At 38.5% G+C, this 227959-nt stretch overlaps 2 protein-coding genes across 15 annotated transcripts; one reads left to right on the top strand and one right to left on the bottom strand.

The window, feature by feature from the left end:
• The first annotated feature begins 7898 nt into the window (after window positions 1–7898).
• On the top strand, window positions 7899–226565 carry POU1F1 (POU class 1 homeobox 1). Of its 14 annotated transcripts, XM_080594247.1 has the most exons (10): window positions 7899–7968; window positions 8078–8244; window positions 41360–41411; window positions 64227–64318; window positions 187168–187233; window positions 188054–188171; window positions 188505–188746; window positions 190422–190586; window positions 192050–192110; window positions 194912–198509. In XM_080594247.1, the coding sequence occupies exons 2-10, from the start codon at window positions 8184–8186 to the stop codon at window positions 195123–195125; spliced, it is 1071 nt and encodes a 356-aa protein (XP_080450373.1). In that variant the 5' UTR covers window positions 7899–7968; window positions 8078–8183; the 3' UTR covers window positions 195126–198509. The 14 variants fall into 14 exon arrangements, with proteins under 14 accessions (XP_080450373.1, XP_080450367.1, XP_080450369.1 ...); XM_080594248.1 differs by lacking the exon at window positions 7899–7968 and having other exon boundaries at window positions 7989–8244; XM_080594241.1 differs by lacking the exons at window positions 41360–41411; window positions 64227–64318 and having other exon boundaries at window positions 7902–7968.
• On the bottom strand, window positions 199781–211631 carry CHMP2B (charged multivesicular body protein 2B). Its single transcript, XM_080594511.1, has 6 exons — window positions 211474–211631; window positions 208511–208602; window positions 205432–205626; window positions 202793–202895; window positions 201817–201923; window positions 199781–201638 (listed from the first exon to the last, which is right to left on the bottom strand). The coding sequence occupies exons 1-6, from the start codon at window positions 211505–211507 to the stop codon at window positions 201525–201527; spliced, it is 645 nt and encodes a 214-aa protein (XP_080450637.1). The 5' UTR covers window positions 211508–211631; the 3' UTR covers window positions 199781–201524.
• Window positions 226566–227959: the final 1394 nt, after the last annotated feature.

Raw genomic sequence — 227959 nt, 5'->3', positions numbered from 1 at the left:
GGGTAATAGCTGCATGCAGGGCCTTTACTTTATGCATTTACTAGGGGAAGAAGGCCCATACTTCTTATATACTTAGATCTCAAGTTTTTTGAGCCAGTCTTTTTGCTCTGAATTTCCATAGTGCCTATCTCATTAAAGTCTTGATCCTGGACTTGAGCTGCAAGACAGCATGACAGCACAGATAATCATAATGATGGATTGTTTGAATGATTAGTAATAAGCAATTAAAACATTGGCATGGTGGCTGGGCTGTGAATGCAGAACACTGATGGGTTTTGTAACATAACTGCATGCATTTCAGTCCCTTTCTGAGCAACTTTATGCAGCAAAACATCTTTATTAGATGAAAAATAATATAAAAAACAGATTTCTCAAATTCAAGACTGCACCTCATTTTTCCAAAGAGTGTTCATCTCCAGCAATGAGATGGAAGTCCCAACTTCTTCTTGAACAGTCAGGGTTAGTTACCAGCATGTCAGAAATTTGTTCTGAGACAATTCTCCAAGTGTCTGTGGTCAGGAGAATTCTAAGGGGAATTTCTGTCCATTTTACCATAAACTCTCCACAGACTACATTAAATTGGAAACTATGGGTCTGAAGACATCACTAAGGCTGTGGAAGATTGGCATGAGTGAGGGTCGCTCGCCACTTCAGAAGACAGCCTTTCTCGCCTCTTGCATCTTTCTCACCTCAGTGCATGCAGAGCCTGGGGATGAGATGTGAGTTATGGAATTATTTCCTGTGCATGCCAGCTACTGGCCCTTTCCTGCACCTAAGCTCTGCTTCCCCAGGGCCAGTGTAGTGGGTGATAATGAACTGGACTGTGAATCTGGTGTTGGAGAGGTTGGGACAGGGAATCCTTGTTTATCCCAGTGTTTGAAGTTCCAGTACCCAGCCATGAAGTCCAGGTTGCTTTTCTCTTTCTATCTCTGCAAACCGTGCCCCACATCAGTATGGAGTGAAGAAAAAAAAAAAAAAAAAAGAAAAAAAGGAGATTTGGAGCTGAGTTGTAAGCCACCATCCTTTGTAAGCTCTCCTAGCTCCTGAAAGCAAGAGACTTGATAAGTCTGAAAGTCTGGGGCTTTTTCATCATGTTTAAATCACCCTTGTGCAATAAATCAGGTGGACAATTTCCTCTCCTGTGAGGGATTCCCTTGTCTGTGGGGTCTGGTTTTTCTGAGATGTTTATTTCTTAAGGGACATCAGCTACTCCTTGCTGCTTGCCTTAGTTGTTCCTTGCTGCTTCATTGTTTCTCACTCACTAGTGTCAAACTGGTGGCTGGGGTTTGCTGCCTGTCTTTCTTTTTCTTTTCCTGGATTGTATCCACATATCTGAAGATTAACGATGTAGAGATTCTGTGTGCTCTTTTTTTTTTTTTCCTCACACACTTTCTCCTTGCCAGGTATGGGTTTGAAAAAAGAAAGGCAATACCAGACTTTTGCTCTGGAAGAGCATGTAGCGTGCTGGCAAAGCTCTCAGTTCTGTGCTGCAGATGGATTAGGGAGTTAATGGATGGCTAGTACTCCCTTCTTCCTCCTCAGTTCACGGTATGCCTGTGCAGATTTACAGGGCTGTTTTTCCAATAATCAAAGCAAGACCTGAGCATGGAGATGAAATTACCATTGTAGCTTAAGTTTTATCACACTCATGGGTGTGATGGCAGCCTGTGCTAACTATCAGTCTGAGACGAGTTCAGAGGAGATCCCAGGCCAAAATCCACTATGGAAACTGGCTGCCTGTCGTAACAAGCTGCTATGTGCTGTAACTAGGTATTTGCTGCTTCTCCTGGTACCTCCTTGTTACCTTACCTCTGCTGTGCCATCCCACCACTGCCTGTCAGTATGAAGCCAGGGTATCACAGAAGAGCACTACTGAGCTTTCTACAGAGTTTATGAAAGGTAAGTGTAAAAGTTGATGCTCAGTATCTAAGACCACACTGCCTTGGAGAAGAACCTCTTCCATGGCAGAGATTTATCAGGGCAGCAGCCCAGCATCACAGGGGTTTGAGATCTCTAGTTGACCATCCCCTCCCTTTAAAAATCCCTGTCATCTTTTGCTGCCTTTTCTGAGCATATCTGACCGTTGTGCATATCCTGACTAGCTTATATGGTGTGAGGGGACACTTGAATCAGTGTGACAGTGAGATGCAGAGCAGGCTCAGCTCAAGGACTGAACACCTCAGAGCAGTGCGCAGGGGCTCCATGAGTGGTTTGGTGGACAGGAGAGGTGAGAAGATGCTTGCTGAACCTGCAGTACGGCTGCCAGTGCTTGGCATCTGTCATCTTTGGGAGCTGTTGTTGCTGAGTCCCAGGATGACCACAGGACTGATGCCTCATAGTCCTTGCCTTTTCTGCTTTGCTATAAATACCTACATGTTTGGGATAAAATATGGCATGAGGATGCCTGAATAACCTTGGTTAAATGACAGGGGTTATGATGTTATTATTTATATCACCATGTGTAAAGAGCAAGGAATTTAGCCGCGTTGACTCTGCCTTGCATAGCCGTCACCGTGCTGTGCTTTGGTGTGCCCTTAATGAGGGTCAGTGGAGCAGGTCAGTGGGGGCATTGACAGACCATCTGTGGTATGCAATACCAGGTGCTCAGCATCTCTCAAAATCAGGCCACTTGTTTGCATCCTTTAATTAAAACACTCTCAGCTCCCTTAAAGTCTGACTATTAAGTGAGAATGAAGACTGCTACTTAGGAAAACAGCTGATTATTTTTGCTTAATGAAATGCATGTATCTCATTGCTGTGTGTCTAGATAGGGGAAAATGTGAAAATGTTTACCCTCTGTAAATAATACTTACACTCAATGTATTCAAACCTGCTCTCATCATAGAAGCCATTGGATAAAGCTCAAGCATGCCCCACAGCAAATTTAGCATGGTATATAGGACAAGTCTTGGTGGGTTACTCATATCCAGGGAAAAACAGAGAGGCCAAGACTCCATCTTGGAAAAGGGAGATGCTGCAACTTCTGTGAAGAGAGAGGGGAAAAGAAGATATACAGCAGCGGGTAACTGAGGAATAGGAAAGGGACTGAGACTTGAAAAAGCATGGATGTTATCTCATGAGGTACATGAAACGAGGAATGAAATGGCAAGTCATGCCGAAAGAATACATGAAATGTACTGTTAACAGAAAAGTTCATTACAGAGTTTCCTAAGTGTGAAAACTCAATATGACACACAGCTGAAAGGGAGGACAAGGCTCCCTGGATGCTGATACCCTGATTTACAACTAGATTATGTCAGGGAGAAGATTAATCTTTCTTTCTTGATTTAGTAACTTCCATTCCAGTTGTCCACTGGGTTTTTAGAAGATTTCTTCAAGCCAACATGTATCAGTGTGGATATTCATGTACAGAGAAAGAGAAGCCAGCAAAATCCATATGCTTTCCTCCTTCTTCCAAAAGTGAGGATGTCTTCCACATTTCAGTTTTTTTCTAAAGTCTAGAGACTATGCAATACAATTCTTTATCTAAAATGATAGCAGCCTAGGAGATTAGGTGGATAAGTCAGTCTTTCGTAACTACCAAATCTATTCTTTATCGAAACAAAGAACATACGGGTCTGAGGGACCCTTTAGATGAGAGCCACTAGAGAAGTCTTGATCGTTTTCACTGCTAAATTACTAGCTACATTTATCAGACTACTTCTTTGGGCAGATTGTTGTCTCTAGGAACACATGTTTTTATCTCCCGGAAATTATATTTTCTGCTTGGCTGGGTGCTGCTGTTCTGTCAGCTGCTGTGATCATGCTTGCACATGCACACGCTCTTGTATCTGAACAGTATGCAACTGGAAACCTATGCGATTCATAAGAAAAAGGAGAAAATGTTAATTGCAGGGCAAAATGGTACGCATCATGCTTACAGCTACATAGGTAATAATGTCATTACTTAGAACATCATTAAAATGTATCTGATATCTCAAACTAAAAGGTCTGCTGTAGGGTATAACACAGTAATATAAATAACAACTTCAGTCCTCAGCTCAGCAGTAATAGTAAAAAAAGAAGAGTATCTCTTTTTCCCCAAAGAGAAATGCCTTGCACAAATACTGATCATGGGAACCGCTGATGTCATTAGTGCTTGTAGAGATGTATCAGTGTTGATAAAAAAACCAACAGTAGCTGTGGAATAACTTCTGAAAATGGCAAAAGAAAAGCATAGTGTCTATTTAAACATGTGCCAAAGTGCCGGTGACAGAATTCAGGTCTGAAGAGGCAGCATTCATTTGAGACAAAATATATTTCATTCTACTTCAACGAAATCTGAAGCAATTTTAGTTGAAGAAAAGGATATGGACTAGCCCCTGCTATGTTCCACTTTACCGTGCTTTCTCCTAATTTCTCCAGACATTACATTTTTTCTAATCTATTCATCTTCTGTTTATAAGGTGTGTTTTAATTTCCTGCCATGTTGTATAATTTCTTTGATTCTGTCCTTTTAGTGCATCCTCCTTTCTTATTTCTATTTACTTTGATTTTTCCTTTTTTTTTTTTTTTCCCACAATTACTTCTATTAAAGTTTATCTTGGAAGCCTCAACTGAAGACAAAGGGTCCATTGTGCAAGGATTGCAGATACTTACTATTGGTAGGTGACAATCTCTTCCAATTGTATTAGATAAAATAGCAAAGTGGGATAAAAGAGAACAAACACACTGTCACATGAGGTGAATTCTTAGTCTTTCTCACCTCTTGAAGCTCACTCATATTTATGTAAATAATTTGGTTACTTTTTATAGAAGGAAGGTTCAAGGCAGAGTGATAATAATAGAGTTCAAAAACATATGATGTACTGTATCAGATGAGGATAAGTGCTGTAGATAATAGAGAAAAGGAAAATTCCCACAATTCCCACCTACCTAAAATGAGGAAGGACCTCTATATTATCAGTGCTATGAAGCTATACCTTTACTCAATCAAATTCACATGCAAACATTTCAAAATCCTTGGGAAGGAGCATATGTAAGCAACATTAACTGAAAGAGGTAAACTATGTACCATAATACCTTTTGATGCTACAACAGTCTTTCACTTTGAATTTCTTAAGAGAATTTTATTCAGTCAGAATCCCATCCAAAAAACCCATAGTTTCATTCCGTGCTAATAGGCTACCAGAATTATTTTGATAACAAACAACTTTGATCTTTGCCAACAGCAGTCGTCTCAATAAGCAGGCTGATTTTGTTCTGATTCAGATCAGTTGAAAATGTTCTGCTAAAGTCCATGGGACACAGTTATTTTCACTAAGAAGTAGACGCTTTGTCATCTTGGAGATATTTTCAAAACTAAGGAGAGCTTGCCAAAGTGAATTACTGCCTTCTCCCTGGTGTAAAAAAGCAGGTCTAACAACCTAAATCTTATGAGTAGCCAGATCTGTTTTCTTTGGGAAGGAAAAAGTAGTCCCATCATTCATCAGGAAGGACAGAGAGGTAAATACTTAATCTTTTTCAAGATGCTTTTACAAACCATGCTGGAGAAAGCAAAAAAGAAAGGCAAATAGTAGTATAGTAATAACTAATAGCTAAAGGAAAGCACATCTTCCCTGGTGGCTGAATAGTAAGTATGCATTTGTCCCAGTTATATCTAATTACTCTGTCAAGTTCAACATCTCTTGCTCTAAGGCCTTTTATACACTTTGCTGGACATTTATGCTGATTTTAGCGGAATAAGACCAAGAAGACCTTGCCCATGTATGGATCAGTGTTTGTCATTGTGGTGCCGCCAAGTGCTGACTTCGACTAAGATTGCAGGACTTCTCAAAAAAATCTTCATCCCTTTTCCTTATCCTTCTTAGTCCAGAAAGATACTGATAAATTTCCAAAACAGCCTCGCACTAAATCACAGTTCTCTTAAGGAGATCTTTGTGTGTGGTTTTGACTGACTAAAAAATAAATAGAATGCACCAGATAATATTTAATTTAAGTTAAAATATCAGGGTTTGTTCAAACTTCTCAGAATCTTCCTATTTTCTTCTGCTTTGATTCACATTTAGAAAATTCCATGGGAAAAAGAAAAGCCCAGGGACATATTTATTGCAAAGGTTTTAAATATTCCATTATTAAACAACTAGACTGATTGCATTGTTCTTAAATAGAGTGAGCTCAGGTGAGGATATGGAAGAATACCTGAGACAAATATTCTAATGGCTTTGAAATAAATGCATCTTTCCATGACAGCATTTGCTTTTAAAGATCCCAGTTGCTGAAATAGCTTCTTGCATCATTAATGAGTAGTGTATAGCTGGCTGATTGTTCACCTCCTTTTGTGCAAGAACTTGGATTTGCTTTGAATACAGACTATGGAATGAATACATTTGAGATTTTAAATGTCCCTGCTTTCTGAAAAGCAGCTTTGTCGCCAAGCCACATTTCTGGAGATGTGTAACATTATCAGTTTCTTCAGTTTCCAGACTTGCAAAAATGTAAATCATATTTTAGGACCACCACCAATCTATCTTTATGTTTTACTCTGTGCTTGGATGAGCATACTCTTTCAAAGCTCAGATGAATTGGAGACTGTAAAATGCTCTTCTGAAAGGATATAAGAAAAGGCACTTGTGTTATTTTCTATATAAATCACTAGATTGTCTTTTTTATTTTTTCAGTAGGTGTTTCAATATAACTTTGTAAGCAACAGTGTGCTTATAATGCAGAAGTACTGTTTGTTAGTGTGTTTTCTTAAAAAATAAAAATCAAATAGATATCTGTTGAACAACCAACTATCGCATGAGATCCCCAAGATCTAAGGCTGGTAAAATTCATGGCAATTCACTACAAGTTCACTACAGTCAGACTTTCAGTTATTCACAAGGGGCGGAAACCTACTAATGATAGTTGCGTTTCTCCAAAGTCATCTAGACTGGGGAAGTTACTGTCAGTTCTGCTTTTACTCTTAAAACCTTTTGCTGGACATCCATGCCTTTACCTATAGATAACCATCCCTCCTAAGTTTTTTGTCTTGCTTTATTCACCGTTGTGACTTCCCTATTTCTTAATAGATAGTGAGCTCCCTCTGTCACCGTGGAGCTTTGAATGTTTTTCTTCCATACATTTCCCAGAAGCATCCACTTTTCTACATTTTTTTCTCTCCATTTTCATTTGCAGTTTTTTTTTTGTCTTTTCCGACTTGCAAACTCCTGCATGCATCCAAAGCCATTAGACATCCACCTGCTCCATCATAGAGAAAGATGCCTTTTAAAGCATGTTCTCTATAATTCCTGTGCTGTGAGTGCTTCTTACTTTCTCAGTCTCCGTTCTACTCCCCTACCTCTAACAAAACCTTTGCTCTTAACATTTAGTAGAGACAATCTTTCAAAATCATTTTCATAGCCTTAAGGGTGTCTCTTGCATTCTACTCTCATTATGTCTTAGAATATTTAGGAGGAATTGTAAAATATGATTAGGTGTTCTGTCACATCCATGGTCTTAAGATTTATTTGATATAAGAGTGATCTGAGGCTCATTCGTTCATTCCTAACACAATCTGTGTGAAGTTCAGCTATAGTTTTCTTCAAACTTTAACCATTGTCTGTTTGCTGCTATTTTTTATGAAACTATCTTTGCAGAGAAAAAAGAAAGTCTTAGGTGAAAACCAAGATTCCTCCTAAGGGTATTTTTGCTCTCTACCAAAAATACTTGCAGGCTGGTTTCCTGAACATGAAAACTTCCTTCACCAATGTGTTGAAAGCTTTTTTATGAGGGAAAGTATTTGCAGTTAACAATAAAAAACGTTAAAACCTATAAATACATTATTTTGAATTTATAAATTTAAAGCTTGATCTGCTTTTTGGGTTAGGAGGAGTTTGAGGCTAGGGAGCCAGCTGGTTTTCGTTGATATCAGATCCAACTGGGAAATAGCCAGGTGATTTCTATAAAGGGATAGAAAAAAGTCAGGTGGGTTTGGTAGCTGGAAGGAGGTGGAGGGTTGAAGTGTGGGCAGCCTGCCTTGGTCAGGTGAGTGGCTGGTCTTTGTGCTTCAGCGGTACAGCCTCTTCTAAAAAACAAAACATAAGCTGCAGGTCTAGCTTTTCTGGGCAAGCTGTTAATTTGTTTTGGTTCTCAGCAACTGAAGATTGAGAAGACCTGAAGCAGGAAGTTTACCACTGGTAACTGAAATGGTAGCATTCAGGCTGTAGGCAAAAGTTTTGATCTGTCAGATATTTGGTGAAATGGGAAGTACAGCTGGATTCACAGCACCTCTCTCCTTTCATCTGTTGCAACTAAATCAAGGTAAAATGATTTAAAACTTATACTTGTCCATCTTACTGAAGTTATGTGCAGGTGAGGTTGCTATATCTCTAGGTGCTGTCTTGCAGGGCTACTGTAGGGATGTTTTCCATGAACTCAAGGTGGTCTGGTGGCTTGGCTTTTTTCATCAGGGTCGTATTGCCACTGTCTGGCTCTCAAGGCTGTTTTAAGTGATAAAGCGTTGATGGTTTTGATGCATGTTATGAATGCTTTACTTAGTGGTGAGGAAACATCTGATGTTATGATGTTACTAGTAGGTAACATGGTCTTTAATGAAAATATTCATGATGATAACGTAGGAGAGATGAGTCCTACTGTTTTGTGAGTTGAAGCTTCATCTGAGAAAGATTTTGAATATGTGAAATTATATTTTACCATTAACCTTAAGACAATGTTTAGAATTAAAATATTCAAGTGCTTTGGTGTTCTGGGAAGATTTATCCCTATATTAACACTTATTATATCTGTTTTTTTTCCTATTTTTTTAAGAGGAATGTGTGTGTATATACGTGTTAATCTCAGTCAAAACCCATGGTGGGGAAAAATGTGAACAGGTTAGAATATCATCAAGGTGTGGGTGTTGATTTTTTTTGTTGTTGTTGATTACTTGTGTGTGTGTGGTTTTTTTTTCTTCTTTTCTTTTTTGGAAAAGTAGCAATATACTTTATCTCGTCTCACCAGAATCTTTGATAGAGATTAGACAAGAGCTCTGTGTTCCTTTTCTGTGTAGCTACTTGTGATTAACGAAATTCTACAGAAAGGCTTGGTAAGATTTTGATGAAGAGGCAAAAATTTCACCATTAGCATATTTCCACACTTATTTTTCCTAAGCAAAGCTATTCTGTTATAGTAACTTTTTCCAATACAAGGTTCAAAAAACACCCCAAAGTTTCTCAGAACAACACTTGAAGTATTACTGAGAGATTGTACCTGAGATACTTTTTTACTATAAAATAATCTTTTTAGTACTCATCTAGTTCTTCTTACTCTCACATTATTTCAAACTGACTTTCTTTTTGGCTTTCTTGAAGAATGTGAATGTGCTGATCTTTAAGATGGGCTGTTTATATTATATGGACTATGATCTATCATATTTTCCAATAAAGAAAACCTTTATTTATGCTGAATATAAAGATGAAATGCTGCAGGTTCTGCAGAAAAGAGAACAAGAAATGCTATGTTTTTAGTTGATCTGAAGTTCATCAAATGCAAAATTGCTAGACTCCTGTTTTCTTTGTAAAGCTGTGTACATGTGTATGCTGGATATTGGAAGTTACTACTTGCTGAGAGTATATATGGGGTATACAAAATATCATTGGGATTTGTGACTTTGACTTTGCAAGTTTCTGTAGCGGATGTTGAGTACCTACTTTATAATTAGTCTCTTAGACCCTAAAAATTGTATGTAAATATGCTTGCAGTGTGGATCAAAATATTGTGCCTTAAGCTACAATTAGAAATAAAAATCTTGGGGGATAAGTCTGCTGTTCCTTAATAGAAAGGTCAGAAGGGAATGATCATAGATGACTGTAAATATACTTGTTAACAAGCTTATTACTGTTGTGTTATTGTTTTCTAAACCCATTCTCATGAAAGGTGAGAAGAGAAGTGGTGAGAATGGAGTACTTTTTTTTCTTCCTTTTTTTTTCCCTGGAGTAAACTTAAGTGAGTCAACTACTTAATGAGTTTATAGCTATTATGACTACTTGACAATTTCCCCCTGCTCCTGACTCATTCAGGACAAAAACTGTGCTTTGGAGGAATAAAACATGCTAGAGAATTCTGGCTGAAATGTTAATATTTAAATATTCAAGAGTGTCTTAATTTCAAAAGAGCTGCAGATTAGTGGAATTCTACTTGAAATTAATTTCTTATAATTCAATATCTATTTCTGATGCACTACAGAATGTTGGTTGTGCATTGTGCACCCCCCCCCCCCCAAAAAAAAAGGTACCTAAAACCCACAACAAACTAGAAATAGAAGAGTGACTTAGTGTACACTAAGTACAATGCAATGCTGAACATACTAACTGTACTGCTTTAAAACTGCTTTGGAAGTGGCTTATTTTTATAACCCAATAACATACAATGCTTATTTTCCAAAATTTGTTCTGCTTGCATTGTTGTAAATGACTCACGCATTTTCCCTTCAAAAGAGTGAAAAAACAATTCCTTGTAAATACCTTTCACTGAACAAATTTTTAGATATAAAGCTTTCTTTAAGCACTTGACCAAGACTAACTAGCACTTGTTAGTACTGCTAACAACACTTTTCTAACAAAGGCTTAATAAATATTAACTGGGAAATTGGAGAATGTAAGTTATTTGCTTTATTGTGTACTACTAAGTAATTTTTCAGCTTTGGAGAACAGTCTGTCTTATAAACTTCAAATTCTATGTAACCTGATTTTTTTTTTCTTCTTCCTCAGAACAATAGCTCACATGAACATCAGGGTCTTTTTTTTTTTTCTCTACTGATATCTATCAGATATTAACTTTTATTCAGGCTTACAGGATGCAGTCAATATGTTAAAATGTCTTTTAATATTAAATGTATGTAGCAGAATCTGCAAACTCACCTTTCTTTTGCAAGAGTAAAAATCAAACGATGATATTAGTCTTTTGCTCAAGGCTACAGCACTGCAAAAGGATCTTAGGAGGCTAAGATATTTGCAAAGCTTTTCTGAATGTTTAGAGATGGTCTCAGTTTATTTTTCTAATATCTGCAAATCTCAGTGTATCATGTCTTCATCCATTTTCCCATGTGCAACATTCACTGTACTGTTATGGTGTGCCTTCATGCTAACGTCTTGCCATATATGAAAAGGTCAATAATTCTTTCTGTGATACAAGTAAGAGTCAACATATTTTTTCTATAAATTCAGCAATATTGTAGTTGGACTCGATGATTATCGTGGGTCCCTTCTCGCTTGTATATTCTATGATGATTCTATTGTATCTTTCTACCAACCTCAGGCTGAGAGTGGAGTTGGGAATAGTGCAGGGAGCGTGTTGGGGTTGCTGTGGCCTCAGAATCTGAGGTGAAAGGTGAGGGGACTGATAACTGCAGTGCATGAGACTTCCCTGGGGAGCCTCTCTGGATGCCTGGTCCTGGACAACATCGTTGCCTGTGTTCAAGACCTTGGTAACACACGGTGACTTCTTGAAGTGTTTCTTACGTAAGTCTCTGCCTGTTGACAGGAGTGGTAAGTATTTCAACTACTTTTTTCCTTCTGTCCACAAAACATGCTACAGCCAGAAGCCCTGATCCTGATCAGTTAATGGGGATCTTATTAGGATTGGTGCCTAGTGGCATGAGTGCCTACATTTCAGAAAAACAGTTCAGCTTTTCAAAGCTGCTGTTCCCCTCTTACAGGAGGAATACTGTAGTAGCCAGAGACCACTCACTGAATACTAATGCTTGGAAGAAAAATAACTACCCTGATTTTTGTTTTATCCCACAGAGAAGTTGGAAAGAATTTGATTTCTGGGGAGGTGCCCTACAACCCCAACTAGCTGTTCAACTGGAGGAATTCACTGTGTAATTGTAATTCTGTAGCCTAGAGTAAATGTAAAATGATCTGTTGAACTTGTCTGATTTGGAAAGCATTTTCACTCCAGAAAGCCTCATGGCTCTGCAGATGATGATGTTTTGAGCAGGGATGGCAGTTACGGTTTATACAACTGATCTCTACAACAAAGTTTTCCTGTTCTTGTGCAGAATAATACCAGCAGTTAAGTACTGCATTTATTTTCCTCCAGGTTATGTATAATTTCACTTCTAGTTCAGTATCCTTGTTGTATCTGAAGTTATTTACAGGCAACTTTAAGGAAAGATAGCTAAAGCACTAAGCATAGTGCAAATTGAACAAATGTTATGATAATTTTAAAGGACTACAGAAGGTTTTTGAAACTGCAAAATGATTTTTACTTACAGTAGAAACACAATTTTATGTATGGTTGTCATCTTAGTAACTATTTGAACTGCTCAGCAGTTAATGCAGTATAAACCAAAGCTAATATCTGTTTTGGAAAACAAACAAAAAAACCAAACCACCAAACATTATTGGGAGAATGTAACCAAAATGAAATAACTTGCAAAAAAACTTGGACTTTTCTCTACAGACAGGAGACATCTCTTCCCTTTATACAACACGTCTCATTTGTGCTGCCTACTGTCCTTTGCTTTCATCTTACTGACCTCTGTGATAATGTACATGTGCCCTATAACGGTCCCAGTTGTAATGCTGTCTTTAAGATATAAGTAATTATGGCTTTGCCATAACTTGATAGTGAGTAGCCATAATTAAGATCCAGGTTTTGTTTCCTTTATTCTTAGATAATCTTTTGGGAACTATTTCTCAACTTCTGATTTTTCACTTGAAAGAGTTTTCAAGTGACAACAACAAAACTATTAAACCACGTTGATAGCTGCTGCACGTAATATTTTCCTTTTCTAATGGCAGTAGTATAAGTGGAAGTTATTGGTTCATTTTTTTTCTTCTAGTAAAAGAGATATTAATAAACAAGGAATATTGTAGATTGAATATGTAACAGCCATAAAAAAAAAAATCTAAAATAGAATTAACTATCATCCCAGATCATAACATCCTTTCCACAAGAGTATAAATAAGACAAACAAATCATCCTCAGAAGATGACAGGTAAGAGAAACATCCTTCAGAAGAAAAATCACTGGTAAAATTCCTTGTTAAATCCTGAGCAACAAATTGTGTGAGATCGGATAATTCTAGCCTCTAGATACTTAGCTCAGTGAGGGGGAAAACTGTACTGGAAAAACAATTTTTCTGGAGACTGCAGTGCCAAGATCTGTCTAGGAGTCTGGGCAGCAATGAGGTAAATGGCTTATCAACGTGACGTTGTTGTTGTTGTTTTTAAGTAAACAAACACTCGGTGAAGAATTCTTCACTTCTTCCACCCCCCATTTCTCCTTCTCTCCACTGGATTGTGAAGCTTGGCTTAGATCATGAGATCGCAATATTTCTTGTGTGGTGTGGGGGCTGTATGAAGGAGAAGAGGGAAGTGAAGCACGGGGGTTCTATTTCAGGGCACTAGGTAGGAAGCCAGGGTTTGGCAAAAAAAAAAAAAAAAAAAACATGTTCTTGGCTGTTTTTTAACTTTAATTGGAGAGGTATTTTATTCTTGTTTGTGTGTCAGTCCTTGCAGTATTTTAGTAATAAAGTGAAGGTTTGTTCCTTCACTGTGTTTCTTCTAGAGTTCTGTAAAATCCTGTAACATCAAGAAGCATATCGGCAGAAATAGCAGATCACTAAAACTGCAAACAACCTCTACTGCAGTTGAAATCCCCACTTTAAAAAAGCATACCATCCCTTTTCCTTGTGAACTGTCTTGCTTGCTGAATAAGCACTTCTGCTTTGTCCCAAGGGTCTGAGTTGCAGTTGCCTGTAATTTGATTGTCACTTGGGGAAAAGGAATACATACAATTTTTTTTTCTTTAAGTAATAATCACAATATATGGCTTGCAGTACATTACATACCTGACTGCCTCAGCATGAGGGGAAAATTCCCTTCTTCAGTGAGACAGATGCCATTTAGTATACACGTTTGTCATAAAGCAAAGGAACACTGTTCCAGGGAATTTTTTTCTCTATTTTAGAATATTCATGTTTCTAGCAAAAACAAAATGCTGCCTACAATAAGGGAAAGGAAACTATGGCAAAAACTTAACTGCATCCCTATCTTGCTTTTAATTTAAGGAGTTTCATGAGGTAAAAGACAAACCTCTAGAGAGCTGAAAAAAGTTAAATAGGTACTTGGAGCCTTAAAAGGGAAGAATTTAGACTATAAACTCAAATAGCAGCGGTGTTGCTGTGCAAATACTATAGAGGCCAGTGTTGAGAAAGAAGGCTTTTCTGCCATGGATGTTTATAGTTTAGAGATTTGCCACTTGTATATTCAAATTTAATTGGCCACAATGAAATGCATTTTAGTTTCCAGCAAGTGTTTGCTGTACCCATTTACAACAAATATTTGTGGCTCTTCATTCCACATCATTCCTCTTTTAGTGAAATAGTCTCTGCACCCAGTGTCACTGCACCACTGGTAAGGTTATCACAGGTATTGGAATCATGAACTCTCAATCTGCTTGTAGTTTTAAAAAGGTATTTAATTTTGCTTAGCAGAAGAAAAACAACAGTTGAAGAGGTATCGAAGAACATGAGATAGGGAAGCTCATGGTAGTTAAAAACATTTATCACTTTAATGGTATTTTATTGTGTGCTCCTGCATCTGCATCAACAGGTTGCAAATAAAGCAAAGGATTTGCACGACATCAGTAATGCTTCCAGTGTCCCAGTCTTATTTCAAGCTGTGGCAAATAAAGCATAAATATTGCAGGCAGCAATTTTTTCTCGTCTTTTTCTCATTTAGTCACTTGTAAAACAGACTTAAAAGGAACAATGCTATGAAACCTGGCTTAACTGACCACTGGGGAGAGAAACAAAATGGAGTGAAAAAAAAATACTAATGGATGTGGATCTGTGTTTTAAAATTCCAATGAATATTTTACAGAGGATTTTTTTTGTTGTTACAAAAGATGCTTCATGTATAATTCTTAATGTATGGAAAATATCACTTACGGAAATGATGGCTTGGTACTCCACCCATTACAAAGGTTTAGTGAGCAGTATTAACATTACAATGACCCCCTTTGTTTTACTGAGATCATAAAATCATGGAACCATAGAATGGCTTGTTTTGGAAGGGAGAGACCTTAAAGATCATCTAGTTCCAACTCCCCTGCTATAGGCAAGGATGCCACCCACTAGATCAGGTTGTCCAGGGCCCCATCCAACCTGGTCTTGAACATCTCCAGGGTGGGGCATCCACAGCTTCTCTGGGCACCCTGTTCCAATGTCTCACCGCTCTGAGTGAAGAATTTCCTCCTAACCTCTAATCTAAATCTCCCCTCTTTTAGTTTAAGACCATTTCCCCTTGTCCTATCATTATCTACCCAAGTAAAGAGTCCTTCTCCATCATTTTTATAAGACTTCTTTAAATATTGAAAGGCTGCCATGACGTCACCCTGGAGCCTTCTCTTCTGTAGGCTTAGAGAACTGGGGCTGTTCAGCTTGTCTTTGTAGGAGAGGTGCTCCAGCCCTTTGATCATCTTTGTAGCTTTCCTCTGGACCTGCTCTAGCAGCTCCACATCCTTCTTTTGCTGGGGGCCCCAGACCTGGATGGATCTGTTGGTTAGGTGAAAATTTTTCAAAATAGTGGTGACAGCAAACTAGTAATGGAAATCTCTCTTAGCTGCCAGTTCACGTAGAAGTTAATTAACAAAAATCTCTTTGGTCCTAGATGAAGTTTCTAGTCATAATTGGGAAGAGAGAACCACCTGCAATAATAAATAGCCAGTCCCTGTTGTGGTAGGGTTTTGCTAGGGGTCAGTTAAAACTGTCTCACATTCTCTTAGTGTGTATTGGCAAACTGTGTAAGCTCAGATGTAGGAACAGCTGTGCAGTTGCTCTGTGCCCTTTCTCCTTCCTTCAGCTCAGACCTGCAGCTACTCCCCTTGGGAGTCTCAGATTGAAATATTTGATGTAATCAGAAAAACATGGAGACTTGGGGGGTGTTGAGCCTGGTATCTTTGTGACCTATGGAAAAGCTCTGAATATTGGTTGCTTTGGATCACTGTGTTTTGATGGATGTTTCTATAAGGATTAGTCCTTGTAAAAATCTCCTAAAGGTGCATTTATATGTCCTTTTGAAAGACCCAAATTCAGTTGGGGTATTCTCTGGTGGGAGAGACAAGGAAGAGGTGGTCTTGGAAGCTTCAGGCTTTCAAATATTTATTTTCAGATACGTGTTCCAAATTAAATGTGCTTATTAAAAAAGTTTCATTGATACTTCTAGGTATATAATGCAAATATACTACCGTGTAAACAATGTCTGAATATTTTGTATTCAGGTGTTGAAAGCTACAACTTTCAGAATGATGCAGAAGATTGACTGCATTGAGCAGTTTGATCAGCCTTGCATTGTTAAGAAGCTACAAGCCCACAGTTATTATTTTGGGATCACTAATTACTAGTCAGTCACTGAAAACTCAAAGCATGCTGTTTCTGAACAAACCAGCCTTTTCTTAACACTCTGTAGCAGAGGCTGCACTACACACTGTGATGGGTTATGCTACAATGCTTTTGTCCGTTTGCAAGAAAATGAGGGAATGAGTGAAGGACAGCCACCTTCGCAGGTGTGCTGTAAAGAAACAGAATGGAGAAAGGTCCATTCATTCATAGAAAAATGAGTGCAATGGCCAAGATAATGTGCAATGAAGAAGAAAGGAGATAAAAATTTTCCAATTCTTCAAACAAGCCCAAAATATGTCAGCATAGAGAATGTTCTTTGAAACTTTTGGATATTCTTGACAACCATGAAAGTCTTCTAAACTTTTTCATCAAGTAGCTGAACTCACCATGTCAGTTTTGTTGCTAAACCTTCTCAGTGGATATTGTCACCAGCTAATTGTTCTGATTACTCTCTATCTGCATGTTGCTAAGCACATCTGGAGTACCACCCTGTTTATGAAGTATCTGTGGTACCTTGAAGGGTTCACAGGAGGCTTTCATCTCGTGTTTCGCCTTGGAGTAGGCTCTGCACACAGGAGCATGTTTTGTGTAAACTTCCTAAATTCCTTGCAATGCGTGCATATGTACACATGCATCTACAGATTTAATAAGTTCCTCATTTAGCTATGAGGAAAAACTAATAAGCCCATGTCTTGGTTGTCTATATCTGAAATCTATCATGCAGGGATGTAGCATGATATCTGCTTCTAAAACAGGAATTAAATCACTTCATCTTCATAAAAATCACACTACATAAGCGGCCAAAACTGCAATACAGTTTTCAAATAATGGCAAGGTCACCAGGTTGCAGCCACAGTGGCTGAAATAGCAGCTGCTGCTTTTTCACATATTGGCTGTGTAATGGGCTTGCGTCACTAATTATATAATGAAATAAATGAAAATGTCTGCAAGAGCTTTTGGATTTTCCTCCTTAGAATGTCAAAGGGTCATACAACTTCATGAGGGTAACCACTACCAATTTTTCTTCTAAGTTTAGAAAGAACTAGTTCTGTTGTTTGCAGGTAGTGCCCCATACTCGAGATGAGGAAAACTATACGTATGAAACTGTGTTATGAAACACTGGTGTTTGGGCTGAATGATTGAGAAATATTGGCTGAGTGACTGAGTAATACTGGTATGTCTTGCTATTATGTACCACCAATTTGAACTGCTGTGTTCTGCTTTTCCTTTGGGCGTGAGTATGTCTTCAGGAGCAAAAATTTAGTGAGAAGTTCTTCTGAACTTCATACTTTGTTTCAGTGAAATACAAATTTGTAAACATGGAAATACAGGTAGGAAGATAAACAGCTGTATAAAATGGATGAAGATGGAACTTATCTGTGCTTGGAGCTGTTGACTGAAAATTAAATCAAGGTTTTGGAAGCCAATGTAGTTCAAGGTCAACACCCAGCTCTTTACTTCTGAGTTTTTTGAGTTTTTGGTTTATTTGCACTGAAGAACTATTTCTTCCTGACCTTAAATCTTGACCTCTTTTACCTCAAAGGTCACATTGTTGTTTAAGCCATTGAACAGTATGGATCACATTAATATCTATTTTTGTGTTGACATAAAATCACACTATTTCTCACTTTCTGTAGGATAGACTGAACAGCAATTTTACAAGTGTTAATGTTATCTTAGATCAGTATTTTGTGTGTCATTTACAGCAAGAAACTGCTGTGAAATCACAGTGTAGTCAAACTTGTTATGTTTGTTGTAATTTGAATTAGGTTAAAGTTTATAGTTAGCTGAGAAAGTACATTGCTTTATAACCTTTTATAATCCACCAACCATCTGAGTGAAAATCAAGCATGTTTTCCTACGGATGGACTGTTAGGTTAGCTCTAAATTTTGTTGTTCATCAATTTCTGTGTGCAATGCGGTAGTTATAATGGATTTCAGGCAGTTACAAATACTGAGGTGCTTTTGGTAGAAAGAAAAAAAAGATGCCCGTAGAACACTAATGTTGTTGCAGGAAATATCATGTGCTCTAGTATCACTTATGTGAATAAATGAAGCCAGATCTTTACAAGCGTATATATTTTTTCCTGATACTACAATATTCTAAATGTGAAATATAATGTCTTGTCTGCATTGATCTTTTACTGAAACTGCTAAATCTACATCTCAATTGAAACTCTAAACAATTTTTTGTTATCTTCTGCCTCTGTTAAGACTATTTTTGATTGTCTCTTAGAGCATTTTTCTCCCCGGTGTCCCCAGGTATGGGGTTGGGAGGGATGAGGGAGGATCCTTGACACTGACGAGTTCTCATGGTGAGAATTTACTAACATCATATAATAATGACTAGAGCTAGTCTTCTGATGTTTGGTGACTGCAGCTTAATTTGCATGAATAAAAATGTTGTTTCCAGCTGTGTGTGCAAGTGCAGTGAGCTGGAGTCTTGGCCCTGAGCAAAAACTTAGAGTTGCCGTGGAGATCTGGATACTCATTTTTTTTTTCTTTACTGTAACAGAACTTAGATATTCGAATCCCCTGGGTGGCTCTAAGGCTGTTGCATCGCATGGATGTGCACGTGAGCACCAGATCTATTTACATTGTATTTTTCCTTCTTGTTTAGGAAGTCATCTTTTCTGGTACTTGCTGCTGTAACTTCATTTGTCAAGTTAATTTTATGTAGCTGTGAAATACCTTGGTCCTCTTCCACTAATGGTAATAACATATTCTGCCACTGAAGTCTAATGGAAATTGAAATAAACTATTTTTCCCTTTTATTTTTTTCTCCTCATCTGCTTGTCTTATGAGCTACAAATATGAGGAAGATCTCATTAACATTAGTATTTTTTTTTTCAATGGAGGTGTCTCCCATTTAGATCTTAAGGCCATTATAAAGTCATACTGTTATTGGTTGTTAGGAGACCTTTTCACATGGTTTTTGATGCAATGAATTAATTGTCAGCAAACATTGTTGAATTCTCCCATCATGTTCCTAGAAGAACAAGCAGGAGTGGACTTGCAGTGTTCTGTTGATGGCCTGAGACAAAGTTAATGAAGGTAGAACTTGTTTGAGTACCTTGAACTACGATGAGCAGTATTTTACGTGGGTATATGTTGTATGGCATACAGTGTTGAACTACTATTAATGACCAAAAACTAGTTTGAAGGTTTTTTTCTTAAACCATCAAAATTATTTACAGTTCTTGATCAGTGCAAGTAGACCCTATTGACGGATCAGAAAACTAGCAAGAGAATTGAAGGGAAAAATACTTCTTCCTAGAATCAAGTTTGAGACCATAGATTAAATATTTTACTAAGTGTTGCTCCTAAGCAAAGTTTTAATAAATGATTAATGTGTATGTATATCTTAGGTGTTTTTTGTACATTTTATTATGAACCTTCACTAGTTTGCTGGGATAGTGGTGTTTGGCAAAAGAATGTCTTAATTCTAACTTTCTTACATTTAAGGAATACTCTTGCTTTTTTAAAGTCTTCCTGAAACAATGAACAAAAAGTTCTGATCTTGAGCACAAGGTAATTCTCATCCCAAGGCTGAATGGTTGAATAGTCTTGTTTAGCTTGCTTTCTCATAACAGCTCCCCCCCCCCCCCCCCCCCCATTTTGGTTTCCCTTTTCATTCTTTCTTCCCTCTTACTCCCTGGTGCTCAGATGAGAACACACAGCCCTTTACTAAGAGTGGTGAGAGAAAGAATTGTAATTACAGTAATGAAAAGACCATGTGATTTATTATGACGAATGATTGTCAATTTACCAGGAATTGTGATTTATTAAAAAATAAAAATCTGGTTGCATAATTAACAAATCTGTTGGCATAAGCCTCCTCCCATTCATGAGAGAGACCAAAATCCACCTTATAATCATGGCAAGGTAGAAGTAGTTACCCATTTCTACTTGGCATTGGCAACAAAACGGTCTGTTTTCTATCTAAGCCAGCTCTTGGACTGGCACAAATAAATTTAAAGTGATGGTGAAGGATCAATAGCAACGCTATAGAATAAGAGAAAGCTATGTAAGAGTTTTCATCTTGAATAAGCATAAACCTTCAAAAAGAGCTTTTAAAGCATTGAATTAGCATCTTCTCAATTTGTTCATGTTTGGCACAGAATACACTCATCAATGTTGCAATAGTGTTGGTTAGAAAACACTTCTGCATCAATAAGAAGCATTAGACATTGTTCTATTCTAGCTTATTACTAAAATACTCCAGTTATAAATTGTCTGACTTCTCTTGAATGGAGAGATTTTTTTTTTCTTCAGATGAGATGTCTTGGCAAAGTCCCACGTTCTTGCAGTAGTCTCCAAGTATTTTTAAGACTTTCCTTAGTATATCAACTACAGCTCTGAGATGGTCAAAATTCTTTAAAGCTCAGCCTGAAAGTAATTGGTGAATCCATCATTACCTTGTTGTTTCCTATCTGTTGATTGTGCTCTGAGTCCCTTTCTCCTTTGAGCTTTCACAATGTTCACTGACTCTGGCATATTTAATTTGCTTTGTGAATTACATGTGACAAGAAGCACCTTGCTTACTGCACAGGGAACAGCCTGTGCTGTGAACTGTGGTGCTTGTCTGCTGCATGTGGCATTAATCTCAGCCACAGATACTTCTAAAAGTCCATGTAGGATTACAAAAGAGAAAGATTAATTGGGGAAAATATAAACATGCCTTAACTATTGAAATGGGCTTGAAGTATCACAACATAGAAATCAAAATGAGACTTTTTGGTTTTGTTTAGTTTTGTTTTGATGTATTCAGTCATTAGGTTTCAGGTCTGCAAGGTCCTGGCCGATATCTCTTCCAGATGCATGGCACCTATAAATCAGGAGTGGAGCATTACCTAAATTCTGGATGCAGTGCATGGATTTGAAGTGTGTTGTCATTAGATGAGTGTATGGCTCAAGCTCTGGAGATCTTCAGTGTTGCTTCAAATGTTTTTCTGAGCTTTCTCAAAACAATGCAAGTGTTCTTTTTCTGCCTCTAGAGAAATTGTGAGATCCCTAACATTCCTCCCCCCAGATGTCTTGGGGGTTTTGAAGTGTGTGGGGGGGAAATCCTCAGTTTGGTGATGCTAATGTGAACGGATAAATAATAAGCTGGTGTTATGTCAAATTAAAATCATGTTGTTTTTGAACCAAATTGTATCTCTAATCTCTGGTATGGTGGCATGCTTTGTGGTTATAAATCTGAACAAAACTGTTTTAGATGAAAACCATTTATCTCTTTAGTGTTTATTGTTGCTAGATCACTTCAACATCGCTGTGTGATTGTTCAGGTTAACCTTTCCCTCACTGCAAATAACAAACAAAATTTCCTGTACCTGAATGTGGGTCTAAAGGACCTAAGGCGTCATTAATATGATAAAACTGACCTTCATATCCACATAACTATTTTTCTTTGTCTTGTAAAAAGATGTGGAGAAGCCTGTTCAACATCTCCAGTCTAATAAAATATTGACAAAAAATCCTTTCCGAAAGGGTTGAAAAGATTAGTTTCTCTTAGTATATTATTACTCCTTACCAGTATTAATAAAAATATAAACCCTTAAAAGCATAGGAAGAATAGCTCTTTTTACTTCTTGCAATGTAGTTTATGAAAGTTGAATAAACTGTTCTTCAACCTTAAAATTCATGTTATACTGGTAGGTTACACTCTGTTCTATAATTAAGTTATTGAAAGATCCAAAAGAACTATTGGATAACATGGAGAGAAGACGGTTGATGAGTGAGGTAAACTTGTATGAAATGTGCAGAGATGGAAAACCAGAGCCTTCTCTACATTTGAAGTAGAAGGTTTAAAGTCTCTTTCTCTTAAATGAAGTCATCTGTACAGTTAAAATGAAGTAGCATTCTCTGTAATGTTTAGATTCTAATTGGATAAATAATTTGGACTTTTTTCCTGAAAGGTTTTCAGGAGGATTGATGTTGTTAAATGAGTTTAGGGGAAAAATCCAGTTGGCACTGCTAAATGTTAAACTTCTAAGAAAATTGATAGTGCTGTGTGACAAATTATGCATGCTACCCTGTGCATTATCAAAACGCTTTGGGATGCAAACAAAAGTTATTAAGCATGGAAAACTTTTTCTATATTTCAAATATGTGAAGTTTCTGTGTCAGTCAAAGAATGAGAAGAGGTAGATGTGACTTATCCACAGCAATAACACAAATCAAGTGTCTATTTGTATCCAAGTGAGCAAGCATGTGTATGTGAACAGTTGTTAGTTACTAGTTGACTACCAGTTCACTAGAAGAGATGTGGAACTGAATAGACTTTCCTTGCCCCTTCCACCAATGATGTGCTCTCTGCATGTACTTTTGTTTCCAGTGGGGCTGGGGGAAACCAAGAGCAACAAGAATGGTACTGGTCAGGAATTCTGTGTAATAACAAAAATGTGCTGTTAGCTGTTGCTCTGACACAACCGTTGCTAGAGGAGATGATACCATCTTCCCTCTTGCTTAACCAACCACAGTAACTTCTGTAGAAGAGGATTATTTTTTAAAAATTTATTTTAAATCACTTTTAAATAACCAACCAAAAAGACTTTAAAAGCATGGACAATTAGAACGGATAGTCATTATAATTATTGTGCCTTTCACTTGCTAAGGGATGTCAGAGCTCTGGACACTCCAGATGTGTAATAATGTAAGTACAAATTAGGACATTTCTGAAAGAAGCTTTATTCACTATGATCATTCTCACTATGATCATAGCGAGACAACATTTGGATGACATCACCACCTCTGCTCCCTGTTCTATGCTAAATAATTACAGAGCCTCCAACCTATACACCGTTTCAGAATAATAGAGAGGTGAGGATAAATGATCACTCTGGTGTTAATGTGGCCAGGTATCCATCCATGTTCCTGGAGGGATGGACTCCTCAAGCAGCTTGCTGACAGGGCTAAGAAGGAATCAATCAGCAAATAATGTGACAATGTGGAGAGATGGTAGAGCCTATAGGAGTGGCACATCCCATATTATCTTAGCTCAGAAATGGGGAGTTGGAAACGATTGCAGGCTGTTAGCTTTCAGTTGAAAGGAGTTCTTGTCATAACAAAATTCTTAGCCATTTCTTAAATCTTATATTTTAAAACCACTGAACATATCTGGTCATTTGGGCTTTGCTGATTAATGTGGTGGTATAACAGGCCTCTAATAGTAGCTTGTTCTAGTTGGAGGGGTACTTTGCTGCTGGTTTGCTATGCAAAATGCAGACAACTCTTCTGGAAAAAAAGCAGATGAGCTGGTTTGTGGATTCCATCTGCACACCCAGGCAAACAAATAAACAAGAAAAAAAACCCTAGAACTGGTATTTCTCACTGGGATATCTTTGTGTTAAGAGACAATGCAAAACGAGCTGCAATGTGTGATTGCTACCATAGAGCACCCTGTGAATTGCATCAGATTTACTGGTGCCCTTTTCGTGCAAGTCTGCACTTCTCTTTCAGATCTATGTCATGACTAAAGTTAGGATTTCACTAAACAAACCTACTGTGCTAGCCTGACACCCAGTACAGGAAAAGTGTGGTGACTCACTTGCATCAACAGTCAAAGTTGTGAAAGTTTTTGTGGTGGAGGGGTAAGCTACTGCAATTTTGCAGCAGTTGTCCTGACCTGGTTAACATCAGTCACAAAAGATGCATTATGGGACAATGTCTGATCTCTTTAATGGGGCAACACTAGATGCTTTAAGTCTGTGAGGCATGTCTATATGCAGTGTGAAAGGGTGCATTATCTCTAAACTGGTTCTGGTAGCTGAAGTCATGTTTTTGGTGGCTGACTACTGTGGCTTAATCTGACAGGCGGCTAAATGCTACACAGTTGTTCACTCACTCCTTCCCCCTGCATGCCCACAGTGGGGTGGGGAAGAAAATTGGAAAGAACAGTTAAGGAATTCATGGGTTAAGATAACAGTTTAATAAGGAAGGGGGGGGGGGGGGGCGGGGAGGGGTGTTGACACAACAACAACAAAAAGCTAAACCAATTGTTCAACACCAGCTAACTGAGCTGGTGCGCAGCCAGTCCCCAAGAAGTGGCAACCCCTCTTCGCCAAATCCCCCAGTTTTAGGGTTGAGCAGAACACAGTATGGCATGGGACATCCCTTTGGGCAGCCGAGCCTGGGCCAGCTGTCCTGGCTGTGTCCCCTGCCAGGGCAGCACCAGGACCTGGAGCATACTTGGCTCTGCGTGAGCAATGCTCTGCCCCAACTGAAACATTGGTGGGTTATCAGCATTCTTATCCTAAATCCAGAACACTACGCCATACCAGCTACTAAGAAAAAAATTGACTGTCTCCCAGACGAAACTAGGACCTTCATTTATTCAGGTCAATGGAGAAAAACTTGGCTTCCTGGGACAGCTTCCACCCTGATGTGTAATCCGCTGAGATGTGATAGCATGTCTCTGGTCACAGTACGCGTTAAACCATGATCTGCTCTTCCTAGGTAATTCTGCCAGCATAAGCAACATAGTTTAATAGCAGTATATGCTCTGGTCAGGTCGTTCTCCAGCTGATGAAAAGGTTGGTTTGAAACCTATCTGGGGAAACATCACTGAAGAGTGATGTTCACTGAGTACTCAATTAACATTCCTTTCTGCTCTTTCTGCTGCTTCTTTCTGTGCTTTTGTCACTACTGCTGTGGCTGTAAGCAAGGTTAGGGCTGTACCCAGTGGCTTCATACAGAAGCTGCCGAGCAGGCTCTTGCTGAAGGCAAGTGGCTCTTGCTTCCTAGCACAGACAGTCTGGTGTACAGAGAGACTATGCTTACCCCTTTTCTCTCTCCCTCAGAGGGAGAAGAAGCTGTCTCTAAGACCTGCTTGCTGTCAGCAAGCCTGTCGTCTCACACAGCACCTAAGGCAGACTAGCCGGTTGTTCGTTCTGTGGTTTACTATGCTACGTGTTGCCCAACTTTCTTGTTGTATTGGTTTGGCTCTACGTTAGTCTAAACTTTTCTTAGTGCTGCTCAATGAAAAGATGAGAAGTCATCTTCTAAGTGATTATTCATTCTGTCGTGTGAGAAGTGAGATGGCATGTGCCAGCGGGAGAAAGCCCTGTCTTGCTCCAATAAAGAGTGGGGGTCATGTTGGCAAAGTCCTGTCCTACAGCCCTTGCTCAGAGACTGCCTTGAGACTCTGCCTGACTCCTGTCTTGCCTTGGCAGGCAATTTGTTTACAAGTGGTTTCAAAATCTGTAATGACTTGAAGGAAATTTGTGTTTGCAACTCCTAAGTCAGAGGCTTATGCAATGTGTCTCAGGCTTCTCTTCTGCTTTGTCACATAGAATGTCTCTTGTGAGTAAAGTATGTAGTACGTTGGAGTGTTTTAATTATCAATTAGCAGACTTTATGAAAGTATATCTTGCCTCCTAGTAGTAGTTATAGACATAGGGGAAAAATGAGTTAATATTTTAGTTGAGAATGTAGGAGATACTAGCTACTAGTTTTCATATCTTGACATCCCCCCTTCAGGGATTTACTAATCCTGTAAGTAAATCTATGGTTAATATATTTAAGATGTAAAACAAGATATCTGTCTTGCCCAGAATTCAGAAACAAGTCTTTGCTGCAGGGTCTACTTTGCAGCAAGCTGATGTGCTCTGGAACATAACTCACTGAGGGGAGAAAAAATTTTGGTAAGGCTGGTGGAGAATCTACATTCAGAGAACAAGAGCAGAAGTGGAGTTTATTGATCCAGGTCATAATGACAGAGTGCAGCCTGATAAGTATGTTGTCTTATGAAGAAAGGGCTAAAGTTGCCAGCAGAAGTCCATGCTGTATTCCACAGAGTGACTGCATAAGTAGGAGCAGGAGTTTAGCTGATTATCTATGTGGCTGTTGGTGGTTCTCACCTCACATCAACATGCAGCATGTTTGCATCCCAAGACTGTCTGTATAAATTTTGCCTATAACTAAGTGAGCTCATGCGTCACTCTTCTAAGTACTAGGTCATATTTCATTGACTATTTGATATGGTCAGCTCCTAACTGGAAAACAAAGGTTTCAAATGCTTTTGTTTAAAAACAGAATGCAGTATTTTGACCAGAAGACAGCAGCCTAGTGACTGAACTGCAGTATAATTGTATCTCTTGTAATGCAGAATGTGGCAGCCTAGTGACTGAACTGCAGTATAATTGTATCTCTTGTAATGCAGAATGTGGCAGCTATTCTGATACTCTGGTAACCTCAGAGCTGCAAGGTGGCAGGGAAGAAGGGTAAAGAGATGACCCCGTGCAAGGAGTCTGATGAAAGAGTCTGACCTCAAGGACAGTTCTGAGAGCACTATGGGCAGTGACCCATATGAAACAAAGTACTTTTGGCCTGGGCTAGAAACCTGCTCTATCCTGAATTGTAACTTTTCTGATAGCATGCTATGTTTTTTTCTCCCTTATATCTTTTCAGTTTTCTTTTATTTTGCTCCCCGCAAAGCTCTTGAAGAGATAGAACAGTCAGAAAGATTTGACAAGGTGGGACAACTGCTAAAATACAATGATCTTGATTTTTATAATAGCTTTATGAGCCACATCTATTGTCTTTTTAAAGAAAGTAGAAAGTTTTGCTCTTTGTTAAATGATGAAACATGATTTTCACCATTTAGGCAATCTGCATAAGGAAAATCTGGTCCATGAGTTCATCTTGTATTTTTAGTTTTCATCAATTTTGGTAGCTATTGTGCTTGTTTATGTTATGCATGGATACTGTGCTGTCACTTGTTATATGATCCTTTTCGAGTTGCTTGGTTTAGTGCTGTATTGCTAGGTCTACGTATAATCTTAAAACTATAGCTGTCATTATAGAAAGTGAAAGCTATAAACGAGGCTTTGACTTTTTCCTTTTTTTTTAAACTCAGCTGATGGCAATACCATTATATTTCAACAGTAATCTTGCTATGAACCTCTGCAGTCATCAGAGGTAGTGCAAGCTTCTTGGAAGATGTGCTTTTAATCTGAATTTGAAAAGATTGTAAGGATTAATATAGCTGAACTTGAAAATAATGGCATCCTGACAATATTGGCGTAAAATATTTTTTTTAGAAGTCCAAATTTGTCATTGTAAGGTCAACAGCTTCATTTAATTTATTTCATTAGCATAACAGCTTAAATATCAATCTTTCCATTATTGCTGTATTTTGTAGTGTTTTGTCAGGCAGTTAATTTAAAGACAACCTTCATGCAATTTGTATTTGATGGATACATAAGAGCCTGCATGATTGCAGGTGGTTTGATTTGTGCTTTTACAGAACTTCCAGTAGCTTGAAATGCAATTATTGAATTTCTTAAAGACATACATCTGTGAAATTCAGATAATTTTTTGCTTGTTAGGCAGAGATGGACTATTATAAAAGTACTTGAACCTAGCAACGCTCTCTGCATTCTTATTTTACCATGAAATCATTGAATCAAGTTCATCTTCAGTATCTTTGTATCTACAAATTACCTTTATTCTACTCAGGAAGTTGGTCAGGTTGTCTTCTTAAGGAAGGGATAAGTCGCTTTCTCTGTCCTACCCACTCCCTAACTCCATGAAAAAAAAAAATGGTGTGGGGGGAAGATTGGAAAGGAAGACTGGCTATAATAGCTAATATACTTCATTAAGAAGAAAGGACTTTGGGCTTTGTGTATGTTTTCTGATTACCACTGGGAATATTGCTGCTGGGAGGAAAACATCTTGGCTGGAAGAGAAACTATGTCTAATAAACTTGGAGCTGTCTTTTTTTTTTAATTATAAATAAATTGTTGTATGAGCTAAATTAAGAGGAAAATAACAAGACATTCCTTAGCTAAAAGCATGGTGTTTTTTAACCTCTAACCCGAAGATACTATAAGTGCCTTAACTCGCCATCACTCTTTGCACTGCAATCCAAGGGGGATAGCATGGGGCTCCAAATCACCTGCATGTTGCAAGAGGTGGAAAATTTGTACAAACCATCAGGAAAAAGGAGAAATGCCTTCCAGTGACTGCAGGCTATGCTAGAAATCTTGGACATGGTATATTGAGGATTTGCTTCAGTTTCAAGTGCTGTGGGAACAACATATCATACTTGCTTTGTTGCCCTTCCCAGAGTATGTCCCTACTATCTGTTTGGCTGAACTTCTAGACTAGCCTTTAGAGAAAGCTTAAATACACTTGATTTTTTGAAAATTGTTCTGTATTATTTTATTAATCTTTGTTACACTGAAACCAATAGTTTTCAATATATTTTAAAAACATTTCTTTAATGTTTAAGAAAAAAGGGATTGGGGGAGCAATAATATCTGCCTGTTAACTGCTATGATATTAGTCACTTTTCCTATGTAGTATTTGCAGCTTTGTTATTTGAAGTTAAGAAGGGAAAGAGATGAATTAGTCCATGTTGAGGGGGAACTATGGAAGGAAGAAGGCTTTTTTTTTTTAAATTTATTTCTTTGCACCTTAAAGACAGATGCTGGTCAGATAAATGATCTTTCAAGATTAAAAATATCTTTCAACATAAATTAAATCCTGCTTGAAGCATTAGGACTGAGTCATACAATAAGTATCTAAATGTTCTCAGTGATTGAAGCTTTTAGGTATAGATATCCATCTAAGCTAGTTCTACTTTTCAACAGAAAATAGCAAAATAGCTGTTTGCCAGTGTAATGATAAGACGGGTGTCACATAAAAAGAGATGGTCATAAAAGGGAGGGTGAGCATGAAGCAAGGAACATGTTGATTGTTCCTTAAGATGAAGTGTTTATTGCTGAAATGGTGATTCTTCAGATACCATAGCACATGTGGTGTAACTTTTACTGTTATGCTGGCTGTTATCATGTAGCAATGTCTGAATAGTGCTATAGGAAGATTATTGTTGTAGGCTATAATAGGACTTGCTTCCAGAAACAAGATCTAGATCACTTCAGTGGTGATTGCAGTATTTCTAGCTTGGTGAATACATCCAGAACAAACAGCTGTTGATACACTGCTTGTGAGTTAGGATCATGTGTTCTTGGAAAACTCCTGCTACAAAACAAGACTTTGCTTTTATTGAACGGAGCTGAAGGAAACAGATAAAAACACTCCAGGATAAAGTGGGTAATCATTTTACTGAGTAAATCACCTAGATGAATATTTCAGTGCTTCCAGTATATTTTCCTGTACCTTCCTGATGTGTAAGATGCAGATTGAAAGTGTCATCTCGATGGGATGTAGAGTTACTATGCTTACAACACTAAGTATGTAATAAAGACTTCGGGTCTAACAAGCAACATCTCTGTCACTGAAATGGGTACTCTGAAAAGTGAAAGGGCTTTCCAAAAGTGAGTGGCCACAAAGTGAGCCCAAAAGCTGTCATTTTGTCATGCAGTTCTCCACTGAAGGTTTCTTTTTAAGGTGCTGAAACTGATGTTGCAAATTCTGCCTTAACTTCTTTCAGACTTTAGAAGAAATTAAAGTGTGATGTATGTAGTCTGCAGTCAGCCAGCGGTTGTGCATTAGTAGCCCACGGGATCCTTATTGTTGGCTTGAGCTGTTTTGTTATATGGCGCTGTCTTGTCACTTCACAGCTGTTGCATTATATGAGGAGTTTGAGCCACAGGGAATCGTCTTTCAGTATTAAGCCTTTTGCAGAGACAAGCGCAGGACATAATAGCATTCTGTAAGGTTGCAGAGAGCATTTGCGTTAAGACAGTTATAAGTACTAAATTCTTTTCTTTTTGTTGCACTGACTATAGGAATGATTTCCAAATAATAATGAGCCTGCTTTTAAAATCAGCTTTAGAAAGAATTGTCTTTTTCCCTTTTTCTCATGTACATCCTTTTTCTTTGGATGAGGGAAGAGGACGTGTTCTGCACCCTGTTGCCTCTTGTTCTGCCTAGTACTCAGTGGTTGTCTTCTTGCCTTACCCCTCCCTCCCCACAGCAGTCCTTACCTGATTCCGTAGGAAAGCTATCACTTGTTGATTCATCAGCTCCTGTTTTCTGCAAAGATTAAACTTTTTCCCCCTCTTCTTTTCACATCTAATTACTGAGGAGGTCCTCTTCAATTTGTATCAGCTTTTGTGCTCCTTAAAGAAAAAGGAGATTGTCCTCCTACTGAGTTGTCAAAATTCACACCATTTAGAGCTCAGACTAATTCCAAAGGGTAATATAGTCCAGAAAATTCTTTTCTCTATATGCGAATACTCTATTTCATGATACGTAATTACAGTCCATAGATTAAGATTTGAAACTGTTACAATAGCTACCTGCTAGGTTCCTACCTTCTAGGAAAAGCTGATATCAAAGGAGGTGCATGTTTTCATGTTCATTTTATGCCGTGTTAATTGTGTTCTTCATTAAATTCATCAAGTAATCATCTGAAATGATCATTATTTCTTGCTTAGCAAGCTGAGCCACCCTTCTTCTATAGCTAGGCAAACAGATAAATGGTGCTGGCTGTATGTAACTCAAGTAAAATGAAAACTGGTCTGCCATGCCTGGAATCATAACTTAAAGGCAAAATCTTTAGGCAGACCTAAAAGAGGCCCTGTGCTTACCAGGCACCTCAAGGATATGCATTAGTAATTTCATAAGCCTACTCTCTGGATTCCCAATTCTGCAATTCAATGGTCATTTCTGAGTATACCTAAAATGAGAATGTTTTTTGACTTGATTCTGGAGCAACCTGAAAATATACCTCCTTGTGAGCATCCTGTTGCTTGTCAGCTTTGAGACAGATTTGCTTACCAGACCTGTTAATTGTTGCTGCAGCCTGCACAGTGGCCCTTAGCAGGAGATTTGGATTTGTATGACATTGCAGAAGAGAATACAGTGTGGAAACCCTATGGTACATCCTGTTTTGTTCTTGATGTTGATGATGCCTCTGCAGCCACTAAATCAGTTTTCCCCCATCAGAGTTACCTAGAAGTTAGAAGTCCTGTCTGTCAGATGTCAGGGATCCTTGTAGATTCATCAAAGGCATCCTGATACCTTCTAAGGATGTTTCAGGATACTTTGATATTAATCTTAAAACAGGATGAATTGCCCTCAAGATATATGTACTTTTCTCCTTTTCCTGACTACAGGGAGAGTATAGCTTGAATATCTAGGAGTTATAGAATATCCCGAGTTGGAAGGGACCCATAAGGATCATTGAATTAAACTCCTGGCACCACACAGGTCTACTCAAAAATTTTAGACCATGTGACTAAGTGCACAGTCCAAACGTTTAAACTCTGACAGGCTTGCTGCAGTGACTACTTCCCTGCGGAGCCTGTTCCAGTGTGCAACCACCCTCTCAGTGAAGAACCTCCTCCTGATATCTAGCCTAAACTTCCCCTGCCTCAGCTTGACACTATTCCCGTGGGTCTTATCACTGGTGACTAAGGAGAATAGATTGGTGCCTGCCCCTCCTCTCCCGCTTGTGAGGAAGCTGCAGACTGTGATGAGGTGTCCCATCAGCTTCCTCTTTTCCAGGCTGAGCAGGCCAAGTGACTTCAGCTGCTCCTCATATGTTTTCCCTTCTAGTCTCTTCACGATCTTCGTAGCCATTCTCTGGACACTCCAACAGTTTAATGTCCTTTTTGTACTGTGCTGCCCAGAACTGCACACAGTACTCGAGGTGAGGCTGCACCTGTGCAGAGTAGAGCGGGACAATCACTTCCCTCGACTGACTAGCAATGCCGTGCTTGATGCACCCCAGGATACGGTTGGCCCTCCTGGCTGCCAGGGCATACTGCTGGCTCATATTCAACTTGCTGTCAACCACAACCCCCAGATCCCTCTCTGTGAGGCTGCTCTCCAGCGTCTCGTCGGTCAGTCTGTATGCATAGCCAGGGTTGCCCTGTCCCAGGTGCAGGACCTGGCGCTCGCTCTTGTCAGTGCATCTTGTTATGCATCCAGCATGAAGTCATTCTGTTAATAGGACTGTCAAAAATACTTTTGGCAGGAGAGGACTAAGGTTTTCAGTGTATCAACACATCAGACTATCTTGTTGTCAATACTTTATATTCAGCTAAGTGTTCAAACATTATCTTTTAAAATGGCTGTGACCTGAGTTACTGCTGGGTGAGAGTCATCTTGTTGATTCTTTTGGAGATAATAAATTTGTTGCTAGTAACTTGAGATGATGGAATAAGTTCAAACTCTGTTATGATACTCAAGTACAGATAAGGCAACCACTACTTGCTATTGTCTTGCCTTTGGCTGCAAAGTTGTGAAGTATCTTTCAGGATTTTGACTTCCAGCTGTTGCTTATAAATAAGTGTTACCTGTGAGAATGATCATTAGGTACAAAACCTGGCTCACTGCAGAAATGTAAAGTGCCATCAGGAAGAGTGCTGGAGTACAAACATCTAAAGCATACTGTTTTTTCTTCCTTATTCCCCCAATAGTTTAGAGCAGGTAGACAAACAATGCAGCTGAAAATTAATATTCTCATAATGGCTATTAGTAATTGGTAAAGATTCAAATCAATTATCTTCTATGTGCTTCTTGAATTTTTACCCATTATTAACTGCATTATTTTTTCTGCCTAGACTGGGAGAGAAATGTTGGGGAGGGGCAAGGCTAACAACAAAAGCATAATAAGATGAGATATGCTATACACATTTCAATTACTTTGAATTCCAGCAACTTATGAAGGGCATGGATGTACACTTCTTCAAGGGGAAAAAAGTACATATAGTACTGTGTAGTTCTTTTTGGTTTTCTCTTTGGAGATATATACAGGTGATTTGGGCTAAGGAAATGTTCAATCCAACAATTGGAGACCATGTTGAAGGGGCTGTTCCAAGAACAGCTGTCCTCCTGATCTGCAGGTCCTTCATCTGGCCAGCTAGTGCACCCGTCATATGTTCTCTGCAAGAATTTCTTTTTTGTCCTAATTTCTCTGCTTTGTGATTGAGTGTACAGAGGTTTATGTATCTTTATGATTTTTCAATAGGTGCTATTGAGTTAGAGTGCATATGTTGGAATGATTCAGTCTTCTATGGGACTTTTTGTTTGTTAGAGTTTCTTAAGAAATACAAGCTGGAGTCAAACATGGCAAAGTAGCTTGTTGCATTGTTCTCCTTACGCTTACTTTCATGCTATTTCTAGAATAGCCAGTTGAGGCAGAAATTGAAATAATAACGGGTTTCCAAGGTTTTTTTTCTTTTTTATTGACGGAGAATTAAGGATAGAAAAAGGCATATGTTATAGCGTTGCACTATTCACAATCTGGTGTGGTTGAACTGTGGTTTAGCTTCTGCATGCTACAGAAAGATGATATTTAACTGAAATCTTCCCCCCCCCCGCCCCCCCCAAACTATATAGTTTACTCTGTTTCAGTGGAAGTGTCTGTTTTGCTATGGTTTTCATACCCTCCTAACGTTGTTTGGGAACCTTTTTCTAAAATGTTTTGGTCCATTTCAGCTGACATGTAGGTAGTGAGGTCTATTATTTTGAAGTACCAAAACCTGAGCTCATTATTATAGCAGACTTTGGAAAACTGAACACCTTCATTCCAATATGTCCATTCCAGAAACCCAACAATCAGTCCAATGTCTGTTACCCTGATAAAATCTTACAGTTTAGAAGACAGTACAGAGACCCAGTCATTTCTGGGGGTAGTGTTTTTTTCTTCTTTCACATTTAATTCCTAGTTAAACATTATTTACACTGATTTTTTTTACTCTGCACTCTATTTGTAACCAACCTGATGGGTACAGCTGTGGTAGGAATACAAGCTGCTTTCAGGATTTCTAAACCCTTTTATCTTCTGCATCTGGATGGAAGGAAGGCCTAGTTATATCTTTTTGCTTTGACGTGGGATCCTGGCATAGGGGAAAAACAAGGATTCTGTGAACTGTTGAAATTTTTATGCTTTCATATGTTACCTGTTATGGGTGGAGGGGCTAGTTGCATCCTACTTTATCTCTTTTGCACCCTAGTACGAGGAAAGCTCTCATTTTTTTAAACCCTTTAATGTCTGCTAGTCAGTTTTACTTGACACAAAACAGCTCAACACTTTCTGCAAGTAGTCTTTGATAGTCCTCTTTATTTTTCATTTTTTTATTTTTTTTTTTTTATTGTGAAATTATCTTCCAGCCATTCTTCTCAGAAGAAAAACAACAAAAGTTTCTCCTGGATTCTCTGTGTACTATTGCTGTCCTCCTTCACATCTTCTCACCCTTGGTATTCTAGGACCAATGTTTCCTCTTGTCATACTAAAGAGCTACGTGTTCTGGGTGGGTTCTTGTAATGTCTTCCATGTCAGATGTTATTCCTATTAACCAGCTTTATTTTGGCTTGATTTTTGTGAACTAATCTCAATAGGCGAACTGTTGAACCAAGCTACTGAGTTAGCATCTTCTTTCTTGCTTTCTGACAACTTGGTGTTTGTGCTGGCAGAGCCTAGCAGTAATGGTTCCTGGATTAGTCTGATTTTATTGTTTCAAGAATTTGGTTTTGGCCTTCCTTTCCATGGGAACTTACTTTCTCCAAAGAGAAGAAAAAGCAATTAGAATCTGCTGATTTTGTTCAATTTGAGTAGGTGATCTTATTGTGCTTCCCTCCCAAACTACGTTTTCTGTATAGAATAATATTGTGGTCTAACGCGTGTTTCTTTTTTTTTCTCCCCCTCTTAATCCCAATTTCAGCTACTGGACTTAGTTTTTGTTAGCTCATAGAAAAGTCCCAGTGGGACCATACAAAATATATTTGGGAGGGCCTGCCATTAAGAGCAATAAAGAGTAGTTGATTCAATAAATAGTATTTTAGGTTGCAAGCATTTAAAAATTGTACTAGGTGTTTTGGATTTGTGCACAGAGGATCAACAGCCCTATTTACAAAATCTGGAATCTGATATAAGCTTGATTTGCCAGAGAGCTGGAAGAGCTGAGGACCTCGGCTCTTTCCTTATTCATAGGAGACTGTAAATTCAAAAGGATATTATGGATATTAATCCATATCAAGTGTAGCAGTCACTAAACACAACTATTTTTGTATTATCAAATGGGCTAATATGTTGTTTGTTCTAACCAACTTTTCTACCACCTTCAATGAAAAAGTAATGCTGGCATCTAAACAAGCAAAGATGCTTATCTAGGTATCTATCAGGCTATTCTGGTTAACCTCCAAGTAGATATGGGGAAATAGCTAAAAGTCTGGGATTTCTCAAGATCCAACAGTGTCATTGTTTTCATGATAAGCAAGTAGCTATGATTTGGGATTTAAAACACCACTAAACTTTCTGTATTACTTTTTCAAGAAGTCTTATTCTTCCTATCTGTAGAGATTAACGTAGCATCAACTAAAACACTAGAGAGCTGTGCTTCTGTAGGCAGATACCAGCAGCTCTGTGGAAATCCATTTGAGAAACAACTGCTCAGTATTTTACCTGTCAATGCATTCTGGGTGTTCCTGAGACAAGGATACCTTTTTTGATGTCTCCAAGCAGGCTTCATTTTGTTTGCTTCACAGAAGCTTGATTTGCTCTCCTTCCCTCACTTCCTGATGGAGTTAGTATTTTTAATGTGTGTTCAGGATGTTCAGACTGAAGCTCAATCAAGAACCTGGGCCTGTATATGTTTTGGTGAGAACACTTCTCTTAATCCAGTGATTTTGAATGTTGCTTCTCTCTGTAGATGGTGTTTGTCACAGCATTTCTGATGTTTCCTTGCAGCTGTGTTATATTTCAGCTAATTAAGTTACTCTAAGGTTTATTTTTCTTTTTACTCTATGAATTTCCTTCCAAACTGGAACCTTTTGGAGAGAACAGTGTTTTAGTTGTCCCCCAAACATTTTCAGTAATGTTCTTGGAAAGCTTCTATCATGTGGAAAGAGGAAGGGTTTTGTAGTGAAACAAGTTTCTTGTAAAACAGCAGACCTCAAATTTCCATACTTTTGGGTAAGTGACTGAGCTACTTGTTGTCCCCCCTTGAAAAAAAATGAAATAATAGTTCAGGCAAACACTGCAGATGATAGCCAGTATGTCTTGGTTGGTGTGCTGTACTATCAGGTATTTTGTAATAGGCACCTCTCAGTTTCTCTGGTTTTCTCCTCCCTTCTGTGCTACCTCATACAAACAAATATTTCTTGGGCCAGTGAGAAGCCTTGCAGACTTGTCTGGAGTGTTTATGTATCTGTCTGCTGGCTTGAAGATTAATTCTTTAAGAGCAAGAGTATGCACTAGTTTATGCATCCAAGCTTCCATTTTTATCATCATCTGGGACTTTTTTTTTCCCCTCACAGCTATCTGTTTTTCAGCCTCTCTCCTAGAATAAGACTAGCTAGGAAAATCAACTGAATCTATCCAGTTGTCTTGCTTTTAGCAAGAAATTGAATTTCAATGAAGCCCCAGGGAGAGATTCTTGTACAGCTCTAGATTATCCTTGTTTATCCTGATGTGTTTGTTCATTGCTTTTTCTTTAGGTGCAAAGAGGACTTGCTCTTTACATGAATTGAGTTAAAACATCCTTCAGCACCAAGGTCACAAAAAAGAATTGGAGATATTGAGAGACTCAGTAAACTAGGAGGAATTGTCAGTATAAATACTAAGCTGGATTAATTGATGACCGAAAATATATGAAACTTTGCCCTTCATCTGAGTGATGGCTGCTATGGGTAAACATTACTTTAAGAAACTACTTCTTATGATGTAGTCCAGAGAAATGAAGCAACAATGAATTGTTTGTAGAGTTGTTTTTTTTGTCAATTAATGTTCACTATAAGGGGGATGGAAGAGTTAATAAGCCTTTCTGGCAGAAACTAACAATCTATAACACAGATGAACCATGGATTGTGTTGTCTGAGAAATGTAAACCCAATGATGCTTTCACAAGAATCCAGAAAACAATTGCAAAAGAGAGCCTATGTTCAATCAGAAGTCTTCTTGCTTGTTGTAGTTTGTTGTTGCTTGTCATGGTGTACGGTGAAATGTTGAATATGGTGCTGTTTATAGTTGTTTAGTAGTCTTTCTTATAAAGTTGCCTAAGGATTTACGTAATGTAATCACAATAGGCAGGCTGCTAATCTTCTTGCAAGGTAACTGTAGCCTTACATATTCAGGACAGGGTTAACTGGTTTTAATAGCCCAACTGCAGAAGTTAACTTATCTCTGCATGTAGCATTCAAATAAGCTTTTGTTTTGGTAAGGTCTTAGAATTACACCAATGTTTTTCTGTTTTTAATTTCTATATCTAAACTATTTGTACACCTCTGAATCTAAGGCTTCTCTGTCTCCTGGTAAGTCAAACTCAAGTTTGAAAAAAGATTTTTCAAACATTTTATGGACCTCTCTGAGATATTTTAAACCTCCACTGTTTTAAACAACTGTCCTGGATTTTTTTCATTGTCTTAAGAGGCTTTTTTTTTTTCTTTCAGAAGAAGTATTTGAATTTTTTCCTCCCCCTATTAATGTTTTCAAACGACCTTTAGTAAAGCATGGAATATATTTGTATTCTGCATTCTGACAGTTCTGCAATCAAAGCATACGCAGAATTTCCCTAAAAGAAAACATGTTTCCTACTGGCTCTTACATCTGGTTTATTACCTTTTGGTAACTATAGCATTTTACGTCTACCCTATCTTTTCTCTTTTTTTTTCAACCCAAACATTTTCATGCAAATGTCTAAATTCTTGAGTCATCTTGTGGAAGTGTTTTCTTGCCTTAGTTTTTTGATGTATTTTTTTTAACACCCTTACTGAGTTCTTGCTTTGCGTTAGTATGTGTAGCTTGTCCTCACACTGTTATTACTAGACAGCTGGAATGTGCTACTCTGAAAAATGAATTTTCTTGAGGAGATGTAGCTTGGATTTGGAGAGGCAAACTTCTTATTTTTGCTTCTGATCATGCTGCCAAGTAGTAAAATACTGTGATTGCTATGAAGAGTATTCAGTTGTCACCTTGATTCGTGTTGAATTGTTCCCTATTTTACAGACAGCTTGACTGGTTCTAGTAGTGTGGTTATTTACTGCCTGTTTCTACAACTGGATGTCATTTGAAGATGAGCTAATGGATGCATAGGAAGTGATTAAGGACTACTCAAAGGAAGCTCCATCCAGGGGCTGAGTTTGCAGTAGCAAATATTGGGAGAGGGACTTTGAGCATTGAGAAAGATATATAGAAATCCTTGGATCTGCATAAATGATTTCTTCTGCCTTCAGTCTGAGCTGAGGAACTTTGTAATGCTTTATTCTAAAGAATGCCACTACATGCTCCTTGAGAAGCTGCAGGCATGAATGTGGTGTTACCAACTTGAGTTCTGCTGTTCAGTCCTACTTCGTGTCTGCCCTCTGCTTATCGTTCTCTGAGATGTGTCAAAGAAACATGCCAATGAAACTGTTGGTGGGCTGGTCCTGAAGGAGTGTGAGAAGAGTAGGCTATGAGGGAGAGACTGCTTAAGACACACCAAAGAAAATACTGGCTCCAGTTGCAGATAGTGTTTAAGCTAGAGTTTTTTCAGCTCTGAGGCATCCTGATTTGCTGCTTAATACTGATGTGCTATATTAAGGAGTTTTGCAGGGACCTGGCAAAACAAGGCGACTGTTAACATGTGGTAAGTCAAACTGATTGCTGATGTATGCAAGTTAATGTACAGCAGAAGGAACAATGTGAGTTGTTTACATACTGCTCTGATAGCTTCAGACTTAACTGCAGCCCATAAATAAATAAAAATAGAAAAAGATTTGGTTTGTTAAGAACCAAAAATTACTAACAGGTTGTGGAAAGAACAGAGGAAATAATACTTAATGTCAGTCACCCTCGCTGTGGTGTGTGCAGCCATCTGGAAAACTGTGCACTTTTAGCCTGCCTGCTGCTGACAAGAGGGTAGAGATGGAGGTGGAAGAAGCAAAAAATAATTAATGGTATGGAAAAATCCTGCAAGGAGGAGGCATGCAAAGACTGAGAGCACTCTCACGGAGGCAAAAATGAATAGAAAGAATAAGTGAAGAAAGATTCCAAATGGGTTGAGTTGAAATACTGGGCAAGAGAAAGACCGTTAATACTTCTTTCATGACTACAGATCAAACCTCATAGTTGTGTGGATAGTAATTGTAAGGGTTTTTTTTTCATTTTCTGCCATATTATAGGAAGGTATAAGGATCGTATCTGAGGCAAGAGATGAGGACAACTGGAGGAGGAGCATGAATTATACGTGAAGTAAAATGTGTAAAAAGAATCAGCAAAGTTGAAAATGCAATAATAAATCTGGGAGCACAAGTGCAGGCAAGGGCCATAGATGAGACACAGCATTCTTGTGTGCTGGGGAATCATGGGCTGGCACAATTTTAGTGACTTTGAAACATCTGAGAATTGTACCTGGTGTTCATTGGCATCAAAAATATTATCCGTGGGAGGTGCTGTTCAGCATGGTCGATGTCATTACAAGATGATGAAGGCTGTTCGTACAGATAAGTGAGAAGTTATGGAAAGGGTCGGCCAAAAAGTACTTTAAGACTTATTGACCTTTACTTTGGTTTGAAGACTGGGAGGATGCATGCATCTTATTTTTTTGGAGACAATATGCCAGTGACTTTAGGAAGGTATAATATTCAGTTTTAAATAAGGAAGTCAGTGTTTTATATTAGAGAATATAAGGCTTTGAAAAGTTTTGAATGCAGTGACTGAAATTACACTTTTTTCTTTTGTTTTGGTTTGTATGAATTTGAGAATGTTTTTGTTTGGGGTAAAAAGAACACTGTATATCAGTTTTTCTCTTTGTTTCAGATATTGACAAAGACCTTAGTAGCATTTGTGTTTACAGTAGCCAGACAGTATACCAAAGAGTCAATCAACCAAATTATTTGGTTATTATCTCATTATTATTATTATTATTATATAAATTATCTCATTGGGAGGTGAGTGGCTGGAAAGCTGCCTGGCGGAGAAGGACCTGGGAGTATTGGTTGATAGTTGGCTGAATATGAGCCAGCAGTGTGCTCAGGTGGCCAAGAAGGCCAACAGCATCCTGGCCTGTATAAGAAGCAGTGTGGCCAGCAGGTCTAGGGAGGTGATTGTCCCCCTGTACTCGGCTCTGGTGAGGCTGCACCTCGAGTACTGTGTTCAGTTTTGGGCCCCTTGCTACAAGAGGGACATGGAGGTGCTCGAGAGAGTCCAGAGAAGGGCGACGAAGCTGGTGAGGGGTCTGGAGAACAAGTCTTACGAGGAGCGGCTGAGGGAGCTGGGATTGTTCAGCCTGGAGAAGAGGAGGCTCAGGGGCGACCTTATCGCTCTCTCTAGGTACCTTAAAGGAGGCTGTAGCGAGGTGGGGGTTGGTCTATTCTCTCACGTGCCTGGTGACAGGACGAGGGGAATGGGCTGAAGTTGTGCTAGGGGAGTTTTAGGTTGGATGTTAGGAAGAACTTCTTTACTGAAAGGGTTGTTAGGCATTGGAATGGGCTGCTGTCCTGGTTCCAGTTAGGACAGAGTTAATTTTCCCTCATAGTAGCTGGTAGGGTGCTATGTTTTGGATTAGGATGAGAAGAGCGCTGATAACATGCTGATGTTTTAATTGTTGCAGAGCAGTGTTTACACCAGGCCAAGGACTTTTTGGCTTCTCGCTCTGTCCTGCCAGCGAGCAGGCTGGGGGTGCAGCAGGAGCTGGGAGGGGACAGACCCAGGACAGCTGACCCAAACTGGCCAAAGGGGTATTCCATACCATCTGACGTCATGCTAAACAATATATAGGGGTGGCTGGCCGGGGTGGGGGGCCGGGCTGCTCGGGGATAGGCTGGGCATCGGTCAGCGGGTGGTGAGCAATTGCATTGTGCATCACTTGTTTTCTTACACATTATTATTATTAATACTATTATCATTATCACTATTATTACTATTATTGTTATTATTATATTCCTGTCTTAATAAACTGTCTTTATCTCAACTCACCGGCTTCACTTTCCCGTTTCTCTCCCCCATCCCAGAGAGGGAGGGGGGAGGGTGAGCGAACGGCTGTGTGGTGTTTAGCTGCCAGCTGGGTTAAACCACAACAGCCCTTTCAACGTGGGGCACGAACCCACGACCCTGAGATTAAGAGTCTCATGCTCTTTGCGAGAGGTAGCGGGATCGTTGCCCGCATTCTTCTCTCCTCTTCCCTACAGGCCTGTGTCTCAGCCATGAAGATGATCAGAGGGGACCCGTCCAGCACTTCCGGTGAGTCTTCTGCCCTCACTGATGCATTCCTGCCCTAGAAATCCTTGGACATTTCATCCCAGCACTCTAAAGAATCCATCACTGCGGTATGGCCATGGTCTAGATCTGGAAATGAAAAGGCAGCAGTGCAGGAAACCAACACACAGACCATAACATTTGTTGGAATGGTTTGCATTCAAGTTGAGCTTGTCAGAAAATTGTTACCTCTGCCAAGGGTGCCCCTGGGCCTGCGGCAATGAAGTACCAGCATAAAAGGCAGCCCAGCTCCCTGCTCTCTCATCCAATTCTCTCGCCTCATCCTCCTTGGGAACCAGGTGCATCTCCAGCCCTAAGACATGTCCTGCTACAACCAGTGCCTGCCATGCCGGCCCTGTGGCCCAACCCCACTGGCCAGCAGCTGCAACAAGCTCAGTCTGCGCATATGATAAGCAATAACATGAACAAGGCTTTGCAGCAGGAGCTGGAGCGGCTGCAGGGGCTGGAGCTGGAGCGGCTGCAGGAGCTGGAGCTGGAGCTAGGTTGCTAGTAGCATCAATTGCAGCTCGATAGGCACAAGCCAGACCCCAGCACGCTACAGTGATTTGTGTCACTTTGGAACTGCCAGAGTCATGACACCTTTTTTTCAAGCATTCTGCCAGCTTTTTAGGATTTTGCAGTTGTTCAGGGGTGAATGTCCAAAACACTGGAGGTGACCACTGCTCTAGAAACCTGCCCATATCCTCCCACACTCCCTGCCACTCGCAACTATCCCGCCTCAAGACAGATCTCCGGATGAGATTCCTGAGTAGTTGTTTAACCCTCCACAAAGCCTGAAGCGCATTCAGGAGACATAACAACAAGAGCAGGCTGGTCTGAGTATCCCAAGGATATTCAACATCTCGGAGAACCACCGTAACTAGCTCGGGGGATAAGAGGGTGGTGAAGGAGAAAGGGAGAGTGAACAGGTAGGGAAACATGTCTTCCCCTGTCCCCTTCACAGATTGGCTCCCTAACGAAAACAGGCAATAGGTGTAATTGCTAATAGTTTCCGAGATATGGGTTCCAAAGTATAGAGTCGACGTCAGTGCTGAGTACAAATACCAGGTTAAAGTCGTGACCAGGTATTTCATCATTTCATAAGCCATTGTTACACCGCACAGTACCATAACAATCTTAAACCAGGGCCCGGAAAGGATAAACAGTGCAACAGGGAGCACATACAGAAAGTAACGCACTATAAAACTCAATTTGGAATACAGGTACAGCAGACTGGAGATTAAGGCAATCAACATCGTGACTAGCAACTATTAAGCAGGTCCAATACTTATACCAATTTTAGTTTAACACACTCTGGTCAAATTTGTCAATATCTCAACCCTTCGGGCCCCACGTTGGGCGCCAAAAGGGCTGTTGTGGTTTAACCCGGCCGGCAGCTAAACACCACACAGCCGTTCGCTCACCCTCCCCCCTCCCTCTCTGGGATGGGGGAGAGAAACGGGAAAGTGAAGCCAGTGAGTTGAGATAAAGACAGTTTATTAAGACAGGAATATAATAATAACAATAATAGTAATAATAGTGATAATGATAATAGTATTAACAATAATAATGTGTAAGAAAACAAGTGATGCACAATGCAATTGCTCACCACCCGCTGACCGATGCCCAGCCTATCCCCGAGCAGCCCGGCCCCCCACCCCGGCCAGCCACCCCTATATATTGTTTAGCATGACGTCAGATGGTATGGAATACCCCTTTGGCCAGTTTGGGTCAGCTGTCCTGGGTCTGTCCCCTCCCAGCTCCTGCTGCACCCCCAGCCTGCTCGCTGGCAGGACAGAGCGAGAAGCCGAAAAGTCCTCGGCCTGGTGTAAACACTGCTCTGCAACAATTAAAACATCAGCATGTTATCAGCGCTCTTCTCATCCTAATCCAAAACATAGCACCCTACCAGCTACTATGAGGGAAAATTAACTCTGTCCTAACTGGAACCAGGACAGCTGCCCAGGGAGGTGGTTGAGTCACCGTCCCTGGAGGCCTTTAAGAGACGTTTAGAAGTAGAGCTTAGTGATACGGTTTACTGAAGGACTTGTTAGTGTTAGGTCAGGTTGGACTGGGTGATCTTGGAGGTTTCTTCCAACCTAGATGATTCTGTAATTTAATAGCACGTGAACGTTTCTGTGGCATAATAACAGCCAAATAAAATATCTATTTCTATTAAAGATTTTCTTCATGACTATACAAGAAATTTAATTTTTTCATGATTCATAACTGGTTAGGAATTGGTATTCTTAACAATGCAGTGTGGTTAATCGTGCAGCTGTCTGCTCTTCTGGTGTGTATGTAATATGTGGATGATATTATGGAGGTTGCTCCAGAGTACTGAGAAAATGAGATAAGGGTGTATCTTTTGGTGATAAAGTTAACTACCTATATATTAATAACAATTTTATTGTCAATGTCGCTGTATTAATCCATTTCTTTCTTTTACCTATACAATCACAATAACAATCTGTAATACTACAGACACAACTAATACTAAACACACTGACTTCTCATGATGTGAACTGTTGCTAACAAAATACATGGAAGACATTTATCTAGCATAGGCTGTCTTTATACTGCAGCTGAAAGCTGTTTAGGATGAAAAATCCATTTATAATGGGTTACAGCTTATCTGTTCCCTTGCTTGCTTGCAGAGAGCCTGAGTGACCATTAAATGCAAGTTTTTGAGCACTGGTGCTGTCTTCCTTGTGTTCCCCGGTGCTGATTCCCACACAGCAAACATGTTTGGGTACTGTGGGTGTCTGTTGTCCATATCTCTAGTTGAGAAGGCAGGGACTCTGGGCTGCATCACCCCTCGGGAAGGGGCAAGGGTTGGGAGAACCGCCTCTCATGCTCATGGGGCTCCAGCCAGTTGGGCAGTGATGGTGGGCAGACAGGGATGTAGTGAGCATCCTGGGGCACTGGTGTCCCAGCAAGGGTGACTGCCCTGTGTGACAGAAGTCATTGTTGTGGGCCAACTAGCCAGTCTTCTCCAGCACTTTGTGGAGCTCCTGCCAGCAAGAGTGGTGTTCATAGCTTGTGCCCTCCCCCTGTGGAAGGGGGATCACTAAAATGTGGAGGAGTATGTGTTTTTACATCTTCAACTTTAAACTATGAAGCAATAAGATATAGAGACCTTTTTAACCTGTTAGAAAGTAGGCTTTCACTAAAATGTTATTGGTAGAGTTTCTATGCCATAGTAGAGCTGTCTCAGAGGAGCAAAGAAAGTATTTAGTTATGTAATTTACTCCATAAAATGTGTAAGGTGTAATATAACTCTGAGTTGGTGAGCATGCTATATATGCTGTGGCTCTACTGAGCTGAACTTGTTTGCTTATGTTGCCTGTGGTAGATGGCTATGGTTCACAGACTTTTTCTAACACATGGACATGCTATAATTTGCCTGCAATGTGTCTTGGTGATTAAGATGCCAAGACTCCTCACAGGAATACAAGCACCAATGCTCCCTTAAAAAATCAGATTTTTTTTTCTTTTCCTTTTTTAATCAAGCCTAACTTGACTTACTACTTCTCAGCAGAAAATAATCAGTGTCTTGGGAAGGAAACGCCAAATGAGATTGCATCTGTCAAGTGGTGTTTCCTCTGGATCAAGTGGAGAAGGAGCTCTAGAGAGATCTTTCACCCTGACATCATTTAGTGTCAAATGTTGTGTATGATGTGGTTCTTGCATGCTTAGTGGCAGTATTTGCTCCATAGATCTTGACTTTTCTGAGGTAATGAGACTGGGGGAAGTAAAATAAGAAGATCAAGTTTAAAAGCCAGAAGGCAGGTACATAGGTTTTTTTTGTTTTTGTTTTTTTTTTTTTTTTGTTGTTTTTTTTTTGCTTTGAACAGTTTTGCAAGGCCTGGAGTCTCTGCAGCAGCAGAGTGCATGTGCCTTTAAGTACAGTGAAACATTTTTGTTATGTGTAAATTTAGAGCAGCATTATCTACGAAACTGAACTTTAGAAAAAACCTTTCATGTGAAGGGATGATCTGATTTTTCTGAGAAGCACTGAAAACCCTCAAGTCCTTCTCACGTTAATGCAAGCAGAGGGAGGTACTTGAGCAGCACTGTGGATGGCTGTTCACGAAGCTGCATGATTCCTAGTCACAGGAAACTGCAGATACTAAAAGCTGAAGGAATCCATGGTGACAGGGACGGGGCTGTCAAGGATTATACAATGTAAAACAAAAAACAAGCAACAACAAGAACAACAAAAAAACACCAACAAAAAACAACAGTACCACCTGTTCAGGAGGTCTTTGCACCAAAAGACACTTGTGGCTGTTCTGCAGATGGATGTAAACACGCTGTTTTGTGCTCTTCCCTAAACAACTGCTAATGGCCAGTACCAGCAACAAGCTTGGTTTAAACTGATTTTATATGTATATATCCCCCGTATCAGTAAAAACAAGATAAAATGATATATTTCTCCTATTTCACTGATAACCCATAACAGTTAGTTCTACAGATGTTTGGGTGACACTTTCATGATTGAAAAACTGATACTGGAATCCCAGCATTGCAGTTATCTATTGAGAAATTGTGCCTGTAAACTGTTTAACCTCTTCTAAATGGCTAATTTTCTGGCTCGTCTGGTTTTTTGCATTGCAAGAATTTTTAATCATATCACAATTTACCAAATCACTGTACCAAAAATATTGGTGGGCTGTTTTGTGGTCCATTAAGAGGTACTTTGAATGCTTTCCTCCAAACTCCAGAAGAACTTGAGAAGTTACAGGCCTGACTGATAAATGAGTTTGTGTTAGGGTAGCTGTTCAGAGATTATGAATCCTGTGCAGTGCGTTAATGGCATATGATCAGGAGCTTCTCTAGAAACTGCATTGCACATTGAAATGATTTGGCACTAGGTCTGCAGAGAGTTTTGAAGATGTTTTTATTCCTATTGCACTAAGTGGAGTGTTATTTTTCTTTTTTCCATCTCTTGCTTTCCAGGAGATGTTAGCTATACTGCTCAATTTCACCATTGCTAAGCTTGAATCTCCCCTTCAAACACTAGGGATCACTTTTTTATATTTCTTTTGACAGCCCAAACTGAGCAAGGCTCAATTTGGGGAGGCCAGCCTAGACAAATTCAAGTGATGGATTTTATGAGCTCAGGAAAAAAAAGCAGCAGTAAGAAGAGAAGGCAGAGAAGGGACGCATGAAAAATGGGCTAGAAAGGAGGAGTGGAGGCTGTGTTGATACACTCAGCTTGAGCAGCAGAAGAAGCATCAGGTTCTTATAAGTGTTCATTTGAACAAAATTTTCCTGTCCTGTGGATAAGCAGATGCCTTGGTATGCGCCATCTGTGGGTGTGGTGGCCAGTACAGTAGACCATCTATATATGGGTGACTGATTTAATGTAAGACTAAGTGTGTTACACTCGTGATGCCGCTATATTGTCTGCTGCAACTGCTTGGTGCTTGTCATGAGATCCTGGAAGCACATTTGGCCCAGGGACCCATCCCTGTGCCCTTTATCTCCCTCCTCTGCCCCTGAATTGGAGTGACTCTCCTTAGGGGAGAGGAGGTGTCCTATTGCTACCCCTCACATAAGCAATGCTGATTATCCTGCTTGACTCTCATTCTGTGGTAGTACCTTTTTCCCTTTCCAATTCCACTCCAGCACATCCCATTTCTGATCCATACTGTTTCATTTACTGCTAAACCAGGATCCTTCAATCTTTGCCTGACAGCCAAGTTTAGATGTTGTTTCCTTGCTCCTCCTTCCCTAGTAGTTTGCTGTACCTCTGTAATGCTTTCTATTGCAGACATTCTTCCCTGTCCCTCTCCTTCCATATTCTCAGCTGTTTTCCTTTCTTCTCTTCTCCAAATGGCTTGTCCCCTTTTCATCACTGCCACGGTTCTATATGTTGGAGATAAGACACCTTCTACCTACTCCCAAAAAGGAGGTGCTTGTGAATTGCTGAGATGTGCCAGGAGGTTGAGGATGCTGGCGAAATGACCATGTAGCTACCGGGGAAACAATAGTTTGACCTAGAAAATACATCAGTCTGTTGGAGCTAGATGAAACAGCACATTGAATTTTATCTGCTTGGTGAAAGCTGAGTAAAGAACAAAGCATTCTTTTTTTCCTTCTCTCTGATGTTTACTATGTTTTTTCTTTTTGTGCTATAGCATTTGAAAAGAAGAGGCTGCTTACTGTAACTCTGTTCAGCATCATGTCACCCTCATTTTCTTGAAACAATGTGCAGTTCTTTGTCTTTGTGCTCCTACACTGGAATCTAATTATTTCCACCTGTGTATTCCTAGCGCAATACAGTAGGTTTTTAAAAGTGTGACTACTGGGTAAAACATGAGACAGGACAATTCAGGATGAAGAATTGCGCTTGAATTTTGATAAGTGCAAAATTACTTCTGAAGTTTAAAAATAAGAAATCAATAAGGGAGAAGAAAACCACAACTTTTGAGGTAAGACTGGTAGTCTTGTCCCCCACTACTAAACAGGCCATCTTCAGAACCTTCTGGCTCAGCTTCAACATCAGGAGGGTTCCTGTGTCTCTCTTCAATGATACTGTTTTGCCCTGGAATATATGAAGCCATCAAAAGAGAAACCTTACCTCCTGAGAACTGTATGTCACTTCAGCTGACTTCATCAGTTTTTACGCCCAAATGAATAATTTCCAGTGAGGAAGACAAAGCTTGCAGGAGCTAGCAACCAGGTTTTGGAGTTCTGCATTCCTGCTAGCTTTTCTGCAGGGTGTTGTGCCACCTTGTTTACATTTTTCTGGCGGACTACCAAAGCACAAAGGGATTTCCCTGTTGCCCCATTTTAATAAAGAAAACTGTTACATTTGTCACTGTGCAAATATGGCACATGAAATTAGTTTACCCATGTAGTCCTTTTTTTTCTTTTGAAAGCCTTACAGATCACCAGTATTAGAAAAGGAAGTTTGATGGGTGGAGCACTTTTTTTTACAGTTCCAGAGAAATTTAATTCCTTTTTGCACGAAATTTCTTATCAGCATTCCATGCTCTTATTTATTTCCTTTCTCTTCCAAAATCTACAGCCATATTTCATGGATGACTGATTTTTGAAGTGTTCCATATCCATTAAATGAAGTTAAAACTCCATAATATTAGTGGAAGCAGTTGTACCTTCCTGTGGTATAAAGGGAACCTATAATAAAATACTTCAAATAGTGCACAATGCATATAAGTAGAAAGGTTTCTATACAATGTAAATGCAATATTCTGGTAAAGGGTTTGGCTAGCTCTATTCCAATATCCTTATGTCGAGAAAAGAAAGGAAACCAGCAAAATATAAAATATTATATATAAAACTTATATTAATACATATATATATATATACATACACATATATAAATTTCCCTCCCAGCTTCTTTGAAACAGCAGGGGCTGGCATGGCCATAGTCAGTCCTGGCTATTGGCATGACTTTAGATGAAAAAAGCTGTAACAAGAGAAGGCGACCCAGCTGTGAGGGATTCTGGAACACTGGAAAATGGAAAAATCATGTGACTAACTCTTGCTGTAACTTACGGGATTGACTACTTCCTTTTAGATGAAAGTACTGTCCCTTGATGTTTGAATATAGTCTATTGAAGGTGAAGAGTAGAAGACATCTTCAGTATGTAACCCCATAGAGACATGGAGTAAACTTTTTTGCCAGGTTATGTAGTACTTACTATTACAAAGCTGAGGGAAAGGTATTGCAAACTGAAGAAATAAAACCTATTAACCACAACACAAATGTCAATCTCATTTTAAAATACATAATAATCTTCTAAAACAGTAGTTATGGCTGATGTGAAGATTAAGTTGTTATCATAAATAGCCTTACTGCAATTCTAATGCAGGTGCCATGGATCATTTCACTTAGTATGTCATTAACCTATCATCTTAGTCATCGAAACAACTTCAAAACAACTGAAGTGTTACTCAAAACTCTTCTAAATTAACTCTAATGTTTCTACAGTTCTTAAAATGAGCTTTCAGTTTAAGTAGTAAATCAGGTAATTCAAACTCCCCTTCATATTTTATCCTTAGTGCAGTACTCAAACCTTGTTTGTAAACATTAATCTAGTCTTTGTGTCCTTTGTAGTAAGCATATTCTTCCCAGAAAGTGTACTTAGCATACTTTTGTGTGAATTACAACTATAAAGTAAAGAATCTGGTAATATTTTTTTCCTTTATTGAATTCTACTCACAATAACAAGTAAATTTTATTAATGTAAATTTTCATCTACAAAAAATGAAAGCATAAAGAATCTTTTTCAGCAATTGACACGAAGATGTGAAAATAAAAATTTAACATTAATTTTTCCAACTCTGTAAGACCTATCTTTCAATTTTTTTTGTCAGTTCCTTAAAAGACACAAGTTTCCTGAGTCAAGGAACTTCCTATATTGGTTCCATTCCATGTGTTGCTGGTATTTTGTTCTTAATTAAGAAGACAATATATTCAAGTTAACTAAAATTCTTGCAAGCAGTAGTCTGGATTGTGTATAGAGAGCACTTTTTTTTTTAAGGATTAATATTGTTATATGCAAAATACATAAAACATAAATAATAACGAATACTTTCTAAGTGAGTACTTATAGCTTATGAAGCATTCTATGCATCCACAGAGGACCAATACTGTCACCAAAAAAAAAAAGAGGAAGAAAGTCTTCAGAATTTGATAAGAATCATATCTCCTATAAGACAGACTGTAGGACTTGAAAAATAATTAACCTTTTCCTAGGAAACTGTCAAAAATTAATCCATTTTCAGATGGAAATGTCACAAACAGGGGAAAAGTTTCTAAGGATGAATCCTTTTTCTTCTAGATATAATTATACATCTCTCTATATAAATTTTTGTTTTTTCTTTTTTTTTTCTTTTGTAAATCTCCTGCATAAGTAAACACTTTCTTTTTTTTTAACCTGACATCCTGAATTACTAAAACTTGACCTGGAGCACTGGTGTGGAAGGAATGACCCAGATGTTCAACTTGCATTTTTATGGCACTAAAATTCAGTTGAACTCTGTTGTATGCCAGCTTAAAGGGAGTTTGTAGGCATGAAGCAATTTACTAGGGCAAATTTAGTCCTTGAGCATAAAAATCTTTCATTTTTGCAAACTTCCTTTTTAGATTATATCACACCTCTCTGCCTCTATATTGAGACTTTATACACCAGCGAATATAATAAAAATGTACATCTGTTGGGTTCAGCCAATGACTGGGATTCTAATGGGGGAGAAAACACACACACACACACCAAAAATCTTCAACATAAAATTGCTCGGAAAATGGATCTGGAAAGGCTGCCATACTAGCCATGGTGCCAGAGGTTAAAGCAGGGCCTCCAGAGCCTAAGCATAACAGCAGATACGTATTCTGACCCTAAATTGCTCTAGTTGTCATATTGTCAAGGAATTGGATATGGGTTCAATAAAGGAAGAAAAGATCTGCATTACTCTTATCACTGGGATTTCTTTTAAATATTTGCACACAGTGACTTTCTATGCACATATAACATGCTGAGTTTACTTTCCTTACCATCTTTACTAGAGTAAATTTTATTTCACTAATTTGAGTTAAAGTCCAAGACACTTAGCTAATGTGAAAGTACACAGCTGATATTTCAGAAAACATCAGTTTAGGTTAAGTTGATACACTAGGGAGAGAAGGAAATGTCACTGATTTGGTAAAAACGCTATTTTCCCTTCAGCTGCCATTTCACACTTTTAATGCCAGAGAAATATTCTTTCTGTTCATGGAAAATAGAAATATCAGAAATCATGTTTGCTTCATGGTTTGAAAGTGAACAGTACAAAGCAGTGCTTTTCAGTAGTACTACTTATGCTCCTTTAGAGGGAGGTCTTTGGATTTTATTTTTTTTTTCTTGTTGAGATTAAGATCTGGCCTTCATCAAGGCTCTCACAGATCTATCAAAAATCTATGTTCAGAGCAGCGAGGGGCTTCCTGAGAATCTACTGGGCTGATAGCAAAGGAGTGGAAAGAATTGCTTTGGTCCTGTGAAGCCAATGATTCCCTTCTCCTCAAGAACTGCACAGTGCATCTTCAGTTCTGCAAGGGTTTTCATACAGTAGTTTATTTGTTGTCTTCTTGGGCTATGCTGGCTGCTGTGTATGACATTATAATGTCTCTCAGCAGGTGTATGCATCTTCTGTGTGTGTCATTCCTCAGCTGCTTTTGTGACTGTATTGGGGTCAGAAGGATATTTGGTAATACAATTATTCTCATTTTCTCTAGATGAAAATTGCTGACTGCTGCAGTTAAGGCTGCTCTGAAATACTTTAGCTTAAAATTCATATAGGACTGCTCTGAAGATGAGGTTATCCCAACTGATGTCAATACGAGAATTTCATTGCAGATTTTGTTTGTTTCCTGCAAGAGGGAGAGGGAACATATTCAAATAAAAACTTTAAAATACTCTATTTATTTATTTATTTTTAGGGAGAAACTTCTGAAATATTGGGGGGGAGGGCAAAGAAATAGTACTTGAGAATGATCTTCCCCTTTTATCCTCTCAAGAAAACGTTTAAGAGGGTGGTACCCTCAGTTCAGAGAACAAGCATATAGAGATGTTTTTTCAAAGTAAAAATAGTCAGAGATTAGAATATCTGCATTTAAGTTTGGAAGTGAACTAAGTGGGAGGATTTAACCATAGGTATGTTTAAATTAAACATGTTCTGAAAGCTCCTTATCCAACTTTCTTTGGTCTTCATTGTATTTCTTTATCATTGAAATTATCCAAAAATGCAATATGTGTATTTCACTGCTGGGATATCCTGGAACTGTGAACCAGAAGCAGAGGAAGATTTTACAGAATAGGCTGGCTGGCAGTAAAATATAGAGGAGATAGGATGTGTGTGTTAATTTTTAAAACCCTGAATTAAATTCACTTTTGTTCTAAACCGTGCTCATATAGTGACCCCTCATATAGTGTTTGTTCATTTCACTTTACTTTTCGGGTAAGAATGTGGCTGGGTTGGAACTCTCTGGACTTGTCTTGCAACATAAGCTGCCGGGTTCCACAGCAGAGGAACACAGAGGGTGATTGCCAATCTTCCTTCCCTTGACCCAAAGATTTCACTTTGTCTGATTTAATTTTTTTCCTGTAGTATAGGAGGAATAAATATTCCCCACAATAATAAGACTGGACAATAATATGTTATCTTGTCTGAGACAAAAATTTAACTCAAAATATTTGCAGTTCCCAAATGGCCATTTCTTTATGTTAGTGATGCTTATTCTTAGACTGAGGCATTCATACAAATTTAGATTATTTTTTTTTATTTTGCCTCTAACACTGAATTAAGAGGTTAATAACTGTCTATGTCTATATAGTGTTCCTTTCTCCTTTCCACTATGCATGGTCATTCCTCTGAATGAATGTGACCACTTCTTCTTAGGGATGCATGCTGCAAATAACTAAATTTGCCGCTTGCAAGGACTAGGAAGGAACTCGTGCTTCTTGACATCTGGGTAGAATGCTACTTTTCTTGGAGAAATGATCTTATAGCTCCAAACCTTTCCTCACTCAGTACCTCCAACAAGTGTTTTGTCAGGATACAAAGGATGCATGCTCAGGCCTGCAGCTTGCTCTGGAGGAGCTGAATAAGGAGGTGTGGGGCTGGATAAGACAGTCTGTTGTTTGTTTCTAACACTTCATCTATTTTAGAAACAATATGTTACTGAGGTCTTCAGATTAATACCAAGAAAACAACATTTTTTCTCTCCCAAGAAATATTTGTAATACTAGCCTCAACAATGAGATTATATTTCTGTTTTGTAGCCAAATGTTTCTAGTATTTAATGATGTTTCAGGACCTGCTGCTTTCTTGATCTTCCAAGGCTATGTATGGTGTAGAGGTGGTTTTTTTTTTTTCCTGTCTTAGAAATAGAAATTAAGGCACAATGGGTAATTTCTCATAACTGCTGGTACCAGAATAAGATATAGTTGGTTGCAGAGCTCCATGGTGGACACAGCCTCATCAGGCTGCACAGGGCTGCATAGAAAAATGCAGGCTTCAAATTCCAGATAGATAGGCAGGTGGTTTATATGAAAAACCTCTTGCTTTTTCCTGCTTTGGAAAAGTCATGCTGTGACACAAAAAATCCATCTTAGGAAGGGAGAGGAAGCCTGGACTCCCACAGAGGCTCAGGCAGGAGGCTGCAGAGATAGGGTTGAAATGTGAGGGGCAGGGTCGGGGGGGATAGTAGGACGTCTTGACATCTCAGGCTGTGTGCTAGGGCTTGCAGAAAGCCACAGTACTCCAAAGGGGGCTCTTCCAAATCAGAAAAAGGGACTGAGTGTGAGATTAATCCTGTCGTCATGAATTACTGATGACTGCATCTAGTAAAAAGGAGACAAACTCCTTTTTAATGTGTTATTAGAATGTGTTATTAATGTGTTATTAAAAAATGTGTTATTAGAAGGAGAGAGGCTGTGCAGTTGATTTGGTTTTCATTTTGTTGCATTACTCTGAGCATGAGGAGGAGAGGCCTCCAGCAAGAGCTGGAGTTGATGTGGCTGAGAACTGGCTGTGAACATCTCCAGGAGAGGAGGATTTTTATAGTGTTGTATGGTGGGGAATGTTGGGGTGGGCGAGGGCACATTGGTGGGGTCACGTCACTCAGGCAGAGAGTGGCAAAGGTAGCAGGAAGCTAATAAAATCTCTGAGCAACTGAGATGGGATGGGAAGGGCTCAGAAATTGCCTGAGAAGTCAGAAGCTGAGGCTGGAAACATGGACCAGCTTGTGAGAATGCAGGACACAGGAAGAGTTATGGAGAAACTCTATTCTGTCTGACATGGTAACTATGCTTCTGATACTAAAAATAAATCTAGCTTTGCTTATTTTCCCCCACAAAAAAAAAATCTAGCATTTTGTGTTTGAAATTCTTTCTTGTTCTTTAGTGAGCTCCTTTTAAGGAGAAGGTGTAGGCACACCAATCCCAAGACTGTGGTTTATTCTGGGTCCTGGCATTTTACAAGAGTAACTAGATATATAGATAAACCTGTGAAAGGCCCAGAAAGAAGGGCAAAATGAGTATGAAAACATAACAAAGTGATGTGAGAAGCAATTAAAAAATCAATTAAACTAGAGGGAGATTCTGGAGATGAAATTAACTTGGGAGACTGCTTCCTGGGTGGTAAGTGTTTTAAATATAAATAGTGCAATTATCTATGGAAACATTGATTACTTTCACGGAGAGCTAAACTTACAATTTAGTAAGCAATTATAATCTAGTAAGACTGTTGTTCTAAGTGCAGGGCAATCAGCTGTCCTCAAACAGCTTTCAGTAATAAATTGTTTTTCATGACTTCCTTCTTTCCAAGGAGAGAAAGAGGATGAAGGTGATTCCCTTCGTTCTGTGATCTCTGATCAAGTGAAGTAAACAATTTTTATTTTAAAGTACCTAGACTCAGAGCCTGGATCTTCATTGACCTGAATCCTGGGGATTAGACTCTATGGGGAGGGGCAGGAGAAAATCACTTTGTCAGAAGAGCACTTTAAAAATAACGTAAAGAAGCACATGGTAGGACTGAACCCAGTTAGAATTTTTTTGGCAATGTATTTCTTAATGGTTGGAACCTGATTTTACTGTTGAGAGATTTTGACCATATTTTGTGATGAGGAAAATCAGATTCTGGGTCTTTTTGTTTATATGAATGTGGTAAAACACTAAAACACTGTATATTCTTAACATTACCATGCCTAAAGGAGCAGGGATTTTGGAGCTTCCTGGGGGAGAATTAGGTCCTTGCTCAATTGATATTTTGGATTCAGCCTCTTCTTTCAGACAAAATATTTTTGTCCTGATAGATCTGTTTCTTCTTGCTGACCTCCTGAAGATTCATCTTTGTTTAAAAGTTACCGTCTTTGAATATCAGCTCACTTTTAAATACTTTCTTCAAGAGAAAATGTAACTCATGTTAAATTGTAATTATTTCTGTTTAAAACAATTCTTTATTTATTTGTAGTCTTCTGAGTAACTAGATATTTGCTTTTTATTTGCTTAAACAAACCATAATCTCCTTCTCTGTGTCCATTCAAAATCTATCCATCACATGAAAAACTGCATCTCAAACCTAGCAAGGCTAAGACCCTTATTATATTATTATATAAAGCCTACTAAAAATTAAATATCTGGCTTCAGATATTCCAAGGTCTCTAAAACACTTCATATACTTCAACATATTATTGTTTAAAAAAATGGTGAGAGATTTTTAAAATTTACTAGAAAATTTTCCTCTTTTACATAGAGCAAATATCATTTATGCTGTATAAGCAGGACAACATAGATAGGTTCTGAGCTACTGCAGATTTCTGCACGTTTCCTCCCTGTTAACAGAAATACAGGCTTATTAAGGAAACTTGGTGTTGAGATATACTTTCATTCACAAGGAGGAAGGAGCTACAGCTATGTATTTTTCTTGTGAAGTTGCTTCAAACTGTTATGTGCAGAGTCTTAGAGATTAAGCTGAAGCATTAAGGACTTGAGCCTTAAAAAGATGGACTTTTTAATGATTATGGTGATATGAGATGTATAGTTAATTCAGTACAGTTAGCTCATTTAACAAATCTCACTTAATTAACCTCAGTCATTCCTGCTGACATAGATTTACAAATTCTGGTACCTCCTCTAGCTGGGACAGGGCTGGTGGCCAAGAATATAATCTATGGAATGACAGTTAAAAAAGATAATCATGTGATTTTTCTGCTTGTTCTACTGGGCAGAGGTTGGTGGGTTTTTTTGGCTTTGTTTTTCTCTTTGACATGCTAATGCAAATTGTTGAACTGAATTCCCAGACCTGCTAGGGAAAATGCAGTGCTTTTGTTTTATGTATTCAATTTCTTTAGAAATAACTTATGCAGGATGGAGACTATCTTGCCCATTTAAGTATGCTGACTTCCTTCCTACACAAAGGAGAAAGAAAAAGTACTAGCTGTTTCAAATACAATTTAAGAGTGCCTATCTCCCATGGGAAAGTCTCAAGCAACCTACAGATGATAGGTGAGTCTATGCAAACATTCTTCCTATACCATATCTCCAATGGTGAACACGATTGTGGCTGCAGTTTGTCATAGAATGATTTGTCTTGGAAGGGACCTTAAACACCACCGAGTTCCAACCCCCTGGCATGGGCGGGGACACCTCCCACCAGACCAGGCTGCCCAAAGCCCCATCCAGTCTGGCCTTGAACACCTCCAGGGATGGGGCATCCACAGCTTCTCTGGGCAGCCTGTGCTAGTGCCTCACCACTCTTTGAGTGAATTTCCTTCAACATCTGATCTAAATCTCTCCTCTCATGGTTTAAAACCATGACCCCTTGTCCTATCATCACACTCCCTGACAAAAAGGATGGTCCATGGACCATCCAGAAAATTAGAAACTGAAAGCAAATTCCTACTTGGGTATCTGCAGGTTGTTGCAAGCCTGTTGTGTAGGGAAAGCTTTATTTTCTTTCTTTATACAATGGGGATGGTGACCTTTCTAACTGAAGTTAGTGTGATTCCTTTCTTGAGTCAGAAAAGAAAATGGGGGAAATAAATTGGGAATAAACCTTCCCATTTCCAGATCATCAGTCCCTTCCAGCTTAACTGAAACAGTGCATCACTGGATTTTCATGATTTGTTTAGGCTTTTGCTAAATTTCCAAAATTATCAAGAAAACAGAAATGGTTAATCATTCTAAAATGCTGGATGGCTGTATCTCACCTGGTGAGTCTTGGGGAATGCTTGTGCTTGAGGCAGATGCTAAATCAAGGCATTTTTTGCCCAACATCATGTACTTGTGGACTTTAAATGTGCCAGGTGTCTGTCATCTAGAAACAGCGTCCTTTAGTGGGCTGGGCTGAGAGCCAGAGACTCTGAAGCTGCATTCTACCTGTTTCTAGCTTAATAATGCTTTATCCTTATGTAACACTTTATTTGGCTGTCGTCTTTCACTTTTCTCTCTCTTTACCTCCCCCACATCTAGGCTGTTACTGCATCTTGCCAGCAGTAGATAATAGGAACATATTAGTGCTCCACTGGCATCTTAAGATCAATTCAGATCTATAGCTTTGTCAGTGCTACCATACTGCTAAAAACAGCCACCTTCAAATTATTCACTTTTTTTTTCCTCTCCACAGGATTTGACATTGTTTGTGGTATGGTCTGTTCCTAGTGCTATTATTTTATGTGGAAATTACTGGGTAAAGTCAGGTGGCTTCTTTTCAGTGGATTTTTGATAAAATACAAGTTGGATTTTACCAGAGATCTTGCAATGAAGTAGCAAAAGACAGATAATAAGGAATTTACCAGGTATTTTTGCAAAGAGTAAATTGGGGGTGGGTAGGGTGGGGGAAGGTGTTGGCAAAAAACAGCTAATTGAGAAAACACATCTTGCTGCTCACAGAGCCAAAAATGCCAGCTGCTCTTGACAGTTTAATTATGGAAGGCCAGTAGACATGGACAAAGATGCTCTCACTAGTTTTGATTGATTAAATTGTGATTTTAAAGTGGAACTCAAGAAAGTTAGGTGCTGGATTGTCTCAGGTTAGAGACAATTACAGAATGTTCCTGTAGGGTAAAATGTGCATGTTCCTTTGGGGGAAATATGAGGTAATTTTGGGTTAGTCTTGTCCTTGGTGAAAGAGATGAGGATACAGGCATTACCTAAGCTGTTGCTACACTCTAAAATAAAAGCCTAGCTTTCTGTCATAATCATGGTGGTGTCTTTTAATTTAACATCTGACAGTTTTTGGAGAAAACTTCTGCAGTCTGCCGTTTGGCTGCAGTGCCTTTGAGAGAGTTAGATGAATTATGTGTGTTTCACGAAGACTATGGAGAGTAGAAATAGTATTGCTATGTGTAAGTGCTATGCTGAGCAGTGCCAAGAAACGGTAATAGCATGACATGGGGGAAAGGGCTGTCTTCAATTAAAGGCAAATGTTGAGGATAGAAGCACTTGTCTTTTTGTTCAGTGCTGAAGTTTTCATAGTTTTGTTTCCTTTTTTCCTTTTTTTTTTTTTTAATTAAGTGTAGATATTTAAAATAATATGATTGTCTTCCTGTGTTGAATAAGCTGTAGAGACTTGGTCAGGATCACAGCTTCTGCAGGATGTCTCAAGTTGGCTTAAAACTCTTAGAGAATATTTGCTATTTAATTATCTTCACTTTTTAAATTAAGCGCCTTCATTGTAATGTGAACTTATTGCATTCAGTTTTAAGCTTTTGGAAGGTATGCTTCTATCTGGCAGATCATAGCCCTTAACTTTCAGAATTTTTACCCTTTAGGTAGACAGGAAACATGATCAAATTATACTGCCATTATCCTTCATTTGGTAAAACCACATAGATTTTTAGGCTATAGCTATTGTAATTTTGCTAAATTGATGTATGGTGGAATGACACATCTCTCTTCTCTTTCGAATCTCAAAGCTTAGGCATAATTGGCTTCTTTTGTTTCATCTTAGGGGATTATTATTTTTCATCTTCTACTTTTTCTGGTGCACGTTTCAATGTATGGAAAACCTCAGAATGAAATGCCACAACTTTTGTGAGAACTCAAAAATACCATATTTTTCTGTGATATTGAGATGTACCTTGATGAGAGATGCATGGGAGAAGTAAATGCTAATGACACAAAAGTTGATAGGTGAAGTACAACCATACCTTGGTTAGAAACTGCTGCTCCTATTATTTATGCCAATGGTCAGAAAAGAGTTGCTTAGGTTTGGCATTCAGGGAGTACAACTTGTGTAAAGAACTTTCCCAGGTATAAAGGTATACCTCAGGTCTCAGACCTTCAACAGTCCCCTTTCCACAAGCTTGGAAAAAGCAAAGGAGGGTTACAGCTTGAGTATCGGAGTAGGTGTGTGCCAAAGCATCTAACTAGGAGATAAGGATTTTCTGAGTTTAGTGGCATGATGTTCTCGCATTCGTAGAAGAGAAGGCAGCCTTGCAGTAAGCAAATGGATGTCTTACTGACCTCAATTAACGTTCTTTCTATTCGTGCCAGGGCTGAGTTTTGTTCTTCAAGCCTGCTAGGTGCATGCTAGGTAAATAGCAGACAAATGCAAATGGCCTTATTTTATCACCTGGATAGCATGAATACCTCTTGCTGTCCACCTTTAACTAGGTTAGAAGCTTGGAATGAAGAGCTATGGCTCCCTGTCTGGTCAATGGAGAACTATACAGGGGTGTCCTGAATCATCCTATGCGTGCTTCATTGATCATGTAGGAATGTAGAGTCCTAGCTCAGCCCAATGTTAATGTGAATTTGCTCTTTATATACACATGGATCTGACTTCAGTATGCCTGAGCTTGATTTGGCCTGTTTCACCTGCTCCCCACCCCCCCCCCCCCCCCCCGCAATGTTCTCTCATATAAGAGAGATTTGTCTTAATTGTAGTGTAAGGCAAGACATGAAATTACAGTAGTCACACGCTGGATGTCACCTTATCTCTGTAATTCATGAGGCGATGCTGTACCTATAAATCACAAAAATTTAACAGCTGCAACTGCAGCCAGATAAAACATTGACAAGGGCAGCTGTGAAGCAGTGAAAGGCAGATGAAACTATGACTTTTTGTCAACTGGCTTCTCCCTCCCGGAGTATATCTGGTGTCAAGCTGTCATTCCACTTGACTTCAGAATGAACAAATAGAGTAAGCTGGTAAAACAGTGTGAGCCCTTTCATCTTTCCTTTCTTGGGAAAATTGGGAGATCGACGTAATTCATAGAATCATAGAATATCCCAAGCTGGAAGGGACCCATAAGGATCATCAAGTCCAACTCCTGGCACCGCACTGGTCTACTCAAAATTTTAGACCATGTGACTAAGTGCACAGTCCAATCTCTTCCTAAATTCAGACAGGCTTGGTGCAGTGGCTACTTCACTGGGGAGCCTGTTCCAGTGTGCGACCACCCTCTCGGTGAAGAACCTCTTCCTGATGTCTAGCCTAAACTTCCCCTGCCTCAGCTTAACACTGTTCCCATGGCTCCTATCACTGGTGATTATGGAGAACAGGTCACCTGCCTCTCCACTTCCCCTCACTAGGAAGTTGTAGACTGCGATGAGGTCCCCCCTCAGCCTCCTCTTCTCCAGGCTGAACAGACCAAGTGACCTCAGCCGCTCCTCATATGTCTTCCCCTCTAGGCCCTTCGCCATCTTTGTTGCCCTCCTCTGGACACTCTCCAACAGTTTCACATCCTTTTTGTACTGTGGTGCCCAGAACTGCTCACAGTACTCAAGGTGAGGCCACAACAGCGCAGAGTAGAGCAGGACAATCACTTCCCTCAACCGACTAGCGATGCCGTGCTTGATGCATCCCAGGATACAGTTGGCCCTCCTGGCTTCCAGGGCATGCTGCTGGCTCATATTCAACTTGCTGTCAACCACAACCCCCAGATCCCTCTCTGCAGGGCTGCTCTCCAGCGTCTCATCGCCCAGTCTGTACGTATAGCCAGGGTTGCCCCGTCCCAGGTGCAGGACCCGGCACTTGCTTTTGTTAAACTTCATGTGGTTGGTGATCGCCCAGCTCTCCAATCTGTCCAGAGACAGATCCAACTCCCATTCATGGGATGTTTAATAAGATGATCTTTCTTTGTCATCCTGTCTTCCAACCGGTCTTCCAAATACCACTCACATCCCTACCCCTCCCATATTGTATCAGCTTGTAGCCTAAAGTATAGTCTCTAGTGGTCCAAAATTCTGGTTAAATAACATGTCCGTACACCACTGTATGAAATAGTCTGTCTCAGCCGATAAAAATGCTTATGTAAGTGCAGAAAAAATCTTGAATCAAGAATCTGTTCATCTTCGTAATCCCTCTAACTGAAATATCCAGTGAGTATTGTTGAAATATAGGCTATCTCAGAAGATTATCAGGTTATAGTTTAGCTTTGTCTGTTTAGACCTCCATATATGTAGAAGTGATATGTTTTTTGTTTTCTTGTTTTTTAAATCTTTTATTTACATATAAACATTACATTCTAGCTGCAAAATATTTAAATACTATGAAAAAATAGGATACAGACAGCTATTGTTCCACCATGGGAGTCTCATGGCTGCAGAAATAACTTGGATTTATTTATTTATTTATGAATGATTTTCAACCCTCAGGCACAGTTACACAGGCTTTATTCTGTTACTTATTTAATATGCCACTGAATAGTTGGAGAAGTCATTACAGCAATATTTCCTCCAACATCAGCTCATCAAATATCAAAAGCCTTAGCTGAAGGCTGTATGAGATCTCTGGTAGTCATTGACTCAGAAGTACATGAACTGCCTTAATTTTATTTCTATACAAATATTGAAGAGGTGGACACAAGTCATTAATGAGGATCTTGTTGATGGATGTCAATTTGTCTTCCAAACTTTGTCTTCCTGTGTCACTTAAACTTGTGGTGTTGGAAGGACTTTGGTTCCTGGCTTCTATTAAACCACCCCCAAATACTTCTTTCCTTTTACCCAAGGTTTACATCATTTGCTATTGTTTGCATTATGGAAAACTTAATTTTGAATAAATTTAATTCTTTCCATACAGATAGACTTAATTTCATTATGGTCTGTGGGAAAGGACAACAAGATATGCTTCCTGTGTCCCTAACTGCAGAGGTCCCAGTTTTGTATCAACATTTTCACTGGACATATAGAATATGTGTTTGTAAGTAGAGAATGGAGAAAGGAGGGATCTTTACGCTAATCTCTGAAGTAGCTACACTAAGTTTCTGCTGTTACCTGCTTCTGAATTCCTTCAGAGAAATTGAGGTTCACTGTGGAGGAAGTCAAGGTTCCTTTTTCAGCTTAGGGATTTTCCATCAGTTGTGCTGTATTTTATGTAAAATAGTGATAGCTCTGTAAGCAGGTTTCAGTAACCCGATTAAGAAGCTTCAAAATTAAGCTATGAAGAGAAACTTTGCTGTGTACTAGGACAAAAAAAAAAATCTAATTCAAGCACGTTGTTTTGTGTTTTAGCAGGATCAGGATTAGGAATTAATCTTTCGTTGTTGTTTTGTTTGTTTAATAACCTTTGGTATTTTACTGAAAATCTAGTCTGGATTCATGTCTGATGGGAAGAAGTGGTGACAGATGTTTTAATAACAATATGCTCAGAAACTCTGAAAGGTTTTCTGGATATGGCAAAATGTTTTGACTTTAATAGGTTTTCAAAGGAATGGTATGCAAAGTAAAAGTAATGGTGTGGAGCCCTTCCTTAGGGTTAAGGTCAAATAGGTACACTTCAGATGTTGAGGGCCCCAGCTCCAGGCTCCTTCTGTGTCCTGGCCACCCCGTCCTGGAAGGTTGCCCTGGGTACCAGATGTGCTGTGGGGTGGCTGGCTTGCCTCTGTGCAGCATTGGTCTGGTATCTGCTGTCTTTGCAGTATGCAGCATAGATGGAACTGATTAACATTCAAACTAGTTTAGTTTTGATCTTTGAAAAATCTGGAGGAAAAAAAAAGGTGACTTTAAGCTAAAGCCTAGTAATATTGTAATATTCATAGTAGTACAAATTTAGTGAAGAATTCTAAAATATAATACAAGAGAGCTGTCTGCTCAAAGAAAGTTGTCTGGTATGTAAGCTAAGTTGTTTTTATCTGTTTTTTAAAACAAGAGTATATATTACAAAATGGATAAACGTTAAGCAAAAACAAAAGATTGTTTATCTCCCACTATGGAAGACTACATTCAGAATACCTATAACGACCTTGGCATCCTGCTTAATGAGTAAATGGAGTACTCAGCCATATCTGATAATGAAAATGAAGCATGCTTAATTGACTTAGCACCCAACTAATCATCAGTTAATGTAGTCCTGAAAATTGTGAAGTTATTTCTTCCTAGAAGGTCAGAGCATGCCTGTAGAGAAGGGACAATCTAAGCTTTATACCTTAGGCATGGAGCAAATATAAATGGCAAACAGTAATTGATGTGGCCCAGAGGCTTCATATGGTAGCATGGCCTCAGTCCATGCTGTCTTCAGCCATCTGCAAAATGGTTATAATTCTAGAACTGGACTTCATTAGTTGACATCCTGCAGGTAATTACACTGAAGGACCTATCAGACTGCTTGCAAAACAGCTCTGTTATGGGAAGAGCAGCATCTTAGGTTGTGTGGGGGGTTTTTTTTGAAGAGGAAGAACGGTTTCTAGTCAACACTGTGACCGTCACAGAATAGTCTGCTGGGACTTTATTCAAAGTATATACAGAGTTATAGAGCCTGACTTGACACCTGCAAATGTCTCTGCCCTGATCTCACTTGGCTATACAGACAATGATTCAGAACTAAATGAGATAGTTTCTTCCAAAATCTGTCTGCCTCAGCTGGGATTTTTGTCTTGCTTACAGGAATGACTTAGTACTCAGAGTCAAAACAGTGACGCTTGAGGGAGAGGCCATCAGTTTAGTTCATTGTACAAGGGATAATCAATGGAAACTGTGCTTTCACTCTTCAAGTTCAGAATCCCCGGTTAACAAGACTTCATACAGCAAGAATCCTCTCACTCCATATTCTAAGAGCTGCTTTTTTTCTTCATTTGAAAATATTAAGTGGTTTTCACACATCATCTTGATCAGCAAGTAGCAATTATGAGTTTTCTTAGGATTTTTGCATTTATTTACAAGAGCAGAGGGTTAAATGTACCAAATGTAGTAGCAGCTACATGTCCAGAAATAAAACAGGAATGGCTGCGATGTCTGGATGTTGGTTCCATTGGCCTCTGAGCTGCTGTGTAGTCCCTGATTTTAGCAGCAGATGTCTTTCCATAGAAGGCATGGGATTTTCCATATGTCTCCCTACCAGGAAGCAGCCCTGGGACGTTGAAGTTCTCACAATGAAATGGAAGGGAGTGAGGAAGATGAGGATCCAGACTCTGCATTGGGCCAGTTGCAAAGGTATCTATCTGTCATGTTTGTCCCTGCAGAGCCACCTGTTGCTTTCCTGTTGCTAAAATCTGGACATCCTACATATGATCTTGATAAATGAGGGAGCAAGAGTTAAAATGTAGAGGGAATCTATCTTCAATTTTTTTCTCCTTTGTCACTTATCTTTGCTGTGTCTGTCTTTATAGACATAAAACAATAGAATTATTTTTTTTGTGTGTGTGTGCTAGAATACTCCTTCCAGCTTTTGACTTATTTCAGTGCCATTCTTCAGACACTTAATGTTTTGTAAGGTGGGGCTTTGCAGACCTACCCTGAATACGTTCTCAATGTATTGCTCAAAATCCAAATCCTTGATCTAGTATCAGCAAACTTCACTTAAGTAGGTTTTAAGTCTCGTCTTTGTACCTCCATCTGATGCCTCAGCTGAGGGGTCAGTGTATCAACTGTGAATCTTTACAAATTTCAGAAGCTTTGGAATTTGCCTGTGGAACAGAAGGTGACCCTTGCCAAGCCCCAGCTGTGAAGTATCATGTAGCCTTTTAAATGACAAATTTTACTTGGCAGTGTTGGATTTCAACACAGGCAAGAATGTACCACAAAGGTATCGACAAAACATCCTGTTCTCTAAAATGAATGTTTATTATAGTGATGCCTGAGGAGATTTCAACTTTTTTTTTGTTAGAGCAGTACTGCAAAGTGTACATAGGCACTAACTGAGCTGTTAGCAGGGTTTGCAAAGAATACTAATAGGGTTATTACAACAGTGGTGATCTAAGAATAAAAGCAACATAAAGGTCATGTGCAGCAGCATTATTCTTAGACTTACTGGTAACCAGCTACCCTGTCAGGTTTCTGGAATAAGGTATTTCTGTAACAAAAATATTTGGAGACAGATCTCAGAGCAGGGATTTTCTGAAAAACTCTGTAAATACATAAGTAGCTTTTGGACACCCTTTTGAAGGCATCCACATGTGACTTTCACTGTATTTTTGTTCTGCCCTGCCCCACTTCCTCTTCATGGTTTTAACTTAGTCCATTTACTTGTGGTTAAATAAATGTAGGGCAGAGTTTCCAAGAAAGTTGCAAGTGTCTCAGTAAAGGAGACAATTTCTTAGAAGGGGAAGTGCCATGAAGGCATTATAATACCACACAAAGCCTTCTCACATCTTTCTCTGAAGCTTCGAACTACAGTAAATCTGAGGTTGATTTTTCAGTTTGAGATGATGGGCTGCTTTTGGCTTATTTTCCCTATGTTGATTAACCCAAAAAAGCTGCATGGCTTGCTGCTTCATTCTCCCCATGACTTTGCAGTGGGTTAAATGTGTTTCTGTACTTGTGGAGACAGGCATTGAGGAAAAAACAATGAATGGCATTTTTTAAGATCCTACAGTGAACACTGAGAATTTGTAACACTATTTGTAGCATCAAGTATTTACACAGCCTGCTTGAGACTGATTACCTTTTATCCAGCTGCAATGTTGGTGCCTGTTGTCCTGTTTGTTGATACTATGTGTGTGTCACCAGGTCTGTCTTTTACCTCTAGTGTGTATTAATGTTAATGCTTAATATGAAATGGATGGTAAAGGAGGCATCCTTAAACAGTGTGTAGCCTTTAAGTTGTGCAGAGTCTGGAAAATTGTTAATTTGGTATGATATTTGATGGGCAGAATGTAGGGTTAATTAAAACAGTAATGTCATTAAGACTCTTATAGGAAAGAAGCAGAAAGGAGGATGGTGCCTGCTTCTCCACTACCCCTGCTACCTACACTACCTCCTACACTACCCTTCTCCACTACTCCACAATTCTGGAGGAACAGCTTTGGCAAACTCAGCTCCTGGAAGTGTGATGGGGCAGGAGGGCCTTGGGCTGAAGCACCATGGCCTGGGCTAGGGTTAGCGTAGGGACCAACCTGCCTTTGGACACCCTTGGGAAGGCACCTGGATTTAGCCGGCATCCTGCTTTAGTCTCCTTGCCTCCCTGTGTGGCTTTAATTGAAGATCTGTGCTGGAGGAGAGCAAAGGAATGAGTAGAAGGGGCTGTGACCGCTGCAGGAAACAGGAATACAGAAATCAAAATCTTTTGTGTGTCTTCAGCATGCTGTGGTATTCTGCAGAAGTAGGTGATCTGAGATCAGAAGGCAGCTCTTCCACAGATGGACTGATACTGATGTGAGAACGGTTGTTCTTGTCTATAGGAGGTCTTCCTTTCTCTGCAGGTGGCAGGAAAAAAATAATTTAAAAATGTATAATGACTGCAAAAAAATAGAAAGCATCTGCTCCTGAACCATGTTAGCTCAATGGTTATAGAGGTTGAAGAATTGAGTTATAATATAATCTTGGATATCCTATGTTGGATTTGAAAACAGATATTCTGACATATGTAGCTTATGCTCTGCTCCCAGCGTGATCCACTATCCATATTCTATGATTCTTTGATATTTATTTGGTGTAATTAAACAAGCAAAAATCTTAGTCTTCCGATACAAAATGAACCATAGAAACACAATGTTTTGAGTTGGAAGAGACCTTAAAGACCACCTAATTCCAACACCCTGCCATGGGCGGGGACACCTCCCACTAGAACAGGTTGCTCAAAGCCCCATCCAGCCTGGCCTTGAGCCCCTCTGGGGATGGGGTATCCACAGCTTCTCTGGGCAACCTGTGCCAGTGCCTCACCTGAAAGATTTTCTTCCTTATGTCTAGTCTAAATCTCCCCTTTTTTAGTTTAAAATGATTATTCCTTGTCCTATCCCTACAATCCCTGACAAAGAGTCCCTTCCAGCTTTCCTCTAGACCACTATAGGTACTGGAAGTCTTCTATAAGGTCGCCCCAGAGCCTTGTCTTCTCCAGGCTGAACATCTCCAACTCCCTCAGCCTGACTTCATAGGAGAGGTCCTCCAGACCTCTGATCATCCTCGTGGCCCTCCTCTGAACCTACTCCAACAGGTCCATGTCCTTCTTGTGTGGGGGGCCCAAGAGCAGAATGCAGTACTCCAGGTGGGGTCTCACAAGAGTGGAGTAGAGGGGGAGAATCACCTTCTTCAAACTGAACTATTTAGAGGCAGCACAATTACCAAGACTGAACAGTTATTCCCTATAGATCAGAGATGAAGTCTTGGCTAGAAACACCTACACCCGAAATTATTGATATGGCAGCTGTTTGTACAACCTGGCTCTTGAACTCTCGTGTTCTAACAACAGTTTTCCTTAAGAACAACAACAAAAAAAGTGGTGTTTTATATTTGTCTGCAGCTTTCTAGATTAACTCAAACTAAACATCAGTTACCAATGAGTGTAATGTTGAAGGTGAGATCCTGAGTGCTTAATAATATGGTAATCACTCTTTCTGATTCTCAGATATATATCTGAGAGATGTTTTTCCTAGGTCTGGTCCCAGCCATCCCACGATTGCACCTGTATTCTGATCCTATTCAGTCTCTTTCAGCTGATGAGTTCCCAAATTTCAGCCTGAAGGCTTGTCTGCAATCGTTGCAATAGTAACTTTGTGTGGGGCATAAGTGGTGTTTCATTGATTTTGGGGGTGGTGTGTGTATGTGTGTGGGGGGGGTAGTGGTAGGGGAAGCTCTTTTCCGTTTAATATTTCTCATTGGGTTGCTGCCTTAAGGGTAGACTTTCAGCATAACATACAGGAATTTGCCTACACAGTATGTCCTATTAATGTAGAGGTACTAAACATGGAAGAGACTCCCACTTCCATTGTCTTTCTCATTTTGTTTCTTGAATACCCCAGTTGGACTTCTAATAAAGTACTTCCTCCAGCTGTTATGAAAACTTACGCTATGATCATAACTTTGTTTCCTAGCAACTCTGCATCCTTCAGCTCATAAAAGAAGGTGGCTTATAGTTTTAATGAATTTAATTCTGAGCCTTGGCCAATCAAAAGCAAGTAATGTGGAAAAGTAAATGTCATCCATACTTTAAAGAGGAAGTTAAACGTTCATGTAATTGCCTATCTGCTTTAGTATTGCATATCATTTTGATAAGATGAACATTTCTTAAATGTCCTTGTATTTCAAATTATATTTTCAGTTGTGACTGGTGATATGGATGTGACTACCTTCAACCATGTGGCCTTGGGGGGTTAGAGATCTTTGCTTGTGAAGGTTTTGCTTAGCAACTTCTTGCATTTGAGCATCAATGTTTTACTTGAAGGAGGGTAATGGGCTTTCTTTTCAATTATTTTGTTAATTGTTTTGTTTCTATTTTACTTTTTATTTTAATATAATTCAGTTTATTTGGCTGGATTGCCCTGTCCTGCCCTGCTTTGAACCTGAGTTTTGAACCTGACTTTTATTACAGGGGGAGGCAGCAGTCTGCTGAGCTGGAGTATGGTGACATTGATTACAAGCTCTAAAGTAAGAGATATCAGATGGTTTATATCCCTGCTGTCTCACTTGCATAAAGCAAGTCAATGAAATATCTTCAGCATTCCCTTTGCCATGATGGTTTCTTAATATTTCTCATCTATAAAATACTATGAGTAGAAATACTTTTTCCCATTCTGTCTCACTTCATTACGTCATTAGCATGTTGTGAAAGTGGAAGCTGGTGGGGAAACATTTTGAAATCAAAGATCCCTTTTAGCCACATTATAGTCAGGATGTATATGGAAGTTGTGTGTGAATTCTGATTCCTTCAGAAATGTAGCAAGAATCAAATATTTGATTGGTACTTGAAAGAAACTTCCTAAGTGACTAATATGACAACAAAAAAAATGTGAAAGCTGACTAATGAAAGCTAACTTACTTTTTGGTGATAGGTTTTCCATATTTAGAAACCTCAGTGTTTCTTTGCATTGGAATTGAAGAACTTTCAAGAAATTCTTTCCATTAAAAAGGTCATTTTTTTGTTGTTTGCTTTCTCATATCTGAAGTGACCAGGTTGTTTTCATTGCTTGTTGGAAAATAGATACTCCAAAAGAGCAAACTTCAGTGAAAACATGCTACGCTGAAAATAATGTAATTAACTTGAGAACGTAGGACCTGCTATGCTGGTTCAGAGTAGCAATATATTTAGCATGCGGTTTTGTATACTACAGAGACAAACAAATGCTAAAAAAGGGAAAAGACTACTTTCTGGATTTCAACACTATAGGGAAAAAACTACAATAAAATACTTACCTGTCTCTGTCTTCTGTTACTGTGATAACATCTTCATTCTTATTTATTCTGGACAAATCTTCCCAAACTTTTTGTCACGTCTCTTAAGGTGGTCATCTTGTTTTTCACCTTCCTCTTAAGTGCGACCCTACCTAAACTTCCTTATGTGCATATATTATAATAGCTTTTAGTGATGAGGTCACATATTACTTCTTCCAAGTATACTAGCTAAATGGATAGTTGCAAGATGGATGGCATTAAAAGCAAGTTGATATTAGTTTAAGATCTTATGCTTTATATTTGTCCTGTGTATTATGCACTTAGTGTTAACCAAATCCTGATCTGACTACAAAGCATTTGTTATAACAATGGTTTTTTTCTGCGATGCTTTTCACTATGCTATCTTGCAAGCTTTGTCACCACTAATGCATCTATTTTCAAGGTGCTTTGAGGGGAGAGGAAAAAAAAAATCTTCCTGTCTTGCTTAAGGGGAATGGAGAGGTGGAAAGGTAAGGGTTAAATTGTGCATTCATTTCAAGTACCTAAATTAAGATGCTAAAGACTTGATCTTTCTGTGTTTCCAACACAGAGAGCTACGTAAATTTAAAGCACACGGGTTCAAAGCTTGGCTCCCTTTAGCTGCAGCTGCCCCAGAGCTCCTGTGCAAAAGGTTTCTTTTGTCATACAATTTTGCTTCATTCCTGAGCAGCCCCATTCCGTGCATTGGCCCATCCATCAAAAATAAATGCAAGAATTGATCAGAAACTCCAGTGATCCCAAAGTCAAGTCATTTTCCATGTGAAGGAATAAAGTTAACTGTTAGCAACCAAAGGATTTCATTGAGTAAGCAGATACTCCATTAGTTAGGGAGGACATGCACCTTTCCAGTGAGGTTCACCAGTATTTGCCGGGAAGGGAAGGATAGTACAATTTGGAAACCATGGCCTGCAGTTAGTGCTGTGGGGAAAAGCACAGGCTTTCTACAGCACAGCTGCCACCTTGGTGGCAGAATCAGAACCATTCACAGTTAACACATTTATCCACCCTTTGCCTGCACTGGCTTCCAGGGCACTCTGTCCCTCTGCCTTCCTGCTCCAAATTGGTCTGCACTCAGCCTTATCCAGATGCCCCAGTTCCCTGCCTTTAACCCTTTATCATGACGTGCACTGCATTTCCAGAGTCTTGGTTTCCTTAAGCCCATTTCTGATGTACAATAACACTCGCTCAACATTAAAATGTTTTACTTTAGTATTTGGTTTCCTGATGAGACAACACTACTGGAAGGGAAACAGTCTTGAGCCTGCTTTCATTCTGCCCTTTCAACTGTTGCAATTTTAGAGGGGGAGTAGGGCCCTAGAGGAAAGTTCTCCTTCTGCAGTGACTATGTACAGCAGCGCTTACCAGCAAAGCCAAGGCATGTACTTGCTGAAACTACAAGTGTTAGACTACAGCTTTTGAAGTCAAGAGGATTAAAATTTGTCTCCTAGGTGTTGAAAGTCTTAATGCCTCTGAGTATTTTATTTCAGTATCTTTTTTTTCCTTTGACATATGCTGAGTGAAGTTTTAAAACATGACTGTTCATCAGTATGTATAATGCCGTAATATTGTAGGGAAATGAAGGGGGATAATACCTCTGTAACTGCTGAGCTTAACGTGATAAAAGACAAGCTTTTAAAAACTCCTTAAATAGGTACTCTCTAGACATTTCTGTCATTTTCATTCTACTGTGTGGAAAGTGTTGGATATCAATTCCCTCCGCTTTTTTTTAAACTTTATGTAGTTGGTGTAAGGTATGGGTAAAGGCACTGAAACATCCCACAGATTTTTTTTTATAGGATAATATCAACTTCACTAATATATCAGTTTGAGCCTTCCCATTCATATCGCATGTCACAGACATGAGAAGAAAATCTGTTCCAGACAGAATTTGTGCATGTTGGTAATCACTTTGTCTTGAACGGCTTGCAATGCTGCTGCACTAACCAGAAGTAAAGTTGTATGCTCCAGAAAGGGCTTTGAAAGATCCTTCAAAAGCTTTCTCAGAGCCAGGAATCTAGGCAGCATTGAATCAAAGGCAAAGTGTTCTGCCCACGTGCTTCATCCCCACCATCATCTCATCTCAATTTGAGTTGCTGACCTAGAAGCAGACAGATGGATATGTGACCTGCTTTTTTCTGCAATGACAGAACATCCCAAGTACGTTTGTTACATCTGTGCTGTATTTGCTCAGCTTTGTAGCCAGAGCTTTCAAATTACTACAGTTCTTCGGGTGCTTCTCTTTTTTGTGTCTGCTAAATCAAACGTAAGTTTTTTGTTGGTTTTTTTTTTTGGTGTGCTGTTTTTGCCAAAAACTTCGATCCCCTGTCCTCTCCCATATCTAAAAACAAACTGCAGTTTTAGATGCTCAGAAACTGTACAAATTCAAGGATGATTTCTGGTGTTTAAAACCAATCATCGTCACAGGAATACAAGCAACTTCCTGTGTGATACAGAGTGTTGCATGGTCTATCAGAAGCTTATAGTACTTGTGAGCTATTTACAAAGTAATTGCCATTTTCATCCCATTTGTCCACTCTGGAAGATTTTAAAGCCAGTTATTTGATCACTTAAGCCTGCCTGGTATTCCACTGGTGCAAAAGCATACAGCTGAACATCAAACAGGACTAATTAGCTTCCAACTGCCTACTGCTTGAAGTTACAGTTTCTGTGATTTCTTGATTTAAGCTACAGCTGAGGAAACACAATTCTTTGCTGAAACTAGACAGAAGGAGTAGATGGAGGGGAGAGGAGACTCATATGGCTTTGATCTAGCATGACTTACTGTGCAGTGGAGGATATATCCCATTATACTTGTAGTGAAGTATATCCATGATTAGCAGGTAAAAACATTTTCCTTCAGATCTTTAAAATGTATGGTCTTGTACAAGTAGGTACCACTGACTATTTGGATCTCAAGGACCTGGAAAATGGGAGCACTACAGCACTCAATATTGACAGTCGTACTTTGCAAGAGCTCTGTGGTTTTCCTGTCCTTAGGGGTTTTTGCTGTTTTTAGATGTGTTTAGCTATTTCGGTAGAGTGTAAGTAGGTTGTATTTAAAGAAGAAAACTGTAATAATAAGCACTCTGATGAACTCATGACTGTTGTGTATGATCTTTGAGTCAGTCTGGCCCTGGAGTCCAACACTGGAAAACAGCTGCCTTCCTGTGATTTCATAAGGCAGTGGCCCATATATGATATGTGTACGTATACACACCATAAAGGGTATGTTTTAACACGGATGGGGTTAACATGCATCCTTCATCAGGGAGCATTCTTTAGAGCAGCTATAAGTAGTAATGAATTACACAATTATGATCAGAAAGTTATTTGCTTTACGGTCTGTCATTCTTATAAAAGAATAAGGAAACACTGAACATTCTTCCTCTGACCCCAGACTCCTCCTCCCACCAAGAGGTTTGTGAGATGTGTAAACTATTTCAGTCATCTGATGGCAACGTAGCACATGTCCGTAGGTCTCCCCATTCACTACCCTTATAGTGTTTGGAATATACTTTCCTCTTCTTTTTCTTTTTTTCACCAATCTATACACATTTCTAAAGAGTAGTCTAGAATCTAATATGAAGTTTGCCCACTTTGTTTTCTCTCAGTAGGTGTCTAATATTTGTTGTACAAATCTAAATATAATTTTTCCTTTTTCAGTTTCTCAGTTTGCTGAACTGCATCTAGTATTCACATGGTGTTAATCATTTTTACTGAGATATCAGGACAGAAGGATGAACAGTGGAGAAAGAACTTTGTATAAAAACAACAACAAAACCACAACACATTAGGGTAGTAGTCATACGACATACTGTGCTCCAGTGAAAGGTCAGGATTCATATCATCAACCATTATATTTTCACAGTATTGATGTCTTTGAGCTCTAGTTAGTGGAGACATTTAATAGCTAGGGAAGAGGCAGTGAGAGCAGGGACATGTGGCCTAGGAAGAGTATAGGGATGCTGTCCAGATGTGCAGGGATGGGATCAGGAAACCCAAGGCACAGATGGAACTGAGCTTCACGAGGGATGCACAAAATAACAAGAAGGGATTCTATAGGTACATTGGCCAGAAAAGAAAGGTTAAGGAGATTGTGCCCCCTCGGTTAAACAAGAAGGGAGAACTGGTAACAGCAGCCAGGGAGAAGGCTGAGGTACTCAACTTCTTTGCCTCAGTCTTCATACTAGTCAGGCTTCCCACGTGTCTCATTTCCCTGAACTTGTACATAAGGGCTGGGGGAGCAAAGTTCTTCCAATTGTAAGTGGAGAAGCGGGTTCAAGACCACCAGGTGAAACTGAACAGGTAAAAGCCTATGGGGCCTGATGACATGCATCCCAGGGTCCTGAGGGAAGTGGCTGATAGAGTTGCTAAGCCTCTCTCCATCATATTTGAAAAGTCCTGGCAGTTAGGTGAAGTCCCTGGTGACTGGGAAAAATGGAAACATCACTCCCATTTTAAAAAAGGGTAGAAAGGAAGACTGGAGGAACTACAGACTGGTGAACCTGGCAAGATCATGGAAAAGATCCTCCTGGAAGCAATGTTAAGAACACACGGAGGACAAGGAGGTGATTTGAGACAGCCAGCATGGCTTCACCGAGGGCAAATTGTGCATGACCAATCTAGTGGCCTTCTATGATGGAGTGACTGCATCAGTAGAAAAGGGAAGACAAACTGATGTCATCTTTTTTAAGGCCTTTGACGTGGTTCCACATAACATCCTGATCTCCAAACTGGAGAGAGATGAATTTGAAGGGTGGACCGTCAGTGGATGAAGAATTGGCTTGAAGACTTCACACAGAGCTGTGGTCAATGGCTCTATGTCCAGATGGAGGCTGTTGATGAGTGGTGTCCCTCAAGGATCTGTCCTGGGACTAGAACTGTTTAATATCAGTGATGTAGATGGTGGGAATGAGTGCACTCTCAGCAAGTTTGCAGGTGACACCAAGCTGAGTGGTACAGTTGATACAATGGAAGCAAGGTATGTCATCCAAAGGGAACTGGACAAGCTTGAGAAGTGGGCCCATGTGAACCTAAGGAGATTCAACAAGTCCAAGTGCAAGGTGCTGCACCTGGGTTGGGGCAATCCCAGACATGAAGACAGACTGAGAGAAGAACTCATTGAGAGAAGCCCTGCAGAAAAGGACTCGAAGAAAAAAGAAAGTCTGTAACCACCCAGACTGACTGCCTGCTCAAAAATGCGGCAGTTCAAGTCTCTGGATGCAGGGAGTGTCTGAGCCTGTTGCTGCCATCTGAGGGAGGCAGAGAGACTGTGTGTGAGATGCGAGCAGGTAGATGACCTGGTCTGCCTGGTGGCAGAGCTCAAGGAGGAGGTGGAGAGGTTGAGGGACATTAGGGATTGTGAGCGGGAGATAGACTGGTGGAGCAACTCCCTGCAAGGCCTGAAGGAGAGGTACCAGGGTAAGACACCCCAAATGGGGATGGACCACCTGCCCTGTCGCTGTCGGGCAGAGGGATGGGACCTAGGAGTTGAGGAGGAATGGAGACAGGTCCCTGCTCGACCTCGGAGGCAATGCCCCCCCCCCCCCCCCCCCCCGCCCGGACCCACCTTCCCAGATGCCCTTACACAACAGATTTGAGGCCCTGGAGCTTGAGAGACCGGTGGGTGAAGATGAGGTAGAAAGTCTACCCAGGAGGATGCCTAGGGTGAGGAAGTTGATTCCATGCCTCAAGACTGCCTCCACCAAGAAAGATAGAAGGGTAATCGTTTTAGGCAACTCCCTTCTCAGGGGAACAGAGGGCCCTATTTGTCGGCCTGACCCTACCCATAGGGAAGTCTGCTGCCTACCTGGGGCCAGGGTCAGGGATGCTGCCAGAAAGCTTCCCAACCTGGTTCGCCCCACTGATTACTATCCTCTTTTGATAGTCTAGGCTGGCAGTGATAATATTGATGAGAGAAGCCTGAAGGCTATCAAACGGGACTTTAGGGGACTGGGACGGTTAGTGGATGGAGCAGGAGTACAGGTGGTGTTTTCGTCCATCCCTGCAGTGGCAGGGAGGGGTACAGAGAGGACACGGAAAGCCCACCTGATAAACACGTGGCTCAGAGGCTGGTGCCAACACAGAAATTTTGTTTTTTTTTTGACCATGGGGCGCTTTACTCGGCACCCGGCCTGATGACCACAGATGGGTCCCACCTATCTCTAAGGGGAAAATGGATCCTAGCCCAGGAGCTGGCAGGGCTCATTGAGAGGGCTTTAAACTAGGTAAGAAGGGGGACGGGGCTGAAATAAGGCTTGTTGGAGCTGTGTCAGGGGGAACAATGGCAAGGCCAGGGGAGAAGGCGATGGCCCGACTGAAGTGCATCTACACTAATGCACGCAGCATGGTAACAAACAAGAGGAGCTGGAAGCCATCGTGCAGCGGGAAGGCTATGACTTGGTTGCCATCATGGAAACGTGGTGGGACCACTCTCATGACTGGAGTGCTGCAATGTCTGGCTATAGGCTCTTCAGAAGGGACAAGCAGCACAGAAGGGGTGGTGATGTGGCTCTCTATATTAGAGGGTGTTTAGATGTTGAGGAATTTGAGGCTGGGAATGATAAGGTTGAGTCTGTGTGGGTTAGGATCAGTGGGAAGGCCAACAAGGCAAGCATCCTGGTGGGGGTCTGTTATAGACTGCCAAACCAGGATGAGGAGATGGATGAGGAGTTCTACAGGCAGCTGGCAGAAGCCGCGAAATCGTCAGCACTTGTTCTCGTGGGGGACTTCAACTTCCCAGACATATCCTGGAAGCACAACACAGCCCAGAGAAAGCAGTGTAGGAGGTTTCTGGAGAACGTGAAAGATAGCTTCCTGATGCAGCTGGTTAGTGAGCCTACCAGGGTAGGTGCCCCACTAGACAACCTGTTCACAAACAGTGACAGACTGGTGGGAGATGTGGTGGTCAGGAGCTGTCTTGGGCAGAGTGACCATGAAATGGTAGAGTTCTCTATTCTTGGTGAAGTCAGGAAGGGGATCAGTAAAACCGCTGTCTTGGACTTCCGGAGGGCTGACTTTGAGCTGTTCAGGACACTGGTTGGCAGAGTCCCTAGAGAGGTGGTTCTGAAGTGCAGAGGAGTCCAGGAAGGTTGGGCACTCTTCAAGAAGGAAATCTTACTGGCTCAGGAGCGGTCTGTACCCACGTGCCCAAAGATAAGCCAGTGCGGAAGAAGACTGGCCTGGCTGAACAGAGAGTTGTGGCTTGAGCTTAGGAGAAAAAAGAAGGTTTATAATAAAGAGGGTTTATAAACTTTGGAAAAGAGGGTGGGCTACTCAGGAGGACTATAAAGATGTTGCGAGGCTGTGCAGGGACAAAATTAGACTAAAGCTTATCTGGAGCTCAATCTGGCTACTGCCGTTAAAGATAACAAAAAATGTTTTTATAAATACATCAACACAAAAAGGAGAACTAAGTAGAATCTCCATCCTTTACTGGATGCAGGGGGGAAACTTAGTTACAAGAGATGAGGACAAGGCTGAAGTGCTTAATGCCTTCTTTGCCTCAGTCTTTAGCGGCAAAACCAGTTGTTCTCTGGATACCCAGTACCCTGAGCTGGTGGAAGGGGATGGGGAGCAGGATGTGGTCCTCGCTATCCATGAGGAAATGGTTGGCGACCTGCTACAGCACTTGGATGTATGCACGTCAGTGGGGCCGGATGGGATCCACCCGAGGGTACTGAGCGAACTGGCGGAGGAGCTGGCCAAGCCGCTTTCCATCATTTACCGGCAGTCCTTGCTATCAGGGGAGGTCCCAGTCGACTGGCGGCTAGCAAATGTGACGCCCATCTACAAGAAGGGCCAGAGGGTAGACCCGGGGAACTACAGGCCTGTTAGTTTGACCTCAGTGCCAGGGAAGCTCATGGAGCAGATTATCTTGGGTGTCATCACACGGCACTTGCAGGGCAACCAGGCGATCAGGCTCAGTCAGCATGGGTTTATGAAAGGCAGGTCCTGCTTGACAAACCTGATCTCCTTCTATGACCAAGTGACATGCTTAGTGGATGAGGGAAAGGCTGTGGATGTAGTCTACCTTGATTTCAGTAAGGCTTTTGACACTGTTTCCCACAATATTCTCAAGAAACTGGCTGCTTGGGGCTTGGACTGGCGTACGCTTCATTGAGTTAAAAACTGGCTGGATAGCCGGGCCCAAAGAGTTGGGGTGAATGGAGTCAAATCCAGTTGGAGGCCAGTCACTAGTGGAGTCCCCCAGGGCTCAGTACTGGGGCCAGTCCTCTTTAATATCTTTATCGATGATCTGGATGAGGGGATCGAGTGCACCCTCAGTAAGTTTGCAGATGACACCAAGTTAGGTGTGTGTGTCGATCTGCTTGAGGGTAGGAAGGCTCTGCAGGAGCATCTGGATAGGCTGGACCAATGGGCTGAGGTCAACTGTGTGAAGTTCAACAAGGCCAAGTGCTGGGTCCTGCACCTGGGGCGCAACAACCCCAAGCAGAGCTACAGGCTGGGAGACGAGTGGTTGGAAAGCTGCCTGGCGGAGAAGGACCTGGGAGTACTGGTTGATAGTTGTCTGAATATGAGCCAGCAGTGTGCCCAGGTGGCCAAGAAGGCCAACAGCATCCTGGCTTGTATAAGAAGCAGTGTGGCCAGCAGGTCTGGGGAAGTGATTGTCCCCCTGTACTCGGCTCTGGTGAGGCTGCACCTCGAGTACTATGTTCAGTTTTGGGCCCCTTGCTGCAAGAGGGACATGGAGGTGCTTGAGAGAGTCCAGAGAAGGACGACGAAGCTGGTGAGGGGTCTGGAGAACAAGTCTTACAAGGAGCGGCTGAGGGAGCTGGGATTGTTCAGCCTGGAGAAGAGGAGGCTCAGGGGCGACCTTATCGCTCTCTCTAGGTACCTTAAAGGAGGCTGTAGCGAGGTGGGGGTTGGTCTATTCTCCCATGTGCCTGGTGACAGGACGAGGGGAATGGGCTGAAGTTGTGCTAGGGGAGTTTTAGGTCGGATGTTAGGAAGAACTTCTTTACTGAAAGGGTTGTTAGGCATTGGAATGGGCTGCCCAGGGAAGTGGTTGAGTCACCATCCCTGGAGGTCTTTAAGAGACGTTTAGATGTAGAGCTTAGTGATATGGTTTAGTGGAGGACTTGTTAGTGTTAGGTCAGAGGTTGGACTGGGTGATCTTGGAGGTCTCTTCCAACCTAGACGATTCTGTGATTCTGTTCTGGTGGATGAAATGCTAAACAGGAGCCATCAGCGCATGTTTGCAGCCCAGAAGGCCAACTGCATCCTGGGATGCAACAAAAGATGAATGGTCAGCAGATCGAGGCCTCCTTGGTTTTCTTCCTCTACTCTGCCCTCACAAGGCCCCACTGGGAGTACTGCATCCAGGTCTGGGTCCCCCAGCACAAGAAGGATGTGGGTGTGTTAGAGCAGGTCCAGAGGAGGGCCACAAAGATGATCAGAAGGCTCGAGCACCTCTCCTACAAAGAAAGGCTGAGAGCTGGGGTTGTTCAGCCTGAAGACGAGAAGGATCCAGGGTGACCTCGCTGCAGCTTTTCAATAATTAAGGGAGGCTTATAAAAGAGATGGAGAAAGACTTTTTGCTCAGTTAGATAATGACAAGGCAAAGGGGAATGATTTTAAACTAAAAGAGGGGGGATTTAGATCAGGTGTTAGGAAGAAATTCTTCACTCAGAGGGTGGTGAGGCACTGGAACAGGTTGCCTAGAGAAGCTGTGGATGCCCCGCCCCTGGAAATGTTCAAGGCCAGGTTGGATGGGGCTTTGAGCAATCTGGTCTAGTGGGAGGTGTCCCTGCTCATGGTAGAGGGTTGGAACTCAATGATCCTTAAGGTCCCTTCCAACCTGAATCATTCTGTGATTCTATGGTAAGAGATATACATGCTTTTAGGTCATGATTTGTCTGATCTGGTTTAGGTGTAGTAGATGTTAGGATGACATGATTTATGTCCTATGAATGCCCATTTTTTTCCAGTGACTGGAAAGGGAACCTAAGGTGACTCTTGCAGATGGTTACAGTAGTATTTGTTCCAATCCTTTCATTCCTTCCCAGTGTGTTTAGGCTAGGCATTGTACATTTGGTAGCATATTCCTTCCATCACAACTGATAAATCCCCCCCCCCCCAAAAGAAAGGAATGACGTGAGATTAATTTTGAAATCTTTATAAAAGCATTGGTCAAGTGTTGTGGTAAAATGGGGAAAAGGGAGAAAAATATTGCAATGAAATAAGAAAAAATCAGCAATCTTTGGCTCTTCGTTTCCTACCTCCCTGAGACATTCTTGTAGTGTATCATTCCTGCTTGTACCACAACGGGGACTGCTCTGCACATTTTTTTTTACTGCATGTGACAGAATGTGTTTGTTTTAGCCAAAATTAATTTTAAAAACCCTGTAAGTTTTCTTTCACACCTCTTTTAGCAGTTGAACTTAGAAGATCAAGAAAAACTGATAGTTACGTGAGGGAGGAAGGAAATTACAGGTTATTGCAAAAAATGCATGTTTTATCCTCTTGTATTTCTTTGTCTGTTTGTGTCCTGAGGAAAATACTTTGAACCTAGAGATAAATCTGTTTCTGGAGGTAGTGTGATGAATGTGTGGTTGAGTGAAGATTTTTAACTCCTCTTAGGAGCATTAGGATGATCTCAGAGGAGGGAGAGTTCATAAAAATTCCCAAGTTAAATGGGTATATGAAGAGGATTAATGCAGATAAAAGGTTTTATCCTTAAAGGATTTAAAGCATGAAACAGTGCTTTGCAGTAATAAAAACTGCTGATGGAGAACCTGAAAGGAAACAAATCTGGGTGAAACTGAAAAATATGTTGCAAAAATAATTGAAGCCAGTAAAATAGCAAATGTTTCATACAAAAAATCCCAAACTGCTGCTTAGCCGTTCTAGTAACATTTGTTATTAGTCACTTATTAGTAAGGCAACTGTTGTTTTTTCTTTCACTTTAGGTATTGACTTGAGCACAGATTTTAAAGTTGATTGCTTAATGCAGTTTCAGCTGTGGTTTCTACAGGGTCCATGAAGGTTTTTCTCTGAAGAGCTACAAAATAGGAATTTTCTGTTCCTCAGACTGTGTGCTGAAAATCATAATTCTTCTCTTTGTATCTGAATCTCAAGGTCGTCCTGCCAAGGTTGCTGATTGGTTCTGCCAGAATTTCTCTAATATGGGGTACAAATCCGGAGGTGAAATCCTACTGTCAAAAAGATGAGAGTGCTTAAAATGGTTATTCAAGGTTATCATACTGCTCTGAAAAGTCCAAGTAGCATTTTCTTCTGACATGTTCTTTTTTCTGTGTGTGAATGTTATATGTTTATATCTTTTTATACATGTTCATATCTTTTATACATACAAATGCAAGTGCTGCTAATAGCACCAATATACTGTAGTGTGATGCAGAGGGTAAGAGTGCCAGAACTATACTAACCAAACCTCAGGAACAGAAAAGAGGTTAGGGGAAGAGGGGAAGTGCTGATTTTACCGTGGTATTAACTAAGTTTTATTCTCACTTATGTTTTGCTATTGACTTTTGTTTGTTAGTTCAGTGCAGGCATTAAAAAAAAAATGTCATACTGTATAAGTAGAAATGGATATGTTCTTAAATGTAATATGCAACAAAAAGAGAAAACTATAGTGTCTGAATGTACATATATTGAAAATGATTCATTGATTAGAGATCATGGACAAGATATTAACTTAGATAACAGTGATTTATTAATTCATTTTCTACAAGCAATGGTGGGTTTTTGATCAAAATGTTGCTGTCACTTCTGGTAAGATCACAAATCCTCTTGCCTATTTGAGGTATAAATGTGCCATGGATGAAGTAAGACTAGGTGAGCACCCAGGCTATTTCTTGTTAAAATATCTGTGAAAGAAATTAAACAGGGTTTTTCAGTAGCTAACTCTGACAGCAACGAGGAGAGGTACAGAGAGTACCATAGTTTTTACCACTGTTTTGGAACAGCCATCTTGGTGTGGCTTTTAATACATGTGGTCTTGGGTTCCCAGCACTGAGGAAACCTTTCCTATTCAGGTGTCCTAAGTTCACCAGAATGTTGCTCACACTAGGTATTCTTGAGTGTTTTTTTTTTTTTTAATATTCCAAACTGATTATGCTGTCACAGTAATTTTGCATTTATGAGCATTGTATAATTTCTAAGTGAGCTTGAAACTGAAGGTATTACTACAAGGAAGTGCTCTATGAAGTGTTTATTAAGAAATGGCTTTTTATATACATAGTCTCTTCCAACTCCATCTATTATTGATGCATATATACTGAGTTCTCAGATGTTCACATCACTCTGTGGCAACCCATGGTATGCTAGTAGTTGGGTAACAAGATGATGTTCAAAAAAAATAGTCATTTTGATTACTGGATAGTACTGAACACATTTTTTCACTAGTGAAGAAAACTCAGTTATTGAATTAAGTTTAATCAAATGTCTTTGCTCTTGTATGGTGTGGATAGCTGGCTAGGTAGGGGCCTGGAAACAAATCTTGTGCTTCTATTGTGTCAGGATGTAGTTTTGGCCTTTTCCCACCACCTTGCCTTTTCCACCAGCAGTGCCAGAAGGAGCAAGTTTTCCTGCCTTCAAATATTTCCTGTTCCATTTCCGTGCTGTATGAACCATTCTGGCTCATGTGGATCTTTTGTCTGTTTTTCCCACCTGTGTTGATGCCCTTGGGAGACTGGGGGGTGAGCAGGCATCAGACATGGGAGATGGGAGTTTGGGGAACAACCAGGTGTTTCACTAAATAGCATCGTGCAGCTATTTTGTGGTATAGTGTTTAGAATTGTGGAAATATGGAAAAGGTCTGGGGAAAAATGGGTTAGATCCTAACATAAAATTGGAAGGGGGGGCAGGATTCCCCCCCCCTCCTTTGGTCATAAGGGTTAGGAGAAGAATAAGCATCTGAGAAGTTCCTAGGAGCTTCTATGAAAATACACTTCCTTCTGTTTACAGTCTCTGGAGTATGTTCTGGATGACTCAACTATTTTAGTCTTATTTACTCTTGTCAACTGTTTTGGCAGAGAGATCTGGCTATGTGCCAGGCTGTGCAGGCTCTCCAGACACTGAAGCCACCTGCTGGAAGGACCATAGAGCACCTGCTCCCACCACTGGGGAATGCCCTGGAAATGGCAGGAGGCTTTTCATACATCAGTTTCTCCATGCTTTTATTTTGGCCAGACAGCTAGCCAGGGATGGTGGGCTTGAGCTTGTTCTCAGATTTAGTTTTTATTCTTCTCCTTGGACTGACTAGGGGGCCAGGTGCAAAGCTTTGGGTGACAACATACCTCTCCATGGCGAGTATAAGCAGGAATGGAACAGCCCTCCTCAGGCTGGGCAGGACTGCAGCCAGGGAAGAGAACAGGGTGGCCCCTGCAGATCCTATACATTTGCAGCAAGGGGACAATCCTGGACCAGAGGGGTGCCTAGTGTGGGCAAATCTAGGTAGCTCTGACTGACCTGGCATCCTATTACATACCTGTGCTAGATATTTGGGATGTCTTCAGTGTTAGCAGGTTCAGCATCTCTATCAGTTCTTGTCCAATAGCACAGTAATACTTGCAAAAAGACTTAACAACCCATTTTAGTCTAAACAATATGGTAAAGCAATTTCTTCTGGTAAAGTAGTAAATTATGCTGACTGCCCATGGAAATACAATTTTTGAATCATGAAATTCTTTACATGCTTAATGAATAAAACTCAGTTGTATATATCATTCCAATTAACGTCCAGACTTTTTGTGATCTTTTGTCTTGTTACAAGATTTTGTTAGCTTCCTGCTTCATACGGCTGCTTATTAAAATACTTCATAGGTTTTTGAGGAAAAAATACGGCAAACATGGCAGTTATGTGGAATTACCTAGAACCTCCTGATGAACTGAGCCTGTCTCTTTCCACTAGGTAGAAACTGAACTTTGTAATTGTTCTTTTTTGATAAGCCATGCGAGTGTTTAATTAGAAAGTTCACTGTTATATTGCCTGAGATATGACATGTCTTAAACCTCCTTTCAACCCATGTTTGCTGCTGCCACTTTCTTTCCTTGGGACACCAGGTTCTCTGTCAGGCATTTGATTGCCACTCAGACACAGCTGAAGAGTCCCATGTTGTGCAGCAGTTTCTTCCTCAGAGAGAATGTGGGAGCCTCCATGTGAGGTCCTGTAGGCAGGAGCTTGCTCACCTTGTCTCACATATCTGTGCGTACACACATCGTGATGGGAAGTGCTGGCATGTGGGCCACAAGGCTAATGGGTAGACCAGGCAGGGGGTTGGTGGGAGTACTGCTGCACCTCCATTAAAAGGCTATGTGGCCCATTCTGTACAAAAGGCTAGATAGTGTTCCAGTTTGTTCTCACCTTGTCTTATGATTGTAACTCATGTTTGTGAGTGAACGTTACACCTAGGTTAGAAGTGCTGTTTCAGGTTTGAGGATAATCTGCTTTCATCTTGAAAAGCTCAATGGAAACCTATGGAAGGCTCAAGTTGCAAAGTACTCTTTCACAGAATCATAGAATGGCTGAGGTTGGAAGGGACCTCTGAAGATCATCTCATCCAACTTTCCTGCTGAGCAGGATCACCTAGAGCACATTGTGCAGTATGGCATCCAGGAAGGTTTTTAATATCTTCAGAGAAGGAGACTCCACAACCTCTCTGGACAACCTGTCCCAGTGTTCTGTCACCCTCACAGTGAAGAAGTGCGCCCTCATCTTCAGCCAGAACCTCCTGTGCTTCAGTTTGTGCCCGTTGCCTCTCGTCCTGTTGCTGGGCACAACTGAAAAGAGGCCAGCTCTATCCTCTTGACACCCTCCTCTCAGATATTTATACACATTGATGAGGTATCCCCTCAGCCTTCTCTTTTCCAGGCTAAACAGGCCCAGTTCTCTCAGACTGTCCTTTTAGGACGTGCTCCAGGCCTCTCATCATCCTAGTAGCCCTCTGCTGGACTTGCTCCAGTAGTTCCATGTCCCTCTTCTACCAGGGAACCCAGAACTGGACCCAGTACTCCAGGTGTGGCCTCACCAGGACTGACTAGAGGGGGAGGATTGTCTCCCTTGACCTGCTGGCAACACTCTTCTGAATGCAGCCCAGGATACCACTAGCCTTTTTTTGGCCACAAGGGCACCTTGCTGGCTCATGGTTAACTTGTTGCCCACTAGGACTCCCAGGTCCCTGTCTACAGAGCTGGTCTCCAGCAGGTCACCCCCCAGCCTGCACTGGTGCTTGGGGTTATTCCTAGGTGCAGGACCCTGCACTAGTCCTTGTTGAACTTCACGTGGAAAAACAAGCTTTATTCTAATATACTACTTATGAATGCTGTGACAATGTGAAGCTACTAACTTCTGAATCAAAATGCTTTTAAGCCAATATTTAAACCAATAGTATGCATTGTTTGTGACAAACATTTATTCCTTGCAGTCTTAATAATTACAGGGCATATGTTTGTCTTGGCTTTTCTATTGTTCTTTCCACCTACCTGAATAAGAATTTAGCAGGAGAAAAAAAGCAGTAGTTCAGTGGACATCACAGTCAGAAGACACCTATCTGCTGATAATTGAACTCAAAAGAAGCTATTGTTATCTTTGCACTGTTGGTGTGCTGGGTGCCCTGTTGACAGCCAAGTTCCTGTTCACTCTTCACAGAAGAATAAGGCAGAAAACTGAAAGATCAAAAATGGAAAAAAAAACTTGTGGGTCCAGATAAAGGCAATTTAATAGATGAAGCAAAACTAAGTGTGCAAGTAAAGCAGTAAATAAATAAATTCATGACTTCCCATCAGCAGATAGGTGTCCAGCCACTTCCTGCCAAGCAAAGCCTTGACATGTGTAGAGGTTGCTTGGGAAGACAAATGCCATAGCCACAGATGTCTCTCATTCCTCCTCCTTTACCTGAGCTTTTGTTGCTGAGTATGACATATGTTATGGGATGTCCATTTGGTCATTTTGGGTCAGCTGTGTCCCCTCTCAAATTCTTCCATAGCCCCAGCCTACTTAGCTGTGGGAAGGGGGGGGGGGGGGGGTAGACTGTCAAACAAAAATACAACAAAAACAAACAAAACCCAGAAACCTTGTCCTATGCAAGCACTGCACAGCAATAGCCAAAACACTGGCACGTTATCAAACTGGTTTAGTCACAAGTCCAGAGCATGGCACCATACAGGCTGCTATGCAGAAATCTAACTCCATCCCAGCCAGAACCAGTACAATTAGGTGGTCTAATTGCCTATTTCTTTACTGTCTGTTCTTTACTGTTGCACATGGTAACTTGGCTTTTCTGTGCTTTTTTGTTATTAAAAGCTCCAACACTCAATTTTTGGCTGTCTCCTTGAAAATTACTTGTCTTAGAATCTGTCATTAAAATAACCTGGAGTTCTCCCTGCCAGTTGCTGCTTGTCTGATCAAGATACACTAGTAAGAAAAGGGAGAATGTCTGTTAATTCCAAACAGATGGAATGGTCTTGCCATGGAGGCTATGGAGAGACTTAACTCGATGAAGTCATTGACAGACTTGCACAATTAACATACTGATGCATATCTTTCTTGCTTCCATCTGTCAGCATGGCTAATTCATTTCATTACTGTGAAATTCACTTCACTTGACATTCAAGGATGATTTTGTACCACAATTCACCTGCTGTGCTACTTGTGCTCTCTTGAAACAGGCCCTTTGAATCAAAACTATTTCAGTAGTATGCTGTGATGCTTTCCTTCTTAGAAGAGGTTTTACAGGTTTTAATATTGCAGCAGCATTGAGCTCAGAATTATCGTAGCTAGTGACTTAAGGATGTTTAAGTCTTGTCAAGTATTCATCTTTATAAATGTGAATAACATTCTTAATGATTTCAAGATCTTTTATCTGTTAGTTTTACAACCACATAGGTAATAGTGTTATGATTCTGCCTGTGGAGCATTGGTTGCTCCAGTCAGCATGGGCTGGGAGCTATTGCAAGGGCTCTTCACTGGAGTATTGTGAACGCTGAATTATGAGCTAATAGCGTAACGTGTTGATTTCCATATACAAGGTAAATCAGGGTCAGAGTTGCTCCAAAGACCTCTTTCATACAAACTCTAAATTGAGTGCAGTGAAATCTAAAAGTGCAATAATAAAAAAAAAGTTGTTTCATACAGCAGTTTTTTTATTGTGCCAAAAATTATTTCTAACTCCTAACTGTGATGTTTTGTGGAATGGAAATGTTTAGGACTTAACAATTCTCATTCCTGTTTCGATTTTGTTGATAATAGAACATGAATGTGTGAGGAACTAGTTTTGGACTTGTCACCACTTCAATTTGTTTTGCCTCAATCATGTACAAATATGGTTGGCTGAAGCTGTTTAGGTGACAGTCTCTATGAGAAGTCCACTTCAAAAGGAACACATTTCATTTGTAAGAAGCAATCTGATGTTCTTCAAATGTGATTCAGAGAGCCCAAGGTGTTGATGTGGTCCTCAAATATCATAGAGGTTTCACACACTGTGAGACTTAGAGAACCATATGCATGGTGTGTGACTAGATCCAGACGACTGGAAAGGCAGATCTGATGCTGCTGCTAACTCGTAGGTCAGTATACATGAGTTTCACTTATCCATGTTTACATAAAGGTCCTTTATTGCTGTATTCACTTCACTTGATAATTTGCTGATTAATAAAATACATTGATTAATAAATGCTGGCTTATCTGGGAGACACTTCATCATGTCACTGACAGGTACCTCCTTAGGCAGCAGTGCTACCAGCAATGAAGTCTCAGCAGAAGCTCACTTCCACCTGATTGAACTGAAGTCCTGTAGAGAAAAAATCTAGGTCTTTATGGAGTGTTTTTTTTTTTTTTTTTCTCGTTTGTCTTTTGAGCTGAGCTGAGGGAATATCCGTTGTCCTACTTCAGGTGTCTGTTCTTCAAACTTATTGCCAGGTAATAGTAGTTTCACTCATATCTCCAGTTCACAGGTACAAAAACGTATGGTTGTCTTATGGGGTCAGGCAATCTATTGCTGTGCTGCTCCAGGTCCTTGTTAAGCTCAGGACCTCATAAAAGGGGAGAAGCGTTTCCTTTTGTTGTGCTATTGTGGATGTGCTACACAATTACATATTTTAATGTGTGCCAAACTGCATCACTGGGACCCCGAGTATACTGTGTACTTTCTTTCTCTGTGGTACTTCTTCAGGATGTTTTCTGGTAAAAGACAAAGTTTCAGGCCTGCTGACTTTTATGTCTGGATGGATGCTGGGAAATGCTTGGAGCCATAGTACACTTGTAAATTCAGACAAAGGTTTCAGCCACCCTGTGTGACCTGATGCTTTGTGTGTCTTACAGCTAATGCTTGTGTCGGCTACTAACTTGCCTACAGCCATTATTCCCACAGATGTAAGTGGCATTAAAATAACAGATTGTACTCACTGCAGTGTTAGCATCTGGATTGCCAGAATTTCTTTGTGGTAGTACTACACCCATCAACTTACAGTGGGAGCGAGGGGTTAAAGATGGCAAAGGAATAAAAAGCGTGAAGGACAAAATTCTCACTTGTATTAAAAGACACTTTTATGTTACTAAATAAATGAGGGTCAGGATGTCTTTCTCTATTCAACTGGCAACTAACTTCTTATTTCTGTATAGAAATTGCTTTATGGTTAAAATTAAAACATGAAAGGAAGATTGTTTTCCGTCCAGTGAATGCTTCTGCAATTTCCCTTTCTTCCTTTTTACTTGTTTAAACTTATATATATACACAAATATGTACATAAACCAGATGAGTCTTCTGCAGAATACTTTCATGTGTATTCTCTGAACAGTGCAAAGTAAGAAATTAACTATTGAATCTTCTGCAGCTGGGGGATAACTTCTGGCTATCACGCCAATGTCATTCTCAAAGCTAGGTCCTATTTTATTTATTTATTTTTAATGCTATAGGTCCTTGGAAATTTCACTGACATGTCCATTTCCATGAAAAGACATAGTTTTGGAAGCTGGTATTTCTCAATGGAAAAACTATTACACTGAACATATCAGACCAGATTTACAAAAAATGTTGTGATAAAATAGAAGCTTATGAATAAAAGCTTTTTGGTGTGCATGTATGAGAAAACTGTGGAGATGGCTCTGCAGAGTCTTATAAGACAACTTTGAACTGTCTAGTCTTGCTATAATGAATGCATAACTCATCTTTCTTCTCTCCTTCCTTCTTTCACCCATCAATGCTGGCTTTACTATTACCTATACTTCAAAATGTTTCTAAGACAATGTGAACAAGAATATAAAGATTTTATAAAACCTGGACTCATAAGGAGAAAAAAGTATTGAGGAGAAAAATAACGTTAGTAGAAATAGTTTTCAGATATTTTCACTTTAGATGCTTTTGCTCTAAGGTCCAGATGGAACGTTTAAATAACTGGCTGCATTGTCACTTGACATGGTAAGCCCTATAGAAACTGCATAAAGCTTTATATAGGAAAGGAAAAAGGACAGAAGACTTAGCATAGATGGTGGATAAATTTGAGTAGTTATAGCAAGAAAATAGTATTATGTCTCCCATAGTCTTAGTATCTGCTATGTTTTGTCTTTTGATTCATAATCAGGGAATATTCAGGCAAGCTTATGTGTTAGATGCTTCTCTAATGAGAAGGAAGAGAAGCATTTGGAGATATTGAAACAGTGTTTCACTTTTTCTCCATCGTGCCAAATGATGCGATCTTATTCCCCCAGAAACTTTGGATTCTTGCTTTCTACTATGCAAAATAGTTCTTAGTTGGACGGCAAGACTCAAATTGCATTTGTAAATGCCTTAATAAATATTCAGATGACTTCAGACTGGGTAAGTCCTTCCAATGCTGCGTTGTAATTAGCAAACTGCTTTTTACTCTGGTTTGCAAACCCAAAAACCTTTTCACAGATGTGCTGAGATGTTAGGCTGACCTCTCTTCTCAATAAGTCTTACGCAGAGAACCTAATGTTCTCCTTCCCCTGCCTAAATACAGAGAGAGAAGGTGAGTACCTGTGAAAGGTTACTACTTAGACCTGGTTAGAGGAGGAAAAAAATAATAATAAAGAATAAGAAGATGATCAGTTAGAAATGCTTCAGAACTTTTCTCAGACTTGCTTCTTAAATACAAGAAAAGAACAAAACATAGGGCAAATGTTTAGCTGCCGAGACTTTACAGGTCCTAATGTCCCAAAACAGAAAATGAAAAGACTGCCTTTTGTGTTAGCAGTTCCTGTCTTTTGAAATGTCTTCTTAGGATTAATGTAGTCTAGATCAGCTTTCAAGCTTTGCTAATATTCTGACTTAGATAATCTCAAGTTTCTGAGTGGCCTGCGTGAATAGAAATAAACAAGGAGAAAGCTGCAATTAAAAGTAAAAACCAAGCCTCAGTATCCTGTCTCTCACCTATCCAAAGGATTTGTTTCCATTTTGGATTGCTTTACCTATCTGGATGAGACACTAATGTTTATTAGAATTGTCATGCCTTAGAAGATTGTCGGAGGAATTCAGGTTAACTGAATATATTCTGTAGCTTTGGAGAAGACTGAATTCTCCATGAAAAACATTGTGAGTTGTGTTTTTTTTTTTGTACCTTTGTCAGAGTCTTGTCTCTGTACATTATGAGAAGACAAACTTTGGGCCCCAAACCCACATTTTCTGCTGCTTAATTACAAAACCTAGCAGAGGAGGAAAAGGGAGTCTGAAAGGAATAGGTTAGTGACCTGACAACTTTATTTTTGATTTGTGTCACAAATATATTATGCTCTGTTTTAATACATCTTCATCTGGATTTACCGTGCAGAGAGATAACACTAATAGTGGTTGGAATCCCACTAAGTAAGGGAATCTCCCCTTTCATGTCTAGTGACAAAAGGCACAAGAGCAGGCATGGGTAGACTGGGAATGTACTTACCCAGTCTTCAGGTTGTAGCTTCCTTCTAATAAAGAAAACTGGGTATTAGAATGTAAAAGTGCAAGACTTATTCTCTCCTGAAGGCTGACTGGGAGATATCAACAGTTTTTCCTATAGCAATATCTCTGTAAATGTGGTTGTGGATTTCATTTAGGGACTTTCTCAGTATGTATTCCACTTGGAATCAGGATGTCGTCCATGGGTAGTAGGGGACCACAAGGTTTTGGGACTACAAGGAGATACCTTTGGGGCTACGTGGTTTGCATTACGTGCCCATTGCTTGTGTTGTCAAATAAGCAAATATTCTTCTACTTTGAGATTAAATACTTGCAGCTGGTAAATATGTGTGTTCTTTTACTGAAATGGCTCTTTAGTACACTAGTGGCTATGTTGTTTGGCTGGAACAAAGACAATTCTGAGAATGGTTTTTGTATCAAATTTACTCCAGCCCATGTCTGTGTTCATAGGTATTTAGCATAAATCTCTCTGTAAATATTCAAAACAGGATTTAAAAAAAAAAAAAAAGTCGGTACACATGATGCCCCTTATGGAAATTATATGATGGAAATTAAATATATTGATAATATTTAAAGACCATATTCTGCCTACCATTGACTTACAGTAATATCAAGGGAGGTAGATCTATATTGCTCAATGTGATCAAGGATGGCAAAATCTGGGCATAAAATCAATTAAACTGTGTCTCATTTAGCTTTGCATGTTATTGAATGTTGATTTTGTTCATCAAAGGAAAATAAATGATATTATTCAAGAAAGTGAAAACATAGGAAATTACTTCAGTGTTAAGAAATCCGGAAACAAGAGTGGGGAGGATTTTTTTTTTTTTTTGGTCTTCATTCATCAGTGCCAATGCTATTATCCCTTAGTAGTAGAAAAAAATATGATTTTAATGTAAGACAGAAAAACGAAAAGTTGTGGCTTAGGGAAAAAAAACACAACAATTGTGTTTTTGTGTGAAGGGTTACTGAGGACTCTGTTTATAGTTGACTCATCACATTTGGTCTGTGAACTCTGTACTGGTACAGTAGTTAGTTCTGATACATTTAAGTTATTCTAATTTTCTAGAAAAAATTTATAGTGATATTTGGAACAGTTCTACAAGACGCATCTTCGTTATACAGTGATGTTACAGGCACATTTTGTAGACATGTTAAAATTAATATGAACTTTGCAGCCTTCTAATAATTTGTCATCACTTACACTATTTCAAAATTTCACCAAAATTGTTCAGCAACCTTTCTTCATAGCTTTTTAAGGGAGAATTGCTGTAATGTTTAACTTTTTTCCCTCCTTGCACTATTACATTAGTGTGTGTTTTGAGACTGAATCCTTGTTTTGAACTTTCTCGCAATTCAAATCTTAAATCAATAAATAAAATAAAAGTTAGAAATATCATTGAAATATTTTCTATTTTCAAACGACCAACTTTTTCTCTGTGAGAAACAGGGAATCAATAGTCTTCAGAAACAGCTGTCTTCGTTGTCACATTAAAAAAACTAAATCTCATTCAAAATCAGGCAACATTTTTGTAACGTAAAGGCATTATATAATTAATATACTATCCAGAAATCTGCTTGAACAATATTATGAAGCAATACAGTTATTTATAAACAAAACATTTTATTCATTAACACTCATTCAGATTTTCCTCATTTTGAGTAAGAAAGTGATAGCTTAGAAGACAGCCTCTTCAAATTGAAGGATAAACAGGTATTGTGTTATGTTTTATTTGATTAGTCTCTGAGAAACAATCATCTTAACAGAATGAAGGCAAAGCACAGCTGATAATGGTGCTACAAATCTCATTCATCAGAAGTTTTTTTTGTCCTAATTTTAATGCTTCTTATGAGGTGAATTACTTCTGCTGTATCATCTGTTTCTGTTCTGAGATAAAATTTAAAGACTTGCCAATTTTAGCAATATTGTTATAGTTATTACACAAAATGAAAAAAAGCAGACTCTAGGTAATATTTACATGAGCATAGTTGAACGAGGAATTCATATCTTAAGACAAGCTTAAGATAGAATCCCTACGTGCAGTCTTTTTGCAGCTTTCCAATAGTCATTTCACTTGCAGTATTTACCAGTTGCTTATGCGGGACTAGACATAATAGTTCTAAAAATATCATGGATCATGTCTTGAATCCTACAGAGCAGCTGTTCATGGATGTATGAATAATTTACTGATTAATCACACATACTCCCTTAAACTACTAATTCATACCCGTTTGTGTAAATCCTAGTCTGATACCATGTGACGCTGACTCAAAGATCACAGGGCATTCGGAAACATTGTGATTGTTTTTCTATCTGGTGTCTTTCTTTAGGGAAAAGGGATCCAGGATTTGTTTTCAATCTTTCAGAAGCCAAGATACCTGAGCATATGACTTGTTCCTACCTTTAGTCTCCATCTGTGACCTGCTATCATAATCCAAGAAAAATAACTTGAGAACTACCTTCTGGTAGCTATAGCACAAACTTTTAATTTAGCCAAGTAGAATTATTTCTTCAGTAAAACCTTAGGATATAATTGGGTCTGGACAACAAGTAGAGGAAAAAATCAATTATAATCGCTGTCATTCTAAAGTGAGTGAACAGTATTCAACTTCTTCCTGTTCTCCGACCACATGTGTGTATATATTAATCCACTGCTATCAGTATTCTGAGATTTTTCTGCAGCTAGGCTATTTTTATTTTATTTATTTATTTATTTGTTTTTGTAGATGAATAGCTCAACAGGGAAAAATCTTTGGGAAGGTTCAGTCAAAACCAAGATAATTGTCAGCTGCAGGTAGTTGTCATATACTTTGGCACTTAATATTAAAATCTGGAGGATTTTTCTGAGATTGGAAAAAATGGTTTGTATGAAGATTTGTTGAATTGAAAAGAGATTTGCTCATGTCTATCATTATATCACTATTTGTGCCAAGAAAATAATTGTGAAGGATCACTACCCCTGAGGAATACAAAAGCCTGAGAAATCATCCATGTATATAACTAGTTTTCCAATGGTCAATTTGTGATCTCAGTGACATCAGTGTGTGGAAATCATATTACTTTGTATTCTTACAGAAAACCACCCAAAAGAAAAGTAAAATTAAAAAAAAATGTCAGTGGTACTTCTAGTGCCACAAAAAGGTACTGTCTGCTTCATAATGTGATGCTTATGTCTGTAATGTGATATAAAATGTTGTATTAGAAAGTGTATTATGTTTATATCTGTTGTTAATGTCATGGTTTATAGGAGAGCTAGTTCACAAAATTGGTTATTGCTTTCTGGGTTTTGGCTTTGAAAGCATGATATTGAAGTGAAATATAAAATAACTGCATTTGTTGTTTGCAGTAGAAATGTCAAGTGTATTTCTTTGCTGAAACTTTCCACAGGTGCTCAAATTCTATGGCTTTATTGTTGCTGGGACAACTTGCTATACCTCCAGTTAATTAATGTATAATAGCTCCCACATGTGCAAGAGGAAAGGCGTGGATTTAAGTTAGCAAATAGCAAAATGATATGACAGTTGATGGCAGTTTTAGACTATCTTAGAGTCTGTCCATGTTTCTCCTCCCAGTTTGCTTCCACTTACTCCTGGCTAATAGTTGTGATAATAATTTCTACAGTCTAGAGAACTGCTTGACATGCATGTTTAGCTTTCTATAACCAAAGTCACAAGCCTGCTTTGTGTTGAGATTCTGGTCCTGTTGCTTGCTGTTTTGATTCCACAATGCAGATATTTTGGAGCTGTAATTAAAAAAAAAAAAAAAAAATCATAATGTTCCTTAAGAACTGGATCTGTTCTGGAGAAGCTTGTCTATTCAAGTCTTATGTGCAATATGTCTAGTTATTTAGAGTATAGTGGAGATAAAGCTCTATTTTTTGAATTCACTGGAAGTTTCAGTATTTCAAATGTTTTTATTCTCAAAGTGAAATTAAAATTTTGATCTTCACCAGGTGGAAATATCAATTATCTTTTTGTAGAAAAAAATAAAAATGAAGTCTGCTTGGCTAAATTACAATCAAAATGCTTTCAGTTAGAATTCATTTGACATTACTTTGTATACAACCTCCTGGTACCTCATGCACACTGCAGATACCACATATCAGTTCTCTGTTTCATTTTCTCATTTCCTCTGCCACCATATCCTGCACCAATAGCTAGACTGAATTTCCAATGGCATGCTTTGGTTATATGCTTATCACCACACTCTGTGATACTCAGTTAAAAGAATGTGTCAGAATTGCAATTTTGTTGAAAGCTGCAATTTCTGTGGTGTTTCTGACTACCCCTGTTGTCTCCTATTACTTACCAAGAACACAGTTTTAGATGTCTTAAACAAATTACACAGACTTTGTCCTTGAGATACATCCAAGACACACATTATATGTTTATCAGAGTAGAAAGCTGTAGAATAGCTCACCATTATTCAAAGGTGAATACATATTTTTTCACTCATTGAATTTGCAACAAATTGCATGGTCAGGGACTTCTAAACCCCAGGACTGCTCCTGTGAAGATGAAACAATGGGGAAAAATACGAGAAAACCTCATTTTATTATAGCCCAAGTCTTTCTAAATTAATGACTGGCACAATCTGTACCAAATCATGGAATGCTTGTGTCACCAACTGCTGATTTTTCACTGAAAATATTATTTTACATGGTTTCAGTTGGATTTTAATCTAGACCTTCCTCACTGGCTTTTTCAGATAAAAGCTCCCAAAACAAGAGCTTCTTGTTAATCTGAAATTTAAGAACTGACCTTTCTATCCACTATGGGGAATGACAACGCTTATATTGCTCAATGTATAATCAACGCAAACATGACTACTTTTGAAAAGTACTCTTTAAAAAAGTAGCATTTTCGTAGATTATGGTATGATGTGGTAATATATAATAAAACAGGCAAAAAAAATAGCATTCTTTAAACTGCATAAATGAATATTGAATTGAAATCTGATGTACTTGAAAAGTGGTTTTTGTGCTAAGACCATTTCAAATCTTTATTTCAGATTTTTAACTTTGTAACTTGCTAACTACTTCTAACATACTGTAGAATTCCCTGATTTTGCTAACAGCTATTTTTTTTTTTTACTTGATATGATTGGGAAAATACCTGATTGTTTTGTTGCCTGTTTTGCAAACATTTACATTTTTAAAGTTATTCTGATGGTTCTGAAGTCCTATCTGCAATATATTTGTGGAATTTCTTAATTACTCTGGCTCGGAAAAGAAGTTGATTTTATAAAGTAAAGTTTTGGTAAGGATACTGACATGATATTCGTGAATTACAGCTGAAAGGCATTCAGGAACTGAGAATTTTACTCAAGCTCAAGGAATTTAGGTTCATATGATATTTAGCTGGTTTTAGCTACACTGAAATTGGCTGGAACTTCAGTGCTTTTAGAGTCCTCGGATAGTATCCAGGTAACTATCTGGTAATTGTGCTTGGAGAGAGAGCTGCGTGACAGGAGGAAAATAAATTAACTTCATGTACAAGAATATAAAAGTACAAAAATGTGTAAATGAATTAAGACAGATTTAAAGAGCTTGTGCAACCCTAAGACCAGCAGCTGTAAGGAACTGCAAAAAGTGTTGAGCACTCAGTAGCTACCACCTTGCAACTATTTCACTTTGATCATTGGTAGCAGGAGCTAGTACTTGACATTCTCCCTGTTTTCAAGGGCCACATTTTCCAGTGTGAAACTCAGGTATCAATATTGACAGTTTTCATTCTTCCCCCAGTGGACAGAGCATAATGAATTCAACAGCTCCTCTGCAAGGAAGCTACCATCTTCTCTGCCTCAGAATGATTCCATAGCTTTGTGTTTTAAAGGACATTGCTATGCCTTTAACCCGGCATTTAATTTACAGGCAAATGGATTCAATATTTCACAGATAAATTGAGACATAGTTTGTCAGCCACGTGTCTACTGGGTAGAAATATCAGACAAATGATTATGCATGGTAGTAACTGACACCATTACCCTAGAACTAGAAAAATTTGTCCTGACAGACAATTTGCTATATGTGGCATGCTAGGCATGGATTCTCTAAAGTACGATTTTTGAGCTGTCTGGAAGCTTCCGATTTCTTGTTTTCATTTTAAAATGGCTGAGGATTGTGCTTGGAAAATGTAATTAAATACCACACAATTTTTTAAAGCTTTTTTGGTGATGAATGTTTGCACATTATCTATCTATAGCAGATACAATTTCAAATAGCAAGCTATACTGTGATGCAAATTGAATTATGTTAAACCACTAAAATAATGTACTGTTGAGTTAATTTCTCAAATGCATACACAATATATAGCTTAGCAATATGTAAAAAAAGGTGATTTGGAGATGTTATGATTTTTTTTAAGATCTTTACTAAAATTTCTTGACATCTACCTGTCGTTGTTTCAGTCATGTCATGTTGCATGGAGTGGAAGGATTGTGTAGAACTGGCTTTTAATATTAGCAAGAAAGATAAATATATATCTTGTAGGTTTATAACAATGACATTCTAAAAGCTTTTTTCTTTTTTTTTTTAAATTCAAAGTATTACTATGTTAACTTAAAAATCACTCAGAAGATATGAAATGCTGCCTCTTTAAAATATTTCAAATGAATAGTAAATTTCATCAAAGAAGTTTGATTTATCTGTAATGCCATGTTCTCATCTCATCTTTATCTCCATACAAATGCCAGCTTCTCTAGTGTCCGTTTTAACTTTGCAGTGGAGATTTTAGACTCTCAAAAGAGAGTTGGGTGCTATTGAAAGTCCTGAGAGTACATCTTTGTCTTGCCAACAGACTGCATCACTGTGTGGGAAGGCTTATACACTTTTTTTTTTTTTTTAAATCATGGCCATGGAAAGGCTGAAGGAATAGAGTCCCTCGTCTCCCAGATGTTGCTGGTGAGAGGCCAGTGTAAGAATGGGGCTTCCTTGACTATCACAGGTGCTGTTTCTTGCTGGTTGTCACTTATCTTATTGTCAAGGCTTTAGTTCTAAGGTGTGAGTGCTTCAGGCCAGGCTTATGATAGCGTATTTTTTTTATTTTTGGGAAGGGAAAAAGGGATCATTCCTTTCTCTGCTGTCCAGGAAGCACTAAACCAATTCTGGTTGATATTAAAATCATGAAACTGTTTATACGAGCTGATTTGTTTTCAGAGAGATGGAAGCTAAAGTGTATTCAATAGCTTCAGATGGTGGGTCTGCTCCACTGGAAATAATTGCTGTTTCCCTCTAAGATGAAAGCCCAACTGCACTGAAATGCTGGGTAGTTGTTTGAAAAACAACATATGCTCTGTTATTTATATCTTATTTAAGCAACTGGTTATGCAAGATCGTTTGATGTTTGATTTCCCTCATTTTAATGACAGTAAAGAGTAGTATGTGCTCAGGATCAGATGCTGAGTATTTGATTAGATGTGCTCTAAACGGGTTCTCACAATTAAGCTGTTGTGTTGGACACATTTACATGAAATCAGGAATAGTTCCTTTCTAAAATTAAAATTCCTTATTCTAAAATTCCTTATTTTCACTCCAGCTCCCGTAGAAGAGCATTGTGTGTAAACCGATGAGAACTGACCATTTCTATTGCAACTGGGTGTTAAATGTGGTACCTGCTTATTTATTCTCATGTTCTCATGACAAATTTTGCCGTGTTGATTCCAGGGGAGGGTTTGTGGGAGTCTTTGGACAAAGCTTTCTGGGGAAAAAAAAAATCTAGAAATTGTTAGCATGTAAACGACCACTGATGAAACAGTGGTATTAGTTTGCCTTAGACAGCTTTTCCCTGTGAACAAGAGCCTCGAGATCCCACATGTTTTCCAGCTGGAATCAGTGCTTGCCTCTGTCATCCTGAGCTGTACCAGCGGAGATCTCGACAACCTACATGTTGTCATTTTTTGTATTAACATCAATAGCAGCATAGGATAAATATTAGGACCTGGGAGTATTGGTTGATAGTTGGCTGAATATGAGCCAGCAGTGAGCCCAGGTGGCCAAGAAGGCCAACAGCATCCTGGCCTGTATAAGAAGCAGTGTGGCCAGCAGGTCTAGGGAAGTGATTGTGCCCCTGTACTCGGCTCTGGTGAGGCCGCACCTCGAGTGCTGTGTTCAGTTTTGGGCCCCTCGCTACAGGAAGGACATGGACGTGCTCAAGCGAGTCCAGAGAAGGGCGACCAAGCTGGTGAGGGGTCTGGAGAACAAGTCTTACGAGGAGCGGCTGAGGGAGCTGGGCTTGTTCAGCCTGGAGAAGAGGAGGCTCAGGGGCGACCTTATCGCTCTCTACAGTTACCTTAAAGGAGGCTGTAGAGAGGTGGGGGTTGGTCTGTTCTCCCACGTGCCTGGTGACAGGAGGAGGGGGAATGGGCGAAAGTTGCGACAGGGGAGTTTTAGGTTGGATGTTAGGAAGTACTTCTTTACCGAAAGGGTTATTAAGCATTGGAACGGGCTGCCCAGGGAGCTGGTGGAGTCACCATCCCTGGAGGTCTTTAAAAGACGTTTAGATGTAGAGCTTAGCGATATGTTTAGATGTAGAGCTTAGCGATATGGTTTAGTGGAGTACTTAGTGTTAGGTCGGAGGTTGGACTCGATGATCTTGAGGTCTCTTCCAACCTAGAAATCTGTGATACTGTGATAAATATTAGCAGATTAATTTTCTCATTTGTTAGGCACAAGAGTTTCAAAATACTCAGTTATTTTGCATTTTACTTTTTTCCTTTTCTTTTTAAGGGACTTAGTTACCTTTTGTGGCATCCCTTGTAGCAGCTAATATTTCAATGAGTTGTCCTTTTTATGTTATTCATCTTGCAAATGAAATAAAGTTATTTCCTGTGACCAAGTATGAATAGGGTAGTGCTGAACTGTAAAAAAATCTTTTCATCCATGGTACCTGTATACACTGACAAATGACATTTTTTTAAGAGACTACAGTAATACTAAAAATGTCATTAATGCCCTAAGGGGTTTCTTCTAAGTGTGAAGGAGTAATCAAAGCTCAGGTAGGTCTCTCCAGTCCCAGAGCACTGGCCTGTCTCTGCCAGCAGCGGTGTTGATTAATAACACTCCTAGTCGTTTGCATGTATGTTGTGTGGACACCAGTCTCATGAGATCAACAGAATTCGGGGCTCCTTTTTTTTTTTTTTTTTTTCCCCCCTGAAGAGATGTGAAATTACATGGAATTTGACTAGTACTCAGGGTGAGGTCAAATTCAAATGCAAATAAATTGGGTAAATGCAAATAAATTAGTAAATGCAAATAAATTGGATAAATATTGGGTCTTATATATTGTCTTTAATCCATAGTGTTTAATAGATAATCTTGTTACTGGGAGATTTTTACTGAATTTAATTTGAGCATGTACTTATGACTCTGGTTTTACTGAATAACTGGTAAGGAACAAGTTCAGAAAGTGGGAAATTCTTCAAAATATGTCTGAAATAATGATGTACCTGAGAAGTTTTTTTTAACTGAATGTAAAAAATATGACAGTGTCAGCTTTTCATTATATGGTGATGGTTTTAAAAAGAGGGGGAAAAAAAAGTATTTCTGAATAATGAGCGTGAATGTCAATTAAACCTATGAGGAATGTCATTTGACTTGCATTGTGTAATGCCTTCCTACTGTGGAACATGTCATTAAAATAAACTTTCATGGGTTATTTGGTATACTTCAGATGGTGTAGTATTCCAATTTTATTATTTTCAAGACCGTGAATGTCCTGCTTCACATGATGATCAGCCAATTGCTTTCAAATTACAGCAATATTATCATATTTTTGCAGTTTATTCTGAAAGGGTGTATTATGAGAATGGATGGAATAAAGAACCAGTTGTCTTAAACATGAGGTCACTTATTGATAAAATTGCCGAAACCATTACTCAAGCCATTATAATGGAACTTCCATTCTAATATTTGAGATGTGAGCTGAAGTGCAGCAAAAGGGTTTTTCAGAATAAAGTTGAGCTGACTTACTGAAGTATTGGAAGGATTTTATAAACTGAGCTGGGAATTGGGTTAAAGCCAGTTCATGTGGGGGTACGTTCAACCTAATAGCTGCTCATCCATCCATGGCTAACAGTAACTTTAACCTCTTCAAATGTCTTTAAAAGTGCTCTGACAACTGAGCCTTTCAGAATTCTTTTTCCCACTGCTGCATGACAAAATATTTAATAGTCAATGACTCAATCCTTTTGTTTGCTTTCAGTTTTCCTGCATGTTTTTGGAACTGGAAGTATTTAAATAAATAAATAAAAAATTTTCATCACCTTCCTACTCTAAGACCTTCCTTTTGCCACTTTCCTGTTAATTGAAAATGGATTTTTTTTTTGTGTGTGTGAAGAGACTGAGCCTTGTCTGAAGTCATTTAGCATGTTCGTGACTCTGTCATTACAAAGTCAAGCTGAAAATCCATTGTAGGTGAACCTTTATTGATTCTTGAGGTTCTACATAAAAACACCAGCATAATCAAATGCCACAATAAAGCTACACCTTGCCAAATTGTACTTAACTTGAAGCAGATCCAAGACTCTTATTCTGAAGGAGTGAAGCAATGATGTGAAATATTAAAAAGACTCCAAACTGTAGCATTTACAGAGTGCATGTTGCACAGGTGGTTTTCTCATCATTAGCTGCCCATTTTGATTAGTCTCAAGTTATTTGTTTTTTTAAAAAAAATTAGGATGACATTGTCCAGATGTTTTCCCAGATGAGTAAGAGAGAAAGATTATGCCTAAATATTAAATGTGAATGAGGCTCAGTTTCCAGCCCATGGTTCATTTTAAAAGAGTTAGACTTAAAGGAAAAATGCTGGTTCTTAACTTTCTCAAGGTAGAATAATAGAATTATCTACATTGGAAAAGACGTTGAAGATCAGATCCAACCATCAACCTGAGCTACCAAGTCCCATCCCTAAACCATGTTCTTTACAGCCACTAATGGAGGTGTCACCTCCATTCCTTTTTTTGTTTTGACCTGCCTTGTCCATTTTGCTTCTAATAGAGCAGTCTGTATCTTAGTGGCACAACCAAAGAGTTCTGTGACGAACCAAGCAGAATGCAGCATAATGCTTGTATTTACTCCCTAGAGAACAGCCATTTAGCTGAAGTTATCAGGCCAAGAAGGTAACAGATATAAATCTCTCTTTCTAAGAGGCTTAATGAAATGAAGCCTGATGTATCTTCTCTGAGAGCCTGTTTTCACTGGCAGAACAGAAGGGCTTCCCCCTCCCCCCAGTGCACACACACTGAGTCTTCAGAGCAAAACTATTTTGGATCTTGATATCTTGATCTACCAAAATCTGAAGCACAAAATACTCTCAAAGTTCAGTGGCACTTAACTGTGTGAAGAGGTGTTAGTGAGTGTGTGCTGCTGGATTTCACAAGAAGTTGCAGTTTTGCCTCTTAAGCGTGATTAGATTGCATGATTAGAACCTATTGGTCACTTTTGAGTGAAGCTCATTTTGTTCTGTGAAGAAGTTTAAGATAAAGGCCATCTATTCTCTATAACTATTTAAATCTGAAGATAGCATGAGTCATGGAATAAATGTTAGAGAACAAAAAAGAAAAGACCTTGGCAACTTTGTGTCACTACATGCCCACTGTCAGCATAACAAGACATTGCAGGGGTGTTGAATAGCAAATGAGATAAGGAAGCAAGAAGGACCAAGTAGCTCAAGTGCTGGGGTGAGACTAAGTACAGTGCTCCAGTTCCATTTTTACCACCAGCGCTCAGGTGCTTGCTTACCTTGGAGACGCTTTTCCTAACTTGATGGTTAATAATTGAGTGGAACTTCTATGGGCCAGTCTGCAGACCACAAGTCCATGTAAATCACTGATTGCCACTTAGGTTTTGCTAGTTTGTTTGGAATTACATATGTCAGAAGTAGCAGGTTTTTTGGTCTTCCATACCATAATCGATTTTTATGCTGTTTTGAGTATGTGGGTGGATACAAGGTAAGAAACTGGGAGCAATTAATGTTATCATGTTTCGGAATGGTCTTCAGGGTGTGAATAAAAGAGCAGTCCTAAAGACACTAAAGAGGTTATGGAAACAGGATCAGCATGAGAGCAATAAGCAGCAGGGAGGGGTCTGAGACGTTTCCACATGTGGATGACAGCTTCTGGGTCTAATCTGGCGGGAAATGCTACAACCTTCTGCCAATCATGACCACATACAAGCCTTAGGAAAAAGAAAAGGACTTCCGTGAGGCTGCTGGTTCTACTGACAGGCCAAACTCTATCACAGCCTTCCACTGCAGCCGTTTCTGCCCTGTTTCACAGTTGTCTGAAGCACTAGCATGTTTTGTTATTCCCCTTCACTCAGCATAGAGAGAGGATATTTAAAACCTTGTTTGAGCATGTCAGCTGACAGAAGCACACAAGAACTGGCTGTTCTAAATATGTGGCCTGTCTGCACTGAAAACAAAACACTGGTTACATTTAACTGAGGAATAATAAGTATGCTGTTTAAAACCAAGCAAACAATGTATTTTCAACTTTTGGGGGACATCGGAGGTGGTAATTTATACCTAGTATTACTGCTTGGCTTAGTTTTATATGTTTTATGAAATACTTTATGCTTCAAGTCCAAATACAGCAGTAAGGTTAATGAATTGGATTGTCCTTGCAGCTAGCAAGTGTTCACACCAACCACTGAAGGCAGAATTCTTTCTCCCATGTTGCTTTGGCTTGCCAGATCTTTGAAAATGTATCAGCATTAGAATTTCTCTTTATGTACAGGTTTCAGCTGAGAACACAAATGTCTGGGCAGGTTCCATCCATAGTGGCAGATTAGAACTGTTTTTAGCTAAGACCAGTTTGGCCCAGTATGACATAGGAGCGTGTTCCTGAGTTCCTGGGGAAGTTTCATTGAATGCTGTTAGCAATTCCGCATGCATCTAGTCAGTTTGGGGTCATTTGTGGGTGAAAGAAGCACGTCATTTGTGTGTCTTATGCTTATAAAGAAGCCATTTTTCAAAGAGGCTATAAAACAGAGGTCTTTAGTACCCGTGATTTGTCATAGTTATCTTAACAGTATCAGCAGAAGTAAAAGATGATTTAATATAACATCTTTGTGGTTTGAACAGGTGCCTTCTGCCTGTGTTTCCTGTTTGGAAACATTTTATATATCTTTATTTCTTGGGTTGTAGTGGTTGTAATGTTGATGTTATTATCTGAGTTGCAATAAACTCATGTTCCTAATTATTAGTACTGTTATTGCAATTAAAGGGTATTTCAGAATAGAAGTTAATTTGTCTCCCTTCTCCTTCCTACCCCTACCCTCAATAACAGCCTATAAGACAAGCATAAGGAACAAAAACTGCATTGAAAGTAAATAATCTTGAAATAACTGAAGTTAGTGACTCCAGGAAGAATTTTGTGTATAGCATTTTTTTGTTCCTAGTAGTTGCCCTGTCTATTAAATTAAGGCATACTTATCTTGCTTTGTCTGATTTCATATACATTGCAGCCCAGCAATTTTCTTGATTGGAAAGCTTGCTACTTTAAAAAAAAATCAGAAATTAAAGTTCTATCAATTTTTAGGGTACGCTCTAATTGAACAATGGCATAATTACTTTGAAGCCAATAAAAGTGACTAGGGCTTTGTATTAACTCTGGAGTTTTTTGGGTCATTCAAGTGAAAGAGTTATGTACTTAGTGCAATATCATGTTCACGGTCCCACAGTGAAAAGCTGCAGTAGAACTTTAAACTGGTTTTAGTGTTTTGTTTTATAGTGTAGTTTGTCATTGTCTTTGTAAACAACTTCTTATAAAATTGCAATTCCTTCTTATGTAACCAGATACAGGAGCTGTACATCAATCAGCTTTCTAAGGCCTGCAAGAAAGAAACGAAACACACTTAGAAGATACCCTCACTAATAAGATGACAAAACAAAGCACTACTGATGAAAACCTCTAAATATGGATACCTGCTGTAGAACTAAGATTTATTCAGATTTTGCTCTTCTCAAACATTTTGAATAATCATTTTTTCCTAGGATTACATTTTCTAATGATACACAAAGAATGATATATCCTTTGCATTTAGCTCATGATTATGGGATTGCCATTTGGACCAATGCTCTGTGGTAATAGTTCCAACAGGGTAATATAGTTGTGTTTAGGTTTTGGACTGCTGCTCCAGAGTGGCAGAGCCTGTTTTTCTAAGTGGTTTTACAAAGTTGTCATTTCTATAGGGAATTCTTAATCTGAAAAAAAAATATTGCTCATGTTCCCTTCTCATTAACTTTGAAGCTATCACCTGCTTTCTATTGAATTAGTAATGAAATTGTAGACAATGTCTTTATAGAAGGAGTGGAAGGAGGGTGGCTTATCGCATTACTGTACTGGAGTAGTAATGAGGGGAATAGAGGTGTGCACTGGAAAAACAGCAACAGTCACTGTTTGAACAGCATATGAGTATGCTGTGTTGGAACTCTGTTTTTGCTACCAAGTACAGGTCTATGCAATAGAAATGAGGAAATGTTGCAGATAGGTAATTGCAGACTCCAAAAAGAGTATTTTCCTATGGGAGGTATTTCTTTTACTAGTATTCTCTGGTTCATTTTAGCTTACTAGTTCATATGAGAGCTTTTCTTCTCTTTGCTGGGGGGGACCTGTATAGGGTTTGCAGACACTACTCGGCTGATTGTTTTCATGAAACCTGAATTATCCTTGCCACCCCTGCATTTCTTTTGTGGCTTGAAGAGATAAGTATTGCAAGATTAAAAGCTGCAGATAAAGTGAAAAAGTGTAAATATTTAAAGCCAGTATTGATCACACGCAGCCCTTATACTTAAGAAAACTGCCTGCACACAGGGCACTTAATGAAAGACATTCTCAATAATCATTAATTTGTATAATTTGCATTTATTTATTTTCCTTGCATTTCTCCTCAACTTTCTGCTAAGGGGTGGGGTGGGAGGGTGGGAAAGGGTTGTGCTTACAGTATTCAGGTATACGCTCAATTTAATATAAAGCCACCTCTGCTCCCGCTGTTGCCAGGTAAGCAGCACACCAGCAAATCAGAACATATTCCTGCATCTTGGTAGTGCATGTATATTCCTTTGTGTTCCTGCTTCTGGACAGACTGCACCTGGGTAGCAGTGTCTCAAAGGAAAACTGAAATGTAGGACTTGGCTTGGCTTCTCTTTGAGGTGAAAAACAAATAAAATCTTTCACTAAGAGACTGGATTTGCATTGATTCAGTTATCCATACTAGTCTTAGAGAAAATCTATACTGCTGGCAGGAAGTATATGAAAAACACTGAAAAGTTTCCACACGTCACAAACAGCATGCCAGGATGTGTTTCATTCTGATCAATATGAATTAGACTCTGGAAAAAAAAATGTATCAGTCACACTGGTAACCCTAGTATGAATATTTTTATTGAAATGTCTTGGTGATAATGGCATTTTAAAATTAGTACTTAATTACTGTAAATTACTTTGGAAGTAGTCACTTTTTGAAAGTTGCACTATTTCTTTTCCCCACATATCGTATGTTTTAATTTATAACAATCTGTAGGCAGATGTGTTTGTTACTCCAGTAATACGAAAAATGTGAAAGCTGAAAAAAGCTTCTGAATAGAAAACCAACTTGTGATATTCTTATTACAAATATTATTGAATTATAAAAATGGAAAGGGGGTCCTTCCAAAGATATGTTTGCATACTTTCTGTTCTTTGCACTTGTCTGACAGTCTCTGTATTTTTTTTCTGCTTTGCCACTATTCACACTGTCGGTCCTGATATTGAGGCCTGACTTTTCTTGTGGCTCAAACAGCTTGATTCTCCTCATACCAGAAGGAAGTAATTTTATTACACAGCATTTAGTTTGAAGGCATTAAAAACTGTCTGTTGTTCAGAAGTACTTGCTGGGCATGGGAATTATCTCTTGCCTCCTGTTTAAATCACAACTGACCACTCTGAATGTTTTTCTGGCCCAAAGTATAGTCTTCTGGTCAAAGGGAAAAGCACTTTTAAGGACTGGGATGAAAAAGCTGTAATCTCTCACTTTTTTTTTTTTTTTGCAAGATAGGCTAATATATAACTATTCCCTGCCAGCACTAGCTGTGTGAAATCACATGGTATAACAGGGTCATTTGTTGTGCAATCTGTCTGATCCCATGGGCTCCCTTTGCTACAGCACCTGAATGCCTTATGGGACTTGAAGCTTTAAGTGAATTTGTTTCAGTTACTTTCCTCCAGCCTGGCTGTTCCTATAGTATATTCCCTATGCCTTTTAACCATTGTCTCCCTTACATTCTAATCTGGTCAAGATTTTGACCTGATTGTTGTGGAGCTTAAGGTTTTGAATTTATTTATTTTTTTTTAATTTCAAATTTTCATGTCAACTTGTGGGAGGAAAATAAAATAAAAACACTCCTCCTAAGCAAGCATGAGTGTCTAATTTATCTCTGAGCTACGGATTCGGCACTTGCAGTTTTAAGGCTCATATATATATATATATATGGTGAAAGACTATTGTTGGCTTTAACTGTGCAGGCTTGTATACTGAAAATGATAAAAGATTATTAGCCAACAACCCAGCAGAAAATACTATATGAATTCAAATTTATAGCTATTAGCAGCAGCTCCAAAAATGTGCACAGCTAATCACATCAACCACCTGGAAGAAGGTAAGAGTTGCCCTATTACCTAATTAACTTTGCATGGCTTAAAAGAAACCCTCCTCTCCTTTCTTTGTGATGCAAATGATTATGCCACTGGCTTGACACTGTAGAAATCATGCAATAGTCAGTCGTGAAGTTGGAAAGCCAGGACTTGCTCTGTGAATGGCTTTGGAGATGTTATGTCAGTCTCCAGAGAGAAAGGGCGGACAGCATTTTCTTGCACTTCTCTTGTTTCTTGATTGATCACTGCATATATACCAACTCAAAGAGTTAAATACCAGAATTAGTAGTAGATACCCATAGAAATGAAGTATTATCTGCTGTTTCAGAGTAAGAATTACTATGCAAACACTTCATAAGCATTTTTTTAAATTCAGAAACACAATAATCCTTTTTGTGAAGTGTATTGGATTTTGTTAGTGTACACATAAACTCTTCATATTGTGGATGTATTTACTCTATCTATCTTGACAAGAGTTAATCTACAGTATCTTCATGATGTGTTAAAATACCAGAACGCACAATCATCTCCGCTGTTTTAACCACTGAAAACTTGGAGATGGGAGAGCAAGGCCATCTATACTGCATAGTCTTCAACCTGAATTTATCAGATTAAGTTCAATAAAAAGTAAACAAAACTACCACCATCACCAACAGCAACAACAAAAATCAGGCTTTTATCCTATTCCCCAAAGTACACGCACGTGTACTGCACGTACACGCAACTTACTCTCTTGAAAGAGATTGTAGGCAATTGCTAGTGAACTCCATGAAAGCATTTGGAGCAATGTCTTTTATGACAGGAAAGATGCAGTTTCAGAAGATGAGGGTAGCAAATATTTTTTTTTCTTTTTTCTTCTTTTTTTTTTTAGTGGTAAGTGGCTCTCTTGACTAACACAGTCCTTGAAAATACCAAATAAAATTTACTACCTTGAATTTGTAGCCTCTCTTTTCAGCTAGAAAAAAATGGTGTTTATTATTGGAGTTTCAGGAGCTGGTCTTGCAAGAGATCTATACAACAGAAGTGCTTCATAAAGGGATCTAGATTTCAAGTACACAGGGTTGGGTTACTAGTCCTTGTTCATTGCTATGAATAAAGAGACAGACCATATCAATAGAAAAGTAAAGCTGTTTCCTAGAATCCTTGGTTGATTTTATTTCAGTGCTTCTGTGATAATCACAGTAAAAAGGTACAATCTTGATACTTAGAAATGATTTTACAGATTTCAAGTTAGCTATTAAAACCACAGGTTCCCCAAGATAGTGGCTTTCAAAACTTTGTCCTATTTATCTTCACAAATGTATTTTATGCCTATTTTTGTCTTTCTAACAGCTTTTCTGTGTACGCGTGTGTTGGATGGTATGTTTGATTTGTGTGATTTGCGGCTAAAATGACTTCATATTAGATCACCATACTATGTAAACTGTCAGCCTTTAATGATGACCAGCAAAAGATGCTTACAAGAGAAGTGTAAATTTACTAAAAGCAAATGTGTTTTATATATATATATATTTTTTGTCCCAGTAAGTAACTAGTCAGTACTTAGATTCTCCTAATTGTTTTCACTTTTTCCTTAGCAGAAGTACAGACGTTTTTTGAAACTATTTTGTCCTTCATATCTTACTTAACTCCTTCTCTCAATAACTTCATGATGGCAATCTCCACAAATTGAAAATAAATAAAATCAATATGAAAAATATATTTCTTTATTAGAGAATAATTATAGCTATTGCATTCTAATATTATAGCATTTTTCTAGTTTTGTGTTATGAAATATAGCAAAGCTCAAATGATTGCCTTCTTTTAAATGCAATTCTAATGTTTCTAGTCACTTATGCTGGAACTTACTTTTTATGAGTAAGAGTGGGTACGCTTGCTTGCTAGTAGAAAGACTGGGAGTTTTATTAATTTCGGAGCATTTGAATGCTGCATGTGATCTCCATTTGTTGAAAAAATAATGCATTAACTTGTGTATACAATAGGACTCCAACCAAACTGTTTCATGAATGAATGCATGTAACTTACTGGAGGGTAAGCCTAATCACAACATTCATTTTCATGCCTTCAGAAAAATCCCCTGTTGCATTTCTTTAAGCTTTCTGAAAAAGCTTTTAAAAAAGCATCACTAATTGTTGCTAAATAATACAGTATTTCAGGCAAGCTCTGGAAAATTATTTCTATTCCCTCCCCTTACAGAAGAGAAGGATCCCTCTTTCACTCACTCATGGAAGTTTTAATGAGAGGAAACAGTGTGCTTGTGTTTTGTAGCTTCTGTAGACATCTAACCAATATTTGACGTCCATCACCTGATGTCTTTCCCTTGTTTGTTAGTCTCTGCTCTGCCTTGGAGATCTGTCTGTATGTCTTCCTTCTACCGACACTTCCCTCTGTAAAACTACCTACTCATATGTCATAAGGGGAATATAAATACACTGACAGACTGTTACTTGGCAAATGGACGCTTTCAAACATATGCATCAAGTAGTATATTATTGTACTCAAATCATTGAGATGAAAGGCTTGAGCACGAGGTTATCTAAATATCCTAATGCAGCAGAGCATCTATTATGCTCCCACACAAGACAAATGAAGTAGCTAAAAATTCAGTACTCATTCACCAGTATCCTGCAATGCATTTTTATGTCTGTGTATTTAATGTCCATATTCAGATAATTGCATGAAGATTCTTTTCTGTTTGTATTTTGTTAGGAACTTCCTGAAAGATTTAAACATTCATATGTTTTAAAAATACAGTAATTGCCTGACCTAACACATTTGTGTGTGTGTGCGTGTATGTATGTATAAGGTTATATATACATAACCTTTCAAAACTTTTTTTTAAATGTGGGAAACAATACAAAACAGTGGGGTGAAATGTGGACTACTGTGTAAAAAACTGTAGGTATATTTTCGTTTCAACTCTACTGATTTTTTTTGTTCCTTAACATCAAATAGGCCAATCATTTTATTTTTAAATAGTCAGTAGGCTTAAAGTCATAAAAGGAAAAAAGATGAGATGAAATAGACGCATTTCAAACTAATGCTGTGCCTGCATATGTCCTGTTCTGCAGAGATGTATCTGAAGTCGGTGAAGTTAAATTAGGGCTGAGCTTAGTATTCTGTCTTTTCCCATTTATACTTGTCAGCCTGGCATTTTAAGTTCATTATCTCGTGAATTATGTTTGCAATATGTTACAAATACATCTCATTCTTAATCACTTATGCAATGTCCGACTACCTTGTTCAACGCAGGGCTTTGATTTGATGGAAGTAGTGAAAATTGCTAGCTCTGTTGGAGTCACAGACTTTTTTTTTATCTAGGCAACTTAGTTTTGTTTTTCTGAGATATACCTTGAACTTTCTCTTGTTTAAGAAAATATTACTGTGTAAATGATTCTAGGTAAAAATATAAACGTATGAAGAGGGAGAGGAAAGAATCATTTAATTTCTGTATATGCTATTTTTATTAAATTTACTTGGGTTTTAAAAAGAATTTTATTTCATATATATATATTTATCATTTACACAAGCATACTTCTGCAGTAAAACTTGAGCTGTTCTGTATTGCTGACGACCACAGACCTTTTCTGTTTGGAAATGACATGATTAACAAAACAGTTTTTATGCAAGTCCATGCAAATTATGTGAATAAAAGTGCAGCTACTTGAGCTTGAAGATGCAGGGTAGCCTGACTAGGGTCAGAATCTATTTGAGTCATCTGTTATTGGCTGTTTATTCCTTCATATTACAAATTATTCCATTACTAGGTAGCTCAGACAATGGCTCAAAAGTATCTGTTCACTTGTGATTTGTTAATACAGCAAAGTAGGACAAAATATACAATTTAATAACAAGGATTTCTACCTGTTCTTGAAAGAAATCCATTTTATATGTACCTGTAAACATGTTTACTCTGATTTTTCAGTTTTCCCTTCACCTCTCTTCCTTATCTGTTCTGCAGCTTCTGGTACTGAATGTCCAAGCCAAACACTTTTAGTTCCCTGTGGTACAAGTTGCTGAATGTGTGGAAAATTGGAATGTAATCATTTCTAGTTTTTAACAAATAAAGGTTTTTCTTACAATATGTGCTAGAAACTAGAAAACTAGAAAGCTTTTGGTACCTATGAAAGAATTACTCCAAAAAGTCCTTGAACTTTCATTATAAAGCTTGTGTGCATTTTATACATTCTATGCAAAATTCTATACAAAGTCTTTTTACACTTCCCCAGAGAACAGTCCCTTTACAGCCAAACCCAGAGAGCTGTTCAAGCTCTTCTCTCGACACAGAGCTCCTATGAGTAGGATTTACCATGTTGGAATGAAGGCATCTCTAATCCACTCTAAATTTGGCCAAAATAGAAATGCAACATAAATGGAGAGAAAAAGCTCAGCATGTTCAGAGGGGGAGAACTTTGAACAAGTTTCATTTTTTTATACTTTTATGGAAAAAAAAAAGAAAAAAAAACACAGATGAAGCTTCAGAGCTAGGTTGTTGCCTGTGGTGCAAATGTTGGTTATTTTGGGATTTAATCTGTGACTACAGACAAGGGTCTATGCCAAAACAGGCCGAGCAATAAAATCTAGAGGGAAGACTGCAGATGGGATCGTGTGATATGTTGAAGCATGAATTGAGCCAACTCTTGGCTTGGTCCTCTACTTTCCAACTTTCTTGTAGTGCAAAACTAACCTGTTAGTGTTTGAAGTTACATCTCGAACTGCCTCCCTGGGACCTTATGAGGATAGCTTGTGTTTACTGCATTTTTATTATTTCCTCTTGTTAATAAAATGCAACAAACTCTTCGAACCCACTTCTTATAGTTGAATACTGCTTTCTATGAAATTCTGTAAGAAAAATTCCTTTCATGTAGTATGTGCATGTGATCATTACGACTTTACTCCGAAAATCAGCAAAGAACCATTTTCTATTTGCTTTCCTAGGCTAGTGATACTTGGGGAAGGACTGACTGCATGAGGTAGGTAGTGGCACAGTTGCTGTGCAGATATATCTGCAGCTGGTTGTGTCTCCTTTCTGTAAAGGTAGTTGTCAGCCTGATTAATCCACCCTGAATGGTTTTAAGTAGGATCCCCAGCAACATTTTAATAGAGCTCTTTGTTAGCCTAATAGGGTTTGTAACATTATTTTATTCAAGGAATCCATGCAGACAAGAAGCAAAAAGGATTCTTCTTTCAGTATAGTAAGAGCAAATAAACAGGAAGATTAGATTATATTTAAATAATGGCTTAACTAAACCTCCATCTATTTTTTTTCTATACGTGCAGTGTCATAGCTTTAATAAATTGAGATGTTACACTTAAAATGCATTTCAGAATATCATATTCTTATGAGGACAAAAAGCCTCTGCATTATTACAACATAGAATAGATGAACTAACTTTTATTGTTTATAGCACAAGGTAGGATTGGTCTGAGTATCTGCTACTGACAGAAATAAATGATATTGCTGCCATTTACCTTGTATTCAGTTTTCTGATGGGAGAAGGAACGGGGAGAGAAAAATAATGAAAATTCCTAAGCTTATATGACCAGATCTGTGAGGGGTTTAAACATTTAACAGTGGAGTAAAATTTTAGATTAAAACTACAGGTAAAAAGTAACGTACTGACTCAGTGGGAAAAGTGTATCTAAAATTTCCACTCACTGGAATTCCCTTTAATCCATTGTACTGTCATGCAGAGAGGAGCACAATGCAAATACAGTAGGAGGTTGGCAGCATGGCAGGTGAATAATAGACACCTTTCCGAAGTGTCTCATGGTATTCAGCAATGTTTCTGCAGTGCTTGATCTGCAGACTTGATGTATGTGTCTAGACCTAAACAGGATGTAAATATAAAGGAAGAAGTTTACAGGACATCTGTTAGTCCATTGCACATTCTGTTTACAGGTCAGAAAAATTTAACATGCAGTAGGGTTACAGATGTCAGTGACTTTTGTGAGCAGGAAGCTCTGTTCTGTGCCAGGAGCTCATACAGACTCTTTTGTGGCAATAGCACAAGAAAAAGCAGCTTGAGTGATCAGAAGAGTCAGAGAAGCAGCACACTGCACTGGCAGTTATACTGCTGCTGGCCAGACTTGCTCACTTTCTAAAAGATCACACATCAAAACTTTCCTTGAGGGCCATGCACTGTAGTATTCCTTTCTTTTCCCAGAGTAGGATCCCCAGCTCTAGTGCCTAACTCCTGACAGGCTTCTGCATCCCCGAATCTGTAAGCCTGTTCCTAAACCTGACCCAGTCCAACGTGCTCCAGCAGAAAGCCAAGTCTTGCATGTGGCTGTTTGTGAGCCAGCTTCTGTGGCTGGGTAGGTAGGAGGAGGAGAAAGTTAACTCCAGAGAAGGTCACTCACTGTGCTAACCTGCTTTTAACCGAAGCACAATCTCTGGATCATATACCAGGTCCCTTGATACCGATTATTGCCTCAAGGACAATTTCTCTGGTCTAGAGAGCAATACTACAATACACAGAGACCTGAAAACATACAGCTATTTATGTGCTACTCCTGAACTCCCTGACAGCTGCAAGTCTTCAATAGTGAGGGTCTCACTTGACATAATTGGCATTTGGCATCAACCTGAATGGGTCTGTGATATTGCAAAAGAGACAGCAACTCTTCAGCCTAGTCCTACGCTGTAGTCTGAGACTGGGGGTTTCCATCTTCTTTGTTCCTAGTCTAAAGCAAGATACTGAGAGTCATGAGGCTGCCTTCCTCCTGCTTGGCAGGTGAATATGCAGGATGTTGGCTTATTAGCTGTTCTTAAGTTACTCTCCTGGGCAATTTTTATCAAAATATGTTGATTCTGTAAAATAGTTCATTTAGAGGAATAGTTTATTTAGAGGAAAAGGAAAAACCAGCTTTGACTTGTTTTCAGAAGTGTCTTGGAAGTTGCTGGGGAATGGGCTAATTTATTTATCAGTGGAATTGGGATAACAGAGCTATCCTACACAGTTTTCATCCACTTGTATTATTTTGTTTACTTATGCAAAATTGACTACATTGAAGTCATTTGCTAATCTAATTTGCAATACTGAGAACTGACATCTTAAATAATTTGATTGGACTGAGATGATTTTGGGCCTGCATCTGCTCATCTGAACTTGATGCAAGATGAAAGCAACAGACTTTAATTTTGTTGAGAATATGAATAAATAAATAAGTAAATAAAAGAAAATCCACCACACACACATACACAAAAAAACAAAATTGCATCAGGCCAACTCCCTGTGGCTAGGCCAAGGCTGGGCCAGGCTGTGGGCCTGCAGGTGGGCCCAGGGCTGCCATGTGGTGGGGCTGTAGCTCAGGCAGGGACCATCATGGAAACCTCAGCTAAAAGCAGCTCCCAGGAGCAAGGGTGGGCCCTGACTACAGCTTCCCCATAGCACAACACTGCCAGGGAGCCTTTCCCCACAGCACTTTGGGGGCTCCCTGCCCATTCCAGTCAAACCCCCATGAGGGATATGTGCTCAGGACCCTTAGGCCTGCGGAGGAAATACCGACATTTAGTTAACTAAATGCTTGGTAGTGATCACTTCCACAAATGTAATTTGTGTAAATTTACACCCTGTCACACCATGACACAGCAGTATAGAGCATTGCTTTCTTGGGATTTGACTAAGCTAATGGAACTTTTAACATTAAAGGTGTGTGAGATCACTGTTTAAATAACCTGTGCTATTAGCCACAGTTTATGTCGGGCTGTTGCTTTAAGCAAGTGTGGTGGATTTATGCTGCTGGGCAGCTGGACTCCACCATAGCTGCTTTCTCACTCCCCCTCCTCAGAGGAACAAGGGGAAAAATATGATGGAAAGGGCTTAAGGGTTGAGATAAGAACAGGGACATTGCTCACCAATTACCATCACAGGCCAAAACAATTCAGTATAGGGAGATTAATATAATTTATTGTCTATTGTTAACAGACTAGAACCATGAGAAACTAAAAGCAAACTAAAAACCGGCTCAGATCTGGCCAGCAGCAGGTCCCTTTTGGAGCTGGCTGGACCTGGCTCTGATTTGACATGGGGCAGCTCCTGGGATCTTTCGTAGAGACTATCCTTGCAGCCTTCCTGCTACCAAACCCTTGCCACATAAACCCAATACAGCAAGAAAAAAAGAATGGCTAAAAACATAACCAGGTATTTGGAGCCAAGATTTAAAAACATCACCCACTTTATGCTCCTGTGTTACTTGCACAGCTGATAAGAGCGTTGTGTAAAGAGAAAGTCCTTCTCAAACCAATACCACATTCATTTTTTTTTAGGCATGCGTGTTCTGGTAGCTGTTACTTAAACAGCAGAATTTCCCACCATCTGTAAAGAGCAAAGCCGATCACATGGGAAAGTTTAAGAACAATGATAATATGTTTGTTCCTTCTTAAATGGAGTTTAGAGTACAACACCATGTAGAAAAGCAAGTATCTTCAGCTCCAGCAGTAGCCAGAGGTCTTTCTGCTTTGGGGTCATTAAATAGCAACATGAGACACTTCCCTAAAACATTGGAGCTAGCTTTGCTGTGTTTCATTTATTTTTTTATTTATTTTGACATTGCATTTATACAAGCACACAATTTATAAGCCATACACGATTATTTGACCAAGTTCCTCCTTATGATCGAATACAGTCCAGTGGTATGAACCTGTGATTTGGCAATTTGATGCTGGCAAGCTCCTGAACTCTGAAGAACCAGCAGAAATACTGAAACTTTTTGGAGTCGGGGAAGGGGCAGAGTGAAGTAGCAGATAATGTGGCCTGTAATGAAAAGAGGAGAGTAGGAAATGACTGGACATATTTGAATATAGGTCAACACATGAACTAGAGATTTCCAAGCAAAGCAAAATATGGGGGATAATAACTTTGAATGAAAAGTTTGTTTTTCCAGAGGAAAGCTTGGAAACTTAATTATTCATAATCAATGAGGAGGAAGTACTAGCACTCTACATAAGGTGACACATATGAAGAGTAGAAAATATTAGTTTGAAATGGAGTAGTGTGGCTGGTTTGATGGTCTCAATGTTATTTTTAAAGCAGTTTTTGTGTAGTCTTCTGAGAGGTGAATTGCAGCAAGTCTTGTCCATAACTGATTCAGTTAAAAGTGATAAATATTTCTTAATTGTACAGCCATCTAGCTTATTTTGATTAGTCTAACATTTCAATTGTATCCTTTTTGAAAACAGCATCAATGACAGTATGGCTGACAGTGACAAATGATACTGTCCTCAGACAAATTCTAGTGAAAAACTCCAAAGTTTCATCCAACTAGCATATTAGATAGTTAATTTAGGGATAAATCTTCTAGTATATGGAAAATTGATACATCTCCATTGATACATCTTCTCCAACTTATGGTTTTTATATTTTTGTTGTTGTTTTCGTTTGGTTGGTTTTGTTTTGATTTTTACATGAAAAGAGCTGCAGGCAAAACCTGTGAGAAGCTTTGTCTGGGTCTTTTGCTTTTAGCTTGGGGGTCCCACTGGCGTCTGTGATGGAGCCTGGGGGTGGCCAGGTTGAGACCAGCCCCTGTCACTTTCCCAGACCTGTTCTGCCTCACCTCCCTGGGGGCTGTGGGATGGCGCGGGTCAGGGAAACAGGTCACTGCACTGCCCTGGTGGTCCAACAGCTTGGCCCTGAGGTTTAAGGGTCGCAGCAGCAGAACGGCTGGAAGAAAATATGTATTGTTGGGATGTGATCAAGTGATGTAGGTGGATGAGATCAGCTGAAGTTGTTGGCTGAGGCAGAAATGTTGGGAGCTAGTGATCTGGAAAATGACAGAAAGATGGGAGAGAATACAGTGAAAAGAAAATATTAGGGGAACAAAAGTCACCTTAGTAAAACAGAAAATGTGCTATATCTGATTCTAAGCAGTGCATCCTATAAAGGGAAATTGTTAAAAGAAGGAAGAGCAACAGAAGGTGAATTTAAATCTGAACAGAAAATTTTAGAAAGCTTTTGCTATATGCTTCATGTGGGGGAAGGGGGACTGGGAAGAGAATAGCAGTTAAGGCTGAAAAGAAAAACCCCAATTCTCCCTTCATACTCTGATAATCTAGCATTGTTTGTTGTTGTTTTGGTTTTTGCGATTATGTCTTTAATTTAAAGATTTCACCTTTTAAAATACTGGAAACATGCTAAAATTCTAAACATGCTAAATTCTTTCTCAGAAGAAAAAGGGGGGGTGGATTTTAGATATTGAGGTCTCACCTCAATAGAATCAATCACTCAATCTCTACTTGACTTTAAAGAAAAAGAAAAGAAAAAAGCACAAACAAAAGAAAGAATAAAAAAACACCTCAGTCTGCTCAGAGGTTTGAATATATGTGCTTCCATGCAGACACCTTGCAGTACTTCCCACTGAGGCTTCTGAAACTATGCAGGGACCTAGACCTATAATGCTTTTATTATATATATATATCTTGGGAGAACATCTTATGTTTCAGCACATAAGCATGGCCACAATAAGAACTTGCTTCAGAAAAAAAAAAAAATAGTTGCATGTCAGGTTTAGGATTTGTTTCTAATGGTTCACAGCTGAGTTCAGTACACAGAAAAAAAAAGTCAGGGTGATGGGTATGTCAGCCATGTCAATGGCTGACAGTGCTTCAAGCTGTCCCATCGAGAGAGGTAAACTATTCTAGGACAATAAACAATAAAGGTACTGATCAAATAGAGTCTGAATGCAGTAGTCAATTACGAGTAGTTAATAAACATAAGAAGGAATATATTTAAAAACAAACAAAACACACCAAAGCAGAAAGAATTCTTGAATGTCTCTTTGGGAGGCTACCATGCTGGATGAGCTCCAAAAGTCTGTGTGGTTAGGTATTTTGTGAGTAATACAGTCATTCAAGTTGTAAGAGACCCTTAAACTCATCAGGTCCAACCATCATGTAACACTATAAGTCCAGCACTAAACTATGTCCTAAGCACCACATCCACGCATTTCTTAAATATCTCCAGAGATAGCAACTCCACCCTGAGCAGCCTGTTACAATAGTTTAGATACTAGACCAAATTTTGGTTGTGTTTGGGCTTTTGTTCTGTCCTTTTTATGTTCCACTACCTCCCCAAGGGGCTGATTCTGTTCTGTCACCAAAAAAAAAACACAAAACAAACAAACAAAAAACCCTAAGACGTTGTAATTTTTCTTACTGAAAATTAAATTTACGCTTAAAATATGGAATGCATAATAGTAATAATTAAAAAATGGTAGCTGTATTTTACTTTGCTTTGTACAATAAGATGACTAGACCTATTTTTCAAAGGTACTTTTTGAAAACCCAAACTTTACTACAATAAATCCAAATTAAATCTAAGTTTGTGTATGTGTTATATATGCATATATATGTATATATATATATAATGATTTATTTGGTGTATCTTTCTATCATTAAAATAAATAGTTCAGTGATCATATGAGCAACATTACTAGGGTCAGAAGTCCCTCATAAATATCCTATGAACCCCCCCCCCCCCCCCCAAGAATTATAGTGACTTTTTTAATGTTTCATGAAGATCTATGGTGACAAAATAGCCTAACCACTTTCCAGAAAAAGGCTTTGTCTCCTTGCTTAATAAGTGCTTAATAAGTGAAAGCTTGTATTTATTTAAACCAGAAAAAAATCATCATGCCAAACCATTTAACCAGATAAGCTTTAGAGCTTATCATAACCTGGTTCCTACCTACTTAATTCATTATTGATATACCTATATTTTACAGGTAATGCTAACAGTTTCAATTGATACTTAGTAATATATGCCTTCTAATATGCCTCTTGAATTCATAATTCTTAACTTTTATTTGAGCTGTATAACAAGCAATTACTTAAGCATTTACCAAATTTTTGGCATCACTTTAATTTTTTGAATCTTTCATCAATTTAGCAATTTGATTAAACTACCCATATAGATAGTTGCTTTATGCTTCTTGGTGTTAAAATGCATTATTGTCCTCTTATGTTTTTCACTATTGTAAAACTTCTTTGAAGAAGAAGTGTCATTGTCTGATGCTTGTACAATTTTGAAGAAAAAGGTCTGGTAATTAAGTAGCTTTATTGCTATTTTCAATTTCTCTGACGGGTATAAACATTTTAATAGAACTTTATTTCAGATAAGATATCAACAGAATGTTAGTAGCTCTTTTGTACTGGAACTTCAGAAAGAAATTTTTAACAGAACACCCTGTAGGCTACTCGTTGTACCATCAGTATTACATCTGTGTTATGTTGTGATTCCTCTTGTAGCTCTAGTTCAAGGCAGAACTGCGTGTATCCCTATACAGGGAAAGTGAGTGTTGTATTCAGATTCCTACTAAGTTTTATGTTGTCTCAGGCTGATATAAAAGGAGACATGATGTTAAAAATACTGCATTCTGGAAGAATTCCCGATTGCTCAAAGCATTGGCTGCTTCTAAGAGGATTAGATGCTAGAACTTAGTAGGGGAAAAAGTCATTCTTCCTATGCTGACTGTGGTGGCTGTATTTCACAGATGTTTGTGGCTGACAGCTAAAGAAAAACAAACAATTGAGCTAGTGGTTTTTTATTTATTTTTTATTTTTTATTTATTTGCTTAAAATTAAAGATTATAAAATAAAATAAACCTTGAGTTTTTTAAAAGAAATGCTGTTACTGTAGGTCCCAAAATACTCTATTAAGTTCAGATAATAAGTAGGGAAAAATATTAAAAGAAAAAAAAAAGGAAATGTTCTGCCCCCTGTCCTTTCTTGAGGAAAAGCATAGCTTAATATGGTTACATTTCTGACTGTCCCTTCTCATAGGAAAACTATTGATTTCAGGGAGAAGATTCAGTAGTGTCAGTTGCCTAGCATACACACTGTATTAAAATTTATGTGCAAACACTTTTTTTTTTTTTTAAGGTAATCAACTCTTTGCCTTCTAGAATAAGTGCACACCTCTTCTAACAGCAGTAGGAAGTAGTAGGAATATAGCAGGATGTCCAGAGCAGAAGAGCTGTTCTCCTGTTCGTTCTGTTTTATATCTCCTCGGAGATTATTTACACCCTGAAGGTCTCCTAAGTGCTTTATGGATCTGGAGTCATTCGGAGGCTAACAAAGTAGATCTGGGAGATTCTTCTGCAAGTCATTGATCCACAGTTTCCAGGGGCATGTTTGTATAGACATTGAGAAGATGTGAAGTGACTGCTAGTGCTTTTCTTCTTGATATTCTCAGTGTATTTTGTAGTAGGAAAGCATGGAATAAAGGGTTAAAGTGCCTTTCATGTATGAAAAATGTTCTCCTGAGCTTCTGGATAGACTGTTTCAGGCTCTGAAGCTGGATGTGTACAGAAAACTCTATTCAGTTACCTGGGTTGTCAGCAGGCGGTGTAAAAGAAGACTTGTTTCTCAATAATGTAACGCTGAAGTTTCATTTAATATTAAATGTCAAAGTTGTGAGTTCATATGATAATTTAGGCTGGAAGGGACCTGTGGAGGCCTCTAGTTCAACCTCCTGCTGAAACCAAGGTCAGTGATGATATCAAATCAGGTTACATAGGGCTTTACCCACATAGGTCTTGAAAAGCTCCAGGGACTGAGGGTACACAACCTCTGTGGGAGAACTATTTCACTGTCTGACGTTCGCACTCTAAAAATGGTTCCCTTAATGTCTGGCCTGAACCCTTCATTTTTTTCAGTTTACTCCTCTTGTCTTCCTGCCACGCATATGTACTGCTGTGAAGAGGCTGTCTCTGTCTCTTTGATGCCTACAGACTGTGGTATTTTACTATTAGATCCCCCTTGAAACCATGTTGCTCTAGGCCAAACAAGTCCCTCAGCCCTTCCTCACAGGGCAAGTGCTTCAGTCCCTCCTCCACTGAACCCTGATGAACTTGCACAAGTTTGTCTCAGTCTTGTACTGCAGGGCCCAAGATCAAACATAGGATCCAGATGTGATCTATTTGAATGCTGAGTAGAAAAGGTATCATCCTTTCACTCAATCTGCCAGCTCAATCTCCTGTTAATACAATTGAGGATGCTGCTGAACGTCCATACTGCAAGGGCATGCTTGCTGGCTCATGGTCAGGTCCTTTTCATAGAGCTGCTCCCAGCCTGGCTGTGCTGAGATCCTTTCCAGGGTTTCTTATTTCTTCTCACTGAAATTACTTAGGTTCATGTTGACCAGTTCTCTCAGTCTGTCTAGGCCTTTCTGCATGACAACCCTGACCCTGAGTATATTGACTAGTTCCCCAAGCTGGTGTCATTTGCTAATGTGAGGCAGTGTGCTCTGTTGCCTCCTTCAGATAGTTGACACAGATACTAAACAGGATGGGGCACAGTACTGACGTCTGCAATACTTCATAAGTCACAGGCATTGAGGTAGAGTACGATCTGTTAACCACCACCTTTTGGGCCTGGTCATTCAAACACGTTTTTATTTATTTATTTATTTATTTATTTGGCTGTCTACCCATCTAGACCTTAACATTATAACTTGCATACGAGGGTATTGTGGGAGGTAGTTGAAAGTCTCCCGTAAAACATAATCTAGAAAATGTGACTTTAATGTAAGAAGCTGACCATTTTTTTCCAGTTCGATATGACTTAAGATAGAAACACAGTTTTCAATGTTTCTCAGTTATTACTTTATTTATCTTTGTGAGTATGTCATGGTGTACTTATAGAGAATATGAAAAATAACCTGGCTCAAAAAACACTTTAAAAAGCTTTAAAAAGTCAGGTGAGTATGTGTTACAGGAACTAAAAATTGTTCAGATGTTCTGAACATCTGCTGCTGAAGAGCTAGCATCTGGTTCCTGCATTAAGTGTGTTCTCCTAACTGGTTGGTTCTGTTCGTCACATTTTGTGGCATATAAGTAATTATTGTATTAACACTTCTGGTTTCTCATAAGTAACACATCCTGTCAAAAGCTGAACTTGTATATAATTTCTCTGTAATATCAAGGTCTAGGGTACTTACTGTTTTTACCTGTATTATCCATTTGGCTATACTTGATATAATGATATAGCTAAATGTCAAGTGTAGTTACCTGGCATAGAATTCACCTATACTTGCAACACATAAACACATGAGCGGTACATAATTCCCATTTGATGTCAGTGAAGCATAGTTTCAGACCTTGGCTCAGCTGGCAATCTCTTTCACTGGACATTACCCAGAGCTTTTTACTCTTCTCCAGCTATTTAAGGGAAATGGAATGAAGATGTATGGAAGAAAAGAAAGAAATTGTTTCCTTTTCATAATGTCTGATCCAATTTTACATGAATGTATTAGTGTGGGGTTTTCAAGTGATTCAGTGAGAAGTACAGCCAAGGACAACCCACAAGATTCTTCCTGTGTGAATCTAGGAATCCTTCAAGGGTAGTCTTGGATATAGTCAGAAAAATGCACGAGTGTAACAGCTGAAATTAATTTGAATTTACTGTTGCGTCCTCATGAAATGAACCAGAGAGAAAATGTAAGGAGAAAAAAAATGAATACAAGTAGGCCAAATTACGGCCTGGTATAAGTAGGTTCAGATCCATTGGCTTTCCTTGCTTTGTGGTATTCTTCAGTTTGACCCTTAGAGCTATTTATCCAAGAGGAAACAGTCCAAGGCCTGAAGTTCTATTTATCTGCAATTCAAATTATTTCTTTTGTTACCTACTCTTAAAAAGATTGCTTTGGTGGTGAAATAAAACACCAGAATTATGTTATACATTGCAGTTTCCCCTTGCTTTTAGTAGCTGTCTTTACTGATGCATTATCTGGATAAGGTGAATTGTTCTCCTTTCTATTATCTTAATACTTACCCATTTTTCCAATGTAATTGTAGTAATATGTGCAAACCTATCCAAGAGATTTGGATAGTAGTTCGAGCAGCTGCTTCCCTTCTGTCTTCTTGGCTATGGCTAGAGGTTGTTTTTGTTCTACAGAGAGAATGGTTGTCACCATCATGTTGGTTTGTTTTTTAATGGAGCAAGCATTTGTACATAGGGCTCTCCCAGGTCAGACCCCAATTCTGGCAACGTTTCTGCATGATACAGTAAATGTTTACACAAAGGTATAGCTAGTTGCCAATAAGAGACCAGATTGGACAGGAAAGTTTGTTATTTAGTTTCACAATATTAATTTGAAGTTTTTATCTCTTGAGCAAGTGTGGCGGGACTAGGTCCTGCCTGTTTTCCTTCCATGCTATTTGAAACTTTTTCAGTTTGGTCCTGCAAATGCACAATTATTTGAACACAGAGAGCAAGGGAGGTTGTCTTGTTGACTTCATGAGCAGGACATTCAGCAATGTGATGAGAGATTCAGCTTAGTGTCTCTGCTGTCTATCAGGCATAGATCTAAACCCTAGGCAGTTGGGCTTTTTGAACAGGCCTTCAAAAATAGCTTAGCCAAATTGTTTACCTTTCTCTTTTCTCTCTCAATCCACCTAGTAAATATTTTCATCTAAACTGATGACCCTACAGAACTGGAAACAGGGTTTTATCTTCCTATCTTCTCTGTTCCTCACCTCCCCTAGAAAAGAAAGAGAATATTGAAAACAACTCTGGCAGTTATCTCCTTTCTTCTACTTCATAAAACAGGTACAAGAAGAAGGGAAGCAGTAATATCAGGAAAGTACTGTCATTAAATAGCTTGGAGTAGAAGCTGAGCTTTATTTTTTTCAGCCTTGTGCTCAGAATATTTCCATGTTCGTTTTCATTCTGTGCAGTACTTGAAGCATGAGTTTTATACTAAAATGCATTTTTCTTCCTCTTCTTTCTGTCACGCTTGCTCATAAATACTTCAGTGGACAGAAGAATTTGAATGCATAGAGGAATATTCTGTCTTCATTAAATTCTGTGTGTAATTGGTGTGACCTCTTTTGCATGCTTTTTATTTTAACTTATACATAATGTTTTAAAAGCAAATCATAAACCCTGAACTTACTGGGAGTATAAAAACTGCATCCGTTCCTAGATGATTGATTAGCTCCAGTATCATAGAAAGAAAGCAAAATATTATTATATCAGCTTGAGTGGTACTACTTCAGCATGCATCTGCCCTGTTAAACGTCCTCTACAGAAAAATTGTTCTCATGTAGGTTAAGTTGCTTTGGGATAGTTTACAGGTCTAAGGAACAAACAGCAGCAAATGCGCATGTGGTGCTGTGACATGCCTCTTTGTGCTTAGGGCATAACTGAGCATAGCTAAAGATAAATCAAATTGTTGATTGGAAAGGAAACAAGTCAGATTCAGTTCTGGGTTACTACGTGGTTGCACCAGTGTAAGTGAGGAGAGAATTTATTTCTAAGTCAGCTAGCATTTGTACTGTTTTTTGTGATGTCCACAGAGTGAACATTACCACCTAGTGGTTGACAATAGTGAGCAGGAGTTGAGAAACGCACACTGCTATGTAGAGGTGCTAGGTATTTGTGTTTAAAACTCTGCCCACCATATGCAGAGGCTTAAGTATCTGAAAGCACAGATCTGTTGGGTTTCTCTTTGGTTTGGTCTGTAAGCAAAACTGCAGTGTACTCAATAAATATCTTCAACAGGAAAGCACAGCAAAAGAAAACTTGCATTTTACGATCAGCAATCCATTTGCCTCAGATTGATTATAACAGCATAGCTACTATTGTGCAGTAGAAGTGTGGCGCTGCTAAAGAGGTCCTGCACTAAAGATGGAAGAACTGCAACAAGTGTTTGGCTTGGTGAGAACAGGGAACACCCCTGCTGAGAGACTGGTCTAGCTTAACTGGAGTAATATAAGCAAAGGAACTGGATTTGTTTCATTTGTCCTTTGCCAAGGTGCTGGTTAAAAACAACAGCTAGTTTTTATCTTAGTATTAAATCAAGGGGAACCATGAATTCCTTTTTTAAGCAGATTTGATTTCTCTTATGTTTATAGTCCGTGTTTGTTAATTGATACTATGCAGTCTGATGAATCAGTTTATTCAAAAGGCCAAGAAATGAGGTGGGTTTTGAGTCTCTGAAATAGTTGGTGCATCTGCAGTTAAATTCAAGTTGTCCCTGTATTCCCTACATCTTGGAAAAAATGTATTAACTGTTGCTTTTTTTTCTTTTTTTTTTCTTTTTTTTTTTTTTTTTTTTTCATCTTATTTGAAAAATCAGATTGGTTATTTGAATGGGGAGGGAGGAGGGAAGGCAATTTTCTTCTTGGTATTCTTAATCATCCCTCCATCTTTTGATAGAAGAAAAAAGACAGTATATGAAAGAAGGAGTTTTAAAGACTTTTTTTTTCCTATATAATGTTTTCTGTGTATGAGGAATTTTTTCGCTATTAATATCTTTGAAAAATCAAGAAAGTTAGATGAAAACTTTCAATTACAAAACAAGTTTTTCTCTAAGTTGAAGCTGTGATATTCTCTGCAAATATTATCATGAAAGTGATAATTTTTGCAGATAATTGATTATCAGGGATTATTATAGAAGAACTTAACTGGAGGTGTCCTGAACAGGCAGCAGCCTGAAGAGTAGATTGCATGCTTATTAAAGTATTTTAAGACAAGGATCACCTAGTGTAATTTTGCTCCCAGCTGCTGCCACCAGATATTGCCTGCAGCCCCTGAGTTTGGAGTTGCCTGGACCTCAGTGCCTCTGGACAGCTAGTAAGTACAGGTAATTCTGGCAAAAGGAGCAACCTAGAAGGTGAAGTGGAGAAGCTTTGTTTTATTATCAAAAGTAGATCAGAAACTGAGATAAAAATACCTGTATGCACTTCTGTCTGTATGCATGTGTTTAAAGGAGGAACAAGGCTTGAGATTGCATTTGACAAGAGAACTTTGAAAACATTTGACAAGACAAGAAAATGAGGCAAAATACTCATTATGAATACTGAAACCAATTCTACTTATGAATATATATATTTCCACGCTTCTTAGTGTAGTCTCTGGAACACCTTATTCTCAGTTTGTGGGTTTTATTTTCTCATGGACCAATTTTAAACCTCTTGCGTACTGCAGATGTTCTAAATTGTAAATGAGACTTGTCTCTTTTATAGTACAAATGTAACTATTTTCTTTTGAAAAGATCCCAGATCTATACAAACATCTCTGCACATATGATCTAGGATAATGCAAAGGAAAAATACCTGGAGTTTTGACAATGAGATCTGAACCAATTTTATTGCTATGGTAAAGTGAAACTTAAAGTGACTACAAATACCTAAGGGAGCTGTTAAGTATGTAAAAGGAGAGGAGGTAAGAGATTTTAAGCAATTATGAAGTTGCTTTATCAGAAGGGCTGATATAAAATCTTGTCTTATTAGAAAGTTAAAGCTCTCGGAATGAATCTCAAATGTTCTTTGAAGTGAAAAGGGCTGGACAAGTGAAATCCAACAGCTTGCACGTGAGACTCTGTAGTAAGTGATGCACATATTGGCTTTTTACATCTCGATAGTTGTTCAAGATTCCAGTTATTTGTGAAGAAATAGTTGGCTTATGAACCCCAGAGATCACTGTCTGTTCTGTATAAAACGGGAGCTAATGGGGTAAGTTTTTGCATCTTGAGGGAAGAAAATGCCTCAGAAGAAGTCTGGAAAAAATGTGACAAAGCTAATAATTACATATGTTTTATGTTTCTTTCTTTATTATTATTATTATTTAAATCAAACTGTAGTATTCAAATACTTATTTTCTTAATTCTTCTCCTCCTTCCATTTGCCCCCCGCCCTAAAAGGTAGGAGACCTGCAAGAGCAGTTTGGAAAATACAGATATTTTTCCTTTTATGTTCAGCTGAGTCTCTGCTGCTTAAAGTCAAAAGGCGTATTGCTGCAAGCAGAGAGTCTATAGGAGACTTGGGTATTTTTTGAAAACAACCATTTGTAGAGGTAAATATCACAAAAATAAGTATATGACAGCATATTGATTGCTGCACAAAATGTGTTCAGGGAGTCCAGAAGCTAACTTTCTATTTCTAGAAGAGAAGAGAGAATGTTGAGGAAAACTCTTCAAAGAGTAGGTGATTTTAGTCCAAGAATAAATGAAACTGAAAACAAACAAACAAAAAAACCACGTTTATTCAGGCATTGACAGTGTAATTCTAGCTAGTAATTTAATATAAACCACTTTTAAAAATAATTAACAAAGCTTTATTATTTTAATAATTCTTACTGGCCAATGAAAGTAGTTGCTGTAACTGTTGAAGAGATTGCTAGAGGCCTATGAATAACCTTCATTACTGAAGAAAAGACTTCCTGAACATATGAGCTAATGAACCATTAATCAAAGAGATCAGCTGGTTTTCCTAATGGCAGATTCTTTACATAAGTGGCTACAGCATGAGCGAACAGGTAGCCCTGGCTGCAGGAAAATCCAGTGTTCAAAGGGTTGAAGATGATGGATGGTCCAATAGTACAAAGCTTCTTGTGTTGAGATTGGTAATGTGTATTAACTATTTTCTTTTTATTAGCTGAATAATTATTCATCTGTGATGGAAAAACTTTTTTTTTTAAGCGAGGCAAAGAGTGACAAGGTGACCTTTTTTTTTTTTATATATATGTATGGGAAACCAATGAGAAACTGTTTCAGATGCATCCTATCATCAGATATAGACATCCTAATTTCACTAGACTATAGTAAATTTATGCTTGGTTGACTGTTACAAGACTTGAGCACATCCTAAAGCATAAGTGGTTGCCAATTGCTGTACTGAATTTGAGCTGTTCCTTTATGGTTTCTTTAATATCAAATTATGGTTTCATCTATATCAAAGCTAATGGTCTGCTCCTTTTCACTGAGATGTCTTGGGTATTACCGACAAGGATTCCCAGTCATCTTCTGTAATAATATCTGCTGTTTTTGGATTTTAAGTGGAGGACTACCTGTTTTTAACCAAATTTCAATGACTTATTTTGACAATTACTTGGTGGTTGTTTTTTTGGTAGTGTTCCCCCACACCGAGTTCTTAAAGTAAACCCGTCTTAATCCTCCTCTTATTTTTATGTTCTTGCATTGTGCTTTGGGTTACACATCATGGTTGACATATCCTAAAGTACTTCAGGACCTGCATATCCTTCCCAAAGATTTCCCTTGTTTGTGACCGGTGTGTTCCTCCCCTATTTTCTTGGCTCAGGCAATTAAAGGTCCCCTGAGCTTACAAAATATTACTTCAAGCTTCAAGTCAACATTTTGAAATGAAACAATATTTTTGATTATGTTGGTATATTCAAAAGATTCAGGGAGAGGAGGTAGAAACATAGTGCTAGGGGAAGATGTAGGGTAAAAAAAAGTTGTGATTTATGTTTGTGTGTTTGTTTTTACCAGTAGGATACAGTGAGCTTTGTAGGCCACTTCAATGGAAATCTTTTAATGGGAATTTATCATGGGCCTGTTATTGAGGCAAAAATATCTATGTTGTCCATTCTCACAAAATTTAGGAATTACTGATAACTATCAATTGGAGTGGAAAAAGGCATACAGGTAAGGAGTGTTTATTAGGACATTTCCTTCCCTCTATAACACCTGTATTGTCTCTTTCATCAGAGATTATTTAAATGAAGAATTAAAGATCCCTTTTTTTTTTTTCCCAAAATTCGTATGAAGAATATAGTCATAAGTGCAACACAAGGTTCCCTCATTAAACACAATGCTTTTATTGTAACAATTTATTAATATTATTGCTCTTAACCAATGACCAAAATAAGTTTGTTGGTTCATCAGAAAATTTTGGTAGTGGTAGTACTCTAGAAGTTATTTTTTACCAAGTACAGGAAAACTGCAGAGAAAAGATTTGATTTATGTTGTCTGATTGATATTTAGAAACGCAAGGTTGTTACCTCACAGGATTTTCTTGAAGTTGAATCAGATTTTACCTTATGCAAACATACACATACTTCCAGGCACGCTCTTTCCTGAAAGAAACTATGACATAGGCAAGGAAATAGGAAGTACGTGAATTTACTTTTATTGTAGAATTCTAAAAATTCAGTAAAACAGACTTCATCTTAATGTACCTGAATGTCCTTTTCAAAACTGAAATAAATGCTAGACCACATTAACTACTTTTTCAAAACTGAAATTAGTTTTTCAAAAGAAGAATGAAGCATAACATCATTGATTTATGATGCAAAATTATACTAATGGTACTATCTCGTTGAAATTCCTTGCAAATTTTTTTTATGCTTATTTTTTCTTTCATAATTTATGACTGAAGGCTGCTGTATTTTATAATAAGACTGATAAAATGCTTTAAACAGGGAATTACAATGGCTGCAACAGCATCCATCAATGCAAAATAAAAGTGCTGCTGTTGTCAGTAATGCGGCTAAAAACTGGGGCAGTGGCATGCCTTGTTTATGTGCCCAGCAGCTGATTAACATTCACTATTTTTGGTTAACTAATACCATAGATTCTCTTAGGTAGTACCTATGCAGAGTGGAGCAAACATGATCTCTCTCTTGAAGATCTGTGGATCTGGACCTTGGGCTTCTGCTAATATTATTTAATTGAAAGGAGGGCTGAGATAAAATTATAGCCTTTTGAATGCTAGTGTGTGCTTGCAGCTTTGTTAATCTACATTTTTATTTTTTTTTGAATCTCGATGAAGCATTCTTGCATAAATAAACACACTGTTATAAGATGAATGATACACAAGATGTATTTTATGAAACTAAATAAGGGATAACGAATTGTACTAGATTACTGGTCATATGTAGTATTGCTATATGAAATACCAGAGAGGAAAAGTAACATACCTGAGGTAGTGTGCTAATAGCCTTGCTGTAGAAACAGCATGAAGAGAAAGGAGAGACTGCAGGTAAAACAGAAAAGTTACCTGCATAGTCAGTGTTCTTGTACATTGTCGGTTTTCAGAAAGACAAAAATGCAACAGATTATTTTAATATTAAGCCAAATGCTGTTCATCTTTTGTTCAGAAAAAATTCTTTTGAAGAAGTGACATGTTTTGGTAGCAGTAAGAACCCAGTCAAAGGGCAGACCCTTTATGGTATATTACTTTCCGAGACATCAGCTAATTACTGCTCAGTTGAAGGATATCCTCAGGTTCTCCTTTCATTTATTTGATAATTAGAAGACCACCAGATGGGTTTAACTGAAATGACTTGTATGGTACAGATAAAAATAAAGTAATAAATTTAAAAAAAAGAAAAGAAAAAAAAGAGGAAAGCAGAGAAACACAGCATAGATTACACTCTTCCTCCCATCGGTTTTTAGGCCTGTTCCAGTTCCTGAGGACAGGGAATATCAGATCCATTTGATCTTAATGAGACAGACAGGTGTTTTCTTGCAGATTTACTGTAGCCATTGAAGTAATTGATATGAATACCACCCTCTCTTGAACACTGTTAGGGGATGCAGGGTCTGTGGCAGCTCAGGGTTGGGGAGGGTAGGTCAGGTCACAGTAATCTGAGTGAACCCATCTTGTTCTGAATGAAGTGATATGGAGTTTTGTAATTCCCTGACACAACTTAGCAGTGGAGTGTTTAAAACCAGCTATGAGCAGTAACTTCTTAAATTCCTGCAATTACCTCCAAAATGATCCTCTCCAGAGCTGTAAGCATTCCCTTAGGGCATAATTTTAAATGGGTTACTTCAAGTTTCTCCTTCCTACTATTTTAACCTAAAGGGCATTTTAGAAGCAAATCCAGGTTTGTAAAAATGGTATTTGCTTGTACATCATACAGCCAGCACTTACCTGGTACCAACTTAGCATATTGGCGCTGAGACACAGCATGCAGCCATGCTATTGAAGACAGGTTTTCTAGCCTGACCTTTGTGCCTAATTAAATCAAAAGGTAAATTAAATTTGTACCAAAATTTTTGCTGTTTGTACCTACAACAAGAGAAGATCTGTGGAGACCTTTGTAAAGTTTGGTTAAGAGTCTTAACTTATGGTAACATAAACTGTACATATACTTATTTCAATTCTAGTAGAAACAAAATTACTGTGTATATTGCATGCTCGGTTCCTCATTCTGATTTATGTTTATACAGAACCAAAAACATCTACATCCCCTGAAACATACAGCTGCTTGTAAAACCTGATGAGTAGTAAATGAAAGAAAAAAAGAAGTATATGTGGAAGATAAAAGGACTGGGAGCACAGATCAAAGATTCTAGGCCAAATTCTAAGCTCCAGTGGAGCTTTTTTCTGTCATACACATGAGAATTCTAGAAGAAACTATATTGCATGGGAGCAAACAGTATTTGTCTAATGTTAAATAAAAGAAATATGTAGGCCTGTGGCAGAAGGAAAATCTATATTTAAGTGCATGAAATAGATTTTGTTCTTAAGAGTCTTCATAATGAGGTGCTTCCGTGATCTTCAAGAGTATTGGCAATTAGTCAAGTTACACAGAAATGTGCAGTTGGTCCGTGTCCTAATTGCAGCCTATAAATGAAAGAAAGAGTGCAGAGTGAGTTGTTCAGTATGCTACAGCACACTGGCTAATCTGGCTGAACTTCAGGTCCCTGAGAACAATGTATTTTTCTATATAATGCTAGTTTGACTCTATCTAAATATATGAAGGTTAGAGAACCCTTGAAGATGTGGATCTGAAATGTGTAGAATAATGGCTTAATGGGGATTGTAGTGTACTTGATGGACTCGTATTAAGTAGCAAGGGGAGAACATAGTATTTTTCTGAAAGTCATTAATAATTTCTTGTACAGTACAACTTAGATATAGCATGGTGTGTGACTTACTTAACCCTTCAGAAAAAAGGCAGGAATGTAAAGTCTGCGAAACTTGGTAAGGGAAAGTTCTAGGTCATTTTTGCATATATATTTTTTTTAATTATTATTATTTAAGACTCCAAATATGTTGTCCTTTCCTCCCTTGAAACTTCCTTTACTCGATCATATGTAACCAAAGGAGTGTTCATCTGAGTCATTCTTGGGATTGATGTTTGTCTGTGTTTGATACCAAAATCTCAAAAGAGCATTTCATAAGGGTAGTTCCAATAATAAAAACAAAACAACAACAACAAAAAAACATCAGCAGAAGATAAAGCTCTTCTAACTAATAGGAATTATGAAAGTCTGAGCTTTTCATGGAAGGTCCATCGTGGACTTACTTAACTTGCATATGTGGGAGCCTGATCCCTTTCACAGACATATACCTGAGGTGGCAGCAAATTTGAGGGTACTTTGCCTAAAGTAAAGATTGTCTAAAATAGCAGAGAGAACTTCAAAGGAAGGCTAGATAGAACCCAACCTTTTCTCTATTCCACCCTGTCAATTCTCAGCTTTTTTCTTAATTCTGAGTTACACAGTCCCATAACAGTAGTGTCCGTTTTATAGTTTTACCTTTAAACATCAAGATATATTTCAATAAATTTCAGATTAAGTAATTTTAGAATGTGATGTGATCTGATTTTTTTCACTACAATCTTAAATATTTTGCAAAATATATATATTTTTGATGGATTTCTAATAGAGTTGTTTTGATAATACATTAGCATTAATACTCCAGCTCATGTAGGCTATATCAGGAAAATTCTTAACTCAGTATCAACATTTTAAGTAATAAATGCCAATATCAAGTATTGTGATTCTTTCATAATATTTTCTTTAAAGTGTTAGAGAAACACAAACGGAAAATTTAAGCCTCAGAACCATTCTGATTTTTTGTTTGTGTGGCAGTAAATTTTGTTTTTCAGTCACATTGACTTAAGAGGTAGGACACCATTGTTCCTGAACAAAACCAATCAAATGTAAATATTATCATTTATAATTGGTTATTTATTATTCTTTTGTTTTGGTATAAGTGCACAAATGTGAAGGTGACTACTCAGCTGAATTGTCATCACCTACATGATGTTGTAACCCCTAGGAAACCGTTAGCTTAGTCCTTGCCATACATGTATTACCTTGTCCTAGTGGTGGCTAAGAGGAGCGAATACCTTCACTTTCCACAGTGTTTTTAGGTGGAGTTAAACACTGAGCAGGAAAGTGTGGTAGGTACTAGGCAGGTTTGTGCAGAGTTCACAAAAAAGCAACTAGAGCTATGCTGATGGCTGAAGTCATCCTAAATTCAGGTGAAGGGTAGATGGCTACAGCTTGACCCAATTACCATAGTGTACTGCCAATTATACCAACTGGAGTTGTCTTGCTTCTAAGAGTTGCTTCTGTGCAACTCTGATCCAAATATGTTTTTCTCTTTTTACTCTTGTTCCTCTTCAGTGCTGGTTGACAGCTCAGGTGCTAAGAGATGGCTGGGAGAGCTTATGGGGCACTGGGTCTATCTCCTTTAAGTATTTGGAGGGAAAAGTCATCTAAAAATTTTAATGTTATCTTGTTTCCATTTGTAATTTAAATAGGACTTACATAACTCATCCTAAGAAAGCTTAAAGCACAATGTAATCTTCCTTCTCTTACACAGTACAAGTACCTCTTCCTCATTTCCTCCCACCAAAGGCTGTAAAATAGTCTAACCCCTGTCTAATAGGGGCATGTGGCATTGTAGGTGTAATGAAAAGGAGAGCCAAATTAATTTACTGAATATTCACTTCTTATTTTTAAAGGATTTGTCAACAATAGTACACACATCTGGGAACAAAATACCCAACACCAAGAAATTTGGAAGAGAGAAGAAATCATTCTACTTAATCCAACTGACCATCTATCAATTCCTCTAATCTGTATATTATTTAGAGAGTTTAGTGGCAGACTCATAACTTGAATCATGGGAGTTGGATGAAACTTCTTAATTAGGTAGTAAATTTATTGGAGAAGAGTTCTGTAAACACTGAGCTTGTTCATATTTTAAATGCATAGTGTATGCCCCCCCCAAAAAGCAGAGGGAGAGAGAGGTGCTAAAATGTACCAAGAAGAAAAAGTATTTTCACAAGTATGTTGTGATAAGCATATATGATCACGTACTCCTTTTTTTTTTTTCCCTCTCTCTCTCTCCACTGGTCTCCTGTCTAATTGTTCAAACTGGAGAGCATTTATTTACTGACAACTACTGCTATCTGAAAAAATAGCTCAGTGATTTATTTATCAGACTGTTGAAATTCTGTTTTGGAAATGTCCCTTGAAATTTACTGGCCACAAACCTGAGCAAAGCCTCTCCACTTCCATAGGGGGAGAGATAAGGATGTGGTATTGCTGTTGACTTACAGATAAGGGCCTGAAACAGAGGCAGATTATATCAAAAGTGCTGCTAAATTTGAGTGCCTGTTTGAAGATGCCTTTTTGTGTGATTTTACCAGTAAATAACATCTCATGTTCACAGTGCAGCTGCTGTTGACTTTCTGTACCCTGAAAAGAGATTTGTATTTCAGGCAGAGCAATCAAAAAATAAAGACTCTCTCAAACAAACATGTTCTTTTTGCCCTAAGCTTCCAGTTCCAGTCTTCTCGTGTTGAGGAAGGATCCTAATGTCAATTCTTTTTAGGAATAAAAAGAGGGTTTATAATCTTTGGAAAAGAGGGCGGGCAACTCGTGAGGACTATAAGGCTGTTGCGAGGCTGTGCAGGGACAAAATTAGAAAGGCTAAAGCTCATCTGGAGCTCAATCTGGCTACTGCCGTTAAAGATAACAAAAAATGTTTTTATAAATACATCAACACAAAAAGGAGAACTAAGTAGAATCTCCATCCTTTACTGGATGCAGGGGGGAAACTTAGTTACAAGGGATGAGGAAAAAGCTGAGGTGCTTAATGCCTTCTTTGCCTCAGTCTTTAGCGGCAAAACCAGTTGTTCTCTGGATACCCAGTACCCTGAGCTGGTGGAAGGGGATGGGGAGCAGGATGTGGCCCTCATAATCCACTAGGAAATGGTTGGCGACCTGCTACAGCACTTGGATGTAAGCAAGTCGATGGGGCCGGATGGGATCCACCCGAGGGTACTGAGCGAACTGGCGGAGGAGCTGGCCAAGTTGCTTTCCATCATTTACCGGCAGTCCTTGCTATCAGGGGAGGTCCCAGTCGACTGGCGGCTAGCAAATGTGACGCCCATCTACAAGAAGGGCCGGAGGGTAGACCCGGGGAACTACAGGCCTGTTAGTTTGACCTCAGTGCCAGGGAAGCTCATGGAGCAGATTATCTTGGGTGTCATCACGCGGCACTTGCAGGGCAACCAGGCGATCAGGCTCAGTCAGCATGGGTTTATGAAGGGCAGGTCCTGCTTGACAAACCTGATCTCCTTCTATGACCAAGTGACATGCTTAGTGGATGAGGGAAAGGCTGTGTATGTGGTCTACCTTGATTTCAGTAAGGCTTTTGACACTGTTTCCCACAATATTCTCCTCAAAAAACTGACTGCTCGTGGCTTGGACTGGCGTACGCTTCTTTGAGTTAAAAACTGGCTGGATAGACGGGCCCAGAGAGTTGTGGTGAATGGAGTCAAATCCAGTTGGAGGCCGGTCACTAGTGGAGTCCCCCAGGGCTCAGTACTGGGGCTAGTCCTCTTCAATATCTTTATCGATGATCTGGACGAGGGGATCCAGTGCACCCTCAGTAAGTTTGCAGACGACACCAAGTTGCGTGTGTCGATCTGCTCGAGGGAAGGAAGGCTCTGCAGGAGGATCTGGATAGGCTGGACCGATGGGCTGAGGTCAACTGTATGAAGTTCAACAAGGCCTAATGCCAGGTCCTGCACCTGGGGCGCAACAACCCCAAGCAGAGCTACAGGCTGGGAGATGAGTGGCTGGAAAGCTGCCTGGCGGAGAAGGACCTGGGAGTACTGGTTGATAGTTGTCTGAATATGAGCCAGCAGTGTGCTCAGGTGGCCAAGAAGGCCAACAGCATCCTGGCTTGTATAAGAAGCAGTGTGGCCAGCAGGTCTAGGGAAGTGATTGTCCCCCTGTACTCGGCTCTGGTGAGGCCGCACCTCGAGTACTGTGTTCAGTTTTGGGCCCCTCACTACAAGAAGGACATGGAGGTGCTCGAAAGAGTCCAAAGAAGGGCAATGAAGCTGGTGAGGGGTCTGGAGAACAAGTCTTACGAGGAGCGGCTGAGGGAGCTGGGATTGTTCAGCCTGGAGAAGAGGAGGCTCAGGGGCGACCTTATCACTCTCTATAGGTACTTTAAAGGAGGCTGTAGCGAGGTAGGGGTTGGTCTGTTCTCCCACGTGCCTGGTAACAGGACAAGGGGGAATGGGCTAAAGTTGCACCAGGGGAGGTTTAGGTTGGATGTTAGGAAGAACTTCTTTACTGAAAGGGTTGTTAAGCATTGGAATAGGCTGCTCAGGGAAGTGGTTGAGTCACCATCCCTGGAGGTCTTTAAGAGATGTTTAGATGTAGAGCTTAGTGATATGGTTTAGTGGAGGACTTGTTAGTGTTAGGTCAGAGGTTGGACTAGGTGATCTTGTAGGTCTCTTCCAACCTAGACGATTCTGTGATTCTGTGATTCTTATCTCTTTTTGTTCTGTCTCCTCAAAAATCTTAAGAAGGACTATATATATAAATGTAGGCATTTGCAATGTGGACTTTTACATCTGAGATAGTATCACCTTTGCGTAGTCAACAGAAAGAAATAAATGACTAGGTGGTGACTGATCTTCCACAGATAGCATCTAAAATCTAGCAATAGACTTGCATTCTCTCACTTGCCTCTGAAAAAGAGGGGTGGGTAATTTGCAGATGGACATCTAGAGCTAGGTGAAATTATCCCCACCTTCTGTATCTCACCCAGCTGGCTCCGTATTCAGCCACCTGTGCCATTCTTTGTCTCCTTAGCTAGCCAGTGCCAGCTTTGACACCAACATGTCTCCAGTGCCTTTTCTCCATCTGTCTGCTTTACTGTTCCCCCACTGTTTGTTAACATAAGGCATTCTCTTTTTCCGCACTTTGTGGGGGTTCAGAAGTGGCAGGCAAGAACATAAAATAGCATTTATGTTCCTGCACCTCTTTGCAAATCTCTAAAAGTTATAGGGAAAGCCCTGCTCATCCCTCACAGTGCTTACTGCACTGAGGGATAGCAAGGGATGTAAAAACATCAGCCTAGAGCTTCACTGGAGGGTTGGAAATTGTCTAGTGGTTTTGATGGTTTCTGAAAATGAGTTGCTTTTCTTATGTTGTCTGCTGACTGTATGTGGCCTCACAGTTTATTAAAGCCATTTCACTTATCAAATTTGAATGGATAAAATGATGAGTTTAAAATAACAGGGGACACTGTCCTGTCTTCTGGCCATCCTTTATTTGGCATTAAGGTAGTTATGAGTGTTCTTTAATTAGAGATTGTTTTATCCTTCCTAAAAGTATTGGAACCTTTTTCTTCTGATTTTCTTCCTGCTCATTTCTAAAGAATGTTACCCCCCAAAATTCATCTTCAGGCAGCAAAATAATACAGATGGCTCCAGCTTCAGTGATTTGAACAATTGGTTATGGGAGAAAGACAAGAATCAACCTTACAAAATGTTGTCATAAAACAATGAATGGTAAAAGTTACGCAAACTCACATGCTGGGAAGCCCCCTTTTGTCTTGAAAATCTTATTATTATTTTTAATAATCCTGAGTACAGATAACATTCTAAAAGTAAATTAGCTGTGACAAATACTTACTTCATTATCACCTATTAATGGTAACAACTGTCATGAAATGTTCTGTTACTATGATGCATTTGCAAAACAATTATCTGTATTACAAACTTTTGTTTAATCTTTTATTTCCAACTCCCCCCTACAAATTTCTAATCATATTGAAATTGTAGTACATCATCTGTTCAAAGAAAGTTAATCAATTCTGCTGTTTAATAAGAAGTAAAAATATATCCCAAAGGAATCTTTCTATTTCTCATGCCAAGTGTTAGAAGTTTCATTTTTGTGGTTTATTTGCCAGGATTACACTGATGTTTACTTTTTCCATGCATACAGTTTTCTGTTTGTTTGTTTTTACTATTCCAAAGCATTAACACAAAAATATCATTTCCCAAACAATAGTTCTTTTAATTGCTTTAGTAGTACTGTATGTACCTGTTTGTTTGAAAATAGCGTTTTTTTTCACTCATTCAGTGTTTAAAGGATAAGTGTTTCAAGTCCTTTAATGTCATTTGCAAAGTAAAAATTGTCCTCTGTAAGTGCATCTTTAGCCTAGTATAGAAATACTCCAATATATATGATTTTATCAATTTAATGACGTATGCTGATTCTGCATAATGCTATATTGATCCTGGTATATTACATTTCTGAAGAATCTTACAGTTAGTGACTGTAAATTATCATACCTACCTTATACATAAGTCATCTATAGGATAAGAATTAAATTGTAATTGCTCCTATTTTTCCGGGACACCTTTCTTGAATTATGCACTGCTGCATGTATTTGTATTGTTTGGCTATCATATCTCTGGGATACAAGAAAATTTAACTTATAGATAAGCAAAGATAAAACAACGAAAGATGTTTAATCAGCCAGGGACTTCAATAAAAGGATTTTGCATCAAAGGTACAACAGTACTAGGGAATAGTAGGTTTAACTGTTCGTAATAAACTGTTTATTCAGGAGGAAATGAAGGGGTGAAAGTAAGGAATGAGACAATGATCCTTAAGGCCTGACTGGGAAACCTCCCACCACAGTCACATGCCTGGAAAATAGCAGCTGTCTTGGGCAGGAAAGAATTCTGCAGAGCTGAAATTCTTATTTCAGAGATTACAGCTCTGTGCCTGGGCTTTAGGATGAAGTTTCTAGGGTCCTAACAAGTGCCTCAACTGATCCTACAAATGTTGAGGTATATATTTCCATTACTCTGCAAAGTAATATGAACAGAAAGTGTAAGTTCTGTTTCCTGCAGTCTGTAGTATCACTGGCTTTAAGAACACAGCATGCTACTTAGAAGCCTTGACTTCTAAAATGACTGTACTTTCAGTTTACGCGCCAAAATACACATCTTGCAGCAGTTTTCTTGTGAACACCTCTTTTTTATATAGTATAAAAAGAGTATACAATAAGGGTAGTTCTTTCGATGTGTTTCTTAAATTTTTGCTTCAGTCAATGAAATACCTTAGGCTGTTACTGGCCAGAAATTGCTTGTGTGAACTGGGTAGAAATTTTCTCATTTTAACAATGGACTCTGTACTTATCAATGTATGTATTGAAGCTAAGGGATCTGGGAGTCAGGGAGCAGCAAGAGTGGGGCTGCTCTATGAGGAAGGACAAACAGGGAGTGAAGGTAGCCCCAGGGCCAGTGGTGGTGCCTCACTGATGGGCATTACAGCATCTGAGCAGGGCAGGCAGAGCTGGGGGCTGGTAATGGGGCCCACTGACAGCCCATGCATGGCAAGGAGATGAACCAGGACCAGGGACCCCATGGGGGGCCAACAAGGAGCAAATGGAGCCAGGTCCCATGGGCAGGGGTCAGTGGAGGCCCCAGGGGAGCCTGAGGCAGGGCCAATATGGATCATTAGTGCACCCTGCAGTGCTGATGCTGGATTCATTCTCCTGTCTGACACCATAAGTGATGCTCCGGAAGGCTACTGAATTGCTAGCCCTGCTTTGAGTAGGAATTTTTTCTGGGTGATATCCTGAGACCCTTCCCACCTGAATTATCTGTGATTTTCACAAAAGATCATTCTCATCTTAAATAACTGGACGTGTGGCTGGGTTTCTTGTTATGGGGGCAGATGGCAGATAATATGGTATGTTCTCTATTTTTTTTCAAAGTTCAAGAGGGAAAAGAAGACAGAGAAAGTTTAAGGAAGGTCTCATTTTGTCCCAGTGGGAAGTAAAAGCATGCTTGAAGCCAGACTTACAGTCTTGGAAACAGTTTCCTACTGTACTTTAACAGCAACTAAAACTACTGTAGTCTCAATTTTCTACCTTCTACCAAAATCAAGCAGACTTCTGACTTTTTGGTGATCGGTGACATTCAGTATAGCAACATGAACAAAGAATTTGCTTAGCTCTTCACTTTTAACTCATTTTTCAATGTTGGTGTTCAGCCGTCATTTTCAGTACTGGTTATTATATTTCTTCCCAAATCCCTTAGCAAAGAAAATAATCCTGCTCAGTCTGGCTCATTGCCACCCCATCGTTATCCCTAGGATTAATAGCATTTGTGATAACTGCAATAAATTGGACTATTTCATGTTACCATGGCAGCCAAACTGAAAGTAGTAATTTTTTTCTCTATGTTGGCCTCAGTTGCTCTACAGTTAGAAGATATAAACTAATATTGGTTTATTATTTTCCCCATATGTTATACTGAAATACCTTTTCCTAAATTTCTCATTCTCTGTGATAAGTACCTATGATGTAGGAGTTTCTTGTTAGAAAAATAATTGGAAAAAATCTTTGAGTGTGTAAATGATTAAATTAATCTGATATTTTGTCTGAATGATGGTGAATTTCAAATACTTCAGTACAACTCTTATAATGTATGTAATTGGAGATTACTAAAGAAAACTGCCTTCCTTATGCTCCTGCAAGAAAAAAGAATCAGATAATGTTTTAAATTAAAATGATACTGTATTATAGGTTGAAATAATACTATTTTCTGTGCTCTGTGGTAGCAAAATTCTCAAAAGATTTAAAATACGTCCTGTAGAGTCTTGTAGGAACAGGCAAAATCTGCATTTTATGGCTTAATGTTTAAAGAAGATTAAGATACCGATGTATTTGCTAGCAAAACTCAGGCTAGACTAGCTGCACATTGGTGTAGTGTTAAATGCTTCCTTTCTGGATAAATCATTAAGCTAGTTGTGGTGATTTAACACCGATGAGCAGCTAAGCTCCACCAGGCTTCTCTGTCACTTCCCATCCTCAAAAGGACAGGAGGAGAAAATACGGTGAAAAACAGCTCATGGGCTGAGATAAGGACAGGGAGATCACAGTTACTGTTGTGGGTAAAACAGACTTGGCGTGAGAGATTCATGTAATGTATTGCTTTTTGATAACAGAAAAAGCAATAGATACTTGATACTTTTTTTGATAAAGCATATCTCTGTCATCCCAGCGTGATCATGACACTGCAACTGCTCACAGACCACGAATTCCTTCTGTTTACTTCCTGTAGTGTGTGTGTTATTGTACAGACCCTTCATGTGGGCACCCAGTCATGCTGATTTCTCAGGAAAGATATAAGATTTTCCTCCATCATGCTGTTCTTCTGGCACTTCCTTATCCATTTGCACATGCCTGATGTGGGCTCTCCAGCTCTGTTTTGCCGTTTTCAGGGGGTCTTTTGTCTGCACCACCCAAGCACTCTGTTAACTCATGCCACTACTTCCTCACTTAATTGCAGGCTGTTAATCTTCCTTCCCCATCATTCCTAGTTTAATGGTCTCATCAGGCTGGCCAAGCCTGTTGGCAATGATACCCTTGTGTCCTTTCGTCAGGTGGATCCCAGTTTTTCCTAGCAGTCCTTGACCCTCAGATGAACTGAATTTAACACAGCTAATACTGGATATTTCTGACCTCATTGAATTCTGACTAGTTACACTGAAAGTTGTGAAGAAACAAGATCAGTGTGCAGAAATTCATCAAGAGGCATGAGGTACAACACTAATATTTTATTTTATTTTTATTTTTTTAACATCAAAGATCAAAGCAGTCATGGCAATAGAAGCATAAATGAAAATGTAACCTAGTGTCTGGGTTGGTACTCGTGTGCCTTATAGTTCTTCTGGCTGTTGATCTGTCATCACCCTGGAGAAAAATTGATCACTAGTGGTTTTTTGTTTGTTTAATCTGCATTTACCAACCTTGCATTGTCATGTCTGAAACACATCCTGCTTTTGTTTCTGTTCCTTTCTTTATATTGAAGTTTCTTTTCCTCATAGACAGCTGTTACTTAAAATGGTGTCAAATTTACTCAATAGCTGTTGTTTAAAACATCATTGTGATTACATCGTTTATGTGCTTGGTTCCAGAAGGACTCTGGAAGATGACTGAAAAGTCATGTTTCTCTCTTGCAGTTAGCACAGACTGAGTCTACATAATTGGCAAGCGGTGGCTAGCTCCTTCTGTCAGCTGGACCTGGAATTTGAAAGATTACAGTAGGCTTTACAATCTTTTCTTGAATTATAGGCCCTTTTTTTTTTTTGGTCTTGAACTTATTTTAAGCTTGTTTCCATACTTGACTTCATTTTTCGTAAACACAAGTGACAGGTGTATGAAAATTAAGGTCTTGCTAATTCTTAGAAAGCTGTCACTTTTTCACTTTTTTTTTTTTCTTCCCCTTTACTGAAGAATACAGTCCTTGATGTAGCTTAACATCTTGTTCACTGCTCCTTCACTTGGGTTGACTCAGATCAAGTTTGGTCAGTTAGTATACTCAGGTCCTTCTAAATAATTTTCACACATTAAATCCCATCTTAGTTTAGACATTGGTCATCAGCCCATGGGTACAGTTATCTGAGAATCTGTAGCATTCAGTTTCATCAGTTTTTTTTTTTTTTTCCCTCTAATCCAGCCTTATATTGGAGTTCCTCATGAAACAGGATTTTTTTTTTATTTATTATTTTATTCTTTTTCTCGAAGGAAAATCAAGAAGATTTGGTTTCTTGGAAGAGAAAAAATAAATGTGATGGTGGGACTGGACAGGGGGAAAGCTGGAAAATGATTGTGGAAGAATCAGGAGAGGATGTGTACGTTGTGGTAATGTGGATATTAAATGTGGCTTATATTTCTTTGATGAAATCTTAATGGTCTTCCTGCTCATTTGAGTCATGCACTTCTGATCTAGTCTTTTTTATATGATGATGGGTCTCTGATGTTGACAGTGCTGCCTAGGTCTATTTGCAAACTTAAAAACTTTTTTTTTTTTTCTTTCTGGGCCAGAATTACTGTTGTAAACAAATGTGGTTCTGGAGCTGGCTGGCAGGCAGATGATGGACTGCATTAGTGTACCTGTACCTGATAGTTTGTCTTGATGTGTTACTCTCATCACAAACAGAACAAAAAGTGACATAAGAAGATCTCCATTCTTGAGTGAGCTCTGCTATAGTCACTGCAATGACATTTTTACACTTTCACAAATGTGTTTAAAAATAATCAAAAAAAAATCTTATGCTTGGTATTGAATCAATTTCTCCTAATTATTTTAATTATTTTTGCATGTGATTATTTGTCTGTCTTTCATCATATATGCTTTTGTGCTATGTATTGCTGGGGCTCAGAATATTTAGTTTGAACAGAAGATAAAAAATATAAAAGCTGCCATGTAAAAATCTTTGGTGGTTCTTGCCAGCCCTTTGGTCTTGAAGATCTTGACGTACTTTGTTTGTTTGTGTTTGCTTCCCCCTTCTGCTTTAATATTGCTTTTTTTTTTCCCCTTAAACACTTCGTGTGTTTGTATTGGGACATTTGGAAATGCTCAAGCAGTTTAAGACTCTCTGGGAACTTTTTAACATCAAGAGCCCTTATTTTCCAAGGCTTGGCTAAAAGCTTCTATTCTGTCTCTCCGAGCTTCAACTTCCTAATACAGCTGTATTTTTCCTGAGGTGGTCTGGGAAATAAATGTATGATCTCTGGTTTGCTGTGATGCAAATTTATTTTCTTGCTTCCCTCACTAGTAAATATTTTCTCTCCAAGAGAGCTAGAGTTGTTAGGCTAGAGAGGCTGCTATATATTGACAACGTTTTGCATTAAGTGTCTTAATAGGTTTGGTGTTCCGAAGAAGTGCCTCTGCAGTGGGTTTGAATGGCAAATCTTGCCTGGAAACTGTTGCTAAGTAAAACTTGCTTCTGTTGCTGTATGATTTTGGTTGGCGCGTCTATCAGCAAGAAAATGTGAAGCAGAATCATGGGTGCGGAGGCAAGAAATCTGGGTATGGCAGGCTGAGTAGTATGGCCTTATTGAAGAACCACTTAAATTTATGGAGCAAGCTCAGGATGTACATGTGAAAGCAAAGTGTGTTGCCTGAAATACAACTTCCTCATAAAACTTCCTGGATTCATTATTAATTTATTTTTGTTTTTGGCTCTTCTGGCTGTTTGTAGCTTTTGTTATTAAGGTGGTGGTGGTGGGTATGTGGCATTTTGTTTTATGGCTTTCTTTTCTTTCTTTTCTTTTCCTTTATTTATTTATTTATTTATTTATTTTAGTAATCCTATCTCCCAGCTATCCCAGAAATGCTCAAATTTCTTTTCCTTTTCAGAGAAAACATATTGATAATTAGACAGGAAAGTGACAGCCACAGGTGTCCATAGATTCCCGAATAAAAGGCACATCTTAAAACTAACATTATGCATAGATAACTGTCATATCATACCATGGCAAAAGAATAATAGGTACGCCTGGCATAAAAGCAGAATATACAGATATATCATCTGCAGTTGATTTGTTCAGCTAATAAGAGGAAGACAGCATGAAGTGAATGTGGAAACATTTGCTAAAAGGCCAGCTCTGAAAAAAAGACTTTATCCTATTGCCAAGGACAGAAAATCCCGTGAATAGCTCAAAGTAGCAGTGAACGAGTGCACTAAAGGTGACTTGCTGCAAAAGGTCAGCTTTAAGGAGCTCCTGGGATGGCTGCCTTGACAATTCTTGATACTGGAACTTTCTCATCTGTAACCTTTGCTATCAGGAGACAGAACGTAATTACATTTCCTTTCCAGCGCATGTCACCTCTGCTTGCCTAACTCCCAACTAATCCTGAAGCCTGCCACATGAGCGTGTATGTAACTGCCTTGAACTTCGTTGAACATCAAGAGGCAGTAGCAGCTTGGGTGTAAAGAATTAACATACCTAAATTCCTGACCTCCCAAGGAGCCTTTCCCAAACATTTCTTCTCCTCCTTCCCTGTACTAGCTCCGCAATGGTTATGGCAAGTCTGGGACTGTGGTAGCCGACCTCAAAACAGAAAAGAGAAGATATCTTCAGGATGGATGACAATGTCATCCTTGTCTCCCTCACTCAGAATAAAGGAGTCTATCTTTCCACTCTGCCACAGTCAGATAACCTGTAACCTACCTGTCCTTCTCTGACCCATTTTCTCCTTTACAGCTGATTCTTAGATGTGTGGAGACAGAACACTGTTGATACCAAGGTTTGTGTTCAGAGGAAGTGGTATGAGCCTAGGCATTCAGTGGTAAAGTCTTGTTTGTAACTGTAAATAGTGCTTATGAAAGCACTAAACTGGCCATTTGAAAAACAATTTCCTCAGAATTACCTTTTTTTTTTTTTTTTTTGGCATCGTTTTCTTGAGATGGGTTGTTCTTGTTCAGATTTGTGAGTGGTCTAAATTATTGTGACTTTGGATGTGCAGGTAGATAGATAGTAGAGAATTAGACCAAACGGAAGCACAGGACTTCTGGTTTTTTTTTTTTTTTTTTCCCTTAATAATAACAAAGATCAAAATTATATAATATGATTCACTCCTTCTAAACAAATATGATTCCGTTGTATGCAACCTTTTCATCCATGACATGAAGGTAACTCTCAGTGTTTATAAAGTTTTGGTCTTTAGAGGATCCTTAAGAGGGAATCTTTTCACTGAGGATGTTAGAAACTTTTAAGTAGCACTTGTGTGACTAAAGGTTACTGTTTCTGTCAGCACTATAATTTGTTTTGTCTCTCCAAAACAAATCACAGTGTAATGTTACTGATTTTGTGTAGGAGGAAAACAGACTTCAACAGGGAGAACTTTTTTTCCTGACTGAGTGCTATACCAGGCATGACAAGAAATGGATTTGTTCATAGACAGACTTAATTTTCTGTCCACCACCTTCAGTGAGAAAACTTGTCTTCTTGTTCCATTCATTTTTTTGAAGACAGATGGCTCCTTCTTGAGTTTATATCTTGTTTATATCTTTTCGCCTTTGTACATCTTTTGGATATTGGCTTATATATATATATATATATATATATATATTGTGATATAGCTCAGCTTCTCCATTTCGTTTGCTGGGACAGTCACGTGTCTCCTGTCCTAGCTTTAAGTTGTGTTTCCTACATGTGTTAAAACCTTGTTTCAGATAGCATCTGTGTGTTCTATGCGTTCTATAACATCTATATGCAGGCTGTTCAGACTGATGGAGTCATGCTTCTGTCAAATAAAGGAAATATGCAGCCCATGGATTTGTTTTTAAGAAGTTGAAAAGAGCAAACAGAAGACAGCCTGTTTTGTCTGATTTGGTTTGGTGTAGTTGTTTTTTTTTTGATTTGTTTTGTGTGTGTGTGTTAATTTTTTTTTTCACTAGCAAAACTAGAGCTTCAAATGCAGAGTCCTCTGTGTATGTGTGTTAGCGAAAGGAGCTTCTCCTGCATGACCCACTGAGAGACTACAATGATTTGCATTTATTTATTTATTTTAGAGATGCAGAACAGTTATAGCCAGCCCATCCTCCTTTCTTCTGCTGTCCATTCCTCTCCTTCTCCATTCGTCCACCAGATACCCCTCATGTTTGCAATCCTTTTTCCTAGCTTTCTGGAATGTCGTAGAGTGAATTATCAAACAAACAAGCTCTTCAGTTCAGGCACCCTTGTCCTTTGTTTATGAGTGGAGGCAGAAGAACAATGCCTCAGTTCTACAGGAAGTAGAAGGCTATGCTGCAATAAAAGGCACAGGAATATGGCAAAACTTGTCTCGCAAAACTATCTGTGAGTACAAGGCTCAGCAATTTGTTGCATGAGAATACTGAAACATCCCTACCAATAGCATGTAGTAGCCTTCCAAGCTGCAGAAAATCTAATCCTGAAGCAAAACACAATTAGTTTTCTTCTCAGTCTTCTCCTCCCCCAGCCCTGGCATGCGATGTGTTGTATTTGACACTTACTAGGCAGAGGATACTCAACAAAGTCTCACATTTTATCTGTTCAGAGTATTTAATTTTTAAGTGATGCTTTTTAGGGTATTCTTATTAAAATAAAGTATTATTTAAGTGCAGAGAAGTATGCAACACAGCCAGTTTAGCATCTTAGCTAGAACATGTGTCTAAAAGGCTCCCTGCAGAAAAAAGGGAGTGAAACCAAAAAGGCTATGGAGCAGCTACAATGTACAGTGAAGAGTAGTAAGAATAATTCTTACCATACATCTGTAAGAGAACAATGTTTAAATTTCATTTGACCTTCTTAAGACTGTTGCCATGTTATTTGTAATCCCCAAGTAAACCATTTTACAATCCGTTATAAAGACCCTAGCATTAATGTCAAACTGGACTGAGACTTATGCTTTTCATTTTCTCATTCATAAATCTTTACAGGAGATGAGGCAAGGGAAGAGACATTAAGTGAAGACCAGCATTTTCAGCAGTTGCTTAGTGCACAACTAACTCTTGTCCTGTGCACTGCTAAGAGCCAGGACCTTGTGGGAAAACGTGGCGTAAACATTTAATTGAATATGGTACCGTAGTATCTAGAGCTAGGGTTGCATGCCATTTCTTACATTTGTGACTTGTGGTGCATATCATGACTTTGTGACTGTAACAATCTTTTAATGACATAATTTGTTTCCTCTCCTTTCCTCTGAGGGTTGTGGAGTTGTCTTGAAAACATCAACTCTACTTTTACCTAAAAAAAAAAATAAAAATATCTGAGTTTGGAGTATTTACTTCCCCAGTCATGCAATTAATTGGTGGCCTAGACAAGAAGGTAATGGTTTAAGGTCTGGCTCTGGACACTCATCGGTTTCTTGGCCCAGTGCATCACCTGTAATAGAGCTGAATCACATTCCAGGGAGCTCAGATCAGTATGACTGAGCAGTAGCTTAGCATTTTCACTTGTTCACTCTTAAATAATGTTACCCTTTTTTGATCTCTTTCTCTAGTAATTGGATAAGATATTAAAACTGAATGAGTTGATTCAAATTGATACTAACTTTGTAGATTATATTTCACCAATATGCCAATTTAAGATATTGACCAAATATTAGCACACAACTTACAATTTTCTTCTAGTGCTGACTGTGGAAGCATATTTCAGCAGTAGGGTGCTAGTGAGAGTGTTAATTGATTTTAATTTGCATTTAATGAACTCACCAATAACAGTACATTAATGGGAAAATGTGAGCTAGAGAGGGAGAAAAAAATTTGGATGCCTTCAGAATAATTAATTTAGCAGAAATTGCCAGCAAGGCCATATGCTAGAAAGGCCAACAGTGTATTTTTCAAGAATTTAGGCTGCCCTGGAAACATGGGGAGATTTTGGTTTTGTTTTCAGTATTTGGAGTTCTATCTAAAATGAGGTAGATGGCATAAGAAATCTAGAATTCCAACATTCATGTGCAGGGCTTTATGCAATATTGTAGAATAAACTTTGTTTGACCTTGCCTTTTATTCTTGAGGGGAGAAAAAAAATACAAGCAATCTGAGAAAATGCTATGCATTGGGAAAAAAAAATCTCTACCTGTTTCAGTTGCTGCCTGTGCAGCAACAGGAATATGACACAGATGAATTATTTATTGCAATAATATAGGTTGATTGCTTGGTGATAATTTCAGAATTCAAATCTTTTTCTTCTTTTCTTTGTCTTTCTTTCTTTCTTTCTTGTATGCTTGAATTTGAGCCAAAAATATTTAGTATGAGCAGATGCCGATTCTGAATTTTATAATCAAATATGTAATTCATAATTTTCACTGTTGGTGGTTTGTAGCATAAATAGAAGGAGTAATTAAATCAAAATAGGAGTAATCAGAATGTCATGCAACTTATCAAGTAGACCACATTTAGAGTTTGTTTTTCTATTACAAAATAGGAGTTTGAAATGTTTGTAGAAGCAGGCATTTTGAAAGGTTTGTTTTTCCCTAGTAAATCAAATGAAGAACAAATGCACAAAAAGAAGTGCTCTGCATTATTTTGATTGTGCATTGCTACCTTGGCATGCTGTGATTCTGTAGATCAAATTATGTTAAGGGATGGGAGAGATTTTTCTGACAAAAATTCTAGATGAAAATTTTGTGACAGCTTTCACTCCTTATAACAATCAGTAAAGTGACCCATGCCAATCAATTATTTAATAAAGTATATATATTTATACAAAATCTGAACCTGCATCCCAAGAGGGATTTTAAACGTCTGCCTGTTGCCAGATATGTAGATCTAGTCTATTTGCCTATGTTGTGTTGCATGGGAATGGGGGGTGGACGGACACAGGCCTCCAGTTGGCCTGCTAAATTGTTCTCTTTAGAAAACCTCCTCTACCAAACTTAGTGATATAAAGTTCTGACTTAGTTCTACCAAAAATAAATAAATATGAATTCCTATAAGTTTTTGCTAATCTCCATTTAGATTTTCCACAAAACAGATAACTAACCATTCATGATTCTTCTTTAGTAGAATTAGGCATTTTTCCATGTTGTCTTACATAGAACTTACCGCTCAGAAGTAAAAGAAAGCTGTTGCACTTCATAAGTTAGTGTTTCTAGTAACCATTTCAAGAAGCATGGAAAGAAAATACAAGTAAAAATGATGTTCATTACCCATAGTTTACCTACTCATTAAAGTGTGTATTAACTGGCAAATAATTGCAAAGGATTCTGGTAACTTAAAGCAATATGTTAATCCATTGTGGAGGATTATATAAAATCAGTACCTTCCTTTAAGATTACATCTAATGTTCCCACCTTTGAGTTAGCTAAATAGTGAATAACTGAACCATGAAAGCAGGACAGGAAGCAATAACACTGGATGACCTTGCTAATGTAATAAACAGGATGGTTTTGAGACAGTTCATGCCTGGTGATAATATTATTTACAGTAACATCCAGAGAGACAGATGTGATTTTTTCCTTCTTTTACTGAGCATTTTACAAAACTACAATCTAGGTATGTAGTTAAGGAAAATGCTGGCACACAAAAAAGGCAGGATGTTTAATTTGCTACTTCTCTAAAACCTCTGCTCTCTAAGTATAAATGATTTTGAAGACTTCAGTCAACTTCATTTCTCATTTCCATATCCAAACTGGATTTAGTTTAACCTTTCCCCACTAAGGAAATAACCTGCTTACCTTAAGGTCAATGTTATCATTTTATCAGTTGAATAGGAATCTAGGAGACTTCCATTCTGGCCTTGGTCATGACGCCTGACATTTACTTGGTGAAATCTCAGTGAGCTAGTGAATGTTACGGTCTCTTGCTTCCTACAGTAATAAACTTGCACTCTCAGCTTCTGCCAACCTCTGTTTCATCCGTAGAGCTGGTAGGTGTCCCCATGACCACAGAAAGAGTTGAGACAGTGATATTGATGCTACTTAACCTATCCATTATTTGCATCTATTTATCCTGTCAGGAGTTTAAAAATAACATTTTCTAGTTGCCATTTTCAGTGTATCCCAAAAGGCTATGATCAATAGCTGTTTGTCTCAAGAGCTCTAACTAACGAAGTTCACAACAGTTCTGTCCTGTCACTACTGAATCTTATTAGTCTCAAATGCTTTGTTCAGTCTCGTTAAAAATTTCTTGAGGGCTAGGGAAGTGGGGAGGGTTTTTTCTTTCTGTTGATGACCAGGCTGAGGAGAGCATGTTGCCATTTCAAGGCAGATAGCAAAATTGCTTCAGTGCACGTTCTGCGACCACAGGCAATTAAAGGCAGCTAAAGGAAAAAAAAAAATCTATTTCAACATGTCTCCACTCTAAGTATTTGTCACTTACATGCGTTATACAATGAACAAAAGACAACTCAGCTTGTACCAACAAAAAGAACTTGTTGGAAATGGAAAAACAGCAGTGTGTTTTACTTCTAGGAGGTCAGTAAAATAGTGTAGGAGATGTCTGGGTGGGTGGGTGGGAAATAACAGCCACAATCTGGACAATGTTTTCTCCCCAAACACCTAAATATTAACAGCACAGTTAGCAGATATCACTGATTATATATTGACCAATGCAATCAGTTCACTGTATTTGCTGGGGTTTGAATTCCATGTTCAGTAGTGGATGATGATACTTTTTTTTTTTTTTGATAAATGTTATCTAGATCAGAATGGGAAGAAAGCAGAAGCTTTGAAAAGTGTATTTTCAAAGGACAAGGTATATCACTTTTGGACTAGAAAGGGAAAGGGGTTGTTTATACCTTGACTGAAGCATTCAAAACTTATGATAAGACTGTGGTATTTGAAAGGTTGCACTTTTTAATACAAGAGAATAAGAACTCTTTGACAAAGCATATAGTCATGTTGTTGTATTCCGTGGTGCATGGTGCAGAACAAATTGAAAAAAGGTGTTTGCTTGTTTGTTTTTTGTTTGTTTGTTTCTTAGTAGGAATACTTTCTTTTCCTGGCAGTAAGATACCATTGTAAGACAGGGTGCATCAACAGTATGAATCACTGAATTTTATGCTTCAAGATATAAGACACGCTCCTCTCAAAAAGTGACTACTACTTCCTAGATGGATGTACAGATTTTCCTCATTGACCATAGTGCTTATGCTTGGAATTAAGTTCCTTGTATTAGCACAGGATACCAAATTGAATAATTAGTGCAATAAAAATTAGAGACCAGGAAGTACTTTGCCATTGTCACAGGATAGGGGGGGGGGGGGGGGGGGGGGGGGGGCTAAAAAAGCTTTGCCAAATAAGTCTGAAAGTCTGGGTAACAACGTGGAGGGAAAAAATAATAAAAAAACAAAACAACAAACAAACAAAAAAACACACCACCGCCAAAAAAAACCTAAGTGTATTGCAAAGACTTTTGATGTTTCTGATAAAGAATTGCTTTTTATAAACTTGAAAGTTTGATTTGTTATACTTTACGTACTTTAAAATTCTTTATTATTTCATGGCTCAGTATTGCTGACTACAACAAAAAAGTATGATGTTATAAAGTACAGACAGAAAAATGTTCTATTATGTTTTCGTATTTGTCATTTTGAGCTATTTTTATTTTTCGGGTAAACACTAATGTGTGAATGCTGATCCATCAGATGACTGCACTTGTAAACCAAAGACTATTATTAGAGGTATTTTTTAGGTATTATTACCTAAAAGGTATTACTTAGAGGTATTATTAGAGGTAATTTTTCCCTTGAGTGTCAGATTCACTTAGGCAATGAAACTCAGCTTCCATCCTGAGGAACTGCAGCTGTGTGACAATTCCGTCCAGCCAAGGACAGGACTAGAAAAAGAATGCTCCAAATTCAATGCTGTCTTTACCACAATTCGAAATTGTAGAAATAAAATACAAAACATAAGTAATTCCTGTTTATTCACGTGAAATGTCTAAGAGTGTGAGAGTGGCTTAAGCAGAAAGTTGAAGGAAAATCCAGTCCTTTGAACTACTACCACCACTCCTCCCTCATGGCAGTGTGATGAAAATGATACAGAAAAGAGTGCTCACTTTCTGAAATGTAACCTTAAAATGGCTGGAGAACTGTCTAGGCTGTGGGAGTCACCAGCCTAATGGGAAGTCCTGGACTGACCTTCTGCTTCCCGGGAAACTGGGGAAAGAGTAAGAACAGAGAGCCAAGGACTATGTGTGGGGTTTAGTAACTTCTTGAGAAGAATTGCTCAACCTTTTAGGAGAAGGAAGCCAGCAAGTGTATTGTGCTCACAAAGACTGTGTTCTGTTCCTTCTCTAAGAGAATTAAAAACTGTATTTTTGAAATCTATAGTTCCAAAACTCCCAAGCAGAGAAGGTCATAGTATTTTTTTTTTCTTCCTTTAATTACATCCCACATAGAAGAATATTACAAATACTTGTTGCTGAAGCTGGTCATGTTTTTAGCTTCTGGTGTTAAATAAGGATTAATTCTGAAGCTCTGTAGTATATCTTTTTTTAAATAAAGAAAGTGACAAGTTACTTTGCAGGTTTAGTTTCTAACAACAAATGTTACAAACTTCTCTGTGGTATTATTTTTGCTTGTAAAGGATGTCCTGGAAGGACATGACCTGAGGAGAAAAGAAAAAAAAAAAAAAAGAAAGCAACTGATATAGTGCTGAGCAAACAGCAGTCAGTATACCCCAACACTTTGAAGACTGCTAGCATGCTGAATACAACAGTGTCTTCCAGCTTGATATACCCATTTTAAACAAGATAAAGGCAAAAATAAACAAGCAAATCTTTCATGATGATGATGAATTTTGGAAAATAAAGAAACAGATGTAAATGGCCATTTACACTATGGCCTCATCGTTATGCATCTCTGCCTAAATTTTTATATATATATATATATATGTAGCTGAATGACATTCACTTGAGAGGAAATCATTACAGTATTGAAGTTGAATATTTAGGAAAATTAATGTGCATAACAGTGAAGGGAGTATATGTTTACTGCTTTTCTTGGTTTCCCCTTTTCTGTCCATGTTCTAAGTACTGGAAGGAGCATTTAATCTATAGAAAACAGCAAACGTGGACAGACTTAGACCTGCAGACTTGTAGGAAAGGAAATTTGGCATACTGAAGTTCAGAAGACAGCTCCTTTAAAAAAGCTTGAGAATATTTGAAGGGCTAGAAAAGTGTTTTCATACAAATACTGAACAAAGAAGTCAAGGTAAGTAAGATTGAAGGCTATAAGCAAAGCTGTAAAGAGAGAAAGAGAGAAAGAATTCATTATGAGGTGTGCAAAAATCTTACTGCTTACAACTCAAAAAAGACAAGAAACATTTCTGTTGACTTCCAGTGGTGTGAAACTATAGCAACTTTGGATCACAATACTGGGTGCGGGTGGTATTCATCTCTTCCACGTGCTGCCTTCTCGCTGTGGCGATGAGCAGAGGCCGAGGTAAAGAAAACAATTGGAGCTGAGCTGCCAAGAGCGTAGAGAGAGGCTCTTCAGCATCCTCCTCGTCTTATAGGGGTCTTGCTGCTAGGCTTATATTTTCCTATTCTTCATATAGACCTAGTGCATTTGCAACATTTCAAAGTCCAGCCTTACACTACTCCACATAAACTCCTCTCTAGCGAGTGCAGTACTTTTTGAAATTACCTTTTCAATCTTGCTGATATTTGTGAATATATAACCTCAAATTTATGTCTCATGTGATTAAGTTACATAGCTCAGGATATTGCTTACCCTACATTTTAACTATTCTCCCTTCTGCTGCTTCGTATGTAACTGAAAAAATAAATAAATAAATCCTTTTGACAGTTAAAGTCTCCTTAGCTTTTTCTGGAACAGATTTCTGTTTTCAGAGGGTAAAGAACAGATGCTGCTGTTGACTCGTGCTTTGAGCTCTGTTGGGAGAAAGAGAAGGGGTACTTTGGTGTTTCCCTAAAATGCTTTCAGAGTTCATTCCTTGAATTTTTTTTTTTCCTATTCCTAGCAGGTTTCAGTACCACAGACGAGTGCCATCCATGAGTTTTTTCTTGGTTTTCCTGTGTTTTCAGTATGTTGTTTGCTTATTAACAGCAATTAATCAATTATGAAAATAACCCAGGAAAAGGCAAGTGTCCTACTAGAAATCAATGAAGAAATTATTTTTTGTCTGTTTCTAAAAATAATCATGTGTAAATGTCTCCTTTCAGAGATAGTCCAACTGAAGGACAGACACCTGGCCAAAATCATTCCCACGTAGTACAAGTTCTAAAAACATGTCTCTGTAGTCATTAATTCATGTGGCCTCCCACTAAAGGCCACATGACTAAAGAAGGTGCTTAGGAAACTGAAACTTTGGCAGGGGTGTGGAACAAGAAAGCATAGATAGTAAATATTCTGCTTTTTTTCCATTGATATACTACTTGCATGTTCTGGAAGGATCTCTGAGTGCCTGTGGGATGGCCTACAAGCCTGTTTTACTCTTCTGGATCTGAGATTAGCACTGAGGATGCCAGCACTAATTGTGATGGGTTTTTGTTTGTGATCTGGATACCTGCCCATTAGGAAATGAATTGGAACAACTTGGTCTTTTAGGGATTAAGCTGAGGGAGAAAAACAATCTGTCGGTTTCAATCAATGCTTAATTCATATTTTTGCCCTTGTACAATAATTGATTTTCCAAAGTCCAGATTCTGAATTCATTGAGAATAACATCTGTGGATGTGAATGGGAGTTTTGCATGAGCAAAGGCTGTATTTCTGAATATCACAAACAGTGAAATGTGCGTGCAGCAGTGCAAGGTAATAAAATTTAAGAGGGCTGCTCCCAGAACGTTTTCGTGGAGAGAAAACGGTTTGCCAGAGACTTGACAGACTTGAGACTTCATGGGTCTATAAGATATCCTTTAAGGACAAAACTGTGTCTTGTACTTTATGCTTTTGCTTTTTTTTTTTTTTAACAAAAAATCTAGTTTATCTTTTGGAATACACCTGTTTTTGCAGGTTTGCCACAGTTTTTGCTTTTAGGTAAGAAATTTTTAGGCAGAAGTTTGAATATTCTATTATCTTTATTTGTCTCTTTGTCTCTGTTTGTTTGTTTTTTTCTTCTTTGCTTCTGTGTGTAAGAATGTGTGTTTGGGAAGAGAATTAATTTAGCAGGTGTTTCGCAGGTCACCTTCTGGTGTTTTATGAGCCACCAGCAGCCCATGAACTATGGGATGAAAAACAAATTAATGCACTGGGCTGGAGTCCTCTACCTGTTTTACCATGCAGAGCAGCAGGACAAAATTTTGACTTTATGTTCAAAAGTGGAGAGAAATAGGAAGAGAGATTTGGCTGACTGTATCTGTTAATATGCTATGAGCCCTGATTTCTTAGCTAGAGGGTAATGGCCAGCTCATTCCATGCACAACTAGAGGATTTGCTGCAGCAGCTGAGGTGTCTTGTGTATAGGCTTAGATGTCCACCAGCAGGTACAGGCACTGTTCTGCACATCATCAAGGCTGTTTTCCTATGCCTTGGGAAGCCTTTGATCCATAAGTAATGAGCACTGTTTTATAATTAAGTTCCCATTTCACAGATCAGGTTATTTGTTCATTAGAGTATTCATTTTCTTTCTTTCTTTAAAGCTTTCTGGATACTGATGAAACTGCCTGGAATTTTAAGAATTTTCCTCTTCATGAGCTGGTCACTTTGCTAATCACTAAGATTTGGAACACATTCATAGGTTTTTAGATATTCAGAGTCCCTGGTATTGCTAATACAATATGCACCTTTGCTATACTACCTGTCAAAATATATGCACATCAATGAATTTCACAGCGTTATTTTTCAGTGCTCAGAAGAGATCATGATTTCTCATCGTGAAGTAGGGAGATCAGGCAGGAAGGACATCACAGAATTAATGGCAGCAAAAGCAAAACAGACCATTAGGGAGAGGGTTAGGGTGAAATATACAAGGTTCAGGAGGTTTCAAGCCTAGGGAAAACCAGGGGATCAGTCTGGTAAATGTAGGATAAATGATCTTCCTTGTTAAAACCGTAATAAGCGTGTATTTCCCTACTTCTGAGCCCTTGTGATTCTCCTCCTCTGTGCACAGCAGTGTGTAACGCTTCCATGCTCCATAATTGCAAATAACAATCCATTTTACATGTAGTAGCTTCCAGTAGTGGAAGGAAAACTGATCAGACTTGCTTGAAAAAAATAGCTCTTTCTGCTATTCATGTTTTTTAAAATCATAAAGACAACAGGCTGGGTGAATAGTTCAAGGTGCAGAAGATTAGAAAGTTGTCACACACACTCACATATAGTGTAATCTCTTCTGATTATATTAAGTCAACCCTTGCTGCTCCTTTGTTTTATATTCTGGAAGTGAATCAGGAAGTTATGAGCTATTGTAAATCTATATGCAACTCCCTTCAACATCATTGTCTAGCTGAGATGGAATCAACTAGAGTAACAGTTTCTGGCATACAGAACTTTAGACTGATTAGGTCACTAAGAATAGCTGCTTAAAGTAGTCGTTTCTGTTTTTTGATATCTTTCCAAGTGGAAAAATACCTAAAACAATAACTTAGGTTAAGTATCAGTGACAGGAAAACAGATGGTATTAGTGTCGATGCAGTCATGAACAAGGAAAAGATTATGGAATAATGACGGAAAATGCAATAACAATTGAGATGGTCACAGGTTTATTAGCTCTTCTTTATGTGGGATTTCTGGGTGTTGTTGTTGCTGTTTTTTTTTTTTTTTTTTTTTTTTACAGTATATAAAACTGGTGTCAGTTCTGTCTGGTAAGGTATCATATAGGGTCTAATCATTTTCCTATGACTCTCAGACCTTTTAAGTATCTATAACTTAAACATACTTTGACAGGTTTTAGAGGTCAGCACTCAATATCACAAACAAATTGATTGAATCTAATGACCTAAAAATAATTTACATGAAAAAGTATTTAAGAACTGTCAAAAGGAAATTTCTATGTGAAGTTCAATACAAATGTGTACATTTTCTGGAGGAAAGTCTGTCATTATTAAAAGTAATTTAATTATTTCCCCTTTCCCTTGGAAAGATTCCCTACCCTCCAACACTCAGTTTTTATATCTCTGACTTAAAAGTCTGGACCCCATTGAATCTCAAGTTCTGGTTCAGGCCCTGAATAACTTTGCTTGCTTTTGAAGAACTTGGCGGAAAATTAACATCTTAATTATATCAATAAAACTAAAGATCATTCTTATTTTCTCTATCTATCACTAGACTAAAAAGCATCTTTAAAGTTCTGGTTATTTTCACACATGGAAAGGATTCAGTTGCTGAACTCCCTCCCCTCAGCACTCTATCTTGAGAATTTGCAGAGGAGGAAAGGGCCAGGAGTCAGCACCCACAAATGGTACTGCACCAGGGCCAGCCCTTCCCTATCAAGAAGACTCCTTTGGGCACCTTCTGCTGGTTTATTAGAAGTCTCTAGTTAATGGCCCATCCGTCTCAGATTTATCTTCCCAACCTCATTCCTATTCCAACTTTCTCTTTCGGCTGATCTATGAATCCTGGGAATTGTGTTTCTTGAGGATTATAGTAGATGCAAGGAGCCCTGTACCATACTCTCCATTTCTCCACCACATAAATGAACCCAAAGCTTGTTTTGTTGTTGTTTTTCCCCAGCCTCCTTCACAAAATAAGGTCAATCATGAGAGAATTCAATTGTTTGTAACTACCTACTGCTCTCCCTCTCCCTTTCTCTCTCCTTCCTGATCCATTTCTGCTTACGGTGTCTTTTTTGGAAGGGGAATGTTTTGTGTTTCTTCAAAAAACTCCCTCTACTTGTATAATTCACAAATTGACCACCTTTTTTCCAAAGCCACTTGAGACTTTTGAGCTTATGAGAGCCATCTTGCTATTTCTATTTAAAAATTTAAGATTTAGTGTTTTTTTTTCTTTTCCACTGAATGCTAGTGAAGACCACATATTTTAGGTTGTCATTTCCCTAGTAACAAAGAAAGCACACAAATTTTGTGCATAAAAGATTCATTCAAAAATGTTCTTGTTAAAAAAAAAATCACATCAGAAAAGAGCAGTCCAGCTCTAGCAGTAGTGAATGATGAAGTGTCTGTGAAGTACTATTTCAGAGCAGAAAATTTTGAAAAATTTTGAGGGTGCATTTCTTGATCATGGTAGATGATCTCATGTCAATCATGAGATAAGACCCATGCCCCACTCCTTCATATTTACTCCATGGAACTGTGTTGGTGCTGCTGCAATGGAACAGCCCCTTCTCAAGGACACTGGCAGAGAGGTGAATAGAGTTCAGAGGAGGTCCTTGTCGAGCTCCAAGCAGATGGCTAGGAGGCAGTTGCAGAAGCCACTCTGCCATTCAGTGTAACCTGTGACTCAATGGTGTCATTTTAAAGAAACATCTAGGGTAATGTATTTTCTAAACCCTAACAGGCAGCATTTTGTGTTAGGAGAAAGGGCTTTGGGAAGTATTGGTAACAAAATCTGAGTGTCCATTATACTTGAACTTATATTTATATTTTCAAAGTTGTATTTTTTAAGAAGGGGAAAATTAGAGGATTCAGAGAACTCAGAACTATTTCCAGGCTCTCCAAAATTAGAGGGAGCCTACTGCCACTGTAGGTTTCATGGTTTGATGCCAATCCATTAAAATAGTTTTGTGATTCTGCACAAATGATTAGCTTTCTTCATCATTTGATATGAAACATCCTTTTTCCTGGCAGTGTATTTCTAACACAGAACAGTGGGATTTTAGACTTCTTGCTCCAGCCACTGTGATAAGAATCAAGCAGTAAAATCTCCTCTTTTTGCTTTGAAACTGTACTTTCTGTGTTCTATTGTATCAGTGTCAGATCTGTGCTCAAATACTTTGTCACCATTACCCATTTCTCCACCACAGACAGTCAAACAAAGAACTGGAAAATGGATCTGTTAACAGTACAGAGGTTTCCACTTATTTGTCAAGTCCTTCTTCATTCCTTACCATGAAAGTCATGATTGACTAAAACAGCTCCTTTTCCACAGGAAAGATAACAGAACATTTGCAATTCACCTGTGTATGTGGTAGGAGCAATTGAAAGAAGGTATGAGTGATCATAAGATGGTTCAGAACTGATGCGCGAGAGTGCTGATTCCTTTGAAGAGAGGGTCACAAAGGAAAATACTGTAGTCTTTTTTCCCCCTTCAAATTAGCATGTGCTAATCTTTGTTCCCTTCCAGTGCAGCAAGTATACAGAGGAGGGTAGGTAGAGGTGTGGAGGGTTTAGTCTGGTAACAGAATAGAGAATAGTGCTCAGCAGTTTTGAACATTAGTACTGGGCCTTAAATTAAGACATTGATGCAGCACAAATGTAATGATGTGGCACTGCAACTGTCAAAGTTTGGGATGAACACACCCTCATGCTCTCATGTGACGCTGGGTTGGGGGTGGCTGGTTCATTGCTTGTGCAGCCCATCAGTTTGGAAGCCCTGCTAGTGGTGTAGAGACCTTTGTGGACACAGTTAACTTTTGTTCGGTGTTTAAAGTTCTTTTTCTGCTATGGGTATGCAGAACAATCAGTGCTGGCCAAGGCTCGTTCATGTTCATAGCAGCTGTCCTACTGCTTTTAGACAGTGAAGAATTGCCCACCCTGCAAAACAGCACAATCTCTTTGCCCTCAACTCTTCAATATGTGAAGGCTTTTGAAATGATTCCCTGACACTTCCATGACTTGTATAATTCTAAAGCATTTGATTCCTTAAGTGCTCTTCTCACAAACAGATTATTCATAGTGGCAGCACATGAAATGACAGCATGTGTGGAAATCGGGTGGGGAGCCAGAGCCATATCTGCCAACAGGCATATGGAAGGTGCCACTGGTTATGGCTAAAAGTCCTGCTATAGTTTTCTAAAGGAGAAGCTACAAACGTACAACTCCCTAACAAACACATCTTCTACTGCCCTCTCCTGCTACCTTTCTAGGCAGAAAATGTGGAAGAAACCGCCATGTAACAGCTCCCATTCACCAACAAAACCTAAAAATGAAGCTAGAGTTAGCAGAAGTTTGGCTGAGCTGGCTGCACTGTGAACGGACTTAGAGATGCACACCGTCTAGGTGGAAGGTATAAACTGCATGAACAAATTTATCTCAGGAACTTCTACCCTGAAGTAATGATATTAGCACAATGGACAAGATGTTCAGTAACAAAAGCTGTGAATGTCCCTGAGTGCATAAGAGCTGGGACTAACTTGGACCGAATGTTTATAGACTGCTTAGATCATCTTAAAACAATCTTGCTAGTCACTGCTGTGATTAGAATAAATATTGGACTGAGAACTCAATGGACAAAGTTTTGTAACTGAGGTGCACTTAATTGAGATGGATTAAACTATTCCCACTGGTTTATCAGTTTATGTTCAATGAGATGGAAATGAATGTAGTTAGCTAAATATCACCAATAAAAATAATTTTCCTCTCAGTCAGCAGTATATTCTATTGAGAGAAATTATGACTTAGTTCTGCAAAACACCAAATAAATATAGCTTTGAGACCACTGATAATGCTTAAGACCTTGGAGGACTGAACCCTTTCTATTCAGAACATCCTGAATGGTTTAGAGTTTAGCTCGTGAGAAAATTCAGTTTTTACTGTCATTCTCTCACAATTTCTAACGTAACTATGTACGTGAGAAACTTCTATCAAAGGATTAAATTTAATACTTGAAGGTTAATTCTATCCGCTTTACTGAGATAGTCAATTTGATTTATTGCTCTTGGCTTATACAGAAAACAATTCTCACTAGAGTTAACTCATCGTCTCAGAAGGTGGTCGCATAATTAAACTGGATTTTTATTGCAATTAGGTACTCCATATAAAACATTAATTTTTTTCCCGTTTGCCGGGAATTGTTCATATTTTAAACTAGTGTATGGGATCAGTAAAGGTATTCTGGAGGGAAATGGCTTAAGAGGGGTGGAGTAGAGTTTTATTCCTCGGGGAATATGTCCTCTGCACATGGGCAGTCCAGGTTCTTTGACAGTCTGTCACACCAAAGTCTTAATATCAGTTCCCTTGACACCTCCTCCTCCTTCTCCCTCTGCTGAGAGGGTGCTTCCAGTGCACAGGTAAAATCCTGTTGTGCTACACATCTTCCATGGTATTATTACCCCTGCAAAAGCTAGGGTGATGAGTGGCTATTTGGACTTTTAGTAACCATGAGGAAAATTAGTAAAGAAAGGATCAGGGCCTACTGTGCTATGCACTGTGCATGTGGATGGATAGCTTCTTAGTGCACTATATCAGATTGCATGGAAGAGCTCTCAAGACTAATTAGGTAATCTGGGGAAAGGAGAAAAATCTCCACTTTCAAGAAGTGCCTCTGACTGAATAACTGAAATTATGGAAAACGAGCCTGTGCTAACTCAGGTATGTTGTAATCTGAAACAGTTTACCAACAGTACACTCTTATACCTTGAATAGCTTTCTGAAATGTTTATTCATGTCTCCCCAAAACAGTACTAGGTTCATCCTTTGTTTTGCTGTAAAAATGCATGTGGTGTTTTAATGTCTCCCTTTTCAACACTGCATCTCTTAAAACCTTACCTGAAGATGGTTATTTTTCTGGGAAGATGCAAAACATTTTATAGGCATGTGGCTGGGTTGCTTCTGAACTGGTGATGTTAATGGTGCAGAGCCATGTTAATGGCTCTGCAGAGCTGCAGGAGAGGGGAGGTTTCCCTGAGCAAATATAGCATATTTGCTATATACATACATATATATATATATATATAGAGAGAGAGTATGTATAAGCTTATGTCTGACCTGCTTGTCCTAGGTCTGCTTTATGACCAATGAGAGAGAAATGAGCACTTTGTGGTGCTTATCTGAAAAAAAAAAAAGAAAAAAAAAGTCTAAAATGAGTCAGGTAATTGGACCCTAAAGTCCAACTGTTGATTATGAAGAGGGTCTAAGGTGACAAGCTCAGCTACTGACATCTTCACTGGAAATGTCTAAAGTTAAGTGAAATCAATCCTATGCCTTCAGCCTTGGAAATAAATTGGAAATAAGTCCCCTTTTGACCAGAAACATCTTTTTTTTTTTTTTTTTTTTCATGTTCTTGACTCTTTGGACTTGGACAGCTAGGCTCTTTTATCTACTTCCTTCTGTACTGAAGCATGCACCCAAGATTAGCCAAAAGATTAAAACCAAGCAAGCCCTGATAACAGTGTCTTTCCACTGACTTCTCTGGGCATTGGATCTTTCCCATACTGTTTTTATTTATTTATTTATTTATTTATTTATTTATTCATAGGAGGTTGTGTGGTTTTGTTTGCTTGTTTTGAACAAATGAATTCTCTCAGGTCCTGGAAATATTTTGGAATGAAATGGATTCGAGGATGATGATTTTACTTCTGTTTTCAGTGGGCCTTAGCATAACTCTAGCCTGTCCTGGAGGCTGGGGACCAAGTAGCATCAGATGGTTTTGGGTGCAGCCAAAACAATGTCTGCTGAAGTTCAGATTTGTGTCTGACGTTCAAGACTCTGAGATCTGGATGAATCTGCTATGTTCCTGTGGATTGCCAGGTCTCTAATGGGCTGAGATCACACTGCACCTGCTCTGTGCTCAGCTGCTTTTATTTTGTAGTCAGACCTGGGAAAATACATATCACTGAGAGAGAACTTTAGATGTACAAACAGATGTGCACACATGCAGATGTTTAAGCCTTTTTTCACTGAGAAACTAAGCTAAAAACTAGTTGTTATTGTGTGCTCTCTTTTTTCTCTCTCTAGGAGGAAAATCAGGAAAAAAAAAAGGCAAAAGCGTGATAAATGTAATCACAGGGGAGATGACACAGTGTTGTGCCTGTTTCTTAAACGTGACCGGGTGGCGTGTGTCCCTGGAGCATTGTGCAGTTTTGCTGGCTGGCTGTTTGGGGTTGCCACCTGCTGGTAAAAATAGTGCATGGCTTGTTTTTTCTTCCTGGAAGAAGACAAAACTGCAAATGAGCTGCAAGAGTACGTTTTGTTGATGTTTTAATTAATTTATTTATTCCTTACTGAATATTTTCATTTTTTTCTCAGAAATTTGTTTTGAGTGTCGTTATAGTGATTGTGTATGACAGATAAAATAATTTAGTGCTCTATGGTTTTTTTGCAGATTATGTAAATCTCCAAATATTCAAAGAGCTGTGTTTAAGTTATTATGTAAATTTCCAGTGGCTGGTTCTCATTTCTTGCAGGTTCACTACTGTAACAAAGAGGTTTTCAAAGCAGAATATAAGGCCTGAATTTTGCATCCCTGTTAAAACTCGAGGATTTCTGATTGCCTACAACAGTTTTGGAGAGCTCATCTTGAAATACCTTGGAAAAAAAAAAGCCCCCCCCCCCCCCCCCCCCCAAAAAAAAAAGATATGGCTAGAGTTAAGCCAGTATGCATAAACAGTATATATTTTGCAGTCTTCATTTCATCCAAAGAAGATGCCATTCTTTTTATTTTTTATTTTTTATTATTTTTTATTATTTTTTTAATAAACCACACTCCTGAGCGTGATATCAGGAGGTCAGAGCTGTGGATTTCATCCTGGAATCAAGTGCAACCACCTAACAGCCAATGTTGTTTCTCTCTCGAGCTCAAACACACTGATTATGGTGATCTGCAAGCTGTCATACTGATGGCAGTGCTGCAGTAACAGTCTTTGCCCAGGGAGGTGCGAATACCTCACGGGAGATGCTGCTCCCGTGCTGTACAGCTCCGTGCTGCCTGCTGCCAGTCACCACTGACCCGCTGGTTGGAGCAGCTCAGCTCTGGGACGCCAGAGCCCTGGGAAGGGGGTGGTGGAGCTTGGTGGCACTTTGCTAGCCCCACTAGTGGGCGGGGGGGACACTGAGGATCATGTTGCTTTTTAAGTGATTACCTGTAACTCCCAGATTAGTGTTGCCAGCCTTTTTCAGGAACTAATTTCGTTGTCTTCTGCATAACATGTACTTTTGCACAGTACAACAATTATCAGCTATCTCCTGGATATTAATAATTTAAAACCCCATGCAGCAGGTGCTGTTTGTTGCTTAAGCAGAGATCTGATAGCGAGCTGGGGAGGTTTGAGACCTCCTGTGGCAACCACAGGGACAGGAAGACTGTTCACACCACTCATGTAAGGACCTACAGGAAGGGCTGGAAGGGGACTTGCCATTGCAGGGTGGTTTTAGGGAAGGCCGTAAAGTCTATGATGCTTGGTCCCGCTCTGCACTGCCCTATGTGCCTGTCATTTGCCCCTAATAGTGGAAAAAAAAAAAAACATCAGCTAGATTCAGCTGGTTTCGTATGGGCTCATGGGTACAGTTCTCCAAAGGGACTCATGGGATGTGATTTAGTGATGGAACTAATAGGTCAGGTTGATGGTTGAACTTAATGATCTTTTCCAAAAGGTTTTTTCCAAATTAGATGATTCTATGAAGGCTTTAAACTAAAAGAGGGTAGGTTTAGATTAATAAAAAGAAAAAAATCTTTACTCAGAGGGTGGTGAGGCACTGGCACAGGTTGCCCAGAGAAGCTGTGGATGCCCCATCCCTGGAGGTGTTCAAGGCCAGGCTGGATGGGGCTTTGGGCAACCTGGTCTGGTGGGAGGCGTCCCTGCTCATGGCAGGGGATTGGAACTGGGTGATCTTTAAGGTCCCTTCCAATCCAAACCATTCTGTGGTTCTATTCTAGGATTCTCTGTATGGATTCAGGGAGAGGAGGGGCATGGGGTTCCTGCTGCGTAATTTTTGGGGTTCTCCCTCCAGTATGGGAAAGGACTGTTTCTCACCTCTCTTTCAATATCCCCTGTGGAGTTGTGTGGAGGACTGGAGTCAGGCAGCTGACTCCTTGGCCTTCAGCTATATTTCTTTCAAAGCATTATAATAAATATCTATTCCCTTCCCTGATGAAAAAATCAGTTGAGTTATAGCCAGAGTTGCCAGTTGTTAAGGCTGCCCAGCCCTTTGTCTGATGTTTGTATGGTGTTTGTAGTTATTTATAGCTGTCAGGCTTTGACCGTTCAGAATGAAATTTTTCATGCTTAGTGGGAGTCTCAGATGAATTTTTATTGACAGTTTCACCAATTCCACTTTTCAAAAGAGAAGAGAAAAGGAATGTGCTTGGCTTGTGTTTCAAACAAATAAAAACCCCTCTCTTGCATTGCTTCTCTTTTGTCCCCATGCTTAAAAATTGGAATTTAGATTTTCTTCTGTCAAAGTGAGATTTTTTTAACAGCTCTTTAAAAATACGCCTGTACTTGGCCAGTGAAGCAGCCTTGAAAAACCACAATTTGCTCCATAAAAGCAAAAAATGTCTGGAGGTTAAGAGGATGCAATAATAAATCTTCATGAATCTTCCCTCTTAAAGAAGCGGAGGAGAGTGGAACAGTGACGATGAGCCAGAGATTTGGAGATAAATATGAGATAAGGACAGATGAGTGAAGGCAGGACAAAAAGGGAACAAACATACAAAGAATTACCAGGACTGGAGACTGTACGTGTTTATGGCACTAAAGCCTTATTCATGCTGGGTGTATTTTGAAAAGGTTAGGTGAAAGTATCCTTAATTTTGAGATATCTGCCTTTTTGAGTGTTTGACTTTGTAGATACTGTGTGCCTAATCTGGAGTAGATAATCATTTTGAGTTGCTTGTAACCTGGAGGTCTATAGTAGTAGAAGCTGACCAATTAATCTGTCAGAAAAGTTACTCCAAAGGTGTATTTTTCTCAAATATTTTTGCTCTTTTAGACATTTACATATTTTCTGTTGTTTCCTTTGCCTCTCCTCTCAGAAGGAATTCCTCTTTTGAGTATTCAGATATGAACAAAACAGTCAATACCACAAAGATTACCTGTCTGCCCAGCAAAGCAGGCGGGTATACGTGAGGAGCTGCTCACAGGATGGGGCACAGCCCCAGCAGAGCTGGAGGCCAGAGGCTGTATGCTAACACGGCTGCATTGTACTGTAGTAGCACCTATCACAGCAACTGGTGCTCCAGCAGGAACCATGGTCCCCTTATGCTTCCCGCTCCTTTGCAGCCAAGGAACGTGTGCAGCTACAAAATGCTTCGTGTCTGGCACAGGGCATTGAGTCAGGGTAGATACTGAGTATGTGCTTTGATCTAGGAGGAGGGGGGATTGAAAGGAAGGGGTAAGGAAGGCCTTGCTGCTGGCCATGAGAGAATGTTATGCGCTCGCACCTGTATTTTAAGGGTCCATGGGGAGGCAAATCTCTGTCTCCATCATTGAATGCCAATGAGGTACCTTTGAAAGCAGTCTAAATAGCTACCTCTGAAAGCCTAAAGCTTGCCAAGATTACACCTTAGTGCCCCCCTAAGACCTGTAGCTTGCCAGTAAAATACAGTCATCATCAGGCTTCGGTCCCAGGCCTCTAAGCTCTGAATATAAATGGCCCACTTTTAAAGGCTACAGTGCAGTGAATGAGACTGCTGAGACCAGAAAGGTGATGCTCTCAGCAGCTTGCTCATGGCTCCAGGGTTGCCCTTGGAGCATATTAGATCTGCTACTGATTTCTTAGCTTTCCAAGCAAATAAATTGCTCCAGGCATATGCGTTACATATGCCCCTGGGTCAATAGGTAGTAGTACAGCCATACGTGTTTTATCTTTCTTAAATAACAATTCAGATGAATTTAAAATCAAAGTTTGTCACCCTAGGATCAGAAATAGGAACATAAGGAGAGAGACCATACTTTACTTGGTATGGATGACAAAGCCCACAGTAGTGAGTGGCATCACACAAGAGCAGCAGGGGCATGTTTTAGCCTTGCTCGCTACTGATGTGACTTAATGCTCATCACTTCTGTCAGCAGTGAAGCACAAATCAGGAGCTACTACTGGATAAGCAGGAGAACCTGAGCTACATCAACAAGCCTCCTTTCTTGTGCCTGTAGTTTGTAGCTCTATTTTCTAAGATGTCTATGGATCTATATATTACGAGAAAGGAGGATTAAGACATTTATGTACATGCTGTTTCAGTGGGGGACGCTGTGTAAAGCAAGAGGCCAAGACTTTGGGTGATCCAAGTTAAAATTTCTGACTGCCACTTGTTGTTTTGTCAATCCTGACCTAAATTCTGTAGAGAAGCTTGCAACAACTCTGGGATACCATTTCCTCCAAGTGTGGGGTCAGTAGGTTCTGGCAAGGTGAAAAAGCTTCTGCCTGAGGAATTAAGCTGAAATAAAATTACAATGAGACCAGCCTGTAATTAAATTTTATGGTATCTGATTGAGTTTAAGTACTCCAATTTTGCCTAATTATTTTATCCGTGGTTATTCTAAAATTAAAAGAATGAAGTTGCAAATGTACAACTAAAATCTTTGTGATGCATTTTTTTCTGGTCCACTGTTAAAAACAAACAAACAAACAAATTACCTAAATGAAGCCTACATAGAAGGGAACATTAAATTTTCTATGAGGGGTTAATGTATGCACTGCTTTAATTTGGATATGGGTATAAAATGCCACCTGAAATGAAGAAACCTTGCTTTTAATTTTTGATGTGCCAAAGACTCAAGCCAATGCTATGAAAAATACACAATATAGAGATCAGGGTGTGTGTGCGCACGCGTGCATGTGCACACGAGTACACAGCTTCTCATAATTGGGTTCTTTGTAATATCCAATTCATTTTTATGCTAATTTTTCCATAGAAAAGATTCAGTGTGTTGTAAAATTTGGCATTCAAGGCACACTGAATGCTGCCAGCTACTTCTTTGCATGAAAGACAGATTTCAACTCAGTTTTATTGTGCCTTTATTATTCAATATCCAAGGAAAAAAATAATCAGGCATTTTATTTTTTTTTAATGCTTCATTTTTCTTCATTTAGCCCTGATTTCCAAGCTTTTTCCTAGGTATTTCATGTGAATGTTTATCTGTTGCACATGTCCACTTATTTATACCCTCTATAGAGGTGGTCTTGGTAGTGTAGTATCTGAGCATCTCCCTTATAAAATCAGGTCCACGGTGAGAGCCAAGAATGCTACCATAATTATTATGAGAATAGTAGACTTCACAGAATCACAGAATCGTCTAGGTTGGAAGAGACCTACAAGATCACCTAGTCCAACCTCTGACCTAACACTAACAAGTCCTCCACTAAACCATATCACTAAGTTCAACATCTAAACGTCTCTTAAAGACCTCCAGGGATGGTGACTCAACCACTTCCCTGGGCAGCCCATTCCAATGCCTAACAACCCTTTCAGTAAAGAAATTCTTCCTAACATCCAACCTAAACCTTCCCTGGCACAACTTCAGCCCATTCCCCCTCCTCCTGTCACCAGGCATGTGGGAGAATAGACCAACCCCCACATCGCTACACCCTCCTTTAAGGTACCTAGAGAGAGCGATAAGGTCGCCCCTGAGCCTTCTTTTTTCCAGGCTGAACAATCCCAGCTCCTTCAGCCGCTCCTCGTAAGACTTGTTCTCCAGACCCCTCACGAGCTTCGTTGCCCTTCTCTGGACTCTCTCAAGCACCTCCATGTCCTTGTTGTAGCAAGGGGCCCAAAACTGAACACAGTACTCGAGGTGCAGCCTCACCAGAGCCGAGTACAGGGGGACAATCACCTCCCTAGACCTGCTGGCCACACTGCTTCTTATGCCAGCCAGGATGCTGTTGGCCTTCTTGGCCACCTGAGCACACTGCTGGCTCATATTCAGCCAACTATCAACCAATACTCCCAGGTCCTTCTCTGCCAGGCAGCTTTCCAACCACTCATCTCCCAGCCTGTAGCTCTGCTTGGGGTTGTTGTGCCCCAGATGCAGGACCCGGCACTTGGCCTTGTTGAACTTCATACAGTTGACCTCAGCCCATCGGTCCAGCCTATCCAGATCCTCCTGCAGAGCCTTCTTACCCTCGAGCAGATCGACACACGCACCTACTTTGGTGTCATCTGCAAACGTACAGAGGGTGCACTGGATCCCCTCGTCCAGATCATCGATAAAGATATTAAAGAGGACCGGCCCCAGTACTGAGCCCTGGGGGACTCCACTAGTGACCAGCCTCCAACTGGATTTGACTCCATTCACCCCAACTCTCTGGGCCTGGCTATCCAGCCAGTTTTTAACCCAAAGAAGCGTACGCCAGTCCAAGCCACGAGCAGCCAGTTTCTTGAGGAGAATGTTGTGGGAAACAGTGTCAAAAGCCTTACTGAAATCAAAGTAGACCACATCCACAGCTTTTCTCTCATCCACTAAGCGTGTCACTTTGACTTATTTTTTAACACGTGGCCTAGGGTAAAACCAAGGAAATCTTACTGTTTTGTTTACGTTTTTAAATCCAAGCACACATTAGAATGATATCTTGCCTACCTCTGGCTTTTACAGCAAATAGTTTTGTATTAGCATATGTCTCCTTTCTAATATCTTTCACTACAGGTGATACTTCTGAAGCAGCCATCACTGGATGCAATATTGTGCTGGTTTATATTATTTTTAGCCATTGAGCAAGTAGTGAAAATTGAATAAGCAGTCATTACCTAAGAATGATTATTTAAACCTAAGCTATTAATAAAATCCTCGGACAGGTGGAGGCACTTAGTAATATCAATTAGTTCTCTCTTGAGATATGAAGTATTCATTTTATAAATTTATTTATTCTCTATATAAAGTTTGTTGCCTCTTGAAAAATGGCTTGCTATTGAGAATACATCATGCTATTCATTTAGAAGAATATTCCGCAGATGACATGGACGTGCTTTCAACAGTTTGGGGAAAAAAGAACAAGTGGTTATGTTTTGCAAACATGAAGATGAGCCTGAGTGTTGGATTAAGAAAAAGATTAAGAGATGGCTTTGTGGAGATCTTCCGCTCAGGTACTGCATTTGCTGTGTGGAGACAATAGGTTATCATAGACATTACTAGCAATGCATCTTTTTTTTCTATAATGCCATATTTCTTAGTTGGCTTTCTCTGTTAAACTTTTGTGAACTCAAAGGTGATTTGTTTCCGGCTAGTATAAAACCGTCACTGAGAGTGACAGAATTTAATTGTAGGGACTTAATTCGTCATCCAGATTGCTCAATTGATGGTCTCTATGAAAACTGTATAGCAGAATAAGTAACAGGAACTGTGAATCACGTGAGGATGGGAATGTTAAAAATCAAATCTATTTTTTTCCCAGGCTTTTGGGAAGTCATCATGTGCTCAGTGCGCTGAGATAGAGATGAGAGATCTGATTTTGTGCTCTTCTCTCTCTCTGTTGGAGTGTGCAATGCAAACAGGAGGGCAGCTGCCTGCATGTGCTCTGGCAGGAGCAGTTGTGTAGATCATCAGCTTTTCTAAACAGCACCAGCTAGACTGGAAATGGAAAATTGGTATTTATTCAGATGGAATGAAGCCTCTCTCCTGTGGGGAAGGTAGCTATTTAGTCAGGCTGAGACAATCCAAAAGAAAGTTCTGGAAGAAATCAACTTGTTGTCAATAAAACTAGCATGAAATAGAAGTGGTGTTGTTATGATCAGCTAGTAAATGCCAACTGGCAAAAAAAAATGTGGTAGTATTCACTTTTACTACAGTTTTGTGACTGGGATGTACAAGGTTTTTTGTTATGTTCTTATTCTGAGGAAATAGTAATGCACTTCTCAAATTAACTTACAGTTAAATATGAAAAGGTTAGACTGTACCTAATTTATGAGGAATTGTGCTAAAACTGGCTATCTTTCAGACATTCCTTCTCCTTGTTTTATATACTGTTTTTTTTTTTGCTCAGTTTGTAGCTTTAAGTTTTACTGGATAAGAAAATGCTGGTGTCCTATGATGCAAGTGATTTTGCACTGTGTGATTGAGTCAACTAAGTGGGAGGGAGCTTAGAAAACGAAATTGTAGCCAATTCCAAGCTGGTGGGAAAGCAGGGTCTGAAAAGAGGTGGAAACAACAAAGAGAAGTAACAAGAGGACAGATTTTGTCAACCAAAGGGTTGTAGGAAGGTGCAGCCAAACAGGCTGCATTTTGCAGGGTAACATATTTCACATAGGTGTTTGTCTTGAGGTTTTGTTTTGGTGTGTAATGGATTGTGTTATGGAAAGTTCAGCAAAAGCTGCCTTTTCTGGTTTTGTTCTTCACTTCAAATATTGAAGTCCATAATTGTGGCTGTAAATATAATACATAGTGCACTGATGAGAATGCAGCACCATCATCAGCGTAGTCCTCAAGAGCTCGTTAAAAACAAAGACTCTGTTTCCAAACCTCCTTTCTGCGCTTGCTTCAACTTTGCTTCTGAAAATTTACATTTGTGCTGATCTGAACTAGTAAGGGTGAACAGTGAGGAGAATTCTGTTTGTGCTCTTACATGGTTCTTTCCTTTCCTTTTAAGTGATAAGTAGTTCTATTTATTTCTGTATATTCACACCCTTTGACCAGGTAGCACATGTAGAAAAGCCTACTATTTCCTTGTATGTGGTCCTTTTGGAGTATGCAGGCTGCACAGAATCTTCTGTATGACCAACGTGGTATTCAGCATCACACACAGTTGTTCTTGCAAGTTTATAGTACTTATAAATAATATTATTTGTGTTTCTTGGTGTTAAGTTACTGCAAGGATTGGGTTATGACTTTCAGGCAACACCTTCCTTATTTCCCCTCAGCTGCTGCAGTGTCATGACAAACAGTGTAAAAGATGTGGAACAGTGGTTAGGTTGTCCATCCTCTTCCTTCCCTACACCATCTTTGCTGTGCTGGGGAGGCTGCAACACTGAAAGGAAGAATTTCACTGTAATGAACTCCTTCCCCTCACGAGAAGGAGCACATGGAGAAAAATCATGTTTAAATTCTCTAGGCTGTATTGTTCTGTGTAATGTGGAAGTCCTCTCACCTAATGTATCTTTTATGAGAGCATCCTAATGGAGACTTCCTTAAAAGCCCAGCTCCCACAGCCACTGTTAAAGTCCCAAGATAGGCATGGCCGATGAAAGAAAGCAGCATCACTTGGGTGGAGTCTTACACTTCCTTTTAGGATTCTTACAAAACCTGGGGAATAACAGGCTGGGGAGTGCTTGACTGCTCTGAAGAGGAAGAAATACCCTTCCAAAGGGGGGGTCCTGTCTATGGCCCAAATATAGGGCTTCCATATATGGGAAGAAAGAATGGATTTCAAAGGTCTAGATACTGTTGAGCTAAACTTGGGCTTTCATTTGCCTGGAATGCTTCTCTATATGGAAGGAGAAGGGCTCCCCTTCCCACTTCCCCCACTCATGTACAGGCTTGAGTTATGATCGTTTCCTTTAACACCTGGAAAGTGGTATGGTATTTTATTTAAATATCTGCTTGTTCAGGCCAGCACACCTGCCAGTACAGTGAGAAGCCTCTCCCCATGTGTTACATGTGTCCGCTGTCAGATTAAAATGCAATTAAGTAATTTAAAAGGAAATTTCCAAGTCCTTTTGTGCCAACCTTCCAGCACAGTTTACATAAACAAAGTGCATGTATGGAGGGGCATTTTAAAAGGAAAGCTGGGTGCTACTTACCAGAACAGTGATTTTGTGAAAAGGCTGTAGGTGCAGTTCCAACCAGAAGCATTAAAATCCCATCAGGAGAAAAAAACACATTCAAACTCTTTCAAACAACAAGTAATTCTCGTAGCCTTAGGCCAATTGTTTATGACAATTAGTCTACCAACGTTGTCTGAGTTTAGTCGTGTTTGTTTTGGGAAGGTTCTCACTTTCCAACTTTTTCCTGAGCAGTAATTATAAAGAGGTGTGTATATGAAGAAGATCATTTTATTTCTCACCTTAAAAAATAAATAAATAAATAAATATATATCATCCTTCCTTTAATTCACATTCTAATTCATAATTGAAGGGAGAATATGGTCACTCCCCTGCCAGCTCATGTTGAGACTGAACCAGGCCAGCTCTTAGATGGTGGCTTCTGAACTTGGAAGCTGGACAATCATAGTCCTTTGCTCAAGGGTTCACCCTGGAAAACGCAAGTGGATTTTTTTTTAATATCAATGTGTTGGGACATCTCATGCTTTCCCCCATGGTGTGGGAATACATTTAAAAGCTACGTAGTTTTATAAGTGCAGCATTGATCAAAATATGCATTGACAGATCTGGCTGCTTTCCTGAGGTTTGCCACCAGTTTTGTATTCTCTTGGGTGAACTACTTAACACTTCAGTTTCCTCACCCATAAAGTGGAAGCAACACCTGTGGGGACAATGGCAAGGTCTTTAGATAAAAGAAGGTATTCAAAGGGTGGAGTAGTGCTATACCACGATGATTATTCTTTTACTGTGAAGGTACTCTTTTCACATTTAACACATGTTGGTAATGATTAATTGAGTTGTGTGGATTAAAATTTTAGTGGGAGTTATGGAATATGTTCCTAAAGAATAATGCATTTTAAATGTTATGTGAGATTTCAAAATTAAAACTTTGTCTCGTATTTCAAAGAATTTTAAATGACCTTCAGACAAAGCCAGTCAGTGGTTTGAATATCCTAATGAAATCACTTTGCTTGCAAGATGTTTTGTTTGGAAATGAAACTCAAAACTACTGACTGTGTTGAGCTGATGATGTTTGTCTGTCTAATACACTAATATTCATCAATGCAGTGTGTGCAGGCAAAGTTCAGACATGAATATAGATAACTAGGATTTTCTGGGAGCTCATATAATAATCTCTTTTAGGTATTGATCTTTGTAGCTACCTGATGACCTTTATTTTACACTGATATCGAAAGAAAGCAGCATTATTTTATCACTTGGCTCCATTAATACAGAAATAATTGAGTTCTCATCACTAACCATTTTAGCAAATTAGAAACTCCCATTTAGTACACACTTTGCTGGCTGTGCTTGTACTGAGTAGTGTTTCTGGAGTATTTTGAGACTGTTTACTGCTTAATGTACTGTTTGGTGATGATATCCAAATCTGACCCTAATATTTTGAAAGTATTTGAAAGTCCAGTTTTGCTTTTTTTGACTTACTTGTACCTGCCATTTTAATTAGACTGAACTTAGATGAATATGTTGTTTTTTTGTTTTTTTTTCAGGATGAAGCATGAACATTACAGTTATCTTGGTACAAAAGATCAAAATGTATTTGTGTAAACTGTGAGTTCAAATATTAAGGTTGTTAAAAAAAAAAATAAAAGGGAGTAACCTCGAAAGATTTGAATTAAAATAAAAATCCACAAACTTCACTTTTACTTTGATCTTGTGTTTTTACTACTGTAAGTCTTACTAAGTAACATTGCAATCCTATAAGTTATTACAAATTTGAATTAACCCCAAAAGAATTAATATCTTCCATTACAGTTTGTCTGGAAAGCTTTCCTCCCATAGGAAAGCTATAAGCTTATTGCCTCCATATAAGCTATGTGTACATTATACTGCAAGTATAATACTGCAGATTAAAAAAGTCTATGAATATATTATCTAAAGCAACCTCAGATAATTTTATAAAAACATTAGCTGACGTATTTATGGAAGATTTTCAAAGGCACCCATAGCACTAGATGAGACCTTTAATATAATAGTTTCTGAAACTCTGAATAACTTTTCTTTAAAGCTGAAACTTTCCACATAAACACATTGATTTCATTATGGACAATAACTGAAATAAAGCAGTTTGTTTTATTCCAAAATTGTTGCAATTGAACATGTTAGGATTATAGTTTTAGATTTGGAATGACTTTATAGCTGAAAAGTGTTCATCAGTTTGTCGGTCTGCCATCTAAATATAATTGGGCATATATCATGCTCAATTCCTCTTTCCTGGGACATATAATGAGGGATGACTGGGGAGTAAGGGCTAGCAGCACAGGGTGGATGAGGGAAGCAGGTAAGCACATCAGATGGTGATTGTTATGCTAGAGGGAGAAGGAGAAAAATTGAGACTCTTCATTATTCAGTACATTTCCCATGACTTTAAACTTATCCTTGTCCCAGGTTTCCAATAATGCTGAGGAATGGGCAGAAATATTAATCAGTCTCTCAGAATGTGATTTCAGTTGTTACCTGTTACAGTCTTCTCAGACTTCGCTAGAGAGACAGGGGCATGTGAGGCATTTGCCTCTGGCTGTAAATCATGTAAAATTGATGGTAGCTTATAATAAGTGTCTAGACTACTGAAGTTTCTTTGGTATTTAGTCTAATTAAATGAATTGTAAGGAGTTGGATCTGAGATCACATAAAGAAAAAAAAGATAAAATACATTCTTTCACTATGTGATATAAGCAGGTTGAAAATGCTCATGAGGATTGTCTTGCAGAAACATTGCTGTGATCCAGCTGGAGATGGGCCTAAACCCATTTCGTGGAATGCACCATCCCAGGAAAACACAGGAGGAGCCTTCAAATGTACTTGGGTCTTTTTAGCATATTTGACCTCTATATGGAAGTTTCTGAAATCCTTTCAAAAGATTGGGGGGCTAGTCTTAAATCCTTTAAATTAGAATTTAAAGAGAATTGTTTTGTTTTTGGAGATATGTGAAGTGAATGATGCTTTCAGGAAAAATATTTGGGGGGTTGTTCATTTCTCATTGTTTAATATTCAAAGAGGTAGTGTAAGCCCAACTGCTGAAAAAAGTTATCTTCAGTAGATTTATACATTTTCTGTAGGGAAAAGCTTTGCACTGCCATGTAGATTGTAGCTTTTCTAATGGACCTTGTCATCTCGATTAGTAAAAGGGTCAATTCATAGAGAAGCTGCAGAGGTTAGATGATACGGTCTTGGGATATGAGTTGATGAGTTGCAGCAGTAGGTCAGTAGATATTTGGATGGTAGATCTGGAGTATGTTATGGTTCCAAGGCACTTCCTGGGGAAGTTTTTACTAATTTAAGGATCTGGGCTAATAGCTTTACTCTGACAAGATTTCTCAGTTCATTCTGATTCATTTGCTGTACTTTCTTTTCCTGATGTGCTTAAATTAGTTCTTTTACACTTAGTTGCTTTCCACCTTTGTGTCACTTCAGGGTATAAAGGGGCATGTCTGTAACATTTTAGACCTAGGCCTGGTCAAATCCTGCTTTTATTTTATTTTTTCTCTTCTTTTGACTTTTTGATTAACTGTGCATTTGGAGAGAAACTGTTTTGTTGGTGAAAATATAAACCGAGAAGCAAAGAGTATATATATGTTTCATTTGTACTAAAGCAAATTTGCACCAGTTGGGGGAATGTGAATGGACCTTAAAGCACAAGTGAATGGAATTCATTTCTATGCTATCATACCTTCTGAATGTTAGGGTTTTCCAAATATCTCATGCTGCTATTCAGCAGGCAAATATAACTATACTTATATATTTGTCTAACAATTTTTTTCCCCAGGTATCATGTTTAAAGCTCTTATCTTTTTCAGATGCTATTAAGAAATCAAGACAGCATTTTAAAGTGTTTGATCCTTACAAAACTGCTGACTTTTTTGTTGTTTAACTAATTTTTAGTAAAGGTATGCTATATCATACAGATGAATGATCTGATCTTTTGAAAGCACTTTTTTTTTTTTTTAATTTATTATTAATTTGTAGTTGGACTTGGTTTAGAATCTGAAAATATCAAGAAATGACTTCAGAGTGCTGAAGTGTGATTTATAATTGACAACTCAGGTTAGGTGCAGCTACATACAGAAATCAAATATTAATAATAGTTTTTATCAGTTCATTTGAGGTAAGGGGAGTTTAATAACTTTAAAAAAATAAAAATGACTACTTTGAAGCTGTACAGGAAAGTTTAATTTTCACGATTCACAGTACCATTTACACTGTATTCAGTACATGTGAATATTCAGAAAAGCTTTGTGAGAGCACTATTTTGTATATATTTGGATACTTATAAATATAAAATATTTATGTGTAGGTATATGTATTAAATAGTATAAATCTAAAAAAGAAAGTACTTTTTATATTATATTTTACAGGGATACAATGGCTTGTACTCTTGTAATATAAAGGGGCACACTTTGAAAGAATTAATGGTCTTGATATTGTAGCAAAAAACCCTGTTTGTATGATAAAAGCTTCCTGGTGTTACAGGTATCCTTTTTGAAATGACGTAAGAAAAACTGAAAAAAGTCACTTAAAAGTTTGGTTGTTAGAAATAGCACTGTATGGATTTAAATTCATAACCTCAGGTATGTGAAACACTTTTTCTGTGTGGAAAAGATCCAATTTTCCAAATGAAAAACCACTTGGAAAAATAGATTTTTGCCAGTGAAAAGGATGTTGGATCTGGTCCTCAATTAATTGAAAACGAGTCAGCCATTACACATCTGAGACTTAAACTTGGCCTTTAACAATTGTTAAATCATCAGTAGTAGTAATAGTTATGTTAATATTTTAAAGATGTTAAGTATAGCTTATTTTACACATACTTTGCTAAATTCATGCCCGGTACAGGTCCACTGTTTGGGCCCCATCCCAGCCATTTGCAGCCTGATCCCACGCTGCCCCACTGAAAACTGGCCTTACACTGCAAGGAACTTGGACCACTGCCATGCAGTGTCAGGGTCTTGCTCTGCAGCAACTTGTGTGTAATATATGTAATGTTTTGAGAAGCGCCAGTCTGACTGGGAGCATGGAGCAAAACAGTGGAAATTGTATATCTATGTTACTTAAATTTGCCCATCTTACTTCCAAGTTGAAATGTATTTTAGGATGCTCCCTGCATGGGGAGCTGCTAACAACGCTCAGGTTGTTGTGTGAGAGCCGTGGGAACACCGCCATTCCCCGCAGGTAACAGATCATGTCTGTGCTGCACGCTCAGAGGCTCTTTTCTGCAGGGGTGATCTAATGTAAGGACAGGTGGTTTGAAGAAACAAATAATCTTGCTTTCTTTCTGTTCTTTATCAAGTAGTCCCGCTTGGTCTAAATCGGGCTTTAAGGCTATTGTTTGCTCTAATGCAATTACACATGTTTTTTACTCAGACTCCAGTGAGCCAGACTTTGGCAGCAAGACCTGATAAGCCGTCTATGTGTCTTTAAAAATGAATTGCATTGTGCTGGTCCCTGGGAAAGTGTCTTCCTTGAAAATAGTTAATCCTCCTTCCCCATCATTTCTGGATGAAACCATCCATGGCATATTAACTGACAGTCAATTTACGTCTTACCCAAGGAAAAAGATTTTTTGCCTGTGCACAAGGTATTTTACTTAGAGATGTCTTTTTCATTTACTACGTGGGAAGAAAATGGTAATCTATGATAACTTTTTTTTTTTTTAAAAAAAAAAATCATTTAAAAAAAAAAAGTCTGGATAGTATCATTGAAGGGAAGAACTGTGTAAATGTGCAGATCTATAGAACAGTTGTAAACTATTGGAAGTATAAAAATCTTGCAAAAATGCTACAGCATCTATGGTTATATCACTGATGTTTATTTGTATCCGGATCACTGGTTTGGGGCAAAAATACTGGTATATTTCATGCTTAGAATCCAAGGTAATCCAAATCTTCACAGCCTTCCCTTTCTGGTGATGCTCACTACTTCCACCTTCCATTGACACCACCTAACACTGGGGCTGCTCACTCTGTGAGCAAAAAGCCCAAAGGCCCAAGTGTGCTACTAAGTTGACATGGGGGGGGACGAACTGTGCCCTTGCTGTTCCAGGGTGGATCTTTGAGTGCAGGTGCATGTGGAATGGCTTCTGTTATGTTGTGCAGATGCTCTTGATGCACAACATTGAGCAAGTAAAGCTTGTATGTAGAAGAGTAAACACCAGATTCCGCACCTTTGCATGATTGCTGAGCAGTGCAGAGTGTGCTAGAAGTAAAATGAATAACAGAAAATACCCTGCACAGAGGAATGATATAACTGAATTCCAAAGCAGAGCTGGAACTCTTTAGAAATCTGGAATACAACTGGAGAATGTTCAAACCCTTGCTTTATCACATATATGCTAAAAATTGTTCGTAGTGAAATAGAAGAAATTCAGAAAGTATTTTTCATTTTCTCCTTTCAAATTATTTGATAGGTTTTACTCAACTCAGTGAAAACTGACCATGAAATTATAGAATTTAAAACTGGGAGGTTACATAAAAAATAAACATATGACAGGAATTTTTACATGCAAGTACACTGTGCAAAAATATTCAGGAGAGACAAGGATATAAATTGTTATAGTATCAAAATAGAAAGAGTTAAACAGATCCTCCACCCCATAGACAGTAAAGGCAGAAGTGAAGATTACTTCTCAATGAAACACAGTTTCTCTGAGCTGCACTATTTCTATATGTGTTTGTGTGTGCATGTATACCTCTCCAGGGTGCAAATGTACATATAGGTGATTGTTTGACTCTGATATGTTTCAGCCTTAGGAGTATCATAGTGATTATGCTTGTAGACACTTTCAACGCTACAAGCTTTTTATCTGAACGATCCTCATATCTGCAGTCTTTAGCACAAAATTCCCAATAGGATCCCAAAAGTATTTGAACAGTTCAGGCAGGCAGGCTGTGCAAGTAGTTGCTGGATCTCATAGAAACATCTGTCATTAATGTTTTCTCCTTTGGGTATTTGTATTTATGCATGTTCTGTGGGTGACTAAACAGTAGTTTCTAAAATGCATACATTATCTGGAAGAATGTCTTAGAGACCCATGAAAAGGAAAGAATGAACGATGCTAACAAGACCAACATTGTGCCTGGTTTCCTTTGCAATGATGTAGTGCTTGGCAAAGGTGAGGAGGAAACTTCATGTCAATCAGCATGGGATCACCTCTCGGGCATAGAGATTCTGTGCTCCTGTGGAGCAAAACAATGGGGCTTTTCCCAGCTGCCTCACATCCAGTCCTGAAAACCTGCACTAGAAATGCTATCTCAGAGCTGAGAAAACTGTAAAAGAACCTTTCTGCCATGAAAACAAATAACTTAATTCTGTCTAAACAAAAACTTAAATGGTTTTTGAAAGCTCTCCTCAGTCTTTTGAGTTCTAATTTAGGAGGAGAAAGTCAGTCTCCTGGTATGAAGTAAAAATTGTAGATAACTTAAGGGAGGTGATTTCTGTATATCCCATCATGGACAGCATAAAAGAGGCTCAATCATTAAAATCTTCATTTTCCCCAGTCCTCCTTACAGAAATAATAGCCACTTGAAAGACCAGTTTCAACTGAGGATTCAGAAGGGAGCAGATGGGCTTTACTGTGACGTGTACCAATATCATATCACAATCGAGTTGGAGATTGGGGCATGGGTCTCAGGACAGAATCCCCGCTGCTGCATTTTTATGACGCTCGTAAGTGTAAGGAAGGTTGGGGAATAGACAGTCTCTTTAAGTTGGTGGCTGCAGGTCTGAAATTGCTGCCAGAAACCCTCAGCTGAATGACAACCCTTTTGTTTTTAAGTACTGGAAGACAACTCAGAAATGAAGAGGCCTCTCTGGGTGATAAAGACTTACAGGTATATTACTTGGTCTGCTTTACTGAGTCTAGTGAAGCCTTCCTTATTCATAAGGCTTAAAGGTGAAAAAGGACATATCCATTCAGTTTCTATAAGCTGCCCAAATTTGGGATGCTGAGTGTTGAGGTTCAGATGGTGCTTGGGATTCATGAGGATAATAACAATTAGTACAGTCCTGTCTTTCTTTTTGAGGTCTGACCAAAGAATGCAGTTTGAAGAATGGTCAGACACAGGTGATATAATGAAGTGAGGTGGGGCATTTCTGTTCTAAAGCTGTAGATAAGCTGCAAATCCAGTTGATTTCTGAGGAGAAAAAGAAGTGTCTTGGGAAGTCTTTACCATCCTATGAGATGAAGATTCAAAACCAAACAAATTCAAATCTATGTCCCTGGCTCTCCCATTTATGGTCTACCAGTCTGGAACAACTTGAGACTTCTGTGGGTGTAGTCAGAGGAGAGAAACTGCTCTTAGTTCAGTCTGACTTCCCCACCCCCAAAGTCTAATTCCTTCTTGACACAAGAGAGAAGCCCTGTATCGTTCCTTTTGCTTATGATTAGCATATTCTTATGGCCAGAATAGAGGGTCATAGAACCACAGAATGGTCAGGGTTGGAAGAGACCTTAAAGATCATCTAATTCTAAGACCCCTACTATGGACAGAGACACCTTCCACCAGACCGTGTTGCCCAAAACCTAATTCAACCTGTCCTTGAACACTTCCAGGAATGGTGTCCTTGGACAAACACCTGGCACAGATTTCTGAAATGTCACCATGGCGGTCAGGTGGTCTTTTTCAGGTCCATATGGCCCCATGACCTCCCTGAACAAGCAGAAGAATATCTATTACCGCAGATCTGGGATAAGAAAAGCAAATATAGGCAAACTCTATCTGCTGTCAGAGTTTAAAGCTGACTGTGAAATGAGAGTCATAGGGTGACTTTTGGGAAGTGAGTCTGAAATCCAGACAAAGCTGAGCATGGCTACCATGACAGAGCTTCACCCCCAGGGGATTCTTCTTGACAGAACAGAAAATAGTGACAGACTTAGGAGTTACAACCACAGAGGGTTGTAGCAAAGCTTTAAGAGAGGATCTATTTTTGTTAGAAGTGACCTCAATTATTCTGTCTGATGAATGTGAAATATGTTAAATACCTAGTCTAGTTGTTCAGGATCCTCAAAAATCCAGCCAACATATATATGTATATATTTTAAATATAACTAAGGGCACAGTCGTAATAAAAAAATAAAAATAACAAAATTGTTGGCTCTATTGAGTAGGCAATGTGACACAAATACATTATAAAAATAAAAATTCAAGTCATTCTGCAGTATGAAACACAACACTAAATAATAGTGACGTGGAAATCTTATTTGAGAAGATATCTGGGATGTTGTCACAAAACAGCTTTTTATTGTACTCTGAGGAAAAGTTCGGTATCTCATGATCACTGGTTGCACATACTTTCCCAGTCTTTCTCTGTGCGAGCTTCTGTGGGTCAATATCTTTCATGAACATACTACCATTCTCTTCTAATGAACTCTGTATGTTGGGAAAGCTTTAACACCCAGACAAAGTCAGGTAAGTCTCCTAACTTCAGGAAGAAATGGAAATCTGGCAGTGAGCTCTGTCTTGCACTACAGGAAAGGCTACAAATTCTCTGCAGCTAGCTATGAATTTGCAGTAGAGATTTTACCTGTTGGGATTTTAGAAAAAATAATTGTTAAGGACAGGGCTGTAAAGTTATCCTTAGTGTTTCTTTTTATTCTATGGCTTCAAAGCCTCAGTATATAGGTGGACTGAAGACACTTGTGGATTTATCATGCTCCTTGCTGAGGGGGAAAAGGTCACCAAAGGTGAACATTCTTAAAACAATTGTTGAATTTCCACACAATTGAATAACAGTTTATATACTTTCCATTATGTATAGCACTTTGGCCAAGTGTGCCAAGATCTACTATTGGAGCTAAAAAAATTACTTGTGTCATAAGAAGGATATGCTATTTGAGAACTGCTTGTAAGGTTTAAAAGCAATGTCAGCATTACAGACATCTGTCTAAGTTTCCTTCAGTGCAGTGCCATGATCTGAAAATTGTATGGGTTCCAAATACACATTTAGCTGAACAAATGCTGGAGTTTAAGGCTCAGTTCTCATTCATTAGCCAATGTGCTCCTGAGTTCACAGGCTTTAATATATATAGGGCCAAACCCAAAGTAATATAGATGGCAGTTCATTTGGTGGCGGTATCTTCCATAATATTGTAATGATTATTTTAAAGTTTTTGTAAATTTTACAATATAGAAGTGTGTATACAGAAAGTAGTTATATCAGTATTTAGCCTCATTACTGCTAAAGCACATATGCAATTTGCAAAATGCAGTAATTCTGAAATTTCTCCACAACCAAAGACACAGCCTTCACAAAATCACATTTACAGATAATATCAAGGATTCAACAGGAAAAAAAAAAAAAAAAGGCAATATGTGATCTCTCCCATACCACATATTGGAAGTCTGTTACATCAAAATCCTACTTCAGGCATTTGATCCAGTTTGGAATATCCAAGAAGGCTTAAATCAAGAGTATCGTCATCTTTACGGGCTGACCCAACCATCTTCGGTTACAAATTAAAATAAAAAATACATTTTGCCTCCTAAAAAGTAAAATGAATGAAATGGAACATATGATTCTTTTTTTTTTCCTTTAAAATTTATGACCTATACGTAGAATATATGACTATGATGTACTTAGTGATTTTTCATCATTTTCAGATTAACCTGTATACTTTTTACTGTTCCAAAGTCATTCTGTTTTCATGCCAGCAAATCATTTAGATAGTTAATTCTTTGTAAAAAGATTCTGCATTTACTTAGTCACTAGAACAATAAAGACCAGGACCTTCTGGATGAGACTGTAGATGTTGCAATGCTATAAATTAGTAATAGTAACTGTGAGTGAATTTCATGTGTCACTATAGGCTCTTTCAAGATTTTATCTTAGATAAACATTCAGCAGTTCTTGCTTATGTAAAACTGTCTGTTCAGCAGCTTTCTCTTGGATACAGTTGATCTGTGTTACACATCACTTGTTTTTACTAGTATAGCAAGACAAATGATGACTGTGTAACTGCTAGGAATTTGGTTAATTCAGAGTATTTTGCTATAGGTTCTTGACTTGTGCAGACTTTTGATTGAGCTCTCAGTCAGGTTGTCTTCCAGACAATTGCCTGGATGAGATTCTAGGGGCAGGTGTTAACTGTGGAAACCTACTTAATATTAACCGTACCTGTCTCTTTGCTACCGACTTTGGAGATGGAACTTTTATTTTTTTTTTTTCCTGGTCATTGTTCTTCACAAAAGACCTAATTGAAAATATCTGTTAAATCATGTCTCTGGTTTCCCTCTTCTTCTCTCCATACTAATTGGATGTGTATTGTGTTTGTGTGGGAAGGAAGGAGGCTCTATAGCAGTATAGCAATATTGCTGGGGAAAGAACATTAAAATGGATAAAGGGATTTCCTGGTGGTATAAATACCTGCACACGACGTCCCTGTGCTCTGGAGCCCTTCTGTATATGTATATGCAAGTACAAAGACTGGAATACAGTTGGAGCTGCTGTTAATCACTCAGGATCTGTTCTGTTAGAAAACAGGGGAAGGTGGCTCTTTGTCTTTCACCTCTTTGAGGGTATGACTTGCCAAGCGTTTGCTTCATCCGACACCTTTGTGCCCTTGAATTCTGACTCTTCTCCCTCTCTGCCTCTGATAATGCATCACAGCGCAGCAGAGTGCCTGCCAGTTTCTAACCATGCGACCAATGTTGTCTCTACAGGTACTTTTTAAAAATAATATTGCTCTCTATAACTCTCATTTATAATGCTTTTAGATGATATGCCTGCATCAAGTTTCACAATATTTAAAGTGTTTGGTATCAATTATGTGCAGGACTGGAAGTGCTTTAAAATAAAAACAATTTCACAAAACTGCATCATGAGTGAATGAGGAACACTCACAATTTTTGCATTTCAGCCAAACTAGCTTTCTCCTAATTTATTACAAGATTAGACTATAAATACAGTAGGTTAGAACAGGTTCAAATGCTGACACTTTTTTGTCATTATAGTCTTAATGATAATTGTTGTGTAAATAATTGAAAGATTGTTTATGTAACCACAATTTTGAATTATATAAATTACTTTAAATAGGAAATGTATTTAAACTAGGTTTGAATACTATATGGAAATGTTTTCAAGGAGAAACATTGCTCTATGAAGCATATTACATACTGAATAAAAACGAAGATTGAAGTGAATGTTCAAAATTGGTGATGGAAGTCTCATCTACATTTTAGAAATTCATGTGTTGTGTATATAACCCAAGTAATTACATTTAAATACTAAACTGTCTGAGAGAGAGACAGAGAGAGAGGAATGTCTTGCAGCCTCCAATCTACAGATATGGGATTGTAGAATACAGAAGTTACTGAAAACTTTCAGGAACTGAAAAAGAAATAGTTTTGATTTATTTGAAACTGCATACAGGTAAGAATTTTACTTGGATTCTTAACAAGGAACAACTCTTGCTGAATGCATTGGAAATGAAATGTTTTAATAAAATAAATAGCATATAGGTAATGAAAACTAAACATCGGCATTACCTAATGTGGTCTTATATGCTAGGTAGGAAGCTCAAAATGTCCTAACACAGTTGTTGCTAGTACTGTTAGTAGGGAACTATATAGGAGAATTTAAATTTTATATGAGGCCATATTTATATATCTGTGTTATAGCAGTATTTTCTAGATTGTTTATTTATCTTTATGGTTCTGATCTAGGGAAAAATATATGGTGACAGGCAGTATTATCAAACGCATTTGTAGATCTGTTTTGGATTTGTTTTTTGATATTTTCTAGTTACACCACAAGGACACATATGACTGTATTCGGTGGGAATTTAATTCACAGGATCACATCTAGGAGGTGATCCTGTCAGAATGAAAGTGACAGAAGGTGCCGTTTCCAAATTTTGTGCATAGATTCAGAAATTGTAATAAACAATGCCATTCTGGTGAAAACATCTAATGAAAACTTGTGGAAAAAAAGTAGACTTGAAAGAATTTTGAATAATGACTTATTTAAATGTCAGATTTTATTAAAAGGCATGTAACAATGCTGCATCATTAAATATGAGTGAGTACTTTTGTTCAAATAATATACAGTATCATATAGTTTTCTGTAGTACCCTATACATTTTAATTGTTATTATTTAAGTAGCATCTTCCTCCCTACCTAGTACCACATCTTTATTAGTAATTTGAAAATGGTAATTTTTATTTATAAAAATGGTACAGACTATGGATTATGAAATAATAATAGAAAAAAAAAACACAAGTAAACACCTAGATCTTAATTCAACAGAAAAGCTGTATTGCTCTAAGTGCATAAGTATTATTAATGCGATCGCTATTTTGGGTGTATTTATACTTGTACGGGCATGCTTCTTTTAGTAGAGTTTATAGATATATACATGTGTCTAAACATGACATTTTACTGTTATTACTGTTGCAAAAAACAGAGCTTTTAATCCCTAATTAATTATTCTGTTTTGAACAACTGGAATGTGTGCTCTGAAGTGCAGTTCTACATATCTGTTCACAAACATGAATTTTTAATATTCCTCTTTAGAACAGTTGTTAGACGGGACAGTGTGTATGTTTCTGCTGTCTGCTTACCTCTCAGGAACCATAGCTTTTGCATTGAGTAAAACGTTGTCTGAAACTCCAGGCATTGGAGATTACTGAGCACGGAACTGAGATACCTCTCTTCATCTGAGTGAGCTAGAAAATGGTGATTTCTGCTTTCCAGAAGTTGCCCAGGAGAAGTGGGAAATAGAGCAAAGCTTCATCTTTCACTGATGAAAGTTTGCTACTCTTTGACCTCTTTGCTGATTTTCTTGAGCAGCTGTAATATTGATCTAGTGAGGCAAGAAACCAGTGGAATATGCTTCCTGAATCTCTTCCTCAGACTTATGCTTCTTGCTATGCTGCCTGCAAGACCCCTGTGAAAACGCTTGGAGATAAATTCATTGCATGCTTGTTGCTGCTGGTGATAGAAAATGTTGATATAAGCCAAACTTTTTAGATGAGCCCAGAATATATCGTCCTGTTTCCTGACAACCCTGCAAAAGCACTATGAAATGTTTTCAGTGGCTTGGCACTTGTGAAAATGACTTCTGGATTCCGCAAAGCAAACGTCCCAAACAGCTGCTTTTGAGAACATAGGTCTTACGCATGCATAAAATATTGCATTCCTATATGTGTGTGTTCACTCTGGGATTTCATGATAGTGAAGGCAATGATGTTTCTGGAAACACAAAACAAGTTTTCATGTAAGAATAAATGAAATGGTATGTGGAAGTTGGGTGGGCAGGCTCCTCCTGGAGAGTTCATTGCTTTGCGTACTCAGCAGTATATATAAACTGTGGCTAGATCCATAGATTTTTTTAAAAATAATACATAAAGACCATGACATGACAATTTCTGGTTTGGGCTCAAAAGGTATCTCACTACTTGTAGCGGCAATCTCATCTGGTGTGACTGGGCCCAGTGTTCTGGACTTCCAGCAACATCAACCTGATGGTTATGGCCCAGAGTTAATGTTTAGAGAAAAAAACAATATACGAGGATACCGTCTACTTCTAAACTGAAAGGATGTATCTTGAGTCCTCATACATTTTCTTACCAGTCCCATCTGTTTTGTTTTTGATCCAAACTCCTAAATGCTCCCATCTCCATTTTGCCATGATGACTTTGGGAAATGCATTGGCAGGACTTCATTACTCTGTGCCCTCCTGTCACTACGGAAATCAACCGTCTACCTATGGGGTGATGGCAGGTAAGAGATGTAGCCTAAACTGGGTGAGCTACTAGAATATTGATTTTGGTCAGTTTTCATTTAAAGGGATCAGTTCAAGACAATTGCTTAAAGAAGACAAGATAAATGAGCATTAAACTTGTAGCATGGAAACTGTGACAGGATTTAGAATCGATATTTGAAATAGAGGGTTATGATCAAGGTTATTTTTTTGATTGTTTTGCATTTTTACCAGTTTAAACATGTTGGGATAGCCTTCAAGGCCAGAAAAAAAAAATACTTTCAGTCAACATATGCTTTTTCTGAATGCCATATAGCTGTATGACTTGCTTTCACAGAGGTGATCATGGATTTTTCCACTCACAGGTATGCTAGCATCCCACTCAGTTTTAAAGTCCCAGGCCAAGTAAGAAAGAGGAAATCTTATTCTATGCAAGTTCAAGTTGCCCTCAGTGAGACAATTACATGAACCAGATTAACACACAGCCCAGGAAATAATTGTTTCTCAGAGCTAATCCAGATCAAACTCAGCATCTGATTTCACTTAAGATTGAAGGAAATATTTCACTAAGTTGGTATAGATTAGTACATCTGTATAGGGACTTCTTACAGACTGACAGTAGACTTCCTTCACTGTGTGCAAATGTCCAAATCTTCCCATTTCATTATCCATTAATCTGTTTAACCTGTCTATTGCAAATGTTCCTGTCATTGTTTAGATCCCCAGCTAAAGTCTGTAGGTATTAAACAAAAGGTATTGCTCAGAAATCCATTGTGTTCTGTTCCAAAATAAATAGATCTTCAACCTTCTTCTTTCTTTTTGTACCCTTGTATTTCTTAGGTATCAAGCCTGCAACTCCAGAGATGCTATCAGCAAGTCTCTCCCAGAGCCGCATTTTACAGACATGCAGCATGCCACATCCCAACATAGTCAATGGTGTCAGCACATTACAAAGCAAGTCCTTATCTGTTTTTCTTGTCTTTTCCTTATTCTTTGGGATTTTGTGTGTGTGTGTGTGGTTTTTCTATCTGAAATCTATAATGACATGTCACAGTTTGACTATGCAATACGTATGGCTATGGGTTGTGAAAGTGATTGCTATTCTGCTTTTGTATATGGAGACAAGAGAAAGACTGGGTCTCTTGGGAGATCCTCACTCTTGCTCCTGGGTAGCCTTTCACATAAATTACATAACCTAATCCGTAATATTTTTTATGAGATGACAAAGGCATCTTTTCATAGTTTAGCAGAATAACTGTATGTAGTTTTCTTTTGGGTTTTGCTCAGGCAGCCTGACTCCTTGCCTTTATAAATTCCCTGAGCACGCCCTGAGTGCCAGCTCCTGTGCTCTGGGCCACGGCTTCACACCCATGCACCAGTCCCTTCTCAGCGATGATCCCACAGCTGCAGACTTCAAGCAGGAATTCCGCAGGAAAAGCAAGTCTGTTGAAGAGCCTATTGACATGGATTCCCCTGAAATCAGGGAGCTGGAGAAATTTGCTAATGAATTCAAACTGCGGAGAATTAAGCTGGGTATGTGTTTTTTGTCAGCCAACAAAAGGCTGAAAATTTCCAAAGAGAGCTCAATTATTTCTGAGTGTTTTATGGTCTGGTCCATGCAGTTGTCTAAACATAACTTTAATCCTTGCCTTGTATGGCCAATTTTTTTCCACTCCTAGAAGACTTGCACAGAATTAATAAACTTCAGCTTTTTGCAGCTTAGTATGCAGAAAGTAACTGTAAAAGTTCCTGCTTTTTGAATTATTTGTCTTCCTTGCAAGAGCAGATACGTTTTTTTGTTGTTGTTCACTAAGTTGCATTCAGTAGCAGGTGCATTAGTTTCTGAATAGCTCAAAATCTTCTGCAACTGAGGGCAGCACATTCTCTAAGCTCTTGTACCCATTCTTTTCCCCATGAAGTGCTCCATCTCACAAGATGGTGCAATGCCACCTCAGTATACAAGATGGACGACATCCATAGCAAATTTTTCACACCAGTAGGAAGGTTTTCCTCCTGTTTTATTTTCTGGTAGCATGACACAGGTACAGCAGCAATTGATTTCTTTGTTCCTATCTGATATCTAGTGGGGATGATGTGAGATGAATTGTATCAGTGGGTCTCTGGTGAGCTGAATATTGGGTACTCCAATCAAAGACCTGCAATTCTGACATTATTGCTTATAGAATTATATTGTAGCATTACAGTCATAGGGCATCTTTCTATTAAAAAATCACCTTTATAAATGTAAGAAAAAATACAAGATTTTTACATGTGTCTATGCATTATCTCAATAGCTAGAAAGTTCTTGTGTTCCATTTGCAGTACAAAAATAAGGACTAAAGCAGAAATTTATGGTTTATAATAATAATTGGGTACTTAGGTATAATAATATTTGGGTAACTTAAGTATTTTTGCTGTATATCATGTATTCAAAGTCGTCTACAGCAGAGGAAATATTATCGAGGACCCAGGCTATTAATCAGTGTAATTTTTACTGCATCTTGATGCAGTGATTTGTGAGGGAGTGAAACTTCCTCTGATGTAAACAAATGGCAGAGAGACTGTGAGACTGAGCTTAATGCTCTGATGGGAAAAATGCAATTTGCAGAGGAAAACTAATCTGAGGTTGAGCTTTACAAGAGAAGACAGAGTTAATATGGGCTTTGGGTCTGGGACTGAGAGACACAGTTAGTGCAGTCAAAAGGGAAGCAAAAGGCTGCCTTGTGAGACATTCAGCATCTAAAGAGATTGTGCCCATCCTGGCGCAGAGGTAGAGAGGGAGGAAGACAAGCCAAATTATTCAGTGCACTCAACGAAGAGCTGCTGTTTACCAAGTCAGTGCCCGCATGTAAAGTGCAGCACTTCTCTGCTTCAATTTAGGCATCACAACAAATAACAGGAGGCCAGCAGTGCTGCTAGGGATTAGCTTATTGACATGGCATCCTCTAAAGAAAGGTTATGGGGTCTGGACCTTTCTCAGATCCCTAATCTCAGAGCCTGTAAAACTCCTCTGAAATCAACAGAAGACTCCACACAGCTCTGAGGTGAGCTGAAAGTCAGCCTCAGAGACCTCTGCAGAAAGACCATTCTGAAGACACCACAGGCACACAAGGTTCATAAGAGTCAGCAATGAAGGCTTAAGTGTATCAAGGACAGTAACACTTTTTAGAAAGCTTTAGAGTGATTTTTTCTTTTTAATTTTTGACAGGTTATACGCAAACCAATGTTGGGGAAGCGCTGGCTGCTGTGCATGGCTCTGAATTCAGCCAAACTACAATTTGCCGGTTTGAAAACTTGCAGCTGAGTTTCAAGAATGCATGCAAACTGAAATCAATACTGTCCAAGTGGCTGGAGGAAGCAGAGCAAGTGGGAGGTAGAGAGCTGAAATCCTCTGAATATCGACTGCAATTAGACCACGATCTTATAAATACTTTGAAGGACTAATATGCATTTTCTGTAAATTAAGTTTTTTGTTTTACTAGCTTTAAATACTAAGCTGTGCTGATGGCATGTAATGAATTTTAGTATCTTTTTTGGGTGAGTGAGGAAGGGCAAACTGAAAGGCATAGAGGGTACAGAACAGCAGAAACTTCACTTTGCCTTCTGGAAGTCATTTCCTTCAGTCCCACTGTAGTGAGCTAGTCCCACTCCTGTAGCATCTGTCAGAGTCATTACCACTTCTTTAGGATCTGCAGGACAGTGTGTGCAGCACTGAACTGGGATTCTTCACTAGCAGAAGACACTTCCTTCCAGTCTCTGGCATGCAGGATGTGGCCATGGGATAAAGAATTTGAGTTCAGTCAGATAAGGCAGTCCTCTTTGAACCCCCGAAGAAGAATAGCATGACATAGAGGTTTTTGATGTGACATTTTTGCTGTGACCTTTTTCTGCTAGAGGGTTCCCTTCCTTTTGCCCTGTTAATTTTCAGTTGTAGAAAGAATTCTGAGGTTCACTGGGCTAAGCTGACTTTAGAACAGGTTGGTTGATGCAAAGGAAATGAGTTGTTTTAAGGAAGCACCTTTTCAACAGGATGAATGGCAGTGATGTGAAGCAATATGCCTGGAGGTGATTGAAAGCCAGGACTTACCACTGTGCGGCACTCACCTAACATAGGAAGAAAGAGATGATCTTAATACTACTTTTTGCATTTTCCATTATATTCAACAGTAGGAAACATTGTTAAGGAGCTGCTTCTGCCACACAGTTCATTTTCCTTTGAACCAAATGGAACCAAAATCTCTTAATGTGGTCAGCACATTATAAGGATCACTTCTAAGGGATTTATGGTGGGTAGCAGCTGCTGACTGTTTGAGCATTGGCGCAGGCTTGAGCTGCAGCGTAAGATCATGCCTGCAGACAGAGGCCTCTGAAAAACAAGGGGACACTTGTCCACCAGAAGGTGGGGCAGATGAATAAATGGGATAGGAGCCAGGGCCTTATTTCTGAAGAAAGACAGTGAGGTGGCTGACGAGTACGGAGATGGGCTGCGTCTCTCCAGACTGTACCCTGCAGGCAAGGAGGAAGAAGGTATGTAAAAGGAAGGGGGCTGATGTATGGTTCCTCAGGTACACTGGCAGAGAAAAAGAGACAGTGCTACTTGCAGCTTTACCATTGGCTTTTTGCTTATAAACATTTATAACTGTAGTTAAAACAATGACAAAATGTCTTAAACAAAGAAGTGTAACTGTGCGTGGTGCCCTTCTTGTGGTGCTGCCAGCAACAGCATTTGTTACACTTTCTTCTGTCTTCAAACAAAAGGATGATTTTTTTCTAGAGATGATTGTGCTCAGTTTCCATTCTGTGTGTAAGTTAACTGCTGTTTTGTTTTTAATACAGCTTTATACAATGAAAAAGTTGGAGTGAATGAGCGTAAGAGGAAGCGCAGAACCACCATAAGGTAATACATATTTATGGAGTTACATGTTAGTAAACCCTTTGGCTGAGATGCTTATTTTTTGGGGGGGAATGTGGGAGTGAGGTTGAAATCGAGGTGTTTTTTTCCTACTAATGAATAGTTAATGAAAGATAAATTATTTTAAAACATTCTAGTGAAAAACAACAGCATACCCCTCCAAGCCCCCAATTTTCTCCAAATGTCTTAAATTTCCCAATTAAAGACTTTTTTTTTCAAAATATGACAACATACTACAGTATGAAAAAAAAAATAAAACAAAAAAAACACTTTATTACAATTCTGCCCCAATCTTATAATCTTTATATAGTAAGATAGCAGAGCACCCTTGTTTTCATTTATAGGATGTTCTACATTATACCAAATGAAATTGCATTATTTTGCCACAGAATTGTGGTCTGGGAAGTTTGAGGATATCTTTTGCAGGTCTCTGTCCCTATCGTCTGTCACTGGGTTCTTTGGAGTTCCCAAAGAAGAAATTCATGAGCTAAATGGAAAAGAAAAAAAAAATTGTTCTGGGAACTTCCTTCTTTTTTTTTTTTTCATCTTGGGGAACCAAAATCTACCATCTGTCTAGCCTCAAATCCATAAAGAAACAAAGTAGGCTGGTAAAAACATGTTATATAAACAATTACTAAATAGCTAAAGCCAAGAACATGATGAAAGCAACGGTGTGGGGTATGTTCTTCTCATTTAGATAATCTTATTGTTGATGAAGAAAATTCACTCGGGGCCTCCAGGGAGCTGTAGTACTCTTCCACAGAAAGGGAATTTGGCTGCCTTTGGGCACAACCTGACACTGTCATGCCTTACCTCTTAGAGTACTGCACCTGTTCTTTGAACAGGGATCATATCCTGTGTGCAATGTCATCTCCCAGAGATGTAGGCTGCTCCATGGCCCCGCAATGTCAGAGTCCCACAGTGACAGCTCATAGTTTTTCCTCTCCCATTCAACTTGGGCTTTCCTTTTTCAATCGTATTGCCTTTGATATAAGAAATAAAATGAAAATATGATTTTTTTGACTTTTAAAGTATTCCTCTAAGGGGATGCTTCTCAGCTAGGAGTGAGTTGGGGATAGGAGATGCTTCATTGCTCATTTGCTAATCACAGCACCTCAGAAGGGATGAAATTTTACTCTTGGGATGCCAGTTTCTTTTCCCAGCTTCTCTCCAAGCGAGTAAGGTCTTCAGGGCTAGTGCCATGCCCTTACACAGTTTGTGCATTACTGACTGAGAGCAGTGAGTTCAGAGCATCTCTGTTCTAGGCATTTTCCCCTGGCTAGAGGAATCCCCTGAAGACCATTCCTCTAACGTTGTGGGTTTTCTGCTGTTGCTTTTTAACAGCTGCTGAGGAAGTCAGTCTTCACATTAAGCTTATTATTATTCTTCCTGCTTTTATATCTAATCTCATCACACTGAGACCATCAAATGTGTTAAGTTTTCAAGGGCACAGATAATTGAGGGGAAGTTCAGTACCATATCCAATATAGTAAGAAAATATTAATTACTTCTTTGAAGGCATGTAGGACCTCAGTTTGAAGACCTCAAACTAATCAGGGAGATGGACTTATTTGAACTATAGCTTTACTCTTAGCAATTCTTAATTGATGTTTGAAGTCAAACTAGAGGTAAAACAGAAGTCCCACTAACTACATTAGGTTAGTTATACCCTGAACAAAAGCTCCTTAATTTGAAGTTGTGGAAGCTATTTTCATTAGGAAACCTAAAAAACCCTAGTCAAAAATAACTATACATCTCTGTGTGTGCAGAACATTATGCTATTAATTAGGTAGGCTTGGTAATGCTACTAAATTTTTCAAAATAAACCTGTAAATGAAAGACCAACAACATATTACAAATGAAGTATCTGGAACTCCAGCAGCTATTTTGTACTTTTGTATAATGGAAATACCCGCACCTCATTTCCAGAATAAAGCATGAAGTGCCCTCTTGTGTCCAAAGAAATTACAGCTACTGCTGAAGCTAGTTTTGGGTGCACCCTGTTGCTCACAAGCAAGCATGTTGCAGATACTCTTAAATTTTTGAGAATACATTAACACAAATAGGAAGTGAATTAAGGAAAGATGGTACTCTTAGTTTACTTTTTTATTGAACCACTCGACTTTGTCATTGCTGACTGTGAAGAATAGGTTAAGGCTGATTTTTTATTTTTAGAAAATGCAACAAAACAGACTGCTGTAATCTCTGATTTCTAAAAGTAATATAGTGTCCGCTCCATAACAAGATGAGATACAGAACTTGACACAGCACGTCCCAGATGATAATTGATGACGCTCTTCCCCTTTTTAAAGGTGAATGATATGACACAGCCAGGTGAACCCCAGCAACGTGCATTTGCTGGACACCAGTAACACTGCTGTGGCTGGGGCAGAATGGGTGGTCAGGTTTGTTCTCATTCCCAGGGTCTCATTCGTGTCTAGTTAGTAGCTGTATGTTCTAGAGAACATCAAGGAGCACAAATATTTCATGATTACCACTAGAATTGCACTGAAGTTGATGGTATTTTTGTCTTTAAATGACTCTGTGCTGAAATTCTGCATTCCTTTTTCCTAATTCCTAATTTCATGCATTCTGCATGTTATGCCGTCCACATCAGCAACGTACTACAGCAGTAAGTTCTGTGGGTTTTTATTTACTCAGCAAAAGAGGAAACAAGCCAAGTCATTGCCTACAGTGCTCTGACTCAACCCTTCTCCTGAACTAGTGGCAAAAGCCTGAATGTGTCAGAAAAGCATTTAAAGGTGAAATTTTGTCCCTTTATCCAGTATTGCTGCCAAAGAAGCCCTAGAGAGGCACTTTGGAGAACAAAGTAAGCCTTCTTCTCAGGAAATTATGAGGATGGCTGAGGGGCTCAATCTTGAGAAAGAAGTTGTGAGAGTTTGGTTTTGCAACAGAAGACAAAGGGAAAAAAGAGTGAAGACAAGTTTGCATCAGAACGCCTTTAGTTCTATTATCAAGGAGCATCACGAGTGCCGGTAAATCTTTTTCATGCATAGTTGTGGATTTCTGTTTTGCTTTTTGTAAATATTTCAAGTACTTTGTTGTTTAAAAAATATATAAAAATCAGTACATCTCTTGATTCCCTTACAAACTAGCCAGCTTCAGCTGCAATGTAGTGTGGAAGACCTGATTTTAATGTAAAAGGTTGGGAACAAATTAAATGTTACAGCATATATTTAAAGACTGGGAGGCCTCTGCTTAACTGCAAGGAACCTGTTATGCGTTACACAACTGGAAATGCTTTACAAGTTGCCCAGGTAGTTGCAGTTTCCCTGTACCATGCCTTCCTTGCATCTGTGCTACATTTAATGATTAACAGAGAGCCCCCTGTAGGTAACCTAGGCATGAGGAAACAAATCCTTTGTGTTACATATGAAGAAAGGTTACAAAGCTTGGTATCAGCCACTGTTGTTTTGAAATAATTTTGCCTCTGCACATCGATGTAATTGCTATACCCTTCACCCCATGGTAACTAGCTAAATGAGCTAAATCTGCGAGACTGTGAGCCATTAGGCACATGCAAGGTCCTGTCTCCAGCAGCAAACACTGAGTTCACTAAATTGAACATGAAAAATAAGTTAGAACCTCGAGGAAGAGGAAAAGGTGAATAAGTGACCTTAAACTTGTGGTGGTGGTGATGCTGACTATCTACTTATGGCCAAAGATAGAAAATACCCACAGGATCTTGTGGGACCGCCACTAGTTGTGAGCAAGCCAGGAAGGCAGGCAGAGGAGCGCCGGGTGAGGACAGAAAAGCTGCCTTTCCAAAACTGGCTGAAATCCAGGTACCAACTCACAGAAGCTGCACGCCTCTGACTGAACCATTTCAGGTAACTTCCTTGTGTCTGTTCAGAGTGAAGACATGAAAGATGTGCCGTAACTGCTGTCTTTATTCATGGTACAATAAGCTTACCAGTACCGAGGTGTCAACAAAGCCCCTAACACTTAATGTACCACTTGACTGCCTTAAGCAAATACCAACTATAAATGACCTTTTTCTTTATGCTAGTTATCAAAGGTATTTCTTGCTATTGGATTGTGTGCCTTAAAGTTTGATTTTGATAGGTTTAGCTATAAAAATTGGGAAACTATTTACCTTACCTTATGACTTTGTGGCTTGAGGGAAAAACTAGAGGATTATTTTATTTTATTTTTTTACTTTGGGCTTTCTCTGTGTTGTATTTTTTTTTCTGATTAAATCTTTTGTGGACATACTTACACCAGAGAGAATATATTAAGCTAAAAACCAAGAAGTGTTTTTTTTTTTTTTTCTGAAATAAGTATCCACACAAAGCATTTATTACACTGTACATTCCCACTCTCTTACACTCCACTAATTGAAAACAATCCCTCGTCCTCCCCTACCCTAGGGAAATAATCACGGGGAGGAAAAAAAAAAAAAAAATCCCTACTAACATAAAACAAACAACCAAAGACAAAAATAAAAGAATAACAACAAAAACCAAAACACGACCATGCCAGAGCTCCACCTATCAGAAAGCCAGACATTAAGAAACTAAATTAAGGACTTTAGTACTCACCAGGGATAGATTATCAAGCCATCTCATCAGCCCTGCTCATTGTTATTAAATAGTCCATTACCATATATGTATTTTAGTCTTTTCCCAGGACTGAAATTGAGTACACGCAAGTAGTAATGGCCAGATAAATTTTATTTTTCCATAAAACAGACCTGATGATTTAGAAAATATCTAGATAATAGGCCCACAGAAAGCAAAGGGGTTTAATGTTCAAGATCACTTAAAAGCAGTGTGTACAAGTTGTGTTCTCATACTACTGTATATCAAATGGTCTCTTATACCTATTACAGTGACCACAAGCATATTCAGCTATGGAAATTAGGCCTCTGGATTAAGAAAATATATTTTTATGGGTGAATTGCACTGCTATAACCCCTTAATTTAGAAGTAGCCTCTAGTCTAATAATTCAAATGGGAGAAATTATGCTATGTTCTCCCTTCAGATAATCCTCATCACTGGCATAGCTCACCCACAACAGCAAAGACTGAGCCTTAGTCTTTATCAGCCATGTGTATTGACAGATCATTAGCTTTCCAAAAGGATGAAAGATAAATGTATTTGAGAAGATTGGCACTCAGTGAAGGTGATAGCATGCATTTGTGTACCTTTGACGTTATGTAACCTAGCGTTATGTATGTTGAAACTACAGACAAATATGAATTTTATTTATATTGTAAGTTATTTTGTTGATTATAAAAGGCTTCCTAAAAATGATATAAGCCTGTATGTTCCCCTCCTCTCCAAATAAAGTATTCCCATATATTTGGTATTCCACATAATGGTTTGTAGTTTTTTAGCTGTGTATTGTGCTGATGCACTTGTTTGTTTTAGCATGCTGTAAGTTAATTCAAGAACAGACTTACCATAAAACTGTGATTTCTAGTTTTCCATAAAGTCTCACAAGTGATGACTAATTGCAGAAGCATAGCAAAATAAAATGAAAGGTGACATATAATGACCTTTTCTTGTAAAAGAATGACAAAAAGACTAAATGGAAGAAGCAGCCACCATCTAACAACATCTAGCTGTTTCCAAGGAAATACTAACAAATTAGAGCAGAATTGTTTAAAAAAAAAAAAAAAAGGATGAAATCAATTTAATGTGCTGCAGCTGCAGCTTTTAGACTTAGAGAAAGTAGCAATTCAGTGTTTTCTCTAAGAACAGCTTACTCACTGGATAATTGCCATCATCACTCTTGATTGGGAGAAAAAACCTAGATAAGACTTCTGAGGGTTAGCTTTACAAGCCTGCAAGTAAGTTTAGGTGGCTGTTTGACAAACATGGGCTGCACTATTTTTCTTTTCTTTTTTTCTTGCTCTTACTTTTCCTATGGTAACTTTAGGTAGCATTAAAACTAGAACAGAGGACAAAACAAGGTATTATACTAATATGTAAATATGTGGTTCACCTGTCTCCTAAGTGCTATGTACTCTGTCATCCTCGTCTGAAGGATACAACAGACCTAGAAAGGGTCCCAGTACAGGAAAAGCTGATGACCAAAGGTAACTGGAATAACTAATTAAGCTAGGACTCTCTCTCTTCTAGATGTAATATGTGTGCATTTAATGTTGTAGAGGTCTATTGAATTATGAGCTGTTCCAAAAGGGTGGATGGAGACAGGTTATTCACCATCCTTTGTAATGTAAGAACTGAGAATCAACGCGTGAAACTAGAAGGAAACTGAAGGGAGAAAAAAAAAAGAAAAAAGAAAAAAAAAAAGTGGTGGTTCTTAATGTTGTGGGGACTATATTTTGAAAATCCTCTACCACAAAGTGTGGGTGCCAGCAGTTTATTTATATGGCCAAGTTCACAGAAGAGAAAGCCAGTCAAAGCTGTCATTGAGCTACAGTGAAACTATGCATGGCTCTAGGAGTACCCTAAATTAAAATAAAAGTTAGAGGCTAAGAGATATTAAGGGTCATCTGTGTTTATCTTATTCTCATGTTTTCTTGGGCACTGCCTGCAGGCACTAGTGGAGTAGGATTCTGGGTGAGGTGGACTTTGGTCTGTCAGTGTCTCAGAACAGACATTCTTAGGTGCATCAAGCAATCATGGCGGTGTTCTTGGATAGACGACTTGCAGTTGCTGTTAAAGCGTCAGCAAAGATAAAGGAGTTTGAGGACTTTTTATCGTTGTTTTTTAGTCCACTAAAAATAATTTAAAAGGAATGTGTTTCTTTGCAGGGGGTGTAATTTGGTTATAGAGAGCTACAAAATACTTACCTATATTTGAGATAAATATAAGCAAGCCTGCAAACTTACAACACTTCTCAATCTGCTACTGAAAGATAGCAGAAAGACACAGAGTAGGGCTGCAGAATTTAAGATAACTCTTTCCAGAAACACTGGATAGATCTTATCAATGATTCTACATAAGCAAACTTACTGACACCAAATAGTAATGCCTTTATTCTTCTTCTTCAAAGACCCTACAGATAAAGAGCTCATCACAGAATTAAGTCTAATTTTAACAGCCACTGAAAGTATAAAATACAGTTAGAAAGGACACAAGCCTTGATGTTCAACCAAAATACAATCAGTAATGTTTTATACCTAACTAATTTCACTGTATGGTTTCTTCTTCAATGCCTAAGAGTAGTCACTCCTTTTCAAGCAAAAAGAATTGCAAACTTAATCAAAAGCTATGCTTAATGTTGAGTCAAAGGCCCACAGGCAACTTCAGCAAATATTATGGTCCTTTATAGCTTGGGTCAAAAGGAAATATTTAGGAAATGGAACTATTAGGAAAAAAAAGTCACAGTATAATAATTAAAATTCCAGGTTGGTCAAATGTTCTGAACTTAGCTGCTGTCTTTGTGGCTTTAAGCTTGGATTTTAACATTGAAAGGCAAGGAAAGGAGAAATACGGTATAAGGGAGCAGAGCTGATACACCATCAAAGTTTTTGCTCTTGTAGCTGTACAGCCTGAAGAGCAGAACTGTTTCAAACTCCCCACAACCAAAAGTAGCAATGGTATCAAAATTCTTATGGAAGCTAAGAGGTCATCAGCAAGACCCATAACAGATCTAACAGAAGTCCAAAGAAAGCCCACCAAGAGATTGATGTGTAAGACTAACCTTACAGAGGACAGAATCACTGTGGAGTAAAAAGCCTTTTATTAGATTTTTACAAAATAAATTGAAAAAAAAAATTCACCTCGTATCAGAGATATATGCAATATATAAACTTACACATTCCTACCCACTACCTCACAGATTAATAGTATGTCCCTTACTTCCTCCAAAGAGAAAGAACACCTCAATTTCTATATCAAAAAACAGATGAAGGTTCACCTGTTTTTTCTTTCTCTGGTGATTTTAACCCTAAAGCAGATGATGTGACAACAGTAGATTCATAGAGGTTATGGTTTCTTGCTACACTTTTCCTAGCAGCAAAGTCTTTTTATGAAATTTGTACCCCAAAATTATTCTGGTTTTAATCTTAGGAGGTATTTTACTTTTTTCTTTATAACCACAATGATTTTTTTGTTTCTATTCAATGAACAGCCCCAGTAAATCAGCACAACTTAGGAAAAGTAATCTACATCAGAGTAAGGGCCGAGGAACTTTATGCAATCCGGGAAGTCATAACTGTGAACTACATTCTCAGACTTTGTCATCTGTTCAAAATGTCAACAGTTCTTATTTTGATAGCCAAATGTATTCCACCTAAAGCCGGAATCACGTTGATGCAGCTCAGAGACCATAGAAAAGCCTTCATGGAACCAGAACACTTTTATTATAGTGTTTAGACAAGTAATTATCATGTATCATCCAAAATTGTTCTTCTAACTAAAATTTAGATTTAGCTTATCAATGTGCTCAACTGCATCTTAGTAAACAATTCCATTATGCACAGTTATCTCCCATTATGAAATACTGTAAAATATATACAAATGTTTCAGGCAAATGTCCTTTTTGCAAGTGCGCAAGTAGCATTTCTGAACAAGTGCATTTCTAAACTTCACTGAGTCTTATCAAGTGTACACAGAGCTCACACCATAGTGTTTTGTGGAAACTATCTTTCTTACAGTTTACTCTCCTTTCAAAGACTCATTTGGAAAAAAATCACAGGAGTACAAGATTTATATACATAAAGGCACAGCAATTCTGTTGAAACTAGCTATTTTACAGTACAATTGAGTTCAATCAGTGCCTTTCATGCAACGAAGTTCACTAACATAAATCCTTCTCCAGTAAAATTAACTGCACAAGGACTGTATCCTTCCCCTTCGGTAAAAAGAACAAACAGCTATTTTTAATCAACTCAAAGTTACTACACAAACCTGAAAGAAATGCATAAACTGCTTTTTCTTTCTGCCTAAATGTTCTGGATGTCCAAGGCTATTTCTTATCAAAACAAAACAGTTTTCAACTAAGAGCAAAGGTGAAGTTTCATTTGTGCCAAGATGTCAGACTAAATTTTTTTCTATAGTGATAGTTTTATAAAAAGGATATATATTATACAGGTGCTGTCCTAGGAGACACCACCACCAGCCACAGAATTGCCAATTCTAAAGATAGAAAAGGAACTGAGATAGAAGAAAACTTTGAATTCAACAGAGGTCAGATTCAGATCAGGTATAAATTTATCATTAGAACTACATCCCTATTCAATCCAGTGCTCAAAAAGATGGCATGCACTGGTCGCAGCAAGCGTACTTCTCCCTATCAATTGATTCAAAGTATTCTCCCCTTCTCCCTCCCTAGTACCAACTTCAAGTTGTCATTTCTGAAGCTTCAGAGTTTTCCTAGGCATTGGTTGCATTGAAAGAGTATTTGCACTTTTTACATCTGTCTGCAGCTGAATAATTAGAAGGCAGACTACTGCCATCAAGCTAATCAACTCCCAACGCTTTGAGCTGCCGTTCGATCTCTTCATCTGATATGGTAGAAGCTTTTGATGTTGATGCAGACGGTAAGCCCCTGGCAGCTGATGGAGCTTTGGCCATCTAGAAGGAGACAGAAATTTTCTTTAGTCAAAAGAATACATTTTATGACAACCTGACTTCCAGAACAGGACTTTAAAATAAAGGATGTTAGAATAAACTTTTTTAGGGAAAAAAAAAAATGACAAAAAAACACGAATGAAGGGGAAGAAATATGTGAGCTGAGCAAAACCATCCATACCTTTCCAGAGATTTCAATTCCGATCTCATCAAGCACCTGGTTAACAATATCCTGGCTTTCTTCCTCTTCATCAGAAGCATCAAAGATATCATCCAGAGTATCATTAACTTCAAAGAAAAAAACAAACAAAACCAATACATTGCGTTATGCAAAGATGAAATTACAAAAATAACCTAGTGTCATCTTTCAACTCTCCCAAAATGAAGTAATAATACCACTGGATAAGATATCAGCAGAAAGCATCTTTATATTGGAGAGGTTTTCTTACCTCTGCTGTGCAAAGCCTGTGAGTACAACTGAAGGGACAACAGGGTAAGGCATGACTGCTATTATAAAAATGTTTGGTTTCTCCAAAACAGTTCAGTTGCTCTATTTTCCCTCCACTAGATTTTAACATTTCTCAGAAATATCATCTACAGTTCCATTAAAAAAGCCCTTTCTTCTTCAAAACAAATCGCAAAATTGTTACTGACCTATTTTCTGAATTGCAACAATGCAATTCAGAGCAGTAGAGATGTTGACATCCTGTTCAACAATCCTGTTTTGAGTCCATGCTACCTACTAGGGCCAACACAGTGGCAGGGGTTAGGATAAGGATGCAAGCTGTGCTCGCAACACTGGGAAGTTCTGTACTATTTAGTTGGCAGTGGATTGACACTGAAAGAAACTCCTTTTCTATATCACACCCCAAAAGTAAGTTTGTGGCTTAAAATCAAAAAGGAGACAAACGCATCCCATACCACCATGTATATAAAGCTGAGATGATCAATAATCTCTGTTAAACTCAACATTTTTAAGTGTCCAGTCCTAGAACAAAAGGCACATACAGAACAATCAGATATGGAAAGGGCAATTTTTCACATTCTCCTATTAGTTATGCCAACAAGGTTTTGAAGTGGTCTCGAACCCTGTTCCTAGACTGGTTCTACCCCTTCAAGAATACTATGGCATGCTGCTAGCTGTTCCCAGAACTTACTCATTTCTTCAGTCATTTCCATCTTCATATTTTCCTTCTGGAAATTTTGCATAGTTTGTAGTGTCTTCTGTGGATCCATTTTCTTATTAACTGCTTGCATTGTCTAATAAAATTGAAAAAAAAATCACCTCAATTATACAGTGAGACATTAATAATGGCCAATACATGCATTAAGAAGGAATAAGACTTCTCTAATAGAAAATACCCTTCAGTCCAAATTTCACTTTCCTAGTCTTTTTACGTCCCGAGAGAACTATAGATACACAGAAGATCAATAAACAGTCTGTACTCAGTAAGAAATAATGTTGTCTGCCAACCTACCACGCCCCTTCTCCTAGCTGTGTATTAGGAAAAATCTGCCTAATCTTAATGAAAAGAATGGGAAACCATTTCCTTAGTTGCAGTCTATACATTTTACAGAGCTAAATGGCTGCAGGTTTTTTATTCAGTATGGTACGTTTATTTCAACCACCACTAGAGGACAGACTTTGCAATTGTTTCTCTATGTTACTTCTTCATGGAAAAAATTTACTTTTACCTGAAAAGTGAATATTAAAACGCTCAGGAAGTACGCAGCTTATGGTAAACCTTTGCACTGGGTAGACAACTTTCTGTGATGGTGTAATGAACTTCATCTGTTTTACTATAAGTATGGAGCATTGCCTTTGCAGCTTTCTTCCTTTCTAAGAAGCAAGCTACTACATCTCATGAGATGTCTAAATATAAATATAGATGTGAGCAGTTTAAATGGAAAGTCTAGCTATATTTAAGAAGATAAAAGAGATGACTTGATAGCAACTCTTTTGATTAACCTATACAGCTACTACTGGCTTCATACAAGCACTTCTGCCTTCATTTCTGATTTTGTTTAAAGTGATCGTGTACTATGCTTCACATGTTATATGAATTTCAAAGGTTATGTTCATATTCATATTATATGAATTGAAAATTTTGTTCTGGACTTTGAGGATGTTAGTTTGTTAGAATTCTTCAACTCCAGTTATAGATCAGTATCAAAACTATTTGCACTAAATTGAAATATTTATGCATTTTCAGCAAATATAGGTCAGATACATGATCTAACAGTAAACAGATGAATATCAAGAATATCCGCACTAAATTGAAATATCATTTATATATCTTCAGCAAATATAGGTCAGATGCATGATTAAACAGTAAAGTCCAGTGAGTAGTCATCTATGTCCAGAATTAGTGCCATACATGCTAAAAAGTATTTGAATAATATTTTGAAAGCTTCACATTCCACGTATTTGTCTTGTATGTTGAGGCAACTGTTTGCATTCACTAATGGTTATGAGATTGAGAACAATTTATAAGCTTCAAAATGCACTACTAAGTGCTTTCTTTTTCAACCTTCCTGGGTGGATGAAGCAAAGATGTTCACTTTAAAAGTGACCAAAATAATTTAATACCTTCTTCTGGTAATGTAACACAAATTTGTCCATAGAAGTATCTGCTGTGTTTCAAAAACCATCACCTTTCTAGATGCTGCTTGGAATATTTTTTCAAATATTTTAACTGACTACATCTTAATAATTAGCTTTGTAATACCTTGGTTTTGAGAAACTTAATCCAAGATATCTCATGGACAATGTAATAATTAAAAAGTAAGATCAAATTATTCATATGTAAGACTGTTACAGACTGTTGAGTAAACTGTTTAACTTGACAGGTTGTGTAGTCAGACAAGCCAACCCTTTGTGGGTTAGTCCTGGTAAATAGAAAGCTTGTTGCAGAGCTACAACTCTGTCTCACTAAGAGGTTGATACCTGCCAAAATAATGCTTCTAAATACCTTTTTCAGAAAGCCATAATTACTTTCTGCATTAAGTTGTGCTGTTCTGTTAGGTTTAACTGCCACATAACTGGATTTATCTTGGACTCCATAAAAGTAGTATTTGTCTACAATTATGTGTGCTAATTCTATTTCCTGCACCTTGAGCTGAACAATCCTGATTACCAAAAGGAAGCTCCCTATTTGTCAGTTTGCAGAAATTGGAAAAAGTTCATGACTAAGATAACTGAGATTTTTCAGGGCCTTTTATGAACCAAGATTTGCGAGAAAACTTAATGTAATACTGGATCCTTAGAGCATGGAGAGTGAGAATGACAGGGAATTCCAGATTAAATTTCTGCAGAAATGTAAGATGCGAAGTAATAACCTACTCGTCACATAAACTACACAGCTACTGTGACATGCTGCTTTGATTTCTATCTGAAGCGTGCCCCACTTTTTCCCAATAAAAACTGCTTGCAACGTGACATACAAGCAAGATACTGTAATGGCATGGTTTGTTTGTTAAATTTTTATTTTTTAATCTACTAACAAAGTTCTTCCACTGGTATAGAGTTGATTTTTATCATGTAAACATTTGACAGATGTCTAGCCCAAGAAAATATGCTTGCTTAGACACTAACTGGCAGAATTGACTATTCAAAAAATTGATAATATGAATCAAATTACACTTCCCTATTATATCCTCAATACTGGTCAGGTTATTAAGCAATACACTTTATTCAATTGCTTTCCTTCAATTGCTGTAAGCAAAATAACACAAGTTAACTTTTTGTAAGCATATACTGCATTTTAATGTAAAAGAATGTCTTGTAGCACCTTACTTTTGCTGTAGTTGACATAGCTCCTGCCATCTTCATCTGAGAGTTCATGACCTTTGTTTGAGTTGACATAGAAGTGACTTTAGAGCTAACAGCGTATGTTCGATTTTTCTGTTTCCGCAATTGTACAAGCTGTTTTGCTAGAACTTTACAGGCTTCCTTGTTACCAGTCTTAGCCATCTTCTTTATTTCCAGTTCCTATTAAAAATGAACAAATAATTATTTCTACTGAATTTTCATTCAAAGACTTTATAAAATGTTCAAGCCTTAACTTGAATAAAATTCCAGAAGTTAACTATACTCTTGACTTTTTTTTCAGGACATTAAAACTTATATAAATAGTAAAATACTTGCTTTTCTTCCAAGGTTACTTAGTAGAATAAGTGCAATGCTGTTCACCTTTGACAGAGGAAAAAAAAAAAGAAAACAACAGAACTGAATTATAACACAGTAGCACACAGTTTCCCCAAAAGGCCTCACATCAACTTTTGCATAACGTCATATTAATTTATATGTGAACATTCAATTCCATATCTGGGCATGGAGTAACACTTCAAAAAAAGTGAAGAAATGATTATGGCCAACCAGTTGTTAGTGCAATCTCTAATCTTCTTTCTTACATTCGCTAGTAAGCCATATTGTGAACGGAAGAAATGGAAAGTTCATATGCTCTGCTAAACGCTTTTTCAGCTTAAAGAGAATCTCGTAACCTTTTTGTGGATTAATGGCAGATAGGCAACAACCATAGGCTCTGTTTGCCGACACAATTTACCTGGACTTAGCTTAGCACATAATAAAAGTGGTATATTTTGTCCATCTGTCAGTGCATGTTGTAGACAGCAATAAGTTACAATAAACAAACCTATTTATCAATCCATGAAGAATTATTTAGCCCAGAGGTACCAAGGAAAAGTTTGTCAAAAAAATCTCTGCTAACAGAATTATTTAAAACTATGCCTTTTGATTTGTGACTCAGTAATGTAAGCTTTCCAAACATTTTTCCTTTTTAGCCTTTTTAAAGAGTTTGCTATAGTAACTGAGTTCTTTTTATGATGCCAGTTATACATTTTGATTTTTACCATTAAGTAAAAGTAGCCTTTAAGACCAGCACTGTAACTCTTCAGGAGAATACACCTGCTATGAAAATACAGATGCTTCACTTTATGTACACTGGTGGTCCAGAAAAATGCACTTATAAGAGGGTATGTAGGACCAAAAAAGTAAACGCTGGTCACTAGAATATGCAAAACAGTCATATTTAAAGGCAAATGTAAACTGATCCATTGTGTCAGGTTTACTACTAGAGAAGATTGTGGTTAAGCTTACTATAGAGATGGCACCAGCACAAGACGTTCTCCAAAAGTCCGTAATTTCTGGAGGGCTTTGTCATAAATATTATTTTTAACCTAAGAAAGTACAGATCAGCAAGTAAGGAACATAAGACTGTTCAAATATTAGAGGCCAGAAATATATGCAAAGATGTCCTCTGTGTAGGTAGCTCGTGGAGATCACAAAACCAGAATTCTATAGCAAGCCCAGAATTTTCTTTTTTTCAACAACTCAATAATTGCAAAGTATAGGAGAGATTAGTTTGCTCACCAGCAAATTCTAGTTTGCACATTAGTTTTAATGGCAAGCATTTGATTTTCTCACTGAGATCAATACCTAAGTAGCATATATAACTTGATTTTCAAAGTGAAATTTAAAACCAACACCAACCATTGCTATATTACTGCAGACAACCCAGGTGGAGAAATCAAACCTTATATATTGATTATTTTATTCTTAACAAAGAAGAACTTGGCTAGCAAGCTGCAACACACTATTTGCTTTTGAGATTTTTGGGGTTAGCTTATCCAAGTCAGTTATGTTCTTCTGAAAAAAAAAAATAATCAAAATTCATATAGTTATATAAGGTTACAGAACTGAAATAGAACTGTCTGTACAATATTAGGTATTCAGAATAGTATCTCATATTTCAGGAGAAAAATACTTTCTGAGGAAAGAACATAACAAAATGTTCTGGGATTGACTGACAAGTCCCTGGTCCTTTTTCACCTGATCTAACTCAGAAAAATTAATATTTATCGTCCATTGACTCTCTCACACAAACAGTATATTTTTAACTCTTTTGAAGACCTGATTCACTTCTCCTTTCTTCTCTTTAGAAATTCAATATTTCTGAAATAATTCAATGTCACAAATAATCAGAACTTCAATATAAGTATTCATGAAAATTTAGGTCTTTCCAGAGTCAGAACATTTCATACTGAAAAATGCCTGATCTATGAGTAACCTATTACATCTTACCTGTTCAAGGCTTCAAGAAACACTTTTTCTGACCTCTTTTAATTTCTTATACCCAGCTCTCAATATTCATGTGACTTGCTGCCATGAAACACCTTAGTAGCGACTGAAACAGTAACTGGCTTTATACAGCTTTTCCCACAGTTGGAGGGTATCTTCATGCATCAAACCACACCATCTGTCACATCCATTTAAACTATTATACTGCCACACAGGTGCAGCATCCATTCATTGAATACTTGATAAACCCTATTCACCAAGTTTTCAAGAAATCTTAGTTTAGGCAGATACTTTTAATATTATTAGTTAGCTTTAGGGAAGTTCTAGATGAATGAAAAGAATAAACCCATGGGGTTATTAACGACATTCTATGCTTTTTCAAGCACTTTCTCCCACTGGAGAGTCATGGTAACGCATAGTAGCACTGACAATTTTTAGTTTTCCCACTACTAGACCATTGATTCAAAAGCCTGTTAGAAAAAAAAACCTTCTGAAGGATAAAGAATACTAAGGATGGAGGGGAAAAAAGTTAGTATACTTATTTAATCCAAATACGTTGTTTCTGGCTCTACCTATGTTAAACACTGAGAATCACTTTTAGATAGTAAATTGTTTTCCAACAAAATTTTAATAACTGAGAAGTCAAAAATCCAGTTTTTCAGTGTTCAGTTGTTATGTACTGAGTAGTATCTTCAGCACTTTCCATATTTTTTTTTGTTATATTGGGCAGGTGTTTGTCTTTAAAGAGTAAAATAAAATTCCCTACTGTACTTACCAGTTGCTTTTCCTGTTTTTCAAGTGCTGCTCTATCTCTGGTTATGGTTCTCTGTGTACCTCTTAACTCTCGATTTTGCTCCTTTATTATATCTGGAAAGAAAATATAGATAAAGGTTTTCAATATTATATAAACATCTCGTTTGCTGAGTGCTCTGCAGACACTTGTGTCAGACAGTTTCTTCTCATTCAGAACGAACAGCCAGATATCAAAAGAACTGTTGGTATCTCAAATACCTAACATTGTATTTTGCCCATATTTAATGTATACAACACAATTATGTTTCAACAGAATAGGCCATATGCAGTAACAAAAAGGCTATTTTACCTGGAATATTTCTTTGCACAATAGCAAGAGCCTTAACCCTATGGTATGGGTTAGGTACGCGCACTTTTTGACAAGTTTCAAGCCTAACTCAGGGTTAACGTTGTCACTGTGAGCTCAGACCTTTTCAACAAGTCAGACACAACTGCAAGAAGGAGGTCAGCTGAAGAAATCTAATATATGAGATCCCAGAGAAGTTAAGGAGTTCTTAGGTCCATGAAAACAGTGAAGTTACTTTGAGATGCGAATCTTGGATCTTGCTCTTCTCTGTCCTCATTCTGGTTTAATGGAGATTATTTTTCTCCATAAATGTACTACATCTGTACAGCTCAACTTCAAGTTAGACTATGAAGCAATAATTTACAAACTTTTTCAATTAGTAGATGCCTAAGAATATTTAGGTACAAAAGTGGAGGCCTTTATAGCAAATTTAAGTTTTCTGACATCTGACAAAGCATGCAGAAGCTTGAATGCTATCACATGAAATATATCATCTTTCATAAATGTTTTGTTCACTCTGCTATTTAAAAGTTTTTTTACTGGTAACACCCACTTACTAAAAGTATTACTTTTAATATAGGCGTCAGTCACACTAGTTGCAATTAACTTTTGTTAGAATTTACAGTGAGTGCTTAGGTGTGATTCACCTGGGCAAAGGTAGAGAGGTCTGCATGTGACTCAGCATCCTCTGACCTTTATAGAGGAAACAATTTAATGCTGTTAGGAAGATTCATTTATTCCTAATGCATGCATCTACTCTTAGATAAACTTTGGATGAAAGGTTAACAGGAGTGAACTGTCATGTAAATTTTGTGTCTAATCCACGGAAGGAACATCATAGTGTGGTTATGCCATTGTACTTAAAGTCTGAGGCACGTGAAAAATCAATGCAAACAGGCACAGTTACCAGCAGAAATGATGGCATGAAGGATAAATTGTTGATACACAGACACCCTTTTCAGTTGTTAAGGCTTGCAACTATTTTTCTAGAAACAAAGAGGCATTCAGATTCTGTTTTCTCACATTAAGAGATACTGTAAAACATCCATAGCTGCAATAACTTCAAACTTGACAGGTTCCAATTAAAAAACCTCAAAACCTTCAGTAGTATTTTGAAGAGGACATGTATTACCCCCTCCCATCAATCGTTTTCAAGCAAATAAACACATATTGCAAACAAACTCTGTAAGGAGACTTCTTTTTATAGTACTAGCTACCCCTGCTCCTAGAAATACACAAAAATCATCTTTGGGAAATGCAGACTTTTCAATGGACATTAACAAAGAGCTGAAGGATGATACAGTACATAACGTTACGTTCTTCACATGAGCAAAGCGTCATTGAGAATTATTCTGAAAAAAAAAATGCTACAGGCAAGTAATTTTGAAGGTAGACAATCGTATATTACTTGCACAGCTGCACTTGTGAAAATGAAAGAAAAGGCTTAATAGCTACATACAAGACTGTCTTCTCTAACTGAAGTAACTATTAAAGAAATCCCCTTAGCGCAGAAAACTCGAGAAGTAGGAACTTCAAGACAATAAGAAACTAGGAATATAATTGTCAGGAGACAATAAGGGCTAGCACAATGCTTATTCCTGTAGGATTTTTTTTTCTTTTTTTTCTTCCCTCACTCTGATCTCACGTCATGGCTTAAACTAAAGATAGCAATAAACCAAATAGAACAGTTGCCTTCAATTACGTTCAAGCCCTTCCATTTATTTTTGCAAGTGAGGGACAAGATGAGAACTCTGAACAAGAACCCAAACCCTAGCTCTGCTCCAGCAGCAAGAAGACGACGGGGTATTTCTGAGGCAGCCTTCTGCCAACGGCCATCCCCCTGTAGCACCTGCTCTTGCACACCGGGGTAAGGAGGACGCGCCTCCATTCCTGAGAACTGGTTGGACCAGAGATGCCCTGACCTGGCTGCCGTCACCTGCCTTGGCCATGGGAGCTCAGTCATCTCCTCCTTCCCCCCCTCGCAGACTGTGCGCCAGAAATGGGAAGGAACAAGTGGGAACTACGTACTCTTCCTCGGTGAACTACAATTGGCTGACGTGCAGCGTCATTTTTGGTGAGCACTTCTCAAGCCAAGCCTCATATGATTTGACAGGGGACACCCAACACACCACCACTCAGCCACTTTCAGGGCTCTTGCCAACACCTGGCCTCTGCCCCAGGTGTTGCATGAGGCAACAACGCCTCCTCGGGGGGCTGCCTGGTGTGTCCTGGAGTTACTCAGGAGCTAAGCAATTCTTCCTGGCTTCACTTTCCAGAAGGTGACTCTTACACACAGATCTGTTAACAGCTCGGCCACAGAGACGACGAGACCAACTTGTCCCAAGACCCTCGCCCACCATCTCCTCCCCAGCCCCAAAAGCACTCGGCCCCCTCCCCGTTTGCTCCAGCAAGCTCCCCGCAGGCATTTTTGGTGTGTCCCGCCCCCCCCCCCCCGGGCAGCGACATGCGTGTGTCCCCCCTTTACCCCCCGGCACCCCCAGACGGGGCCCGGGGCCCTGTGCTCGGTGAGCCCCCGAGCTCCAGCTCCGCCGGGACGCGGGGCCCGAGGCCGCCCCGCCCGGTCCCATCTCCCCCGTGCCCGGGGCCTCTACAAGGGCCGGGGACAGCCGCCCCCTCACCGTCCACGGTCTTCTTCTTGAAAAGCGAGGCCATGGCCTCCGCGGGCTCCGTCAGCCTCCTCCTGCTGCGGTGACCAGGAAGCGGCCGGGGCCCGCAAGCCCGCCCGGCTCCGCCTCATCGCCGGCGAGGGGCGGGACGGGGACGGGGACGGGCCGCAGCTCTTCCACGCCTCCCCGCCCGGGAATGGGACCGGGAATGGGAATGAGGCGGCCCCGGCTTGGGTCTGGCGGTGGGGCTGAGTTGGCCCCAGCTCGGGGAGGCTCGGGGCGGCCGCGGTCCCCGCTCTGCCAGGGGCCACAGCTGGCCCGGGGCGCGACAGTGGGGGGAAAAAGTGAAAATTCTCATGGGTTTTGGTGTCTGATTGCAAGCCTTAATTTTTAATGAGGTGGCTTGTACCTAGCTGTGGTTTTATCGTTGGCGATTAACTATGTGCGCTCCAACTAATTAGGAAAAAAACACCACACTGGAGCTAACAGTGCACTGAAGAAAACACAGAGCTGGCGGTTTGAACACTAGCTGCGCATGCCTTCCCTCCCCTGAAACTGTTGGTCCTTTTTAAAATGTAATTTGTAAGGAAAAACAGGCAACTGTAATCTATTTTGATAGCTAGATATAAATCTAACCTGGGGAAGAACCGTAAGTTTATGGTAGCGGTACCCTCATCAACCACACTTTTATAACCCTGTGTGAATCTACTGGAATATTATAATAACGGTGTAAAGATTTATGTGAGCATATGTAACTATAAGCTATTTATTTTGTGACAGTGCTACTTAATTTTCTGGAAGTACTGATTTTAATTCCAAATAGCAAGTTTTCATTGTTGTCTGCATGGCCTTTTAGTGCTAGTTGTTCTTCTAATCTAGTTGTGCAAGCCTAAAATTCAGGTCATGCTCGATCACATAAATACTATGAAAATTTAACAATTCACTGTAAAGTAGGTAAAATAGACTTTGCAAGTTTATTCCTTTGTATCTGTTGCTGTCTGTTCAGTCAAATCAGTCAGGGATGAATTAGTAAGCAAAACCGAAATTCTGGCTTTAAAAACGCACAGATGAAGGGGAGGAGACACCTTGTAATTGACGCTCAGTTCTCCACTTTCCTGAGAGAAAGTCTGGGCAGCTTAACTACAGGCCACTCTTAAAATGAGCTAATTAGCTATGAGACCAGAAAAGCACTTTTCCATAATATTTCTTCATGAATGTTTTCTTGTGATGAGAGAAACAAAGCTGTCCATAATAGACTTCATGACTGCGATAAATAAAGTACGTCTGAGCTATTGCTTGCCAACTGTTGTTTTTTTGTGCTCCAAACCTGATTGCTGTTATGGTACCATACACTGAGAAGTCCTTGAATTTATCTCTTAAAAAGACTAATGCTTAAACTTCAGTGTTGCCTGTAGATTCTCAATGTCCTGTTTCAAGGTCTATTTGAAATACATAAAAAAAACCCGTAGTCTTTTATGCTATAATCAAACTTTAAAAATCAATCAGATGGAATAAATAACCCTTCCTTAGTGACCATATGCAAATGTCAGTAGCAAATGGAAGAAGGGGCTTCCTATTTTCTGTTTGTTGAAGACAGAGTAAAGCAGGTCAACAACACCGGTTCAGAAGAATGGTATGATATCCTGTATTAACTTGAAACCGAACAGCTTCAAAGTGCAAAAAATGATTTTTTTAATCTATGTGTGTACAAGCTATTCTGGCTGTGGGCCATTAAAATATTTAAGCATATTGTTAATTTAAAACAGGTGACTTAGGTTCAGTCTACTTAAAACAGGTGCTCAGAAAAAAAATGGCTGATATGAAGATACCCTCGTAAGGCAACACTTCTATGTGCTGTTCTCCAGGATAATCTATGTAACAGCTGATCTGGAAAAATACTTTTCTTATATACTTGGAGGAAAGGGTGGGGGGGAGGGGGAAGTGAGCTTCCATGCGTATGAGTCTTGAAGAAGCTCTCAAGGTTATGCTTGAAATCTTTTCAAGCTTTCTGACTATATCAGTTGGTCTAATGCAAGTTGTTAGTCTTCTTTACCTCCCTTGCTAGGGTGAGGGAAACCTTGCAAGCTGGCAATCTAAGGCAAGCTGTCTTGGGATGCTTTGTGGATAATGACCCAAATTCAGTACCGTTTGATCTCTTCTGGGCCTAATTTCTCATCTGCAGATATAAGAAAATTAAATGAGGCCATGTGTAGTAAAGAATGAAGTGGGTAAGCTGAAAATTGTAGGAGCCTGATTAAGATAAATGATCAAAGAACTGTATAAATGTATTGTTATATGAAATGCTTATGGCATAAAACAAGGTCGTAAAGAGAAGTGTCTTTGGTGCTTCAGCAGCTGGATGTGTTCCAAGTCCCACAAAGACTTGCACGTGCTTTACTTTATCATGGAGAAGCTCCACTGAAAACAGACACAGCACCTTCATATTTAAGAGTTTGTGAGATCATTGTGTAAAGGCTAATGTGACTTATGCCTTGTAATATGGAGGCAGATTGAGTTAGGAGGAGGACAAAATGGAAAAGTCAGGCTGAATGTTATGGTTGCATTTAGGTGTATGAATCCCTTGAAGCCTGCATGTGTGTGTGTGTCATGATGCTATCTCTAATTGCACTCAGTAGTAACACTTGGAAATCGTGGTGCCCTCAGAGCAGGGAGGTGGTGGTAATACACATGGTGGGAGAAAGCTATGAGGAGGAAGGTGAGCTGGAAAGGTACAAGAGAGGATAGGTTACCATTGTAAAAGGGGTGTGTGTGTAACAAAAGGTGTGTGTGTAAATTTGTGAAGAAAACTAAAGTCAGAAACAATAGGAATAAATGAGAAGGACCTAGAGGAGAGGATAAAGAGGACTGAGAGAAGCAGTGTAGATGCTGGAAGTTCCATCTGGTATCGTGGTTATGAAATTCATTCCTTCTGCTTTGTTCAAAATGAAATCACTTATTTATGTATGCAAGTCTAAAAAACAGTGTTTTATACAGTGTATCTCACCCTCATCTTACAGGTTAGACAACGTTCCTGTAAAGCTCACAAGAACTGAAAAATACCTCATTTATAGGAGGAGAGGGGGAGTTGCATCTAGCAAATGCACAGGTATGAAATAACAGCACTGAAAATAAATTTATAAGACAGATTTTATAACAAAAAGTATTTAACTATCTACAAATAACTAATGAGTTGCTGTTTGGTAAGAATAATGTAAGAATAAGCCAGGTTGTGATTAGAACATCAGTGGATTATCTACTTGGAAATAGTTTATATCCTTCAAAGTTTTCACTGCTTCCCCCCCCCAATAAAAAATAATAATAATAATAAAAAAAGTTAGTTTAAAAATATTGAGGAATGTAGTGAATCTAGAAGTCTTGCTTCCTGTCTTTTAGTAATTTAAGATGAATTAGGCATGTATGTGAAGCAGGGAGCGTACTGTTGGTCTTACAAATAACTTAATTGATTCTTCCTTTCACTGTTCAAAATGAATCAATTGCCAAAGAGCTGCTATTCATCTGTGCCCTATAGCATGCAAGACGTGCAGAATAGAGGGGAAATACACATGTAGGTATGGAAGCATGTTTTGATTTAGTTCGTTCTTGTGAGGACTGTGTGACATCTGTGGAGACTGAATTTGTCTGTTTATGTGAGAAGGGGTTTGTGATGTCAATATTTTGCCTGATAATCCACTAAATTCACTTAACAAGCTTCTGGGTTAAAAAAAAAGTGAGAATGAGTTAAACTGTAGTATCTTAAATGTGGGATGTTACTGCAGAGTTTGAAGATCTTTTGATGAATTGGAACTCTGAATGTTTGAAGGATGTTGTCTTTATCTTAATTTTTTACTCCTGAATGTGTTTTGTTTGCAAAAGTTGGGTGGAGTAGTAGTGGTGATGAGATTAAAAAAAAATCGTAAATGCATGTAACTTAGGCAAATAAGGTTTTGTGTTGTATGGAGACAGAATACCAAAGTATATAGAGACACTTATGTATAAAAGATTACATGTTTGAGACTTTCAGCATCTTAATATAGCACAAGTACTCTGCACCATTTAGCATGTGCATGAAGTGTGATACTTTGTAAAACCGTTTAAATGTCTAGCCCCTCCTTATAGAAATCTGGTTTTAATTATTACCTTGATTGGTGATGATAAGATTCTTTCGAGTTGCAGGCTGCATGCTTTATAACCTTCACATCTGATTGCAAGGTTCTTCCTTGGTGAAAGAGGAAACACTTCATTATAAAATAGTGACATTGCTTTGTACAAGCAGATTTAGTTTTGCTTCAGTAATCAACTACAGTAGGACACCATGTTTCTGTAGGGCATTAATGAAATCAAGGGTTATACTTTTAAAAGCATTTACTTGCAAATACCATATCTTTAAATGACTTTGCCCAAGGAGAAGCAGAAATCCATGCTATCAACAAAATAGGTAACTACAGTTAGTATTTTATCACAAGCTTCAAGAACTCCTCAAGGCATCAAGTTTAGGGGAAAAAAAAGTGAGAGATTATGGGGAGGATATTTATTATTACAAACTGCGAAGTCAACAGGGACCACTAAATGTTCTTACAGTCATAATAGCCTATCTCATGTTAATTCTAGCCTCAAGCTGTGTGACTCTTTATGTGCAGAGATAATGGGGGGTAAAACTGTATTTTTAGTTTAGCAGCAGATTCCTTCCAACCATGGAAAATAAATTAGAGAGCTTTGCAAACTAAAAATGATTTGGGCTTTGAACGAATTCCCAGCAATAATATACAAGACTTATTACCCTGGGTACTTAGAGGGTCCCGTATGTTTGTGGCTGAGAGTAGTCATTTTGATTGAATATTGCTTCAGTAACTTGTTTTCAAATAATCTGCTTTTAACACAAATCTGTTAATCCTAAAAAGAAGCCCTTTTTGTTAATGTTCTTATTATTTGTACTTCCTATGTGCACCTTAGATAAAAATTAGCATGTTACTCAGGAAGATTGCTGCATTAGTAGTGAAGTTGTTATATTTAACTTATCTGGAATTCATCGCACGTAGACGCTTAATGCATAAAGACTTGTGTTAAATAGGTTCAGATCTGAGAATGTATGTACATCTGCTCAAGTATGTAGTGTTTAGAACAGTACGAGTAGTTGTTCTAAAATTATGCATTACAAATGTAGAAAATTCAGTTTAAGGTTATTACTGTTCATTTGTGTTACTTTATTATCTAAGAACATGGCTGCTTTGGGTTAGGAATTCAATACATGTGAAACAAAAACACGCTCTGCACCAGAGAATACATTGTCCCAGTATAATGAGAAATAATATGTGGACATCAACATATTGGACAGTGGAAGGAAACCAGAAGTTTTCTTACATAGCCTCACGTCCTGTCTGTGCATAGGTATCAATGCAAAAAGATCTTAAGAAGGTATTTGAAAGACCTTTGTAGCAGCTTGTGAAGAAGTCTTTCCAACAGCCTTAAGTAGCAAAGAAGACAAAAGATGCTTGTTTTGTCAGAAGCAATCTTAAGAACAGGTTGTGAAGAGCTAGCATTAATGAAAACTGAAGGAGTCTGTGGGCTGTGAATGTGGGATTGTACAGAGATTGGCATAGGCCAGGGATGGCCTTGAATAGAGATGCATCTCAGGTGGGTAACCAGAGGAACTAAATGGAAGGAGTTAGTGAAAATGGCTGTGTAATCAAAGCAATGAATTGAAAAGGCTATCTTCTGCAAATCATTTTGAAGGAACCAGGTTAGCTACATCAGGGACATAGATGTTGCAATCACCTGGCATCACAATAACAGGTGTCTGGACTAAGCTTCAGCTTGGCGTCTAGATAGGAAAGGCTGGTTTAGCTGGGCTGCTCTGCAGGAGTGAGTGGTAAGATTTCTATACAGCAGAAACAATGAGGATCTGGAGATGATGCTCAGCTTGAAACCCTGAATAATGGAGGTGAAGTTGGTGGTGGTTGCAGTCATTACAAAAGGAAGAAGGCTGGAAGCACTGAGTAGTTGCTGTTTGATTCAGCATTTTTATAACAATTTTTATGGGGGAGATATCTTTTGAGAAGTTAGTAGATAAAGTAGAAGTTAGAAGATGAAGTAGAAGGACTTTAATATTTCTTTTATTCTAAGTGCATGATATTCTTCATGCCTTAAGGCAACAATTCTTTTTACTTCTGATGATTCAGCTACACTTTAAAACATTTTTTATTCTATCTTTTGAAAGCTGTGGGAAGAAACAAACATTTATTTAATAGAGTTGTGCTGGTATTATTGCATCCATATGAAGACAAATCTAAAAATTTTAAAAACATTAATGTTTCTGTTAAGTAGAAAAGGAATACAAAAAAAATCTCTCAATACTGGAAATGTTAAATCAAGGATTTCTTATCTTTTTTAGTGATTTATATTTTTGCTGGGGTTCAGAAGGCTTGTCACTTATCTTGTCCTTTGAGAATAGCTATAGCTACCTAATGGTCTAATCCAACAAAAAATATGTTCAGGTCCTGTATTGCAAAAGCACATATAAAACTCAAATTTACTGGTATCTACTCCCAAAACATATATTACCAGAAAGCCAGCTATAGTTTGTATTGCATTGGGCCCTTAAGTGTTATAAAAAAATGGCATATTCCTTGCTTTTCATAGCTTTATGACCAGCAAGACAACATCAAGCAGTTTATTGCAGACTCTGTTTATGCTTTGCAAGAGTGCAGCCTAGTATGCCCACGTGCATGCTTTGTTTTCAGCACCAACTCTGGAAGCGTTTTGAATCTCATTTCATTTTATTTGAGTCTATGTTCTCTTTGTTGTCTGTCTGTGAATCTGTATTGAAAAAGTTAAATTTGGACCAATGTCGTTTTCCCTGTTTAAAAAGGCATTGCACTTATTTTAGATTAGTTCAAACTTTTTAATGGCACACTTGGCAATTTCTTTCTTAACCCTTCAATGCTGACTTCACTTTACTTTGTTAAAGTAAACCATGCCATCTTAAGGGAAGGCAGGGGAAAAAAAGCTCAGCTACATGTAAATGAAGATTCAGCTCTACAAAGACAGGAAAGATATTTGGCCATATTAACTTCAGTGTGAATTCAATGGATAATCCCTTTATATGATAACTGAGGTGTTTCATTGGTAAATGAGGTCACCAGGATGCACATGCAAGTATCTGTAGCAATCTGGAAACCTCAACTGTCACTGACAGAAGCGATGTTGAGCAGTCTCTACTTTCTCTGCCTGTACAATGTCACATCTTTTGAGCTGAGCCTTTTGATCTAATTAGATCCCTATTCAGGGGGCTTGTCTGGTTTAACCTTTAAATGATATCTGAGAAAACACATGTCTTTGGTGGCTCTTTTTTTCTTAACTTGTATGCAGTTAATGGAAGGGACTAGCTTAACAAGTGTTTGCTTGTAAAATATTACCACTAGATACTGCTTTTTCCTTCTAATTTACTCCTTGATCCCGATATAGCTGTAGTTGCTAAAAACTTTTGGAAATTATAAAACTTGGTACTATTTTACATGGAGGGTGTGAACCACGGGTGAGTTTGATGTCCCAGTTTAGCTGAGTTCTTCTGAGCCTCTTGCCTGTCTTTATTATGTGCATGATCATTCTTTCATCAGAAAAGTCCTTCTATCAGGTCTTGCTCCAGTTTCGGTAATGAATCAGAGAAAGGGCTATTCTGCTGAGAGAGAGTTGGTGGCTGCAACTATTTTTACTGTTTTTTATAGTGTGCATCAAAGTCTGTAGGCTGAAATCCTGGCCCATGGAGCAGAGGGGAAAGAAACTCAATGGTATTTTTCTCCCTGTTGTCCAGGAGAGCTGAAGTCCTCCAATTAGGATGGATCCTGTGGTCCTGGGAAGTACAGCTGGCTGGGAGGTCAGGGAAAAACAGCTCTGTATGATATGTCTTTTTCACAATGGCAGTTCCTGATTGTATATCCCCCTTGGAATTACTGAGGTTTGGCTTTTAGGAACAGTCCCTGAACAAGCAGGTATTTTACATGATGCTGATGGAATTCTGAAACTGGCTGTTTTGTTCAAATGCCTGCTAACATCACTTAATAAATTAGATCTTTTGTTATTAACTGCCTGATCACAACTACTGAAATTTGTGATGTTAGCCAAATCCACCAATGTGCAATTTAGCTCTCACTGTAGTATTAATTACAGCTGCTGCTTGTGTTCATTGTTGCCATTCATGTTCATGGAATGCTTTAATAAAGGGAATAAAAAAGGGGTTTATCATGTGCTTTCCTGTTGTATACAAAAATAGATGATACAAATTCACCAATTTTGTCTCACTTTAAAATAGCTTCTGGAAATAGTGGCCTATGAGGGAATAGGGCTGATTGACTCATTCGTTGTGCATAATTTATCCTGAAAAATTTGCATTTTTGTACATGTATTATCCATGGAGAAAAGAATTTACATTCATCTATTTGTTATTCATAATCTTGCATTTAATAGTTTATGAATTGCTGTCTGAATTTTTTAAGAAGTGCTCGTTTCACTGTTTTGTTGCGTGTGATGTATGGTGGTCATCAAAGTCATCTTGACAGTTTGTGGGTCCTCACTGGAAGACTAAAACTTTTAAATAGAGAACAATTATTGCTTTCTGTGGTTCTTTTTGGCCATATGAGAATGTGCCTCCTCTCTATGAAGAGAACTCATTTGCCAGCATTTGTTAGGAAATGGATATGGTCAAGGGGGGCAGCTGTTTAGACTTGCAGTATTTGTGAATTTTGTTTGTGTGAGACTGTGAAATCTGGTTTTCTTGTCAGACCAAACTTCTCTTTCTTTTGTGAGAAGGCAGTGTAGCATGGAGGCAGTGTAGGACTGGGAAACGTGATGTCTGTAGCTCCCGAGCATGAAGCAGCGCATGTAAAGATGATGGAAACCCACTGAGCAAAGTAGTGCAGGTGCCAGAAACAGTTTGTATACATTAGCATGGTATTCCACTCATAAAAATATCCATGTCAGGCTTGCAGTTCAAGAGTTTCTTGGTGTTATATTTTATATCTCTACTGAATTAAGTTTTTGTACATGTTCGTGTATGTACATGCATGTATCTCCATTGTATATACACATACGATGTTTCTACACACCTCAGTTTTACTCTTCTATTCAGTTCTGCTCTGTGTGCAAATGGCCTTGCACAGGTCTGTTTCTTTTCTTGTCTGGAAATAGGAGTAACAAACACTTCCCATTTCCTTCTCAGGATTGTTGTATTTTATTAGCCTGTGCTTTCAAGCCGTTGTGAGCATGCTGACCATTTGCATGGAAAAACCAATAGTGCTGGATTGCCAGGGTCCATTAATGAGTGCCAGGAGGAATTAATGATATAATCACACGTGCAAATATACAAAATCCCCGAATGTTAGTTTTATGCATGGTTACCACTGATGTCAAAACTATAGGATGTAGTATAATCAAATAATTTATTAGGCACAGCTGGTTAACTGCTTACAGCAAAACAACCTGTAGCTTAATTGCTCCTTCTACTGTGCTGGTTTTATGCATATCTTTCTGGCCCCAATACCCAAAGCAGAAAACCCTGCCTTGGGCATCATTTTGGTTGTGCAGGAAACAGTGGGTCATAACTCATCCATGTCAAATTAATGTTGTTTTCATGGGACATCAGTGGCATAATGAAGGGAGAATAAGGGCATTAAGGAGAGTTAGTCCTTCAGTAGGACTTCCCATCTGATTTTATTGGTATGCTAAATGGAATCATATATATATTTTTTCCTCCTAATGAATCATAATGTCTTCAAATAATTTCTTTGGGGAAGAAATATAAACATTGTTGTTTTCAAGTATCAATAATATGTTTCAATTCAAATGGAATTATTTCATACATTTAGGATACAATAATGGAAGTTGCCACATGATGTCAACCCTAAAATATCTCTTCCTCTGAGGTAATTTTTCACTAGTTCAACTATTTTACTCTATAAAATACAAAGGTAAATGCCCTGCTCTGAGCCATGTTTTAGAATAGCAATTCAGTATTTTGATTTTATTTTCAGGATGCTTACTTCCATAGCCAGGTAGGTGAAGGATGCTGATTCTTAGTTTCTTGCAGGTCAGTTTGAACAAAACCGAGAAGGTTCTGTAGGTCATTAATTGTAAACGAAAATTTGAGAAATACTGCTTCATTTAATCATTGAAGCTTTTTACATGATGTGTTGGGTTTTCAAAATCTTCTTGATTTAGGGGCATGAGTCTGTTGGGGTAAGTGATACTCAGTCATGCAAGACATATCTGTGTTCAAGTTGTTCATTTATCAACACAGATAGCTGTTAAATCCTATAGAGTAATGACACTTTTTTGCAGCTTTAATTATGTCCGTATTAGAAGATTGTAGCAGTTAACTGTAGCTGTCACTGTTAAATACTTCAGAATTTTGTTAATAGCTCTGGTGGTCAATACTGTTGAAAATGTAATCTTATGTCTTCGTACCTTCTGTTTTTGTGCTTAGGAGCAGCAATTTCTTAAGTAAATACATGGGGACAGAAACAAAAATTAATAAAGCTCAGTAGTGGCATGAGTTAGTGTATCAGGTAAAACACTGTGGTTTCCAGGACTGTTTTGCCTTTTCTTTGTGCAGTGCTTAGTCCAATGAGTGCATAGTAATTCAGTGGAATTGCAAGGTCTTACTCCTTCATGAAGAAAGAATCACACAAATTGGCATGGGAATTTATTTTGCTGCTGCAAATTGTAATTGGGCATGAGCAGGTCTCTACCTTTCTCGCATGTTCTCTACTCCCTGTCCCTCCTTGCTTGTAATTTGAAGACATTTTAACAATACAGAAATCTACCCTCTCTGCAGGCCATTTAACACTTTCTTCTCATGTACCTTAGATAGCATGTGTCATGGCAGGTGCTCCAGTTTCATTTTTAAATCATATAAAGTATCACCATCTGCTTTTCTCTGTAGATCTTGAGGTGACAAGCTGTGAACTCCACTGTATCTCAGCACTTGTGCCAAAAAAAAAACACACCCTAAAATCTAAAATTCCATTTCATACCTACTGCTGTGAAAGAGGTGTCTGCCTTGGCAGAATTTAGCAGTCTCCTTAAACATTTGCTAGATTTCTAGTTTTAACATATGCATTTTAATGGAAGGAAGAGCAACTTGAAAATTTAATTTTTAATTTGTTTTTGGCCATCGGGTCTTGCTTAAGATATGGAATGTGGCTAATGTAGCTTGTCATCTATTTCTCTCTGCTAATTTCTGCCAAGACAAGTAGCCAGGTTCACTTCCTTTATTCCTGGCAATTTTATTTATGTATTTAATTAAATTTAAAATGACTTTATTTTAGTCAAGGATCTTAGGTGACTGGGAGAAAATCTTCTTTGCTTACTGGCATGGTGTGAATTCTCACTAGAGCGATCTTGTCAGAAAAATCCAGGTATTCTTACGTAACAGTTTCCAACTTGTTCTATTCCAGTGAATGTAAGGTTGGTTTCTTAACAAGTCCATGAAAAGTCAGTCAGCAAAATAAATTATACAGTAGGCTTTTTTTTTTTCAGGTATTCACACTTCCACTGTAAGAATTTTAAAATGATTTCCAATGAAAAAAAAAATGGTTTTAAACTAGAGTTATAGGGTGGTGTTGTACACACACACAAGATGTATGTGTAGTATTTATATATTCTGTGTTTAACTTAATGACACTATCAGACAGGAAACATTTTCTTCTATACTGGTTTTACTTTATTCTTGAACATTCCTTAAAACTGTAGGCTTTTTCTATATATATTTGTATAAGGTGTAAATGAAATTTTAATAAAACGTAACCCATCAGGGTGTTCCAGTGTGTATTGTGGTGGCTGGTATCTGATACTTTCTTCAGTTTTCTTCAGTTCTTGAAATTCATAGATAGTTCTTGTCATTGTTTTATCTTCAGTGGTTATTCTTTGAATGAAGATCATGTCTGGATATGATCTCTGGATTATAATTGGATATTGCCTTTTTCTGCCTTAATTTTATGACCTTTTTTTTTTTTGCAGTTATAGTGATATCGTGGAAGACTGTGCCTTTCTCTGAAAGGATAAAATCAATCACTAATTGCTGCAAATCCCTGGTCAGCTTTCTCTGGTGTTAGGTTTTTGTTCATACCGTTCCTTATTGAAAAACATTGTAATTTCTTTGGCCTTGAAGGATTTTATATTCTTGAAGGATTTTGATATTTCCCCAATGATATTACCTGTAATTACTTTGTGCGTTGTTTCCTTGTCTTTGCTTTTACTTTCATGACTTCCATGTGTACTTTTTTACATAGACTTCAGGGTTATTTTCCTGAAAAAATGCAGTAGATTGTTAGAGCATTTGTTGCCCCATGAAGAGAACCAGAATCTATTAGTGCTGATTCTTGTTAGAAATGTATCTTATAATGCCTGAAATCTACCCAGCTTGTAGTTGCTTTTCCGTGTTGCATTGGTTTATTTTTCACAGACTGTTTTATTCATGCTTTGAGGATCCCTGCTTTTCTTGAGATAATTTATAGATATAGCTGTAGTAATAACAATGCAAATAATCAGAACTGTGAGAAACAGTTAAAATGTCAATCATCTAGTGCTGGTGTTGGGAGGAGAGGTTTCCCCTGCTTCATACTTCTTTTAGCTTTTTTCTCATGTCACATTTCTCACTGTGAATATTTTGTACAGACATAGTCTTAACTCTTGAAGTATTTATGGAAATATGTGTCACAGGAACAGATGTATATGGCATTGTATATGTCTTGGAAGGGTCAGAGCTGAATGTTTAGGGGTCTGCCTCTTATCCGATGTACTCTTGTAAAATGGTCCAGCTTCACTGGTCATGTTCACTACATACATCAACCTGTTCTATGCTGAAAAGGAGAGACAAGGCTAACAAATGCTATAACCACTCCTGAACAACAATCTCTGTGTTTAGTGACACCAAGAACTAGATTAGCTCGTTTACTTTTTAGTCTCTTCTCTACAGGGAGCTGCTGCTGCTGGGGGGATGGGGCCACATGATTCTTTCCCTCTCTCCCATGAATGAGTATAGAAACAGTGCCATATATTCAGTGTGCTAACATTTGCATTACAAATGCCTGTGCTGGGTTTAGAAAAGAGCTAACAGATTGTCATTGCCCAGAGCACTGGCATTACAATGATTGTTCCAATATAACATGGCTGTTAAACTTTTTCTTAACCCTTGTGCTACCTTAACCCAGTTTGAAATAATTATTTGCCTAGAGTAAGCCTTCCCAGACATACACATTTCAATACCCATCGTGATCTGGACAAAACAATTACCTGTTTCAATAACTGCTATCTGAAATGCTGTATGCGTCAGATGTATGGATTTTCTAAAATGCCAGAGTAGTAGATAATGCACAGCTTGCTGCCCAGAGCGCTGCTGAGATTAAACCCTCAGCTGGTGGAAAAATGAAGGATTATGCAAGGCTTTTCACACTGGTTTTCTGTATCCTCTACAGTTTTCTGAGAACTGGCAATAAAATTAACATCCTTTGTCATTTATGCCATTGTTATAATGCTGTCATCTAGCTTAACTTCAGTGGTCCTAATTTGATTGGTGGAAGATGGAAGGGCATCTGTTTACTTAGTGAATCCTGTATAAGTGAGTAGATCTAGAAAGTGTTGGGGGGGGAGGGGCTCATTTTGTAAACAATTTATTAAAATAAATATATATGTAAACAAGGAAAATCCTAAGTTTCATTTGTATTGAAGTTCCACAGCTAACTGAAAAAACTGAAAGTCTCAAACTTTTGAACTTTTTTTTTTGACCTAGGTTTTGTTATCAAAATTATCGGTACCACCCTAAAAGAGTATTAACATTAGGGTGGGAATAATAGGAACTCTTTCAGGAAAAAAAAAAGAGGATTCTTGACAATTTTGCTAAATACAGTCTCAAAAAATATTTGTATGACATTTGAGGTTTATCATATTCTTGTCTGCTTATTCTTCCTTGGTCATGGTCATCTATTTTTATCCCCCAAACGCTTCAAAGCTTATTATAGGTCAATTCTTAGTCTTTCCTATCTCACTAAAGATAAGCAGATCTGTGTACACATCCATGAGATCCAAGTGTGATTACAAAATTTATTCATCTTCTTTGCAAAGCGTAGGTGCCAAATGCCAAAGTGTTCTTGTTCATTGGTACAAAAAAATGTATATCCAAAAGAATACTATAACTGAAGTTAAGTGCTTTTTTGTGTTGTTGTTGTGATGTGTGTGTTTGTTTTTAAGACCACCACGCTATAATCTGTAGAATTACATCAAGGGTAATTAAATCTGCTAATAAATTAGTATAGGAATGTCTATTTAAGCATTAGCAAATCCACTTCCCTCTCTCAGTAATAGAATACATCTATTGGAAAAGGTGGTGATCTTAATTACAGCCTGCAGACCTAACAAGTATTTAAACTTGGTTGCTTAAAAACAGCTCCTCAGAGTCTCATAGTCAAGCAAGCAAACAATTGGCATTAATGCATTTGGATTCAAATTCAATTCTGTTGTATTTTGCCTTTTAACAAGGTCAATTCACATCTATCTCTCCGGAAGGCATAGTCTGAACAATCTGGTCATTGCTGGGACATGTTAGCATTTTAAGTTTTAACAGAACTTCAATTTGCTTAAAATAATTTCTTAAAAAAAACCTGATAAATATGTCTTGTGCTTTTAGAAACTCCATATCACAGTTGTCTCTGAATTATTAGTAATGTTGCAGGAATGTCCGTGTTCACTGGAAAGTATATTCTTCAGTTTCCAAAGATTTTGCAGGATATGGAAGACCATTTCTTTCAAACCTGGTTCAGTTCAAACACCACTGTCATCAATTTCTTTCACTCAAATGTGTCATAAGATGGTTTTACTGGTGGCTGCAACTCCAAGAGCATGTTGGGAATTCACAATTCTTCAACGTTCTCATTCCTTCACTTTAGTCTTTTGTCAGGGAAGACATGAAAACATCTTTAGAGTTTTACCTCACGTGAGATGTTAATTCAGCTCCAGAAAAATTTTAATGTGATGAATCAAAACCAAAACAAAACATGTTTTGCTATGTTCATTCAATAAATTAAAACTTTGTTTGAATATACATTAGCCTTTAAACTTTGTATAGTTTTATATTTAACTAGTTAATATTAGTATTTTGTATCGTGATGTCATCTTCCATACTCAACTGATATTACAAAAAAAAAAAAAATCCCTCTTAGTAGCATACAAAGTATCCTTAATGTTGATGTAAGTTGCAAGTAGTAATGTTTTCTTGCACTATTATCTGAAAGAAGAATGTGTGCTTATGTGCGTATACACACGCACCTATATATATATATATATATATCACCTACCATCTAGTAGGCAACAGCAATGTGTACTTTGAAGGAGAGACATAAAAGTAACCAGTACTATCTGGAAAGTGTTACCATTATATAAAGGATCTGTATGACATTTGAAGAATGAGAATTTCAGAAAATATACTAAATAAAACTATTTCAGTGCAGTTATATGACTCTGAAATGAAACTTCTTGCTAAAAAGAAAGGCATGATGTCCACTTCTGTGACTGGGAAACACATCCAAATTAATGCTTTACTTTGTTTTCTCATTCAAATATATGGAGCAAGAAGCTCAATGTATAAGAACAAACAGGTATTTTAAGTAGTCTCTTATTTGGGATAAAAATATCATATCTGGTGGGCTGGTGTCATATACAGAGGACATATTCATTTTTTTGAGAAGATGGTATTTTGTGGGGGCTGTTTTTTTTTGACTGGTGCTACAGTATACCATTATTAATTCATTTATGACTGGAAGTTAAAATCTTCCATAAATATTCTATGTAGAGCACAAAATTGTCTAACATGCACATGTTTTGAAACTGTGAAAAAAGATATAATGTCATGGTCAACAAAATCAGAAATCGTAGAACTCTACTCCAAAAAAAAAAATTGTGCAAATGTCATCAGAAATAATAAATAGGATTCTGTTGCTGTGGGATAGTTGTTGCATATTTCTGTTTGTGAGAGAAAAGAGCTATTTCTGCAATTATTTTAACTATCTCATCAATCCAAAATAGTGTATCATTCTGAATTTCAAGACTGGATTTTGGCTGAAAGAAAAGGGCAGACTTGTGATTATTGAAATTTTAGACATAATATTTTATCAGCAGTCTTGGCAGCTGTACCTGAGTACTATAGCACAGTCTATGGTATTTGTTGCATAAAACCTAATTAAAATTTAGACTAAACTGATGGCAGTGGAACTGGAGAGGGAAGGTTGCATCCTATGGGTCTCTTTTTTTTTCTTCCCTTTCATAAAAGTACCTTTGCCATTTTGTTCATTTGTAGCCAAGCAGCCCCCTTATGAGCTCAACATGTGTTAGAATCTGCTGTTGTTTGGCGTGCCACTGTCGGAAAGCAAATACATAGCCTGTTATTTGTTGTAGTTTTGTGTGATCCTTGGTAACTTCTCTGGCCAGGCATTTTCAGCTATCAAACATTGGAGTC

Source organism: Anser brachyrhynchus (assembly GCF_964034855.1).
Source record: "Anser brachyrhynchus genome assembly, chromosome: 1".
NCBI lineage: Eukaryota > Metazoa > Chordata > Aves > Anseriformes > Anatidae > Anser > Anser brachyrhynchus.
This window is presented reverse-complemented; position numbering and strand designations above follow the sequence as displayed.

Coding starts and splice junctions, on each gene's coding strand:
- CHMP2B (XM_080594511.1), bottom strand. CDS start 211,507: ATGGCCTCGCTTTTCAAGAAGAAGACCGTGGACG. Junction 205,627..208,510: donor AAAAACAGGAAAAGCAACTG/GTAAGTACAGTA, acceptor CATTTTTAATAG/GAACTGGAAATAAAGAAGAT. Junction 201,639..201,816: donor GAATTGAAATCTCTGGAAAG/GTATGGATGGTT, acceptor GTCTCCTTCTAG/ATGGCCAAAGCTCCATCAGC.
- POU1F1 (XM_080594247.1), top strand. CDS start 8,184: ATGGGAAGTACAGCTGGATTCACAGCACCTCTCTCCTTTCATCTGTTG. Junction 41,412..64,226: donor GGACCCGTCCAGCACTTCCG/GTGAGTCTTCTG, acceptor TCTCCCTACCAG/GAAGCAGCCCTGGGACGTTG. Junction 188,747..190,421: donor ACTGCGGAGAATTAAGCTGG/GTATGTGTTTTT, acceptor AATTTTTGACAG/GTTATACGCAAACCAATGTT.